The sequence below is a fragment of the Colius striatus genome, chromosome 2 (genome assembly GCF_028858725.1).
Source record: "Colius striatus isolate bColStr4 chromosome 2, bColStr4.1.hap1, whole genome shotgun sequence".
Taxonomy (NCBI): Eukaryota; Metazoa; Chordata; class Aves; order Coliiformes; family Coliidae; genus Colius; species Colius striatus.
The window spans coordinates 42,543,770-42,832,127 of record NC_084760.1 but is presented as its reverse complement, the minus strand read 5'-3'; the positions used below and the strand labels follow the sequence as shown (position 1 = coordinate 42,832,127).

Here is a 288,358-nt window from a genome sequence, read left to right as displayed (position 1 = left end):
TGAATGTGTTTATCGCTGTAAACAGATCAAGCTTCATATCCTGTCACCATAAGCTCCCAATAAAGTCTTCAAGATACATTTGACACCACCATTCCAACAGACCTGTAGATCAAAACTCCATGAAACAGTAACTCTTGATCATCTGGAGCCCTTGACAGAACAGTTTATTTGAGATTCTAAACCACATATTTTCAGGTTTGCTTCCCCACTTATTTACACTCCAAAGATCTGGTCAGATCAAGAAAGGGACAGAAAGAGGATTTTGAGAGTGTTTTAATGTATCTTAAGCTAAGGAAAATGTTGATATCAATGATACAATATAAATTTTAGAAGTAGCATTTTACCACAGATATTAAGCCAAAAAATTAGAGACTACCCTGTGTTCTAAAGTGTGAGAACCATTTTTGCTTCAAAACTTTTCGAAATGTTTTTAGACTATATATTGTGACACTAGATATTTACCTTTATCATATGGTCACAAATCGTGCTATATCCAAGATACATGAGATTAAGAAAAGCTTGGATCCTTTCTGAGTTGAATCCAAGCTTTGAACCTTTTGAGCTTTGTCTGTCATTGATGTTTGTATCTTGCTGAAAATGCAGACAAACTGAACTTACAATCCTTCAGAAACAACACAGAGATGCAAGAAATGTTATTTTCCCTGCTTTGCTCTGCTTTAAACAAACCCAGTAGGGTATATCAGATGTGGATTGCAGATTAAGTTATAATTACAATCAATATCTTTGCCATATCCACTTTGCCAAATAATATATGTTTCAGTCAGTGCACTTGGGGATTTATCTCTGCAAGGTCTGTTTCTGCCCAAATCAGTGTGTCTTTCCCTTTGATATTCCCACAGTGTTCACATATACCCTCAAACATACACAGCCCTGGGTAATATGTCTCCAATGCGATGAAATCAATGGGAACACAGCCTTTTTTGCCTGACAGTATTGTCAGGGTGTATTATCTGGTTTAGGCTGTGGCTTCAGTTCATAGCAGTCGTCAGTTAAATTTCCCTTTCTGAAGCTGAGCAAAGTGTGGTAATGTCACAGCCACAGGCGACTGCTGCTCACAGGACGGTTTACCGGTGGAGCTTAGCCTCCTGGCTTGTCACAGTGTATATATCTCAGGGTCTTCTTTTCCTTCCTACTCAGAGGTTTCCAAGAATGTTGCCTGGAGCAGTCATGGGATGCAAAAAAAGAGAGATTTTTGTTCTGCACTTAGCAACATTACCACACTTCACACTCAGTTTCTGATAAGGGGAAATTTAACTGACTGCTCTGAACTAGATATACCAGATAATACACTCTGACAGTGCTGTGGATAAAGGCTGGCAAACCTACTAATTTATATTTCATTATCTCTGCACTTGGCTTAATCTGTTATCTCTTACTAAACGCTAGAAAGCTCAAAAAGATTGCTGCTCTGAACAGCAGAAAGTGGAACCACAAACACCTCCACAGGGTGACTTCTGTGCCAGAGGGTAGATGGGGCATTTTGGCTACCCAGTCTTCCCAAATGCTAGTGCACAGTACTGATGCACTGCCTGTTGTTTTAAACTGAGGTTTGTGTCCTCATACAACAACCTCTCTGTCAATGCAGAGTGCTTTTTTTTTTCTTCCCTGGGTCTCTTGAAGGGGCGTTCATTCCATCTGTAGGTGTTCAGATAGAGGTTCATCAGGATAGCTGTGATTGTCAACACAGCCCACAACTCCAGCTATTTCAGAAGTGGGTGATGTACACAGATCAAAATGAGTCCTTGTTTTCCAATCTCCAAGGAATAGCAATATGAGTTTTAATCTCCTCAAGGTTGGAATGCAAAGTTCAATATCTTGCACAGTCTAATCTGTTATTTACCTCAACTGTCCATTTTGTACCTTACTTTTATTCATAAAATAAGCAAGAATAACCAAAGTGCCATCTCCAAATTAATACCCACAGAAGAATATTCAGTATTTGTTATAGCTGGTTATTTGTAGACAACAAATTTTTCCACCTGTGGTGAAGGCAGGACAAGAAACCAAACCAAAGAAAATGTCATTACAACATGAAGCTTTACTCTATTACTAGAAAGACAACTGCACCTTCAGAGTGAGGTTCAGTGACTGATATATAGAATCAGAGACTTTGTTGTCCTGATCTGCAGTGAAAGTATGGTCATGATAGTGAGGTAAAAATCAGGAAAGCTAAATTCTCTCTATAACTGACATAAAGCAAGTCTTTCAAATTGACACAAAAAGAGTTTATAAAATCAAGATGCTTTTTCTCCCTTGGGAGAAGTGTGCTTGATTGCTTCACTGTCAAGAATTCCTACTTATCTATTACCCACTGATAAATGCATTCCTGAGATCAAGTCCTAATCTTGATCTAGGTCCATATCTTCAGGCAGAGAAAGGACTTGAACAGATTTCCAATATGCTGATGTTTAACGTCACCTATGAGATAATGGCTGAAAGGAAATGTCATCCTGCTAGCTGAAAACGACTCACAATTTTAGCCCATTTTTCTCAGTTCTATTAATGTTGTCCTAAAAAAGACATTTGCTCGATCTGTTTTCTGTTTAGGAAAAATCACTGTACATTCAGTGGTAGTGGGAATGCGGTCTTAAGAACCTTCTCAACAAGTCATGAGAAAGACAGAGATACTAAGAGTCATTTCAGGATCATGGATATCATTCTTAGCTCAAATGCTTTAGGATAGTTGTAAAGTTTGCAACGACATTACTTTGCTTTTCCTAGATTTTGAAAGACATTTCTGAAATGGAAAAATTGGATAAGTGGAAAAACAGAACCATTAAGCAAGAAAGAGAGAAAGGAGGGTAAATTTTTCATGTCCATGTAGGATGCAAGCTGAAATATTTTTATGTTCAGACACACTCATCAAAGCACTTATTTAAGTAGGCTCAATGTGAATGTGAAGACTCTGGGATTACTTTTTGATATTTATGTTATTCTGTTAATCTATTGATGACCCATACAATATTAATCTGCTTAATATTTCTAAAACATGTCTAATATATGGAGAATGCGGTGTTGGGTGTAAACATGACAGTCAAAAAAATAGGTGATCTGGATTCAGTATCTGGCTTGGATATAGATGTCCCGTGTGTCATAAGTCAAATGGTTTACAATTTCTATACCTTCTGTTAAAATGGGATAGCCAGTCCCCTCTTTGCAGGGGTATATCAAGAGAGATAAATTTTATAATGATGCTGAACACCACTGGACAGGGAGTGAAGATGGCTTTGAGCTCAATGCTGTCAATTAGGATAGCCCCAGGGCTTGTCTAAATAACATATTGCTTCCCATAGTCTTTGTGACGTTAATGAGCTCTGACGGTGCTCCATTTCTGGCCCTGGCCTGACTCTCTCTTCTTTCAACACTCCTGGCCCAGCTCCTCTTCTGTCACCTAAGGATGGACATAGTGATGGAGCTGGGCTTTTTGTTATTTATCATAGTGTCTGGTCTGTGTTTGGCATAATCCCTTACTGAGGTGTTTAGCATGGTGATCTTTAAACTCAGTCAGCTGCAAACTGTGTCCCTTATACCACTGTAAGAACACAGAATCAGAAAAGACCTGCAAATCTATCTCCCAAATTCCACAGAACCTCCTCTGCTCAGAAAAAAACATATCATAAATCACAAAAGATGCTCTGGCACCTTATAGTAAATTTAAGAGGTGTGGTAAAATACTCAGAACATTAACAGGCTGGAAATCCAAGGTTTTGTCCCATCTCTCTCCTGCAATGAAAATTTTTTTTACACAGTAGCCCTCAAAATTAGAACAATTTTCCAGAGCACAGAGGAAGGTTAACAAAATAAAATTCTTCTTTCACTCTTAATGTAGAGGTGAACTTTATTCTGAATGTATTAAAAAATTAGAAAAAGTAGATCTGTCAACCTTATAGCACCTAGAGAATCTAACTATTGGTAAGGGAATGGTGCTATCTGGGATGAGAAATGTACCTGGAAAATTATTGTTTTGTCATAATACTTAAATAATTAAAACTAATTACATAAATACTCAAATATTTTTTAAAAAGTTGAAGAACTTTTTCTATTCCAAATCAGTCAAGAACAGCTACGGCAACAAAGACTGTCAGACTGCAAACAGCAGCAAAGCTTCACAATGTCTTTTATGTATATACTGCAACAGTTAGGATCCAGTTCATTTCTTGACAGTACCTGCATGGATATGAATCTGCACCCATCACAACATTCTATAACATTCTAGGGTAACCACTCCTTACACTCTATTATTGGAGTGGTTGCACTTTGTTTAAAATATTTACTCTCTGTCCTGGTGTTTGGACGATCACTTGGGAGGTTGGACAGCTGTGTTTCAGTCTATGCTCCAGTGCATGTTCATTATTTATGCAAAGAGAAATAGCACCAACAGCAATGACTGAAAGCATTCCACCCCAGGGTATGTTCCACACTGATGATGAAGACACTCTCTTACCAAGTGAAAGATGAGGGTTCAAACTCTTGTGAGTGAAAGAGAGGAATTGAAATGAGGTTTCTCATCTGAGATGAACATCCCACCTTCCTGCTTGTTCAGTAAAAAACAATGGCCTACTTCTATGACAATGATGTGAAACAAATTTGTGTATTACTTTTTTTTTTACAAGTACCCAAAATTGCATTTTGCATCAGATGGAATAATTCATGAAATTGTTTATATTTTTATGTAAAATGAAATGAGATCATTCTTCTCTTTCTTGGTTCTGCTGCTAAACCTCAAATCAATTACAATTACAGCCAAACTGGAAGCTGTAATTAAACTCATTTTTTTCAAATGAAAGTATACAAAAAATGCCCAAATCCACAATGTGTAAAAGAAAAGAGAGTTGTTAAAGAATATGAAAGCTGTCATGACATAATGCAACAGGAAATGCAAATGGGACATGACATGACATAAAACTGAGATGATATAAAGCTGAAAAAATAGTCGTTGCTGGCTGTTTCTGGTTAGATTTTGTCAGTGCAAGATTGCACTTATAAAAAGGAGAGAAAAATCCTGCAAAAATTGAGAAACGCTATGATGGCTTTCCACTGGACACTTTCAGCATGTAGCTGGATGGGGCAGACAATGTATTTCACATTTTCTGTAGAAAGATATCCACCCTATACAGGTCATTGCTGAAGAAGCCACATAAGCCCTGAGCTCACTGACAACAGGAGAGTAACACTCGGCATGCTGTAGAAGGTGAGAGATGGCAGGGAGGTACCACAGCAAAGGTGAAGACCTCTCATTCAGGCAGTCCCAAAGTAATTCCTGCGTAGATAATTCAGGCATTATAAGTCATAGACTCCAAGACAAGACACACATAATATTGAGTTCCTAAGATTTACTTTGTTCAAAGGGTTCTTTCAGATCTTCTGCTCTGAGATAAATTTCTCCCACTCCATAGTCACGCTGACTGGGATTCATTCACTGAACTTGAAAGTCAATAGCAAAATAGGCATTTGGTGGTGGTGGTGGGTTATCATCTGTCTTTTTTTAGATGCATGAGATCAATTGTACTATGGAAATTGTTACTTCTCCCATTGACTACAAAGACATCCTAGGACTACTATCATCTCAGCATTTACACATAAAGAAAAGAATTCCATTCATAAGTGCTTTTCTATGTATACCATCATCCTGTAACATTAAATTCTGTACTACCTGTCGTGGTTTGGCCCAGCTAGCACAGCAGCACCATGATAGTCTCTCGCTCGGTGCCCCTATTCACCTCCACCCTCCTTAGGATGGCTGAGGCCCCAGCGAAATGGGAGTAAAAAGATAAGCAAGGTTGTTGTGGACTGAGACAAGGGCAGGGAGGGCTCGCTGCCAATTACAGTTCTGGGCAAAACAGACTCCAGTACTTGACTTAGAGAGGAAAGTAGGAAAGTTTATTCTATAAGAAACAGAACAGAGTAAAAGCAAAAAGGGAGTAGGATGATGAGAAAATTACAACCAGCACTTTAAGATCTCCCTCCCCCATCCCTCCTTTCTTCCCGGGCCCAGCTCACTGCTCCCAACATCTCTACCTCCTCCCCCCTCAACGGCCCAGGGGGGCAGGGAGTGGGGGATGTGGTCAATCTCTCATAGATGGGCTCTGCCGCTTCTGTCTTCTCAGATGGGGACGACTCCTGGCATTCTTCCCCTGCTCCAACACGGGATTCCTCCCCCAGAACACAGTCCTTAACAAACTTCCCTGGTGTGGGTTGTTCCCAACAGCTGCGGCTTCTGCCGATACAGGGTCCCTCACTCGGGACACAGTCCTTGGTGAATATCTCTGGTGTGGATTCTTCACTGCGGTTGCAGTTACAGGGTCCTTCTCTTGGGACAAGGCCTCTTCTGGGCATAAGCTTAATGAGCTGCTTTGTTGTCGGTTCCTCCTCACAGTTACAACTGTGGATATTGGGTCCCTTCCTCGGTACACGGCCTGCTCTGGGCATAGTTTTAAAGAAGAAAGTCACTGCCCCTGGCTGAGGGTCTGCAGTGAAGTGGTTGGTTCCCCCCAACAGGACAGGGCCTCCTCTGGCCATAGTCACTGTCCCTGGCTCGGGGCCTTTAATGAAGTGAATCACTGCCCCTGGTCTGGGGCCAGCTTTAGCAAAATGAGTCTCTGCCCCTGATGCGGGCTCATTATCAAAATGAGTCTCTACCGCCGATGTGGGGTCTTTAAAGAAATGAAAATAAATCTCAGCTTCACCAGTCCTCTGCATAGAGTGCAGGGGAGTCTGTGCTACAGCACACCTCCTCCTCTCTTTCATCACTGACCTTGGAGTCCACATGGTTGTTTCTCTCACTGTTCCTACTCCTTGCACCACCACCAGCCAGAAGAAGAAGAAGGGGCAGAAGAAGAAAAAGATGGAGGAAGATGCAGGAAGAAACCTCCTCTTCCGACTTCTTCTTAAAAAGTGATAGTGGAGGTGTCTAATTGGCTCAGCCCCAGAAGTGGGTCTGGCTCAGAGCTGGGGAGAGTTGTGAGCAACTTCTTACAGGAGCCATCTTTACAGCCCCTTCCCCCTTACCAGAAAAGGCTGTCATGTCAAACCATGACACTACCAAAACTACTCAGAGTTTGCTGCTGGCTTCAATAACCAGCAAAATATCATAGTAATTTTTAAGTCATAGATAAGATCTCCCCTAGAAAGCAATAAAACTTTAAGCCCAGCTTTTGAATTTCTTTTACCATGTATCTATTCTTCCCTCTGACTTCTGATAGATGGTCACTCAGCTTCAGCTTGCAGTATCTGGGGCTCCTCAAGGCATTATTCAGGGACCATTACCTTTTTAGCTCTAATGATATCCTGCCAACAGCAGTCCTCTATGCATGGCATTTATTCCATTACACTAAACAGGCATAATTTGGTAAATTGAGTGTTTAAGTAGCCTTAAGGTAAATATTTTTTTTTTTTTTTTACAAAATGATGATGTTCCCTTTGGCCAGAGTAGATTCTTCTGGTTTTGGAAGGGCTTATTTTAATTTGTCTTTAATTGTTCATAAAAGTGAAAGGACAAATAATGCCAGATAAAGGTTAAATCAAGTCCTCAAACAAATGTTAAATAAAATAAAAATCAAACTATCATTAAATTATTTTTTTTTCAGATCTAATTTTGAGGAATTTCATATTCTCTCTTCTTTTTATACAGTAATTAATATGACAGTGCTAAAGCACCAGGAACAGTTATTATCTTAATTACTAATTAAGGATAATACAGTATAACTTTTACAGAATAAAAGTTAGATGAGATTATTTTGATTCATGTGAAACAAAAATAAGTTAACTTGATTGTTCCAGTCAGTTATCTTTTTAATTTAGGGCACCACAAAAATAAATAAACTTTCATGCCTCTCAACACACTAATGAACCACAAATGTTTTTAGTGTGTTGGAGAAAATGATGAGCTTGTGTTCTCTTCAGCTCAGAATGCGAAAGAATTAAGATGAAAACTTTAATGTCATAAGCAATATCATGGAGTGTCCAAAAGAGGCTACTAGGACTATCCCATCTTTAGTTTACTTGTGTAATGAAATTTATCCTGGAGTTTGAATTAGATTCTAAAATATTTTGGGGAAATAAAAAAAAAAAATCTGACATTTTAAAAACTAAATCAATTACATCTCCTGTTTTTGTATTCAATTCTTCCCACTCTTAGAAAACTGCATCCAGCTTAGGGGCTGAATTTATTCCAAAATCCAAGCATTCTTAGTGTTCAAGGAGTTTCTGTAAACTCCAGAATTGAGAGGAATCTTAGGGTAGGATGGCTAATTCTTTGGAAATTTATCTGTGCAAACAGAATCTAGTTACCAAGCTTGGGGCAGACACCTAACTTTCAGAAGGCTAAAATTCCCTAAGATAAATGTCATACGAAGCCTCCAATACAGATGCAAATAAGAGAAGAGAGCTGAGGCAGTATCAGGACATCACCCTTCATCCATGCAAAGATAAATAAGACCTTAAAATACCTAGAGGAAAAATTTCCTTTTCCTCGTATTCCTTCCCTGGAGTATTAGTTTTATCCAATGGCTAAATGCCACAGAGATCATGTCTCATTTATCGTCATACAGTCTCTCCTTTCCTACGAATAACTTATTTGTTTAGGAAAGCCTTAGAGTCACAGAGCATAATTATTTGTTGGATCAGGCCCATAGGAAAATTGTGGCCCACAAACAAATCACATCAAAGACACTTTAAATTTGTCCAAGTCTCTAAGGAGCCAGAGGTTTTATTTTTTTTTTTACTGTACTGTGACATGTTTGTTGAACTTAAAAAATATAGTGTTTTTTTTTTTTTAATTTATATTTTGTGTCATGAGAAGAGAATATCAAAAACTGAGATGACTAGAGCTTCAGATTGGCAAGAATTTACTCCAGCATAAGCATCGTTCTGTTAGCTGTTAGGGCTGATTGCCCTTATCAAGGGTCATCGAGTCTTAGGGTAAAGGAAAACACAAAGGTCAGATTCATACTGTTTGATCAAAACTATACAGAAATTAACCGTCAGCCAATTGTCTGGTTGAAGTCTTAGTCAATTGAGAGATAAAAGCCCCTCCAGAAGATCCATCACTCCATCATAAGGCAAAATCTATCACCCTTTGCAGAGCTTTATCTCACACCAATTTCTACCCAAGGAGCTTACACAGTTGTATAGACTAGATGACATCTTTATATGGTCTAAACTCAAGCAAAATTTGATGCAACTCTTATTTAAATGACCCAAAGCAGTCCAGCTTTATATTCCACCATTTAAGAATATGATGGTATTCTGAAACACCTGAAAAACTGTCCCGAAAGTCTATGAGGTGCTACATGTCTCTGTTCAAGGCTGCAGCTAACACACGCCTGACTTGCATGTGCCTCATTTTTCTTGTATGCTAAACGCACTTCTTTTTAAATGCAGACATTCAGATTTAAAGAGCTTGCTATGATTAATATTTTAATTCATGGTAGAAAAGGAAGCTAGGGTTGAGATACTAGAAAAGCATCTATTAAGTGTGTCTTCTCTTGTCCATTTTGGACTTTTTGTCCTTTCAGCAGTTGAAATGTGTGTTGTGAGTACATTTACATACAAAGAGGTTGAGGTAGGGGAAAGAAGTAATCAGTCGTACAACATGTAGTATACCCTCTGTATTAAAAGTGTGTTTTCCTCTTTGCAGAAAAAAGAACAAATCATTCACATGGAAATGGAATAGATCCCTGTGGTGATTAAAAACTCCAGTAGAAAGATACATATTTAATGACTGGATAACACAGATAAAGAGGAAGAATGCATTTACAGTAGAAAGCAGTTATAACAGCTTCAATGTATAGCCTTTATTGCAATGGAGAATCAACTGAAAACAAGGGCTTATTAAGTACAAGGGCAAGGCATTTTGGAAGGAGAACGGAAAAGCTAGGGGCATGTGAGTATAAGAAGCATGTGATGTTATGGGTGCAACTACAGTTTGACTAGAAAATACACTGGATGAATTGCTCTAGGAGAGAAACTCAGGATATAAAAGGAAGGAAGTGAATTATGGCCTCTGATGCTTAAAATTTAGTTTGTCTGTCCTATATTATCAAGTAATTGGATTCTTCGTTCTACAATAACCAAAATGAAAGTAAGGAGTACATTTCTTTCTGGTCTTTTTTGAATAAATTAGGTGTAACCCAGGGGCCAGATAAAGTGATTCCGGTTTTCAAGGCACAATTATACAGATACATACATAAACACAATAAAATAATCCTTCAATTTGTTATGAAAAGTATATGATCTTCTTTTCTGTACCAAGTCTTAACTAGTATTGAGTAGGAATTACAAAGCCTCCTGGCCCAAAACATTACTTAAGTCCTCAAGGAATTTGTAAGAAAATTTACCTTTGGAAAATATTTTTCTATATTTTGTGCTCTGAAACAGTAATGTACAGCCTTCTGGACCACTCTGATCTGCAGCAATATTTGAAGCATCATTTCTGGCAAATCAGAAAGTGTAATGTGCCAATCTGACCACCCTGAAGGAAAGAATAGTTTGTCTCCACTGGAAAACAGTAGTATGTCTAATGGATGCGCTCGATAGATGCTGCACTGATGAAGTGCTACCTCTATCTCCAATTGCCCAATATTGTACAATAAAGTAGTTGAACAAAAGGTCTCACATCCTCTCATGGCATGCTTTAGCAAAGAGAAAAGCTGAGAACAAGCCAGCGCTTATGTTCAACCAGGTAAATGAATCTATAGATGTGAGTTAGCTAGTTTCACAGCATCACTAGAGAAGCCGACTGTAATTGCACCATATATCTGATCCATTTTAGACTTTAGGACTGATAAATCATGCTTTGGAAGTGCTTGTTTCTCTCTCTTGTTTTTAAAGGGATAGCAGGCACCAGATGACTCTTGGCAAAATGAGTCCTACCATGTCTCCTGTCAGCCTAGATGCCTTCAGTTCAGGCAGACTGCATCACGTCCTAAAATGTATGGCTTTGAAGCAGAAACTGAGTCAAAATGTAGAGTGGAAAATTGGTTCATTAGGAGAGGAGGAGCATAGGGTAGCAGAAGGGTAGATGGGCCTTTTCTTGTTTTCTACAGGGAAAAAAATTCTGTAAAGGACAGCTCCCTTTTTCTCCTAAACCAATGCTCTGAAAAAATTCAGACTCAACATGTTGAATTAAGTAATACAGGAGTTTAGGATATTTTATTTGAAAAAATAAAAATCCATGAAACTAAGAAAAATAAGAAATAATTTTGTTCAAAAATTTTAAAATAAGCATTAGTAACCAGTGAGACCTTTCTTCTGGGATATTTTTCCTGCCTTCTTACACCCCTACCCCTTACTTTTGCAGACATTTTTACAGTGAGTAAGAGAATGAAAATTACAATCTGAGAAGAGTTCCTAAATAATAAATGTGCTCACATTTGGGGATTATTTCAGGTGTGCTATAAACCTTTGTGAAACAGTGTGAGTAAATAGAAAGTTGGTATTAGTTGGTTATAATTAATCCCAATAGCTTTAAGGCAGAATCTTCCGGCTCCAGAGGTTCAGAGAAGGAGATATCTGGAAAAGCAGGAAGGGATTCTTTGGGTAGGAAACTGAACACAAAATAAGTTTATTCAAACCTCAGCAACATCTGATGATTTGCAGAACTCTCGTTTCTTTCTGACTGAGACCTCTGAGCTACACTCTGTTAAGGAAATAATTAGCATTTGTCAGGCTTTGCTTTCTCCCTGGAAATAAACAAAATAGAAGTCCTCCTAAGCACCTTAAAAGAAAGGCTGCTCAATAAAAATAGAATTAAAAGACAAATTGCATTATTTTGTATTAGTTTTCCTACATTTATTTAAATTATTTGCCAAAATAGAATAGCCTAGAATAGTCTAAGAAACTATGCTTACACCAAAGGAGACTATTGAAGTCCACTAATCTGATCTAATTTTTGTAGGCCATGGAAATGAAACAGCTGAATCCTGCCTAAAGTCTTAGAATGTCATATTTAGGAACCTTGTAGGTAGATTGAGGACCTGGTCAGTCAATCTGTCCATCTGTTTATCTATTGATCTATCTAGCTAGTTTCCAATGAAACGCAAGTGTCAATTAAGGGAATGTTTGAGTGACAAATTTAAAAGACGCATGGCATCTAAGTTATCTAAGTTAATTCAAGATAACTCAGATTTCCAACCACACTTTCAGAACCTTATTAGTAGTTTGGGAAGTTACTTTAAACAGTTCTGGCAATGCCCAGCTTGCTGTAGATAGGCATTGTGGACTTTCTGAAAAGTAGTCTTACATTTTGCAAGGAGTGTATTTACTACTCCCCTTGCCTAATACTGATATGGCTGCCAAGAATGGCCATGATGCAATGGATGATTACCTGGTCAGAATGAAGTAAATGAGAATAATTCTTTAACTGTTTAGGCATTAAATTAAGTCATCTTTTTTATGTCAGATGAGTGAAAGAGACCCAACTAACTGAGACCTAGTTGAGACCAAATAGCAGGTGACACGTAAATCAAACCAAAAAAACCATGAAAAGCAATACAGTTGAAGTTCATTTCAGAAATGCTCAAAACGTGCAGTTCCCAGAAACATTCATGCTTTTCTTTTCTAGTCATTCTTACTGTCCACAGTCTGCAGAGCAGATCATGGAATCATAGAATCACAGAACAGTAGAATCAGAGAATGGTAGAGATTAGAAGGGATCTTTAAAGATCATCTAATCCAATCTTGTTAAGGATAGATTCACTTAGATCAGGTCATACAGGAACACATCGGGTGGGTTTTGAAAACCTCCTGAAAAAGAGACTCCCCACTCTCCCTGGGCAGCCTGTGTCAGGGCTCCCTCATCCTCACAGTAAAATAGTTTTTCCTCATGTTTAAATGGAACTTTTTGTATTCCATCTTCTTTCAATTACCCCTTGTCCTGTCACTGGATACAACAGAAAAAAGTGATGTCTCAACCTCCTGACACCCACCAATTAGATATTTGTAAATAAGAAGTAAAAGCAGATGAGATTCACCTCACCTAAACAAGCTAAAATGTAGTTTGTAAGAGAATTTTCTAGGTTCCGTCTACAGTCCAGAAACTTCCAGAGGCAATTCGTCCCACCTTAAATTAGATGTGTAAGACGATATTTGTGCTCTGGAAGCATCCCTGTAAGGGATTGCCTGTCCTCCCAGGTGATACAGAAGTTATATATAGGTAAAATGCATGGTTGGTTCTAGACAAGGACAAGAAAAAGGGGGAAAAAATGTCTCATTATGGAATAACCTTCAGCATCATTGGATTTTCCTGAAAGAATTCTGCGAGTCTAGGGAAGAAAATTAAAAACTGAGAAAATTAATGTCGGATGTGACAGAGTCTAAGAACTTGTATTTTCATAGATAGAAAGAGATGGAGGCATTTAAAAAAATATAAAAAAGAAACTGACAACTGTATGAACTTGACAAGTAACAGTAAATAACTAGTAAGACAGTAGATCAATGAAAAAAATAGGAGAGGGATAGAGAGAATGTTGCAGAGTCAAGATCAGCTGCAGTCATATAAATATGACGGAATAGATTTTTTTCTCTGTGAACAGGAGGGAGAAACATCAAGTGAAAATAATAAGAACCAAATTTAGATAATGAAAAGAAAACTTTTAAAGTTTTGAAAAAGCAGACTAATTTTAACTTATTTCTTAAAAAAACCCAAAACAGTCGAACAAAGCAAAATAATTGTAAAGCAATCAAAAGACCAAGCGAAAAAAAACCAGATAGCTATAAAAAAGCATTCTAAAATCACAATTATTTCTTCTAGATCTCTCTTTTCTATATGAAGGGCCTTTAGAGTATATGTTGTGTCAGCTTCTACAAATATGAACTTCTCTGTTTTACTGTGGAGGTAACCTTAATGATGAACTTGGAACGGACATTGAAATGTCAGTATTTCAAAGCAGATTCACACTCTTATGATCTGCCTCCACTACAATTCAGAGGACTCAGTAGAGAGATGTTTCTGCATGAGGTTTCAACCACCAGGTATGAGTACCAGCACAGGTCTGGCACGTTGTCATAGACCTGTGTCCTGTAAGCCATGGCTGGTGCCTACTGCATCTCATCTACACAGTTACAGTGAGGAGTGAGTTTACTTTTCTCCCTATAAATCCGCTTTCAGATTCAGGTGGAGGCATATTGTTGGATCTTCCCATACCCTGTCTCATAGTTTGAAAAATTGGCTATTTAGATGGAAAATCCTACCAGAAAGGAAGCATTTCTTCCAGGACATTTCCTCAAGGCACCGCCATAATACACCATATCACAGAATAGATGAAGGCAGGCATTTTTAATTCTGTCATAACAAATGCTTTAATATTTGTTTAGGAACTAATACAGGTCATTTAACAATAACTTGTCTGTGTAGCTGGTATATTAAAGTATGAGATGGAGAGCTGGGAAATATTTAGGACGGTTTAAAAGTTGGTTCTCCAAATACAACTGCAAGCTAAATGAGACGTGTCAGCTTTGGATATGTACAGGTCTACATGTGTCAATGCCCATCTGCTGCATCTGAAAAAACTGCTACACTACACAGCAAGTCTTGTTAAATATGAGACTTGTTCAGAAGAACTATGGAATTAAATCAAGAATATCATGAAAACTAGTGTTAAATAAACCTGCCTTCCTTTTTTTTCTTGGTCATTTTGCCAGGGGCTTATTGGTAGCTCTCAACCTAGGACCTATCTTTTGGATTTATTAGTGAGGATATTGAATCTGCCAGTGCATATGCAGTTATTTTAGGGTAACTAATTGCAGACAGTTCATCCAGCTGAATAGCCAAGGCAATAATATTAAAGATTAATGCCCCAGTTCAGCAAATAACCTGGGCATGTGCATAATCCCCGTGGTTTCACTGAGACACACTTACAAGTAGGCTTGTAGAACTAAATATATGTTGCTGAAACAGGACCTTAAAAATGATGAATTCACATCTCAGATGCCATGCAAACAGTTCTGAGAAATGTGAAAAGTTTACTGGCTTTGACAACTCAAAGTTTGAACCTCTAAATATTGTTAAAGAATATCATAATGTTAAAATATAAGCAGAAGAATCCACAGTTCCTGTTATGGGAGCTCTTTTTTTCTGAAACAATACCAATCATAAACTGATTTGGCTGATGATAAACTAGGTTAATTTGGATCTGATAAGTATGGAAGTCCTTCAATTTTTCCACTGGGATTCTTCTCATATGATTTCAGCTATATGAAAATGGGGTAACTGATCTCAGCTTGAGATCAAAAATCCCTCCATAGCCAAAGGACATCAGCAGATACCTCAAGGGAGAAACCCATTCCATTTACTTTGGGATGTATTGAATTGCCCTCTGGAGGTACCTGGTTCTTCTCTACATCATCTTCAAGGGGCAAGACTAATTACCCACTTTTGGACTTCAAATGCTGGGTGCACTGAATACTATTTTACAGATTAACTCATTTCTATTGGAATTTTTTTTCTAGCATTTTAATATTTCTCATATATACGTGCAACAGAAAAACACAGAAATAAGTATGCTAAATAAGTCTTTCCATTAACACCACACCACTCCACACACACCAAGATGGGTGGAAATATAAATGACAGCAATGTTTGGCCTGCCACTAACACCTATCCACACATAAACAGTCACAGCTATATGAGAAGCTTCACAGTTTCTCTGAATATTTAATCAGCACAAACTTGGTTTCTTTGAACTCCATTAAAAATAAAATTAAAAAGCCCAGTTTCATTTACCTTGTGTTGACTATAATGAACATTAGAACTTCTCCTGTCACCACAGGTTTAGCTCTGTGGCTAATGTTGAGATGTTGGCAATCAGAAAAGACTTGGGGCAAATCACACTTCTTATCACCACAGGGATAAACCTAAGTGACAGGCATGTATGGGCTAATTACTTTTAATAGTTTCCCATTGTTCTGGCTGATGACACAGTGCTAAAAAAACCACGTCTCCCCTCCAATAAGTCAGAATTTTCCTTGCATGGCACTACATCTTTATTACTGCTTCGTTACTTCAGGGGAGATATGTTCTCTAAAATGCCTTTCCCTGTGGCTTAAAGTAAAGATTTTTTAAATAAATAAATACAGTTTATGTTGGGCATCTACTACTTGAAGGGCTAATGATTATTGACTACCCTCCAGCAGACATCAGGGAGTCTAGCCTCAGGCCCTTCCCGCTCGCCCCCAAACATGCCGAATGTTAACACATGTTTCTAGATCCTGGCTGGGATTGGACACAAACGAGGCAGTCAGAATGGACCATTTAGTGTACAAGTCAAGATGACAGATCTCTGCTTAATACAAGGAAGACAAAAATTCGTATCTTATTGAAAAAGGCAGAAGAGCCCCGGGTGCTTTCGCTTTGTGATTCTGTAGCGAAAAGTGGGTTGTGTCAATATAAGTCTATGTCACCCGCTCACAGCTGCCACACTGGATTGACCCTGCTAGCTGCAGACAGAGAGGCCTTCCATTTCCAAATTCTCTCTAATGCTCATCTGTGAGAGCAAGCACAAGGTGGAAAAAAAAGCCAACAAGTTACTCCTAAGTATGGGAGTGAAAAACAAAACAAAACAAAAAAATGCCTTGATGCCGTGAGACTCTCTTTGCTGACTGTTTCTAATGAAATGCTAAAAAACTCTCATCTGAAAGCATTTCAGAGGATGCTTTGACATCATGAGCTTTATGTTTTGTAAATCATGTTCTTGTAATTCCTTGTAAGTCTCCAGATCCTCTTCAGATAGAGCAGCAGAGCATTAAAAATTCTTGCAACGCTCACCAGAGCTTAATTACTAAAAGTTGAAACATCTTTTAAACTCTGCAATTTTTTTTCCCTCGGGTATTCCCCAAGGAAAGGATATAAAAAAGTTGAAGAGTGTGCACAAAAACTGTTAGTTAGACCACGATTCCAAAGGGGTAAAAAAAAGATAAACAAACTTGAAACTAAAAATGTTTCTTGTCATAGTTTAACATGATAGCGTTCACTGATTAGTCTGTTTCTCATGTGTATACTTTATTAAATGTTCGCATTGGTGAAAAGAATTAACTTGAATTAAAAAAATAACATTAAAGGAGAAAAACACTCAAGTTTCCTAAAATGAAAAAAAAAAAACCCAAAACCAAGAGATAAATCTTCAATTAGTTGAAATACAGAATTCTATTGATTTGTGTAGAAGTATGATAATTTAAGAATGCTGAAGAGATGTCTAAAATTATAGACCTATTTAAAATACATTTTGAAGCATTGTTTTTATGGACCCACTCAAACTCTAGGAAAATGTAAAAAAAAAAAACCAGTCTACCGCAGATCACCCTATTTTCAAGCAAGCAGTTAACAGAGTTAAAGAGAGGCAGTAAGAAGTTAGCATATTTTATTAACAGGAGATAGGGAATTTTTCCATTTTTTTGTGTGCTTCAATGGGGGGCTAGTGAAGCTTTCAGCAGCTCTTCTAAATTTATTATAAATTGTTGGATATCTCAGCCTACTAATCTGACTGTGAAATCTTCAGAGCTGGCTGGGTGCTGTATGGATATCACAGAGGAACAATTCCACTCTCCTAAATGTAACTACATGAAGGAAACAGACTAATCTAAGCAGTTTATGGTTTTTCTATATGGAAGAGAGAGAAGGAGGCCATTTGTCACATTGGTCCTGCAATGGATTTACACAGTCCTGCAAAAACACCTTGTTCCAACGAAAATCAACACATACAGGGTTAGTTCAGAATAAACGTCTGTCTTCAGAACAATTGACACTGGGTAACATAAATGCATGTGCAATGAAGAAGAATCGGGTTTCAATTTCATCTAACAGTTATAGAGATTTAAGAATTGTCTCTAAATTGAGAGCAAAGGTAGGAAAGACAGGCATGTTTATTTTTCTCCATTGTCTATAAAAAGCAGTGCAGATAATTAGCTCAGATAGAGATGTCTGTGATGTAGTTAGCCATATTTGACTACTTTAATCTACCTGTGAACATATTCTTCTTTTACACCAGCAACAAGTCCATTTCCTCGCTCTGCAGTCTGATGGCAAAGTCTGGTCATCTCCATACCATTAAATCCAGCTATACCCCTCCCTACCTCCAACATAAATCTGTATTTCTAAATAAAACTTCTATTTTGGGATTGTTTCTGTTTTGCACTGTGTTTTCAGTGTGTGGTAATTTGGACAATATCAAATGAACAAAAGGTCCCACTACTTCTTTTCAGCCCCATGCAGATACAAATAGCTTCAGACAAGTCTATTTGTATGCTAATTATAATGAGTTTAATTTATTAACAGCAATATAGAAAACTTCCACTCTACTAGAATATGATGGTTTTCATAAAACTAAGAGTTTGAAGAATTACATGGTCACACGAAAAATATTTAATAGCTACAGATCTATAAAAGAGCATAACTGAGTCAAAAGAAACTTCTGGATACAGAGTGGGACTTCACTCTTACAGTGTTCAGCTGTTTCAAAGGTTTTTGCAAAGGAGACTGATTTAGAAGAATATACAGTCTGGGTTGATGCAATTGGATTTAGCTTCTTGCCATACTGAGGGGAGAGTAATGCTGAAAAGATGTGCATTACTTTCTTTTGGTTTTTTAAAGTTGGTATGTTCTTTAAAAGTGTATGATTTAACTGTAAGTTATCAATAGCTACACTAATAACTGTGTATACCATGTGTCATTGCAGTGATTGCCAGAGAGCTAACCCAGATATCACCTGATGTCAGGAGATGTCAGGAGATGTCCTGATGTCAGTGAAATCTGCTCTTTAAGGTTGATTCTTTGCTCATAAAATATATACATGAGCCTTGAAAACACTGAAGGAAACATTGTGATACTGTTTATGAAGCCTTACCTTGTAATTGTGTTCTTTGACATGCCGAAGAACTGGATAATAAATCAGACTTTGTAAACTGAAAGTTGAAAACATATTCTAGAGTCGGATAATACATGAGCAACTGTATTAAGTGTTTTCTGAAATACCTAATAAGCTATGTATCAAACCCTTTCCATTTCTTTCATTTTACAAAGGCAGTTAATTTAGACTGAAGATTTTGCTTGAGCACCAGTTGAAGGTGTTTAATGTAGCCCATTTTCTTTGAGGAATACTGACAGCAACTCTCCACTGAGATCAGATCAAGCCAACAATAGGGAAATGACTGTGTATAAAAGTTAATGTTGATCCATGGTGTCTCAATAGAATGGGCTGACAATGCAGAGAATTAACAGCCTGAAGCCAGCAAATGTTGCTTCACAACACTATGCAATCTTGAAAAGTGTGGTCAGCTGAAAGACTGTCATTCAGGAGATCTTGGCTCTTACCTGACATGTGTTACTAATTTGCCAAGCAATGTGAGGGCAAATAGTTTATTTCTTTGTGCCTCGTCTCCATCCATCTCTGAAGGTGTGATGATGATTATCATGGATTTATTATTTAAGATACATGGATGGAAAATGACTAAGCCATGTCATTATTTCTATCTACAGCTCTTACTCAGTTATTGGGGATTTTACCTGTGTTGCTTGATCTATTGTCAGCTGGGAGATACTGTTTGTTTCACAGCTGAAGGTTTTTACTCTCATAGTAGGCAAGGCAAAATGTGCCCACTCTTTAGGCTCAGCATATCACAGCAGATTGCAGAGATTGGTATTAACTTCAGGCACAGATGAGCAGTGAGTCCATGAAATCCATACCTGAAAAGCTGGGCTTTTGCTGCTGCAGTTTCTGGTGAAGAGCATGACAGTGGACCCACAGTTTGCTGTACTCACCAGATAAGGTAAATTTCAGCCCTGAAACATGTGGCAGTCCACTGCCAGTGACACACGACGGCAGGAGGTGGTTGAGAATCAAATTACCCCAAATTACTCTATCCTGATTTTAGTATACCTTAGAGAATTTGGAGACAAATTTCCACAGAATATAATTGTTTTATCCACTCATGTCCATAGTTGTAGTCATATGGTCCCCCCAGTCTGTCGTGGAAACAATTGAATCTATTGTAACTTCTTTAAGAAAACAATGAATTAGTTCAGAGGTCTTCAGGACATAGATTGATCTTCTCTTATATCTAAGAAGAAACAATCTTATCACAGAATCAGAGAATGGTAGGGGTTGGAAGGGACTTTTAGAGATCATGTAGTCCAACTCCTGTGCTAAAGCAGGTCCACCTAGATCAGGTCCAGACAGATTTTGAAAACCTCCTGAGAAGGAGACTGCATACCCTCCCTGGGCAGCCTGTTTCAGGGCTCCCTCACCTGAACAGTAGAATAGTTTTTTCTTATATTTAAATGGAAATTTTTCCGTTCCATCTTCTTTCCCTTACCTTTTATCCTTTCACTGGATATAACAGAAAAAAAATTGATGCCTCAACCTCGTGACATCCATCATTTAAATATTTTAAAATATTAATGAGATCCCCCTCAGTCTCCTCTTCTCTAGATTAAACAGCCTCAGTTCCTGTAGCCTTTCCACATTAAGGAAGATGTTCCAGTCCCCTGATCATCTTCATGGCCCTGCACTGGACTGTCTCCAGCAGTTCCTTGTCCCTCTTGAGCTGGGGAGTCCAAAACTGGACACAGTACTCCAGATGAGGCCTCACCTTATGTGATCTTATGCTTCCTTAAGTCTCTCTCAAGATTTATGTACATTAATGAAAAAAAAAAAGTCACAGCCAAGCATACAGGAGCAAAGCGTATTATTTTTGTCATTTTTTTCCCATCTTCTTGACAACTTTACACTCCCTTTGTGGGCTCACTCAGAATGCTTTGAAAGCACTGGCCTTTCTTCCACCAGCTTACTCCAGTCTGAGAACACACCTTCGAGGCATGTGACACCATGCAGTGCTGAGAGCTCACTGCAGGCGTGTTGACTATACAGGAAGCATGGCAACACTCCTGCTGAGCTTCTTGCCTCTGAGACAACACTTTTGTGCCAGACTGCAACATACATATGCAACAGTTCATATGGAGCTCAGATATTCACAGAAAGATGCCAGAATGTATGGCTTCAATTCAGCAAGAAGAATTTAGTTTTCTGAATGCAATGATCTGGTGTCATTGGAGAAGGATATCAAAGGATTTGCAGGAGCCCTGAACCTTTCAGGACTGGCAGGGTAGCCCATGGTGCCTCAAATGGCACTAGACATATGTGTTAGAGAAGCTGAATCCTGCACATTGTGTCTTTTGTGAATATTAAAATTTAAGATGGGAATGAGTTCCCCAAAGATAGATGTCTAGTGTCATTTTAGGCACTGAATGGATACCCTAGGATATCCCAGGTGACACTGTACTACTGTATTTAGGAACTGAAACGCTAACAATGCAGAGCCAGCTGATGAAGTAATTGTAGTCTTACATAATAACTTCCCACATATCTCTCTGGCAACTTTATAAGTAAAGTCTGTCTGGTTTAGTTGCAAAGTCATGCATGTCCTTGTATTATGACACTCTCCTAGGTCTCAGCATGATGCAACATGTACTTATGGGAAAAAGAAAGACTGCAAGAGCTTGCAATGGTTAAACACCAATGAGATTTGGTTCAACAAAGCCTCACACTGACTCAGCTACCAAGTAAGATTGTGTTAAGCATGTAGCAAGCACATTTATATTATAAGACTTGAAAGGATAATTTCCACTCTTAAGCTGGCAAGTGACTCTGAGTTAGATATGATACAAGCAGGAGGAAAAAAAAAATCTAGATATTTTCATCCACATTGTGGAATATATTGATAAACGTATGTTAGCATTTAACTATTCATTCTTTTGGAGAAAACTGGTTAACCCCTTAAGTGTTTTGCCCTGAAGGCAGACATTAAAAGTTAATTATAACCACATGGGACAAGCCCCAAGAGGACCGTGACAGCATTAAGCTGCTACCAACCAAGCATGCAGGATGCACAGCACTCTCAGAGAACACCATGTACAAAAATGATGCTGTCTCCTTGAATGAGTTTTCAGAAGTTAAAAACATACTACTTTTTGCATGCACAGTAAAAAGGCAGATTGCAAATGTTGTAACCAGAGAGTTAAAAAAAAAAAATAAGCTTTCAAACTGCAGAAGAATTAGAGCAAATGAAAGCACTGAATAATATGATTAAGCAATGTGGCACAGCAAGAGAGCTGCACAAGTTCTGTTTTACCCTAGTGCTGCAAAGAGAATATGGTAAAACATCTTCTAAAGACCTTGGTTTGCTACCTCATGACAAACCTTTCCAGTACCACATACAGCCTATGAGGCATTTTGATTTTACCACTATAAAAAAAGAGAGGAGGTGACACTTGTCCTTGGAGAGGATCATTTAGACCATGTGGGGAAAAAAAAAAGTGGTTAGTTCTAAGGGGGAGACACTATGTCTGTGCAAATAAATTAAGGGGGCCTGAAAGGCGTTGAGGTTAAATAACATGGCATGACCTACACTTACACAATTAAACTTTAAGGGGAAGAAACTAAACTATCTCTGTCTATATTAACTATTGGGAATGGCCCCTGTGCTGTTTCCCAAACCCTATTGGGGATCGTTTAAGAGAAGCCCTTTTATTATGAACCCAAAAGCATGTGAGGTCTCTGACTGTTGCTTTTTAATACAAAAGTAGCCACCATGACCTGAAGGTAAGTCATGAAAACTAATTCTGATTTTACTCCACATCAAGCAACTGGATTTACATTAAAACTACCAGAATGAGTGTGGCCCAGAATGGGTGTGCTCAGCTCCTGCTAATGTTTAGAAGCAGCATACCTCTCACCTAATTTAGCCTTCAAAAAGATGGGCTACATCTGTATACCTAATTTGAAAGTTATATTGCTTTAAGCAGGGGGTTGGACCAGATGAGTCCCAACATATACTTCCAATCTAAATTACTCTATCATTCTAATAGCTAAATAAACCAGGGATAGAGACAACTCTAGGACCTCTAAGCTAAGTGTTACACATGGACAATGTTCTCTTTACATGGTACCTGGATTTGAACATCTTCCTGGTCTTCTGCAGTGCCCTGTTGTCATAAGACATGTTTAGCAGTGTGTGAGAGGGTGTACGTTTAACATTAAATATCCCTACATTATGACAGAATTCTGTTGCAGCCCCTTAAGAGGTGTATTCACAACATGAAACCTAAGATGTTCTGTGTTTTAGCATAAGGGCACATCAGGGCATGTGAATCTGTAAAACCTTCTGGGATAGAGTTGGAGGTCTGTGTAAATTGAAAAGAGCCAACCTGATCCATTTTTATCCATATTAGGAGTCTGTGAGGCTTGCCACCCTCCTGACCATTTACATTGTTATTAATCAAGAAAGGGCAAATCCTGAAGACAGGGAAATGAGGAGTCTTTAACATAAAATGGAGTGGAAAAGACTCGTTTAGCCACCTGGAACATTTTTTCTGCTAATATTTTATTGAAGGGCCAAGGGAAAACATTACATAGTAGAGGGGAAAAAGAATACCAATGTTTTAAAGTTAGACCTCACAAAGTTTGAGAAAATTGATGAAACTTAACAGTGACAACTGATTGCACACAATGATGTGACAGAATGAAGGTAGGATGATGTCTGGGATAAAGTTAACTCAATGATACATCCCTATGTTCCCATATTCTTGTGTGGCAAAGAGACATTCCAGAATTTCTTATATGGTTGATACGTCATCAGGTCATGCAATAGCAACAAGAAACCATTCAGCATATCTGGTCACACTGTGGAGAAGGTCCAAGTGCTAGAGCTGGGTGTCTATCACCAGATTATATAATGGAGGATAACACCACTCACAGTACTCACCACTAGTTCAAAGTACAGGTACTTGTGTCTGGCAAGGCCAGAATGAAAGTAAGATAACAACAGTCGTGTCCCTGAAGAAAGTCTAAGATAATATGGCACTTACCTGGAGTAATGTCTATATTTTACAATCTTCTCAGGTAAACTGAGGCATACAGTAATTGTGTTAAACATGGCTTCTCTGGGCCTCCTGGCAGCCTCTCTCCCAGCTGCTTATTTACGCTAGATGTTTTTTCCTACACTGTAAAAGAGTCAAGCATGGCTCATTGGTGGACACCCAGCTGTACCTCATTCAGTAGCCTCCAGAGCATAGAAACACCATGGCACTGTGATAGAATATTTCTGAGGCAAGACCTGTAGGATTCAAAACCCAGTTGTGAGAAGCCTTGATTCATCTGCGAAGCCAGGAAGGTGCAAGTTGAGGTCTCTAACTCCTGCCTCACTGAAAAGTGAAGTTCTGAGGAAGGAATAATTTATTCCAGAGAAGAGATTTTTGTGGCTTTTACGATACATTATTTTTAACTATGACTTAAGTGTTGGCCTCATTGGGTTTGGAGTATGTACAAACCAGAGTGCAGAGCTTGAGGACTGGCACAGTTCAAGTAAGCAGATGATTCTCCCCACTTAGATCTACCCACCTAACAGGCTTCTCACTGTTCTAACTGTCTGAGTACCATCTATTCTCCACTAAGAGAATGCTTGATCAATCCCATTAAACTTAGATATGCCTTAATACTGCACCATTGACCGCCTGAATCTTGAAAAAAGTTAAGCAGTGTGACTTCTTAAATTTCTTAGCGCAAAAATTTGTTATCTTAAAGCCTAAAGAGAGGAATGATTAAAAAAAGAAAGAAAAAAGGTCACTTCTCTGAGCTCTTGGAAGTATCTTGGTTCCTTTCTTTAAATCCCTAAGAAAGCATAACATTTTTTACTGTTCCCTCTTCAGATATGTCTCCTCTTCTTTTTTTTCTTGTTTAATTTTTTCCCATTTATTTTAGTTTATTTTTCTTTAACACACATTAATTCTTTACCTTTATTTATTTTAACTTTTTGCTTTACAAGTGGTAGAGTATGAATTCAACTACCATACAGGAGAATAACATATTCTGATACTCCTGAAGGTGTTGCTTGCACTGTGAATCCAGTCAGGTAAGAGAGATAAAGTGATTTGTTTGCCTATGCTGTGCCTCTAGAAAAAGAACAAGAGGCAAGGGAATAAGAAGAATGGGAAGATAGAAATTTGGCTTTCTAGTTCCCTTAATTTCTGGACAGAGGAGTAGAATACTGAATACAGAAAGACAAAGGAAGTATTGTGGAGATGTGGAAGGACTATGAACTAACAGATACAGTTGTAGCTCCAGAAAAATAAGCCAAAAACCCCTTGGCAGCTGTTCTAGACTCCAATCTGCATCTGTGCTGTTTTGAGATCAAGGAGTTCTTGTCACAAAGTAACATGTAGACTTTGAAGGCTTGAACCAGTACAAATTTTAACTTCTCTGCTCTTTGTTATTGTATGGGGAAGGTGCTCTTAGAAGAGCACTGCAAAGCCTAAATACTTCCTTCAGCTATTGCTATGTAGTATATTCACTCACTTACCACAGACTGTGACCACTTTCACCCATTTTACCCAGTAAAACTCCTGTACCACTCCTGTGTGTGTGTGAGGTTGTGCATGGGTCAGATTAACTCTACTGTTCACCAATACTGTTTGGATTCTTACCTGCTATTGGTGTTGCAGTGTCAACCAAACCACATAGTAAAGACTGTGCTGTTACCCGTACTGAGACACGAAGGTCATGGGGACTTTGCAGTCACATAAACATCATCTATTATGAATCTGAAAAACTGCTGAAGCCCAGTGTCAAAAGTCCCAATAACATGCGAATCTGTGAAGTGGCAAACCAATCAGCTATTTGACAGCTTCATGCCCAAGGCTAGCAAGGCTGGACATAGCAGGAAGGGAAGACCTCTGCAACATCTGGGGAATTGGATAAATGGACCTAATAGGTCTTTTCCATCACTGGTGTCTGTGAGGTACATTGTGCCCTTAGGCTGAGGCCTGAATAATGGGTGACATGATTATGCTTCTCTGGGAGCAGCCCAAGGAAAGGACTGTGATGAAGAGAGCTATGATCCTTTACCTGAATTCCTTTAGCTACAGATTGGGAGACAGTAAGTCATAGTGATCTGGGAGCAGCAGATTTTACTGCTCTGGCAAGCTCTCCCTTAGCTTTACCTATTTTTGTACTCTTTCCTTCTTCTTGCCCACTTCCTTACTCCGCTTCCTATCACACTTTGTGAGAAGATGTGACTATTGGATGGTGCTTGACTCAACACTGAATCTAGATCTCCTCTAAAATGTCGTCTTCTGCTTAAAGCCAGGAGAGTACCAGCTGTTATGTTCAGCACTTGAGGTTGTTTAGTAGGGTACAGTGGTTCTGCTGTCACTCAGCAGGTGGGCAGTGTCCTGGAGAGCCAGGGAAGGTCTCTTATCATCACAGCATGAGGGACTGTCCAGAGGTGAGCAAGAAGTTGGTGAAGAGTCTAGACAACAAGTCTTACGGGGGGCCATTGAAGGTCCTGAGGGTGTTTAGATTGTAAAAGAGGAGACTGTCCATGGAGACATGATCACTCTCTCCAACTACCTAGAATCATAGAATGGTAAGGGTTGGAAGGGACCTTTAGAGATCACCTAGTCCAACCCCCCTGCAGAAGCAGGGTCACCTAGATCAGGTCGCACAGGAATGTGTCCAGGTGGGTCTTGAAGACCTCCAATGAAGGAGACTCCACAACACCTCTGGGCAGCCTGTGCCACTGCTCTCTCACCTGAACAGTAAAAAAATTTTTTCTTAAGTGGAACTTTTTGTGTTCCAGCTTCATCCCATTACCCCTTGTCCTGTTTCTGGCCACTATAGAAAAAAGGGATGTCCCAACCTCCTGACACCCACCCTTTAGATATTTATAAATGTTAATAAGATCTCCCCTCAATCTCCTCTTCTCCAGACTAAACAGCCCCAGTTCCCGCAGCCTTTCCTCCTATGGAAGATGCTCCAGTCCCCTGATCATCTTGGTGGCCCTGCACTGGACTCTCTCCAGCAGTTCCCTGTCCCTCTTGAGCTGAGGAGCCCAGAACTGGACACAATACTCCAGATGAGGCCTCACCAGGGCAGAGTAGAGGGGGAGAAGAACCTCTCTCGACCTGCTGGCCACACTCCTTGATGCATCCCAGAATACCATTGGCCTTCTTGGCCAAAGGAAGGACTTTTTCCCTGAGAGAGCTGTTTGACACTGTCCCAGGCTGCCCAAAGCAGACTTCACATATCAGGTGATGTCCCAGACGGACTTGGGACATTAGGTGATGCTCCTTGGTGCTTGGACTTTGGTGATTCTTTCCCTCCTCTGTCTTTATTGTCTGAAGTAGATGGCAAGATGGCAAGATAGCACAAAGCCTTTTAAAATCAAAGCCTCCCTCCAACAGCCCTCTTCAATGACAATAATAATCTGTGGTTTTACACTAAAGCAAAAGCTGCTAATCTCATAGCTGCAATTCTGGGTACATTCTTGTATATTACTTTGAAAATAAGTGTTCTTAACCCAATTGCTTAAAATTTGCTGTGCTTTATAGTATGACACAAAAAGATGATAGTAGACAGTTGTAAAAGAGGGACAGGATTGTCTTAATGTTAATGCCCGATCTTCGGTCTCAATTTTCAAGAAAAAGATGAAAATTTTCCCCTACCAGTATCTTGGGGTAGAAAATTTCTCACCTTGAATTTAACCCTGCTAATGTAAGTCAGAACCACCATGATTAGGTGTTTAATCTTGCTGATGCCCTTTTACACTCAGGGTTTATCCATTTTATCCCCATATAGATTAAACAAAGTATAGCAACCAATTATTTTCTCTCCTGCCTTGCACAAATCTTTTCTGTTGCACTAAACTTTTCCCTTTGTCTTTTGTACTATTTGAAAAATTTCAAATGAACCTATAACAGAACTCAACTACCTAATAAAGATCTATTATGCAATTTGTATGAATGAACTACATAAAATCATTCAGATGGAACGAGAAGAGGAAAAAAAAGGTGAAAGCATTATTTAGAGTAAGAGGAAATGGCCTCAAGTTGAGCCAGGTGAAGTTTAGATTAGATATTATGAAAAATTTCTACACTTAGAGGGTTGTCAAGTACTGGCACAGGCTGTACAGGGAGACAGAGAAGTCACCAACCCTGGAGATATTTGAAAGACGTGTAGATAAAGTGCTTAGGAACATGGTTTAGTGGCAGACATGACAGTGTGAGATTTACAGTTGGATTCAATGATCTTTTCCAATATAAATGGTTCTGTGATTCTATATAAAAAGGCCGGACAAATAAGAGCTCATTAGAAGGAAAATAGAAACAAAGAATTATTCAAAGATAGCTCTTCGTTTTCAATATGTGGGCCATACTAAAGATGGAATTTATATCACTTCAACTGAGCTGCCCAAAAAATTATACTTAAATTAACTTAGCTGTGATCATTCTCCTTCACATGATTTGAAACAATGAGGTACCTCCAGAAGATTTCTCCGTCTCACAGACTTAGTATTGAAGACATTTTCTGCAATATAGTAAAATCTTTTCTCATTCTTCACTTTTTTAAATCAGGATTTGTGTTTATACTAAACCACAGTACTATCAGTAGGGTTTTTATAAGTTGTATTTATTTTAAAATTATATGAAATAGGAAATATGACAGACATTTTCAAGAAAATCAGAACGGATCTATTCAATCTCTAAAAACAAAAAAGCCCCTCAGCATTTCTAAAAGGGTATGTAAAACAAATTCACTAATTTCTAACATGACTGAGTCCTTAGAAAAAATATTTTCTTTGCATATTAAGCTCTTTTAAAAAATTATTTATGTCAGAGCACCTCAGATTCCAGTTTGCATAAGGAAGTCAGCAATATGGAGGTAATTTCACTCAATGTTGCATATCTAAAAATGAATCTGTTCAAGTGTTGTGGTTTAACCCCAATCAGCAACTAATCTCCACAGAGCTGCTCTCTCACTCCCCACTTATAGGATGGGGAACAGAATTGGAAGGGTGAAAGAGAAAATTCACGGGTTGAGATACAGATTGTTTAAATAGGTAAAGCTAAAGCTGTGCGCACAGCTAAGCAAAACAAGGAATTCATCCCCCACTTCCCATGGGCAGGCAGGTTTTCAGCCACCTCCAGGAAAGCCAGGCTCCATCACACCTAAGGGATACTTAACAAGACAAATGCCATCACTCGGAACATCTCTCCCTTCCTCCATCTTCCCTCAGCTTCATATACTGAACAGAATGTTATGTAGTCTGGGATATCCTTTTGGTCAGGTGGGCTCAGTTGTCTCAGCTATATCCCCTCCCAGCTCCTTGTGCATCCGTGCCCTCTTGCTGGTGAGGTGAGGAGCAGGAAAGGACTAGGGTCTGTGTAACCACCGCTCAGCAATGTTTAAAACATCCCTGAATTACCAGCACTATTTTATATATGGAATCACCACTTCCATGAGGTGACTTCATTTTGATGTCTGCAGAATAGATACTTGTTTAATGTAATTGTTGGCTTTAGAGGACTTAACAAAAGTGAAATGAATACCACATCAGATAAGAAATACTATTGTTAGCGACCATAAATCTGGTGTCAGCTGCAGCACTTAGCTCATCTACCAGTGTGAAAGAGCTGATGAATGAGCTAAAAGTTGTGGCATCTTGATATAATCTGAGAGGTAAAATGAATTAATGACAGAAAACACTGAACAGCTAATAGAAACAGACTCATGGACTAACCCAGAGCTTTGTGACCTGCTTCTGTCTTTATTTCCTTCTCATACTCAGCAAAAGTAAGTCTGGCCATAACTTGGTTTAGCTAGGGGTTGTAAAATGAAATAAATGGGCTTCAGACATTCATTCTTCTTTTTGTATCCCAGTCTACTATAGATTCTTAAAGGACTTTGTCCTGAGCATAGGCAGGGAAAATATACCAGATTTTAAGATGACCAAAACAGCATTCAAAGACAGCTATTTCGGATGCGATAAGTCTTTTGTGTAAGGGCTTCTTTCTCTTTGTTTCCTGTTCACCATATTGTGGGATTTACTCAATAGCCTCATCTAAATTGGCATGCTACTGGTGTTAGTTTATCTCAGCTGAAATCAGTCCCTCTGACACTTTTTGGTGACTGCTTTTAAAACCCGCTGAACTGCAACCTTGAGATCTACATTTATCTGCCAGGACTGTGAATGAGAATATTCAATAAAAAATTATCACTTGATTCATGGAGACTAAATCAGGTTTTCAAACTCAGCTTCAGTTAAGCAAGTGTTTCTCAACAAAATTAGATGCACAGTTAAATAAAGACAACCTCTAGCCCCTCAAATTGAGATAAAGACTCTATAGGAAGGTATTCACTGGGCTTTTTAAAGATATGCTTCATTTTAGAAACGCACAAAAATGTTTCAATATTTTCAAAATAAAATTGAGGCAATATTCCTTTGAAAAAATCCACCCACAAAAGAAAAGTAAAAAAAACCCCAAAACCCAAAAAAACCCCAGCCAACCAGAATATATTTGGGTTAAATCATTTAAAATCCAACAAGAAATTTATTTCTCACTTCAGTGTAGCTTAAAATGCTTCCTCAAGCTTGTTATTTCAGCAGCAAACTGAATAACATTCCTTTATCCAACTCATGTTGCTACTAGAAAGATTGAGATATGGCCAAAGAAGCATCAAAAGGGAATGTTTTCAGTGCTGAGCCTTAGAGCTGGAGCTTGGCAGAGATGACAGACACTCTTGCTATTCTAATCGGGAAGATATGTGCTGCATCTGTGTGCCAAGAATACACAAGCAACTTAATATTCCATTGTTTTTATTTACTTTTTTTCCAGGTAGTTCAGATATCTCTAACTACGCTTAACAATGAGGAGGAAAAAGATATTACATTATTTGTATTGCCACCAGCTAGAAAATGATGGATTCCCACAGCATGGCTGGAGGGGGTTTATGGGATTTGCTTTTATTTTTTTAATCTTTCCTTCATTAATATTTAAGCCTAAACTCAGGGAAATGAAAATGAATACATAACAAACAACAACCCAAGTTACTCTTTTCAGGTCCCGTTTGAAATTCAGAACACTAGTAGCTGGTGAAAATATCAAATGGTAGATATCTATTATGTGAGACATGTTTTTACTGCACTTAACCAAGAACCATGTAACATTTCTTAATGAAATGTTGTGCTGTCTCATTCACTAATTACTATAAATTGGCACAGCTTCATGCTGCTAATAGGGTACTGCCAGATTATGCAAATGGATAACCTGGATCACTGTTCAGTAATTTATTTTGCAGAGCCTCACAGCTAAACACTGTTTCCCTCTTGGAGAGAAAAATAAATCTCTGTTTATGTAAACTGAAGTTGGCTTTGCTTGCTTTGTGCCTGATTTCTAGAGAGTTTACAGTAAAATTATTCTATGGGCTTATTGTATAGTAGACTCAGGAAAAAAATAGAAGAGAAAATATTTTTCATGTAATTAAAAAAAAACCCACCCAAAACCACCAACCCTGAAATGCTTAATTAAACAGTTCTAGAGAGAAGTGGCTAGAGGCTGAATTTGGCATGGAAAATACATTGAAAAAAACCTTTCTAAAGGATCAAATAAAAATGTGTTTTGATTTGATTAAGTTATAAATTTTCTGGGAAAAAAAAGTACATCCTTCAAAGCAGTAAACTTGGTAAGTTTCTGCAAGACAATTAATGCCAGAAAAACAAACAAAAAAGAGAAATCTTTCTAATAGGACCATAATTTGGCCTGAAAAAAGAAAGGTCAGTTTTGAATTTTACAAAAAACCTATTTCCTGGGAAAGTCTATTGAGTGATCTTCTTGTATGTCCTAATCAACTTATCTTTTCAGTGTTCAATATTTTGCTTTTAGAGTAGTCTATAGGGCTACTCTAAGAACCAGGTGTTGCTCTAAGAGTGTGAAAAATAAGCAGTCTCCAATCTATATTTTTTCTGCATGCACTTGTCCTTAGGTTTTGACCTGAGTTGGGGTTTCAAGCCAAAGTAATCAATTGCCATGGTATTACCATTAATTTGTAATATTGATGTTTTCCTTAAAGACTCAGCTTTTGAAATCAAGGGATTGTTAAGAATCTTGGTTTACTACAAACAAATTAACAAACAAAAAATGATTCTTCCCAGAAAGAAAGACTTAGAAGCTGCTATTTTAAAAATACTCCATTTTTAAAACACAGGATCTGATTCAACTTGTTAAAGATTCAATGTTAATGGAAGAACTGAATATTCAACATAAAAACATAAATTATAATCTTATGCTCTCTTGTATATAATTAGGGATCTATGAACCTCCATTTCACCTTGATGAAAAGGTAGTGAAATGAGCAGGCTTAAGTAAGAGGGACTTTTTATGCAAATAACCAGAGGAAAGAGAGGTAAGTTCACAATCTGACACTCTCTGCTTATTTTAAAGCTTTTAACTCAGTCAGATCTAAAGCCACCTTTCACTCTAAAATCAAAAGACTTTTCAATGGGGATGATTTCCAGATGGACTTCACCCTTTTAGCCCTTAGCCATCTCCACCGTGGAGCTACTCAATTAAATTTTACAACTTTGACTGTTAATACTGACCTAATAATTTTATTTTTACACACCATATTGTTTAAAACGGTTTGAAAATCTTTGGAACAAACTCTGGAAACGTACATAGTAACTTAAGGTAGGAACCTTTGATCCTTATTAGTAGAAAAGCCTTTTAATGGATAAAAACCTCTCTCTTTAGAAAATACCTACATTATGAAAAAAAAAAAAACCCAAACTTGAATGTGTATAAAGCCACTACTTTAACAAAGCAAAATCGAGTATTTCTCTTGTATCCATTTCATAGCATAGAAGTATCTACTGTATCGCTTCACACAAATACCAACCTACAACTTCTACAGTGTTCCCATGGTTTTTCTTAAGTGATCAGACTAGAGACTCTTCTGATTTAAAAGGTGGCCATGCAACGTATACCAATGATTTTTAACAAGACATTCAGAGTCTTCTGTCTGATATAAAAGGCTTGAATGTCTGCTACAGCTCTGTTGTCTTCACTGCACTATGTAGGATGTCTTTAACCTACTGAAGCTGAGTCAGAGGAACAGAGTGAGAAAAAGGGGCTAGCTGTGGTTTCTGCTCAGGCTAGGTGGGGGAGATGAAAGATATTTTTTTTTTCAGTTTTAAAGTGATGTATCCAAAACTTCTTTACAAATGAAAATATTTGTGATAGCAGTCCTAAGGGAAGCTGCCCACAATGTGTTACAGCTTTGAAAAATATCAGATTGATTCAGCACACAAGCAGTGTAGGAATCCTAGTTTTGAAGGCTAGAACGGTTTAAGGAGCAGATGTCATTTGTACCAACAGCATTTGGGGATTCCTTTTTTGCATTATTGAAGAAAAGCTGCAATCCAAAACCAAGGTTCAGACCTCATATTGGGGTTGATTCCCTCTCATAGCGCATTCAACCATCTCCATCATCTCCAGCTGCTCTTCCTGTCATTACATGTGAAGAGAAAATGGATTGGAGCAGCACAGAGCCATGGAGAGTAGGCAATGTAGGATGTCAAGCAGAGATGAGGGTAATTTCTCATCTGCCCTGAGGGTCCAGTGTCCCAGAAGAGTTATCTGTGTTAGCTTTGCTCTTTTTTGTGTGTGATGCCACTTGAAGAATTAATACAGCTGCCTGATGGAGGCTATTATTATTATGCCAGTGATACCCAGATCTGTATCAGCACCTCTCACAATGGAAATTCATCCCTGAGCAGCGATGCTGTCTGGCTGGAGGAGCAAGCTGGGATTTGGCTCATCACAGGCAATTGCAAACACAGAAAGGACCTACAAGCTGCCTGCACCATTGTACTGCCTTGGAAACTTTTTAGAAGATGTGATAGTTTGAACCATCTTCCCTCTTTCCAGGCTTAGAATGAAGTAGCAGCAAACTCCATCTACCCCGTTTTGATATTAAAACCCTGAAGAAACTGTGAAATCTAAATCTGATGACAGTCTGCAAAATTAATGCTCAGTTTGAGTTCACGGAAGTCAAAGGGGAAGGAAACAGGTGATCATTCCTAGGAATAATCCATGTGAACCAGCTTTCTCAGAAAACAAAGAGAAACCCAGGAATGGGGTCCTGATTCCTATAGGATGAAATCTTGCAGTTCAGTAATTGAAGCAGGGAGGCACCAAAACATTTAGGCAGCAGAAAGCAGACCCCTCTTCCATGTTTTCTAAGGCCTCAAGAGGTGTCTCTAAGTCACACAAGAAATTTGAGATAAAGCAAAGTCTCAAAAATACTATATCTTGTAGCTACTTAGAGATAACCCTATTTCTTCTCCTGGAAGCAAAACAAAACGATGTACTAGAACACAGTAACAATGTATTTTGAGGAAATTTTCCCTTCTCCAACTGACGTTAATTCTATTTTAACAAGGAAAATATGTTGTCTGGGTTTCATTAAAAAAATGGAAAGAAAAAGGTCCTTGGTGCAGAAGTTACTCATGATCCAGCTCTGAACCCAGTGCAGACTTATGGGACTGAGAAGAAAGAGCTGCTTTAAACATACGTTAATTTTTATCCCACTGCATCAAAATTACCTTTAAATGAAAAAGAATTGGGCAGCTGAAGTAGAAAGGACAACTGGGAAGTGGAAGAGTCATGATCCCTGGAGGTGTTTAAAAGCCGTGTAGATGTCGCACTGAGGGACATGGTTTAGTGGTGGACTTGGCAATGTGAGGTTTACAGTTGGACTTGATGATCTTAAAGGTCTTTTCCAACCTAAATCATTCTGTGATTCTATGACACTTCACATTGCATTGCTCACCTTCACCCTTCAGAGCCTCCAGCAGCCCTGGCTGTTGATTTTAGCCCTGTCCATTCACTGGTATCAGCTACTAATTTGAACTGAATTTGAAATATTGTCATCTTTTGTTGGTAAATGTTGGTGCCCCTTTTTTAAATGTTTCTCAAGATTCTGTCTACCTTTTCAAATCTTATAGTAGGCTGTATGGGAGCTGGTAGTGTTACATATGAATAATTGAGTGAGTGTTTCTGAGGTTTTAATTTTCCTCTCTTTTTGTCTCCTCTTTCCCTCCACTAATGCTCCCTGGAGCTGTACCAGCAGAACTGGTGGCAAATCAGCCTTTCAGAACATTCCTGGCACACAAACGAATAGGTTCTCATTGATTTTGAATGGAGTAAGCCAGAGAACTGGGTACACTCTGGGACCGAGGGAGGATGTGTGAGAAAACAGGAGTGAGCTGTCAGAAAACTAAGCACGGGACTCGCAGGACAAGCTACGTGTTGTCAGGACTCTGCAGCATGTGAGAGCACAGAACCTGAGGATACCCTCGTGATTACAAACTGAGATGCCTTTCTCCCAAAACGTGCTCTACTTTGTTCTGCCTGGCTACCTGACAGCTGGTTAAGCTGTTGTAAAACTTGAGAGCTTTGCAATTTCTCCCCATTCCTTTTCTCCTTCCCCCAGTCCCACCCTTCCTGCTCCTGCTCTCTTTATCTCTCTACCCTGAGAACATTAACAATGATAACTAAACTTTTAATTTTTTTCTATACCTGAATAACCTCTTGTGTGCAGGATATTTTCTGCTTTAGGGCACAATCTGTTGCAGCACAGTTATAATGTTTCTAAGGCACCTATTGTCATTATATATGCCTCGACAACAAGGCATTCTGTCGTGTTTCTCATCTGTGAATCCAGTGATTTATTGATAATGCTAATCTTGCTTGAAAGTTATAGAGCTTGTAAGTCAAATGTGTTTAAAGGGAGAGATGGAGATTCCTACTCCCCAACTTTTTATTGTTTGCATGACAGAATTATCAAGTTTTCCATCCACTGTTAGAGGTGCTCATGGTGTTTTATGAGCATGAATGGTACAACGGTACCAGAAGGAAGCTTTTTACATACTCATTAAATGCATCAGAGAAACTGAGTAACAGAAATGACAATATGTAGCTTAACCTGTCTCATGTGAAGTAACCATAGAACTGGGCCTCAAGGGGATGTTGGGCAAGTTTTACATTATCTTTCCTACAATATTCAGTAATTGACTTGTTGCACATATTCTCTGTTGAAAACAAAAATTTCAGGTAAAAACAATTTGAATGTGTACTTTTTATTACCTTTCCTACATGAGACTCTTCTTTGGTAAAAGATTCTCTCTTTCCTGAAGTGCTTTCTGTACGATCAGGTCAGCCGGACAGGTTTTACAATCTCTATTTTACAAAGGGGGAAAACAGAGTACGGAGACACAAAGGAGGCAGCTTTTGCAAGATCTCAGCAGACAGGGGATTCTCAGATATCATAAAGGAAATTGCAAATTCTGAACATTTCTGGAAGTACAGTTATTAGACAGATTATAAAAGCTTTCGATTTCTTTGTCTCTTACTCATTACTACAGAAAGATCTGGATTTTGCCATCATTATGGCATTCAGATCTCCTTTAACATGGGAAGACACTCCCTATGTTTAACTCCATTTTTTAGGCTGTTTGTTGAAAAAGGGATTTGAGCACCCAAATGCCTCTGTAATCTCCTGAATTCTATATTCTGATATTAGTGGCATTTATATGAGCCCTGTTCAATTTTGTTCTAGAGACGCCTTCCACTCTCCTGGTGACATTCCATTTGTAGCAAGGGCCCAGATCCCATCTAACTTCAGTCTTTCACCTGTAGCACTCACTTTAAGGCTCAACTCACTTCATTTTAATTTCCCAGAAGGCAACCATCCCTGCCAAACAGTTAGGATACCTCAGAGTCAGTGAGGAAAAGTAGATCTTACCTATCTGAGATACAAATAATCTCTTCCGAAGGTGCTGGTGTCTCACCACACAAAGAGAGGGAGTTTTTCTTGATAAGCTCCTAAATATGGCAATTCATAGTTTTAGGAAAGACAGCTGTATCAATAGTGAGAATCACATCTTCTTTTATCTCCTACCTCTAGCTAAATGCTTCCCTTGCACTGTGTGGGCCACTCTCTTGATCCCCCTCCTTTCCCTCCACGAGTCACCTCTAGAAGCTAAAGCTTAGGGTATCAAGTCTAATAAAAATAAAAGAATCTCTCCTGAACTTCCAAAACCCACCAGTAGTCATTGCAGTCACACTGAATGAGGGCTTAGATGAATGTCAGAAATGACATAAAGGAATGTCATAATTATGTGGCTGACAAGGAACAGGAACCTGAGGGCAGAACTTCCCTTTTAGTGAGGTTAGTCATTAGATAGGTTCAGCTATAACACAAACACCTTTGGTCAGTCAGGTGCATAAAAAAAGGCGAGGATATATCTGAGACAAATACACAAAAATGTAGACCAAAGCATGTCTGATCCTGAGTTGACCATAATCAGAAATTATTTACCAGAGAAAGGACTAAAACCCAGATTCAGCTATGATGTCCTTACCCCAAAAAACTCTCTGATGACAGTATATGTCTGTGCAGTCTTATTCATGGGCTACCTGCTTGGTATTTCTAGACCATTAAAACAGTAGTTACTAAGGAAAATATTCAAAATGAGATACAAAGACACTGTCAAATCTAGGTACCAATGTAATTTTTTCTTAAGCAGTTGACTCCAAAACCACTATTTCTGCTCAGTTCCCTTACTGTAGGTCCATGTAGATTTGTGATACCCTATGCAGCTTGACTAATGCTACCTCATATAAATAAAAGTAGACAAAGCATTGAAATAAAGAATCATTTTTATGATTTAAAACTATTGAGAGATATACCTGTCAAACCAGCTCCAGCACTTTAAAAGACACTGAAGTTTCTCTCCAATCTTCTGGCTTTTGTCTTCATTGACTGATGGGAGGCAGCTGGCTGGCATGAATCAAACATTCATGACTGCAAAATTCTCTCACATCTGTTGTAAAACCAGTGCAAGCATGAACAACTGAGAGGTGAAACAATTTTTCAGCCTTCTCAGCAATCTCATAAATTATCTGCAGCTAAATAACCTAGAAAGCAGAGCAGAATCTCCCAGCCTTAGGTAACAATTACACTATGTGAACTTTGAGAAACCTCTTGCTAGCACTCAAAATTAGGAGCTTAATACACAAATGAATAGTGAAGGCACGGTGACAGCAGTGTTTAGAAAATGCTTTTACAACCCACCCAGGTATTGTGCTGACTTGTTTCTCTATGGGGAAGTGTTGTAATTGGTTTCACTGGAGAAAAAGCAGCATAGACTGGTATTGACTCTCTCTGAAATTGTGAATAATATGCATTGGTTTGCTTGCCCATAAAATACAAAGGAATGCTCAGGTCACCTGCTTGGCATCAGGGGCTTCATTTAGACACCAGTGCAAGAGTACAGCTGTCTGATTTCTGAGCTTTTCTCAAAGTCAGAGTGAGATTAGTGCCACTGAAAATATAAGGAATCCCTGACAGTATGCCCTCAAAAGTTTTTTTCACTCAATTAAAAATGCATCAATGTGGTAGTTTGACCCTGGCTAGATGCCAGGTGCCCACCACACTGCTCTATCCCCCACCTCCTCAGTAAGCCAGGGAAGGGGAGAAAATAAGATGAGAATCTTGTGGGTTGAGATAAAAGCAGTTTAATAAAGAAACAGCAAAGCTACATGCACGGGAAGCAAGCAAGAGCAGATAAAACTGTTACTCTCTACTTCCCATCAGCAGCGGTGTCCAGCCACCTCCCGAGAAGCAGGGCTTCGGTATGTGTAGTGGTTGCTTTTGGAAGGCCAGAAATGAATCTCGCCTCCCCTTCCTGCTCCTCTCCCCCAGTTTATATTACTGAGCTGATGTCATATGGTATGGAATATCTCTTTGGTCAGCCTGGGTCAGCTGTTCTGGCTGTGGTCCTTCCCAAGATTGTGCTCGCCCACAGCTATTGGTGAAGGTGGGGGAAGGAATGCTGGAGGGACAGCCCTGATGCTGTGCGAGCAGTAGTCATAATATTGATACCAACAGTAAGCACAGCACTGCAAGAACTGCTGTAGAAAATCACTACCATCCCAGACCCACTACAATCAATTATTTAGTAGTCCAAGCATTTTGATCATCCACATTCTTCAAGTTTTCTTTCATTTCCTAGTCATCTTCCTTTTTTCTTTCCCTCCTAAACATTCTTTCTTCTAATTGCACTCAAATACTGTACATAGCTATTTTATTCATGTTTTTACCTAATTCATCAGTATTTTGCACTTAATGAGCTTTCTACCAACACTTTTGCACAGCTCAGGGCTAGATAATCTCAATAAGATGGGAAGAGAGCTCAAAAGAAGGAAGTGATGATGATTTCCCAAGAATCCTATAGCTCCATTGCAGAAGAGAGATATGGTGAGCATCCTGTGACCCAATGAGGTTTTCAATAGTTCTAGTTTGATCAGCATCTTCCATGGGGGAAGAATATGTGAGTTGGCAGCCTTTGTGCCACCATGAGCCCATGAATGTTCAGCTGCCCATCTTATCATGGCTAAGTTCTTGAGGTTGGTCTCCACTGATGCAGTTCACAGCCCCAGCTGATGTATTTAGTTCACATCTCCCAGGATGCTGTAGAAAGACATTTTACATAGTGGGAAAATACAACAGAGAAAAGCTCAAGAAGTCATCAGTAAGACATTGGAATAGAATCACAACCTCTTTGCATAGACATGGTGCCATGCTGATATTTCTTTTCCTTTTCTCCTAGGGCTCATCTTCTCATGAATACAGCTGAGACAATGTGCAGATCACATGCACACAATTGTAGACAGTATGGATAAGCTCAGGAGGCTCTTACTTCCAACAATTTTAAAGCACATCTACTAAGAAATATTTTTTTTCAAAGAAGATCACATCTTTCTCTTTAAAAATACCTCTGTCTTCTGAATTATTCCATAATTACGTGATGTCCAAAAAACTACTTTTCCATCAGTGAGTAATAATCCCTTCTACTCTCATTTTTCTCATAATTTCTTTTTTTTTTCAAGGTGTGCAGGCCTCAAGCAGGTATCTCAGTTGTGTTCTCATGTAATACCTCCCAGAATCATGTATTGGTCTATATTCTTTATTTATTTTCTAGTATAGCTCACAGCAAGCATTTCTGCTTTGTCTCATCCCAAAATTTCTTTTAGCGTTCACTTTTCCAAGCCTCTGCTTGCCAGCAAATAGCTCTATTCCTGATTATTACACTCAGGTGAAGCAAAGGGTAATTTGGCCCTCGTTTCTTAAAAATACATCTCTTCTGGTAACCATAGCAAATTGGTTTGGATTTTTTCTCTATGAATTATTCATGAGATTCAATTTAGCATGATTATTAATTCTAACCTCTACAGTGTGTGAATAAGCAATCTCATTGTTTAATATTAGTGCCTGACCATTCTTCTCTACAACTAATGACCTGTCATAGATATCTAGGTCTACCAGTCATCAGGAAGCTGGAAAGTACTTAATTACTATTAATTCAATAAAACAATGATTGAACTAATAGTGAAATGCTGTCAGTGCTTTGCCCTCAATTAATAGAAAAATAAATTAGTAATACATCTAGAATGACATATAAGCAATCAAAATAATTTTTTATACAGGGGCAATTTTGAGTCTGTATTTCCCTGAGCCTAAGACTTGCACTGTCACATGTCATATTTAGAAGAAGCACAACTCTACCATTCCCACTTTTGTAGAGTTTGCTGGGAGAACTCTCTCACGTGTTTCTTATTACTTTTAATTTTTCTATATGGAATACCTAATAGAAAGGCAGTCTGTCCCATTGTCCAAACCTCCATCTGAAGGACATAGATGTATTGCGGAACACTATTTTTTTCCTTTTGATTCTCAAAAGACTTTTTAAAAGCATGTCCAGCAATTGATTTCTTCACTTTGTCTACCCTAACCTTTAAATTAGTTCAAGCTGATATCCCAGTTTTATCAGATTGATATCGGTAAGTTCACTGAGCAATCTCACAAGCATCTGGACAAGAAAAACTGGACGAGTGATTACTGTACGATGCAGGTGTGCACTGGGAGAATAGGAAATCCACCATCTGTCTTTGCTGCTGAAGCCAATGTATTATCATGCTACTGCCTTTAGGGTCATTGTATACCTGCAAACCTTCAACTAATTCAAGGCTTGGTACCCAGGAATGAAATTAGTTGCAGGAAATGACATAATACAGAAATGAGACAAAGCTGATAATCAGGGAAGACTTTTAATGACAGTGACATACTTAAGTACTTTACAGGTTTTGGAAATTTTCCTTTTACTGTCATAAATCCTTGTAATACTCAAAAATGTTTACAATCTTTCACAATCAAGATAAAGAAAAAAAGGATCATTCATTATCCAGGGGAATTCTTTCAGTAACAGTAACATCAACATTGAATGAACTGTCATCAATATCAGGTGTTATGGATGCAGATAAACAAATAAACTGAAGTGATACTCTTATCCTGAAGAACTGATAATCTGTGAAAGTTTATCTCTCAGTTACAAAGGAAGGAAAAAAGGGGAAACCAAGCGCTAGTGATTCCAGAAGTCCTGTTTTCCCAGCCCTCCACCAGTCTCAAACATCTTGCCAAAGTTTGAATGAAATTCAGATTGGACTTCAATAGCAGATTACAAGGCTGAAAAATGACTCCTCACTAAAACAGTGCAGAAGCGTAAGTGACAACTGAAGAAGATGTATTCTCAGCAACACACTAATATTATAGATCCACAGATCTATAATTACATATGTACATGTGAACACACATACGCACACGTTTTTCATGTAGCGTAACACTGAAGGTAGACTACTGTTTATGTCCTGATATATTTTTCTGATTTTTAAACACGTAACAATAAATGATACACTTCTGTGTATAATAACATATATGTGTATACAATATAAATTTCATAAATACAAATGAATTGCTGCAACTGTCATATCATTATATGGTTTAGGTTTTGAAGTAATCCTTTATTACTTGGTTACTGTGATTTTCTGACTTTGATTGCTGTAATAACATCACAATACAGTGAATCTTTTAAATATATTCACTTCAGCCTTTGTTCTTAAAGAGATCAGTTATTTATTTCTCTCTTCTGAAGAATTTTGTAATCCAAGTAAGGAGTCAAGTGTCAGGAATACTATAAAATGAATGAGGATTCATGTCCATACAGGTTTCTACATAATAAACATGTCTGTGATTTTTTTACACACATGCATACATTTTTCAACATGTCTGTGTCTATGTTGCGGAATAACAAATATTAAGAAAGTGCAGTTTCTGCATATGTATGTAATAAGTATATACAAAAGATATGTCTGCTCAGTGAACACTTAAAATTCTGAAAGTCTTGCCAGCATGAAAAAAATATATGAAAATGACAACTACTATGTGTTGTATTCTTTTCGGATTTTATCGTAAATCTAGAAATTTTTGCTCATGTAAAAGTTTTTATCGGGTGAAATTTGCCCATTCAGTCATGAAAACTCTACTAGAATTTAAGATGTTAGAAGATGAAAGATTTTATAAGATATTAATTTGGATCTAAATAGGATGTGCGAGACTGAAACATCCAGATGTATGTTCTTTGTATTACCATAATGCAACTTAATCAGTATCTCACCTTTTAATTTTTTTTTTTTTTTTAATTAACATGACTCTCATATGTCTTGGGATTTTTGATGTTTTATAAAGAGATGAATTTTACAAGTTCGTACTCTCCATTTGCCAACAGTTTTTGAATTTGTCAGAATTTTTTGAGCAAAATTGTAGAAACACATCCTTCTTGAAAATCTAAAGTCACAACAAAATCATGAAACTGTCTGCCAGCTGAAGGAGAGATGTCTAAATTAATGCCCTAATTTCAAGAGAATGTTACAATTTGAGTTCAGCAGCTATCTATTTTGTCTAGCTTCATTGCTGACCAACTAACGCTCTTTTGGCTGGAACTGAAAAATATCATTGCATGTGCTGCCTCTAGCCCAGTAATCACCAGCCAGAGGAGAGTGGTGAGGATTTTGTGGGGAGAGAGCAGTAGAAGAACACGGGTAGAACAGAAGAAAGGATTGGGGAAAGCAATCTAAGAACAATACGAATTTTTACAGTGTGCACATTTTTACAATGTGCTGGGATATAGATTAAAAGTATGTACAAATACAGTTTTCTTACTCCTATGTTAAGGGAGCACTTTGCTAGAGCTGTCTGCTGGAAGTATGCTATTTTCTTGAAATCTTTTTCACTGAAAAAAATTTTGCCTGTTTTAGTGTGAGTATAACTCAGTAACATCTAAACTTCCTCCCCCTTAAGTACAAATCAACAAGAATATATCTTTTTTATATGAGTTGGGGAGAAATTAGAAATGTGTCTCCAATGGTTCAGGTTTGCAATTCTGCACAGTATTAGGAGATCTCTTTTCTGTTTCACTGGCTGAGGTCGTCTCCTTTTCTGAATTTCCTTGGTGAATGACTTCCCTCTCCCCATTACAAGACTAAGTCAACTTCAGACTATGTGGATTGATAATTGTATGACTATGTTTGAAATCCAGTTGAGGAAGATGACACTAGGAATGGAAAAGGCTCGAAGGAGAAAGCTTTTAAAATAGTATATTTGAGCTAGTGAAAATTCCTTGTTATAACAATTTTATTTAAAAATACTCAAGAAAAATGATGACAGATATAAAATAAACATGTAAAAAATAATGAAATTTTCCATTATTTAACTTGCAGTTGAGAGTGAATTAAAACATCATGTTCCAAATCACAAAAATATGTCAATATCAGTGCCTCAGAGTGTAGTTTTGTGCACAGCTCAACAGAAGGTGTAATTTTTCATTAAACCTCATAGGCAATTAAGTCTTTTTTCTTTTCAGTTGCTATAGCAGTCATGCAATATAGGCTAACTAGATCTCACAGCATCAAGAGAAAAATGTTTGTGTGGCTAAAATACTTGCTTTTTACTCAAAATGTTAAAATCACAGAATCACAGAGTATTAAGGGTTGGAAGGGAACTTGAAAGATCATCAAGTCCAACCCCCCTGCCAGAGCAGGGCCACCTAGAGTAGGTGACATAGGAGCTTGTCCAGGTGGGTTTTGAATGTCTCCAGAAGGAAAGTCCACTAATGTAGCTTTAAACTATAATTGGAAAAAAAAAAAAAAAAGAAGTGTTAGTTCTCTTGAAATAAATAGTGAAACTCTTTAGTTTAGGCACTAGCAACAGGATTCCATATTTATATAATCCATGCTTCTGTTTTCTGCCTATTTAAAAAAGAAGATGCTACTTTGTCCAATAGATTTTTTTCAAGGGAGAAAACGAAATATGTAGGACATGCTCATTTGACACAGTGATCAGAATATATAAACACAAAGAATGATTATCGCATATCTAAGCAACTTTCTTTTCCTATTCCAGAGACCTTAAAGATTGTGTCAAATGATGGTTTAATCTCAGTGTCCCAAATTCATGAGGCAGATTTTAGATATGAAATTGGTTTAACAAGTGTCACAAAAACATGTTTTAAATGGATGTAAATGATAATAATTTTAAAGGACTGAATTTTGACATTTCCATTTTGGCTTTTTTTTTTTCTCCCTTGGAATATAGATATTTTTTTCATTATTATGCAAACATTAGAAATAGTTTTACTAATTATTTGACTAAGCATCCCAAGAAAGTATAAGGATGGAGCTCATATTCCCAGTGATGATAATTGTGCTCATTTTGGGATCCAAGATGAATACTAATTTGACAACTTTTTCTAAATTCCATCCCTGTCTATAATAACCACTGTAGCTTAGGTCAGTGGTCTTAAAGCAATATGTAGAAGTCCTAGCTGATTTCAACATTTTTTATCTTCCTCAGAATTATGCATAAAATCTATATCTCTCCTGTGAGACCATCTCGAATAAATTGCATTAATTCTTGTATTTGCTGAAACTGTCTTTCTCTTGCTAAGCCACGTGCATCCAATTATATGAGATGGGAAATGCTTTAAAATATCACATTCTGGCATGAAGTGTTTGAAAATCTTTGGGGGATGTTAGTTTGTCTTTAATAACAACTCCCAAATTGTGCCTAGTGGGCCTCTTCTCTGAAAACAAAGATTCCAAACTGTTAGTAAAAAAAGCCTCAAAACATAACCCAAAATTATCTCATAGTTACTATTTGTCAAATGAAGAATAATTCTGTACCTGGGAAGAAAAGATTAAAGGTAAGAAAGAAAATTAATTTAAAAGGAAAAGTTATTAGTATTTATTTCAAGAAATAAATGGAAAAAGCCATTTTCATTTCACTTCATTTCTCCTTTCCCCACCTTTGCAATTAATAGTTTCTTAGTAATTGCATGTGATACTTTTTTTTTTTTTTTTAATAAGAGCTATGATAATTTCCAGAAAAAAAAAGAAAGAACAACCTAAGAAATTCTGCTAAGCATATAAAATACTTCTTTGTTCTGCACTGTGCTACCTTTTGCCTCTGTCAGACACACTATGGAGAATGTCAGTGGACGTTGGTGGGTTGTTTAGTGAGTACGTTTTATTTTCAAAAATTATTTTCTTCCTAAAGAACCAGACAGCACTTGAAGCATCTTATTTTGTGTCAAACAGGCATTTGCTTCTGGGTGTATGAAAAGTGCAAATTAGTAACTAAACATCAGCAGAGAGAACAAGGGTGGTCCCCATTGGGTAGAGATTTTTTTTTCCTTTTCTTTTTCTCTCTCTTTTTTTTTTTTTTCCTGGGATCTGAAAATGTAGATATATCCATGGGGGAAACAGGAGAGGAAAAAAATATTGCAGATAACATTTACACAATTGATCCAATCCTGCTCTGAATGGAAGTTAAGCTGACTCTTTTGGAAACCACAAAGATGTTACATTTCTTCCAAAGACAGATAAGTATGAATCCAGGAATACTGGACTGAAAGACATATCCTGGGTTTCTGGGCTTCTTAGTTATTGCAAGAGCATGCTAGGATCCGTATAATATATGTACCAAATTCCACTTAAAAAATAATTAGGCTTTGGTGGTGTTTTTCTGCTCCAGGTATTTTTACTGATTTATTAGCATATTTCAAATTTCCATGATAAATATACTCATGGGGTTTTACACCTGATTTTTTTGTGGCCAAAACTGCCCTTTGATGTGAAAAGTCATCCTCTGGTGTCTGTAAGATGCTTAATGCTTCTCCTGTGTTCCCAATATTTCAAAAGCCTCATATAAATACTACAAGTAGATATATAAATAATATGAGTAGATCTGTCTTTTAACTTTAGGCATCTGTAACACGATGTCCTCCTTCAGACTATCTCAAAGCCACTTTACAGCCACTGGAAAAGGACGTGATTGCCTGACCTGTATAAGATCCCAACTGAAATTAATCACAAGGACCCTTTTTTTAGATCTCTTTTTCTGAAAAGAAATATACATACATATTTGTATCTCAAATATAGGCACTCATGCTATCTGTGACAATGATTAGATAAAGTCATCCACTGTTTCATATAAATATATTTTTCACTATTTAACTATATTTTTTGTTTTGGCCTTCCACAACCTTTTCCTGCTACTCTACTTTTCACATTCTGTCCTCACGACGTCACTTTCCTTTGCATATCTGTTTTTTCTTATCTTCTTTTTATTTCCATTCTTCCTTGCTTCAGTCTCATTACCTTTTCATTTTCTCCATATCCATAAATTCAATCTTTCTCTATTTCCACAACACACAAAAAAGCAAAGAGATACTATTGTCCAAAACGTATCACCTTTATTATTACATACACATATTTGATTACTTTTGTTTAATGGGTTTTGATCTGACATCCATTGATGTCATTGGAGTGCTGACTTCAACTATCTTCAGGTCAAGACCAGCAGCAAGGCCAGTACTCAAACCTCTAATAAAAGAAGCTTTTCAACTCACTTACCCAACTACCATATTTTGGAAAAATGTGAAAAAGTTTAACTGTGAAAGAGGTAGGAATACACTGACAAGAGGGTATATGGGAATAAATTTGTTTTCATTGTGCCTAGAAGATGACAGATATTAGGCCAAGAAGAAGAATGCTTGTGGGAGATGCTAAAAGAAAGCTTTTCATAATTTCACAATGTGCAGAAAAAATATTTGCAGAAGAAAATGGAAGAGTCTTTGGCTGGTGCATGATCTGAAGTACAACGTAGGCTCACTTAAGTCAGAAAAAGTCTTCATCATATAACTTTTGGATATGTCCTGGGTGCAGAAGCTGGAATTTGATCAACAGCTTCCCTGGCATTCTAACCCATTTGATTTATCACTTTAACCTTGGTGTTGACTAACTCCTTCAAAGAGCTCTGTAGTGAACTTCTTTGGAAAAGCTAACTTGAACCATTAAACAACTAAAAAATGCAATTCAAATAATTAATTGTAATCTTCAAACTCAGAGAATATGCAAACTAATATTAATTACCTGGACAAATAGGCTAGGCTTGGCTTTTTATAAGTCATTATTCCTTGATCAAAGATAGTTAACTGACCTGTGTTTGATGAAATAAAACAATTATTTCAAAGATAGTAAGCTATTAATACCCATATCCTTAAAACAATCCAAATTAATATTTAAGACATAACTTGTACAATTTATAATTCTTCCTATTTCTATCATTATTCACCTTTATACTTAAATACTGTAAATATCTAATCATCTTCTGTATGTTTGTACATATATGAAAAATAGAAAACTAAGAAACTGATTACTCTTTGAAGCTGCTGTAGCTGTGTGGGAAGGCCATTGCAGCAATACAGACATTAAGCCTGGATTTGAGCTGTTAAAGACTGTTGAAGAGTTGTAATCAATGGTTCAATTCCCAAGTGTAGAGCAGTGACAAGTGGCATTCTTTGGGGGGTTGATACTGGAACTGGAGCTGTTTAATATCTTTGTTGATGACATGGACAGTGGGGAAGAGTGCATCCTCTGTAAGTTTGCCGATAACATTGAGCTGTGTGGTGTGGTTGCTATGCTGGAGGGAAGAGATAACATCCAGAGGGACCTGGACAGGCTTTAGAGGTGGGCCTCTGCAAATCTCATGAAGTTAAACTAGGCCAAGTGCAAAGTCCTGCACATAGATTAGGGCAATCCCAAGCACAAATACAATCCAGGTGATGAGTGGATTGAGATAAGTACTGCAGAAAAGGACTTGGGGTTCTGGATGGACAAGAAACTGAATATGAGCCAACAATGTCCACTTGCAGCTCAGAAAGCCAACTGTATCCTGAGATGCATTGAAAACATGGCCAGCAGGTTGAGGGAGGTAATCCTATCCTTTTCTCCAATGAGACCACACCTGGAGCACTGCATCAAACTCTGAGGCTCCCAACAAAAGAAGGGTATAGACTTGTTAGCATGAGATCAGATGAGTCTGCAAAGATGATCAGAAGGCTGGAACACCTCTCCTGCGAAGACAGGCTGAGAGAGTTGGAGTTGTTAATCCCGGAGAAGAGAAGGCTTTGGGAAGACCTTATAGCAGCCTTCCGGTACCTAAAGGAGTTTGATAAAAAGATGCAGAGGGCATGTAGTGATAGGAAAAGGCTTCCTAAAAGTGGTAAATAATGGCTTCAAATTATGAAGAGGGAAGATTTATGTTAGATATTAAGATGTTTTCCACCATGAGGTAGAGTGAAGCACTGGCACAGGTTGCCCAAAGAGGTTGTGGACCATAGAATCACACAATGGTAGGGGTTGGAAGCTAAGATCATCCAGTCCAATCTCCCTGCTCAAGCAGGTCCTCCTAGATCAAGTCACTCAGGAATACGTCCAGGTGGGTTTTGAAAACCTCCAGAGAAGGAGATCCCACAATCTCCCTGGGAAACCTGTTCCCTGGAAATATTCAAGGCCAGGTTGGATGGTGCTTGGAGTAACCTGATGTAGTGGCAGGTATCCCTGCCTGTGCCAGAAGAGTTGAAACTAGATGATATTTAAATGTCCCTTCCAACCCAAATCATTCTGTGATTCTATGATTACTTCCATATATTAAGGAAATTGCTTTGCTACACACCTGACTCTCTAACTTTTCCGAAGTATTAATCAGAGTAGATTCTATGCTACTGGGTCTCATAAAACTGAGTGCATGGTCTTGGGCTCTCACTCATAGGAACACTTAAAATCAAGTAGTGTTTCCATATTGCGGCAGATTGCTTAAATATCAGAGAAAAATCATGATGGCATTGCTTCTTAAGGAGAGAGGAGCTAGAAGGCAGGGTGACAGGAAGACAAACAAAGACAGTGTCCTCTCCAACAAAAACAGCATCACACATCACTTGAAGGTGGGCAAAGCATGTATGCTGGTGACAACCAGGTTCGGTCAGGAATCCAAATAACCAGCTGAGGAGATGGTAACAAAGTAGGTCCAAGATCAAGACAGGAAGTCAAATTCATAGATCAGGTCAGTATATGGAGGAAAAGATCACATATTCAGGCATGGCTTGCTACAAGTAGTCACCTGTTTTGCCAATAGAGCTTGCCACAGCCAAATTGGATGTTTTGAGCAGATAGTCTGTACATGTCCATCAAATACTCAATTAAAAACAGGAGTTGGCAATATTTAGAGTATCTAAAACACCTCATCTTGGACATAAGTCTTGAGGAAAATGAAAAAAAACCCAAAAAGTGAAGTGTATGTCAAATACTCTGGCAGATAGTGAAGGCAGATATAGCACTAGCAAATTAATCAAATCTCATTTGGTGCTAATTAATTCAAGCGTGTCATATAACATCACCAAACTTAATCTTATAATGGGTTTAGTATTGCAGCTGCTTCTTCCCTTAGCTGTTTCTGGAAAATTATAGTTTTCCTTTTATGAGGGGCATCATATCTTATTGTCATTCATGAAGAGGTACAGCCACTCTGAGCCTTTCTGTTTCCAGGGGTGATTATACAGAGCTAGAACACTGAAGCAAATAAAGTTTCTGTGTTAAAATAAAGTTTCAGTGTTAAAGTGGATAAGAGTTAGAAAAATCTGTAGTTCTCAGTGCAAGTGGGCTTTTAAGTGATTGGCGACAAGAATGGTTAGTGTACTGGAAGAATTTTCATAGCAGGGAATAATGGATGTATAAGATAGATACAAAGTTATGAAACCTCCTCATATACAAAAGATGAATCTGTTAAAGGGAAACATGCATATTTTTCCTCTGGAATCTGGGATCAGAGATCATCACTCAAAACATTTTTTAATATATTGATAACTTAAATAAATACATATGCCATGACATAAATAAAGAATACATTTATAATTGTGGCAATAAAGATTTGACTTAGAAATAAAAGCCTGAGAAGAACATAAAGGAAAGGACATGCTACAGGGCAAAAGATGACCACAATTAATGCGATTTAGAGACAAAGTATTTTGGGGAAAATTCTTACAATCTTGTTTGTTGTAACAGCCATCTTTTTCATACAGCTTCATTTGACTGCACTCAGAGGCAGGCAGATGAACACTTAGGTTCATTGATGGCACCATTAAGAAAAACCTAAAGGTAGAAATTGTGCATTGTGTTGGTCAAAACTGAAATGTAAGATGCACTGCTTTGGTACTAGTATAATCAAACAACTTCTCATAAACGTCAAAGAGATCAGAAAAAGATAAGGCATTTCTATGCTTTCCAAATCTAATTCTCTCAAGACTAGGGAAAGGGTAGCTGTTAGTCCTTCCTATCTCCACATCTACGTTAGAGAAAAAAAGGTTATCTGATATGAAGCAGAACTGTTTCATCCTCTCCAACTGGAAAATAGACATGAATGAACATTTTCCCTTGTTAAGTAACATCAAAGACATTGACTACCAGGAGAAGATAGGGCTTTGAGGTACTGCTCTTCCATAGAGTGACAAGAACTGCTGACCTCATTAAGCTCTGCCTTCATAAGCAAGGAATTTTTGAGAGGTTAAAGACAACTGTGCATGTTGCATAGGTCAGTGTAACACGAGAAAAAGAAGTAACTGTATATTAGGCAACAAAATCTTTTATAATGAGGGCACAGCTATAGCTTAACACCTGAAGGGAAATAGCTCTATGGAGAACTGCTATTCTCTGCATTCCCTTTTTCATTATCATTTTATCTATTAGTGTAATTTCTCTGTTACAGAAAATGAATGTCAGAAACCAGAATGCTTTGCTTTATTTGTACCCAAGCCAGTGCCAATCAATACCACAAGTATTCCCAGTGCCCTGTCAATGCACTTCAACCCTACCTTGTTGAGAGTCCTTCTTAATTGACTCCAGTGAAGCAAATCCAATTTCCACATTCTCAGTCCTTGTACACATATGCTAAGACAGCTAAATTTAAACTATTTCTGCTCAGTTTTGTGGTGTCTACTCTGCCACACATAGCAGAATGAGATCACCTGTGTTTGCTTTATATCTTATTTTTAAGACCATTTAATTGGAATGATTTTCTGCCATTGTTTCTGGGTGATATTAAAGTGATATCAAAGTGATATCCTAGAGGAAAAAAACAAATACATTATTCTACCCCATCATCGACTCTCTCTGAAACCACCTTCTTTACTTTTACTGCCGGATCTGATTTATATCTGAGACGTAAGTGTCAATAACTTGTTTTTGATGGGCAAAATACTGCCAGAAAAAATGGATATAGTCAAACATTAGGCTATAAAGTGGGGTATGAAGTATAATTCAGATGGGCTTCATGACACTTGTCCCTCATATGACACACATTTTTTTCATTTCCAATTTCATTGGAACAAGGGGAAAAAACTGTTTCCAATCTGTCCCACCTCATAAAAACAGACCTGTGTTTAATTCTTCAGGACCTAAAATTATCTTTTAGATATTGTCAACCAATCATCCAAGGAAAACGTTCATGGACAAAGTAATAGAGAAATCTTCTAGGTACAGACATGGCTAAAATATTGCTGTAGTTTCAGTTTTAATGACAGCACTCAAAGTATTAGGGAAAAGCTAAACGTACTGATAATAGTGGGATTGTCTGACATATGCTTTTATTTTTTTAGTAAATGTTGTATTTTAGTCCATGTATTGCTGCAATTTATATATATAAATGACTTCATAAAAAGAAGTAGCTAATAATATTCCTTTTTTATATCCAGTAGAGGAACTGTGTGTTCTGAAAGAGGGCATTCAAGTGCCACTTGGCTATACTTGATTATAAAACTAAAAGAATAAACTTTGTTATGCATGGATGCCTTGGTTGGTACTTGTGCTTGTCTGGAAATCAGCAAAAACAAAGTCTCAATATATCCTGGCTTGGATTTAATTGTTATTTCCACATAAGAGACAGAATATCAGAATGAAGACAGCAGTAGTCCAAGTACCAGCTTTAGTTCAGGTCCTCTTCTAAGTGAATTCTATGTTTTTTCTTAGACAAGCTGCTAGTTGAATTGAAGTAGAGTTGTTGACTTAATGAGATAAAGTATTTTAGGACCAAAGGCTGTCAGTCCTCATCATGTTGGGGAGTACTTGAGCCAGAATCTCCAGAATATCAGGGTTATATCACGCTGATTATCAGCGGGCAGGTATAGAAACTGTAGAACCAGAGAAAGGATCTCCTTTACGGGTGCCCAGCTATCCACAAAAATAATGGCATTAACTTTAGTAGGAGTTGAGGTAGATGACTGTGGAGCATTTCTGAATGTCTCACAAATTGCATTTGATGCAACACAAGGTACAGCCATATTCAAATCATGTTTTTCCCAGTCACAGAGATGAGGCTGGCAGGTCAGTAGTTCCCAGGGTCCTCCTTTCTACCCTTTTTAAAAATAGATGTAAAGTTTCCCCTTTTCCAGTCACAGAGGAGCTCACCTGACTGCCCTGACTTTTCAAATATCATGAATACCACCTTGGCAACCACATCACCCAATTCCCTCAAGACTCTGGGATGCATTTCGTCAGGTTCAACAGACCTATGTTTGTTCAGATTCCTCAGGTCATCTACTCTGAAGTTTAAGAGAGTGTCTTTTCTTTGAATTTTAAGTTATTGTAGCTTATTCATCAGCAACAGGGATGTAAAAAACATGCTATAAGCACTTTTGTGCTATGCCATTGGTATATTTGCCTGAAGATTTAGGGAAACCTCCATTCTTAGATCTGTCACAAAAACCATGCACTTGACTTTCCGTCTCAAGTCAAGATCACATCAGGGTCCTATTGTTCCCCAACTGGAAAGATGAAATCTCTTCTGATTGATTGACTGATTAGACATATCTGTAGCAGAATTTTGTTGTAAACCCCAGCTTAAGCCTTGCTCCAGAGCAAAGAACCTTAAACCCACTTCCTCTACATTTCCTGCTCTAGTTGAAATGATATTTTCTTGGTAAAGCTTAAGGCTGAAGAGATAAATTCATTTGCCATTCCAAAACCTGTATAGAATTTCGCTTAATGGCCAATCTATTGATGGCAATAGATTGTGTATCTTTCCCAAATAATAGTCTTTGTGTTAAAATCTTTGGAGCAAGTAAGCACAGAAAACCTTGTGGCAGTTTGTTGAGAAATTGTAAAAAAATTTTTTTATTGCTAGTTTGAAAGTTTTTGATTTCAGACATGGTTTCATGTCATGCCTCCTTTTACCAGATAAGATAATCCTTTATTATCTGATGTCTTCTTCTCATGTAATCATACTGTTCTTTCTGAAAAATGTTCTGAACCATCAACAAGCCACACTTTAAAACATTATTCAAGACTTCAATTTTTCAAGTATGTACACCAGAACTGGTAATGATATTCCTCTCTGTACAATAACAATACCATGTGTGCGAGACAAATTCCTTTCCTATTCAAAAGTGGTCTGTTTATTCCTCTAAACACTCTGTTCACCTTTTTAGCCCTGTCACTGTAATATGATTTTGTTTCAGCTTTATGGCAAGTCTGATTTCCAGGACACAATCTGTAACCTGTAGATATACAGCCTTTACTACATCAGAAACTGTATGTTTTATTCAATTATTTTAGCAACAAATTTAGATTATTCTAGGTCACTTTCATGTGAACAGTGAAATTTATAGAGTGAACTTTTGAATTCATTAACAAATATAACCAAGTTAAATCAAGCTGGGGACGTTGTCATTCAGAACAGAGCTTGCCACATTTTCACCCAAAGACTGTAGTTCCAACTGAACATTAAAATTAGTGCTTAGCTAATATAGTTGTAAATTATACAAGGATTCACTCTTAATTATAGTTAAGTAAACCATTTGATGACTGTCTTTTTAAAAATCTGAAACATTTAGCTTCTTTCAGAATAAAAGAAACATAGAAGAAAGTTCAGTTTTACTTTACAGTTAATTCTTACATTGTGAACTCTCGTGAGCTTGAAAGGCTCTCTTGGGCACAGAGACAGCTTGATCCTGCCTCCGTGAGACTTCTATACACACAGATACTTTAGGTATCTGGCTTTAAAATGTACACACCTTATCTTTATGCCACTTGTTGTTATTAGCCAGTGAGAAGAGGTAGGATCCTTCAGAGCACAGCCAAAATATCTACTTCATATTTACTAGAATAATCCTTCAGAGAAATCATTTTTTTTTCCCCATTGATTGTGTTGGCTAAATCTATACAGATAAATCAGTTCTCTCTGGGTTGTGCTAAACCCTATACTGCTTACCATGCAAGTTGGCCCAAAGCAAAATCATATCAGGGATGAGGTTAACAATCATATCTTGGTCATGCCCTGGCCCTCTAACTTTGCTAGTGTAGCTATAGAGATTACAGAAGCACAGGTTCCTAATTTAGTCACTTAAATTAGATGGTTAATATTAAGCATGGGGAATTGTTCACAGAAAATCTTGATTTATTTGCAATGAAGATAATTCAGTGACTTCTATCTGCAAATGCATCAGGGAGAAAAATCTAGTTAAGCATGTTACTGATTATGATGACTATAAACTAAACACAGACTGGGATGTGAAAGAATCTAAGGACCAGAGCAGCAAAAATTAGCAGCAGAGAATTCTCCTATACCTCATATTCAGAAACTTAATTTTATCTTTTTATGTAGTCTTCTTCAAGTGTTTCAAACTGTAATGGAACCTTCCTCCTCCAACTCATCTACAGAATATCATGTGTCAATTTTCATTCAAGCTGTCCCTCCAGCTGATTCGTTGTCTTATGATTTTCTTCTTTTGGGCAAACTGAAGCAAATTGCACCCAGGACAAATTCAAGAGAAGCAAAATCAATGAGATTGTGTTTTCCTTTTTCTCTCAGGCTAAAACATGGTTCTTGATTGCAGATGTTGCTGGGTTGAGGTCACTCCCAGTTCTCTTCAAGCTCTGAGCATGGTGTCATGAAAACACATGCCTTATCCCAGGTGACATCACAAGGGGTCCTGCATCTCTTCCTTACAAATTAAAATATCACAAATATTTCAGACATATCTTCTTTCTATTGCCAAGTTCCTATAGCTCAGAGCTGTGAGCAGAGCTTTCATAACCTTTCCAGCATATGGTTCTCAATACCATTGGCCTAAGGATATCCTTTCCTGTCCTATCTATCAACAGGCTGTATATGTTAACTAAAAAAAATATGTGCATTTGGTTCTACACTTTAGCCTCTTAAGCAATCTTCCTTAGTACACAGCTATGAAGATCATTTTAGCTGAATTCATCTTCCTGTTTTAGATACATTCTTGTTCCCTTATTTAGAAATGGAATTTCCTTCTGCAGGTTACTCTTGGAAAATGTTTTTCAGAAGTTTTTTAAAGTATTTCTGGCTAAACAAGAAATAATCATGTTTGTGCAATTCAGATGTTTCTGCAATAAGTATGACCCAAAACATTACAGCTGATAAAATAAATCCATAATTTCTCTGTTCTGTCTTTGTAAATGTCGGAAGGGAAAGGATGACTGGTATGTGTGCTTTTAGTTTGGCTGTATTGACTATTTTTTTATGTGTTAATGTGGAAGCATACATGAATGAATAATTCCTTCAAGCATACTTTTTAGAAGAGTGTACACAGAGTTGCTCTGAAACTACAGGACTCATTACAGATTAATGTAAATTTTGTAAGCTGAAAGGAACGGGAGTATAATAAAATGTACTGTGTGTTATTAGTAATCATATATGTACATGAAATTGGTTTTGTGGTTCAAAATCTATATGTCATCTGACCTGAGATGGTCAGTGAGTAGACAGATCATTGATAGCACAGAAATTGCTGTTATGAAGATGATATTATTAATATTTATGCAAGTCAGATGTTAACTTAAATGCCTCTAATCATGCATATGTCAGGCTGAAATTTTTAATTGAATTTTAAAGCAATCTTTCACAGTGACTTGGGGAAAAGAATAATGATTAGTCATTAAATCTATTATTATAAAAATTCCACCTCCCACCATTTAATCAGAATCTCAAAAATATCAGAGGTAACTGGAGTCTGACCTGCACACTGTGAGTGACAGATAGAAAAATGATAATTATACACAGCACAGCAACAGTTCCATGAGAGACATATGGCCCTGGTATTTCTTTCTGTTAGCAGGGAGCAGCACCACTTTATGGTTCAGTGACCTGTTGGATAATCAAAAAATAAAATAAAAGATATAATTTATTACAGAGAATAAGCCTCAATAACACTGCTGAACTACAAAATGACTCCTCTGTAATCATTGCTTATAACAAGATGTGAATGATCCCTGTGCCATATACTGACTCTGACATCATGCTATCATTTACACTACTAAATGAATACACATTTGCTTTCATAGGAAGACACATTACTTGTGTCTCAGAAGCAACACTGTCATAAATTTCACTAGTTATTTTATTCATATTTTTATTTGTCCCCTTAGGAAGAGAAGTTATTCAGCAGAAAGACTCAAGATTCTGGCAAAAAAACCCTGAACATTGACAATAGTTCACTGTGATCTTCAGTGGTGTGCAGTGCAAATAAAATTTGCAATGGTCAGAGTTCGGTCTATATAGAAACATAAATTGTTTCAATAGCATCACTGTAACTGAGAATGGATGTGCTCCTAAATAAATCCTTAAATGTTTTCAACTACCTTTGCTTTCACTAAAATTTCTTTGAACATAAACTATGGACATTATCCTTCATGTTAAAAATCTACACTTCAGTGTGCCTCTTTTTGTCTGAATTTGGCCATGGGAAACATACATTCCATTTTTGGGGCAGGATGGCTGGAAAGTTTTCCAGCAGAAAAAGACCTGAGGCTGCTAACTGACAACTGGCTGAACATGAGCCAGCCGTGTGCCCAGGTGGCCAAGAAAGCCAGTGGCATCCTGGCTTGTATCAGAAATGATGTGACCAGCATGGCCAGGGAAGTGATTGCCCCCCTGTACTTGGTACTGGTGAGGTTGCACCTCTAGTGCTGTGTTCAGTTCTGGGCCCCTCATTACAGGAAAAACACTGAGGGTCTGGAGCATGTCCAGAGACAAACAACAAAGCTGGTTGTACCAGGTGAGGTTTAGATTGGACATTAGGAAGTACTTTTTCCCTGAGAGTATTATTAAGCATTTGAATGGGCCACCCAGGGAGGTGGTGGAGTCCCCATCCGTGGAGATATTTAGAAGGCACATATTTTGGTACTGAGGGATATGGTTTAGTTTCATGATGGGCCTGGCAGTGTCAGGTTAGTGGTTGGACTTGATCTTAAAGGTCTTTTCCAATTGTAATGATTCTATGATTCTACACTCATATGGAAAATAACTTTTCCTTTCTGCTTTAAAGACACATCCAGAAAAACTGTTTCAGTGGCAAACTTGCCATCTAGATTATGAAAGAAATGTCTGTGGTCAATGTGTATCATTGAGAAAAGAATGTAAAGCCCTTCTCCTACATTCGGAATGAAATTCCCAATGTGAAGGTAGTCTAAGACTCTGGCTAAAGAGTGTAAGTCTGTTCTCTGTCCCTGAGATCAGCAGTTACCATTTATCCATACTCAAATTCTTAATGAATTTTGCATACCAAAGAAAGGTCACAACATCCAAACTGAGACTAATTCCGGGACAGTATTAATTCCGAAACCATTTCAGGAAAGAAAGTGCTTGCCAAATGTGCTGTGAATCATGCTGGCAGATGAACACTGGTTTCCAGCATCTCTGCCAATGACCCTGTGATTATTTAATGTTCTATGACAGATGTAACATGTATGTCCTGATCATATTTCTGAAGTATTGTACACTGCTTTGCTGTCTCACAACTGTGAGATCTTACTCTTATTAAATAAAAACAGTGAACTGGATACTCAAATGCAGTTGCTCAAACTTTGGTTTCAGTTTTGTGCTGTTTTTCAATAGCAGACTTTTCTTAAGGATCAAGAGTAGAATTTCTGAGATGTCAGAGGTCTTGAGTTTGGAATCTTTGAAGAAGACAAATCTAACAGCTGTGTAAACTAAGGTGACAACTTTTTTTTTAAAAGAAAAAGGTATTAAATGCTTCAAGTTTCTCTAACCTATTTCAGCTGAAAGTTTACAGTGTCAGCATAACTGATTTTCTGTTCTAGAAGGTTAGTTTACACATTTACCATAATTTATTGTAGTATAGATCAACTTATTTGATTTTGAGGCTTTGTTTTTTTCTTTTGTTTTACTATCTTTTCAAAGTATTTGAACCAGAAATTACTGAATTTTGAATCAAGAAACCTCCAGAATTTTAAGTAGACTTTTGGTTTGCAACAAATAAAAGTATTTTTCATCTGATGTTTGAGACTATGAAAGTTACAGGAAAAATAGTAAAGAATTGTGTTTGGTTTTGTTTTGTAGTTATTTATTTCAACAAAACATGATTTGATTTAATAGTGATATTACAAAATAATAAAGATTTTTAATTATATTAAATTTGGCTGAAATTACAGATTTGATAGTATTTGTGATTATGATGTCTTTATTGGCATCATTATTTTTTTATGAGGTTTCCTTCTTAAAAAGGCTTCATCTGAATTTTTATGAAGTGTTGTTTTGTATATTTTGGTTTTTAAAACACCACACACACACACACACACACACACACACACACACACACACACAAATATGAGAATGCTCCTAACCTATCATATATGTATGACTAGGTGTTTAGTGAACTGCAACAACACCTCTGACTGTTGGAGGTCATAACCTGCTCCACCTCTGTGCCACAACAGGCAGAATACTTAGTCAAAAAAGGAGGAAGATATGTCAAAGAGTCTGAAATGTTTTAAGGACTTATAAATATAAAAATACTAGAGAATTTGATGATAATGTTGGGGAAATTACTCACCATTCATTAGCTATCTCAAAACTGTTCTATTTTCTAGAGCCTCATCCAAATGGAGTTGCCAATTACTACTCAGTACAGATTTCAGAGCTTTCATTTTCTACATATCTTAGACTCTATATTCAGCAAGACAATGATGAATCTGAGGTTTTTTTTAACCTAAGCCATTCACAGTTTTTTCCATCTTTTCTGAACCTTTTATAAGGAAAATCTGGATAAGAAACAGCAGAAAGACTTTACCTTCATTGTGGTATTTGGATTCTGTATTATTAACTGCAACCCATTCGATCTTCCCTCTGCAACCAATTTAATCTCTTATGCCCACTACCTGTGTAATCAAGGTTTCAATGATAATAGAGTTACGTGGTTATATTGATGCCGTAAAGAAGCCAGTCAGGACTCAACAGCCAATGAGACTATTAAGCAGGTATTCTTTATTGCAGCGCTGGGGAACACGGGGGATTTCTCCACCAAACATGCCCACCTCAGTCTTTGAATTTTCAGCTTATATTTACAACAAACATGAATATTCATCACATTTCCAGGAAAGAGCCCACCCATAGTCCTATCTTGGTCCACTCAAGTTACGCCTCTGTCTTGTTTCTCTTGGTATGCTCTTTCTTCTTTCAGTGGTCATTAGGGATTGATGTTGGATTAAGATCCAAACTTTCCTTGCAATGTATTTTTATTCCTGGGTCCTTGGACAGGATGAAAACTGGCCTAAAACCTCTGTCATCCCAGATAACAGTTTTGTTTAGGGCTAGACAAGCCTTGTAATCATCAGTGGTGTACAATGTCCAAATGTTCAAGTGTAGAACTAACATAATAGCTTCGCCATAATAATAATATTAATAACCAGTCTTGAAAACATCAGGGCTAAGCAATAGTTATGTTACAAGAAATAGCTATGTCTTTCTAATAGCTCTGTTTGTGGGCTTACAAGACTAGGAGTTTCATAAATCTATATGTGTGATTTTCTAACTAATATTGTAAGTTTTAATAAGCAAGCTTCCATAATCTAAACTTACCTATCTACCTATGAATCAATTTTCTAGACCTTTAACAGACATTTTGACAAAGCTGTGGTGACACTTTAATAGTTGATGTGCCCCAGACTCAACACTGTGTTAAGCTCCCTAAATTCTCTCATGTTTATGCACATTTATTAAATCTTTGGTCCCAACAGTGGTGGGTTTTCTACATCCCTGAGCTACTGCTGGTTGTGATGGGAAAACTCTCTTATTGACAACTTTTGCAAATACAGACTAAAAATTGAGAACTTTCACGTATATATGTGTATTTAGAGACAGGTATATAATTGTTTCACACTTGTATATATGAAATATATGAACATAAGCACATGCATCTCCACATTATCTCAAATGACAACTAGATTTGTCATTTCAGCACTCCAAAGTTTTCATAAAGTGGATCCTAAGTCTACAGAAGCATTGGTATGTTCTTAAGTTGTTTAGAATTTCTTTCCTGCTTCTAAATTTAAAACTAGGCTTTTGGGGCATGGGCTGTACTTTCTCTGGGGGTGTAATTGTCATGTACATATTAATATATGCAAATAAAATTGGAGTTTCAACAGCCACCATTTCTCCAAAGGTTACAGTCGCTAATTAGAGCCAAGCAATTAGTTCTAAAAAGTTTCTTTTTTTTTTTTTTTCTAGAAGCCTTGAGTTTCCTTAACAGTGAAATTATATCCCAGTCCTTCCTTTTTTGTTTCAAGACATGAAATAATTACAACCATACCTTCATTTCATCTTGCCCACTAATTGCCTCCTTTTAACACAGATCATTTCAAATGGGTCCTCTTTGAGATTTTATGGCTTCTAATATGTACATGAGTATAGGTGCAATGATAGAACAAATTGAACTGTTCTCTGTCATTCTGACACTTTAAATCCCATGTTACTGACTAATGTGACTACAGAACCAGCAGTAACTAAGTCTCAAGGCTTAGTCTTTGCCCCTTCTTTTTTAAAAGAAAAAAGAATCTCAGTTTGATGTAGGAATAGTGTGACCCACTGAGTGCACTCAAATACAGATGAGCAGTTGAACTTTTTTCTTCCTTTATAGGGGATCTTAAATTTTAAAATAAACTGTATTTGACCTTAGCATGACTTTTTGATTCTTTCTTGTAAATGGAAGAATCAACAATGATCAAATGGAATAGGTCAGACAGAGAGAACAGCAAAGCGATCCATGTAACTTTGAATGATTCATGGTATGTGATCATTTTTACCATGAAAAAGAGTAAACAAATCAATGTAACATTCCTGTCAGTTTGTTGTCTCAAACAAGCACCCACATCCACAACATGTAACTGGAGGCAAAAAGAGTCTATTCTCCCAGGGAGATACAGGCAACTCCAGAAGGTAAGTCATCACCCCCAAAGTACACATTTCCCACTAGTGTGCTCATCTCTCTTTCTTCACTGATTATTTGGGAAGCTCAGAATCAGCAAGGTTTTAACATAGAGCACCCAGACAAGTGTCTAAAAATACCAAATATCCCAACAAAGGAATAGAAGTGAATTCTGTGTGTCATTTTTACACCCAAAAATTATTTTATGCTCTTAATTTTCAGAAACTAATGAGCAATAGATTGGGGCTTTAATCCACCTTCTCAGCACACAGATATCTCACACATAGACTGGCTAAACTACCCCCAACTCATGCTAGTATGAAAAAAAGGTATAAATACCTATCCAAACAAAGTAGGGGAAAAAAAGGAGGTGTAGAGGCCCAAAGGGAGCTCTAACATGGTTGAGGTAATGAAGATATGACATATAAATGCCACAGACTTGTCAGGTTGCACTTGCCCAGAAAGAGAATGCAGATGTCTACAGCAATCTGAAGTAGCAGTAGAAGGAAGTGACTGGAGGGAGTTAGAGCTGAGGAGACTGAGAGCCCTCGGGGACTAGAAAGGATGAGTGCCTAGGGACAAAGAGAGTCCAGTGTTGCCAAAATCTCTCATTACTTCTGTTCAGAGATACAATGACACTCAGAAAGGGCTGGAGGATAATTCTGCAATTAGGCTTTTTTTTTTTTTTTCTTCCCTGTTTTTCCTTAAGGGGAGGAGAAGAGAAGAAATAGAGGGAAGGAAACAAAATCCAACCTGTTCTTTTTAGTTTATGCACCAGCCTTTGCTTAGGGCTGTGCCTTAAGGCACAAAATAACCCATACTGATTACTATAACAATTTTAAGCTTGTTCCCGTTTCCAGAAAATTGGTACACTTATACATGTGCATACATATTAGACATGATACTGTCTGATTTATTTTTTTAAAAAACAGAGAAATAGATACTGCAAACACCATCAGGCACTCATCACTGCATAAGCCAACATAGGTGGCAGCATCAACCTTAGCCAGGACCATGGATTCACTTACCTGCCCACCTATATGGAGGCACAGGCTCTGCCTTCCATGATGGCTGATGTACTCAATCTTAATCCTCACCTGCTTGAAATGATTATTCAGTAAGCAGGTGGACGAAAGGAAAAGATGAAGACATCTTTAGAAGATCATTAAATATTAGATACAGAATTCTCAGTACTGTAAAGAAAGCATCAAGAAAAAGTCCTTCAGCATATTTTTGCCTGAAATTTCTATATGCACTGAGAGAAAAACAATCTGATTTTAAGCACTGTACCATTGTTTGTCAACAGTTTGTACATTCACTGGTAAAGGAAGAATCTACTTGCAGCAGACTGATTTAATCCTAACTTTGCTCTGTCATCTGAAAAAAAGGGTCCAGAGTATAAACAGGAGAATAAATATCTCTCTCTGGAAAGATTGCCTCCAGCACAGCTTTAAATTCTTTCCCCTAAGCAGAAGACTTTATGAGAGAGGCTTCTGCTCTAGTCATTGCTCTCTAGAAGGCATTCATTTATTTGGAAGATAATCAGTGTCTGACAAAGCATGGAGAAGTAGCCTTACCTGAAGCTATAATGTTGATTTGGAGGCTACAGTGTACTTGGCATTCCCTTATCCCATGAGAACAAATGTCTTTCTGCTTATCAAAGAGGGTATGCAAGTAGAAATTAAAGTCATACACTGGAGTCATGAACTAAGTCAGATGCATGACTTTCATGCATCTGAATGCACTTCTAAGAGCCAGGAGCGGAAGCATCTTCATTAAGCAATGGGTCCTATCTCTTTCCTGGATCAATGGCCATGAGAAGCTCCTCTTTTATAATCATGGTACTATTTCTTGGTCACTCAGCAATTTCTTGCCTTTTGTAAGGTTTAGTGGCTCGCAAACTCTTATATTGTCTACCAAAATGCCTAGTCTCTAATTTGGGAAAGCAAGCTATAAATATCCCACCTTCTTACAAAGATTCTCAATCCTTAATTTTCAGCTCACTGCACGTGAAAATGCCCTCAGCTGACATAGCGCCCAAAACTATGTTGAATCAACCACGAACCTGCTGACACCGTCTTCAGGCAGGAAATGGATTACATGGCCTCTTGAGATCTCTCTCAGACTTGTTTTCTACACCTTTATGAAAGGAGCAGCAGGAGATGGGTTCATTCAGTTCCACCACATGGGATCTTTCCTCATCAGGTTTCCGTGGAGCCAAGGTGCATTGTAAAGCTGTCATCCCTTTGGGTAATACACAGGGGGCAGGGACAAGGCAAACACCATCTGCTCTTTCTCCTTGGCACTGTATCTTCACAGGCTCTGGGAGGTGCATGTGTACCTCCATGTGGAGTTAAATCAAGATCTCACTCATCAAAGATATTGTAATAGTCGGCCAGAAATCTAATATAAATGTCAAGCAGTTGTTCCCTGAAATATCATAGGCGTTGTTTGCCATATTGCTGCGTTTACCTTTCTCATGTGAATTTAGTTAGAACTGGTAAAAAAGTGTTCCTAAAGAACATGGGAGGATGCTGACTGGACAAAATGAAACTTTCTTCAAGAACATGACAATTTTGTCAAAATTTTTCAGGAAGAAGTATTTTTCCTCCTGAAATATTTGGGTTTATGAAAAAAAAAGTCAGGACCCTTAACTTCCACTTCATGTCAACTACAGACTATAACATGCAGGCATGCATAGGATAGAAACACAACATAAATTCCAAAACAACAGGAGCAGTATGGAAAGCTCTGGTTTTCTATATTTTAAAAAAAAATATATCCTACTTTAAAAATGATCAAATTCCAGAATTTCTCACACAACAACAACAAAAAATTTTATCCAGAAGCTGGTGAAAATTTACATGTCAGACTGAAATTCTGCATAAGTAAAATGTGGCTATGAAGGTCAAAGGTGTTTTTCTCAATGTTAAGCTAGGGAAATCCTTCTGAAACTTGCCAAGTTTCTTCACATAGAGGCTATGGATGCATAAAATGAGACTTCAGACCCAAACTCTATATTTGTTTGTGCAGGTGAATAGCTGCCAAGCTGTGGAGAGGATATGCTGTTATAGTAGTTCTCAGATCATTTAAAGATTTCTAATGCTCATTGAATTTCACTTTCATGCATTCTCAGAGATGTTCCTGTCTGATTACTTTGATACTACCCTCACAGCAACAGCTTCTGAGGTGGTTGAACTGGCAGATGTTTTTGGATCACCAGTTTACCAGTTCAGACACACATTTCATTAAGTATACACTTTCTATTGAGAAGAGTGACAATGTCCATCTTTCATATTATAACTCAATAGTTAGAGCAGAGATACACATGGGAAAGAAGGCCATCTTCCTTCTTAAGGACAAAAATTCATTTGCTCTTCAGTGTGAAGAGAAGCCATAGCATCTGGTGAGTTTGAGCTGCTGCTGTTGTCTGAGCTCATTTTTATTTTTGATGGTGACTTTTGCAATGATGTTTGCTGACGAGAGAAACATCAATATCTTGTAGTGAACTGTCATTGGAAATGAGTAACCCACATGACTGACCTCAAGCCAATAAGAGAAGAAAACCCATTTCCTACTTTGGATGGAAAACTAGATCTATCAGATTATGATATAAAAGCTATGTGGAAGCATCCCTACGCATGTTAAAATCAGAGAGACCACTGTCTTTCCAAACACTGAAAAAAGGAAACTTTCTGGAGAAGACAGTGGACTGTAAAGGAACATGCTTGACTCCATCTCTGGTCCAGTTGTCAACCTCTGGAGAACAGAGTTGTACAGTCTTCCCTAGTCATAACATAGGGAGCTTCAACATATAGGAATCATTATGGAGTGTCTTACACAGTCAGTATCAACAAGGCAGGTGTCCATGCTATACCGGACCTAGCTAGTCTCCAGGTACCTTCAGCTGCTGACTCTTTTGCTCATACTGCCTGTAGTGATACAAGAAATCCATTGGATTGTTACATGATTCAAACAAAGTTTAACCTCCATGCTAGTTCAGAGTTCACTGCTTTTCATGGTGGGTACCTTTAGAACAGTGAGGCTATTCCTCTAGTCATGCTGCTCATATTCAGTGGTACTGGAAACTTCAGTAGTGTTCCTCTCCTCATTTACATTGCATTGTAGGAGTTTAAAGCCTCTTTGAAGAAGTAAGGCTAGAGAAAGGATTTGGAAGATGAGAGAATGGACAAGAGAATATATCAACCCTTTTATTCTTTAGATTTGAAGGGCATGTGAGATCAGTATTCAGTAGAGCCAAAACACATTCACAATTTTTGGATGCATCCACTTACGAATTATGAGTGATGCAGGGACTTTTTCTAGTCCCAATGAATAAGGGACAGGACTTCAGGGGTCTGCTATTAAACTGGGGTAAATTGAGTTTCTCTGACACCAATGAAGCCTCAACAGTTTACACAAGCTGCTCACAGATGTCAGTTGCTTGCAAACATTGCCATTGTAAGCCAAATTTTAACGGGTGACCTATTGATTAAAGGCTTATGTGTTTCTACTGTCCTGTTCCTAATCCCTCTATCAAAACTGTTTTGAGGAGAGTACTTCTTGAAGCATGCAATGTTTGTTCCCAGTAAAAAGAAGGCCAGTCTTTAAACAGGAGCTCTTAGTGGTCCAGTAAAGGATTCCATTTCAGCAATTTTGCTTGATTAAACTTCTTTGGGTCTTGTCAAAACATAAACTACAGTAGATCATGACAGTAATCTCGAGGACTAACTTGGAAATTGTGTTAGATGTTTGACCAGAAAGCTCCTGAATTGGTTTAATTCCTATTAAACTAACTGATACAGCTTTGTGTGTGCAGGAGACGTTTTGTTCCTCCTGACTGTTGAATGTTGCAGGACCCCTGCTGAGGCATTCTGTCCTCTTTTATTGTTTACAGTTTAAGTGTTGCTACTGGGCTGTCATTTGGAAGCATGGGGTGGGTTAGACTGCATTGTCATGCAAACGACATCCAGATTTACATATTACCCCAGACTGATATTTATTGTGATGTCTCAATAAGTTTATCTTTGGTACATAATAATTTTTCCAAGACTACCATCTTCTTTGAAAGTGCAAATTAAACAGAAGCCACATTAATAGGATGTCAATAGACTTTAATACTGTCAACTGTTCAAATGTATTGTGTTTCAAGGTCAGATTCTCCCATCCAGACTTTACGTTGGTGATTAATGACTGCCCTGCAAATAACCTATTTAGAGATAAATTAACTGTTACTCATAGCCCAGGTGCTAGAATCTGGTATTACTACAAACAAATGCTGGAGAAGCACAAACAATTTTGGTGATTTTTTTCAAGAAATGACAACCAAGAGATGTAGTACCTTTAATAGTTTATCTTCAGTCCAATGTACTGAAAAGGACAGGATATTTGAACTTTGTAAAGGAAGACTGATGAAATATGATCTAGTCTATCACCTAGTGATTGGTGAAATGCCAAAATGCATCCTCTCAGTGAGCTTTGAAGATGTAGATGCACTCTGTCTTAACTGTCCTTGTAAGACTATAAGACGAGCTCTTTCATATCAACCCTTTATTTGTTTAGTAGCAGGAAATACAGGGAAGGCTTTAGAGAAATGTATTCTCTATCTACCCTTCATCTAGATCCTATACTAGAGGAATGTTCTCAGGTTTTTTTCCTTCTTTTATCCAGACTTTCTGAAGTCACTATGTATTTCCTGATGACCGAACTCTGACTCCTATATAAAGCTTAGCTAGACTTCCATGCTGGAGCAGTTTGTGAAGAACTACAGATCGTGGGAAGGGCTCATGTTTGAGAGGTTTATGCAGGACTGTCTCCTGTGGGAGGCACCCTACACTGGTGCTCAGGAAGAGTGTGAGGAGAGAGGATCATCAGAGACAACATGCGATGATGGCAGCATGTGTTCTCTCTCCCTGTGTGCTCCTGGAGGAGAGGAAGTAGAGAAAATTAGTAATGAAGTTAGGCCCAGAAAGAAAGGAAGGATAGGGGGAAGGTGTTTTAAGATTTGATTTTATTTTTCATTGCCCTACTCTGATTTGATTGGTAATAAATTAAAATAATTTCTCCAAGTTGAGTTTGTTTTGCCTGTGACAGTAATTGTTTAGTGATCTCCTTGTCCTTATCTTGACTCATGAACCTTTCATTATATTTATTCTCGCCTGTCCAGTTGAGCAGAGGAGTGGAAGAGCAGCTTCACAGGCATCTGGCATTCAGTCAGAGTCGACTCATCACAGAGACAGAGCCTTTGAAGAACTCTTCTGCAAATACAGATCTTTTCCAGATGTCATGTAAGAGTTTGTAGCCTACACCTTTCAAAGTCATTCAGGATCTTCATCTCTAGCAGTTTGTAGGACTCTTAAAGGAGTTTTATATAAAAGTAATCCTGTCTAGCTCACTACTAGTCATTTATCAAGATCCAATGACAGAATAACAGAATTTTTTAAGCTGGAAAAGGCCTTTAAGGCCATTGAGTCCAACCACTCACCTCACACTGCCAAGCCCATCACTAAACCATATCCTTCAACATCTCATCTACGTGATTTCTTAATATCTCCAAAGACGGTGACTTAAATGCTTCCTTGGGCAATCTGTTCTAATGCTTGACAGTTTTTCAATACTAAAGTGACAATTTCATAGAACCATAGAATCTTTTTAGTTGGAAAAGACATTTAATATCATTGAGTCTAATCACTAACCTTGTACTACTAAGCCCATCAATAACCCATGTCCCTCAGCACCTCAGCTACATGGCTTTTAATTATCTCCAGAGTTGATGAGTCCACCACCTCACCGGGCAGCCCATGCCAGGGTCAGTGAAGAAATTCTTCTTAACCTCCAATCTAAACCTCCCCTGATGCAACTTGAGGCCATTTCCATTTGTCGTATCGCTTATTTCTTGGGAGGAGACACTGACCCTCAACTCACTACAGCATCCTTTTAAGTAATTGTAGAGAGTGATTGTCCTGGTTTAGGCCCATCAGGGAACAAAAGACCACAGGATTGGTAACCTAAGGATTACCAAAGAGCAGGGAGAGCTTAATTGACGCTTAAGGTTTAGGATAAAACAGACCAGGCTACTCAGCTTGGGGAAGAAAATAGAAAATAATTTAATGCAATACCAACTAAAGCATAACCATAAAACGCCAAAACATAAACAAAATAAACCAACACAGAGTGATACAATGATGAAGAGTCCAACCAGCCCTTTAAGACCACCTTCTCCCCATCCCTCCTTTTTTCCCAGGCTCAGAGCCCTGATCCTGGTGTTTTTACCTCCTCCCCCCTTGAATGGCTCGGGAGGGCAGGGAGTGGGGGTTTCAGTCAGTCTATTCCTGATAGCTTCTGCCATTTGTTCCTCCTCAGGGCAGGTGGGCTCCGCACCAGTCCTCCCTGCAAGTCCCTGGGGTACCTCACATACACAGCAGCCCTGCATGGGCTGTTCCGAAGTGCATTTATCCCAAAAGCTGCAGCTCCTCTCTGCCTCTTGTGTGGATCTGCTCTGCAGTGTACAGGCTCTCCAGCATGGCCTGCACCATGAGCACCCCCTCACAGTCTCTCGCCTGACTGGATGCACTCACACAGAGCAGCTGGTGGCTCTCAGTCCTGCCATGGCCCTGTATGGGTTGCAGGGGTACAGCCTGTGTTCTCATCATGGCTTGCAGAGGGGTCTCTGGTCTGGTGCTCCTCCTTCCTTCCTCCTTCTCGAACTGTGGGGTCCATGTGGTTACCTCCATCTTGTATCACTCTTACACCTCCTGCAAGCACTTCAAATTTCCATCCCTAAAGAGTGATCGCAGAGGCGCCAGATTGGCCCAGCCCGGCCGGAGATGAGTCTGAACCCAGGAGCTGGGGGAAAGTCCAAAAACTCTTTACCGTGTCTTCACTGCAACCCCCTCCCCTTGTTACCAAGCAAAAACAGCTCCTTGCTAAACCATGGTAGTGATCAAGTCTCCTCTCAGTCTCCTTTTCTCCAGACTAAATATCTCCACTTCCCCTAGATGTTCCTCATAACACTTGTTTTCCAGACTCTTCACCAGCTCTACTGCCTAGCTCTGGACACTTCAGCACCTCACTGTCTTTCTTGTAGTGAGGAGCCAAACACTGAACACAGTATTCAAGGTAGGATAGTGTGGATTCATTTAGATTGAGAAGTTAATGGTTTGGCCTAGCACCTAACCTAAACATTTAGTATCACTCCTAGGCCAGTTAAAGGAGTAAGACAGTCAGTTCATTTTACCTACATCAAAGTGAGTGCCAATAATGCTCATCCCTCTTCTCAGACAAGAGGTGTAACTTTTAGATGGCAAATATCTGTGATTATCTAATGTTTCTCAGTGTATGTTACAGTATTCATATGCAGAGTTACTCTCTTATTTAAATGCTTAAACTGGGCAATAGGTAATCCCTATTCCATTGCTCTTTTCTCCCTAGAAAGCATAGAAATTAGCCGTTATCTGAGAGAATCACATAGTTCCTGAGAGGTAAAATGAGATGCATTGCACTGCCTTTAGCTTAGCGCAGAAATATAGATTTTTCTGAAAGGATTAAGGATGAATTATATGTTCCTTGTCCCCACACTACAGCAATGACTGTCTACTGGTTGAAATCCTGCTCTTGTGAAAGAGAAGTTCTGGATTTGCAGAGCATGAGGTTTTCAACTATCAATTGCTTGGTGGTGAACTGAGAAAGCAAGAGCAAAGAACTCTAGGTATACATAACCAGCGAAAAAAACAAGCAAAACATACAGCCTTTGATATAGTTTTATCAATTACAACACTAACTTATTATTTTCCTTGGCTTAGTTAATCTATAACTAATTTGAGTGGCTTCCAAGCTTGCTCTCTCTCATTCCCAATTAACCCAGTGGCAATTATCACTGGCTTTAGTCTTTAATATCTAAGAACTCTCTTTTACCTCTTGAAAGAAGCTTTTGAAATCTGAAAATGCCAAACCAGCTAATGTTTTATTTAAGCATAGAAAATGAACTTTAGGTTATTCCCCTTGCCATAGGTTAACTAATTATTTATGAAAAAGGGAATGAGAGTAAGGAGAGAAAAAAGAAGAAAAGGAAGATTAACTTCTAAAACTATCTATCTCAGTTGTGCACCCGTAACTTGTATGTTAAAAAGTTTATTTCCATTGTCTTCACATTCAATGGATTCTCAATAATTGTCACTGTTAATTTTGTATTTATGTTAATAAATTTACACCTAGTCTAATAAAAGTAACATTCTCTGTCCCTAAGAGTGATCAACATGATCTGGCCATGTCCCTGCTACTGAAATAAAGCAAAGTGCCTGTCTGTAAACTGCTTACTGGAAACAGTCTTCATCCATTATAATCCCCAACACTCTTGGGAATTTTCCAGGTAAATGCCACTGGATCCAGGCCAAAAAGGTCCCAGGGTCTGTGCTAACAGATTATGTACCAATGATCAGTGCTTGTTCCCAAGTGCTAGCAGTGTTTAGTTTCTTATAAAGTCATAACTAATAAATCTAATGCTTACATAAATTTAGAGTTTGTCTTGTTTTCTCTTAGGACATCAGTGAAATTCCCATTGACTCGATGAGTTGAGGTCAGCTTTCATATAGAGATATAATACTCTTTCACAACATAAAAAATTTGACTGAAATAAATTGTATATTTGTGGTCTATATCTGCATCCAAACAGGCCCAGGGGTCCAGGCAGGAGTGGTAAGGGGTGGAGAGTTAGAAGGTCAGTTTTTTATATGTGGTACAACCAAAACGTCACTGACATGCTGAGGGCATGGGCAGATGGAATTTCCTGAAGTTCTCTCAAGGGAACACGTATTTAATTAGGCTTGAACCTAGATGGAAAAAATAAATTACATATATATTTAGATCTAACTTGACTTAAACAAGTAACCTACTTCACTTTTTTATTTTTATTGTATTTTGACATTTCTCATTTTAATAAAACGATGTAAAGACAATCAGATTGTTGATTATTATTTTGGGGATACTGTGAGGAAATAGTCATGAAAAAAAGATAAGATAAAGAGAAGAGTGTTATTGTGACAAAGGAGATACAAAACATCACAGCCAAACAGTAGCCAGGAACCAATTGAATTTGAGCTCAGAAAAAAAAGATGTTAAAATCAAAATTGAGGAACCTTTGAGGGAGAAGGAGAAAATCCCTTTGTGTTCTGGCTCACACCCTGTTTAGAAAAATTGAGAGCAAAAAGTCATTCATCTCATCAAAACTAATCTAATAAGGCAATAAAATTGTGCAGTCTGAATACCTCTTCCTACTACCTCGACAACTCCACTTGCCGTTATTGCAATCCACTCTATACCTGTTGAAGACATTAGTGTCTTCAATTGTTTATTGCCATCAGCTAGAGATTAATGTCCCCACAGCCCTGCTACCAGAAGGCAGTGTGTCAATATATCCTAGTCTGTGTCACAGCCAAGTCAGTTGAATGATTGCCGTGATTTATACAGATAACAACTTACGTTGCACTGAAGCAGGTGAGGAGTTTTCACACAGTCCTTTCCACTATCTGTAAGTAAAAGAATTAATCTCCAGCTATGAGTGCTAACAGATCAGCCTATAGGTGACAGGGCTTAAAACTGCATTTGTTATACACAAAGTGAACACAAGACTAGGGTTTGACTGTGAGAACCTATGTGGTTTATGAGGATTTAGTTTTCCTCCTATAGGATTGCAGTTATTTCCCTATGTAAGTAAGAAAAGAGATTTAAAAATGGGAATAATCTGATGCCAGAAAAAAAAAAAAAGATTAAAAAATACAGAGGAGTATCAATATTTAGTCACCACTTTAAAGGAAAAAATAAGCACATATCTTACTGACTTAGCCTTTTCAACATTTTCACTACAGTGAACAATACACACTGAATTATTGAAATCAACAGAAGAAAATTTAAAGAATCAGAAATGTTTTAAGCATATCAGGTATTGCAATAGAATGGGAGATCCATGCAAACATCCTGATTTACTCAAGTTACACAGTGAGGATGCGTTTAGACTATATGGAAAACACTGAAAATTTCTTTCAGCAACAAGCTGCCATTCACCTCTGCTGAAAGGGATGTAACCAATATATCTAGCTGTCATGGATTGGTTAGTTTCTTTCAATAAGAGGAAGCAGGGAAGGAATCCGTAGTCTATTCTAGGGGCAGAGAAGCAGCATTTGGGCAGAGAAACAGTACATTACCCTTTGTTTTCCCAACAGAGTTGCAAGGTCTTGAGGGCTTGTTTCAATGAGCTAAATTCTAGCTACTTCTGACACATTTAGTGCTATCTGGCTCTGGGTCATCAAGAAGACCCTAAATGCTAGGAAGTATACAAGCTATGATGCATTTTAAGCTCTATAGAAACATCACCTATTTTCTCAGTTCCTTCATCTTCTACTTGATGTTTAGCTAGGAATATCTGGTGTATCAAGATGTACTAGATTGAGTCCAGTTCCCTTGAAATTTCACTATATCTGATCCCTTAAAGGAAACAGTAATTCATAATGTTGGGGAAAAGCCAATACATTATTTTTCAAATACATTTCACTGACAACTTCAAAACTTACGTGAATTTATGTTTAGAAAACAAGCTCTTTCTTATCAGGTAAAATTGTTCAAAGGAAATGATTGTTTTTCTCCTTTTTGTCTTTTTAAGTATGAAATATTGTTTGGGAAACAGTTTTGTTGACTATCATTACCATGAGGACAGAAGAAGGAGCAGGGAGCCAAGCAAAGACTCTTCAGAGAGAGTTTCAAAGTGATGTGTTCCCTCCCAGAGCAGCTCTCTGAACCAGAGTCTGCTTCTTATGCTGCTCCCACTAACTAGGTCTAAACTGTATTTCAGGCTCAGAAAGCTAGTAGAACCATGTGGACACCTGTAGACATGCTACAGGCATCCTGCAGGCAGCAATCCACAACATTAGAGCTGGGTCAGACAGCATGCTCTGTCTGACGTGGCTTCCTACCTTGCACCCTGAGGCAAACCTCTGAAATTTCTCCTCTCTCAGGGTTTGAGTCACCTGAACCAGGTAAGTGCAGGGAGAGGAAAACAAGAGATTGTCTGACTGGGGAGAAGCCAAAGAGCAAAGCTGCAAATAGGGAGGTGTGCATTAAAGAAGATACCTAGAGGACATGGTCTCACCAGATTCCAGCTCCTCTCAGCTTGTGACACATGGTGGTGATCCTGTAAGCCAAACATTGATTGTCAGATCATCAGTTAAGCTAACAGCCACCTAACACACTAGCCATGGAGCAGAAGAAACACAATAGTATTGTAATGCAAATAAGCAGTAAAGACAACACTCATTAGGAAATATTTGCAGGAGACATTGGAAGTTTGAGTAAGGTCAGAATAGATACAAATAGCAAAAGCACTATTTGCATCCGAATCTCTCTTCTCTGAGGAACAAATGATATTGACAAATGAAAACACAGTCATTTTTCAATATCTGCTAGTAGAAAATAGGTTCCACTTTCTCATTTTGACTTTGTGAACATTGTGCATGAAAATGATCTCTTCAGTTAAACTGATTCTGAACTTACACATGTAAGTATATATTTACACTTTCTAACGTCTCCTTTTGCATCCTAAAAGATAAACAGATATATTTTTCTTTCTACATTTTAGCATTGTGTACACATACATGCATGTATTTTGCTTTATTATTGATATTATCAAAGAAAAATTCCAGTTACTCAGAAAATCTTCTCCCACAGAATGTACATTTTAGGCATTATTTTTTGTGATTTTTAATTCAGAAAGTCTTAGTAAGATAATCCTAGCTATTGAGCACCCTAAGTGAAAAGAGAATTAACTCACATATTTCCTTTTTTTAAAAAGTTTTTTTTTTCTTTAAAAAAAAAAACCCACTTGGAAAAAAATGGTCACCATTATCTATACCCATCTATATTCCTATTGCACTATAACCTTTTGTCAGAATAAAACTACAATGCCTTTCCTTTTATCCCTCCCTATAACCACTGATTTCTACCTCTATACTACAGCCTGCCTTCTCTTCAAATATGTTAATGTTCATGGACTCGTACTTCAAAGAGCAAAAGCTATCAATGCTTCTTCTCAGGCTATAAGGTTTTTTTTCTGGCATAAGTAATAAATCCTTTCAGTGGAGACTGAGACAAGCAAGAAGAAGAGAACATACAGGAGCATGAAGCTTGATGACAAGTAGAGAGAGTGTCAGGACTCACATCATCCCCGTCAGAAAACAACAAGTTATCATGTTGTCTTTGCTTTTTCATGTAAATCACAGCATAGATTGGAAGGGACCTCTAGAGAACATCTAGCCCAACCTCCTACTAAAGCAGGTTCTCATCAATTGGGGAACAAAGGAACACATCAAGGTAGATTTGAAAAACCTCCAGAGGAGACTGCACATCTTCCCTGGGCAGCCTATGCCACAGCTCCCTCACCTGAACAGTAAAGTTTGTCTTTAAGTGGAACTTTTTTTTGTTCCAGATTGTGCCATTACCTCTTGTCATGTTGCCAGACAGTACAGAAAAAAAGTGTAACCTCATCCTCTTGACACCCACCCTTTAGTGTTGATGAGGTCCCCCCCTCAGACTTCTTGATGAGGTCCCCCATCAGCCTTCTCTAGGCTAAACAGCTCCAGGTCCAGCAGCCTTTCCTCATAAAAAAAGATGCTCCTGTCTCCTCAGCATCTTAGCAGCTCTGTGCTGGCCTCTCTCCAGTAGTTCTCTGTCCCTCCTGAGCTGGTGAGTTCAGAACTGGAAGCAGGTCTCCAGATTCAGCTTTATCAGGACAGATTAGAGGGGAAGGACAACTTCCCTTGACTGGCTACCCACTCTTTCTTCATGCCCCCCAGGATGCTATTGGCCTACTTGCCAAGAGGGAACATTGTTGCTCATGTTTATTTGCTGCCCACCAGAACTCCCAGGTCACTTTCCACAGAGCTGCTCTCCAGAAGATCACTCCCAGCCTATCCTGGTGAAGGTGGTTGTTCCTCTACAGGTGTCTGCACTTGACCTTGTTGAACCTCATGAGGTTAAACGTCTCCAAAAAAATGCAGCAGGTGAAAGTTGGGTCTAATTTCCTGTCTGGAAAGGTCTTTAAAAGAGAAATTGGGTTAGAATCATAGAATCAAAGCCTTAGACCGAACTTTATTCTCAAAATGGTTCTGTTCATTCAATAGATTTACATTAGTCCTAGGAGTGATTCAGTGTCAGGACCTATTTGCTGTCCCTGAAGTCAAACATCCTAGTCTGACTGTAGTTCAGCAACATTTTCATTTAAATGCTCACAGACTCGCTCCATTTTTATTTTGTTTGTGATTTTTTTTTTTTTTTCCCAGTGTGATTATCAAGTGTTAGTAGAATTATTTTGATGAATAATTTTCAGACATTTGGTTGCTCATAAGCTGTTTGCTGCAACTATTTGATGTTTGTTATTCAAGTTGTATGATTAGCTGTGCAAGTCATGAATAATTCTTTCTGATTCTTCCTTTGGATATATATATATATATACTTTTAAAGTAGATGGTGAATAATGATGTCTCTTACAAATCTTTGGAAGAAAATTCTGTTGTACTAACATTTGTGAGAACATTAAGATTTATGAAAGATTACACAAATACTCACTGTACACCCATCCAAGCATTCACTGACAATAAGACTAAGGAAAAAGGTACAATGAACACTTTTTAAAATTAATCATAAAATTTCTATTTTCTTCTTATGAAAACACCCAGAAACTGGAATTTTTAATATTTCTACCATTCTATTCTTCATAGTGAGTTTGCTTGCTTAGTTTTATGAACAGTTTCTTCTCTTAATTGGAACTGCTTGATCTCATGCCAGCCACAAATCTTTCCTAATTGTTTGTATTTTCCTGCACTATTTACTATCCTTTCATTTTTCTCACACTAAGACTTCTGTAAAGGTGAAAATTAGAAACTATTAGAAGTATGTTTTGACCGCTATTATTTTTGTTCTTTATGTTGTGTTGGTTTGTTGTTATGGGGTTTTTTTCATGGTCTGTAACTCTCAAAGTAAAAAGCACCTTTTGATACTTCCAGAATCAACCCCTAAAATAACATGTAAAGGAGCTGACAGAACCCTGTTTAACTTCATAGACTTTTAATTCTCCCTCCAGATATATCAGTGTTATTTTGGTGGTACATTCAGTGAACAATTGCAAGGAGTTTGCCAAAGTTGAATGTGCAATCCCCAGGAAGCAAAGATGTGTACCTTTATTATTATTTCATGAATGTGGAAAAGGAAGGTGAAAGGAGATCTTGTCAGTCAGTGAGGTTGGTGATTCCTCCCTATGACTAGAGGTACTCTACCTCAAAACATGCCTTTTCTGGAAACCTAGTATAATCATCATCACACTGTAAGGTATGATGGTGTAAGAAGTACAAAACCTCCAAGAAGACCATCAGAAAATGCTGGAGCAATAAAAAATGGCACATTAAAATGTAAGACTCAATTTCACAAACTCTGTCAGATTTAGCAAGACTTAAATTGAAAACAAAGGACTTCACATTAATATTCCTGGAACACAAACCCATTCTGCTGCCTCTGGTAAAAGAACAGCAAGTTGTAGCCCATGACCACAGCTGACAGCTAAGCTGGCAAATTCCTCAGTCACAGCAACTAAATTTGACAGGGATCATCAGTCAGAGTCTAGCAAGTCCACTTACCCCCTTCTCCAGAGATTCCTCATACCTTTCCCCTGCTTCCTGCAGTTTGAACCTCTATTACATCACCTTCACCACCTGAACTGCTGGAGCCTCCTAGGTAATTTTTATCCTTCCCTCACTTCCCACTTCTGTCAAATCACCACTGCTTCTATTTTACATTTGTAAGGACTTTAAAAAGTAGATAGTCCTACAGGGGAGCAAGAAAAGTTCTTACTTTTTTTCTCTTTTCCCCTTGATGGAAACATTGTCACAAAGATTAGCAGAGCCCTGGAGATTTAAAAAAATGATTAAAGCTTCCAACTACTGGCTTAATTTTTAAGTGATATACTCTCCTGAGTCTCACTAAATTCAATCCCATTGATTTGTACAAAAACTTAAAGTAAAACCCATCTAAAGCTGTACTCTCATCTTTGATTTGTGACAGAACAAATCTGTGAATACCCTAGAATATATTTTGTGAAAGCAGCTCCAAAAGTACAAGGACTTTTGAAGTCCAATGGATTATTGTTTGAGTTTGTTTTTAGGTTTTCCCCCTGTCATTTTCCTGTTCTTGTGCAGATATGAGGTAGTGTGTTTCCTCCTCTGTGATGCCTTGTTATCCTTCAAATTTTGAGATCCTTCTTTGCTTTGTCTTGTCTAAGTTTAGCAAAATATTAGGAGGAAATAATCCAAAATCAAGGTCTACTGTTGTCTGAGTGTTTTGTTTTGTTCATTTTTTGTGTGGGTTTTTTTTTGTTTGTTTCAGGAACATCACGCTGCTACTTTCAATGGCCTTTCAAGCACAGACCAGTTTGTGATCTGAAAGAATAATTCAGCTCAAACACCGACTCTGTCCTCCTTCCTAGTTTTTCACATCACTATTTCAATTAGTTATTCTGATAGTTTTTAAAGACTGACTTTTTTGACAATTTGCCAATGCCAAAAACTATGAGCCACCAACTTGCAACCAGCATTGGAAAACCCTGTCAAAATAACAGTGTAAACTGAGGGACATTAGGAAGGTCTCCTTTGGGACCTTGGACTCAAGACCATGACTTTTAGCTGTAACATGCTAATAAACTACGTTTTCATCACTCTCTGTAGCTGGTTCCATATCTATTTCTAATGAGCTGATCTTGAATACTTTGAGCTCTGCAATGTATGTCCCAGACAGCCAGCATGGATTTATGTCGGATCTCTGTCCCAATGTGTGAAACTCTTCTGCATGTACTACAGAAAAGTCACCTGCTGAGTGGAACATAAACTGGAAGTATCACATTCTTTTCTGCAGTTAAAGTATGAATAACATATTAAATGGTGTCAAGTTGCACACTCGGTACATGGCAGTGTACTTTTTTGCAGCACACAGAGGCTGAGGTGAGCACATCTACACATAGCACACAGAAGAGTCGAACAGCCTTAAAAGTCTAAAGCAAAAGCAGTGAGTGTTAGAGAGGGAAAATAAAACTCTGAAAACCAAGATCTGACTGAGCGTAAAATTTAAAATAGATGAAGAACACTTCACCATGAAGTGTGTCTTTGACAACAAGTCTGCTGTTCAGGGAAGGAAAGCAGAAAACTTTCTCTGTGTTGAGTACAGTAGGAGTTAAAAGGATGAATAATTCTAATGAATAAACCTCGGAGGGGGGCTGTACGGTAGTAAACTAGATTTCTGTAATGGATTCTCATTTAAGTTCTGTTGCTAGTTTAAAGAAATTTAGTGAATTACTGAGATTCTTAATGAGACAAGCCTGTTTTTCTTGAGATAATTGATATAGTAGGCTCACAGTAAATAATAGTGACTTTAAATATTGCCAGTGCTAAATACTATAAAGTTTAAAGTGTTTCTATCAGTTAGAAAAGAGAGGAGGTGAGGAGGGCACATCTCTTCTTCTATGCATAAACAAACATAAGAATTGATTGAATTCAGAACATTTGTTTTTTATGAAGAAAAAAAAAAGTACTAGCTAAAAATATTCTCCTCTTAAAGTTCTGTAGATCCTACAGAATAAATGTTGTAAACAAACTTTGTTCCACGACTTTGAAGTCTTCCTAACCAGTTTCCCCCAACTTATAAAAATTAGACTATTTATAAAAGTGCATAAATTGTAATTTAAGTAAAAAGCCTTGAAATTTTTATCAAAAGCATTCAAATCAGTCTCTCCCCAGGTCAGCTAATGAGTTGTCATGAGCTGGCCTCTTACTGTAGTGCACCTCCTGCAGACTAAGACAGTGAACCATGTTTTCATCAAAGGAAATGCTCATTAGTAGAGCTTTCAGAAACTGATTTGATTATAGTTTCACTTGTTAAAGTGAAATATTTTCAGCTCATTAGGATGATTACGATTCAAGGTCATCTTTTGAAGCTAGTCCTGTCAATATAAGATAAATGGGCCCTCATCTTTTTCCCTTCTTTACGTCTGTGCTTTTTAAACTCTTCTGTGCAAAAGTTCCATAGCCATAATTAATTTTTAGTTCTTCTTTTACAAAGCTGCTTTAAAAAAAAAAAAAAAAAAAGAACAAAGATTTTGGCTACCAAAAAGGCATTGAAGAACTATTAAGAGGAGGAGGAGGCTATCTTGTTTTAGAGAAATCAGAGAAAATCCTTGAAAAGTTCAGCTTTTGAAATCCAGTTATTTTCTCCTTGACCTCTTCCAAAGTTTCTAAAAGGTACTTTGTACATATTTTTGCATGTATCTTTTCATCTCAAAAGTGTAAAATGAAACTGAAAAACCACCCAAGAAATACTGGTGGCTTATTAAATATCCTTTCTTTTATGGCACATGATAAATTTAACACCTTTTAAAGTTTTTTTTTTGTTCTCCGCCTTTGTATTCATCACTTAATATCTAAGTGGTTAAAGAACCATTTAAACATAAAGGGAAATACTACTAACTCCTATCCACATACTGAGAAACATTCCATTTGCATAGGGCTTGCAACTTAATCTTCAATGGATCAGCTATTGCCGTGTACATCTAGTTGAGAGTCAAGGATGGGAAGCCAGTTTTTGTGCCAAATATATGGCATCTGGAAGGTGCATATTGAAACGAAAAATCAGGCCCAAAAGAATAAACAAACAAAAAAGACAGATTTGGTCTCTCTAGTATTAGCCAAGTGATTTTAAAAGTGACATAGATATCAATTCCCCATTGTGACTCTGAAAGTGATATACCAGTCTGGATTATTGGTTCGGAGTTAGGTATGTTGGGTTCATTTGTGAGTGCTGGGGATGGAGGCTGGGGAGGAGTAAGAAGTGAATTAATAGGCTTCCAGATTAACCGTCAAATGATAAATGATTAATCATTTTGTCAACAAATTATCCACAACGAAGCCTAGCCTTTGCACCAAAGCAGTACCAATTATACCAACATAATTGCATCAGGACAACCTCCCTAGCCAGAGCACAGTAATAGAACTATTTATCCAATACAGTTTACTCCCAAAGGGGGAATACTCTCGTGCAGTATCTTTCTACTAGTATATTAGCTGCATTCATTTTTACACTATCATCCTGATTAAAAGAAACCAATAAAATCCTCTGTAAAATAATTATACATTCAAACACAGGTTATTCTTTCTACACATTCTCTTAATATGACTTTTAACAAGGGTAATTATAAAAACTGGTTGCAGAATCAAGAAAGCCCTTACATTTCTTGTTTAGATACATGTGTTTCTCACTGCAGGTCAAGCTCTGAGGATCTTCTTCTATATCGTGGTGCAGTTAACAAGTAGTTATACAATTAGTGAATTAAGGAAGCTTAGCATCCTAAACATGTATATCTCTGGGTTGAGTTCTCAACTTGAGTCTCTATTGATATCAGAGACCTAATCTAATTGATCAATAGATTTATTTTTATTTTTTGTTTGTTTATTAAGGAAGCGTGTCACTTATGGGGTGTTTTTTTCAAGTGGAGACATTGACAAGCAGGTAGAGCTGCAATGTAGTAGCAGCTCCCTAAAAAGATGGTTCATTCTACCTGGAAGGTTATCTGAAATGTAGCTCTTGCTATTTTCAAAATCAATTAAGTTGATCTGGGTCCTGTTGTTGTCATTTGATTTGACTTGTCCTATGATTTGACAAATCACTTCATGCGTGTGTGTTTCAAGGTGTTTTTTTTATCACTACTATTATTTCAAGGAAAATAAATCACAGAAAGAATCAACACTTATGGTGAATTTTATATTGCAATTAGCCATGTACACTCAGGTATCCAAGCAAATTACTTTTCTGGATTTCATTTCATAGAGAAAGGTAGTCAGCTTCAAAAATAATTATCATTTCTTGAGAAAAAGAGTTATAGCGGGCAGGATGAAATACCTTTGGGATATGTCTGCCTGAGACTGTCTAAATTAGAAGTTTATTTAGCGATTCTGGTCTTAAATCCTCCAGCTTGTGTGCAATCAAAGCACTTTTCCAGGAAAAGCTAATAGTTTTAACCTGAGGTCTCCAAGAAAGTGAAGAATTTATCATTTCCTTTGGTAATTTGTACCAGTGTTCAGCAAATGACATTATTTCAGATCTATGCCTTTATTTGTTTGTCTAATTTCCAGCTGCTGCTTTACATTTTGCTTTTCCTTTTTGAGTTACATGCACTTGAAATCATTGATAACACAGGACCCCAGGATAACTGTTTTTCAGAATTTTTCTGCCTTTGACACCCAGAAAATTAACTTAGACTGCTTTCAGAGATTTAAAATGGTTTAGATTGTGTATACGTTTTACTGAGGCTTATTTCAAGAAGGCACCAGAGAAGCACCAGTGTCTACCAGTCATGCTGTCTTCCTGCCTATCTTCCTAAAGAGAAGTGAGGAACTTGGACTCATCTGAGGGAAAAGGGATCAAATCTTCCTTTGCAACACCCAAACTCTACCTTGGTAGCAGCAGACAGTGTAACAAAGGGTAACAGTCTCAGATTGCAGCTTGGGAGGTTCAGATTGGACATTGTCTTCGCTGGGACATTTTTGCTTAGTAACAGGGGAAGGGAACCGCAGTGTTCTCCCAACAAGCAGTTTTCAGACTGTCCCCTGGCTCTGCTAGGCCAATCTGATGCCTCTGCCATCATTATTTAAGAAGGGAAGTTTGAAGTGCGTAGAAGGAGAGGTTTGAAGTGCGTAGGTAGGACATGATGTAAGTGACCATGCAGATCCAGCAGTCAGGACAGAAGGAAAGCAGGAGTGGTGATGGACTAAAGACATCCTTGCAACCCTCAGTGACAGGTAGAGACCCCATGTCAGAAGGGATGAGAGTTGAGATCCCAGGTCAGGAGGGAGAGCAGTCTGGAACCCTACCTGAAGGAAGTGGAGTGGAACTGCAGCATTTTGTCAGTGCAGCCCATGCAGGGCTGTCTGGTATGTGAGGGACCCCGCTCTGGAGCAAGGGAAGACTGGCGAGATAAGCATCAAGAGACATGGGAAAGGATTGACTACACTCCCCATTCCCTGCCCTACGGAGGGGAGGAGGTAATGACACTGTCCAAGCCTGGGAAGAGAGGAATGGTGAGGGAAAGGGGATCTTAAAGTGCTGGTTGCACTCTCGTTGTTTACCTTACTTTGTGTTGTTTTCCATTGGTTGTGTCAGTTTATGTTTCGGTTGGAGGCGGATTAAATTAGTTGCTGCTTTCTTCCCAAGTCAAGTACTCTGTTTGATCTGGGACCTTAAGTGGCAAATGTGACATACCTGTCCTTAGGAGATTCCCAAGACCTTTGGTACTTACAGCTGATTGTGGTCTCCTGTTCCTGGAAAGATCTAAAACATGATAGGTATTGTGACACCAAAATGGGTACTCAGCTTTGAAATCTCACTTCTTGGACCTTTTTGAGGCATATCTAGAGAAAACAATATCTGACCTTGTGTGGTGTTGTCAACAGTCCTGCTTCAGGTTGGCAATTGGTCTAGTTCAACTACAATTTCTGTAACCATGAATGTTCCAACTGCAAGTGAGAGGATGTTGAAGAGGATGTTGTTGAAGTGTGTATAATAAACAAAAAAAAAGCCCAAAACCTAGATTCAAGTTGATTATGTGAATGAAAAGGAACAGGGCAGCAGCTGTATGGACTCTGGTGTGGTTTAGCTGCCCATAAAAGTGCCAAGAGCTCTGGGCAGGTGTAGCAATTTTGCATTGAAGACTCTTCAGTTTCAAATTATTTACTATTGGACTATTTTCAATGTCTCAACACAAGTGGTAGCCACAGTTCCGGCTGAGATACAAGTCCTCTCCAGAAGTAACAGAATAGTGACAGAAAAACAGCAGAAATGCTCTGACCTACTGTTATTTTCCTCATCCTTAGTACAATGATCTGTCAGTATGCATAAATTAAGTTGTAAAGCAGTCCTTACGTCTTGCTGAGAGGATTAATTTTTCCTTGTAAATAAAAAATAAAAAAGGACAGATATTCAAGATGGATAAACCTGCTCCAGAATTGTTTTGAAGAGGGAAGAAGATATCCACAGACAGCTGAATTAAATTAAGACACTGTAGCTAGAAAGCACTTTGTGCAAAAATTTTCAAAATATTTCAAAACAATGAAAGAATTCAGACTTTCAGGAGACAGACATATATCTTATTGCAGTAGGTAAAACGAGATGTATAGAGAGAAATGAAGCATTTGCAGTTATTCCATAGGGCCTGTCAGAGCTGCGAACAAAACCAGAACTCATCTGCTTTGCCTAATTCTCCACACAACAGGGTTTAATCTTTAATCAAAGGGGCAATGGGGAAGAATTTCTTATTTTTATTATGACAACAAAAATCTCTCATGTGGAATTGTAAAATCATCAGGAAGGAAGTTGTCCTGAACTCTTTAACCAGACAGGTTTAAATTTGCTAACCTCCATAAAGTTGTTGCCTTATTTTAAGAGTCTGTGTGAAATCCTATTTGTGTGGAACCCTGCAGGCTAACTCCAGGGGAATTTGGTTCATAACTGTCAAAGACTAAACAATGTGGATGCTGAAGTGTATTTTTATTTTTTCCTGTTCTGATATGGTGATGATGGTTTCCAAACATAACATTCAAAGGAAATCAAAGCTGGAATAAATATTCCTAAGATATTTAAAACAGTATTGATGTGATCTCAGTAATTTACCAAGAAACACAAAATTGGCAAAACTATAGTTGTGAATACATAGAAACAATTAATTGATCACTAGTTTCAGCAGCAGCAGGTATTTGAAAGATGAAGAACAAGTTGAGAAAATGGAGGAGAGAATTGTAGCACAGCAGATTTAAGGTGGCAATAAAAAGTCATGATTGAATGGAAAATAAACCAAAAAACTCCTCAAACAGAAAAACCATAGAACCGTGCACTTTATAATCATCAGTGGCCACTAGACTTTACTGTTCTTGTAGTCTTACTACTGGCTAAATCATATAGTTTTGCTTTCATTTATTTACTGTCTAAAATATTCCTTAAACATACTAGTAGTCAAGCCATTTAAGATGCAATTCATATAGTGAAATTTGTCTAAATATGTTTGGTATCAACTTTCTTTAAGTGGGTGTTTCAGAGTTTTTTTAATATGCAGAAGAAAACTAAGTTTTCCAATAAAGCTTTCTTGAGTTTGGTTGGGTTTTTTTTTTTTTTGACATGTGAATGTCAATTTCTGCCAAGTCTTGATCTGCCTGGTTTCAACATCTGTGTCATTAATTTTTTGAGTATAACTCATGTTCCATTTCTTTCTTTTTATAAGTCTTTAGATATATCTGAGAGAGAGACTGCAATACAAGATGTTTGCAAAGTGCATAAGACCTGTCTCCAAAAATATTGGATACCAATAGGTCACTATTGTGTAGGGCTCTTCATGGCCTTCCATAATTACTGTAACCATGTAAGAATTCACCTCTGATCTGAACGTGCTGCCAAGTCTTGCCCTGTGGTCAATGGAGGAAGAGTCAATTCATCTTGTCTTGAACACTTGTTTTGAGGAAGTGCTGTGAACATCCTTCTGGAGATATCTGCTTCATGGATAACCAAGGAAGGCTGACAACCCTTTCAGAGTAAACTTTAACCACCTAAAAAACAGGAGCTAAGTGAGATAAATACCTTGATGAAAAGGTCTGAAGCAAAAGCTGTGTGAACACCCCATCACTGAGAAGAGAAAGACTATTATCTCACCAGCACAGAAAGGAGGTGCTGTGGAGGGATCATTTGTTTTGATTGAAGGCAAAACATTTTCCTACCTTCTCAGTCATGGGGAGGGGAGGAATTCAGAGCCTCCTGAGCCCACCAAAATCTGCCTGAAAACAGTTTAGCCACAGGGAATTTGGCATATACTACATGATTCTTCACCATACAGGGACCTGTCCTACCCTTAGAGTGTACTTCAGAAATCATGAACAGATTTAACAACTTTGGGACTTTTCCCAGAATGCCCTGTTTTCCTTAGACTAGCATTTCAGTCCAGGAATCATAAATGTAGGGCCCTGAGACTTGGAGTTTGCTTCGCTCCCTTGTCCCAAACCAGCTTTTAATCTATCAATTTGCAGGGCACTGCATGAAGCTCATCTATGTTCTCAGATTTTTGCCTGAGGGGCTGGTGATAGGGAACATGTCTAGCTTATCCTAAGAGAGTCTATTTAAGACAGACATTAGTCAGCATGTTTGCATTTTGTATTTAAATTATGTAAATGTGTTCAGAGACTGATGGTTGATGGGGACCTAGATGACAAACCTAAAAATGAGTAGGTAAAAGTTAGTGAAGCATAGTGGCATGAAATGGAAAGCCCAAATGAAAAATCTTTTCAAGAACTTTATGTACACACAAACAAAAAACCCAAAATCCCAAATCCAACAAGCTGGAGGAGGACAAAGGTCACGATGGATCCTAGGCAGGATGAAGAGAGAGATTTCTCTTCTCATCTGTTTCCTGATTTACTCATCCTGGAGCCTAAGGCACCCAGGAGTGCAACAACCACAGGGAACATCCTCCCTCAATGAAGCAGTAAGAGGAGTAAATGCTTTAAATGGCGCCAAGGGCTTTTATATGCTTTGCTTCTCAGCAGAGATTTTTAGACATTGTTTTGTCTCAAGATTAGGAAACCATAATGACATATGTCAAGGATCACAACGTGGGAGATGCAGTCGTAGCAAGGCAGCATGGCTGAGTTGAAGTTTCAGGAAAGTCTGGGATACTTTTCCCAGTGCTGGCTTTTGGTCTTATTTCACCTGCCTGTGGCCAAATACTGACTAATGTGCAAATCCTGATATACATGAGGGAAAATGTGATGGTTGAAATGACCCTGATTTCCAAGAGGAGTCATTTGCCTCAAGCGCCTAACATCATACAATAATTTTTGAATTTGAGATGATCCAAGAATACTTGAAAGTGGTACTTGGGGCTAAAATAAAGGGGTTTGATTATTTCCTCCTCTCTCAAGTGTTAAATAACTTTTTGACAGAACTAAAGCTACATCTGAGGATTCTCATTTGACCAAAATTTCCACAGATGAATTCTAAACCATAAAATATTTTGGTTTTGGCAAAAAAAAGCTGGCAAAAATCTTGTCAAGAAAATGCTAACTGAAATCCATTGTTTAAGATTAAAAAAAAAAATCAATTAGAATAAAAAATCTTATTGAAAAAAAAAAATCCCAGGAAAAATGAATCAGATCCTAAGAAGCTGGTAGATTCATTTTGCAATGACCATTTCTTCAGAATTTTGCCCAAAGATTTCAGATGTCTAGTCATTAGATATATTTTTGAAGCTCTTTGATATCCATATTCTTCAATGATTTCAGTCAGAAATTTTTAAAAAAGCAACACAACAAATAAAACTGTCCTGGTGACTCTCATCTTACAATAGGAACTTTGGAGAATCCAAAGAGTTCATGAGGAAGATAAATTTTGCTTTCTAAATTCGTGATAGTAGTAGCAAATGTATCTGAAAATTTAGTAAACATTTCAGTCTGAAAAACACAATGGCATGTGAAAAGAAATTAATTTACTGACTGAGATAAAAATGGAAAAGAAATTAAATTACTAATTAATATATTATGATTTTTTTCAATCTATAAATCACACAGCAGAGAGCAGATTGAGAGAATCTGGTGTCTATCAATTTTGAGGTTTATGGTTCATAATCATGAAAGGCTAGACTTCTGTGATTTTAATTTTTTCCCCTTTTTAAATATTTCTCTGTCAGGATAATTATTTACATATATATATATATATATATATATACAAGAATATCCCAGGATCTGCTTGCATTAGCAAATAAAATAAAAATAGTCTGGTAATAAAGAATGACTTTACTATTTGACAGTGTTCATAATTATTCTATGATGCTATGATTCTATCATATTTACTACCTGAATATAAGGATAAGACAAGCACAAAAGTGTCTATATTTTATGACCTGGGTATAAAAAATCAGGTGTAACGGGACTGAAGCTGAGAAAGAGGAAGTTTTAATGTAAGACCATGACTTAGAACTAGTAGTATTCTCAGGCCACATCATTGTCATCAATTGATGTATTATTTTTATGAACAGCATTTGTACTGTTTCAGATTATATCATAGACTCATAGAATGGTAGGGTTGGAAGGGACCTTTAGAGATCATCTAGTTCAACCCACCTGTATGTTCAATACAGGTCAAGGAATATTTCTCTTTTTTTTGTTGCATCTGTGACCACTTAAAAATCTCAATATTTCTGTAGTAATGGTGCTCTACTGTTACTCTTGAACAAGGTAACTTGCAAGGTTATTACCTTAAACTTAGCACGATGTTTGCACTGGAGTGTGAGCATGCTCTGATGAGAAAGTTCAAAAGTTGTGGTTAAGTTTTTAAGAAACCTGTGACATCATATTAACTTTGTCAAAAGCCAACAGTTAAGCAGTTTGCATGCTTTAAATCTCAAATATTACAGTATCAGGTTGCCATAAAATAGTTAAGTTACAGAAGAGATTGATGGATGTTGGAGTCGATGAGAAGGGGAAGTTGTTTTATACCGTGTATTGCCCTTCATGGCCTTTTTAAAAAGTGCTTCTTAGGGACTGGAAGAAAATGTTTTTGTGTTTCAAAGGCCTATTTCCTCGTGTTGAAGTGAGTAAAAACCTCAAATATCTTAAGTGCTCATCTACTAAAAATTTTAATTAAAAATAATTTGGGGTAATTTGAAACATTTCAGTAATTTGAAATTAAAATGAAAATAATCATTGAATATTTGTGAATTAGTGCTTTCAAATGAAAAATACTTTTGAGATAAAAGTTCTGATAGTATAAAAATATATTTCCACAATTTCAAATATTCTTTTAAAAAATTCTTTTAAAATGGAAAAGTCATTAAATCTGCTTTCCCCAGTAATACTGGTTTTCATTACAGTAATTAAAGTTCTCCCACAAAACAACATGAAGTTTGTTATCAGTGATATTTCTTGGGTAACGGAAAAATTCTGCATAGTTACTTGCTAAAAAAATGGCAGCTGAGATTTTAAAGTTCCTTTTGATGTCAGACAGTTCTTTAGAAGAAGAGTCTTACCAATGTGGGAGTCTGCTCCATTGAAAAGAGGAAGTTTGCTTCAGATAACTATCTAAAATTCAAGATAATTATTAGAAATTGTCCAGAGTGGAAGCAAAGTATATTTACCTAATGTTTATAATTACTGTATATGAAAGTCTAATAAAATTTTTCCTGGTTTCAACAATTTGTCTAGAAAATCCTTACTTTCATTTAGTCTCACTGAATTTAAGATCATGCATTACGATGCATGAGGCAGGAGTTCTTGAAGCATGATATTCTTAAATTTGAAAAGCTAGGGTAAATATATTGTAATTATAGTGTGATTGAGTTGATGACACTTTTATATCTCTTGCTAGAATCTCAGATATTGCGATGTTTATTTTTTGTATTCTCCATGTAATTTTTTCACCATCTCTGTCTTGAGTGCCAACTGATATGAAAAAGTGAAAGATAAGAAAATAGAGAAGCAAAACAACTTAAGAAATGTTTGTTTCAAATCTAACACATTTGCAGAGGGAGAAAAGTGAAAAAATGCTTTATTTCTTACTTTGATATAATTCTGATTTTTTTTTTTAATCTGAATATGCTTAGACCTTTTTATCATGATAGAATATTTTTATTGACTCTTCTTTTTGTTGTGCTGCTTTCCTGTTTCACCCCATATAAAGAATTTACTTGTACTGTATTTGTAGAGAAGCCAAAAGCAAGAAGAATGTGTGGGAACAGGAATATCAGGCTATTATATAGACTAGTTTTTTTGCTTAGGGAGAAAAAAGAAACCCAACAGAAAAATCTTGAAGACAAACACGACATTTTAAAAAATCTTGAATGGCAAGGAGAAAATGAAGAAATGATTGTTCCTTGTCTCTCCCAACACAAGGGGGCATCAAAAGTAATTGTCAGATAACATGGTTAAAACAAAGAAGAATGGTATTTATACGATGATAGTTAGGCTCTGCAGATCTTTGCCATGGGATGTTGCAGTTGCTAAAAGTGTATATGGGTTCCAAAACAACTATACAAGTTGAGTTGAGGTAAAAAAAAGGAAAAAACCCTCAAGGACAAGAAAATAAAGACCCAAGCAGTTTGTTGTAACTGATTCAGGAAAGTGATATGAATCTTTATTGTTTGTGGATGGTTATCGGCTTTCCCTGATATTAAAGGGAAAAAAGAGATGATCCTTTTCCACTCATGATTTAGAAAACTGACAGTGGCTCTTGAATTTCTTTTTGCTTTTATCTTTGATCTTCAGCAGGAGCTTTGATCCACACTTTTTACCTTTTGATGTTACTGGTGTAAGGAGAGAAAAAAAAAAGGCAATATATTCAATATGTACAAATGGACATATCTCCTAAAAGGAGTTACAGATGCATTTGTACAATGAAGAATGTAGATCAACACACAGAAATTTTGTTTAAAAAGGTAGAATTCAACTCCCCTAATTTTACCCTTTTTTATGAGAAATTACCTGTCTGCAACAAACATTTTTAGTTGAACTAGTAACTGATTTATATTCAATGTCTTCTTTAGAAGATGAATCATAGCCTGATTCTAAAGAGAAGTTCAGAATATATATTTGCCAAAATTATTTCTCTTTAAGAGAACAAAATGTAGGATTTTTAATCTTGAACTTTTATCAAATATCTACCTAATATTTTTTCAAGCTCTCTGTTTCCACTTTCTAGGTGTTTATCCTCCTTTAATAAAGATTGTAAAGAAAGCCTTTGTTTATCAAAATGAGTAGAGATAGTTTGTTACCACAGTGCTACAGAATTCATCGTTCAAAAAGAAATTCTTTCACCCATAACAAAAAAAAGGTGGAAAGTAAGTATTCTAGAGAACGTTAAATTTCCATTCTGAGACTGAAACAGAAGGAAAAAACAAAGTAGATTGTAAATTCTGTTTCAGTCTTATAATTCAGCTGAGTTAACTCAACAGAATTTTCATCATCTGGAGTCCTGTGTCCGGTTCTGATCTCCTTAGTTCACGAGAGACAGGTGACTTCTGGAGAGAGGTGAGCACAGGGCTACAAAGATGCTGAGGAGACTGGAATATCTCTCTGAGGAGGAAAGACTGTGGGACCTTGCGTTGTTCAGCCTGGAGAAGGTTGAGAAGGGACCTTATAAACGCTGATATATATCTAAAGGATGGGTGTGAAGAGGATGAGGCCAGTCTTTTTCTGTAGTACCCAGTGACGGGACAAGGGGTAATGGGCACAGGCTGGAACACAGAAAGTTTCACTGGAACATGAGGAAATACTTATTTGGTGTTGAGGTGAGGGATCCCTGGCACAGGTTGTCCAGGGAGGGTGTGAAATCTCCTTCTCTGGAGGTTTCCAAATCCGGCCTGGACACATTCCTGTGTTTCTGTGTTTTCTGTGATCTAGATTAACTTGCTTCAGCAGGGGGTTGGACTAGATGATGTCTGGAAGTCCCATCCAACCTGTACAATTTTGTGATTCATAGACAGATGAATTATATTTTTTCACTGAAAGCTGTCAACCTGAGAATATTTTTTTTCCCCTAATCTTATCCTAAAAATATATCTTATCCTTATCCTCCTCAGTCTTAGATCCTTGAGTGGTAGCGATTCAACTTGTCCTCTTACGTACTGCATAGAACTCCAGAAATCTTCATAACATTTGTGAAGAGTAACTAAGGGAAATGGGTCAACAGATACAACCTCAACTGTTCAAAAGTTTATTCTCAGAGTAAAAAATGTAGGTTTCTGCAAATAAAAAGACAAATCATCATAACTGTGACATCATTATAATCTCAGGTCCAGCCTGTGTGCTTTGGCTAATTCCTCTGCTGGGGTTTGGAGGAAGCCAACTTTGTGACATGTCTTGATTTTACCTTGCATTTGACTTGAACCAAAGAATTGGTGACTTTTTCCCTGAGGCCAATTACAGTGTTCTGGCTACATCCACAGTATTGAACTTTCTTCCTCTCCAAAACAGAGGGTACATCCTAAATACTTGTTGGGAATTGTCACAGTCCAAGCTAATTCCTGAAAAATGTGTACAAGTTGGCAGGGAGAGAATCAGAGATTTCCTTGTAATGTAAGGGGCGCAGACAACCCAATTTTGGTGCTGATGCTATCTGGTATAACCTGATTTATAAGAAAGATATTCAAATGCTGGAGTTGGTCAATGATCAGATTTTGTTATATGTCTGATTACATTGAGCCTTCAAGAGGACATCAGGCATATGGGCGTGTGTGGTGAACGTAAAGTATCACTAAATTGTATGTACTGGATTTGAAAATTACTGTATTGAGATATCATGACTCTTCCTGCATAATTTATGTGCAGCTGATACAAACAGCCACATTAAATTTCCTACCAAACTTAGTAGGAGGCAAACAAAGAAAGAAAAAACCTACCATCATCAAAAGCCTAACACTGTTATGATTTTATTGTAAAATACTTGTGACTGGACAGAAAGGTTCTTTGCTTTATGAGGCAAATGTTTATAATGCCAACTTGGAGATGTATTACAAATTCATACATTCAGGGGCTCTCCTAATCCTCAATTGCAGTTTGACAGTGCTTCAGGAATATTCCCTTGCTCCAATTGTTCATCCTCAGCAGGAGCTGGATTAGTAACATCAGAGTCTGCAGATGCGTATTGTTTCCCATTAGTCTCAGCTTGAGCCTGGTGTTACGTCCTTTTCATCAGGAACCTCCAACTCTAAGTCAGTGAACCAGGACTAATGATCCCTCCTTCCTGGGAGACATCAGAGTCTGTGTATGTAATGTCCAGAGCTTTGGCTTCTGCTACTGTTATCCATTTAATGTGCTTCTTAAGCCTCCGTCCACTTACTCCTATTGCATAAGCTACAGCCTTCTCATAATGTTTCCAAGAAAAACGAACTTGAATATAATTTTCACTCCGTCCCTTTGAATTTGTTTTATAGCTGTATCTGTCAGATAAACGTGTGGGGGAAAAAATAAGAAAAAACAATCAATTTAGAAACACTTAAATGTTAATGGTCAACATTTACAACATTACTAGCAGACTACCTGCAAATAAGAATTATTTGAAAATCACTATTTGGCAGAAATGGGGGAGAAAAATGCCAAGATTCACGGAGATTAATAATATCTGAGGATTATTCAACCAAGTCTACTTAACAGTATCAGATGGAAAAATACTTTTTAAAGGTTACCTGTGTCCTTTTTCTCTGTTATCTTGCTAACCTTGTTGGCCTTTCATAGATATTAAATTCGTTTTTCCATCTCAACACAACGAATAAAGAGCTCCCTTTAGAAATATACTTTTTTGATAGAGACGTGAATGTCTGTAATGGAACCAGCAAGCTGAACCTTCTGTACTGGACTTTAATATGAACATATAAGACTTCCCATGGCTACCCTCCTTTTATAACCATCTGCCTAAAAGTATTTTTTATTTTTTGTGATACTTGGTGTAGTTTTTATGAAAGTTTAAAGAATTTCCTCCAAAGTTCCTCTGAAACCACAATATCTCAGTGAAGTCTGTTTCTTGATTTGCCAGTCTGTTTACAAGGCTTGTAAGACAGTGTTAGAGCAGGAGAATTTCACTTTAATTGGCATTGCTTCTAGCTATTTAAGCAATGTGCTGAACTGTCTATCATCAAACCTGAGCAGCCAGAACCATTTCTTACCACAGACTTGATATTATCTAGAGTCAAATACTCTACTTACAGCCTAGATAGTGATGTTTGTGCTGGATGGGGGACTTCAGAAATCATTGTCTGTAAGTGCCCCAGGTATATTTCTTATTCTAAATGGTTTGGCTCAATACAAACCATCAGTATGACAAAAACAATTTGGATAGTTAGGATAGTCACTCTGCCATTTACTGCTGTTATTAGCTGTATTGTGTTCAGAACTGCAAGTCCAAATAAGGATCAAGAGATTCTTTTTAATGGAGTGCTATTCAGTTCCCAAAAGGAGACTGACTTCCTGCTCTGAAAAGACTAAGATGAAAAGGAGTCAGGTATGGACAACTGGATGGACAGAAAAATTGCTTGGATGGTTGGACTCAAAGAGCAGTGGTTAATGATCACACTCAACCTGGAGGCCAGTGAATAGTGGGTAACTCAGGATCTCTCCTATGACTTATCCTATTTAATTTTTTTATTGATTACCTGAAGGAGAAGATGGAATTTGTTCTCATGAAGTTGTCAGATGACACCAAACTGATGGTACTCGTTGACACAGTCCAAGGCTGAGCTACCGCAAAATGGATTCAGACAGCAGGGAGGAATGGGCTAACAGGAACCAGATGAAAGGACAAATGTCCTCCAAATAGGAAGGAAGAGCCTCTTGCAGCAATACAGATAGAGGACTGAGTGCTTAGGGAGCAGCTCTGCGGCCATCATCCTTGGTCATCTGTGAGACTGAACTCTGGCAACAAAAAGGACCAACAGCATCCTGAGCTGTATGAATAGAAGCAGAGTCAGCAGATTAAGAGAAAGGATTATCTCCCTTTAATCAGTACTCAGTTTATATCAAGGATAGTACATCTATCTAGGGGCCTCTAATACATAGAAGACTGGTCATCTAGAGTAAGTTCAGTAGAGGGTCACAAAGATGCTCAGGGGCTGGAGTACTTGCTTAGTGCAGGAAGGTGGTGGATTATTCAACCCAGAGAAGTGGCTGTTTGGGGAGACCCAGGATAAATATTTAGGACCAACAAGAATGTTATTAAGAATTTATCAAGCAGATGTAGTCAGGCTCTTCACATTGGTGCATGGTGAGAGGATGAAGGACAATGGGTGTAATCTGAAACAAGTGAGATTCCAAATGGACTTATGAAAGACACTCGAGTACTGAAGTGACCCCTGTCCTGAGAGCTTGTGAAGCCTCCATCCTTGGAGGTTTTTCTAGACACATAGTAACCTGATCCGACCCTCAAACTGACCAGTTTTAAGCAACTGGTTGGACTAGATACTTCCTGATGTCCTTTCTGAGTTGAAGGAAAAACAAGAAGGGATTTTTCAGGTACATAAGCATCAAAAAAGAAGATTAGGGGGAATGTGAGTCTGCTGCTGGACACAGAGGGTGTCTTGGATTCTGTTTTGATCTGCTTTCTGAAGGTGATGGTTCTTCAGATGAAAGGAGTTTATGTTTTCTGTAAGGATGCAAAATTATATAGATGATACGATGAAAAGATGGGAAAATGTTGTTGTATTGATAGGTATCCTGAAAAGTTACTTTAAACATTATAACTTCCTCCGTTTCTGTGTTTAAAGTAAATACATATTCAAAGGGAAGGAACAACCCCATACACCAGTACAGCCTGGGGGTCAAACTGCTGAAGAGCAGCTCTGCAGAGAGAAACCTTGGAGTCCTGATTGATAATAAACTAACCATGAGCCAGCAATGTGCCTTTGTGGCCAAGAAGGCCAATGGCATCCTGGGATGATGCATCAAGAAGAGTGTGGCCAGTAGGTCAAGGGAGGTTCTTCTCCCCCCTACTCTGCCCTGGTGAGACCTCATCTGGAGTCCTGTGTCCACTTCTGGGCTCCCCAGCTCAAGAGGGACAGAGAACTACTGGAGAGAGTCCAGTGCAGGGCCACCAAGGTGATCAAGGGTATAGAACATCTTTCATACAAGGAAAGACTGCGGGACCTTGGTTGTTTAGTCTGGAGGAGACTGAGGGGTGATCTTATTAACATTTATAACTATCTAAAGGGTGGGTGTCAGGGGGTTGGGACATCTCTTTTTTCTATAGTAGATAGTAACAGGACAAGGGGTAATGGGATGAAGCTGGAACACAAAAGTTGCACTTAAACATAAGAAAAAAATATTTCACCGTGAGAGTGATGGAGCCGTGGCACAGGCTGCCCAGGGGGGTTGTGGAGTCTCTGTCCTTGGAGATCTTTAAGACCCGCCTGAACATGTTCCTATGCAACCTGATCTAGGTGAACCTGCTTCTGCAGGGAGGTTGGACTAGATGATCCCTAAAGAGCCCTTCCAACCCCTACCATTCTATGATTCTATGAAATTATTTAAATAATTCTTTTTTTTTCTCTAATTGTATGGACAGATATATACTTCCTATTTTGTACACAAGCTGATAATCTTTGACATTGAAACTTGTATCCAGTATTTCAGAAGATACCACATTCATCAAGCTGTCAGGCAACTGAGGCTCAGGTCTTTGATTGAGTCTCATTATCAAACTATAGAGCTGAAGGAGGGAATTGAAAGAAAGTGTGAGGTTTTTTTCCTGAACAGTTTTGTGACTTTACCTGAAAAATTTATTATTTACTCATTTTCATTAAGTTAGCCTTCCTTCTCAAGAAATTTTGTATCAAACAACACAAACTATTGTATTAGCAAAATTAATTGCTGGAACAGAAAAGCTCATTTTTCATTACTGCATGTGTCAATTTAACCTACTGTTCACAGACATATTTCTTTACAGGGTTATCACACATATAATCAGATTAAGCTACACTTAATATAAAAGTTTAATAATTTAGGGTCTAGATTTTATTCTCAGCAAATCTTACCATCTTTTTTTTTTTCCTATCAGTCACATAATTTCTTCTAATTGTAATGTTTACAGAGGTCGGCCCTTTCTTATTTCTTCAGCCCTCAGAGCTTCCCAAAACCTAAATGCAACAGCATCATAGGCTTCCTGTATCTATCCTTTACGACATGCTTCTAGGTGAGCTCTGCCTTGAACAGGACCTCAACAGCAAGACTTAGAAAGCCTAAGATACTTTTTGGGAATGCACTTAGGCATCTCCCAGGTCCTACACAGTGCCTAGGAATAGTTTAAGAGTGTGGTGGGTATCCTGGATAAAAGCTGTTCCAGTAAGCCTGGTGGCAATAAAACAAGATATATGGTCAAGCTTCAGCTTATGAGTAGATACAGCTTTTGTTATCAGTCTTTAAAGATTTCACTGAAGACATAGCTGCTGACTGTGGGACTTCATTTCTCTCAAGTTTTAAGGACCTGTTGTTTTAATTTTGAATGACTGAATCCACTACTGATGGTTCAGTATAGAAAATTCATATATATATATAAAATCTAGGGATGGAAGTGTGATTTCACACCAGGGTATTTTATTACCATATTTATGGTGATTCTTCAGTACTTCCTGTTTAATTTAGTTTTACGGGTATTTCCCCCCTAAAAAAGCAGTTTGAAATGCTGATAAGTAAAGTCAATGTTGCTGGAATCTACTTATCTAGCTCCAAAAACATTTCTGTCAAGTAGGCCATGTTTTTTGCTGAGCTTTTTACTACAATGGAAAGACTGTGAAGTTCAATGCCTCTGCATGCCACCTCTGTGAGTTCCTCCTCACTGCCTCCTTCCACCTCATGTGTGCATAGCTCTTTTCCTCTTTAGGAAGCATTTTTGATGCAAATGCTACAGGCTTTTCTGGGCTATTTGGCATTATGTGAGAAATTGCCACTCCTGACCTCATACAGCGAAGCATCAGTAGTTTAACAGATTGGCAGGGATAGGACAAAGTGCACTAAAACCCTGGAGGATATAAGTGTCTGATTAGCCAACTTGAAAGCATCTTGACATTCTTTTGACCAATGCCACTATTTATTTTCCTGTAATAGCTCTGTGGCAAGACTAACTATAGTAGACAGATTTGCTATGAATTTCCCTTGGTAGTTTGTCATAGCCAGAGAGAAAGCTAATTTCCATACCCTTTTCTTTGTACATGAGTTTATGTAATATACAGCATCCAGCTGCTTTTCTGAAAGAAGAGTAAAATACCTCTGCAATCTAAAACTTGACTGCATCTGTAGATTTTTCTAACCTCAGCTCTTATTTTGCTAGAACCTCAGTGACACCTCCAACAACTTTAAACCTTTCCGATCTCTCCCTTCAGGTGGCAAATGGCTTGCATCCCCACCTTACAAAACTCGAACACTGATGAAAGGAGCAGATAATGGGAAAACAGTGGGGACTTATTTGCTATAATAATTATTCCCAACAGTTAAAGAGCACTTACAGTTTCAATGAGTGAAACTCTGCTTCCGTACTTGAATGTGTTAGTTCAGTACATTGCCTTACAGAGTAGTGATATTCTTATTTACTGTTGACCCTCAAGAAACTGCAAAATGTTTTACAAAGGAAATGAGTAGCATTCCCTTAATGTTATAGAGAATTTAATTTCCAGAAATAATTTGGTCTGTGTCACCTGGCTAGGCCAGGACCACAATCCAGAAATCGTTGAACTTCATTCATTACTTTCCACTCCTCCAAAATTACTTTAATGCTTACACTAACACTGAGAGTTTCCAAATGAGGGAGGAATACAACCTTAGCTCAAACATAACTCTGTATTTATGCATAAAAGTAAACCTCTTTCAGGATTTAAGCATAGATTTTCTATTAAGAACACAAATAATATATTTGTCGGAGGACAACACTCATGTCACATGAAACCTGTACAAGTGAAAGAGGTAGTACGTAAAAAACTAATGTATGTCCACCAGCGCTCAGTCTTATTTTGTTATAATTGTAAGAGAGTTTTAAGGCACAAATAGTAATTAGGTTTCAAATTCTCATTAAAGCTACAAAAGTGAGCAAACTATATATCTCTTGGGCTTTTAAAAAACTATCCATTACTTTCAGCATTAAAAATGATCTCTTCTGATTTATCGCAGATGGCTAAGATGATCCTATCACAGCACTGATGTCTTTTGCACATTTTTAAAGTATAAACCACAAACCATTCATAATTCAGTGGTTACTTGTTCTGACATAAGAGTAAAACCCCCACAAATAGATCAGGCACTTCAAAAAAAGAAAAGGCTTAGAAATGCCTCATTCTCCCTAAGAATAGTTACTCCACTTTTACTTATAGCTAATTAGTGACAAATAAGTAACCCAAATCTAGATCCTTCGAGGTCATTTCTGATGTTTACCGCTGCAAAGGACTGAGAAAATTTTGATGTTTCTAAAGCTCTCTCAATGCAATTATCAAAACATTGATGAGTTTTGGTTTCCAAAGAAAGACAATAACAAACACTATTAGAGTCTCTCATAATCTAGAATAAGACAGTACTGATTTTGTTCTGTTGTGATTTTTTTTTTCAGAGAAGTTGCATGACTTTTTTTCAAAGAAGTCCAAGAAGAGGAGACTGAAGGATGATCTCATTAATGTTTACAAATATATAAAGGGTGGGTGTCAGGAGGATGGAGCCAGGCTCTTCTCAGTGATGTCCATTGATTGGATAAGGGGCAACAGGTACAAGTTGGAACATAAGAGATTCCAAAGAAATATAAGGAAGAATTTCTTCACTGTGAGGGTGATGGAGCACTGGAACAGGCTGCCCAGATGGATTGTTGAGTCTCCTTTTCTGGGAACATTCAAAACCCACCTGGATGAGTTCCTGTGTGACCTACTCTAGGTGGTCCTGCTCTGGCATAGGGATTGGACTGGATGATCTTTTGACATTCCTTCCAGGCCTTGAGATTCTGTGATTCTGTCTGTCTGCCTCTCTCTGCAAATTCACCATAAGCTGCCTCCCAGGTGACTCTTAAAAAAATTGCTGTCCTCTTCCCCTGTAGCCCTTTTTAGCTAACACATTTAGTATAAGGTATGGCATCAAAGGCTATTGCACTGCTCACCGTCTCCAAGTTACTGCAGTCTTTCCCTTAACTTTCCTCCTCTATTCTCTGCAGCAGGCTGTCATTTGAAGTCCTCTGAAAATTTACTATCGCAACCTTAGAAATGGCCATCCATCTGTGTTTAGCACATTGCAGCCTCAAGGAGAAAGACTGTAGCACCACAGAGCAAGTATTTGATATAACTGTAAAGATATCATGGTGGAGAAGCAAAAGATGATATCTAAAACATAAATCAAAGAATCATAGAATGGTATGGATTGGAAGGAACGTCTAAAGATCATCCAGTCCAACCCCCTGCTAGAGCATGCTCCCATTGATCAGGGAGCGCAGAAATGTGTCCAGGAAGGTTTGGAAACCTCAAGAGAAGGAAACTCCACACCCTCCCTGGGCAACCTGTGCCAGGGCTCCCTCAACCTTACAGTAAAAAAGATTTCCTTATGTTTAACTGGAACTTTTTGTGTTTATGCCCATTACCCCTTATCCTGTCACTGAATACAACAGAAAAAAGTGTTACTCCATCCTCTTAATATACAACTTTTAAACACTTCTAAGCATTAATGAGGTCCCACCTCAGTCTATTCTTTGCTATGCTGAACAGTACCAGGGTCTGCAGCCATTTCTCATAGGAGACATGCCCCCTGATCATCTTGGTGGCTCTGCACTGGACTGGCTCCAGAAGTTCTCTGTCCCTCTTAAGCTGGGGAGCCCAGAACTGAACACAGGACTACAGATGAGGTCCCACCAGGGCAGCGGAGAGAGGGAGGAGAATCTCCCTCGACCTGCTGACCACACTCGTTTTGATGCATCTCAGGATGCCATTGGTCTTCTTGGCCACGAGGGCACATCGCTGGCTCATAATTAGTTTATTATCAACCAGAACTCCCAGATCTCTCTCTTAAGAGCTGCTTTCCAGCAGGTCAATCCCCAGCCTGTACATGCATGCGATTGTTCCTTCCCAGATGCAGGACTCTGTACTTGTTGAACCTCATGAGGTTCCTCTCTGCCTAACTCTCAAGCTGGTCAAGATCCTGCACAGCCTTCTGGGGAATCAGCCAGTCCTCCCAGTTTGGTGTCATCAGCAAACTTGCTGATCCCCTCATTGAGGTTGTTGATGAAGATGTTGAACAAGATTGGCTCCAGAACCAACCTGTGGAACTCCACTGGCCACACAGGCCTCCAACTCGATTCCATGCCACTGATCACCACCCTCTGGGCTCTGTCATTCAGCCACCTCTCTGTCCACTCATCCAACCCACACTGCCTGAGCTTTTCTATGAGGATTGAATGAGAGACAATGTCAAAAGCCTTACTGAAGTCAAGGTAGATGAAATTTGTTGCTCTTCCCTCATCTAGCCAGTCAATTATACCATCATAGAAGGCTATCAGATTGGTCAAACAGGATTTCCCCTTGGTGAATCCTTGTTAACTCCCCCTGACAACCATGTTTTCCTTTGTGTATTTATATATGACATCCAGGAGGAGCTGTTCCATCATCTTTCCAGAGATGGAGGTGAGGCTGTCAGGAATGTACTGCTGGCAACAGTGCTAATTCATAGTCTGTCAACATACTCTACTTCATAGATCTGTGGGAATTTTTTTCTCACACATATGATGTAGGTCAGCACATTTTCTGTATCTGTAGCTGCACAACACCTTGGATTTATTGTATGGTGTAAAAGTGTGAACTGCTCTCAAGTGCCCAAATATTTACGATTTTGACCCACAGTGAATAGACCCAGTGTAATGCCAAGGGGATTTTGTCATCTATCTTCCCTATGGTCATATTTGAACACGCTTGTTAAAATAGCACACTTTCCTAGGAAAGAATAAATGATACACTGAAATTTTAGCAGAATCTGAAATACTTGTCTCATTAAGACCCTTCTGAATATCTCCAGAAACCTTCTGTCTCAGCTAGCTTATAACCTAGAGGCCCTACCACCAAAAGCCTTCTGTGCGCATAAACTGAAATACTTCTGGTCTGTGTTTGAAGTCAAGCATTTGAAAAGTTTTTGTTTCACTTCCTCCAAAATGAAGAGAAAATATACATATGAAAGTTGTTAGTTCCTAGAAGTGGATGTGCTTTAGAGGTAATTGACAACTACTGGACATGCACATTTGATCTGTACTAAGGGCACAGAAGAAGGTACCTTTTTAGCTCCTTACTGGAAGATGAAGAAAGAAATAAAAGACGGTCTTGAATTCTTTTATCAATGTTTATAATGTCACATCATCATACCATAGTTCAAGTATGTATCTGTAACTTTGACATCTCAGCCTTTCTGGAACTGATAAACTCCATCTAACGTCTAGACTTTGTATCTCTCCATTTTCCTTCTATCAGATACAGTATGTATTTGAGACACAAGGAAAAACAAGCCCACTTGGGTTTATACCCTATTTCACATTTTCCTTGTTTTTTGTTTTTTTTTTTGTCACAAAATTGCAGTGCAGCTTGACACTTTCCTCAAAAGAAATGATCTTTCATTTAGACATGCAATGGCACAATCCCAGAGGAAAGTTGAGAATAACAGACTTTTTCGCATACTGATTCATGGTCTTCTGTAAAGTTCAGCCATTCCCCAGGATTTGCAGTTCAAAACAGAGTGAGATATTTGTAAATGTTTGATCTTTTCAATCAAATTATTTAGAGAAGTGTTTTTTCTTCTGATTATACACATATTCTGTGCAGTTGGTACACAAACACTACCTGATTACAAAAATGTGGGATGCTGTAGCCAACTTCTTGGGACAGGACAGGCTTTCTGGGCAAGATCCTTCTCACTCAGTATTAGGCACCTGTAAAAGAAAGCCTTATATTTGAGAAGTAATTCATAACAGGTCACCCAGTCACTCTGGGTTTTCGTGAGTGTTAATTAAAAAAAAAGAAAAAAAGAGCCAGGTCTTGAGTATAACTCATCTGACGTGTCTCAAATACTGGGTGATAAACCTACCATAGGAGTACCTTTTTCTCATTGCTAACTATAGAGAGCTTAGATGTCACTGGGTGGATATCTCTTTACTGAACAGTCAGGTTTTTTAGTAGTAACATTAAAGCAGCTCTTAACAGGTGGGAACTATCTTCCTAACTTTGCTTATTTGAAAACAGAGCACTTAGGATCCAACTCTTTAGTAGGAAGAAAAATAAGCTTTCAGAAGATAACTCAATCATGTAACCACGTAACTCAATATTTTTGTCTTAAGATTCGTTCAATTAAGCTTGGGTTTTTTTTCCCCTATTTTCCCCAATTGATTATAGAGGGAAAGCAAATGCCTGCACTAGATACAAAGTCTAGCAATAAGCTGCTGACAGATGGGTATGAGGATATTTTTCCTCAGACAATCCCATGCTAAACCACCAATCTAAAAACAGGAGGAATGAACCCCACATTGGAAATGTCTGTTCTCCTCCTTCACCATGGAGACAATCTTCAGTAGACTCTTAGGCTATGATTTATTGCATAAACAAGGTGAGGGCACTGGTTTTGTGTCTGATCGTGTGCACCGTGAGGTTATCAGCACAGCTGAGGCACAGGTCAGGGTTAGCGTAGAGTAGGGACTGTTCCCAAAAGGTAAGCTTGAGGCAGCTGACCTATTTCAGAGGGTGGGAGTTTGGTTATATGAAAAGATGTGAGCCAAATCTTCCCAGCAGGACAGAAGAGCAGTCCCTAGCTCACTTTAATTGCTCATATAACTATAACCTTAAAGATCACGAGGTCAGAAGAATAACACCCGAAGACACCCACTCTATTATTCATTGTGCAAACCTAGAGGAAAGGTTGCCCCTAGCACAAAGGAAAAGACACCACAAGACTCTATCATAGTCAAAGTATAAAGGTACTGCCCCTAAATTTATTGTAGTTCCTTCAGTGCTTTAGTGAGTGGGAAAGAGAGAGGAAGATGTATGGGGCAGGCAGTCAGCTCCATATCAGAGCACTACTGACTCTCTTCTTCCTCGTTACCTATCACTGAGTGCAGTAGCACCAGTAGAATGACTGTTTTCCCACCAGGAACATACAACAGCGTCTCCACATGGATGTCTATACTCAGTTGCTAAACAAAGCTGCTAAGTCAAACAAAGTATTGACTTTTGAATCAACACACTACCTGGAAGTTTAAAGAAGCAAGGCTAGGACTTGAAGAAGGAAGGTTATGTTCGGTGTATAAATGTTATGTTTTGAAAACATTTGGTTGGCAAATTTTCAGCTTTCATTTTCTTTCTTTTCCTTTCCTGCCCTTTTTAATTTTTTAAACTCAAAAAGGAAGCCTGAGGAAGGGAAAATAAAGAGGTCTGAGATATGAAACCTAAAAGAGCAACTTAAAAAAAAAAAACAAACAAACATGTTTGCTTTCTGAGAACAACATAAGTGTTTTCTAGGAACAGGGAATTGGCTTATGAAATTGTGATATTCTAAAAAAAAAAAAAAAAAAACAAAAAAGAGGTTTGACTTTGTTTTTGCAAGCCTCATTATTCACTTGTTAAGCATAAGCAACCTGACTGGTGAGATGTAAGATAGAGATCAGAGATGGAGACAATGTTTGCACCCTAAGGTTTATAATCAGAGTAAAAATTATTTTCAGCATGATCCATAAATATTAACTGGTTATTGTCAGCCAAGGGAAGTAAAGAACTGCAGATCAGAGACATTTATTTCAAGGCATGGAGTGAGCCAGCATCAGACTCCTTTTCTGCAAAGAGCTCAGGGACATACTCAAATTTCTGCGATCCATTGAGAGATAAATGTCTTTTTTATTATGTACACATGCACTTGCTCTCCTTGTTTGGGCCAGCTCTTGACCTCAAATCCACCAATTCCCAGATTTTTGCTCCAAATGTACACATATGTTCCTGCCTTCCTCCTATCTTTTCCCAAGCTTTTGTATTAGCAAAGGAATAAGCAAAGCAAAAGCAGGGGTAAGTGGTGACATTTAGGTCACAGATCTTGACACTTGGACATCACATAATTTGTCATCCCCAGGCTCTGTTTCTGCAGAGAGTGTGCATATGATTTTCACAGCAAGGATAGTTTCTTAGTATTTGGACAGTGTCTAGAAGAGTCTATCCCAATCACTACTCCCAGTCACAATTACAGAATCACAGAATCGCAGAATGGTAGGGGTTGGAAAGGACCTCTAAAGATCATCTAGACCTGTTCAAGCAGGTTCATCTAGATCAGGTCACACAGGACATGTCCAGGTGGGTTTTGAGAACCTCCAGAGAAGGAGACTCCACACCCTCTCAAGTCAACCTCTTCTGGTACTCCATCACCCTTACAGTAAAGAAGTTTTTCCTCATGTGTCTTACGCTGTTGTCCTGTCACTGGACACTACAGAAAAAGTGCTCTCCAGTAGTCCAATCCCCAGCCTGTACTGGTGCATGGGGTTGTTCCTTCCCAGGTGTAGGACTCTGCACTTGTCCTTGTTGAACCTCAGGAGGTTCCCCTGTGCCCAACTCTCAAGTTGGTCAAGATTTCACTGAATGGCAGCACAGCCTTCTGGGGAATCAGCCAGTCCTACCAGTTTTGTGCCATCAGGGAACTTGCTGAGGGTCACTCTGTCCCCTCATTGAGGTCATTCATGAAGATGTTGAACAAGACTGGCCCCAGAACTGATCTCTGCGGAACCCCACTGGCCACAGGCTTCCAACAATGTGGAAACAAGTAGCTTATAATAAAAGTACACTTCTTTCTAGCCTGACAATAGAAACAAAAAGAGAGATAATCAGTGAAGAAGAAATCTTATAGCTTCCTAGAAAAAAAATCTAAACTTTGATCCACACACAGATATTGTGTAATTGTTTCCGATTGATCACATATTGCAACAGTTTATAGATTTTTTTTAAATTAGTCACAGTTCCTTAGATCCATATCTGGGAGTAGTATGATAATTAGTCATAGAAACACAGAATTACAGCCTTGTTTAGGTTAGAAAAGATCTTTAAGATCATTGAGTCCAACCATTACTCTAGCACTGTCATGGCCACCCCTAAACCATGTCTCTCAGCCCCACAGCTACACAATTTTGGAACCCCTCCATGAATGGAGACTCTATCACCTCCCTGGACAGCCTGTGCCAGTGCTTGACAACCACATGATCAGGCCCAGACAGCATGGGCTTATGAAAACAGGTCCTACTTGACCAGCTTGATCTCCTTCTATGATAGCGTGACCCACTTAGTGGATGAGGTGAAGGCTGTTGGTGTTATCTACCTAGATCTCAGTAAAGCCCTTCAGGACTGCCTCCCAAGGGGCTTTGGCAACCAAGCCCCTAAACAGACCAAAGTCTGCTTCAATAAGTCCAAGGTAGTCGTTCTGATCATCCCTCTCCTTACTTCTCCAAGAATCAAAAACTCAATCATTTCATGATTGCTATGCACAAGATGGCCTTCAACCAACACACCATCCACAAAGTCCTTCCCTGTTTACAAACATCAGGTCCAGTGAGTGTCTGCCTTCTCTGGCTCCTTCACCAGCTATGTGAGGAATTTCTCTTCCACACACTACAGAACCTCCTGGACTGTTTCTTCTCTGCTGTGTTGTATTTCCAGCAGACATCCAGTAAGTTGATAACCCCAACGAGAACATGGGCTAGTGATTGTGAGACTTCCCCTAGCTGCTTATAGAATATAATCTCTTCCCTTTGAATATAAGATCAATTTACTGGAGATGTTAATAAAAATATCTGTATTTTTAAGGCGGATAAAATACAGACCCAGAACAGCTCCTGTCACATTCCTATAGTCACTTTTAGTGTCTTTTATAACCTTAGTTAAAAGCCCACAGAGTTTTGTTCATAAGAGAACTCACTTCACTAACATCATTCCTTTTTTTGTGATGACACTAAATTTTCAATAACTTTTAACTTTTGCAGTATTTTATGGCACTCCCTTCTCCTTTAAAACCCCAAATCAAGACCCATCCCTTACAAAACAAAACAAAACAAATAATAATAATGAAAATATTAATAATCCATTCCCAAGCTAACAAACAACAGAGAAAACCTTGCCTCCTATAGTTAGCCAGGCCAACACATGCATCTAATTCTCAGAGAGGTTTTCTGGAAACCCAGTGACAAGATAGGTACCGTGGGCTAGCCCCGGGCAGTCAGCAGTGGCAGAACGCTTCACACAGCCTCATGTGTAAAGTTTCTGAACTGACACAAAGCTTAATGGAAGTGAACCCTGACGACTGCGGCCCACTGACTGTAAGTGACATTCTGGGTGCCTTGCCACTATGCATCCATCCTCCTTCCCCTACTCCCCCCCTTCCCCTTCTGGTTCTCCCCCTTGAAGGTATAATGTCTCCTGTGGGAAGCCTTGATGCTCAAATGCCATCGTACTCTTTGTCAGGTGATTTGCCGACTACCAACTCCTGTGTAATCAGCACAGAGTCCTTAGGACAGGAGAACTCTGTGGACTTGTTTTTGGAAGGAAGCAAACAAGCAGAGTGATGTTCTGGCATTGGGCAGGCTGAGATTGTGTCTGAAAGCACTGTCTGCTTACTCTGACATTACTAAAGTCAGAGAAGACTGTCTGGGGAAGAAACAGTCTATCTTAAGTACTGAGAGTGTCTAATAACTCTCCGCCTCCCCCTCAAAAAAAAAAAAAAAACCAACAAAGCAAGTGCTTTTGTGTTTAATGCTTGAATTTAGATTTTCAAATTTAAGAGCTAACTTGAACTATCTCACTGCATGAATAAACAGCTTTGGGTATAGTATTTTTGAGCAAACACATGACTCCCTTTAAGACAGTGAAATCAACCTACTTGTATATAGCTAAGTATATATCTCTCTACAGTGCTAATGCCTTGTGTCATTTCAATCATTTCTCCTCAGTGTTTTAAAGCACTTTGCAAACACTGGGAATAGTAGTAGGTATGTAACAGAAGTCTCCTTTTGTTAGGTCTTGCACAATGCATCATGAAAGCAAAGCCCTCTCCTCAAAAAAGGCATAGTCTACTTGGATAAGACAAGAAAATAAATATGAGTGGGTTAATAAAGGTTGTTTTCACGTAGGTGATGGAATTATAAACAAGCAGAACTTAACTCTCATGAGTGAAGCCTGAAATCCTTGTTAATAAACCAGGATTTGCCCTGGTCTCACGATGCCTAGGAAAAAGCATTCTATTTTCTCCATTTTACAGACAGGAAAAAAGAAGGCAAATGGGTAAAACCACTGTTTTCTGAGAAGGAAGAAAATAAAATCTGAATTCCAAGTGTTCTCCTCTAATTAATATTACTTGTTTCCCCCAGCTGCAGAATCATATCATAATTTTGTGACATATTCCTGTATTTCACAGCATTAGCATGATTTCTCACTATTTGGAAGGAGTTTTATTAGGGTAACTGTTCCTAGAGATATATGAAGAACTTTGTATGAAGAACCATAATTTATTGGGTTTTTTTAATGATTGGCATTCACTAGGCCAGTCAAAAGAATCATGAAAGTTTCAATCCAAAGGACTCTAGAATTTTGTTGAAAATATGTCAAATGCTGTGATTTTGAATTATTTAGAATGCTGAAGTTTAACAATGTCAGTTTCCAGATCTGCGATTTTAAAGGTGAGTGCAGGCCACTGCTCTGTGAAAACCTGCCACTATTAGTGTAAATTTGATTTAGTGTAAATTGTGAAAGGTTTGGGGGCAAATTTGAAACCACAATATGTTCAGTAGCAATTACTTGTATATTTCTGTTCCTATTCAAACATAAACCTCTGCTCTTGGCCTAAAGAGCAGAGAACAACTGACAGAAAGAGTATAAGCTTCCATTGATAAACTACCCTCTTTTAAGGCACTATAATCCTTGTTTTAATCATAAAATCATAGAATGGTAGGGATAGGAAGGGATCTTTAGAGATAATCTGGTCCAACCTCTCTGCAGAAGCAGGTCCATCTAGATCAGGTTGTATAGGAATATGTTCAGGTAGGTCTTGAAGACTTTTGAGGAAGGAGACTCCACACCCTCCTTAGGCTGCCTGTGCCACTGCTCCGTCACCCTCACAGTGAAATAGTTTTTTCTTATGTTTAAATAGAACTTTTTGTGTCCCAGCTTCATTACCCCTTATCCTGTCACTGAATACAACAGAAAATAGGGTCACTCCATCCTCTTAATATACAACTGTTAAACACTTCTAAGCATTAATGAGGTCCCATCTCAATCTATTCTTCTCTACGCTGAACAGTACCAGATTCTGCAGCCTTTTCTCATAGAAGACATGTCCCCTGATCATCTTGGTAGCCCCAGCCTTTCCTCATAAGGACTATGTTCCAGTCCCCTGATCATCTTGGTGGCTCTGCGCTGGACTGGCTCCAGAAGTTCTCTGTCCCTCTTGAGCTGGGGAGCCCAGAAATGAACACAAGACTACAGATGAGGCCTCACCAGGGAAGACCAGAGGAGGAGAACCTCCCTCGACCTGCTGGCCACACTCTTCTTGATGCATCCCAGGATGCCGTTGGTCTTCTTGGCCACAAGGGCACATTGATGGCTCATGGTTAGTTTATTATCAACCAGAACTCCCAGGTCTCTCTCTGCAGAGCTGATCTCCAGCAGTTCAACCCTCAGTCTGTACTGGTGCATAGGGTTGTTCCTTCCCAGATGCAGGACTCTGCACTTGTCCTTGTCAAATCTCATGAGGTTCCCCTGTGCCCAACTTTCCAGCTGGTTGAGATCCCACCGAATGGCAGCACAACCTTCTGGGGAATCAGCCAGTCCTCCCAGTTTGCTGCCATCAGGGAACTTGCTGAGGATACCCTCTATCCCCTCATTGAGGTCGTTGATGTTGAACAAGACTGGCCCCAGAACCGATCCCTGTGGAACTCCACCTGGCCACAGGCCTCCAACTCGACTCCATGCCATTGATCACCACCCTCTGGGCTCTGTCATTCACCCAGCTCTTGATCCACCTCACTGTCCACTCATCCAAGCCACATTGCTTGAGCTTTCTGATGAGGATGTTGTGAGCGACAGTGTCAAAAGCCTTGCTGAAGTCAAGGTAGATGACATTTGCTGCTCTCCCCTCATCTACCTAGCCTTTTGGTGTGTCAGCTACTCCCTTCAGTTTAGTATTATCAGCAAACTTGCTGACAGTGCCCTCTGTTTCCTCATTAAGGTCATTAATGAATATATTGAATAGTACTGGCCCCAGCACCGATCCCTGAGGGATATCCAGTAGATACAGGCCTCCAACTAGACCCTGTCCCATTGTTCACAACTCTGCCTTCTTTCCCTCAACCAGTTAACAATCCACCTCACTATCTGACCATCCAGCCCACACTTTCTCAGTTTTGTTGCGAGGATGCTGGGGGAGATGGTGTCAAAGACTTTACTGAAATCAAGATAAAAATTCAGTTTGAATCTGCTGAGTCCCATACAAGTGCCCAAACAATGAGATCACTTTTTCTAACTCATATTTAGTCTGCTATCTGAGACATAAAAGGTTTTGAGGTGCCAGCAACTGACCCCAAAACCCTAAGTTTTATATGAAAATATAAACTAGTCTAAACAGTTTTGTTAAATGAACCATTAAAAATTAAGCATTGAAATGAACTGACCTGAACAACAAACTAAAACATGCCTGAGGCTTCAAACAGGTTTCTATTTTTTTTTCCTTTTATTTATAATGGGTGATGTGACAAAAGAATTCACTAAATTCTGAATACTAAATAAATTAGTCATAGCTCAAATGTCACTTCAATCATTTTTCCAGGGAGCAACCACCACAAAAGCTCTTCCTCAGTTTTGCCCCTTTGGCTCACCTGGTCTGTAATAAAGGGAGAAAACTGGAAAACAATGAAATATAAAGGGTCCAAATGTCAAATGCACCAACTACTTGGTCATCTAAGATATAACTGGTTTAAAATTTGAACACAGATACCTGGAATGACATCTTGTACCTCCATGCAAATGTTACTAAATTTTAGGTGCACCTTAATCTAGGAGCTGTCTGTGTGTACATGTGGCCATCCTGTTTTGGAGGTTGGAGAGTTGGATAGTCAGATTGTAACAGCTGGTCATGGTGTATACTACAGTATGATATACAGGTCCTCATATTTTTGGTTATTTTGCTTCTGTGATATGAATTACTTTTTTCTGTGACATATTCCTCCTTTTCTTTTCACTTTGAAGTCAAGCAAAACCAAAAGAAGAAGATATTCAGAAGAATTATTCAAGTTTCTGCATATAGCCCAAATCTCTTCTGCTGATGATCATTTCATTAGAGAGATTAGAGTGAATTGGGAGTTGCTGCAGGGAGAGAAAGATGGGTGGAAGACTAGAGAAAGCACAGATAGAAAAGATGAGAAAATCAGAGGAGAAAGAACAATAAGGAAACAGAGAAAAAAAAAGATGGGAGCAGAGCCTCCTTTCATGGTACAGACTTCTTCACTGGTTATAGCAGAATAAGTGATTAAGTATAGATGCTGAAGTATTTCAGTTCTTCACACGCATTCATCCCTTGATGCTCTTCCTAAATACTTTGTGTGTATTTCAAACACTGGATCTGCTATGAATCCAGAGGAAATAGCTGTGGATGAAAGTAGATAAGTTATCCGAAGTCTATATTCTGGCCTGCAAATTCTGGCTAAACAGGTATGCTAACTTGAAGAATTGAAGTTTTGACTGAGAGACTCCTTCTGACATTCCTTTTCATATTTTAGAAAATTTACATATTTTTCTTGTCATCTTCCTGCTTCAGACCTTTCTTATCTGGAATGAAAGAAAAAAAAGTTGCATGCTGCTTTAATACCGAATGGAAAGTGAGTTACAAAGGAAAGATAAATGGTCAGTCTTATGTATAGGTTAGTAATTTTGGATTATTTTTTCAATCCTTCTTTGTTAGACTTTTCCCCTCATAAGATTCTCAGTGCTGTTTCTGTACTTATAACCCTTTTATTGTAACTTTGAGTAGCTGGAGCAAAGTTTTTGTCTTATTTGATTTTCAGCTTTTTGGAGTTGAGCACTGACTTTCACAGCACAGAGAGAGCCCGTTTCGAGCAATGCACATAGAGGTTTCACCTCCAGTAAGTGGTGATATGAAGATGAAAACCACTCTTTATGGCAAGACACAATGTTGTACCCCTAGCCTTACAATTTGAGGCTTCAGAATTAAAGATAATGGTTTTATCTAACTAATACAGGGAAGGAACTTTGAAATGCTGTATCCTCACCTTTTATTTAATTACTTTTAAACTTGCAATAAAAGAAAGTGACTTATCACAAGGACTTGTCTGCTCTAGACAGATGAGTCACTCACAGCCCTGTGATGGATCCAAACTTCTTTCAGTTTTGCTCATCAGTTGGGAATTACTTGAAGGGCTCACAGTATAAAAGGGTCAAGGTCCTATTTACTGTGCATATGGGTGGTTGGAAGAGAAAGAAAGAGGATCATTGCTTCATAAGGATCTCTGTGGTGGGGAAAAAAATCAGATGAAGAGAACAATTCTATCTATCTTTTGAAAAGTTTATATTTTCATGTTTTGATAAAAATACAATTTCTCATTTTGTTTCCCCTCATTACAAAAAAAAATATTTTTGCTCTTCCTTCACCCCTTTTCTTCCACAATCTAGGCAAAATAGATCTATTTTTCACTACCTTCCTTAGTTATAATGTCCATTTTAATAAAGTGCTTTGCATTGTGGAATCTCTATCCTTGGAGATATTCAAAAGTGAATGGGACATGGTCCCCTGCAACTGGGTCAAGATGGCATTGCCTGAGCAGGAGGGTTGGACAGGTTGATCTCCAGAGGTCTCAACTTCATGTTTCAGTATCCATATGAAATCTTCCCTTTTCCAGTGTTCCCTCAGGCTATGTTGCAGAAAGGACTTTCCAGAGAAGGAAAAATATGCTCTGGTATATGATGTTATAAATGATTCCATCCTGCTTAGACTCATCCTGCTGTGAGTTGAATATACCTTGCTTAGGGAACTTTGCTGCCAGCTCCTTCTCCATATTGTACAAAGGCAAAAGCAACAGCAGCCTTGGTGAGGTATGTTTGGTGGGCTACGATTTGTGACAGCTACCCTCACTCCAGGGAGGTAAAATAGCCTCAAAGAGAATAAGCAATATTTGAGATCTCCTTCCCAAAGCTGTAAACGTTAATGCTCACGCCAGCCACCTCCCACCAAACAAGCCAAGTCTCCTGACAGAGAAATTTGAAAACTTGGCAACCTTCCGTGGAGGAAAATAATCTTTAAGGAGTCTCAAAACTGCCCTTGGGCAAATCCTCTTTTCATAGTCAAAATAATAATAATTAATGAAATTCCACAGTATTCATAAAAAAGCCCAAGCTTTTAGAAAATCTCTGGGCTGCCGTTTCCAATTATAAATTGCCACATCCAGCAACATCACCCTGATAAAGTAGAAGGCTGATCTGTACAGGCAAGTGAGGATGCATCTAAAGCTGAGATAATATCAGCACCGCTCCCTTAAGATATAAAATAAACTACATCATTTTGTCAGATTATCATATTAAAATAAAACTAGAATCCCTGCCTCTTCACCCAATCTACCACCAAGGAGCTCAATATTTGATTATTGATTCATCTTGCTGTTTGGGGAGAAATGATTATCTCTTTCCAGTGAGAAGACACCTGATACCTTTGATCGGTCTAATAAATGCTTACTAAAAGAAATATTTTACTGAAAATAGAAAGAACGTAAATAAATAGATAAAGCATGGAAACGCAAAGTGCAAAATGAGATTCTTATTTTAATGATGCTATTTAGAGGTTTTAGAAGTAAAACACTACTCTACTTTCTAATTGCTAATCTACAAAGCTATCATTTCATAGAGTCAGATTGGGTCATCTTTCAGGATTGCTGTGACCAAAAAAACTAGTTTTGTTAATGTGAATTTGTGGAGCGTAGTAGACCTTGGAGATTAAATTTGTGGCACTGTAAATTTGATTTATTTAATGTTTTTGGAGAACTGCTTAAAATGACTTAACCATCAAATTGTGGAATTAATTGATTGATGCTTCTGATGTGATAAATCAAAAAAGAAATAAAATATTAGTGTCTGTCTTCATCTATGTATAAAGTATATGTGAATTATGACAGCTTATTTTTGTGGATAGAATGCAAGTATGTTTAAGCAGAAAGAAGATTCAGTTTGCACACCTGAAACATTTAAGCTGGAATCTAAAATGTTTTCATGAAATATTTAGAATTTGTTAAACATTATTTTTCTTTCTTACTTTTGTTGTAATCTCAAAATTATAACATGCCTGTAAAATGCCTTGCCATTCTACCTTTATTCTTTTGCCAAAAAAAGTTTACAGAATGATATTTTGTCCAGGAAGTGTGTTCGCAGTGACTAAACATGTACTCTTGTCATGATGAAGTTAGGAATCAGTACTTGAATTTCAATACTGAAATTTGAAAATCAAAGGGATTGGGTTTTACAGCTGAAGGTAAGTTGAGGGGAAAAAAAGATAATACTGATCTGTGATGGTTTTCACTGAGGTAGAATTAATTTCCTTCATAGGAGCTAGTATAGGGCAACATTTTGGGTTTGTACTGGAAATAGTGTTGATAACACAGGTATGTTTTAGCTACTGCTGAGCAGTGGTTGCACAGAGCCAACTTCTTTTCTGCCTCTCATCCCACCCAGTGGCAAGTGGGCCAGAGGTGTACAAGGAATTGGGAAGGAACATAGTAAGGACGGCTGACCCCAACTGACCAAAGGGATATCTCAGACCATATGGCGTCATGCTCAGCATATAAAGCTGAGGGGAAGAATAAGAAAGAGGAGGATGTTCGGAGGTGTGATGGAGCCCAGCTGTCCTGGAGATGCTGAACATTTGTCTGACTATAGGAAGTAATGAATGAGTTCCTTGTTTTGTTTTCATAGTGTGCATGGCTTTTGCTTTACTCATTAAATCATTTTTATCTCAGTTCACTATTTTCTCACTTTTACTCATCTGATTCTCTCCCATCCCACCAGGGAAAGAGTGAGTGAGTAGCTGCATGGGACTTGGTTGCCATATAGAGTTAAACCGTGACATGATCTTTTCTGGATTTTCATTTCAGCTTGATAGTAATTTCATTAGCATATCCTGCACATTTTTCTGTACTTCTCAGACTGAGCCAAAAAAACCACAAACAAACAAACAAACAAACAAAAAACAAACAAACAAAAGCCACAACATTTTTTTCTTTAAGTGACAATCAAGCTTCTCTTAAAAAAATGTTGCAGACACCAATGGTCCTTACACTTCCATTCTGTCCTTGTGGCTCTGTTTGCAACATCTGCTGTGGAACTCAAACGAGGTCAGTTTTGGCTGATCCCTTCAGTATCAAACCATGCCACTTTGCCAAGCCAGTGTCCATCATTTATCAGCAGTCCTGGCTGACCAAGGATGTCCCATCTGATTGGAAATCAGCCAATGCAACACCCATATATAAGAAGGGATGAAAGGATGATCTGGGAAATTACAGGCCTGTCAGCTTGACTTCAGTGCTTGGGAAGCTGATGGAGCAGATCTATTATATAGCACATGCAGGACACATGCTTGTTGGATAAAGGAAAGGCTGTGGATGTTATCTACCTTGACTTTAGTAAGACATTTGGCACTGTTTTCCACAGTGTTCTCTATTAGGGAAATTGTCTGTTCTTGGCTTGGATGGGTATACACTTTCCTGGGTGAAAAATTGGTTAGATGGCTGCGTCCAAAGAGTTGTGGTCAATGGAGTTAAATCCAGTTGGCAGCCAGTCACAAGTGGTGTTCCCCAGGACTCAGTACTGAGACCACTCCTGTTTCACATCTTTATTAATAATCCAGATGAGGGAATAGAGTGCTCCCTTAGTAAGTTTGCAGATGACACCAAGCTGTGTGGATGTGTCGATCTGCTTGAGGATAGGAAAGGTTTACAGAGAGATCTAGATAGGCTGGATGGCTGAGTCAATGTCAATTCCAGGAGTTTCAATAAGGCCAAGTGCTGGGTCCTGCACTTGGGCCACATCAACCCCCAGCAGCGCTACAGACTTGGGGAGGAGTGGCTGGAAAGCTGCCAGGCAGAGATGGATCTGGGACTGTTGGTTGACAACGGCTGAACATGAGCCAGCAGTGTGCCCAGGTGGCCAAGTATACCAATGGGGTTGGTCTGTTCTCTCTAGTAACAAACAATAGAAGAAGAAGAAACGGCCTCAAGTTGTTCACACTGGATATGAGGAGGAATTTCTTTACTGAAAGGGTTGTCAGGCATTGGAACAGGCTGCCCAGGGAGGTGGTAGAGTCACCATCCCTGGAGGTGTTTAAGAGATGGGTGGATGTTCCACTTTGGGAAATGGTCTAGTGGTTGACAGGACTAAGACAAAGGATGGACTTGATGATCTTAAAGGTCTCTTCCAGTTGAAATAATTCTATGATCCTATGATTCCATGTCTGCTACTTTTAGCACTGACAAAGTGCTAGACTAGTCAGCACTCACCAAGCTCATCACCATTTCAGAGGATACCCTACTTTGTCCTCTGGATCAAAATTTAAAAAGTGAGCTTATGTTGTGCCAAATTTGGTCAACAATATTTGGTTTTCTGCTTAAAAGAATGACCCCAGAAAGACTACTCTTTGTGGTCATCTGGGGTTTAATCAATGCAGAAATATAGCTATTTGCTGAAGATAAATATTCTTGCCAGTGTCAAGGTGGGTAAGACAATCAATCTCGTAGGGTCAACTCCAGACAAAATCTATCTGAAAGTAAATGAGTGGAAATATGTTGCTTTTAGATACCTAACCTAAGCTGAGATAAATCCTACACCACCTTCATTAAATGATCCCTTTAATGAACTCCTTTTTTGAAACAAATTCTGTTTATGAATATCTTTGTTTTTTTTCCTTAAAAAATACTCAAAATTGGTGGTTTTTTCTGCCTTTAGAACTCCTGTAGACTTGAAAATCAAGTAGAATGAAATATTTATTAGCAGTTCTGCTCTTTTGTCTTTTTCCTACTCAGTGTAAAACCAAGGAAGTAATACTCCATCATACCCTTGAACTCCAGGTACTGTTTTTGTTGAATATACAGAAAACGAGAGATAATCCATTTCACAAATACTTTTAAAACCAGTGGAGGGTCTCCATCAATTGTAATATGGAATTTAAACTTGTCCTTGTGTCCCAAAGTTAAAATATATTACTTGTAGAAATTTGCCTGTAGAGGGATGTTTTATAAATCATTCAGTAACAGATGATGTTACAACTAAAGCAGTGGGAGTTTTGAAATACCTACATCAGATTAGACTTGTGTTTGTTTCAAAAAAAGCTCTGATCTACTTTGGATTTTTGGCAGGCACAACATGAGCCCAACATGAACTACTGTAAATCAAAGGCTTTTTTGAAAGTCAAACTTGGAATACTTCCAATCTCAATTAAAAAACATTTGATGCCTCTTGGACTTCTATTTTTAAATTTTTTTTTTCTTCTCACTTACCTTGCCAAGACCTGTCCATAACAAAGATCTCATCAGGAACTAATGAAATTGCAAATATTTTCCTGTTTCCTTTATTTCTTACTCTTTTCAATATGTTTTTTCTAATGACAAAATCATCCAAGTGAACCACTTAAATTAGTCAAGATTAACATTTCATATGTGTTTAATAGTTTATCCAATATAAATGGCAACAGAAAAGATAGAAATCAGGCAACATTCAAAATAAAGTTATTCAATGCAAGTTTTCATGCTTTTCCTTTCTCATCCCTCCAACATATTGATAAACAAATTACTCATGACTAACTCTACTGCATTTATGTGGTCTAATACAAATTTATTAGCAAAGACATTGCCATTTAAAGTTAAATAAATCCTGGTAAACACAGATTTTTTGTTAGGTAATAAATATAAATGTCAGTAGAAGATGCAAAAATGTGATTAGTTTTGCATGTAACTACATTTACAAACAATAGTAGGGTTATCCTGCTGTGGTTCAGTCAAATTTACTACAGAATAAACCTTTTTTTTTTTTTTTTACAAATCTCAGAGTACAGCCTCCGTTAATACAATCTGCCAATGGGTTCATAACCTTTTACACCAGGACAGGACTTCATACCAGATGTCTCTAACTCTCAATCTGCTAAAGGTCAAAGTATAGGCCCTATAGGTAATAAAGAAGCTAATGGAGAGCCTCTGAGGAATTAATTGTTCTGGGAACTTGAAAGCTCACCATGTTTATTGCCCTGACATAAATAACTCAATGCAAACCATGAGATGTCCTGCAGATGAAAAATACAGCCAGTCTGCAGGGCAGGATTGTGACGAGACTAGTATTAAACCTTCTTATCTAGTGATTCCAAATAACACTTCAAATTGCTTCTGTGTTCACTCCTGATGGAGTGAACTGGACTTCCAGTTTCTGTAAATTTAGTGCTTCTTACTTGAAGTATAATTTTTTTCAGGAAGCATGCATCCACCAGCTGCTAGGAAACCCCAGGCTCTAAAAAATACTGCAAGATGGTTCTCACTCTTCAGATCACTCCAGTGATCAGACTCAGTTGTCCTCTGCTGTTCTTGCTGACTGTCCATAGAACAGTGAGAGTCTTAGGGCTCATTTCCGTGAGCTAAGTGTTCCATCAATTCTTAAAACCCACAGAAACCTTGAAAGCTAGGAATGTGGCCAGCTAATCTGATCCTCTGAAAGAAGAAGTTTATTGTGAGGATAATGCTTGTGAGGAAATTGTAAGTTTCTACATTGGACAATCTGTTCATAACCTGTCTCCTTGATGAGAGGTACGCACACGTTTTCTTTCAAGTACTTCTGCATAAGCACAGAGCAGTGAACACTTCAGACAGACCAAATCTGTCCACAAAAATGACCCTGCAGGGCAACTGAAGCTCGTTTTAAAGAAATGAGTTAAAGAATTTTATAAAACATACTATGTCTCTTTTTGAACTGGAACAATAGAAGTACTTAGATCCTACTGTGTTGAAAATGCAGGTAGAGCAGAACTCACACGAAGAAAGAATCATTTTAATTTCATGGTCTTTGCTCTCACAAGAAAGTGCAGTACCTTCTACCATAACAATATTTCAATTCCTAGTTGTTTCCAATGCCCTGGTTATGACAGTGTATCAGATTCAGGTTACCCTGTCTTACAGGGAAAAGTACAATCTATGAAAAGCAGAATCATCTTTGTGAGTTTAAAGAGAAACATCTCTGTGTTCTTTGCAAGCCACTGGTCTGTACAAAACTTTGTGATTATATCTGTATGGGAACTGGGTGCATCTGTATAAAAATTATCCTTAGTACTATTTTTTGGTTCTTTGGGAGTGTTTTCTGAGTGTGACATATTACTTGACAGTAAGCATGTTGTAAAACACAGTGAGTTGGTACTCAGAAGGGCTCAAGTCCCACTGCTTCTGTTATTAAGGCACATGACAAAGGTCAGTCTCTTGTTCTCCAGACTAGATAGGAGTCTCAGAATAAAAACAGTATGCTTGCATCAAAGTGTTGAAAAATAGAGCTTTAATAATATTCCTCAATTACACTTTAATGCTCAGGAAAAGGAGGATAAGAAAAGAATCTGTGTCTCTGATCCAATAGGCTTACCATCAGGTGTAAGGGCAGTGCTTTTACCATTATCACCAAATACTGCTGATGACTTTTCCCTTATATATAATTTAATTAGATCACATTAATATGTCAATTCTGAACTTATTTTATGAAGCTGACCAATTTGCTGTGAATAACAATGGTTCTGTATCTGAGGGCAGAAAGATGTTACTTGCCATTCCTATACTGTGAGTGAGGATCCTGCTTCATCTAATTTGTTTCTGTTAGATCAAGGACTTAAGAATGGTGTATAACAAGAGAATAGAGGAAGTTGGACAACAGGGGATGTGCCTCTTCAAAAGCATTGATGCAGCATCTGAAATATAAATTGTTTTCAGGGTTCCTCTAGGACACTGCTATGACCCCTCAGCTCATTCTTGTCAGAACCTCAGAGGCTGGGATGATTACTTTTCATATTTATATATATACATTTTTAAAAAGCTAAAATAAGACATGACAGTAAGTTGTTAAAGTACTGGTTGGTTCCAAATTTATGAGAAGTATACTAGGAATAGATTGAAAGTGAATAATTTGAAAACTCTTAGACAACAATTTATTGTGGCCTTAGCCTTGTTTTAGAGAGCAATAAATCACAGTTAGTTTCTCTAAGCTGACTCTGAAACTGGTTGAATAGCTCAGGAATAGACATTTGTATTTTATACATACATGTTTAATAAAAATAGTTTTGTGTTGAGACACAACATATGTGGAGCCATATTATGCAGTAAAATTTCAGTGAAGGATTACATGCTAAAACCGTATAGTTAAATCATGTCACAGCTGTCAATTAGCTCTGTTATGCACCTACATGAGATCTACATGGGATTTTCTTATAACTCAGCACTGAAAATAGCTGGATCTTAAACAGAGAAGTGCTAGCACTACTGCTATAGGTTTGGCCCAGACCTCTTCTCTCATTTACCAGGATACAGAAGATTGCAAACTATTTGGAATGAGCACCGAGCTAATGAACTAATGTGTGATTCCCTGACCAGGAAGTCAGTGGTGGTCTTGTTTCTGTAACACTGAACCTGATGCACACTGATTTGTCCCTAATCTACTGCATTGCCTACACACTTATTCATTCTAACATAGGTCAAATCATCTAGGTACAGGCATCTTACAGCCAGGATGTTGTTTACCCATGATCATCTGGAGGATGCACGCCTGCTCGAACATGTCTCACAATGACCACTGAGAAAACATGCTCCAGACTAGAAAATAGATTTAGGTATGGGCTCAGGCTCTCAAGGTATTGTGATTCATATATATTGCTGCAATGACCACCAGTATTTCCATAATCATTATATCATGGGTGAACAGCCTCAGCCAGTCTTCAGTAAAATTATGTTAGGGCAGTATTACAGTGAACTAGTTAAACTTGCTTACTGCCCTGGAGAGTGAACAGACATGTCTTTCAGTGTTAGAAAGTAAAGAGGGTAGATTTCATCACCATCTCACACCTTTTCAACAACATTAGAAAAACTGAATTTTAGTGCCCTAAAAAAGTGAGTAATTTTTTTTTTTTTTTAGCAAGAATAGATTGCTGAGTCACTATGTCCTACTCAGGAAAACATCAGTAAGCAAAAAGTACTCCAACACTTCATCTGTCACATGCTAGGATCAGCTACTACTTCTGAGGAACTGACCCCTTTCCTTTAGCCAAGAGCTGGCCTTGGCCACTTTACTTTTTAATGTGCATATTTGATATTTTTATTCCAGCTTACCTTATTGATTTTTCTTATGGTTTAAGGTTTTATTAGTTTTCTATTTTCTTCTTGCTCAGAAGTGGGATATGGAGTGAATTGTTAACCATCATTCAACAGAACTAAAATGTATTTACTTCTGTGTTTGATCCATATCTATCTCAGCATTTTGTTATCTGACTTGTCATATTCAGTGACATTCAGTAAACATTTCAGTGAAGTGAATGTTGCATAATTTCAGAATGTGTTCTTGGCTCTGAGAGGCCCAGAATACCTAAGACTTGTCATAGCTCTGTCACATTTCAGAGCATGATACATTTCTGTAACAGACCTTGCATAAAACCCTACAGGGGAAGAAACTTACTAAAACTTTTCCAATATTTCTTTCTGATTATTTCTGAGTTCAAGAAGAAAAAAAGTTTTCCACATGTAGAGAGGAGGAGAGACCTGAGAATGTGAAGTTTCATAACAAGCTATCTTGGCTTTGAAGGCTTTGAAAACCTCAGTCTAAATGCACCTGTATAATTTGTAACTTGTTGCCTAAGACACTATGTATTTTAAATATCAGTGTTTAAACTGTTAGGAGAGAGGTGAGCAGATTTGTAGAAGTGTCACAAGAGTGGGAATCATTGCAGTTCCTATCTCAGTTCTGAGTTTTACGATGCTAGACATGGTCTGTGGCATACAGCTCGTCTTCCTTTAGATCCAGCTAAGCATTAATTACTCACCCTGATAAAGTGTCATTCAGCTCCATATTGAAGCAGCTAAATTTTTACATCTGTAGGACAGCAATATGCGTGTCCATATTTGAATGACGTGTCTATACACTCTTTATAGCCAATGGAGACTGGGTCAACACAATCAATAGGGAGGATTCATTTTCCTTAACAGTGTGTTAAGGTGTTCTGTCTGACCTTTGGTGACTTGTCCAGAAGGATTTGAGTCTCACTTAGATCTGTGAATTGTATCTGCCAGCTGTCTGCAAGTGTTTAAGGATATTAAATTCCTATTATTAGGAAAACACATTGTCTTCCTACAATATGTAAAATTTTTCTGAACATCAGTTATTTGGTGCCATTTTTTCATCTCTGTCAATGATTTTCATTAACAACACCTAAATTAAAATGTCTTGTCTTGAATGCCAGAAGATAAGAGTCAATATCTCCAGATCAACAAATCTTCAGCTATTTACACATGTGGATGGCCCTCTGATACCAACCTAAAGGAAGATAGTCGTTGCAGAATCATGAAAGACAAAATGGCTGAAGTCCTATAGCCATTGGTTATATACTTGAGTTACCCAATAACCCAACTTTAAGACTGTCATTTACAGATTTACACTGTTTTCTCTTGTCTCATTTACTTGATACTTCCTCAGAGCTATGTGAGATATATCAACTACCTCTGTGGAATGTCAGCAAGTCTGAAAAAGTCTATGTCATTGTGTTGCCTTAAAATATGTCCAAAGGAAATCAAGTTAAAGCTTGGACAAATTGGGGTTTATCGCCACACTTCTTGTTTGGTGTTTTCTGGGAGTCAGTATGTTACAAGAATAAAAATCGTTATGGCAGTCATTAGGAGCTCATTACACCTCACTAGGAGGTCAGCTATAGTTATAACCTTTATTTCTGAATTTGCTGCAATCTTTATTAGATTGATCTCCCCTGTTCTAACAGTCTAGACAGGGAGATAGTGGTATATTTTTATGAAGATAAGATGTGAGGGATTAGTCTATATTATCCACAACTTAGAGAAAAACAAGCTTCGACAAGGACAAGTGTAGAGCACTTTTCCTGCACCTCAGGAAAAAAAAAATACTGCACCAGGACAGGCTGGGGCTGATCTGCTGGAGAGCAGCTCTGCAGAGAGAGACCTGGGAGTCCTGGTTGACAATAAACTAGTCACAAGTCAGCAATATGGCCAAGAAGTCCAAGGGTGATGCATCAAGAGTGTGGTCAGCAGGCCGAGGGAGGTTCTGCTCCACCTCTGTTCTGCCTAGGTGAAGCCTCATCTGGAAACCTATGTCCAGTTCTGGTCTCCTCAGCTAAAGAGGGACAGAGAACTTCTAGTGAAAGTCCAGCACAAGGCCACCAAGATGCTGAGTAGATTGGAACATCGTTCTTTTGAGGAAAAGCTGTGGAACCTGGTGCTGCTCTGCCTGGGGAAGAAGAGATTGAGGGAGGACCTCACTAATACTTTATAGACATTAACCCTTACAAGTAATTGAAAAATGTATTTCAAGAGGACATGGTAACCCTCTTTTTCTGTAGTGTCTAGTGATAGGAGTAGGGGTAATGGGCATAAACTGGAACACAAAAGGTTCCACTTAAACTTAAGGAAAAAAATGTTTATTGTGAGAGTGAGAGTCTTGGAACGGGCCACCCAGGTTTTCAAAACCTGCCTGGATGCATTCCTTTACAATTTCATCTAGGTGGACCTGCTTGACCAAGGTGGTTGGACTAGATGATCTTCAGAAGTCCCTTCCAATCCCTACCATTCTATGATTCTATGAAAAAGAGGGCTCAGTTGACTTTTCTAGATTTGCTAAAGTCTACTTGACTAATTGTCTTAACGTTGTTATATGTTGACTGTTTTTTGTGCCATCGGTTCTTCTGAATTTCTTGTGCTTCCCTTTCAATATCTCTTTGCAGCATTTCAGCTGCACATTGAATATTGAAAAATCTGTGAGTGAAACATTAGAACAAGAGAACACCAGATAAAAATTCCCATTTGTGGATACAAACCTTCTTAAATTGCCATTATATATTTTGATGATTTTTTAGCCTGTGGGTACTATCACTGTAATTTTCAGTGTATAAGTTTTAATAAGTCAATTATAAATGTAATGTATGCTGCAAATACCATCACAGTAGCTACTTAATAAACAGGGCATTTTTAAATCTTATCCTGAAAACAGAGTTAATGTACTGTTCTTCTAATTCATAATCAAAATGCAAAACAAAATTCAGCTTAACAGCTATAGTGTAGCTGAGTTACTTCATATAATTAACTTGGAATACCTGAAGGCAAACGTGTTACTTTCTAACTGCTAGACAACTACATTTGTATACACATATAATATACATATTTGTGTGTCTGTATATACAGGTATATGCATTTATTTCTACCTACATTTTTAGCTACAGAGGAGACATATAGAAACATTTTCCTCTGGAATATATGAGGTCTCAGTCCAGCATGAAGTGTATAGCAGAAAGATTTAATGATGTTCACATTGCTCTAGTAAAGAGAAAGTAGTTTGCACAATGTATGCCATAATCTTGTTCTTAATAGGGTGTAGCAAAATCTCAAGGAAATTCACTCAGAGGGTCTCAACTTTATATAAATGTTACTATTATTTTTGTAATCACCACAGCAGTTAAAACTATGTTTCTTAGGTTGAAGCAGTTAGACTTAGTAAATATTACAGTCATAAACCATCTTCCTAAAATGTCTAAATTCTTGACATAGTCAACAATTCTACCAAGTGTGTGCCTGACAGACAGTTAAATGGTGTAACAACCTAATGGCAAGCTTCAGTCCTCACTGACAACTTTTCTTTTCTAAATTTAGTCATGTAAAGATTAGACACCTAGTCTATGTTACTGATCTAAGCTACACCTCGTCAGTGCAGAAAGATTAGTGTTTCCAGAAGAGAATGAATCTCTTCTGAGAAACCTAAAAGATGAAGTTGTCTGGAGTACCTATCTCTCTCCATTAATTACACAGGAGACTTTCCTGATTAATGTAAACTATATACTTAATTTGGGGTTGCTGAACTGAGAAAAAATGTCACTTTGTACTGGATATGACTGGGATAGGGCTGAACATAATCCATGACAACCTTTCATTCCTGCTTCCTGCCCACAGCATTATAGAATCATAGAATCATAGAATGGTAGAGGGATGATCTACCCCTTGGTAAATTTGGGGTATTGCAGGAGTAATCCTTTATATTAAATATACGTGAGCTCATAGGAAATAGCTTTTTTGTTGTTCTTTTAACTTTCAGTATACTTGATAAAAGTTTATTTTCACTGATTTCTTCTGAAAAGGCAATCACATAAAACTATATAAAGGCATCATTCACGTTGGATTATTCAACAAGCTCCAATGACTTCTTAATTGTTTTTGTAACATAGGCACGTGCATCTATACAGTATTTACTAGAAGGCAGCAGAATGAAGACGTGGTAGAAGATAAAACCAAGACTCATGTATTCTTCACAGAACGCTTTGAAGCCTAATCCTGTTCCCATTGCTACCATTAACCAGCATCCACTTTGAGTCCAGTGATATTAGATTTTTTTCTTTAAAGTTTATTAATTACACTTAAAAGTTTATGTATGGAAATTTGAATTTGAGTGAATGTAAGAAAATAATACTCTCCATTCTTTGTCCTGATTGCCAATTTATTTTAAGATGGAGACAAGTGAAAGTGATGGGACTGATTCAAGTGGTGACACTGGTAAGCATTGCAAAGTCATCTGCAAAAGCTTGGTTGCTTTCATTTGCAACTTCACCCCAGAGAAAGAGATATACCAGGAAGGAGAAGACAACAAAATATTTCCAGCTACCATCACTGCTCTATTGTTTCTTCCCCCTCAGCCTGGCATTTCCTAAACCCTAAAGACAGGTATTCAGTGATCTTATATTAGACTTGTATATGGTAATTGTCAATTTCTAAATAAAAGATATTTTTACAAAGGCAAAAAGAAGAATTACTTTTAAGACAGGATTCATGTGACGTATTTGGATTTCTACATTAGGATAAGATGACTAGTAATCTGATAAAGCCAAATTATCTCTTTTTTTGGAGAGTCTAGAAAAATCTCGATGCTTATACCCAATCTCACCTTCAGGATGTAATTTGTCATATTCTCAGAATGTTTTTCTATGTAATTCATCTTCATCACCAAAGTCTTTTGTACATGTCTTTCAGATATACATCAGTGATGTAAAAATAAAAGAGCATCACATCGTAAGTATTCTGCTGGCAATCACTATGAAGCTGGAAGAACAAACCCCTATCTTTACTTTCTAAAGAATTTCTGAAATACAACTGAGGGGGTATATGTCCATTTTCTTTGGAAAATGGTTAGATGACCAAGATTTGGGTTTGTAGGTAATTTTCCTTATGTTCTACATCAAAGAGGAAAGTAGTTGGGTTTGCACAGTCAGAGCAAATAATGTCCTCTTTTCAGAAGACTGTGAACATGACTGGATCTGCCTCCTTTACATCAGCTTTTCTGATAGCATTTGAGAGAGACATAGGACATTGGGAAGCATTATACTTTTTTACTTTCTCAACATAATAGTGATATCTCTATATCACAGTGAACGTTGAAGCCATTTCACATCCAGGGTAACTAAAATGAACACTATTCCATGAAAGGGAGACATATTTTCTGACCTACACTCCTATTTTTTGTTGATGCTACATGAGGAAAATGTACTAGATACATGTTGACAGCCCCTGGCAGTCTTTTCAAGCTTCATAGAGATAAATTGAATTGATAATAACAAGAAATAGCTCTGAATAGAGAGTGAATTTGAGAATTGCAGTGGCAGAATAGAAGAAGCTTTTATTTATTTGATTTTTTTACTTCTTCCGTCACTTCTAATACTTCTTTAATATTTGGTTAATATTCTATTTACCTGCCTTTATTTTACTTTTCCACCTGCATTGCTTGAGTCTGATCTTTTATGTGTCTTATGAACAAAGTACATTTCAAACGTTGTCTGCGTGGGAGATAATGATATCCAAAATATGTTAGTCTATAACTGTCACTGAAGTCCTGTGCTGAGCAGTAAAACACTTTGCAGGAAGACTGAAGAAAAAACCCAAACAATTCAAATCTGAAAGCATTTGCTCTGACAGATCAAAGAAATGAGAAGTATAAAGATGTCACCATCGGCAAAATGCAGAACACATTAAAAAAATGGGATTGGGTTTTCAGCAGGGGTAAAGCACCATCATTCCATTCCCAATTCCCAGTTCAAAAACTTTGGATAGTAACCCAGGCCATTTCAAATATTGTCATCAGGCAAGCCTCATTCAGCACATTCTATTAAGAGGTTTACTCTCAAATGGATGAAATTTCTGTGAAAGTTGAGGAAATTCATCAAGGCAGTTTGCTTATGTTGCCAAGACCAAAGGCAAAAAATGTGACTCAGCCACGAGAGGATTAAACATAGGGGTCTCTTGACAGTTTATATGCTTTGTCACTTCACTTTTGGACTTGAAAGTCAATGAACTTTAATTTCCTAGTCTTTTCCTCTCATCTCTGCTCTTTGCAGAGGTAGCAAGCCCATCTCCTCAGTCCTCAGTCTAGACAAGTGATTTTATTCCAAAACTTAGGAAACCTTTCTGCTTTCCTTGTGCAGCTGAGATAACTTCATCCAATACTAGTGATAATTTTGGCCTACTATAACCAGAAAAATAGCCTACTAAGAGGTAAGTGAGCATGTGTTCAATGAGATTTACCTGTCATTACTTTTTTTTGTCCACTCATCTCCACTCAGCTCACCTTAAGCTTACATGGAAACCTGGAGAACTTAATAAGAAATAGCAGAGAGAATGTTTTCTGACACTTGCAAAGCGTGCCTTGCCTTCCAGACAGAATTTCCTCAGTCTACTCTGTTCTAGATATGAGACCGTCCTTCTGTCTGCCACTAGCACTCATGCACAACAAGAGAGAAAGGGGCATTACACAGTACATTTTCCACTGCTGTGCTGTATCTCATTTACTCTTGCTACTGAAATACACAACCTCTAATTAGCTCGTCCAGCTCTGCTCCTTTTTTTTTTTCATCTAAGATGGAAAAAAATTTCTTCTCCTTCCCAACCTGTCACTGTGTGGTATATTCACATATAAAGCATCAATAATTATACAATGCATTACAAATGAGTTTTTAAAGCCAGGATGCAAATTAGGAATGTAAATGTACCTTCTAAATTGGCCATGTTAATAGGAAATATGATTCTTTCTAATAGAGTGGGAGTAAGCCCCAGTGGTATTGATCTTTTCCCTTTTCTGCTTGAACCGTCCCCCTCATCCCCCCCCGCACCCCAGATAAGCAGCAGTGTCTTTTCACCTCCCCTCGCTGAGACTCATCTGGTCAAGTTGAACTCTTTCCTCTTATTTGCCTGTACTGAGCCATGAGCACTAAATGAAGCGAGTAATTTGGTGCATTGTTGGGGGGGACTGGAGGAGGGGGACAGGGGAAGGGGGGCAGCTGACAGTGAATGGTGTCAGCTGCAGAGGCAGCAGAAAAAGCCGACATTTTAATAAAACAGCCTCGGGCAAAATCCCATTAAAGCCTTCAGAAGCTTGTTTCCCTGCAGTTGAGCAGGTAGGCGTCGTGCACTGCGTGGCAGCCCTGAGTGCTCTCTGGGAGCCCAGTTCAAAAAAAAAAAAAAAATTGAGTGCTTTTTCTTCCCCCCCCTTTCCTCCCCCTGATCTAAATCATCCACCAGCCTCTGCTCCTCAGAGTCATTTGCAAGGCAGAGAGAGAGGGAGGGAGGGCGAGGGAGCAGGGAGAGCGCGTGTGTACCTTGATGTGCAGGGACTAAGTGCCTATGCAGTGGCAGGAGTCACTAGTGAACGCTGCTCGCCCATTAACGCTCTGGCGCAGACCTCAGGCTGACCTTTGGAGAGGAGAGGGAACAGGGGGAACACAGTCAGAATGACAATGAGGAGATGGGGTAGTGATGGGGCTCCCTGTTCAGACATCTCCCCTCACTGCAGCCACCAATCTGGTGCTGAGGACATTGGTGCCTGGTGCTGAAGATGTTGATACCATTTTCTTGGCAATGATGGGTGAGGAATGGAAGAGAGGGAAAACATAACAGGATAGTGGAGAGCTGGTTGGCTGGGCAGGCCACTTTGGGGAAAAGTGAAGGTGGTGAAACTCTCCTACAAAATACCTGCTGCTCTGAAATGAATTCTTGCTAGATGTTTGTAGGCAGAAATCTCCCCATACGTGTTTTGCTTGAATGAAGTGTGGGCTGAAATGAATTCTATTTTAATGGAGGATCTATGTGATGTTGCACTGAAGGCCACATCATGGTGTCAGGGGCTGTACATACACATAGAGTCAGGGACACATAGAGTCAGGGAGATGGTTCATGTCCTTTAGCGGTCATGGCTTCAATAAAGCAAAAAGATCAAGATGGAATAAAAACTATTTTAGCTCATTTTCAGCCTGGAATTGCCTCCTCAGTCCTCTACACATCCCTCTCTGTCTTGATGATAGTCTTTTGTACATAAGTTCTGGGTGCAAGGACTTCTGGAGCATTTCTGGAGACTGTCTTTATGCATAAGCTTATATTGCAGAGATCTAGTGGATACTGAGAGTTCAGTGCATAGGAAGCAGCAATTCTGTCTGTTTCACACCATCATGTAGTTGATCTGACTCTCTAATAAGGCACGACAGCCTTCTAAACAGATAGGTGATGCACTTTGTACGTGTGAAAGACCAGTTAGGTTTCTTAAGAGAATACTGTCTGCTTTGTTTTAAGATGCTGTACCTCTGCATTGTATATTAAAAGTTTGATGGATGTCTGGCTAGAAAAAATGGGGCTTTCCTATGTTAAATCAATTTTACCTGTTCTTTCAAATCCATTTGAGCTTATGAATGACCCTGCACTGAAAGAACATCCTCAATGCATCTGAAACTTGGTACAGCAGCTTTTATTTGGCTATCAGTCATTTCTATTAAGGGCAAGAAATTGCTTGGCTCTCATTTTAGCCAAAAACTACAATTAAACCTGTACACACTCTTCCTACATGTCCCTATCTGTAAAGCTGCAAGAGCCAAGTTTTGCTTTACCCAGAGACTGCTGCATCTGCCATAGACACTAATATTTAGGCAAGTACTAGGAAGAATAATCATGTCTCTGACAATGAGAAGGCTCATTCTGTTATAGCTAAATTGTTTTGATTTTGCCAACATCATGAGACCAAGTATGAGCCATCAGTAACTGGGTGCAACTATGCAGACTTCAGTAAAAGCTTCTGTACATTTGAGCTTTTCCCTGGAGTTCAGCTAGAAAAATCTCAAATTGTACATCTACTCTGAATTTCTGGTGGGTTTTTTTTCCCCCTTTGTTCTTTTCAATCTTTATTCACTCTTTATTAGCTCCCCATTTTCCCTTCATTGCTTTTTATTTTAAACTCTGCTTTCTACAATGGAAAGTCCCAAAGCATTTTCTAGCCTGTGTTTCTAAAGTTTGATTCCCCCACAAGTGTGCATCTACTGGCAGAATTTGAACAAATCGGATTACTCCCTCATCTCTGAAACGCAGCCACTTCTGAGGTAGAGCTCTGCAGCCACTCTGTCTTCAGCATGTGCCTCGAGTCTCTGGAGAGGGAATGAAGGATAACCTTTTCACCTGAAAGTACCTTTTTAGGTAAGCTGAATATAACTTGGAATTAAGCCACAATACCACAGTTAACACTTCTTTACAAGCATAGTTTGGGATTGTGACCAGAAATGTCAGAATATTCCTTTGATGTCTGTCAATTGGACCTATAAATTGAAAGTGCAGAAGTTTCATCTTTTTCTTATGTATAGGTTTGTATATGGGGTATGTGTGTGTGTGTATGTATGTGTGTATGGTGTGTATGTACTCCAAGGCTTTGGAAGCAGAGCTTCATGGATCTAAATGGCCAGTGAGGAGCATTTTTATAATAGTAATTCTTTTAATACATTGATATTCCAGTGGTTTTCATCACCTTTTCAATGCTTTTTAATAGAATCATAGAATCATTACAGTTGGGAAAGACCCTTAAGATCATCAAGCCCAATCACTAACCTCACACTGCCAAGCCCATGACAACTAAACCTTATCCCTTGGCACCTCATCTATGTGAGAGAAGAGATTGAACCCCACAACACTACAGTTTCTCTTCAGGTAGTTGTAGAGAGTAATCATATTTCCTCTTAGCATCCTCTTCTCTAGGCTAAACATCCTCAGCTTCCTCAGCTGCTCCTAATCAGATTTGTTGTCCAAACCCTTCCCCAGCTCCAGTGCCCATCTGTGGACATGATCCAGCACCTTCTTGTAGTGAGGGACCCAGAACTGAATGCAGTACTTAAGATGCAGGTTCACCAGTGCTGAGTACAGGGGGACAATCACTACCCTGGCCCTGCTGGCCACACTATTTCTGATACAAACCAGATGCCATTGGCCTTCTTGGCCACCTGGGCACACGGCTGGCTCATGTTCAGCTGTCTGTCAATTATCACCCTCAGGTCTTTTTCTGCCTGACAGCTTTCCAGATACCCTGCCCCAAGCCTGTACTGGTGCATGGGGTTATTGTAACCCAAGTGCAGGACTCAACACTTGGCCTTGTTGAATCTCATGCAGTGGTCTCAGCCCATCACTCCAGCCTGACCAGGTCCTTCTAAAGAGCCTTCTTGCCTTCAAACAGGTCTATGCTGCCATCCAACTTTGCATGATCAGCAAATTTACTGAGGGTGCACTTGATCCCCTCATTGATGTCATTGATAATGTTGTTAAGCAGATTAGGCACCAGCACCTTGCTTCTGGGAACACCACTGCTGACTGGCCAACAATTGGATTTAACTCCATTCACTAGGACTCTCTGGGCACAGCCATCCAGCCACTTTTCCACCCTTCTCAGGGTAGGTCCATCCAAGCCATGGGCACGCAGTTTCTCCAGGAGGATGCTGTGGGAGACTGTGTCAAAAGCCTTACTGAAGTCCAGGAAGACTACATCCACAGCCTTTCCCTCATGCACTAAACAGGTCATGTTGTCATAGAAGGAGATCAGATTGGTCAAACAAGATCTGCCTTTCATAAAGCCACATTGACAATACCTCTGCATAAAATCAAACAATGATGAAACCTCAGACAGGACTTCCTTTTCTCAGTATGCTGCAGTAAGATGTTATTATTCTAATGATGTGACAGTTATGTACATAATGTCTCTATCTGCCCTTTTGTGATATTTTGCTGATCTAGAATTTTGCATACAATTCAGTCTGGCTAGAATTCATTTCAATATATTCCTCTTCTCCATGACTGTTAAACCGTTATTTATATACATCTAATTGCCTTGTCCTTCTATGAGCTCCTTGGGTCACTAACTTTAGCCACTCCATGTATTCAGAAGTTCGAGTTTTCTGTCTCTCACGTGGAGTTCCACCATGGTCCAGACAATCAAGTGAACTCCTTCAGGTTCACAGAAGAACCTGTGGAAGGGTAAGGAATAGAAATAACCTAGGGAAGATGATACCTTAGGGCTCAAGATTGGAAGGCTCACTTGGAGGAAAGGATGTAAATGTTATGCCTTGTACCGTCTGGCAGAATCACATAAGAATGACCAAGTCACCAGGTGATACATTATCCTGAGTGATGGTGGGGGAAAAAATCAAAAAGGACAATTTTAAGGATTCTACAAGTTTGTCTCCAATGATATGGTTAAGAATTTTTGCCGAACCAAATTAAAACATCTCCAGACCTAGATCTCTCGAATGTACATAAAGTTTATCCCAGACAGTTAGAGATAGAGGGCAAAATTTTCTTTTTGGATCAGCAGCTAATATTAAATGGGAAAACATTATCAGCAAGATGGTGACAATCAAAATAGAATTTTTATCTGTGAGCTAGAACATTCAGGAGTCTAGATATATATCCCAACTGTAACAATCAAAAAACACCCTAGTATTGTTCTCCAGGCTCTTTTTCCAATATGACATAAAAAGTGGAGAACTAAATCTGTCTTGGATATGTCTATAGGGCAACTTTATATTAAACTCAGCCTTGTTTAGTTCATTTGATCTCCTGAGAGTTCAAGAAAATGCAGTTAATTGGTTTATAACTCTTATAAATAAGATACCCCAAGAGTGTATATGATGCAAAAAGCACAAGCAAAATTTGTTGCTTTTCCACTCTTCTCAGAGTAGTATTGTGTTTACTACTGAGAAAAGACCAGAAACAGCAAAAGGAAATCTGTCATCAACAGAGAGCGCAACACTGGATGAATCAATGATCCAAGGCATTATTTTTCCTTAGATCTGTCAAATATACACTTGTGTGTCTGTGTGCACATGCATAAATACATATATATGCAAAAAAATGTAATGACCTGTCTGTTATGTGTTTGTACACTTTTGAATCAGGTGTAAACACCAAAGTAGACAAGGGTGCATTTGCATATACAGGTACACCCCTTTCTTTAAAAACAACCCAAAACCCCTCCTCTGTGTCTATGTTCATACTTTTACATTGACATACATACAAGCACATCGTTTTCCTCCTGTTCTTCCTTGTCAGAACACTTTAAAAGAAAACACGGATTTTGGTTTTCTGTTCTGGCAGAGATCTTAAATGTATGGTGCTGTATTTTTTCTTTTTTAGAAGAATAATCAATGAAGAGAAAATGTTCCAATTTTCTCCAGCTCCTTATGTTAATTCCTGTGATGAGTTATTTGAAGTGTACATTGCTAGAGGCCTTTCAAGCATATACCCAATCACAGAGTTACCACCAGGGCTCTGTATGTGATGAAGCTGTAACAGGGAAACAGTTCAGCTCTGTATTGACCCATAAAAGATATGAGAAGGAGAAGAGCTTCCTTGTGAAATTTGTTTCTAAACTAAACTTGTTGTCTTATGCACTTCACATGATTAGATCCCTTCATGTTGATGATACATGTAATAACCAAATTCTACATATAGGGTCCAACACATCTACTGCTTTAGAGGGACCACTAGGATTGCACTCTTTCAGATCACCCAAGGAACAAACAAACAACAAACTCTTATAAAATTTAACAGACCAGTGACCATCTCTTATTATGCTACAGATAGTAAAAACACAAATAAAATTACAGTTTGCAGAAAGAATAAGGTATCTCAAATTAAACTTTCCAACATCATAAATACTATTAAACTTCCTGTATTAATTTTATATATGTTTTGCCATGGTCTATTTCCACTGAAGTAAAACTTTCACACTTTTCTGTATTCCCCATCATGTGAAAAATCTCACTGAATTCACAGGGCATATATGAGTGAATATTTAAGCTTGCACATCCACTTTTTTGCTGGATCAAAGCCAAAGGTCAGAGCTCATTTCCAAAGAGCTTCTTGCCTTGAAAATCAAAGATGATTTAGTGCAAAAGAAATTCTCATTATTGCCTTCTCTTTCCATTCAGCCATGAAATAACCCATATTTCTTGGAAAAAATAGTTATTACACAGAGAAGGATTCCAGGAGAAAGAAGAGGAACACAGGCCTGAATGAGATCCAGTTTGTCTTAAGAGAAGTCAATGATTCTATGATTTCTCACTAATGATGCAAAAGATTATACTTGTAAAAGACCAGATTTTAAACATATACACCTCCAACCTCTTATTCAAAGCATTTTTCCACTGTGCAGCCTCATTTGCTTTTCTGTCTTTCAAATGTCCCTACAACCTGACGTTCTAGTGAACCTGCTTCTGCAGGGGGGTTGGACTAGATGATCTCTAAAGGTCCCTTCCAGTCCCTACCAATCTATAATTCCATTATTCTCTTATTCTAACCAAAGTGGCTGCAACCCTGCTATTTTTGGCATGGACCAGTTAGCACTCCTCGTCCTTCAAATACCAAGTCCTGTGGTTGATCTCAGCACTACTCCAGAGAGACATAGAAGGATGCCCACTCTACTGTTAATAAACACAGCCAGAGAGCAGACTTTGGCAACTTCAGTTAACTACCAGAAACTCTGCCTTAAATTCTAGGTCCTTCGAATGATCCTCAGAGTGCCTGCTAGAGGGATCTTCCACTCCCCTTCAACTGCTGTTCAAAACTCCATGTGCAAATCAGATCACAACTATTGCTTTACCAAGTAAGCTCTGGGTTTGTTTTTTTTTTTTTTGAAGACATACAGACATGCATTAGTCTGTATACCGATACGAAAAGAGGTTGACATAAACATACTCCTATCCAGAATAGGATCTTTAAGTGCAAACAAATAAGAGAAAAAGAAATAATTTGTGGCATACACACTGGTTTTGGGTATAGGAGACACCAGAATAAAAAAACACCAACCCACAATTGCATTCATAAATTTGAAGCAGTATTTCATTGGAGTGTTTTCCTGGTTATAGGCAACCTAAGTGCAAGAACTCTTATCCTCCACTGAGCAATATCTATACAGTTGCTGTACAGCAGTTTTGTCTTTGGATTAGTTAGGGGTAATTCTATTTTGATTTATAAAGTCAATGGAGCAGAACACTATCATAGAATAGTGGTCTCCCACTGCTACCTCGTTTAAGCAATCAAGCAAAAAATAAAGCATATGTTACACCTTGTAATGTATTTCTCATTCTTGTATTCTTACACTATTTTCATTGTCATAATGATCGAGTATATCTTTATCTGCTTGGACTTTTTATATAAGTTAGCTTCTCTCTAAGGTTTACAAGTTAATAATTTAACCAACAGGCGTGTACTATATATTTTTTCACCCAGAAGCACAGCCTTCCTGAGTTACCATCTGCAAAAGATAGTTCAGCTACAAGAGAAATGGCCTACATATGACAGCAAACTTCGACTATTATTCCATGTTGCATGCCTAATCTATGCTGTGTTACGTGAGCCTTAGTCGCTCTGCTCTTCTCAAATGAGTGACTTCCACAGACTGTTTCTGACATACACAAGAGCAATGAGACACCTGAGGCTTATGTTCATCAGGATTCTGGGGAAATAGCTTCTGACTGTCTTGTAAGAAATGAGAAATAATATGAACTCCTCTCACTATTGACTGAAAAAATGCGAGGATAGGTTTATAGTTGGAAGTATTTGATATAGATCAAAATAACAGTGCTAAATTCTTTTTCTTAGCCATGTTGTTCCTATAAGACTTTGGGCTGGTGACTTTGCTTCACAAGTACTTAGGATAATCCTAAATTGTATCAAAATCAATGGAAATAAGGGGTACAGACCTTATCAGTTCTCTTTTAGGAAAACAGCTTTATTATCATTAAGAAAACAAAAGTAATTTTCCTCTGTCTATTTTTTTTATTTTGGTGGAACACATTGTAATTCATGCAATTATATTGATCTGTCTCATCAGAAGCTCAGAAAGGTACTGCAGAGACAATATAATGGAGAGTGCTGGTTTTGGCTGGGTAAGAGTTGATTTCCTTCATAGTAGCTCGTATAGTGATGTTTTGGATTTGTGCCGGAAACAGTGCTTATTATACAGGGATGCCTTGGTTACTACTGAACAGTGCTTACACAGAGCCAAGTTCTTTCCTGCCTCTTACTCCACTCTGCCAGTAAGCAGGCCAGGAGTACACAAGGAATTGGGAGGGAATACAGCAGGGATGACTGAGCCCAATTGACCAAAGAGATATCCCAGACCATATGGTGTCATGCTCAGCATATAAAGTTGAGGGGAAGAATACGGAAGGGGGACATGTTCAGAGTGATGACGTTTATCTTCACAAGTAACCCTGAGGTGTGATGGAGCCCGACTGCCATGGAGATGGCTGAACATCTGATTGGCCATGGGGAATTCCTTGTTTGCTTTTCTTGTGTATGTACCTTTTGCTTTACCTATTAAACTATCTTATCTCAGCCTATAAAACACTTTTACTTCTCTCATTCGCTCTCCCATCCCACTAGAGAGGGCATGAAGGAGCTTAGTTAAACAACCGCACCAAGATAATAGGAATCTAAGTTCGCTGGCTCAACACAAAGTCAAACCTGTAGGGTCTCAGTTAAGTTCTTCAATCATCATTGCATCTAAAGACACTTTAAATACCTTATAGTATCTTAACTCTCCTCTAGCCATCAGTGCAGAATGGTACAAAACTCATCTGTGACTTGCATCACAGCCTCCACCTTATGTTATCTCAACAGTCCTTGAGATTCTCAAATAGCACTAAATGCCATTTCAGACAGTTTTGTCAAGCCCTTCATGTCCTCTTAATATGCTTTTCAGTAAAGCCACTTATACTGGACATTTTCCTGCAGTTTTAATATAGTTTACCTTTGTTTCTATCTGATACTGGTGTCACTGATGTGTTATTGTTTCACAGATCACTTTAAAGGGTTTCAGTGTTGTCTCTCCTGACTTCATCCTTAAAATCTTAAGAATAATAAAATTACTTAAATGGGTAAAAGAATGTTCTAGTTAAAGATCAAGGGATGCATCTATTCCAGACCCCAAGGTCTGTTTGACTGGAATTGTCTGCCAAGAGAATTAGTGGAAGCCTTGTTACTTGAATTATTTAAAATTTGAGTAGGCAAAGAATTGGAGAATCTTGTAAGGATCAATTTGATATTGACAAGGGGTTTGACTAGCTGAACTGGTAAGACTTTTTCATCTCTGAATTGGGTGATTCTAAAAAATGAAACAATGTCTCTAATGATTACTTGCCCTACTCTGTGAGTATGGCGGCAGTAGCAGTAGATACTACTTCTTTTAGCTTGGGTGGAAGTAGTAGACCTGCAAAGTCTGAAATGTCATTTGAAGTTCTGTGGTATAAATGGAGTGCACATTTTTGTCTGCTTTTTGTACAGGATCTTGACTTGTGGAGCAGAAAGAGAAGGTTAATTTAAAAACCAAAACAAAACAAAACCAAAAACAACTAAACCAAACTTGTTGTAAGTTACATGTTTATTTCAGGATTTTAGGAGAAAGGGAGGAGGCAAGTTCCAGTTCTCTGAGCCCAATCTGCCAGTCATATGCTTATATTGTTGATTTAAGTTGCACCAAGGATATGATGCATGGTCCTTAACAATCAAATATCACTTCAAAATTGCTCTTTCTTTGAAGAGATGTCTGGTTCCAGTGATGTAATGAGATCTCTTGAAACGTAAATTATTGTATGGCTGAATTGTTTGGCTTTATGTGGGAGCTCCGTAGAGTGTTTGCATATATGTGATACTAATGATGTAGAGCCAGTGACTAAAAGCAAAACAAAGATGGAGTCATATTAGCTGCAACATTCGGATGAAAAAAACCCAAAGCCTCTTTGCCAGATTCACTGTTGTCTTTGTACATCTACAATAGAACTGCCGGAATTTGATCCTTTTATCAGCTAAGGGCTCAATGGAGGTCAGTGTGACTCAGAGCTGTATTACAAAGGTTTTAACTCAGTTACCAAAGCTAACTATATATGGAAGTTACAGACTCTTCATTTTTTTACTGAGATACTCAAGATTTTTTTTTTCACTGTCAGAAACTAGGGAACTAACCCTACAAACATTTAGTTAATGACTCAGTGTCAGCCACATTACAACAGAGAGGTTTTATCTTCATTTCTTTTTAAAAAGCCTTTATCTTCCAGTTAGCCAGAGATTTCTGATCAAGACTTTACCACATTATTATGATAAAAAACAATAAGAATTAAATAGGAAAATAATGATGCAAACATTCCGAAATTCAAAAATTCCACTACAATTGAGGGTAGAAGGATCAGCTGCTGTAGCTTTAGATTTGACAGCTGAAATTTACTTTATGACCTCATTGTGTAAACCCAAATTACCCTCCCAGTGTTGCACACCTTTGATTCCACTTTCAAGTGCTGATTCTGCAGCTTCTGTTGTATTTAAGTGAAATAGTCTCTGCATTGCCAATGATTGAGGTATTTTGGAAAAATGATGTTTTGACTTTTATTGTAACTTAGTCTTGATGATATTAGTCGAAATCAGATTTTGCCACTATGGAATGAAAACAAGTTCCTAAAGATATCCATATAACATAAGCATTCAAAATTGGAAAAAAGAAAAAAAATATTGATCGCTTACGTATTAATTTAAAAAAATGTGGTTTTGAACTCAAACTCCCTTTAAGGATGCTGTAATGAATACAAGTCACGATCCAGCATACTTTACTCTTTTTGACTAATGCCCTTTTCATAGGAACTGTGAAAGGGAAAAAAAATCTTTTTTTATGGTTATTCTTTCTTATTTATATACACACTCTGGGGCAAATGACTTTCCTGTCACTGGAGGGACATCAAAAAGGAAAGCAGTTGCAAATTTTTCACAGAGCTGAACTTCCTGGAATACTTTACTTGGCTTCCAGAAAATATTATTAAAAAACTTGTTTTTTACTTTCACTTGCTCCTTGAGGCAGGTGGAAGTGAGAAATAGCTAACGGGTGGTTCCATAACTAAAAAATTCTCTAGAGTATTTTATCTTGATTTTTTCTAAGTATTCAGATTTAAGTTTCCAGATTAGTTTAGTACTAACTGGACTTTTACTGACATTATTCATATATATCAATATATATATATCTACACACATATTGGTTAATTCCCTAGTTGAAACAACACAAATCAGGCCAATTTCAAAAAGCTATGAAAAACCTCATTTTTTTATGTTGAGCATTTTGAAATTGCCATTTTGAGATCATCAGTAAGTTTGAAAAATCTTAGATTCTCAAGAGGTCTGAGGAGTTTAGATGTGAGTGTTTGGCTTACTGTTCATTTCTATTCATAATCAGTGAAAGGGATTTTTATTTGTTTCTATTTCATCCCCTGAATATTAATTAATATCAGACCTGGTTCTACATCCATTGTATGGTAACTCAAATAGTGAAAATCCACTCAGTGTTGATGTGAGCTTTCCATTATAATAGATCACCAGTAAATAGGGTGATTTTTTTTCCCCAAAAATGTGTTCTAAAGTTAACACTTGGAAGAAAATTAAAATATTAAACAGTCTCAGGAAAAAATTGCTACAACATACATAAGCATTTAAACTCAGATATATCCACTATTTCAGGGAAAACCTTCTCCCCTGTCAATAAGCTTTACTGTTTTGTGGGTTTTTTTAAAGTTTTGATTAGAGGTAGTCAGTTACAATCTCCAGTTCTGTCTAAAGATCTGATGAGTTCATCAGAAAGTAACAATAAAGGACCTTTGCATAATTTTATCCAGAAATATGTTTCTTTCTGTTCTGGAATATTATTGCATTGCTCTGTGGGAGCTACTGGGTGGGCACTTTAGGAATCCCATTTACCCTTTGGAACAGATCACATTATCCATACAGTATTAAAATCTTACCACTTGTAAGTGGGGATGGGATTTCTGTAGTTTATCAGAATATGAAATCCAGCTCTTACATCATATAGCTGAAGAGGATAACACAACAAAATCTTGAAACAATAAGACTTCTTAATTTACACAAAGGATCATGCATTAGGAACCCCGTGCAGTCCTCTGCAAATTCTAGTGTTATCTAGTCTCTTACTTCAATAGGTTTTGAATGTAATATATTACCCTGGTTTATTATTTCAGTCTTGCCCTAAACAAGTATGAACACCTCCATATAAATTTTACTTCAGTATCCAAGTGAGGGCACTGAATGACAGCCATATTACCAGTCTACTAGAATTCCAGCTCCATGTATTTGAGGAAGGTCACAGAATAACAGAATCATTTAAGTTAGAAAAGACCTTTAAGATCATCATGTCCAATTGTTACCTCAGCACTGCCACATCAACAACTAAATCATGTCCTTCAGCACCAAAGCTACATAGCTTTGGAATCCCTTCAGGGACAGGGACTCCAATATCTCCCTGGGCAACCTGTGCCAGGGCTTAAGAATACTTCCAGTGAATTTTTTTTTTTCTAATCCCCAATCTAAATCTCCTCTTGTGCAATATTTTACACTTCCTTGCCTGACAAATAGTCTTACTGAAGACATTCCTATTCTTGTGAAGTTCAAGTCCATTTGGAGATTGTTTCTGTGTAGCACACAATATTTTCCCCAACAGATCCTAAATGAAATGTGAAAGACCAAAGCGTTAACTAAAATCTATTATATGAATTCAGTACAATATTTTTTCCTTGGTGAAAGTTCCTCCCAGAAGCTTTTAAGGGCATCTGTCCAGAAGAAGAAAACTAGAGTTAGCACAGGGATTTCAGAATTAAGACCTGGTGATTTTAACAGCAATTATTCTCAGCCATTGAGCGTTGCCACATTACATCTAGCTAGTTAAAACCCTCAATTGTTTAACTATGCATTTTTTTCTCTAGTGGCAATTGTTACCATAACACTAACTGTATACTAAAAGTACATTGCTTCAGTGTACATACATTTGTATTCTGGAGAAACTAGTATTAATTCTAACCTAATTAATCATTTTTTTTATAGCTGTCACAGACTACAGCAGTATTCTTCCCTTGCCTTCATCTTTCATGAAAAAAAAATAAACCTCCAAAGATCTAATTTAATAAAAATAACCATTTACCTTAGATTGTTTGACAAATTTTAGTAGAAGCTGTTGCTAAGGAGGAGAGGGAAGTTTCTGAGAGTGCTAAGCAGCCAGACAGTTCTGAAGTTCTGTTTTGGTCCCCAAGATGCTGGAGCAACTGAGTCAGACTGGGAGTTCTCTAAGGCATATTGCAACTCTGTCTGGTCTCAGAGTGATGTAAATATGCAAAGCCACAAAGGTGACCTAGAGTTGCCTTCCTCCTTCTATCTCTGGGGTGGCAAGTTTTCTGCTGTCATTCCTAGATGTGGTTTCCAACAGCTCTCCCTCCATTTTTATCTTTGCCTATAGAAGTCTCCATAGAGGCTGGTAGAAAGGGATCACTAGGCACTGAGAACTTGTCATATTTACTTACTTTATCCTCTACCAGTCTGCAGGGGGAAAAAAGTTGCTATGAAAGGAGACTAGATGGAGCAGAAAAGTGTCTGACTTTGGAAAGGAACTTTTAGTACAGAGACTTTTTACTTTATAAAATTTCAGTTACAACTCTCTTCCCCTCCCCATACACAGAAAAAATCCAGCCAGTGTCTCAACCAACCTTTCAAAACCTTTTTCTGGCTTGAGGCTAATTGTAGCTTTGAATTCTGGGAAATATGGAGGGTGTCCAAGTCATTGAAACCAAGTCTTAATTTGGACCTGCATTTCTTCCTTATTAAACTATTGGTAATTTGGTATATGAGAGCACTGCTCTGGCGAACAAGAGACACGGCCCTCTCTCCATCCTGTTACACTACAAAGCATGCATTTTTCACAGTGGATTAGCAAGTCTAGACATTCTATAAAATGTCAATGAATATATGGATCTTCAGCATATATTTCTCAGGAGAGCTATGCTTGTTTGCAATGCTGCTCTCTCAGCCCGATCAATACAGCCACAACAGCCTTTTGCATTTTCTGTCAGAAAACAGAACCCTTTCTCATTTTTTTTTCTTTCTTTCCAAGGCAGTTAATCAAATAGTGGAGGTAGAAGAAGGTGGGGGTGGGTAGGGAGTGGAGAGATAGATCCTATGCCAAACACCCAAGGAAGTTGTGAATAAAATGCTTTATTTTAATTATTATTACTAACCATGGAGGCACGATAAGAATTATCATGAGAAAAATCATACCTTAGGGGCAAGATGAGGACTGGGAAAGAGAAGGGAAAGGAGGCACAGCTGAGTGCGAGAAACCCCGTGGGATGTGATTATCTCCTGATAACAACATCCCCAGACTTATTGCTATTATGAAATTTTGCTTTTCCATTTTTTTTTATATACACAGATACATATATAAATTATTTAGGTGAAGTATTTCAATTCCCTGCAAACTGAGAGTTTGCATTAAAATGTTTCAACTGTGAGATTCCCAGGTATATTAATATCCACCTTTTGAGGATGTTGAGCAGTTCATCAGAATACACTCTTCATCCTCAGCTGTTTTATGATATTATTACAACGTATTTTAGTTGAGGAATGGTGAGTAGAACAAGTTTTCAGAGAAATAGATTCGTCTGGGTTCCGTTTGGTTGCTGGAGGGGAAAACTCCACATAAAACAACTCTGGCTGTTCAGTAAGGCATCCTGGTTTCTCGTTATTATTATTTTTTGCCCAGTACGGTGATATCTCTTCTCTCCATTTTAAAAGTCCCAAGTCCCCTTCCCATGTACTTTAATAACAGTAAGAGGGGATTGCATGCACAAGATGTAGTTATCTCAGGACTGCATTCAGGATCTGTGTTTTGTATGTTGATTTTCCTGGCAATTATATACAAAAACGAGGATGGATTGATGCTGTTATTAGAAACAATTTCATCAGTGTACAATTGTGATTTAAAAATTTTTAGGGCCGAAAGATACCCAACTCACTTTCTGTCAGACTTGCCCATCTTCTTTTTACATCTTTTTAATTTCTTTTCAGCATCCTTAATTTCCATAATTTTTAATTCCAATTTGAGAGTACTCATTGTAGTTCATTGATGACATTTTGGAATAAGGTTGTCAATGAAGCAGAAGTGACAATGATGTCACGTGATACTCCTGAATTTCTCAGGAGTCACTGCAAATAATAGTGATTGATTTGTTCATAGATTCAACCTTAAAGACTTTTGGACGTAGTGAGAAACTTTGCAGTGACTTTAATGTATAAGCTTGGTGTCAGCTACATAAGGAGGCGGAGAATGTTTAGAAGATTTCAAATCTAAATCCCATGAGACCTGGCATAATGTACTGAATTATAAATAATATTCTTTCCACAGCAAAGACATGCAAGGATTTTGGCTTATTTTTTCACTTATTATTTCCCATCCATTAAGTTCCTGAATTCCTTTAAGAAAAAATTCCCTGACTTTGACTTTTTTATTTGGTTATTTTGTAAAGAGAGACCCATTATTCAAATCAGAGGAAATAGTGGAGAGTTTAATGTGACTGAAACCCCTGGCTCATGGAATGCCCATGATCCTGCACAAAGATCTCTGAGAAATTAATTAGGTGAACTAGATCCTTTTCCATACAGTTTGGTGTTCATTTTCTCTTTTTTTACTTTTCCATATGGTCTTCGATCCATTCCCTTTTCCACCCTATGGAATTCTTTGGAAAAAACTAGAGAACAATTTTGGGAAACAATTATTCTAAGCCTACATAAAACTTAGGGGAAATTTAAGCCAGGATAAAACCACACTTTATACACTTACATATTTGAGTAAGTGAGAGTCTGACAGTTTTATACTCTGTTTCAGTTTGTTGTCAGTATAAGAATGTTCCTGATGATATCCCTCCAACAATTATATTTTGCTATAAAATGTTTTTTAAAGCTAAAATTCAGGCTGGAAAAGAAAGATTCTATACACTAATAAAGACAATTCTGATTCTCATTTCAGTTCCTGCATTTGCAGTAGTTTGTATGCTGTTTTGATGATATTTTTATCGCTATTGACATTGCTAGAGCAATTCCTGATACATATTTGTTCAGGAAAAATCACAATCAGCCTTTCAAAATTCATCTAATTGCTCTCTTTCACTCATGTAGCAAACAAGCATAAAAAATTATCTGAAGACAATGTTTCCTTGGCTTTTTTTATCTACTTGAAGCATTTTGGGAGAGAGGAGCCCCAGTCCTACTCCACTTTACCACTGGAATGAATACTTACTGTCAGTTGTAGAGATAACAAGATAATTGCCCCCTACAGACTGGTCTGTTACCCTGACATCAGTAAGGAAGTCTGTAGTTTTGCACCACTAAAAACAACAAAAATAAAACTACAGATCCTCATCTTGTGTAACCTCCTTTAGCTCAGCTAGAATCAACAGAATCAGATTTATTTAGTCAAGATTGGTATCACAAGCCTGATGGAGTATGTATAGAAAAAAAAGAAACAAAAGGTAACACCCTCCTCCTCCTCCATGTGTATATGTATACACAGGAATAAAGTTGCAGAAGATTAAAGATCTCAGCAAACTCCACCATTTTGCATGGTAAGAGGAAGTTCAGATTTCTGAAATCCAAGAACTCTGCCTGTTAATGGATGCTTACAGAGTGGTCATTCCTCTGTTCTTGAGGCTTGGAAAATTTTGCAACATAAGGCTGATAAAATGAATGCTCTGCAGTTTCTAAATTCTAGATTACAAGCTGTGATTTATCCCACCTACTGCTGAGTCACTGGGGGTCTTGTTTAAAAGGCAGCAATAAGAATTAGAAACAAAAGCTGAAAACCTTAAGACTTTTGTGGAAATGCAGTCATAATTGGTTTTACACATGATGTCATTTGACATTCTAAACAAATGAAGTTTGTAACAGCTCTTACCTCTATATCTAACAAATCAGCTTCACTGAATAGTAAAATTAATAACTATCATTTCTGGGCTTCAACATGAGGCACTGTAATTCTCTGCAGTTTCTTTTGCACTTCCCACATGTTTTGCAGAATGGCATTCAACCATGTTGCTATAACTCAAGATGATTTTTCATCCACTAAGAAAAAGTCACCAGAAAAAGCTTCACTGTCCTAAGAGGTTGTTGTACTTTAGATAGAATTTACAATCCTTAGCATAGACACCAAAAAGGTAAATAGTCAAGTGTGTTATGAACATATAACTATTTTGAAGTATTATATAACATAAAATCTCGGTGCAAACATCGCAGAGAGATCTAATACAATTTTGTATCTATAAAAGAGGTTCAAACAATTTAAAGGCAGATGGTAGAAAACTGTGACCATAAACTGTATTTCTTAAGAAGGCATAGCTATTTTTCAGGAGCAAGTGGGTCTGTTACACAGAATTCAAAGGAGTGCCTCAAAACTGATCCAAGTGTTATATAGCAAGGTCTGAAACTTCAGGCTTAAGGAGCTTGACTTAGTTTGTCAAAGGGAAAATGGAGATGTGAGTTGATCACTGTATAAGGTACTTTGAAATGTTTGATAGCAGTTTGCTTGTCATCTCTGCTAACAAGGACAAAACCTACTGGTTGGAAACTCAAGTTTACATAAACTTAACTTTAAAAAAAAATGGAATTTCCTAGCACTGAGAGGATATGGCTTAGTGCCATCTAACCAGTGCAGATGTACTTGGCTTTTGGATTTTTTAAAGTGCAATTTTACTCCTCTTTATCTAGATGTTTTCATTCAGCTGTTGGAATGGCTTGGCCTATATCTTAAGCAATGGGAGGGGGAATTCAAATGTCTCAGCTCAAGTTCCTGGAAGGAATCAACAGTGGTACGACCTTAGAATGCTCAGGATGCACACAGTCTTGTATTAACGCAACGTTTATAATCACATTTCATGTTTCTGAACTCAGCCTGCTGTGTGTTACAAGAGAATTTTCTTCGAGGGTATTACTTAGGTCTTGATGATTTGCCACCTTCTGAAATTTAAGAGGTTGTTTGCTATTGGAAGTGGGATATAAAAGAAAGATTAATTTAGATCCTTATTCTCTACATATTTTCCATCTACACAGAATTAGAGATTTTGAATGAGAGGGTAAAATTTGTTCAGCTCTTGAAGAATCTGACGTCTCTAAAATCTGCAGGATTTTTAGCACTTAAACTCCTCCCAACACATTTTGTCTTCTGCTTGTCTGTGTTGAATTTCATCTGCCATTGTGTTGCCCAATTACCTACAGCAGTTTAGTTAAGTCCATCTGGAGTTCCTACCAATCCCCTTGGGCCTGGAATAACCTAAATAATTTTGTCTCTGTGTCATAATAACCATAAAATAATTCTATGTCAAAACAATTTTGTAAATTGGTGTTTCAACATTTGTCCTGAGTGCAGCTGAACAAAACCCTTTGTGTATAGCTCCAGTCTTTGCGCCTCAAGGACTCCCCTATTATACACCTGTTCTTGACAGATTGAGGCCTAAAACAGGATAGCTTAGTCTCATATTAACCAGCAGGAAGAAAGTCTCTCCTTTTCATTAATGCCTGCCTACTAGATCAGTGTTTGGAATTCAGTCCTACCTATAAATCAACATCAGAGAGTACAACCCAGTGTGTTCAAGAGCTTTGTTTAAACATCAAAAGAAGAACACAGACAAGCACTATGATAGAAATATAACTAATCACTTGCAAATACATCTTTCCTGTCAGTTGGAGCTTAACCTTTTTGTTTAATGTTACTGGAGGAAAATGCACTTATTTCGACTCTGTTTTCTTTAAAGCAATATACAGATACTCTATGAAAAATGATCATATTTATTCCTAGTATAACACAAATCTAACCAAATGGATTTTAGTATTCAGGTGAAGGAAGATTTATAGAATCTTGCAAATTTCAATGCTACACAATGATTAATAGGAACAGGAACTACTGAGATTGTTAAACATGTTTGGCTAACTCATTAGTTGATAAAATGACAATTTACTAAGGAGGAGATATATATCTAGGGCTTTAGCTTTTTTGTTGACTAGCAATGAACACAACATGATTACATGTGGCACATTGATTACATCAATTTAACTTCACACTCTGCTCCTGGCTTTCTTAGCTCATAGGGGACTCTGCTAGGATTTACTCATAGTGTGCAGAAAATCCTAGAATCTATAGACCATTCCCTTTAATTTGAATGCTGCAGATTATGGATGAAAGATTGGTCACCTACCGGATTTAATGCTTCAAAGGAAAGGAAAATAAAGAGAGCCACAGAGGGAGAAAATACAAACAAAGAGCCCTTGTGAGAAAGAAGTGGAAATGCAGACTCCTACAAGATGTGGGATTGAGTTTAACAGAGGTCCTGAATCTGATTTTCCAGTTACTCACACAAACTCCACTGAATTCAGTGATGTTATACCCCATTTACACATTGGGAAGGGAAAGTGGAATCAAGCTTTTTTTTTTTTTTCCTCTATTGTTCATTGCTTTCATCTTTTGGGCTTGATGGTGTTTTAGTCAATACAAGTTTTTCATTGATCAATGGCACACATTTTGTCAGCAGGATCAGGATCTGTGTATTCCTTGTAATCTGTTTTGTAGATAATAAAAAGTGCTGCTCCCAAAGGTGTAGTTTATAATGCAAAAAATAGTAAAAAAAAAAAAAAAAAAGTACATTAGATATAGGACTTTCCTTCAGATGATATCCTCTGTCTTAGCTCTGGGCAGATGCAAATCCTCAGACGGAATTGTCCAGCCGAGGAGTATTCAGCCACAATTGAAAATCTCTGATCGAATTGCATGTGTCCAGTACTGAATATCTGAGCTAGTAAGAAGCTAATTCCCACACAGACGTTCACTCACTCCCTCTCAGTGGGTTGAGGGAGAGAATTGCAAGGGTAAAAGTGAGAAAAGAACTTGCAGGTTAATATAAAGATGGTAAAGCAAAAGCTGAGCAGGCAAGCAAAGCAAAACAAAGCATTCAGTCACTACTTCCAACCCACAGTCACCTCCAGGAAAGCAAGGCTTCCTTTCTTGTGTAATGTCTACTCGAGATAATAAACACTGTAAGTCTGAATGGCATCCATTCTTCCTCCTTCGTCCTCTCAGCTTTAATTATTGAACATGACATTTTATGGTCTGAGATGTCCCTTTGGTCAGCTGGGCTCATCTGGTTCAGCTGTGTCTTCTCCCAAGTCCTTGTGTACCCCTGACCCACTTGCTGGCAGGGAGGGATGAAAGGCAGAAAAGGCCTTGGTTCGGTGTAACCACTGCTCAGTAGTAACTAAAAAATCCCTGTGTTATCAACACCGTTTTTGTCACAAATCCAAAACATATTCTCATGTTAGCTACTATGAAGAAAACTAATTCCACCCCAGACAAAACCAGTACAGCATATCTCTTATACTCAGGTGCAGATCCACAGTAAAGAGCCTTGTGATTATGTACCATGGGTGTCAAGAGTACATGATGGAGCTACCTCCATCATCCTAGTGGCACATGCATTTAGCATTTTTTTCTTTCTTCCATCTCACATGGCCTCCATAGATATTTTTTCCTGTCACTCAGGGACCTTGTATTACTCGTCTTACTTTACTCCACTACAAGCCAAGATCGGTGGCTCATTTTTAGAGGCTTTTACACCACCTGCAGAGGCTTTGCATCCCAACTATCTACAACAGAAACCCCATCCTCCACTTGAAGTCAAAAGATTAGGGTTCCTCAGAGAGTGATACACAACTGAGTTAAGGAGCAGCCATGTTCCTAAGTTGGATCTGCTGAATTAGTTTGTTGTCAATCCTTCAAGACTTTCTTTTTCAGATTTTTTTCTTTCTACCTTTTCCTATGTTTTTCTCTCTGTTCTTAATATCATTAAGTAGCAGAGAGGTCTTTTCTTCTTTCAGTCACTAGTCACTGTCTCTTCAGATCCTTCTACATCCACTTTGCATCTCAATGATTAATTGAAAAACCAACTTATATCCTTTTCTGGGCCCATATTTCCTAGTTCAATTTTTCTAGTATTTTGTTCTAGTAACTATAGACCACTTCAGGCTCCAATTCACACGAAAGCTTCCCTGCCAAATAAGACTGTCTTGAATTGCCTGTGTCATAATGCAAGCTACAGTTCTTTCATTTCCTGGAGTGTTAATGGTAAAAGCACAGCACTAGTGAGCATTACATTATAAATAAAGATACGTGCACTATAGTATTCAAGATAAAAGGTATTATGGTTACTGTAGGGGTACTGTAAAATTTAGTGCTCTGTAGAATATGCTAGTAGTTTCTAAAACAGCAGTCAGATATTCACTAGGTACAAAAACAAAGCAAACTCAGAAAAGAAATTCTCAATAGCACAAGCCCTAAAAACCTTCAAATGGTTTAGGTTTGATCTATTTTCCCTTATTCAGTAATGCTTTTTTTTTTTTTCATGAACAGTTCCATTGAAATTACATTGTGGAAAAAAGTATAGTGTGATGAGGAAGTCAGTACCTGCAAAATTCAGAAAAAACTCTGGCCAAAACCATGCAGCTTGATACCTGGCAAGGTTAAACAATGCTCACATAAACATGCACCCTTCTTGGATTGTGAAGTCTCCTGCAGTTTTGGTTCTAAATTGATACAATGCTTAACACTCCAGGATCTCCGGAAGCACAGATTTCCAAGCCACTACAGAAAATTAATGTTGAGATAGGGAAATATTATTGATTTAAACAATAACACAGCCTACAATACCATGTTCCTTTTTGTGGCCCCACATCACGCTATCCAGTCTGAGAAACTTAATATGTGCCTAAAGAAGCCAAGATGCTTATACAGTATCTAAGATAGTAGCTATATTGCTTAGTCTTTAAAGTCAGAGATTTTGACCTCACATAGTCAAATAGTGGTGATGGTTTTACATCCAAAAGGGTAACATGAGATGTTCAAACTTATTCTGGATCTACTTGCCATGTAGATGTCTCAGTTCACATTCAGGACTAAAGGTAATGAAAGAATAGGTATAGCTAAAGCCCCACTGTTCGTGATGGTGGAATGAAAAGACTGGGAACCAGCTTGTCTCTGCGTTTCAATGTCTCAACAACATTTCTTGAGTTCCACTTCTGTCCCAGCTATTACTAAATGAGTTTACATAGTAGCAGCATTTTGGCTTTGCTGAGCTCTCTACAGAATGCTTTTCCAAGAAGCTGGTATGTATATGGAAAGAGATTAGATGGTAGATTATTTCATACAGTTTAATTGATAGGCTTATCCTAATTCTCTCATCTTCCCCTATTGTAAATCTTCTCATTCCTTCTTTTTTTGAAACCTGCACTCACATGGTGTTTTTGTGGTAACCTCTGTGATTGCTTATCTGAAATAATATCACTCAGGAAAACTTCTGATTATTTGATTTATTTTTAATCTTCTACTGAGACTCAATGCAAGGATTGTTTCAAAAACCACAAAGAAAATAGGCATTGTAAAGTTTCTTACCTATTCCAATACAGTGGATTGTATTGAAAAGTCAGAGGCTTGGCAGCAATGCTTCATGAGAATTTGTGATTGCACAAGATACCTTTATGCAGGTTCTATTTTCACATAAAAACTCATCCTGAAGATGACTCAGTATTTTCTTTTGGTAATGTTTATTAGGAGTTTAATGTGTGTTACGACTACACCAATTGGAAGAAATCACCCTTTCTGGGGAAACAAAGGGAAAATAAAAGTTATGGTTACATTGCGAAATTAAGGATAGACTTTTGACATGGTAATTGCATTGTCAGGCACATAGCTCAGCTGTTACTTGGGTTGAGAGATGAAATTTATCCCCCAAAATGAAGAATTTCCATCTAATGGGATGACACAATAATTTCAGTCAACACAGAGAAATAAGTATTCTCAGAAAAACAAACAATCCCATTTCTTTGTTAAGTTCTAAAGAAATCTTACTGTGGAAGTTAAAAAAAAACCAGTTGAAACAACCCCATTCAGAGGTTATACTAGTAAATTAAGTATACTTGCATGGTATTGTCTGGCAGAGGCCAACTGAAACAGAACAGTACATTCTCTTAAACTTCAGAACTGTGTGGTCTCATCCAAAATATCTGTTGAAGTTGGTGATCAATGGCACAGAATCGAGTTGGAGGCCTGTGGCCAGTGGAGTTCCACAGGGATCAATTCTGGGGCCAGTCTTGTTCAACATCTTCATCAATGACCTGGATGAGGGGACAGAGGGTACCCTCAGCAAGTTCCCTGATGACACCAAACTGGGAGGACTGGTTCATTCCCCAGAAGGCTGTGCTGCCATTCAGTGGGATCTTGACCGGCTTGAGAGTTGGGCAGAGAGGAACATCATGAGGTTCAACAAGGACAAGTGCAGAGTCCTGCATCTGGGGAGGAACAACCCCATGCACCAGTACAGGCTGGGGGTCAAACTGTTGAAGAGCAGCTCTGCAGAGAGAGACCTGGGAGTCCTGATTGATAATAAACTAACCATGAGCCATCAATGTGCCCTTGTGGCCAAGAAGGCCAATGGCATTCTGGGGTGTATCAAGAAGAGTGTGGCCAGCAGGCTGAGGGAGGTTCTTCTCCCTCTCTGCTCTGCCCTGGTGAGGCCTCGTCTGGAGTCCTGTGTCCAGTTCTGGGCTCCTCAGCTCAAGAGGGACAGGGAACTGCTGGAGAGAGTCCAGCGCAGGGCCACCAAGATGATCAAGGGTATAGAACATCTTTCATATGAGGAAAGACTGTGGGATCTGGTACTCTTTAGTCTGGAGAAGAGGAGAATGAGGGCTGATCTTATTAACATTTATAAATATCTAAAGGGTGGGTGTCAGGAGGTTGGCACATCCCTCTTTTCTATAGTAGATAGTAACAGGATAAGGGGTAATGGAATGAAGCTGGAACACAGAAAGTTCCACTTAAACACAAGAAAAAACTATTTCACCGTGAGAGTGACGGAGTAGTGGAACAGGCCGCCCAGAGGGGTTGTGGAGTCTCCTTCCTTGGAGGTCTTCAAGACCTGCCTGGACATGTTTCTATGTGGCCTGATCTAGGTGAACCTGCTTCTGCAGGGGGATTGGACTAGATGATCTCTAAAGGTCCCTTCCAACCCCTACAATTCTATGAGTCCATGATAAGTTCTGGCTCTCAGACTGTCTGGAAAAGAGTTTTGGAGAGGATGTTAGTTTCTCTGACAGGCTGAGAATGAACAGTAGCTATCCACTGTAAGAGAAATCTCCTAGGTATTGTTAAATTTAGGAGAGAAGACAAAGTGTTTTTGTTGTGCACAATCCAAGACAATCTGACAGAGTAGGGTAAATTGCTTCATCTCGCTCACACTTGGTCAGTACAGATGTTACAGTCCATATTATGATATGTATTATGTCCAAGATCTTCATCCCCAAAGGTTGCTGTCATCTAGGCTAAGCCACCATAGAATTTATAAAAGAGTGGCTGTATCTGCCTACACAGATAGCATAACATAGAATTACAGAATCATAGAATCATTTCTGTTAGAAAAGACCTCTAAGATCATCAAGTCCAACTACTAACCTCACATTGCCAAGCGCACCACTAAAATATATCCTTCTCATAGAATCATAGAATCATTGAATCATTGAATGGTAGGGATTGGAAGGGACCTTTAGAGTTTATCTAGTCCACGTATCATTTCAATATCTCCAGGGATGGGGTCTCCACCATCTCCCTGGGCAGCCTTTCCCTGTGTCTAGCAACCCTCTCAGGGAAAAAGTTCTTCCAATCTAAACCTCCCCTGGCATGACTCTTATCCTAACATGACTCCAATCTCCAAAACTCCCCTAATTTACCTCCTGTAGCCTAAGACAATGGTAGTTAATTTTCCACAGTCCAAACTCTTTAATTTGTGTTCTGCAGAAGCATTGCAGCCTCTGCTTTTCATAAGGCCTTAAAGTTTGAAAACATTCTGGATATATTCAATCTTGTCTATTTTTAAAATTACTTGTCAACAGTTTCCTATGGAAATAGAAAGGGGCTGAGGGGAAGCAGATTTTTAATGTTAGAATACCACTTGCCTTCTCTGCTGGTTTACCATACAAGACAATTCAAAAATTATGTCTACCAAGATGATGAGATGAGTTGAATATCTCTCAGATGAAGAAAGACTGTGAGCACTGGGGCTATTTAGCCTGGAGAAGACTGAGGGAGGACATTATCAATGCTGATAAATACCTAAAGAGTGGATGTCTAGAGGATGGGGCCAGTGTTTGTTGTATGGTGGCCAGTGCCAGGACAAGGGGTAATGGGCACAAGCTGGAACACAGCAAGTGCCACTGGCGCAGGAGGAGAAACTTGTCTGGTGTTGAGGTTAGGGAGCCCTGGCCCAGGCTTCCCAGGGAGGGTGTGAAGTCTCATCTGAAGATTTCCAAAACTACCTGGACATGTTCCTGTGCCCCCTGATCAAGGGGAACCTGCTTTAGCTGGAGGTTGAACTAGATGATCTCTAGAGGTCCAATCCAATCCTTGCCAAAGGTTTAGGGAAATTACTTAATCTATATTGGCTCCTGATTTTCTCAGCTGTCATGATAAACCTTTCAGCTGTGCTAAATTCTCTTTTAAAAGTGAATCCTGATTGGAAAAAAGACTGGGAGGATTTTTTGAACAAGAATTCAACAGTCACGGTCATACACTACTCTCCTCTTTTAATACATTCTGTGAAATTATGAATTGTTGAAGCACTCTGTGCGAAGGACCTCATCTCATTCTGCCTCTCCATAGAGGTGCTTCTGTGTGCTGGTGATTGCAAATATCATGATGGAATTGGGAAAGTCTTACTGACGGACAAAATCTCCTGCACCCTGCAGAAAAACAAAATCATCTTCCAGCAGCCTGCTCCTTCCTGCTTATAGTTACACTTCCACAAGTGCTTTTGAAACATATTAAAAGTGCCTTATTAAAACAGGTTTTAAACCAGGTTTCAGTATCTGGGAGGAAAGGAAAAAAAAAAATCTTTCAGTACTCAAACATCAAAATAACAATGCAGAATGCTGTAGGGAAAAATGTCAAAATTCAAAATCTCATTACATGTGCCACTTTTTACAGCAGACAGCAGTTTTGGAGGTCTTTCTTTCTAAACAACATGCTTTGTTATTGATGCTGAGGTCCACAGCATTAGCTGCATGAACAAAGCATTAACGTTCTGAATTGTCATCCGTGTGGCCTCATAGAAGTTGAATCTGCCTAAATAGCAAGATTTGTTTATTGCTATCTGGACCCTCATTTGTCAGTGTTAAACTCTAAATTTCCTTTGAGTTACTGGAAATTTGTTGTTTGTTCTGCAGTACTCTGTCATGTTTCCTACATAGCATTAAATCTTTAGGACTATAGATGTATTATTCATACTCTCATTGCTTCCAAATACATAAAATCAGATATTTCTCAGCTGGGTCCCAGTCCTGCAAAAATATGTACATGTGTTATTCTCAGCACCTGAGCAGTGTGAGAAAGGTGAAGAGAGCCCTTAATCTTAAATTATACACATTTTCTTGTAGAATCATAGCTATTATCAGTAAGAGTTGAAATAGCAAAGTGTCTTTGGCTAGTTTATTGCTTCTTTATTATTCTCTTTAAAAATGCTATGCTTATTTTAAAATATAACATCTCTTTGAAATGGAAAGTTCAAACGTTTAACTTGAAAAAGAAAAGTCTATGCTGAGTTATTTAATGTTTCCTCTTCTCTAATATTTTATTTCAATGAAACGATTAAAAAAATGTGGTTGAATTTGTATGTAGTTATCTTCCCTCCAGAAATATAGAGAGCTGATATTTCCTGTTTCTAAACTGTTCAGCTATAAACCGGCATGAAGCTCAGCACTTTATAATACAAAAATAAACACAGGAGAAGGGCACAAATGGACTAAGTGAGCAGATGTCCAGAATGGTGTCCATAGTTGTATGAGATCCCTCAAGGTGTCCACGTAGAAGTATGTCCAGATATGACACACAGTTACAGAACACCTGTTCTCTTCTGGAGTAGCAGGTCAGCAGTAGGCATTTCAAGTGACATTGAATACTCCACGAACTGTGTTCAGCATACTACCTACATGATTATATCTATATCAGCTTGCAATCCTCAGTTTGCAGAGTAAGATCTGGTATGAGATCACAGAATTATAAAATAGAATCCTTCAGGTTAAAGACCTTTGATATCATAGAGTCCTCATAGCTAGCTAGGGACATTAGATCACCTCCTAGGAAGGGACCACAGTAGGTCACTTGGTGAAGGTTTCCATGAAGTTATATGCTCTGGCTGCTTGACACTATTGTCTCACGACACCTCATACACCAGAATCTACTAGTTGTTTGCTAAAGAAGTCATGTGATGATCCTCAAAGCTGCGGAGAAAGATTGAGACTCCAGATCTCTGATAACCTTCCAGAACAGTAAGTAAAAAAAGAAATATATGCATACACATACACTACACCTCAATTTCACTACACCTCAACTTATAAAAAGAGAAAATTCTAGTATTTTATTTATGCATTTGGAGTTTTCTGATAAACAGTTCATGAGCTGTTAGCTAAACGTGTTTTCCAAAGACCTGCGTGCAGTAAGCAAAACTCCAGCTGAAAGCCCTATGCTTAGATGTTGATCAGATTCATAACCTGCAACATGCAAGCTGGACTCCTTTGAATACAGTGTGTCTAGAGGCATATACCACTTGAACAATATGTGCCAGTGCATAAATAGACCGTTCATTTCTTTCTTGCCATGGGGCAATTAACCATCTATTGAGAACAGGGCAGTCTCTGCCACTCCGATTACCTCTTCCCTCTGCAGTCACTGTAGTTGTGATGGGCGTCTGAGATGAGACAATGTTTTTATATGAATCTGGGTTGATGGCCTTCGGGAAATAATCAATTATCATTACCATATATGAATAGCATGTGGTGCTGATGGAGATCTTTGCTGACAAAAGTCTTGTTTTCATAAGGTACTTGGCACTGGTCCCTGACTTTGCCTTTCCCACCTTTCAAGTCATGGCATCTCGATGCAAAGGCTAAGCAAAGTCTTTAGCTCATCTGGCCTTCAATTCAAACACCCTGATTTATGGTAGCAGTAGCAAGACTTGGCATCAGGACCTTAGCAGAGTTATTTCACATTTGAGCTGGGCCCGACATGCTTTGATAGACTTTATTGTAAGGAAAACTGTGTAATTGCCTATAAGTGATTTACTAAGTATCCTTTTATGCAGATTTAGCCATTATTATTTTTTTTATTTAATTGCCAGTGATTCATATTTGTGTTTCTTTAACTGAACTCACTGATTGGAATATTAGGGTATTCTTGTTAAGCTTTTGAAACAAAATCCACACTGCAGCAACAACAGTTCATCCCTTTTCCCATTAGTAGTAATAAACCGTAGCTAATCCTTAGCAACACTAAAGGACGCTGTATTTTGCAGACTACAAATGCTACTGTCATAGCATTTCAATGCGTTCTCCAAGTAAAAGACGGGAGAATATTACTACAGTGCATCTCCTCCTAGTGGCAACACAAGGGAAATCACAAATGCACTGGATTATACCACTGTGACAGAATGTCATTTCAATTGCCTTATTAACCATATGAAAAAATATATCACAACAGTGAGAAAACTTCTCAGTTATCTATATCTTACCCCTAAGGCTATTGTCATAAGCCAGTGGCACACGAAGGAAAGAGCACTAATTCAGTTGTCAGCTGCCTTGCCTATTAAACAGGAGGAAAAACACCAGCGACAAAATTGAAACAAGTAATAAGGGTAAGAGAAAAGTCTGGATACCCTTGTCCACTTGATTTCTTAAATTAAAGAAATACAATTGCTTGTCCTGTTTTCCCTGTCACATAACATTGTACTTGGCATATCATGCTGTCTTCTAATTGAGTATTTACTATGCTTAAAATGCTACATGGGTTGCACTTTAAAAACGTAAGTGCTGGAATATTATACTCCAAGTTCATGACCTGCATTGTAAACCATAAGAGGATGAGCAATGATCTGCTAAACCAAACCAAATTCAGAGGCTGGAAAGAGCAGGCTTACTGCTAAGGATTAAGGAAATCTATTGTTTTTTCTGTAGACAATCCGGGTGGTTTGATTAACCATAAACAAGCTCTTTGTAACAAGAGGCAAAGAGTCACCAAGTGTTTGTTCCACAGAGATCAGACAGTTTTCTAAGACAAACGCATATCATGATTCTCCATGTCTCTGCTCTTTGTATAGTCATTGAAAGCAGTGGGCACAGAAGACAATGTTCAGTTTCCTTAATTCAGTGTCATTCAAGGAGGACACTGTAGGTTGGTTGATAAGCACGCAGATCTCTCATAAGCCCTATGTCAGGCCAGCCCACCCTGTGCATATATCTGGGAAGCTCAAGTGTCACTACATGCCTGTATGTAGCCAACTGAATCCTACCATAAAACCCAAACATATAAACAATTTTGTTAACAGAAGAACTGGCCATATCATATGGCTCCTGGTCCATATGCTCAGGCAGCTGGGTCCTCGTCTTCTTTTGAGTCTACTTTGCCATCACCTTTACTGTATTTTGTCATTTTTTCTTATGCAAAGAATATGTGAAATACTACACCTTAGTTTTGTTGGGATCTTACAGGAGTAAGTGATTATACAAATTAAGAGGAAATAGTCCTGTCAGAAGACAGAAAATAGGACTCCACATGAGCTATAGCCTCACCATGCCACAGTCCTACATGGACCTGGGTGGGTAGTGTGGGTCCTAGACCTCGACCCATGAGCTGACATCCCAACCTGGCCTCAGTCTGTTCCTGTTGCCCAGGGCTCAGATGGTTGGACGTGCTAAGGAAGCAATTCAAGATTATTTTTTTTCTTCTGGGAAAGCACATTGCCACTGCCACTGATTGTAGTAGCCACAGTGCTTGAAGTAGGAGGAAGGTGGTCTTCTTCACAGTGGCAAGCTGGGGGTCAGACAGCACTCGCTGAATTCCTTCCTCTGCCTAAAGTTTCCATACTTTGGACTAATTGTTGAAGCCTAAATCCAGAAAATTTCTTTCCTGAAGTTGAACTGTGGAGGGGATTAGGACCTCAAATGACAAATTCCTCTCCTTCAATCCCTTCCTCCAGACATCAGCATCATCAGCTGTAAGCAGTTCCCCATGACAAATAGTCCTTTTGCCTTCTTTGGCCGAGAGAAGTTTTGGGTCCATCAAGCATCATAAAGCAGAGATCCCCATCTCTCATGACCCAGACGACTTTCTTAGGGTTAGGATCTTGACAGGGATTCCAAAGAGAAATCAGAAATATCTCTGGCTACAGCTGGCCCCAGGCACAGAGAAAAGGCTCTCACACTGTGTAGTCTACCAGTACGAATGTTGCCTTTAGCCTTTGCTGTGTTGTCATCCTTAATATAATCATAACAACAACAAAAAAAAATATGGCATGCATCCCATCCACTGGATTGAAGTTATTGGGAGGTAAGATAATTGGTATTTCCAGAAAGCAGAAAGTTAGACTCAGTGGTTCTGTTGACATTATACCATAGCAATGTTGCTATCACTCATACTACTGATATCCAGTAATATCAGCCTGCATAAACTCACAGCTGTGAAAACAGGTTTGAAACCTCTCCATGGAAATACTTCACTGAATAGTTGTTCCCAGTATTCATGAGAAGAAATATTTATTTGAGTGACAATATAGATCCAATTCCTTCCAGTAAATTAGTAACAGACAATGCAGAGTCAAAGGGGTTCCTCTTTTTTTTACTCTCTTTTTTTCCCCCCACTTTATTTGTAGTAAGCCTTCAGCAATTTGTAATTAGATATTTCAGGTTAGGAGGAAAAAAAAAAAGAGAAAGTGAGGGAGAGAGACAGATCTGTATTTCTGCAAAATCATTACTACTTGTGGCAGTAGAAGGCTGTATCCTCAGCTGGAGCAAATTGGAGGTAGCTGTGCTGAAGGCAATAGGTGATGCTGATTGACACAATGGATGTCATTGTCACTGCCCACAGGAGCCAAGTCTGAAACAGCAGCAAAGCGTAATGAGCCTATAATTGGATCACATATTAGCATTTTTGAGGAGGAGATATGGACAACAGAAGGCATGTAAAAGGGAGAGCAAATCACACATGTGAGGTTCTAGAGAAATCAAGCATGTGGAATAGCAGGAGAAAATGGAGGACATGGAGTGAAAGACTGAAAAATCTAATAGACGCAAAGGCTGGCAGGGAAATAAATGAAGGGGCAGGAGAGTCATCAAGGTATTGAAAGGGAGCATCTCAGCCAACTGCTCAGACTTTAATAACAGGGGTTTGACAAAGTATTGGGGAAAGATAAATTAAGCCCTTCAATTTTGACAGATAATAATCTGTTACTAGATAGATCAGTCAATGGAATAAGCTACTAAAAGATTTGGCTAAATGACTCTTTTATATCTTACACCAATATAGCCTCTTCTGGCCATTCTAATTTATACCCACAAAAGTGAAAGAGACAAATAGGTCTAAGAGTTCCTATGAACCTCCCAGGTGCAGCAGAGAAGGAATACAAATATTCTTTGACTGCATTGTTCCTGGAGAATGCCTGGTATATACATACTTATCTACAGAATAGTACGTGGAGCAGAGCCATTGGACTGGCCTGTGCACTGGAACTCAGTGGAATTGAATGAATGAATGATGTCCTGTGTCTGTTCTCCGCATATTATTGCAGTAAGATTTATCATAAGACAGGCTCATCCACAGTCAAGAGTCAATGGAGTGGTCTAGTTTCTGTACAGCTGAATCATACATATTAATTTTTGTTTCTTCAGGTCAAATGATCCACTTGATACCACTCCCAAGAGAGTTAGTCTAATTTAAAATTGTCTCACATCTCTGACCTGTGCTTTCCTTCACACTGCCGTGAGACTTCAGCAGCACCAGAGGTCTTCTTTCAAGACAAGTCTCTACCCCCTTGCTGTGCATCACAGGGTTCCATGAGTGCTAAAGGTGTTCTCCACTAGTTGATTTGGTAGTGTTTGACTTGGATATATTAAAAGATAATCCTTCATCCCAGTTAGTGATTTGGATTTGCTTCCACAGTCTGTAGAGACGGATATCTCCAGGGGGTGCTTCAGCCTCTTATTGATGTTCCTGTTATTCAGTATGTCTCTATTTCATTGATATTTTCCTTCCAGCTAAAATCCTTACTTTTCAGGTGGAAAAAGATATTTTAAAAAAAAATATTTGTTTTTGGGAAAAAAGCCTTTACATGTCACACATACATTTGTTTTCCAGCCTACACAAGCCCGTCTTGGAATACTAGGTTTCCAGTTTGAACTTTTCCCATTTACAAGCTATAATCTGTGCTCTCTGAATATCCTCTTGAACTCTCTCCAAACAATTTCTGCATATCAAACTATCAGTCCATCTTTCCATCTGTCTCACTAATTATCTTCCCAGCTTGGTGTTTTTTTGGTTCCTTTTGCGTCATATCTGTGTGTCTTCCTCCAGGAAAAATTTCTGCCTGCAGGTTAAATTGCCTGGAATAGTTGGGTGAGCAACAAGAGGTCTGAGGACAAATGGAAGAGAGTTTGCTTAAAAATATCAAGTGGCTGTCTGTGGGAAAATGCTGCTGTTGTGACCATCTGTATACTGACATATGTTTGCTGTAGAGGGATGAATCCAACATTCAGTGCTTCAATGGGAATCTTTAGTGCCCAAAGAATGAAGAGCACAGTCCTCTATGCCTTGTTCAGGTCTGGATAAGCCTCATTACTGAATTATACATGATGACCTAAACTAGTGCACAGGTGGGGCAGAAACTCCAAAGGACATCAAGAGAATCCTGTTTGGAGCAATCAGTGATTGCTTTTAAAAAATAAGAGGAAAAATAAATATGAACCAGGCCAACAAGAGCAATCAATGAACGAAACAAAAGGATTATTATCCTATAACACCAGTAATAAAAATCTTGACAATCCAAGTAGGAAGGGTGAAAAGTCTCGTTTTGTCCGTGAAAGCAGATTACAACTTACTTCAGAACATTACAGAGCATTGAAATTTAGAGTCAACAGTTTCATTTGATTGAGCAACCACTTTAAATCAACTTGGCATGTAATCCTAGCAGAATTTATGGTTTTGAAAGGGGCAGGAAAGCTAACATTTTTGCTTTAATTAGTCAGGAAAAAGTCATGGACTGTGTAGCTATTTCTTTGAAAGACTACACATCACCATTTAAACAAAAAGTGTTATTTTTTTCTTCATCTAATCCCCGTTTTATGCTGCTCTGTGGCACAAAATTTTCCAAATTCTTGTGCCAGAATTAACATTTTTCTGTCAGTCAAATTTGTCTTAACAGTTATAATAAAAAGAAGCAGCTTCATGGAGATCAAGGTCATCCTAAGAAGACTGCCTTTGATGAAAGAAGCGGCAAAGATGGTGTCTTTCTTGATAGTGCATGCCTTTACCTGCCTGAGAGTGGAGATAAAATAAGTGGAACTACATAATGCAACTGCATTAATGAACCAGGTAGTCAGTAACATATATCAAGCAATTTCACCTGTTTGCTTGAAAGATGTTTGCACTGGATGACAGAGCACTGACAACCCCTTTGCCCTACACTCATTATGCAGCTTGTGTAGAGATATAAAATACTTCCAGTCTGGGGGGTGTGTTGACACTGAACCAGCACTTACACAACTGGCTACTTAATGTGCAAGGCAATGTTGGAACAGCTTTCAGAGCAGACATGAGAAAAAAAATACTTATGAATGGAAAATCATTAAAGCACTTGTCTTCACTACTCTGCTGGAGCTGAAGATGTGTAATATACCTCAACAACTTTTAGCATGCAATTTCTGTGGGATAATTGCAAGTACCTTCATCTGCATTGCTGGTTTTGCTCTTCTTCATCTCTTCTGTGATTGTAAGGACTGGGGAGATAGGTTATATTTCATTGTAAAGAGCCATATTAACACCACCCTTCATTTTCTCTTTCCTACACACATTTAATTTAGGCATCATACCATACGATGACAATGCTTAGTTCCTTATATGTTCTCATGTACTTCCTGACAGATAGTTCTAGTTACAGCTTAAAAGTCTCTATGTCTCTGTTCCAGTTTGGACAAAACTGCATTTAAAAGCTTTCATGAATTAGCAATTTAAATAAATAAATAAAATGTTAAAGAATCATCAAGAGAGAACAAAGAGGCTTTGGGGTTTATTTCAACTCTGGTAAGTATTTTTAAGCATCCCTGTTGAAATGGTGATAGATATGTTCCTGTTGGTAGTTTTTAATTTAAGTAAATGAAAATATTTTTTGGTCCTGGCTTTTAATAAACACCGTTGTCCACCAAACATTTCATTAAATATTTTAGGGAGAAAATTATTAATGAGAAGACATGAGAGTAGTAGGGAGCAAAGGACATCCTGTTTTAAAAATAAAACTATCTCTTTCTCAATACAGACTTTTCAGAGATGATGACATTTTCCAGGATTGTTCCACCTGTTGTTATGATCCACTTGATTTCACAGAATGGTAGGGGTTGGAAGTGACCTCTGGAGATCCTTTAGTCCAGCCCCCATCCAGAAGCAAGTCTATCTAGATCAGGTCACAAAGGAAAGTGTCCAGGCAGGTTTTGAAAACCTCCAGAGACGGAGACTCCACAACCTCTGTGGGAAGCCTGTGCAAGGACTCCCTCACCCTTACAGTAAAAAAACTTTTCCTTAAGTTTAAATTTTTCCCTAAATTTAAACAAAGAGAAGTTTACTTAAGTTTAAGCTTCCATTCATTACACTTAGTCCTGTTACTGGACACTACAGAAAAAAGTGTTGCCCCATTCCCTTGACACCCACCATTCAAATACTTGTAAATCTTAATGAGGTCCATTTAACCTCATCATCAGATTTAGCCACCTCAGCATTTCTGACTCAGCTCATGTGGTGTTTTCAACCTTAAACTTCTCTATTGAAGTGTTTTCTAGGGAATTCAGTTAAGAATGTAGGAGGGAATTCACAAACAGACTATATAAAAGAAGTCCTGTGAGTTTTAAAAAACCTCTCTTGAGTCATGGTGTCTTCCACAAGTAAGGAGAGGTGGCATTGCCTCGCTCCACTTTCTTCATTTGGGAGCTTGGAAGTCACGCATTTTGGAAACAACAAAGAATGTTGTTGGTTTATTTATTTGTCTGTCACTTCACTGTCATCCTTGGGGCTAGATCAGAGACATTTTGGTGCCTGGAAGTGTAGGAAGGTTTCAGAAAGACTTGAACTTTCTGCCATATATTTCAGCATCCAATGAGATTTGGAAATTCACACTAGGGCACGCTCCAAGAAAAAGGAGTCATTCAAACCCTATCGATTTCAGGATGTGTCGAATTAATTCCTCTTGTAGACTTTCTCACATCCCTGTCCTGGGTGAGGGGATTTCTTTATATCTAATTTATTGGTTGAGCCCAGACACCTTGAGAACCTAATGGCAAGAATATGCTTTTGAAAACTTATCAATAAGTTGTCTTAAAGGGAATTATGTGGAGGTAGACCTGTTTGGAAAGGGCAATGGTGGTCATGTTCTTTAAATTCTCATATCTGATGCTTCTGAAAATGTTAAGTCCGGTCTACTCTTTTGGCACCATTTTTCACTGGTATTACATTTCTTCCCCAAAATTTGCATTAAAAAAAGAGAAAGAACAAATGTTTTTGCTGGTCTAGGCAATTTACTGTGCCAGAAGCTAATGAGACATGAATAAGGCCAGAAATGCACATTTTTTCCGTTCTTTAAACTGTCCATCTTTTAGCTGCTTCTGATTTTTCCTTAGATATCAGCACAACTTCGCTGTGCTGTCAAAGTCTATGTATGAATACATGGCTAAAAACCAGCAAAAATCCTTCATTTCATCCCTCTCTTTTTATTCCAATCTAAATGGATTGCTCTGGGTGAGAAACAGAATGTGCTCTTTTCATGGTATTAATAAAACCTTTTCTTGTCTTTCTCCATACCCTCTAATGATATACTAAGGAAAACAAAAGAAAACCTAAATCCAAATCCACAATACTTCTCAGAGCTGGTAACTACTCTTTGGATTTTTAAATTTTATTTTATGTTTTGTCAGGGGCAGTGAAATATTAAGAATTTGATCCAGCAAAGAGAATTTTCCAGCATAAGGAAAGCAACCTAACTCCCTGCTCAAACCAAATGACATGCAGGCTGTTCAGCTTTGCCCACCTCCAGTAACGTTATATTTTCTGGTCACAAAACTCTAGATTTATCCCAATAAGTAATAAAATTGTATTCAAACAGGTAATGTCGCTGCTCTAGCTCACTGCAAAAAAATGCAAGCATTAGTGAGGAGAAGGAAAAAATGGTCAGAAAAACAACAAGGGAAAAGCATGAAGCCTTTTGGGGCAGCTCACATATTGACAAGTTTATATCATTTGTGAAATCAGGGCTTATGAGCTGTTTCACAAAGAAAACCAATTTCACTCAAAGATCTTGCCAAAAAAAATCTAGTACTATTTTTATTTTAAAAATATCTGTATAGAGGAGAGATTTCCAAAGGAAAATGTACTTGCCTTTTGGAGCAGCAGCCTGGTTTTTTTTTGTTTTTTTTTTTTTAATTTCTCCACTGGAAAATGTGAAGAAAGTTTGCATTTAGCATTTCAAGTTTAAGTGCATGATCAGTCTCATAAATTTAAGTACACATCCTCACATGAATCTCTCCTAAGTCTGCATCAATGTTTTTAATTTTTTTTTCTTTGACTTATATATAAACTACATAAAGACATTTTAGGGCCAAAATAACAAAAATGAATCTCTTCCTCATGGCCCTAAACAAATCCAGAGAGTAATTCTAATGTCTCCTTAGTACACACTGTGAGTAAGACCTGTAATTTTCTCCTGTTCTTCCAGTCAGATAACATTGCATCTCACTCCTTTGCAATATCGTTGTTGTTTTGTGGTATAATTAATACTCTGAGGAAACGCATAGTGTGAGAATCTCTTCTTGAAACTGACCTGGCAAATGACCTCCATGTAAGATATGGAGTAAAACAGTATCCACTTAGCTACTAACTAAAGCTGATAGAATAACTAACTCTGACATAGTATTGCTCACAATGAGCAGCAAAGTCTCCAGATTGGGCAGCTAGGTAGCTGGGTTGCTTAGACCCTTGGCCCTACCACTGATGCATCTTCAGATCCTCCTGAGCACTGTGGCAAACCATCACTGTGCATCACCGAGAAGCTGCATAAGGATCTATGCCGACCCCTTTGCAACTCCAGTGCAGTCCAAGATGCTCACACTATGGCTCAGTTCAATACCCACTGTGCAATCCAACTCTTTATAGACTAGTAGAAAGAAAGAGTTGGAATGAGCCCTGAGAGACGGTGCAGTCCACTCCCTTTCCCTGAGATGTAGAGACCTTTTCTGCACTGTGAACATTTTTGGTTTTGGCCACAAAAGCTGCTATCAGTAGGATGCTGTGTTTTCTTAAAAAAATAATTAAATCCCGAGTCTTCATTATGGGTCTTGTAGCAATGGGGTACCAGAGGTTTTTGTGTTGGTACCCATAGACTAATGCAGTTTACGATAATGGTAAACGACATGCATTAAAGTGGATTACAATAAATACTCAGAGTGTGGAGAGGCCCCTCAGAATCATGATCTGATAATACTGATTAATAGTCTGGAGCTGGTTAAACACAGATAGAACTGCTAACTGTAGTACACTTGCATTGTCTCTTTTCTCTTTAAAAGCACTAATCTTGAAAAAAGCTGCCTACATCCCAGATTTTACACCCAGGAATTTTGTCTTTGATTTCAGTGGAATTTGTGCATGAGGAAAAGGGACGGTACAAATAATCTCATCCATATTAGTAGGATCAAGCTTGAATTTTCAGCTTCCCATGTCAGATAGCTGAACCTCACTCTGATGGGACTGACAGCTCATTCCTGCATGTCCCATTCAATATGCCCCAGGTCCACTGGAAATTTTATAGGGAAGACCAAATTTCTGATAATGTCAGGTCAAAATCTTATTGACAAACAAAACAACTAACAACTTTCACTCAGTGTAAGCCTGGGCAACCAAAATGATGTCACATAACCCCTGAAAAAAACAGCTCTCCAAGCTTCTTCATTGCCTGTAAAGCATCGCTGGGATCTGTGCTGACAAGGTAGCCGTGGCTCCCTTAGCTGGTAGTTTTCGTTGTAACAACATTGCCACCTAGTGTTCCGTTGGCACAGTTCAGACAAGGCCTGAGAAATTAGGTGTTCTAGCAACCTAAACAATTACAAAACAAGTATCTTTGACAGATTATTAGTATTTTAGAGCAGCATATAAGCTTCAAGAAATACAGTGGTTCTTTTAGGTGAGACACCCCTGTAAAAATGTGTATAAAGGGCTCTCAAGAGGTGAGGAATTGATATTGTAGTCACTGTACAGTGCTAAAAAAAGAAAAGTGGGATTCGTCACTTTGAATTGTATCTGCTTTAAAGCTAGGAATAAAACCTAAATTGGTCATCTAGACTGCTTCTGCTGTAAACAGAGACAATGGTCATCCCCAGGTTGGAATACATCCAGCCTGCATGAGAATGTGTTTATTTTAAAATATAATTTCTTAAGAAACATATGCATATAAACAAGCATGTGTTTATTAATATACACAATAATAAACATATTAATAAACATCCTTGATACATTTTTATTGTCTCTGCTCATCATCTAGATAACCATATGGACTCAGACTACATGCCTAAATTACAGATGAGTAATTTATAATTATGTGCTATAATTTAAGTTATATTTATATATCAAAATTAGGACAAGAGAAAATGTCCTCAAGTTGCACCATGGGAGGTTTAGATTACAGATGAGGAAAAAAGTCTTTGCTGAAATGGTCTTCAAGCATTGGAACAGGCTCAGGTAAGGTGAGTCTGGGTGTAACTCTTTGGCAAAGTTAGGAAACTAACCAGGATCTTTATATCCCTGTGTTTTAGCCACAATACCACTTCTATCATACAACTAACTTTTAGTGAGAGTGAAGGAATACGCTTCAAAGCTTGCTTGCTGGCTTTTGCACTGACTTGTGAGGTGTCGTTTCACACTACCTTTTGAGGAATTTGGGGTTTTGAACATTTTAAATTTCATGGCAGTGACTATGCTACTACAAAGAGAGAAAGGATACCTGCAGGGTACAGGTAGGATTTTATTCCCAAAAGAAAACAGCATAAGCATATCTATTCTAGACAGTCTTGGGGAGAAGGGTCAAAGGTTTGCTCACTGTAGCTGTGTTGATTAGAGTTTTTGTCAAGTGGAATAGCTGTCTTTTCTGCATATTTCCAGGTACACTGCAGAAGGGCCATTTGTGACAGGAAAGGTGTAGAGATGGGTGCAGATTCCATTCTTGCATTCTATCCATCATGATTTTGAAGTCACTTAGGTTACTTGTACATTTTCATATGAGATCTAATTTCAGGCATCATCATAGTAGTTTTCATCTACTTGTATGTGCTTAAACCAAAGACATAGCACTTTAAGTAAGTCATATAAGTCTACTCCAGCCTCTGAGAGTACATAGTATCTGATGCTAAAGTCTACACCACCACGTCTTCCTGCTCTCTCATTAGTACTAAGCTGAGGACTACATTTTCAGTACCACCTCTGCTACCAAATTTGACCAAAAGATAATCACCTTTCCGTCATGTACACTTTCTCACTAAACAGATACATTAATTTCAACAGCAGCATAGATATCTCTTTAGGACCAGTTAGCTTTACTGCTACCATTTACCCTAAAAAAAAATCACACAAATGTACCTGTTACTTGCTTCTCTGAGGAAAAATGTGTCAGTACACTGATGGCAAACAGTGGTTAACGTTTTGGGTTGAAATCTCCTGTAAAAGATGTTCCATTGAAACCTCTAGGCAACTTGCATTTGGATGAAGCCAAATGCAGCTCCATCTGTCAATATAAGATTTCAGGATTACTCTATTGGCAGTGTCCAAGTTACACGGGAACTGTTCAGATGCAAACTGCCTGACTCAATAACCCACAGAGGCAAAAGTTCTGATATTTGTGATAGTTTACAGTAATATGCTCAGTATCCCACAGCTGTATCTGGAAATGTAAAGAGTTTAGCAAATCAGCAAATTTTCCTTGTGGGCCTTCTTGTTCTTGAACTGGAGAAGTATTCCTCTGTGTCCTAGCTGTCATTATGTGCTTGACAGATTTAGGAATGGGATATAACAAGATGTCCAAAACCATTGGAGACAAATTTTCCTCCTATACTAAAATATACAGCAGTAACTTGGTCTCTTTAGTGAGCATCATGTCTTGTAAAACTGATAAGTGGGTGACTGGGAGCTCGTGGCTGTGCATACTGCTTGCCAGATACCTGCAGAAGGGGAAACAGCAGTCTCTGCTCCTTTTAGTTGTTTTACAAAGTGTTTTCCTTTCTTGTAAAACTAAGAGATGTAATTGCACAGAGACTAATCCTCCCCTAAAATGACTTATTTGCAAACACATCTGGTGCTCTAAATCTTATTGTTAAAGGTATGATACTCATCTGATATTGGTTCTCCCTATCATTATCTTTGTCATCTTTCTCATTATATGAAAGCTTTGCTTTTCAAGTGACCACTTGAAAATATATGTTCAAAATAAAACTAGACTATTGAGATACATCATATTAATTGAGATACAGTTGTCATCCAACAGTACAGAGTGGGTCACGATCTCAACCTTTCTTTGATTGTCATATCTGAGTGTAAGTAAATGTAGAGAACAGGTGAAGATATTTAGGACGGGATTCTTCACTGCTAACTGAAGGGATCTATTTCTGAAACAGTCATATCCTCTTTGAATGAGGATAGGTACGCTCTTGTGGAGCACATATCTTCTGATCTCCTTTAGAAAAGAGCTCCTTGACCATGCTGATCTTTCTGGGATAGATTTGTGCGTATCTGTACCCGCTTAGGTACCTGTGAAAACCTGGTTGATGATTCCAGAGATTCTCTGTGGAGGGAGATAACACGTGGATTAAACTATTAGTTAGGGACAAAAGTGGAAAGACAAGAATACCATATATGCCAAACTAAGAAAAAAATATATTATACTTTTATAGTAAGTTCACAGGAAGTGTTTTCATCTAAACATGAGGTTTTTCAGGAATATCCTGGCTTTTAGAAAGCTCGACTTACATTAAAACAAAGGCAGAAGCAAATTCCAAGTGGTCAAGCCCTTCACTTAAAATCATTTCTCAATCACTCTCCCACTGAAGAAAACATTTCAGGACAGTCAGCCATGACATCTCAGGTATAGAAGTGTGGTCTCTATGATAAAAAGATAATTTATCTTTGAGGACTTTTAACCAATGTTTAATTCTGTCTAGTTGATGAAGTCAAATAGGAAAATCTCCTTTTACCTGAAAGTCTGTGTCCTTGCTGCATCTATGAAAACTAAGCTGTTATCACTTAGGATGCACAGTATAAGTAGTGTAGCACATAATATGAGGTGCACCTGTCCACAGGGAAGAAAAGAAACAGGAGTCACTGAAATGAATTTAAAACTGATTTTTTTACTGAAGCTGGTAAACAGTAGGGTTCCACAAAGCTCCCTAATTCCCAAATTAAGCAGCACAACAGACTCATTATGCAAACCTGCTTAAATTCAAGTCCAAATGATTTACTGACTAAACAAAGCAAAGCAAATCTTAGCTTTGTTTGCAAATAACAGGTTTTTCATTCTAGCATTGAAAAAATAAAATCAAAAGATAATTGAACTTGAATCAATCAGAAAGAAAGAAGTTGTATTTTTTTTCATTCTTGTTTTTTAAACTTTTTGTAAAAATATTTTATTCAGGAGATTAGGACTGGGAAGACAAAATATTGTACCAAGTGTACAATGCCAAGTGAAACATTAAGATATTTAAGAAAAGAAAAGAACAGTACTGGATCAAACCAGCATCCTGTCTCCAGTGGAAGCAAAAAATTAATGTCTGTTGATAAATTCATCAGGATTCTTTCCCAACACACAATACCTTACAGCTTAGTAATTTCCTGATCCTGAAATCATGCTTTGCATCTAACTCAATGAACTTCTTCTCTGCCAAGTTGTATGGGCAACCTTTGAACTCATAGAAAGTTTTAGCACTTGCAAGATCTGATATTACTATCTGGAAATCGGGAATTCCATGAGTTGTATTAATGTTCTATAATGAGAGACTTTCTCTCATTTGTTTTAAATCTCTGACTTGGTGTTTCATTTGATCTGCTTCACTATTTCAAGAAGATATTGAACATTCATTCCCCAATATATCTATTTTTACTTAACTGAAAAAGAAATCCCAAACATTTATATTTTGCTGAATGAATGTGACTCTTCTTGTTTCTTGCCACGAAATGAAAAGGAGAAAATGCTTGTGTCAAAGCTACTTTTCCCTCCAGCTGCTGTCTGTAACCCCACTTTAAAATAAGATACTGAGCAAGGCTCTGAAAATGCCTCTAAGAGCTGCCTGGAAGATGGCTAAAATTTGACAACACCTGTAGCTCCCATTGCTCTTGTGTGTATCATGGAACTTTTTTTGGACAGAAAGCTCTGCTGTGAGGTAAAAATTGGTTTGTCATCACAGTAGATAGCACAATTCTAGTCATGGCTACTCTTGGTTGATGTGCAAAAGAAGCTTTTTTTTTTTAATTTTTAAAGAAAAAATGTTCTCTGACATAATTTTATGGGCAACGATGGCAAAGCTGGGAAATCCTGTCTGTAAGACAGTAGTCTTCCAGTATATTTTTTCTGTCTTTGCCAGACATCTGTGATTAATTCAACAGGTCTCACTGTTTTTATTGTGGTTGCAATTTGTACCTTATTTCCAATCTGAACCTAACCAGGGACAATAATATTATTACCACAACAAATGCATTCATAGCCTTGTATCACAGCTCAGATTTGGTAGACAATGACATGCAAATGTAGTTGAAATTACTTACTAATAATTTTTAAGCTCTGGACAACTAAAAAAAACACTGCATCAGGTCACAGGCATGTGCACATCTCCTGAGAGTGTCTTGAATAAGACCTCTAAATCAGCAGTAAATATTGGTGCTTTTTTCATCTTAATACAAGAATCTTGAGGTGTTCTTTCAATGTTTTCAAATCTTCTATATTACAAAGTCTAAAATTTTCACAGTTTTTGTCAAACAGATTTTATGTAAATAAAAATCTAGTAGAAGTACAAAAGACTTTGGATAACCTAGGCATCAAAATTCAACCAAAGTACTGAAGTCTTTGCAGATTTTACTGTTAATGAACAAATGTCTCCAAACACACATACAAATGAAGGTACATATGGCAACTGTATCCTAGGCAGCATCCAAAACAATGTGAACTACAGGTTGAGAGGGGATTCTGTTCCTCTGCTCCACTCTAGTGAGACCCCCCTGCAGTGCTGCCTCCAGCTCTGGTAGCACCAGCCTCAGAAAGACTTGGAGTTGTTGGAGCGAGTCCAGAGGTGGCCATGGAGATGATCAGAGGATGGAGTCCCTCTGCTATTCAAACAGGATGAGTATTGGTGGAGTTCAGTCTGGAGACGAGAAGGCTCCTGGGAGACCTTATAACAGCCTGCAGCCCATAAATGGGCCAAAAATAAAACCAGAGAGATATTTTCTACAAGGGTATGGAGTGATGGCACAAGGGATGATGGCTCCAAATTGAATCAAAGAAGGCTGAGATTAGATGTAAGGAAGAAGTTCTTCCCTGTGAGAATAGTGAGGTCCTGGCATATCTTGCCCAGAGAGGCTGTGGCTGCCCCATCCCTGAAAGTGTTCAAAGGCAGGTTGGATGGGGCTTGGAGCAACCTCGTCTAGTGGAAGGTGTCCCTGACCATGGCAGGAGTGTTGGAACCAGATGATATTTAAGGTCCCTTCCAATTCAAACCATTCTATAATCTGTGATGGTTGTATGTGTGCTTTTTCCACTATCTATGAGAGAAAGGTTTGTCATCTCTTCTGGAGTTTCTCTCACTGATCTGCTGTTAGATGTCAATGAATAGGTTAAGACAACATGACGAGAAATTAGAGCTGAGCAAGTGTGGTAGAGAAGCTGCTGGGTATGTCAGTGTTGACCCTTGTCTGCGTTGAAGAACAAGGAAGTCTTCAGGAAGACAATAGCTTCTTGATTCACAGAAGGCCTCTGCAGGACAAATATCAATTTCATATAGAAGATTCTAATTAAGGTCTGATGGATAAATTGAAACACAGGACGTGCACATTTCAGGAACGCTGAATAAATGGGTTTTTGTCTGAGTTCTAGTAGGTAACCTTTCTCTCTCCTTAGGATTTAGGAGACTCCTGGCCTTTGTGTGGTCATAGACTTTAGTGGTGCTACCTTAGAACTAACAGCATGGCATTGAAGCAGGTACATTAGATCACACTACAGCTGTGTAGTGGATCACCTCTCTGTTAAGCACTGGTTTCAGAGTAACCTAATGACTTAGCCCCAGCATTGACAAGAACCATCAGCAAGAAACTCTGTCATGTGAATTCACACAAAGCATATTTCTTGGGTCAGGCATGAAATCAAAATTCCTTTAAGGAAGATGAGACTTTAAACACTTGCTGTTGGGGACAAAAAAAAAGAAGTCTCCAAAGGCCTTATCTCGCACATGATACAGTCACAAACATCTGCTTCCTTTTCAATTTTTCCGTCTGTTAAAAACTAAAGAGAGTGTTTCCAGATCCCTGGAGCAGCTGTCCCTTTTAAGCCAAATACAGAGCAATATGACACACATTGTTGGACTGTGTATGGGAAAATGCTGTATTTATCAAAACAGATATTTTTTTTTTCTCTTATTTTTGGACAATTGCTAGGCAAAGCAGTGGAGGTCTATTACCAGAGTTTTCATACATAATTTTGAATTCTGTAACAGAAACTGGCAAGTATATGTGGCGTATTTCAGGAGGATCTCATCAATAGCAAATGTGAGATGCAAATTCAACTAAAGCCTGCAGTTTAATCCTCATTAAGAGACTCATTGGTGTCCACTTTATCAGGATAATGAGATAGAAAATAAGAGTCCTAAGGGAGACCTTAATTAGGAGTTTTGGCAGGTCTGTTAAAATGAGTATATGATGGCTGATTCAGGAGATTTGCTACTGCTGTATTTAGTGGCTAATACGCATTTACAAATACATCTTGTTCTAAGTTTTAAAATACATTTAAGGTCTAGTTCAAGTAGATCTCCACTTGCTATGAGTTTTTATATCCTTCCTCCAAATTCCGACAGACCTTTAGTTTCTTTGCCCAGTCAAACATTAGAAGACAGGCTTTACTTGCAGGGCTACTTACAAATGATCATGTGCCAGTGGTCAATATGTCAAGCAGTCTGAATGTTACAAATCTGATTAGGGATAATCTTAGGGCAAAAGCAGAGGAGAGAAATTCCCAGTCAGGGCACACACACCTTATTCAAGCTGAGGCAGATAATGTAAACTCTCAGTGCCTCTGATCCCGGCCTGTAAAATAGAAAATAATATTATTAGCTTGCTTGTGTTATTTCTTCTTATTACCTATTTTAACTTTCCTCAGATAAAACCTGCTTTTAATTGTGTGCCTATAGTTCACACAATCTGTGATGCTGGTTGTGAATGTTAGCTGCTTTTGCAAGATAAACGTAACCTCATCACATCACATTCCTGTTGGACTGCAACATATCTCCCTTCCCTGCTTTCTCCACAGTTTAAGTACTGCTTGCCTATCACATAGTACTTGGCTGCTGAGTCTCTCAGTTAAGTGTTTTTTCATGGACAGGGGAGTTTCCAGAAGCTGAATGACACCGCAGTGCTCTGACCCTAGAAGCAAGAAAGGATTTACACTACATCAGCACAGCCAGTGGCTCAAGAATGCCTCAGGCCATTATCTAGTGGGGTCTGGAACATATGCTGGAGAAATATCTGCCTGTACCAGCACTGCTTTTGTCGTCTTTCTCATGACTCCTTTGCTGGTCACTACCTAGAGACCGGCTTCTAAACTATGGGGACATTTGGTCTGACTATAATAGTAATAAAATAAGTTTCACCTTGTATTGTTATGCTAGTATTTTATTAACAATAGTTTATTACCAGACTATTATTTTATTACTATAAAACAAGTCAGTAACTTTTTCTTCATCTAAGACAAGAGAGTTCACATCTATACAGATTAGCTTTTTCATCCTCTACAATCAATGATTGCACATGAACTTCCTACTGGACATGATCCCAACATACAAATTACCAGAGGCCATGTGGTTGTTGTTGGATAGCCTTGACCAAAACCAAGCTGTGAATCCAGAAACTGTTCTAATAATTAACAGTACATTTTGCTGCATAGCAGTGCACTAACTAGAGCCTGGTACAGCTGCAGTCAAAAGGACCCAAACATAGACATTTCCTTAATGGCAGAATGCATGTCTGTAGTACCAACAAAGAGAAATGTGAAAAACTCCAAAACATTTTTGCCTGCAGAGATTTCAGCTTCTAGTGCCACATTTGGGTTGTTTGGGACTCAGAGGGCTGGCACAACTAGAAGGGAGGTAAGTGATCCCAAAGGAGTGTCTCACTTGGCAGTGTTGACTTGTCTGAGAAAGCACAGTTGTCCTCTTCTGTTCCATTTAAAGTCAAAGAGTAATGTTGGTAGAGGCTCATTTTTAAATGTCATCTAGACATTGGAGATCTCCTGCACGACAGAAAAAAATGAATTCTGTGCTTTCATCAAACATGGAGAACAGGTTAAACCAACAGCTCTTCTAGCCACAGGCTAGGATGGGACCATTAAGCTCCACCTCTTGTCAAGTCTAGACGAGAAGAAGAGTTGTTACCCAGTGACTCAGTTGTCCATATTGGAAACCTTGGAAAAAAAAAAAAACATCAGTGAACTCCAGGTTCACAGTGACATTTTTCCGAGAGCTCAAAAAAGTGATTGTGTAGGACACATTGTTTTTGTTGTCTCTTCAGATTAGTTGGCCAAAATAATTGAGCTCATAAAGTCCTTCTGTAAGGTACGTAACTTGTCTTGCTCTCTGGACAGGAGACATAGTATCTCAGTTCTGGATGTGCAGTTGTTACTGTACTGCTGGGAATAGCTGAGTTTAAATTCTATTCTGGCTGTGAGATCTAGTCGTTAACTGGCAAAGCAGTCCCTTGAATGGGGATGGTGCATAAGGTCTCTGGAGAGACATCCTAAATTTTTCTTGAAACAGAAATATTTGAGATACTGAAGAAAGACAACGAGGTTATCCCATTTTTCTGGCTAGACTCCAATTTGTTAATTACTATTTCACCTATCCATATTCCCTGGGCAATTTTAATTGCAAAAGCTTACATGTGTGTCCCCCTTGAATTCATGGGACATTGATCAATCACATCATATTTTCATATTTGCCACACTGCCTCAGAAAATAAGGTGAATTTTGTCAAACCTGGAGGAGAAGAGGAATGTGTATTGAGATTATCTCTGTAATTCCATATACAAGAGAAATACTAAGTCCACATCTGTCACTTTCAGAAAAGACCTTTGGCATTGAGATGGTCTGAGATCACAGGAAGGCCTTATTTCTTCCAGATATCTATGTCAACTTAATCATATCAAGCAGAGATGGAATTCTTATAGCAGGACCCTATTGTTAGGATGACTAATATAGGTTTGGTAAAATTCCATAAAGGATCAATTATAAATCTATAGGTTATTCTTATTCATCACTCTGAATGAAAAAAAAAATGCTTTTTTCCAGTGTTGATTTACCTGACTTTTTCTGTCATGAGCTTTTCTCTACAGAAGAGTCCTATAATTCCTGATAGTCTGTGCATGTGAAGTATAAACTCAGAGATGTCACTATTCACTCTTGGAGATGTAATAAAAGAGGTGGAACTCCTTGAGGTTTCCAGTGTAAGATTTTCAGTGCTGACAGTAGCTTTCTCCATGTTTTTAAGTTTTCCAACATCCTTTTTAATGTCTAGAGATATGAACTCAATAAAGTATTGATCTCTTCAGTGATGTGCTTGGAGAAAAAATCACTGCTATTCATTACTAACCCTATGTTATACACATAAGAACATCATTAATTCTTATCCCTTCTAATATTCTTTTTCCTTGCAGGTGGTGAATCCAGTCGTCAAACAGAGTCTTTGCATTTAGATGCATGACTTTACTATTGCTTATTTTAAACATGTTGTCATCGAACAGATATATTTGACAGAATATTCCAAGCTAGTATACATGACAACAGCCAATTTTTTTTCTTTTTTACCTCTGAACAATTTACAATGTTCTTTATTGTTCCTCTTTACTTCCCACTCAGGAATTTGATGCAATAGTGGCTCTATCTGTTTACAGTATTGAGAATTTATTGTCCTATTTGGTACCTATGGACATGTAGCAGGTAGTTAACCGTAGTGGCTCTCAAATCCCAGCTATGCCTACTAAGCACATAGAAACTGAAGAACATCAGATCTGCTGCAGACATTAATCCCAAAAATCCCTTATCAGAAGTCCCTGTGCTACACTGCTCCTCCGAAAACTCTGTTGTAGCAGAAGAGTTTTATACAGAGCCAAGTTGTTTTCCTCTGGACTGCAAGCTGCCTCTTGACATAAGCAGTTTCTCTCTGTCTTTAAACATCCCATTTGAGGAACAGTATTGATAAGGTTATGAAAAATCAAGCGTGGAATCACCCAGACATTTCAGATTTCCTGAAGGGTTTCCGGCAACTCTCTGCTTGCCCGTATCACATTTGACTCCATGGTATCTGAACACCAAGCTGAGTCAGAGGGACTGGAGTCGCTGATGTTTTTTATCTCTGAGAAAATACACTGTAGATGATTTCAGAATTGCCTCAGGGTCTTATTCTTGAGGTTTTAGTGTGCATCGGTTACAAGGGGAAAACAGTATTAACTAGAAACCAAACAGAAAATAACTAAACTGGGTCAGCCCACAGCCGGTTATTATAAAGGCTTTCTAACCTCTCAAAGGCTTTCCTATTTCTGTCCAGACACTGCTTTTACAAAGTGCCCCTTTAGAGAGATAACTTGCAACTTCATTTTCTAGTCCTGCCTTTCACACTTGTGTGAAAACCTTCGCAGCCATTAATCACCAGCTTCGAGCAAAATAAGCAGAACCTCTGAACCTGTCTCACACCAGAGTACCATTAAGAAAAACAATTTACCAGTTAACTCAACGTTGCTCACATGTGAAGTTTATCTCCCCTAATGAGATGTTGTTCTCCATGGGTATTTTTTTTGCCTATTTCATTATTACGGCTCCCTTTAGGCAGGTTTCCCTCGAGTTTTAATTATGAATACAACACCTGTTTTCAATACCACTGTTGGAGTTTTCATCTGCTCCAGAGAAAGCATTTGTTTCTCTGTTATCTTGAATGTCTTCCACTCTTTGCATTGATTTCCCAGAAAATGCTGTATTGATTTTACCTTGACATTTCAGTGAATGCCTCATCTTCCTCATTCTTCCTTCTTCTGAACCTTAGAAAAGTACACTCACCCTTGTTCTCTCTGGCCTTCCAATTGGGGAATACTTGTGATTCTCTTTTTCTGTTTTAAACCTCTGTAGGATCAGGCTTTTTGCTACTGTGCCCTGTGCTTTTTGAACCTGCTCTGTAAGCCACTAGGAAAATGTAGGCATCTTTTTCTTGGTCATCAAACCTTAAGACCTGCTGCAATATTTCTACACAAGAATTGTTTTGCTTTTAATCTCTACTTTAAAAGTTGTTTTCATCTGTCATGTTTGTGTTTGTTTGGATTAAAAGCCCTGGTGTTTTGTCATGTTTAGTACATATATCATATAATCTAATTTTAAATTATGCTTGTGTTGGCCTCAAGACCATGGGCAAAATGTTTCTGCTAAAGTATTCTGGCTATATTTGGAGTTTGTGTTATTGTTATATTCGTGGTTTATTGCATTAGAAATAATAAAGTGGTTCTTATTTTCAGTATCTTCTGCCTTTATCTCATATAGAATTTTTAAGCATTGCTGTAGGGAAAATAGGGCATCAAACAACTGAAAAGAATAATTTTCACTATATAAAAATCAAACGACACTTCCCATCTAACAACCTATATTGAAAGAACAAAGAGAGGTAGGCTTGAAACACTACCAGGCTTATAATATTTCTCATACAAAGATGAACAGAATTGACTATTGACTAAAAGATGTATAAGGAAATTTCTGGATTCTCCTTAAATCACACAAGCCACTGTGTCAGAGACTAGCAATATCCTGGCCTTCAGTCTTGGATAAAGCCAAAGAGTTGAGTATGGTCTAAATCCTAAAGCACAGCGATGTATGGAGGGAGTTTGGGATCCATTTTGTCCAACATGAATCACCTAAAAAGTGAGTGGTTAATTCAAAGTAGAGATTCAATTCCTCCTATAGCTTATAAAGATAAATAATTTAAATGTCAAGACACTTAATCTTAGGAAATGATGTATCATCACCATATGATTCTCAATCTGATATCAGAAGAATCAAGCTTAGATTATGTGCCTAATTTTTATGTAGGCAAAGGTAGATTAGATATATTCCATCCTAAATGTCCCTGAATCTTTGTAAAGGGAATGGCTTTGGGTTTTATAGCCACATTCCAAATCAGCCTGACACATTAAAATCATCACTGAAGTTTTAATGAAACATACTTAACATACTTTTTTTAAATGGAACTCACTTAATGGAACTTCTTCCATCCTTCATGTAATGATTGTGTGAACAGTTAATTCGCTGTCCTCTCATCCTCAGAAACCCAACTGTAACAAAACAATGAGCTCAAGCAAATAATGTGCTTGACCAGTCATTTAGGGTGTTTTCCAGATTAAAAAGTTAAACCTTATGACATGACTGTTTATTTCTTTCTTTTCTAGTAGTGGTGAGACAAATCAACTTCATTTTCACTGTGAATTTTCTATATCAGTGTTACCTATCTCTTAGGTATCTTGAAATAAAAACCATAAGCATTCCTCTCACAGATTGCAAATAAAAAAGTGATTGAAATGAATTAACATTTTAGATTTAAAAAAAGTGATTGAAATGAATTAACATTTTAGATTTAAAATAAATAAATTAATAAAAATGGAAGAACTTTATAGTAAAAATTTACATTAACCTTACTTCTTTCCTTTTTCCCAGCTTCTCATCTTCCTTCCACACTTTGCCTCTCTTGAAATCCATATAACTTTCTGTGAGGATAGATATTTAATTTGGGAGTTTATTTGCAGAAATTTCTCTTTGAATGTGTGTGCATATTTATTTATATTTTTATATATATATATTTGTGGGACAAGCTAAAAACTAATTTTGATTTAGTTAGATCTCCATGCCCTGAAAATATTCTGTCCCTAAAAATGATGTTTTCATTATTTTAAATTTTGTTATAAGTATTTTGGAGACCTAGAGGAACACAGGTGAGTTTCATTAACAGAAATTTTCAGGAACAGCTATTAGAACAAATTTACAGATACTATTTTGAAAAAAATAAATGCGGACATAAACCTAATGGGGGAAAAAAGTATATCTATGTTATCTTGAAGGTAGAAGATTACCAGACTTTTCACTTTATTTGGGAATGCTTTGTCCTAACCTGTCCTTGCCATACCAATGGCAGGTGGTAATTTCAGTTTAGAGATGGTCACAAATGTTATCAGTGCATATTTACTACTGTTTGGAAGAAACATGGCAAGTTCACGTCAAAGCTGTGAATATCAATTTAAACCTACAACCTGATTTGTCTCCCAAGGTTTTAAAGTCAGGTCAGTAAAAGTTTTATGAGGTTTTTGTCAGACATACAGGACTTCCTGAGCATCACAATGCCTATACTAACGTATTTTCAGAATTACACTAGTTTTCAAGTCCCCTCACATATGGCCATGATTCCCCTTCAAGGAATTTAGCTAGAAAAATGTATTTGGTACCACAGTTTTTATGCATTGTGTTGTATTCAGCCTTCAGAGCTTGCCAGTAGTGGTACTTTTGGGCTAAATCTATGGTATAGATCCTAGATCTTAGGATAATACTAGGATTATCACTAATATGGTAATATGGAGGTAATAGTATTACTACTGAAAAAAAGTCTGAGAGTAAAGGTTTTCAAGATAAAAAGTCTCAATTACAGTACAACTGTTTATATACAGTGGAAAGGTGTTGAAGTGCTATCTATTATGGTAGATGTAATAGTAAATCATGTGAGAGAGGAGTTTGTGTTGCTTGATGGTAGAAAAGAGATGAAGGAACTTGCAGTGAAGACTTGACTTCTGTGAAGATCTATCAGCTGTGATGTTAGAAGTCTAATGTTTTCCCCAGAAGGTTCACAACACATCCTGTAGCCTGTGGTTCAGGTTTTCCCTATACTATGAAGAATGGAGATGACTGGAAGAAGATTTCTTAGCCTCTAAAAGTTTTACAAGCTCTGACACTTATGAATAAATTTTTTTTAGTCCAACAAAAAAAAATCCTTGCCAGGTTTGAATAAGGAGATTCCAATGGGTTTGTTTTGGTTATGTTGCAGCAGGGGGGAAAAAAAAAAAAAAAAAAAAAAAGGTGTGGGGGGGCAACATTTTCAGCCATCCAGGCTCCCAACAATTCAGATGACTCACATCTACAAAGTCATATTCTTTGAAGCACTGGTTTATGGGAAACTACTAAAACAACCAACCATTCATCAAGACATAAGTGCCAGCATTGGATAAACTTGCAGAACCCAAAGAAATCTAAGGGACTTTTTATGTTGGTGAAGACTATTACTCATCGGGTGGCAGTTGCAGCTTTGGAACTGCAATTGCTGCTGCGCTTTGTTAAATTTGGTATTCATTAAAAAAAAAAAGTATAAATCCACAAACAACACAAAAGTGAAACAAAAGCCCTGCTAATGTTTAAATTTTATAGTGAAATACAGCCACAAGGCACTAGCACAGAAGAATATTTCTGATTGGCTACCAGCTGTTGGAGCTGAACATATGAGCTGGAAAGTAGCAATTTACAAGCTATTTCATATTTAAAACTGTTAGGACCTGTGCAAAACAATCTTTCTCTCTGGGAAAAACAACAGGAAAAAAAAAGAAAGAAAAACCCCGAAGAAACGAAACTGCTACAGAGGACAAATTCTCCTAGCACAAATTTCTTATTTCTCTTTATTCTTTGCAGTACTTTAGATCATTCAAACAAATACTTTGTTCTTTGAAATGAATCAGTGTCATTTCATTATGTTAAAACTCGGATTTGTTCCTTAGAAACATTAATTACCGATTTCACCTCAGCTGTGTTGTAAAGTGTCACAGTTTAACCTACAGCTCACTTTTTAATAACTGCTGTATTGACAGAACTATTTTAATACAAAGTCTTCCAGAATTTCTGAATTCAGTTATATAAATTGTGTTTATTAAGAAAAATAATTGAGTTTAAATGAGAATAGATATAATAAATGTTTATTTCAGGAAAATGTAAAAGATTTTGTAAAACCATTGAATTCTATATATAGTCCTTCTTTTAACAGTTCTACAAACCTGCAAAAGTTGGTCTTGTTGAAAACTGCCAGGCTACATACAATGAAATCTGGAGTAGTAATACCAGAGAGCTGTCAGTCAGCCATCCATCCATCTAATTGGCTTCTTACCATCTTTCCATCATGTTTTTTTTATAACTGGTCGCCTCTGGCTAAAATGCAAATCATGAGGAAGAGCCGTCTAGAAAAAGCTGCTGCTTTCTTAATTATCTGTCAGATTATGGACCAGTGGACCCTGGGCCGCAGAGTAGAGTTATGCTAAGCAGCAAGGCATCATGGGAATTGGAGTGACAGCTCATTTTCCTCCTGTGTTTTTTCCGTGTTCAAATGACAATGCAGAAATACGGGTTTTTCCCACACTTTCTCTGAACACCTGGGCCAATGCTCAGGGGAACACAAAGCCAAAACTGTCACATTTCCAGACATGGTCTTATTGCTGTCACTGTGACAGGATTGTTGACAAATGCCAGCAGTCATCTCAGCATCTTGGGAAATGTCTGCCGTGGTTGTGTCAACAGCCTGACAGAAATTGTTAATGTTTAAACTTCTTCCACTGACAGAATCCTGTCTTGCTGACAGTATTTGTCATATGAAACTCAATCTTTGTCAAACTTGCTTAAAAATTAACACTTCCTCCATTTCTTTTGCAGCTAACTGCCTGTGTGGGGTTTTTGGTTGGGTTTTTTTTTTTTTTCCCTAAGTAATAAGATTTCAGCAAGGTAATATTCCACAGTCCACAATGAGTCCAAGAGCATAAGCACATTATGAACTTATGGCCAGCTTGTCCTTTTGACCTCTGCTACAATGATAATTATGCTTTTATTCCTTGACCATTTTTTTTGCCTTAGGAATCAAAGTTCTGAATTATTCAAGAGCCATAAAAATCCTATTTCTCAGTGTACAATGTGGAAAATCAATTAAACAGAGTTAGCTTAGCACTTATATAAAAATCAAGTTACAAGTTTGTAGACATACATTAACTGAGTCCTTCTTTAACTTTGGTTTTGAAGGTCAATCCACTTAGAGAAACAGGTCTTATCTGGAAATCTTATTCCAGCTCTAAATATGAAAAGTCCTAGGCTGAGTATTGGTTTTTACAAGTCAAAAGACAGGTCACATAATCAGTGTTTTATATCTTTAAAAAAAACCCCAAACAAAAAGATGTGGGAATATGATGATCTTTTAAATTTATTTTAGTGAACAAGGTTGCACCCAAGATGATCTGAAGTAATCATTAGTATTTCATTGTCTTTCAAGAATGAAGTACTAGAATAGAAGACTTCTGCATTTTTCTGCTTAAGCAGGAAAACTTGAAGGACATATGTGCAACCAGAGACGTGGAGACCTTCAGAATGGTGCAAGTCATGGTCCTTGAACTCCACTAGGATAATTTTTGTCTGTGGTTCTCTACTGCTGCCAAACTTGTGCCCCCTGGTAGTATTCAACAGTCACCAGGACGTCTCTCAGTGAAAAAAACAAATCTTGGATGTTCATAATGATCAAAGTTTTATTAACACTGATCTCCTGGATACATTTTAAAGCTAAGTATCTATATTTTCTCTCACATACTGCCTTCATAGACAATATTTAGTGGGTACTTTTCTAATCCTTGGGAAAGGGAATCCATTCCATTGGTAATCCTTGTATAGGCTTGATATTGTCTCCCAAATGCTTCATTCAAATATTGTTAAAGTTATTGATCTGATTTCTGAGTATTGCTAACTGTAATTTTTCTGTCCACTAAAAAGAATAGAAGCACATCTAAGCAGGCAGAGTTACTCATATGTAGCACTGATATAAAGAAGCCATATAATCCAAGACTCTTTGTCTTCAGTACTGACTCTGTTTTTCAGTGTGTTTTTTTTCCAGTAGCATGGGGCAAAATATTAAAACTTGAGTCCCTAAAATTAAGAAATTGTGTGACCTGTTTCTAGAAAAGAGGACCATTTGATTCTTCCATTGTATACAGTAACGTCTGAAGGTGCTCAGCATCTGTGTTAAAGAGAGTATTTTTTAAGCACTAGGTTCTTAAACAACTTGTGAGATTTGGTCTATAGGTTGAGTGTGAGCTTAGTATTACTGTATCTTACTCCTGCTGACAGGTGAATACCCTCAGTTTTGTTTTCTAATACAAGGTAGAAAAGGAGAAATTCCTGGTGAACCATAGCACTAGGGAAAAGTGGATTCCTCTTCTGTTAAGAAGCAGCTGAGAAAACATTTGTAGATTTAGCAATTTCTGTTTGTGCTTTGAAAATTATTTAGGGACAGGGCCTTATCATGCCAGTATCTTCACTTGCTCACTTATCAACCTCAGATAATTATATTCAGCTACTCTGAAATATCTAAGAAAATGAGAATTACAAGAGAATAGAATTTTTATTTCTTGTTTTGAAGGGATTTTTAATGTTACCACCAAAACATCATAATCCTGGACAATGAAACCTGTCTGAAAGTGTTGGAAAGTTTGAAGTTTTATACTGAAGTACATATGAAGTTTTTTCAGCTTTTGGAAAACTGGCTCCTGGCTGGCCCCAGAGAGTGGTGGGAATGGAGTTTAATCCAGTTGGTGGCCTGTCAACAATGGTGTTGCCCACGACTCAGTGCTGGGGCCTCTTTTGTTTAACAGTTTTATCAATGATCTGGATGAGATCGGGGGCAGCCTCAGTCAGCTGGAAGATTATACAAACCTGGGCGGGTGCGTAGATCTGCTCGAGAGCAGGAAGGCTCTTCAAAGGGCCCTGGGCAGGCTGGAGCAATGGACTGGGGCCAATTGTATGAAGTGAAACAAGGCCAAGTGCTGGAATCTGCACAATCCCATGCAATGCCATAGTCTTAGGAATTTGTGACTGGAAAGCTGTCTGGCAAAAAGGCCCTGGGGTTGTTAATCAATCAGAGCACGTCCAGATATGGGCACTGGAGCTGCAGAAAGATCTAGGAAACAAGTCTTATGACGAGTGGCTGAGGGAGCTGGGGTTATTTAATCTGGAGAAGAGGAGGCTAAGGGGACATAAGATCACTTTATACAAGTACCTGAAAGGAGGTTGTAGTGAGGTGGGATTTCATCTCTTCTCTTTGGTAATGAATGATAGGGCAAGAGGAAATGGGCTGAAGTTACTTCAAGGGAGGTTTAGATTAGACATTACAAAGAACTTCCCTGAGAGGGTTGTTAGACACTGGTACAGATTGCCCAGGGAGAGGGTAGAGTCCTCATCCCTGGAAATATTTAAAAGTTACATAGATTAGGTGTTGAGGGATGTGGTTTAGTGGTAGGCTTGGCAGTGTGAGGTTAGTGGTTGGACTTGATGATCTTAATGGTCTTTTCCAACCAAAATGATTCAATGATAAAATTCCTAGTAGAAATTGGAAATGTTTCATATATACCCATGAGCCACTCCCAAGAATAAAACTTAAACCCCATTAAATTAGGACAAATAAAATATTGCCAGGGGAATCCAATCTTTCCTGAATTTTGTATCTTTTAATCTCAGAAAGGTTTGCTTATGCTACTATATTTGAAGCTGATTATCAAGCAGAATCAGTTATCTTTTTCCAGTGTACAGGAACGATGTCAGATGAATGTAGCAGATGGTAAAATTTGATATTGTCAACGTGATCTGTAATTCTAAGAAAGTTTCGGTTCAGAGACTTGAAAATTCTTTATAAAGCAACGTCATATTTGTTCTACAGGTAAAGAAACTCAACAGACCATCCAGAGTTACAGTGACAAGTATGTAGTCCAGTTGTACTGATGCATAGGTATACTTATGCGGCTTGGTCAGAGCCATAAGGAGAATTGATTACAGACCCAAGTTCAAAATCTCATGTACCCAGAATCTTACCCTTTGCATAATGGAAACGATCCCATATGTGTCTGTCAAAAAGCATACTAGAAAGTTTGAAACAAATCCATCCTGCCATTCGTGAGTTAGCTCTGGTTGAAAGTTATATGTATCTGTATAAAACAAATTCTGGTCATAATTTGTTTTTTGCTTTGGTTTGGTTTTTAAGTTATCTCTGTCAAAGAGAAAAGTTTGAAGGTTTAAACTTGATTTCAAATTATTCAATTATGAAATATTACATTTTGCTGGAATGGGAAAGGGTCTGGACTGAAAAGAAGTAGGCAATGCTCAGCAATTCCATATCAGACATGAGAAATGGAAAATACTTGAGCTGTACAGATGGAGTTCTATCAGATGTCAGATGCAAAATTCAACCCTGCAATGAAAGATTTTGAATCCATATAGGGTTTATTTGGAGGGTTCTTGGAAGTCAGTGGACTGAAAGATAGATATTGAAAACTTTAACTGGCTCTATGTGTTCCCTGGTCAGCCTTGCAGCAACCTATTCTTCTCCAAACCATGACATGTCTCTGCACATCTTCTCTGAGTGATCACCTGAACTGAGTGAAACTGAAAATCCTTCATTCTCCTTGACACAACTGAGATGATGTAAAGAAGAGAACAGAGTTTTAAAGCCTATGAGAGCAGAGCAGAGTATAGACTATGCAGCCTGAGTCTTGGGCTAAATAATTATCTCGGGGTATTGTATTATTTGCATAATTAAAAAGTTTGGCTGAATTTCTGACATGCTGTCTCCTACATCAGGGAGGTAGTGGGGGCGAGTTAATCAGCAGGAGGAAAGTGAAGGTTAATGAATTGTTATTCAGATGGTGCAGACCCTGTGAGATTTGTGGATAATTGATACCATTTGGGAGCTAAGGCAGAGTGGAAGACGAGAGAGGAGCTGTTGCGGCAGCTAAACTGGAAAAGAGCAAGCAAATGATAACTTAGCAATTATCATTTTGATGGGTTTGTTTGTCTTTTTTTTTTTTAACTTCTTTCTCTATTTTGTTCTCTATTTTTTTTCCCCTTTTATATTCCTCCATGAGTTGATTGAAATTAAGATGAATCCAAAAGAATCATTCAAAAGAAAAAAAATCTAACAAAAGCAATGACCTTTGAAATCTCATCTGGAAATTTGTCATATGTGGGGTGCAAAAGACAATTTAGTGTCAGCTGTAAGTGTGACAATAGCTTCAGGTTGCAGAGGTTCCTTTGATTTCAGCATGGAGGTTTTCCAGTAGGTGAAATTCCTCTTTTCAGAAATCGACGATAGGCCTTGTACACTATTAGCCCTCTATCACTTATTATTCATGCTATGAAAACATCTAGAGGACATGAACTCAAGACCTACTGTATTCATCGTTGTCCAAAAAGCTTGTATCCTGAGGACCCTACTGTTTTGTTCTGGTTTAGCAAGGAGCAGCTTTTGGCTTAGTAACAGGGGGAGCGGGTTGCAGTGAAGACCCGGTAAAGAGTTTTTAGACTGTCCCCCAGCTCCTGGGTTCAGACCCACCTCCAGCCTGGCTGGGCCAATCTGGCGCCTCTGCCATCACTATTTAGGGGACAGGAATTCGGAATGCGAGGCAGGAGGTGTGAGAGTGATACAAGATGGAGGCGACCACGCGGACCCTTCAGCCAGAGAAGGAGGAAGGAAGGAGAAGTAGTAGACCAGAGACCCTTCTGCAAGCTGTGACGAGAATGCAAGCTGTGCCCCTGCAACCTATGGAGATCCATGGCAGGACTGAGAGTTACCAGCAGCTCCATGTGAGTGAGCCCGGACGGGCGAGGGACTGTGTGGGGAGACGGCCATGGCCCAGGCCGTGTTGGAGAGCCTGCACGCCGCAGAGCAGCCCCACACGAGAGGCAGAGAGGAGCTGCAGCCTTTGGAATAAGTGTGTGTCGGAGCAGCCCGTGCAGGGCTGCCATGCATGTGAGTTACCCCACGGACTTGCAGGGAGGACTGGTGTGGAGTTCACCCGTCCTGAGGAGGGACAAACGGCAGAAGCTATCAGGAACAGACTGACTGAAACCCCCACTGCCTGCCCCCCGAACTGTTCAGGGGGGGACAAGGTAAAAACACCGGGATCAGGGCTCTGAGCCCAGGAAGAGGGGAGGTGTGACAAGAAGGTGTTCTTAAAAAGGCTGGTTGGACTCTTCATTGATGTATTACTCTGTGTTGTTTCATTTTGGTTATGTTTTGAGTTTTTGGGGGTATGTTTTAGTTGATGTTGCATTAAATTATTTTCTGTTTTCTTCCCCATACCGAGTGGTCTGTTTTGTCCTGAACCTTAAGCGGCAATTAAGCTCTCCCTGCCCTTGAGCAATTCTCAGCCACTTCGGTAGTCGAGGCTAATCGTGGTCTTTGTTCCCTGATGGGCCTAAATCACGACATCTTTTAATCAATAAATCATCATGAGAAGAAACCTATGAGATGATGTGTAGTAGCTAAAGCTGTAAACAGGTGAGTAAAAGAAGCTACATCTCCTGAACTAGGCCATTGTAAATTACAAACTTTAAACCACCCTTGTGAACCACATTGTAGGGGGTTCACCAGACTGCTTGCATTTGACATCCTAAAAAAGATTAGAAACACCACTAAAAGATTTCTGTACAGGCACAGCTTTCAGGTCATTGTGATTAAAGACTGACAAGATGGAATTCTTGTCCATGTTGGACAATTGTCCTATAAAAAAGACATTATTATTTAGAAATTATTTGGAAACCCAAAAAAAACCCTCAGGAAGTTCCTTGACACTGTTTGGCTGCCGACAACAGTTTCAGACATTTAACAAACACATGTCAAATGCTTACTTTTGGCCCATAATCAAAAACATATCAACAAATATGTTGATTTTTTTATCAGTCTAGAGAATTTAAAGTAGAATTTAAAGTATTTAAACATCAGTGCTGTTCTTGGATAAAACTAGTGATTTTACTGTATAGGGCATTCTGATATTTCAAAAAAACATTGCTGTTGGATCACAGATTAGCTGAATGACAACCTGTCTATTCTCTGCTACTCCCTTACCAAAATCAAAAGATTTGGGGAGGATATTTGGTCTTCAATGAATGAGCATTTTGTCATGAACACTGAAGAAAGGCTGCTCAAAACAGAGAAGGGACTAAATTGTGTTTGTTTGTTGCCTCGTATTTAGACGGAGCCTGAAAGTTTTTTGGTGAAAATAATCTAAACTTTAATTTTATCTACCTCTAAGGAGTCTAAATGTTTGCTATGATAGAAACACAAGAGCTCTGGATACAAACAGAAATATGTTTGAAATAGAGTCTAAAAAGTTTTAATATGATGTCCGGTGAAGTATAGAGGTTGTGCAATGACTTTGATGTAGAAGGACCAGGCAAAAGATGAGCAAAGCACTTAGTAATATTGATATTTACTCAGATTTTATGAAAAGCTAATGTTGATCTGTATATTATACCTAACATATTAGTTAGTTTAATCTACACATCACCAAAGAGGAAGAGGAGTTCAGTACAACTGCATCTTACAAGGAGGAAAGTGATACTTTCGTTATGGTATCAATTAATTACTACCTTCATGGAAAATCTAGTGAAAGTTTGCTGCACCCCCTGAGTATTTTGGTGCTTTTTCTTGGCTCTACAGCAAACTCAAAGAACTGTGGCCCAAATGCAGAAGATTGATATGATATTTCCTTGGACTTATATTTCCTATCTCTTCCACTAGAACTTGTCTAGAATTTCCTATTATATCCTACTGAACTGATCCTTCCTACTTTGCCTGACTGTCTTTGAACTCTCTTTTTTTATTTTCTTTCCTTTTTTTTTTTTTCAAATTACAAGTTCCTGCACCTTTGAGACCTTAGCAACTTCAGGAAAGTTTTATTTATTTATTGAATAAAAAATTCAGTGGGAAAAGAACATACACTCCCATGTACCTGTATAGTGGGAAGGGGAGGAGGTGTAGAATCTAGGGCATAGCTTGCTGTGATGAAAAAGATGACAGGTGCCCCCCACTGCAAGCGTGGGACTGAGAGACTGTGGATTGAATTTAAGGAGGATGTTAGTGACTTCAGGGAGAACTCTCCTACCTGCAATATTTCCTTGTAGTTAAAATCTCCAGCACACTGCTGAAGCTAGTTATAGAGACATGCAAGTGTGAAAATTAATTTAAGAGGCAGTTACACAGATTTTGGGTGAAGGTCTGAATAATGAAAATAGCACTGCTAGGGACATATTTTTGGCTGATTCCAGTGCTGAAATACACTGCAATGTTGGCTGATCTCTATTTAATACAATCCTGCAAGCAGGTGTCCTTGATGGTGCTTCAAGACTTCTTGCAAATAACTCCTTATGTTGCCACTTATAAAATATGTGGGCAGTATTGTTGGACATAACTCACAAACATGAAATAAATGAAAGGAAAAAAGAAAAAGAAGGCATGATATTTTGCATTAAGGAGAGAAGTATATAAAGTAACTGGGTTATGCTCTAACAATAGATATGGTGGAAAATATAGCTCTGTAAATTTGTCAGAGGTCTGAGATAAAAGTTAAATTAAAACGTTGTAGATGGATAAATATGTTCTGGGCCACACAGATAACAGCAGTGGTCAGAGATGAAAAACTGAGCATAGAGAGAGGGAACTGATGACTCCTTAATATCTCCCTGCAGTCCATTGTATATAAAATATTGCTACCTTCCTCTCTGTGTCTTGTGTTACTGTTTTTTGTGTCAACCTTTTGATGTTACTGCATTTGACACAGGGACTACCTCTACTCTGATAGTAATTTCGGACACAGCTTAATTTAATAGACAAAGACACATCAAATCCCTGTGCTTGGAAGCTGAAGCCTGAAAGAAACCTATAAATTTAAACACAAGGAAACTTTCTGGAGACCAGAAATATTTAAGCACTAATACCAAAAAGCCTGAAGAATTATTGTCACTTTATCTCAGTAAATCCAGCCAAGCTCAAATTTTCACCCCCAAGTTTAGCCTTCTAAAACCTGTGTACTCAATTTAAGCTAATCATTGATATTTCCTCACCTTTAATAAAATGGGACAGCTCCAGGGCAATCTTCTACATCAGACATTAGATATCATGATGTGATAAATTACTCTCAAGATGACACATTTTTTCCCATTCACTAAAGGAATGACCTCTACATTGAGCTTAATTTTTAGACGTCCAATAGTAATTCCTTTAAATTAAGTAATGTTTTGCTGTATGACTGATTTTTAGTCAATTAAAAATATGTAGAATAATCCTACCATTCTACCACCTTCAGTAACAAATTCGTCATTTCTGTTCATTTCTTTATCACTCTTTATTATTACGTATAATAGAAAATACCTGGTTTTGAAAAGAAGCAGAATTTAATGTGATTCTAAGCCTTGATCTCTCACAGAATGGGTACAATGAGTTTTGCTGCAGCAGATGCCATCACGATCATTGAGCTAGAAACTTTCTACTTTATGATTCTAATGCAAAATTTAATCCAATCTGTTTGTTCAGCAAAATCCAAGCACTTGCAAAACATATTCATCTGTTCTTAGAGTTATTAAAATATATAAGACTTTAGTGTCTAGGGCAGTTGAGCTATCAAGAAGACACCAGGGATATTTATCCTCTGACTACAGGAGGGTAGATAATCTTATACCATGACAATATCTTCTGTCCCCATTGATGGAAAAGAAGAATTGGAAGAGAGGGAAGTCTTCAAAGACATTTTTGTCAAGCCTAGTGCTTTACCCCAAAGAGTATTTCTTCTACATCGACAGCTGCACAGTAAATTCAGCTCCGTCTGTTAAAATATGCAAATGACCAGCACGCATCTTTCCTCCCTCTCCTACTGGGCAGGGAATTCTGAATCTAAATTTATGGTGGAGAAAAAACAGAGAATCAGAGTGAAGTGAATCTCAAATTGAGGAACTGCAGTGCATTTGTTTGGATATTGACTTCAGTAAAGGAAAAAAAGAAACAGGGATATTCGTACTGCTTCTAGTAAAGAAATGTTTTAACTTTGATTGGCAGAATTAGTGGACAAGACAGGTCACTGAATTAGGGGAAAATTAACTAAATTGTAACACTGAGAGATCTTTGAAACAAATTTTAATTTATAATTCTGCTTAAAAGTACAGTGAAACAGAGCAAAAGCAAATTGCACTGAGCTTAACAAGAAAATTCAACTTGCCTTAGAAGAAAAGCATAATTTGTTTATTTATTAACTGAAAGAAGAAAGCAACATTAACTTCACTTTCTGTGTGTAATGTGTTCATTACTTTTGCTTTTTGATCTATTTGGTTACACGTAATGTAGACAACAATTTAGGCAAGGTAAGGATACTTGAACATAAAAATTCAAGAACCTCCAGTCTGGTGTATCTATACAACCACTAATGATGATATTAGATCTCAGAATTTACTCAAAACAAGACTCTATTCAAAGCCTTAGCTATAAACTTTAGTATTTTCTGAAAGAAATGGAGATGAAAGATCTGTTTTTGAGATGGATCCAAAACAGAAAAAGGCAGGATTTCTTAAGTAAAAGGGCTTGGAAGTGTATCATGGCATGTGACTACAAGATGACTGAGGACTTGCACTCTCTTTTTAGAGGCTGGAATAGCTGAGATGTTAATTTCTTATACTATATTTTCTAGGTTGCACTCCCTCTTAATTCAGGTTTATGTTTTTATACAAGACTGGTTCCACTGCTCTCTGAAATTAGTAGGTGAACAAAGAAGAAATATAGAAGGTTGATATGTGTTTTTTCTTGGAAAAACCCTAAATATACTCTACCAAATTACAACTATAGAGAAGATTTGATCTGGGGTTTTGGTTTTGCTGGAATACTTTTCATTCTAAATTCAGATCTTTGTTCAAAGAATAATAAATGAACAAGCAAGAACATGTTATTAACATATCTGACCACTCAGTGTAAAGTTATATCACACTTGATTTCATAAATAAAGAAGTTTATTTTCTGCTGTTACATATTGGACCTTTCAGAACTGCCTCTTAAACCACCCACTAAATAAATTTGGTTCTTGATATTATCTTCTTTAGTGATAGCTCAGAACCAGTTCTCCAGAGTCATCTTCTTCCAGTTTCTGGACAGTTGATGAAGAAAATCCATGCTGGTGTTCTTGAAACCATGTTACTCCCTCTTTATTTTCTGTAATTGTCTTTTCCCAGTTTCCTCCAATCCCTCTAAACTTTCCTTCAGCACAATTTTTAGTGGTTATATGTCTTTAGACCTTATGTCTCTGTGAAGGGTGAAATGCCAGAATATTCTGTGTTTGTGTCCGTGGTCATTTAGACACCACCTCTGGTTGTCAGGAATAGAGAGAAACATCATATTTCTATGTAAATATTTGATGCTTTCCTAAAATAGTTATCTAAGGTATATACTGCTCCCTGGATATGTTTCTCCCTGAGAGAGCTCTGTCTTAGCTCCTTAGATGACTGAACACAGTCTAGTTGATTATCTGTCTTTGAGGCATTTTCTATCTATGTCTCAGTAGAGTTCTGGATCAGAACAGGGGTTTCTGATCCCTATAGTAATAAATAAACTCATGTTAGCAGTTTATGCTTTAGAGGATTTCTATAAATGAAAAGCAAAAGGAATGAAGACAAGCTGATAATATTAAAGTTCCAAGATATAGATCAGTACATTTATTTTTTTCCTTCATAATGAATTCCTTTTCTATGTCAGTCCAGTCATGAAGTATTGGATTTGTGGGCCTGTTTTACAGATGGAACAGAAATGGCACCTAATCTATACAGCTGTGCGTGTAGTATCTGGCAGAGATCCGATTAGTTTTCTACTTGCCAGCAAGCCACATTTTTGGCTGGAAGAAACGGAGTTTTTCCAACTTTATTGGCCCTAATCACACCAATACTTCCACATTGTAGTGACTGCTGCCAAAGTCATTCATGTTCATTGCACTCCTTAGCAATGACTATGTGATCTAATTTCATTGTCCTTTGAAATTATGGTATGCATAAGACTGATGAGAAAACTTTGCTGACATACAGCATTTTTTATCAGCAGATCTTGAGGATCTTTGCAAAGGAGGTCAATAATTTTATCGATGTTAAACAAACATAAGCAGCTTAGTTGTGTTTACTCATGTTTTACCTCTTCTAAAATATATATTAAAAAAAAAAAGATAAAAGAACAGAATCCACTTTCCCAGGCTGCATCTATACAAATAAACAAACCAGCTCCAAGGCATAGACTTGAGCTTGGGTTCTACACTCTTCCCACCATTTGTTAGCAGGTTCCTTAACATAAATCCATGCCTTTCCTTATGAGGATGTCTTATTTCTCTACATAATGCAATTTTTGCTTGTCATGAAACAAGCACTAGAAATTTACTCTAATTGATAAATAAGTTTGACTTTGGTAAACACGGTTATCTTTGCCAATGCTCTCATATCTTCTTTTTAATGAAGATTTTAATCCAAAGTAATGACTTTGAGTATCGGAACACTAAAGGGAAAGAGAATAACATATAAATCTTTGTTCTTGTCAAATGTGGAAAGTAAGAATAAAAGGCACTGAATGTATAATATGAGATCCCATAAGAATTCAGCTTCCTGTTTTACTGAGGAAACAAGACACGGGTGTGAGTACATACTCCATGTGGGAGATAGACAGCAGGCAGTTTTAGAAATGAAGGTGGAATACCTGAGAAGAAGAGCTAATTTAACTCCTGAAAAAGCAAAATGTCCTCTCACTGACAGTGCCAAAACCAAAACGAAGAGCAAAATGAAAGATATTCCCTGGGACAAATATTTTTTTCCTCATCTTTCCTAATAGCAATACATTTTTAATGATACTGTTTAGGAATTTTAAAATTGAAGCTTTTTATTTTTTCCCCTCAGCACACTATTAGAATATGCCAATTTTTCAGAAACAAGTCTTTCAGTGTGTGAGAAAGTATCCTTTTCAAGGATTTTCTCATTTCAAGAGCATTCCAAACTACAAGTTAATTTGCCACTTAAGGATGTGTAAAAAAAGAAAAAAAAGGATCTGAAACAAAATGCTTTAAAATTATGGAAACAAACATTGTTTTTGACCTGATCCAAGTTAGTATCTATTTTGTTTTATTTTGTCTAGTGAAAATGTTCGCTAGTTCGCTCTCTCATCTTGTACCAGAATTGGGAAGAGTGTGAAAATTTAAAATTATCATGATGTAGAGGCTCTTTTCTGCCAGTTCTGATTTTGAGTCATTCACCTCAGCCTCACTGCCTTCAGAAAGAGTGTAAAGAAACCCCATGAAGTCTTAAATATTCAATACATTTTATATGGACTTAAGATAGTGCAGGCCAATTCCACCTGCTGGGGAAAACTTTTCCTGATATTCCACAGAGGTGTCACATATTAGAGTGGGGCCACAGTCCACTGCTGAAGCTCCATTCATGTAATCTTCAAAATATACTCAGAAGAAGAGGGACAAGTAATCTTGAATTACTTTTTCAAGATGTTGGGGTATCCAAAAAGACCAACCAATTGCTTTGAATTTGAATTGAAAAGACTTTTTTTTGTCCTTCAGAACTGTGTGGCATGTCAAATTCATTCCCCACATCTGAAGAATGCCCTCCAACTTCTCCTATGTCTTCATTTTTTATATATAGAATAAGAATAGTAAGGCTGATAGTTCCTTGGTCTTATCCAGTGTCATTTTTTTATTTTAAGAAAAGGATTAACATAACAAGAACTGGCTTTTAATAGTTGCCCAATCTCAAGGACATCAACAAAAATACAATCACAGGAGTGATAATTATGATAAAGTTAATAATACAGCCTCTTAATGATAACTATATTTCAACAGCTTAGAGTATAGGCCAAGATTACCAAGATTAGTTGACTGAAGTCAAGTGTTTAAGTTACAAAAAAATTCTTTTGATTAATCCTATTGAAAAGGCACACACCTTTAAGTGGTACAAGACGTGTTAGTAAGTCGGGGAATTATCTACCACCTCTTTCAAAATGTCACGTGATTTACCAGCATTTTTCAGGACTGCATGTAAGGTAAATAATTTTCATTGCAAAATCCCATCTTGTTTAAATGTCAGCTTCGTTTTGAGATATGCTGGCTGTATACAACAAACTGTAAGCACTGTAAATTGTTTGTCTAGTATCACTTTATGTGTTTAAAGTTTAAAGATCCAAATGCCTGAAATATATCCTGACATTCCTAGCTCTTAGGCAGGGCTTTGTACCTTACATCTTATGTCTGGAAGCCATTTCTATTCCTCATCCGGAATGTCACTGTATGAGGTTTTTTTATATGTGCAAAATGTGTATCTAATGTAGAATCACAACATTTCCATGTCAAAAACTGTTTCAAGGTTCAGATTTTCAGGAACACAATACACTGAGGGTTTATTATTATTGAGTTTGGTTTAATCTCAATTCTATGCAATCAATAAGCCTTTTGTCATTGACTTCCTTGAGCATAAGATCAACCCCTCGAGCAACAGTAGTATTTGGAGTCCTTTCTGAGGTTAACCCAAAACTTCTATTTCACTGGGCTATTAACCACAGGAGAAATAAACAAAAGTCCAAGTACATCTCACAGTTCAAAGAACTGCTTAAATAGGGGTGATTTTACAGAATCTCAGTTTCAGCTAAATGCACCATTAGATTAAAAGAAGGCTTTGCCAAAGCAATTGCTTTGCAGGTACTTCATCAGACTGTGACTTTGCAAACTTTGCTGTAGGTTTACACACTCCATGGCTTTAAGTATTTCTGAAGTACTGCACAGTAATAATTAACAGCCAGGGGCAAAATAATCATTGCTAGTTTCATTTAATGCTAAAGCCAAAACTAGTATATTTTCTGTTGGTTGAAATGTCAGACTTTATCTGCATTATTCTGTGACCAGGTGGAAAAAATGTGCTTTTAAATATGGTTCTGAATAAGTCTTCACCATTTGTAAATAGATTAATCTGAATGTAAGATGTGCCTTCTAGTGGATAGAGAGGTACATTTGAAATAAGCAGGCTGAGCTAATATATCAGCATAACTGATTTCTGAGGAAATGCTAATCAATAAATCAGAATTAAAATTAACAAACTGAATCAACATTGAATTGTTTTAGGTACATGTCAATATTACATTAACCAATTACACTGGTGTGAATTCTTTAGAGGAAAAAGATTGATAATGTTTCCAAGCAAAATTTTTAGAAAAGCTAAACCAAACCAGAGGATATTCTCCTAAGGCTAGTGCCTTCATGGGAACCACTTAACTTTACAAAAATTTAAGACCTCTTTTTGTATCTAGAGATTGTTTAAAAGTTGTTCTGAACTGTTTTATGAACACTTAAAATCTCATCCATACTCATTGGAAAAGCTAGACATAAGTTCAAATCTTCACTTCAGTGTTTTCAGCTATATGTATGACTTCTATTCTTCCTCATCACAAAATAGGAGCACTTTGACATCTCCTGCTCACCAATGGACAGTGAAGGATGTCAAACAGACAGCTTCTGCTTTTGTTTTTGTTATTTGCAGAGCTGCAACATTAGAAATGGCTGAATGGATCAGATTTTTTTATCTTTAATTTTTGGAAAAAATAAAATAAAAGTTGTTCATCTCAGACCTTATATGCCAAGTTTCAACTAGGAGTGAATTTTTATGGTCAAATTACAAAACCCTGAAAACAGGAGTTTATAATGGAAACACTGACACAACCGTAACTATGGCATTGCAATTGCATCACTATAAGAAAATTGGTTTAGATAATATACACTTCTGGAATGACTGCAGTTCTAAATGATCCTGCATCTCCATAAATCTAAGTTAACTCAGTAATTCAAAATTACTAAGATTTAGGTTTAGTACCAAGAAGCAATAAACGTATGGCTATTGCTATAATAACCACTGGTCTGTGATGTTTTATTTCACAGCAGGTGGTCTTTGGGCTGGTTTGCAGCCTGAATTAAAATACTTCCAACTAATTCAAAACTAATTCCTGAAGTTGAGTGGAGGCATATTTCCAAACTTTTTCACAATTCCCTTTGACTACAAAGTGTTTGGTTGTTTGGGTTTTGGTGTTTTTTTTTCCCTTTCCCCTTTTCTCTTTAATCAGTGCCTAAGCATATTGTCCCTTTTTACACTGTTTTATACTAATATATTATATGATGACAGCTGACTCACTGTATTTCTGCAAACTGTCAAGGCAAATTCACTGAGGAACACGTAAGTCCCTCTAAACACAGTGTCTCTTTACATCATCTTGCTTCCCCTTCACATCCCCTACATGCATACCTAATATTCCAAATGCTAAAATCTCAAGCCTGAATCTCCTGTCAGATTTACCAGTCTTATGTGGGCATGACTTTAGTGACTGATTGAGGCCAACAGCAAGTGAGAATCAGGTGAATAAAGTCTAATCCCACAATTTATCAGAATCTGAAATCTCCTTTTCTTTAGTCTGTGACAGACACAGCACCCAACCTGCCTTTCATGTGAGGGTGAGGCATATCCTTTTCTGCCATGGTCTCGATCTTTTTGATGAGAAGTCTGGTGGTACTTTGGCATTGTGTGAGGCAGGGAGGCCTGAGTTTTACATGACCTGGAGATACTTCGCTCTATGTCAAAACGTCAGTGGCTGCTTCCTAGCCTGGATTTACATGCTGTGAGCCATCCATATTCTGACTATATATACCTTGGCACTTCTGGTCTAGATTGTTCCTCTTGGCCCTATTACATACATCTGATTTATAGTGTTCATTCTCCTGTCTTTATCTCACAGGATGGCCTTTCTGCCATCAGTGTCTCTGACAAAAATACTGCTTCTCAATCTTGCTTGGAAAGGATTCTTAACTACCTAGACGGATGTTAATATTTTGTTCAACACTGTCAAACATACCTACCAGGTACAAAACACAGTACTACTAAAAATGCCCAGTTTTAAGTTTAAAGTACTCATAATGTTTACTTTTAAAAAACAGGTGACAGGTTGGCAAAGTTATCTCAAATTTATAGAAACACATTAATCCTCATCTGCTTTTGCTGAGGTTACATTTTTTATAAATAGAAGAAAAAAAATTTGAAAGCACATTTGGGGGATTTGTGCTGCAAGAACTTATGAAAAATCTGCAGGTTAACCCTTTTCAAGTTAAATCCAGTTATCTTGGGCACACTTTGACTTGTTCTGTGGTGTCTGAAGACAAAGAGCTTTTGCAGTTTGACTCCAGTGTACAATATATTAGATGTATATAGTCTCTGAGCTACAAACTGCCTAGAAACCAGGAATGTACTGTGGAAACAGTTCTGCAGTTCCGTGCTCTCATCTTCTTCCCCAAAGTATGTGCTGTCAGCCACTGCTGGAGACGATGAACTAGGCAGATCTGTGAGGCACACCCATGCATGCAACAAATGAAATTCAGTATTTTTAGAAATTCACTCTGATAGTTTTCAGCTGGATCAGTTCCCTGATCCAACTCACAGTGTGGCCACATAAGCACCCATGCTGGCATGAGGGAGTGTGTGAGAGTAAAGAGATGGGGGATAAGATGTTCTGACAACAGTGTTAAGCTGTTTTAACTAAAGTAATCGTGGAGTTACTCATCTTCTCGAGTGAGCTTACTATAAAAAGCTAGCATGAGCTAGACAAGGTCTGTAGCTTTGTCAACAAATGCAAGAGGCCATGTAACCTGGAAAGGTAGAAAAGCTAAGGGTCAACACAATTTCCATTTTACTAACACATGGTCAGCTGTAGATCATGTTACTGTTAATAATGAATCACAATAAAATATCCCATTTTTGTTTGACTGAATTGCAAATTATTTTTTTTTCAATCTGGTGAGATATTAAAAGTCAAACTGTGTTCAGCTTCAGTCTTGAGTTTCAGTACTTCTGCAAATGTTTAATTTGGGAGACATTTCATTCTGTCACTTGTTTTACAGCAGAATTTGAAACAAAAAAAAGTTGTTGAACTTATGCCAATATAATGAAGGGCTGGGAATGCTCCAGGTAGCAATTTTTAGAAAAGAACTTTTAAACATTTAAGATTTGGTAGTTTATTTATTATTATTTGCTTATTATGGAATGAACTGTTGGGTTAATTCCATTTATACAAGTCAAAGTATCAGACCATTTTCAGGCATTGCCACGGACTTTCAAAGTGAGGGCGTAGTTCCTGCACTTCTTATCCAAGGCTGCATATGAGTAGACCTTGTTCATGGAAAGAGTTGAAGAGATAACAGCTGGGCATTAAATGGGCAACTCTATTAAAAGAGGACTCATGCTCTGCATTTGTGTGGCTTTCCAGCGTTTCTGAAATATAGTAAGAATTTATGTTTCTCTCAATGCTTTTTTTTTTCACCCTAGCTGGACAAAAAATTGGGAGGAGGAGTTTAAATAGAAAAAATACTACATAATTTAGACTATCCATAGAGAAACACAAGTAGGAAATTTATGTAGAAACACAGGTAGGACTATATAATAGCCAAGGTGAATGGCAGAGAAATTCCTGGGCTGTGATATGCTTCTGTTTATCGTCTTCTCATTCTCAATAATGCAGACATTTACAAAGACCAACTGTCAGTACTTAGCCTGTGAGCAAAAGAGTCTTGAATTAATCAGACAAATTCTCTACTGATGGAAAACCACAACTCTGTTGACTTCAAGTCAAACTGCGCCAACTTGTGAATTTATCCCAAACTGCTAGCTCTGTTCTCATCAGCAATGACCTTGAATAGACTTAGATTGGTGTGAAATAGATGAAAAATGGTCTGCAGCCTGTTATCAGTGCATTTCCCTACTCCCAGCCTTTAATCCCATGAGAGTAGCAGAAGTGAAAAGGTTTCAAACTTCTTATGAAAATATTTTTCCACCATGCCTGTTCCCTAGCCCTGTCTGTTCTGCTTTCTCTCTGCATAAGCAGTTTTAGACTTTATTTAAGTGTCGCATTTCCAAGTGTTCACGACTCTGTACAAAGCTCGTCACACATCACTCATGCCTTATTTCACGGGTAGAGCTGGTAATTAGCATATTTCACAATTAGCCAGTGTATTTGCTTTGCTAATTTCATTCCATGATGAAGGTGCTAACTTGGCGTGAAGCTGTAATGTACTGGTTGATTTATTAAGCTTCCTCTGATGGATGAAAATCACATGCTGTGCCTTTACTGTCGGGAAAAGTTAACAACATCCATTTGTAAGAGATGGTATTTGAAAAGTGATGTTGGTGTGATTGAATGTGTGAATCTGTAATGAAGCCAAGTCAGATAGCTTCTTCCCGATAAAATAGTATTCAACTTCTTTGGTGGCTCCTTCTTGAAACTGGGCTTTTCTGCCCAAATTCCTCCCCAAAAGTATGCAAGTACCAAATACTCATCAGGTATTTTGCATTCAGGTTTCTGCAGATGGAACCCAACAGCTGTAGAATCACGTGTCTGTACCCTCAGAGTCTACATCTTCCATTGTGTGCTGATAGGACAAAGCATTTGCTGTTCTTTTCTTAATAAAGCTGCACACAACATACATAGTTGACTAATTAGTCAATTTATCTGTCAGATCACAGGCTTTCTCATCAGTCTTTTGAGAAAGAACTCCCTGAACCATGATCTGTGGTTGTCAAATCTAACAGTTATGTCTTCATTTTTCCAAAGGTAACTTTGTGGTTGTAACTATAATACTAAACTAAGCAATGTCAGGGCCCATCTTTCTCCACAGAGCCCATGGTTAGTCTGCCATGTCTATACGATGACAATTTCCTATTCTCAGAAAAAAATGAGACTGCAGGTAAGCTCTCTGTCCCTGGTTATTGCTAAACTGCAACTGTACAAGACCATGGTCCTGTTTAATTTACCAATATTAATTTACTGTACAAAACAGTATAGGTACTTATCCTGGACTTGCTAAATACATGAGATCTCTCTGTAGTAGGTGGAAGGATATTACATGTCCAGAGATCAAATCAACATGACATAAGATAGCAAAACTTATAGGAATCTGTGGTTGTGGTTTACAATTTTAATGTAAAAAGCAAGTAATTTGTAAGTTACCTATGATCTTCACCAGGGCAGACACATATTCAGATAAAATGGGAGAAATGTAGCATACGGAAGGTTTCTCTGGTTTCAGTGACAAGCATACAATGTGATGTGATGCAGGAATATACATGCTGCTGGAGAGAGGGAGGGAGGAGTAGTTAAAGGTTCTTTTCCCTGTGTTATTTGTGCTTTTTGTTCTTACAAGGTGCAAAGGATCTTCTCTGCTCCAACATGTATGGTTAGAATGTGTCTCTATTAGAACTTTTCTGTCCATAGTTTAAATATCCCTGGTACCGGCACATCCCAGAGAGGATCCACACATTCCTATTCCCTTCACACTATTCTGTGGCCTGTGATTGGGGTTTTTAAGTCTCTTCTCCTTTTTACCTTCCAATATTTCCTTTGATTTTAACTACATTGAAGATTTTGTGTTGTCTGGAGAAATTATTTTAAGAAAGCACTTTGAAACTTCTGTTTCTACATCCAGAAAGAACAGACGAAGATCAATCTCTCTTGAAAGTCATCACATTATCTTATTTCTGCTTTTTCTCAAGTGCATCAAACATAAACTATTGACAAATCAACATTAACCTCTCTTGTCAGCACAGTTTAAGATTTCAAAAGCATAAGAAATCAGGTTTCTCTATATCAGAACTTGCATGTATTTCACTAAAATGTGACAGCAGAAGGAAAAAGCAAAGAAAAAATTGATAAGCCAAAGATCTCAAGAATTAAACCCTAGGGTAAGGATTAATCCCATTTAATTTAAGTAAATAATACAATTACACAGATGAAGTTAGCATGAGCTGATGATCTTTATCTTTTATTTGATTTTTCTGCCTGTATTTTCTCTATGCTGGGTTCATGTTTGCTTTGTAAAGCTATACACATATGTGATGCCATAACAGTATTAATAAAAACAAAAACTTGGATTCAGGAAAGAAATTACAGCAAAATCTTAAATCTATGTATACTTTTCCAATTAAGCATGTGCTTATCTGCTGCCAACTTCGGCAGCTTAAAGATAAACACAGATTCAAAACAAGTTGTTTTCCTGCGTAAAGTGCTTGCTTCTGATATCCATTCTTGGATGATAATTAGCAAGTTTGAGATCAAGAACACTGCTTTCCTGCACAATTGAAAATTATTTAGCCCAGATGTAATCAATCTTTTCCAGATGAAAAGCCAGGAAAATATATTATACCAGAGGCAATACTGACTTTGGACTGCCCTTCCACTCCTGCCACCAACATGCTTTCTTGTGTCCCTTCCCTTCATCGTCTCTAATCACTCCACCCTTATGCCTTCAACCTCCTTTTATTCCTTGGCTCAATCCGATTTTTAACTTGGCAGAAGGCAGGAGCTGCTGCTTCACACACATCTTGCCTCAGTGTGAGCCCCCAGTTCACACTTCCAGCTCAGCTTAGAGACCAAGATCATTAAGTATTGTTACTCATGTTATTGTTTATGCTTCAAAGCCGCTTTTCCACCCCGAAAGAGTTTGAAGAAACTTAAGAGATGACATTTGGCCAGTCTTATATGACCAAAGAGTGTGTGTGTCTCAGTACATTAAAGGCCAACTCATCTGGTTTTTTTATTTCATGATTTTTAAACTGCTGCTTAGATTTAACTAGTTAAAACTTACTTTTAACTGAAAAAAACCCTATCTACTAGATATGGAGTACTACAGAAAAAGTTTGGAAGGCTTTTCTCTAGTTTAGGGCAAATGTAACCTTTCAGAAATACATAACCAGTAGTTGTTCAATTAAATTATCTGTCAAACTGTGATGCATGGGCTGTTGTAATTACGTGACAGTTATATGGATAGAATATTTTTTTAAATGTTTTTAGATTTAAGACAAGTCTTTACTTTTTTTTTTCTTTTTTTTATATTTAGCAGGTGAACAAGATATATACTTCCTGGATTTTATATGAAAAATAAGAACTGTTCATGTCCTTCACGTGAGTCATTTATTGCAATTGATTTCATTACCACAGTTTCAAATGTCAGCTCTGTGGAGGCACTGGCCTATTACTGAGATAGTCAACAGGCAAGAATCCAGCTTCATGGGTTAGCCAGGCCCAAGGGAGTATCACTACCTTTGTCCAGTAGCTGGACATGGATTACAATATTCCCAGGAGAATCACAGAATGGTCAAGGTTGGAAGGGACTTCTAGATATCATTGCATTCAACTCCCTGCTAAAGCAGGTTCCCCTCAATCAGGGAGCACAGAAATGCATCCAGTTGGGTCTTGAAAACCTCCAGATAAGACGTTCCCTGAAATAGTGGAACTGCTGGTTCCCATGAGATTTTGCCATCACCTTGTTGAAGAAATTAAGCTCACGCCATTAAAATGAGACTAACTCAAAACTGTTCTGTGTTACCAGGTGGGAAATATGTGGGAGCCCTTACTGACACTGAAAATGATTAGGACAATACTGGAATTACCTTGTAGATAGTAGCTTTGTTAGGAGATTATCTTTGACTACTCTCAGCATTAGTCACCATCACTGAACAGAAGCCCTTTTGTGTTTCTCCTACACAACATATAGTACTTGAAGCTATAGCAAACAATGGGGATTGAAAGAACAATTCATGAGAATTTGAAAGTTTCATAATGATTCCAGTTCATTAATGATCCCAAAATTTGAAGCTGACCCTTGGTGTTTCCAATCAGCAGGTAGGTTGATAGTAGGACACAATAAGGAAAATGCAGAATAAAATACATAGGGAAATGGATAATGACAGGGAAACAGATTAGATGAGAGTCTCTGCTTGATAGGCAAGAGAGATTTTAATACACATCCCTTCAAGCATGGCACCACAGCATGCATAAACTCAGGCACCTAAGGCCTGGGCTCTAGCTCCTGTCATTCCTTCCTTCAGCAAATGTTCACAAAGCTCTCAGTTCATCTGCATGTCAATATGACCTTTTCAAAAGGTTGATTGTCTCTGCCAGCTCCAGTCGCTGAGAGATAGCATGGTCTCATTGGTCTTTATAGACAACTGAAGTGCCATATTTGTACTTCTTTATTTCCTGCAACACATCAACTATCTTGTGAAGACTCTTCTTTAATCCTTAGATGTTAGGCATCTAACTCATTAGTCTACTGCTCAAGTGTTTCGTTTCTACATTTCATCCATCATTATAGTAGTTAATCTCTCAGTGCTGCTTAGTCATGGATCATTTTAGCATTGTTAAAGCTTAAAGAGGTGGAATACCCTACACAGTAGCACAGTGAGACATCTTGACAGAACAGAAACTTGTCACAGGAAATTGAGTCTCCAGCAAGAGAAGCATTGAATTCTCTGCAGTATCTAAGTCCTGCTCTGAAGGATTTGGCAGCAGTTTCTGGGAGAACAGAGTAAAACTGCCACCATCTTCTTTGGGAGCAGTCAATACAGTGCTGTGAGGGACAGTGTAATGCTGAAGCTGTCATGAAGCAGAGTTTGCTCTGTTCATCTTGAAAGCTTGTTTTTCATGCATCAAGCATCTTTCAATAAGGTGTCATGGAGAGAAACGCCAGAGAAAGGCCCTGATACCCCTACTGTCTGTCACTCAGTTTATCGAATGCAAATAACCTAGAATTTCTCTGTTCCCTGTAAACTTCCCCTAGTACCACTAGATGGTGCTTTTAATCTCTGGTAAAATCTGCAGTGCCCGAAGGCAGTGGTTTTTTTCATTACACAATAACTAGGCTTTGCAGAAGAGAAAACTTATCCTTCATGAGAGACAGCCAGAAACACAGACATATCACTAAAAAAACCCACTTCTGCACTGCCTTCTTTCAGCAATATTGATATACTTGTGATCCCGAAGCAAAATACACTCCCTAGGTACCCTGACAGCTGCTGACAGCAAGGGACAATCTGGTCTGTAGCAGCAGTGCTTTTAACGGTGGCATTGGCCCGGCTCCATCAGGGCTGCACGGGTTGGAGGACTCACAACTCCGGATCAGCCCTGGAAAGACTGCATGTATGCAGATTTCCCTGGAAGCATCAGTCCTCGTGTTTCCAGACTCCCAGACCATCTGGCTCCTGGCTTGGACACCAGCCGGTGGGATGCAGGTGTCTGGACAGCCTGGTGAGAAAGTTGGCCTGTGAGTCAGGCAGCTCTGGGGATCCAGCACTTCACTAAAGCCACCACCCCACATGTCTTGAGCAGCACAGCTATCCCTTCAGCTGCACACACATGAAAAAAAGATTGGTTCTACTGTCATTTGGTGTGATGCAAGTAATACATAAAAGCATCACTGATTTCTCCTCAAGTCTAAGGTTTCACCTCTTGTCTTAGGTTTTGTGCTGGACAACCAATAATTCTTCTGTCCAGAATTCTTCTGTCTCTGTGCTGAATAGAAGATAAAGTTACAAAGTTTAAATCAGAAGGCTGATGATTCCTACAGTGTGAGACCATCATTTTTTGTGTATGGGGGCAGTACCACATTTGAAAAAAATATGACACCTCTCTTGAAAATCATTGTTCTGCAGTCTTTGATAGAAGTCTGGCCTGTGCCACCATTTGGGAAAGTTTGATGAATCTGGTTATGTTGCTGCTATTTGTTGCAGTACACCTGAAATAGATACTAAAGCTGGAATGAATGGAAGTGTCATCTTAATTTGATTAGTGTCTCCTGGAGAAAACAAGCTTCTGATATAACAATATGGGGCTGCATTGACTACAGGGACATAAGAACATCTGATAAAAGCTTCATCATACTCAGGTGACAAAATGTAGTCTCAGATGACCTCTGTAAAACCCATGTAGTTTCCATTAGATAACACATATTGGCTAATTTAGTCATTATCTTTCGAAGATAATTTTCACTTGCAGTCTTAGGAGTAAATATGCAAACAAATGTTTATGTTCAAAAGAGTACCTCAGTGTCTATTTCACACGGGGAAACATCTCCTTTTAGTGAAGAACTTCAGTGTTGCAGTGATGCTTTGCTCTCTATTTCATGAAATTTTTCTTCTTTCACTTAATCTTCCCAAACAACTTATGAAGAGGAATACAGTTTAAACAAAAATTGCAAAAGTTACTGCTATTTTAAAGTTGTCCTGAGTACAATCCCAATAAATTGAGACTTTTGCTATTTAGCTATTGGATTTCACAGATTTATAAAGCCAACTGAGATGATTAAAACTCCTAACATCTTTTGTACAGTACAGCAATACTATCCTGTCTAGATAAAAGTGTATTTACTAAAACCACCTTAATGTACATGAGAATAGGGGATCAAAAAAGACATTCAGCTTTTATTTAAAGGCACCAAGATGAACTACCAAGGATGTTCACCTTTCTCTGTTAAATACATGTACATGGCTCTGCTATGATTTGGCTGGCTTAATCTTACAACCATTACTCATTGTTATTCTTTCCTTAGCTGAAAAGGAAGTAAATTCCATAAGGAAGTAGATTCCACAAAGGAACACAGGATATTTCTTTACCAGAAATAGGTTATAGATCTCACAACATATTTAAGTCAGCTTGTTAGGACAGCCACAAAGGAAGCCTTAACAAGATATATCTTTTCTCATGTTAAACTTTTTCATGATAAGAAGAACATTTCCATGGTAAAGACAAAGCCACCATTGTACATTTCAAATTTGAATAACAGTAATAATATTTTCTGGCTCCAGATTTATATTTCCATCTGGCTGAAGTGACTTGGCAACCAAAAGCATAAGCTTTGTTTCAATTTTTGGTATCAACAAGTACCCTAAAGGCATATTAGGGAGGTATGACAAAAATCTAGTGAATGCCAAAAGCAGCAAAGCTTAGCTGTTGGCTTGCCAGCGTGAGAGAAGTATAATCTGCATCTTTGTAAGTATGAATATAGAACAAGCCCTGGCATTGCAAGCCACTGTCAGTCAGGAGGAACTTCCTACTTTTTTCCAGAATATATTTCATTTTGCCAATTTATTTTTACAGTGTGATTTAGTGAACAAAGGAATAAGCACAATGGTGTGGCATAAAACAACTATGTGTATGCTTTGTATACACATTTTTGTATTCCACATCATTGCACTTAGCCCAGCACTCAATGAGTAATGGATAAGTAAGAACAAGTTAATCTCAGAGCTTTCTTGAATGTTATTTCTAGTGTTGTAAAAGTGACTTTAAAGGCTTAAAAAAAGCCTCATAGTCTCTCAAGCCCTCCATCCAGGGTGTTTGTGTACCAGAGGCCTTAGCCTCTGCACTTCTTATAATGACAGAAATGAGTCTTCTTTGATGACTTTGGCAGAATTTGAATCAATATTTGATTCAAATAAGAAATGGAGACCTTTAGTATAAAGTAGACAATAATGAATAAGGCATTCCATACTGGATCTTCTGCTTTTGTTTATGTTATTTAAGCTGTTCATTTCCATTTTGCTTTCACAGTTTTAGTTTTCAATAATGTCAGATAGCTGTGTTTTGGTTTTCAGTGGCCAAAGAAGCATGGTCAGGCAAGAGTCATAGAATCATGAAATTGTTTCACTTGGGAAAGACCTTTGAGATCGAGTCCAATCTATAATCCAGCATTGTCATAGCCATCACTAAACTATGTCCCTCAGTGTCACATCTACAAGGCTTTTAAATCCTTCCAGGGATGGGGACTTCACCACCTCTCTGGGCAGCCTGTGCCAGGGTTTGACACTTTCAGGGAAGAAGCTGTTCCTCATCTCCAATCTAAATCTCCCCTGGTTCAACTTGAGTCTGTTTCCTCTTGTCACTTGTAACTTGAGAGAAGACATTAACTCCCATCTTGTCACAACTTCCTTTCAGGTAGTTGCCAAGATTGATGATGTCTCCCCTCAGCCTGCTCTTCTCCAGGCTGAACACTCCCAGAGCCCTCAGCCCCAGCAGACCTGTGCTCCAGCCCCTTCCCCAGCTCCGCTGCCCGGCTCTGGACACGCTGCGGCCCCTCAGTGTCCCTCTGGCAGTGAGGGGCCCAACACTGAACACAGCACTCGAGCTGCAGCCTCACTGGAGCCCAGCACAGGGGGACAATCACTTCCTTGGTCTTACTGGTCACACTATTTCTGATACAAGCCAGGATTCCATCAGTCTTCTTAGCCACTTGGTTACACTGCTTGGTTACACTGATTCTATAGAATCATAGAGTCATGTTCAGCTGCTGTTGCCCAAGATCCTCAGGTCCTTTCCCTTTGGGCAGCTTTCTAATTACTTTTCTCTAAGCCTGGAGCATTCCATGGGGTTGCTGTGGCCCAAGGACAGGACTCAGCCCTTGGTCTTGTTGAACTTCATCCCATTGCCTTTGGTTCAATGCTCCAGCCTGGCCAGGGACCTCTAAAGAGCTTTTCTGCCCTCAGGGAGGTCAACACTCTCACTCAACTTGTTGTTTATGAACTTACTGAGGATGGACTGAGAAGGTGGACTGGGGCTTGAAGACATTAGTGGATAGATGGAGTTCGAAACATGGATGTTAGACGAGATCCTTTGACACTTTTTTAAGAGAAACCTATCAGAAGAAACCTATTAGCTGTCTGATTTGTCATACCATGGCTTATGCAGTTTGCAAAGCGTTCCCAAGCAGCACTGAACAACGAAGGCATCATATTATCAGCCATGAGGTTTTACTATCTGAGCAATGCTGGCTAATCTGGCATTTGGGGAAGCAAATGAACTAGTGGAAGCTGTTGAAGATACACTACTAACCTGTCTAGGTATTGGGCTATACATCCATATCTTCATCCCTTGATGTAAATCTAGACATGTGAATGTTTTGGTATGTGACTTACTGAGCTGTGGAGCTCTGCTTCCTCTGTCTAAAAGACTCAGACACAAAATAGTTCCACATATTGACTTTTTTGTTGTTTTTAACTTTGGCTGAGCCACAGTGCAATATACATAGGAGTGACCTTCTGGCTTTATTTTTCTCCTGTTGTTCTACATTCTAAGATTTCCATGTCTTACACTTTGAGGTGTAATCTGGAATTCATCTCAGAGGACAGTTACACAGCTGAGCTCACCTTTCACTAGATCAGACAAGGAGCTTGGCATAACATTTACTTTCAGTTCCAGTATGTAAGCCTAAGCAGAGTGAAACTTCATGGAGTGATTTATTGTGCAATTGATAAAATCCCAGTGAATAACAACCAAACTGTAGTGGATTTTCATGTTCAGGAGGTCCAAGCAAGTTCTCAGCATCATGAACTGTATGGAGACAGAAATTATGGAGGAAAAAAAAAGTAGAATTTGAACTCTAGGCTGGATGCCTCCTCTTTCTACTGCATTACAGTAGAGCAAGTGGCTGTAGACATGTTTCTATGGTTTGTATTTTATCTTAACAGGATTCTTGAGAAATGGCTTTTATAGATAGCAGAGCAAGGATTTACCTAATATCCTGTGATTCTATGATCCCCTCCCACTCTTCACTGGAGTGACAGGAGCACAAGATGTCAGGAGGTTGGGGCATCCATTTTTCTGTTGTAGCCAGTGACAGGACAAGGAGTAATGGAAAGAAGCTGTAACACAAAAATTTCCATTTAAACATAAGAAAAAAGCTATTTCACTGTTCAAGTGGGAGAGCACTGGAACAAGCTGCCCAGGGAGGTTATGGAGTCTACTTCTCTGTAGGTCTTCAAAGCCTGCCTACACACATTCCTGTGCGATCTGATCAAGGTTGACCTGCTTTGGCAGGAGGGTTGGACTAAATGATATCTAAAGGTCCCTTCCAACCCCTAATATTCTGTGATTCTATAATCCCCTCCCACTCTTCACTGGAGTTACAGGAGCACAAGAGTCCTAGGAAGTCAATCATGGCCAATCATCTCCGGGGCTACATAACAAAATGAATGGCCATTAGGTTGAGGGAGGTGATGTTCCTCCTCTTCTCTCTTGTGAGATCCCACTCATAAAACTGCATCCAGTTCTGTGTCTCCAAGTACACTAAAGGCATGGAACTGCTAGAGTGGGTCCAGAGGTCTCGTTATAAGACAGGTGGAGAAAGATGTTTTATCAGTGCTTCTAGTGGCAGGACAAGGGACAGTGATTTTACACTGAAAGAGGGTAGACATAGACATTTTCTTACCATGAGGATGGTGAGCGGCTGAAACAGATTGCCCGGAGCAGTTGTGGATAATCCATTTTTGAAAGTGTTCAGGGTCAGTTTGGATGGGGCTTTGAGCAATCTGGTCTAGTGGCAGATGTTCCTGCCCATGGAAAGGAGGTTGGAATGAGGTGATCTTTAAAGGTTCCTTCCAGCCGAACAATTATGATGCTACAATTCTATCTGTGGGATAAACAGTGCTTTCTGGGGAGAAGGAGTCTGGCAGTGGAAGAGCATGCTACAATCCAACTGTAAACTTACGATGTGGTCACCTGTCAAAGGGATGTTAATTAAAGGTAAAAAAGGGAAGAAAAGTAGTTTTCTCTGAGGAATTATTCATTGCTCTTCAAATCTTCATTGACTTTACTTGGTCTCATCCCTAAGCCCCCCTTTACATCCCTGGAGCTTCCTTCAAGCCCATATCTTCATCCTCCAGAAACCCACTAATCCTTGTGACTCATTACATCTGTCTCCATAAAAACCTTCACACTTTTGTCACAGTCGCAAAATGCAATTTTGCCATATATGTCTCAAATCAGCTCTACTACTGACATAGGAAAAGATTTAAGATGCCACAGAGCCTTAGAGAAATCACTAACAGTTGCAAACACGCTATTTCAAGCAATGCAAGTGTTCACGAACATCTGTATTTATATGTGTACATGCACAGTGGGGTGCATGATATAGCCTACATGATAGAGACTGATACTGCTTGAAGACTTGTCTTTCCTTTCTAATTAAGTATTAGGTAGCAAAAGAATTAACTTTACAAGGCTCCTACAGCTGTTTGACATTTCTCTTTCTGACAAAACCCGAAAGATTATGTATAGACTTGTATGTTCAGTTCATTGGAAAAGTGACTTACCTCAGTTTGGAATAAAATGTAGTTGATTTAAGATTATGTATCAATGAGTCTTCACTGCTGCCTGATGGGGGTTCAGGAGATCTGAATTCTTCACTTTAGACTCAGGAAAATCATAGTTTTGTGGTTCCCTTTAGCAGGAGCCCTTTATTTTCAATCTATAGATATTTTCTACAGCTGGACAGTGGAATACAAATTAAAAATTCAGTCATGTCTCAGGAAATATTTACCTCATAGTAAATGAAGCCAGTCTACAGTTGTTCTTTTCTGAACACTGATTGATCTAAAACAGAAAGCACATTTAAATTGCTTTAAGTAGCAACTCTAATTCACGTTAGTGACATATACAGGAAACCAGGAATCTTATCTTCACACATCTACTGTATTTAAAAATATGTCTTACTTTGAACAGGTTCAATAAAACATAGACAAGGAACTTGACAAGTTTAAAACCTAAATATTAAACCTTCCACATTTATTGAACTTCTCAGCTTTTCACAGAATCATCGAACTGTAAGGATTGGAAGAGACCTCTAGAGATTAGCCCTGCTAAAACAAGTCCACCTAGATCAGGGGGCACAGGAACATGTTCAGTTGGGTTTGAAGACCTCCCAAGGAGACTCTACACCTTACCCGGGCAGCCTGTGCCAGGGGTCCCTCACCATTACAGTAAACAGTTTTAACTTACGTTTAAGTGGAATTTTATGTGATCCAGCTTTTGTCCATTACCCACTGTCCTTTCACTTGATGACAACAGAAAAAAGTACCACCCCATCCTCTTGACATACACCTTTTAAATACTTGTGAGTATTAATGACATTCTTCCTCAGTCTCCAGGCTGAAGAGTCCCAGGTCTCACAGCCTTCCCTCAGAAGAAGGAGACCTCCTTGTACCAAAGAGATGGCTAAATTATGCTTTAAAAACTTGACTCAAAATTGAGATGTAGTGTAGCTATAGTAACATTGGAGAAAAGTGGAAGATGGGAGAAATATCACCAAAGAGACAAAATATGAGGATTTTCACTGAGCATTTCATCTTCAATTTAATCATAATTAAATTAATAATGTTCACCTTTTATTAGGATAAAGGTTATAGAGGCTTACTTATATTCTTCATTTTTCCTTTAACTATGGTTAAATCAGTTTTAAGTAATTGTCTCATTTTCCCTGACTGAAATTAGTTGATATTCTCAAGAAATATTATTAAAAATTATGACCAACAGGAGATAGTTCTTTTTAGTATTGAAAATTTCTTATTATGATCTTTTGGATTCAAAGGACAAAGAAACTGAAGGGGAAATTTTCTCCATCACTAAGTCTGGACTACCTCTGAAAATCATAAAAAACACTTGAGGAGCTGTATTCATTTATACAACTTATCCTACACTGTTTTATAAACTGAGTCATTGATCGATGGATGAGTGAAACTGATTCTTTGTCTGAATGTGTGTATATATTTTTAAATTCAGAATCACAGAATAGTTTGGGTCAGAAGGGACTTTTAAAGATGATCTTGTTCCAACATCCGTGTCTCAGTGTGGGTAGGGATGCCTTTCACTTGATTAGGTTGCTCAAAGCACTATCAACCCTCAGTGTCTTTTCAACTTTTTAGAAGCCCATTTTATACACTTAAAAGACTCTAATAAGATCTTCTCAGGGCCTTCTCTTCTCCAGGCTGAATAATCTCAACTCTCTCAGTCTTTCCTCTTAGGAGAGGTGCTCCAGCCTTCTCTTACCATTTTCATGGCCCTCCCCTGATCCCACTCTAACAGGTCCATGTCTTTCTTGTATCCTTGGCCCCACAGTTGGATACAGTACTGCAGGTGGGGTCTCATGAGAGCAGAGGGTCAGAATCCTCCAGTCCGTATTCATATTGGGGATTGCCCTGACCCATCTACCATTGACCTTGTTGAACTTCATGAGATTTGCATAGGCCCACTCCTCAAGTGGTCAAAGTCCCTCTGGATGGCATTCCTCTGCAAATTTTCTGAGGAAGATAGTAAATAGTATTGATCACAGCACAAACCTTTGAAGAACACACCCCTTACTTTCAGAAAAAAACTACTGATTTCCACTTGGGCGTGGATTTTAAAGTCAGTGACTTTAACTTTTTTAATGTGGTCATCTAGACAGTTCCTTATCAGTTTATCAACAGTTCCAACATCAGTTCCTTATCAGTTCCTTATCAGTTCCAACAGTTTATCTGTCAAACCCATATCTCTCCAGTCTAGCAGCCGGAATGTCATATGGGGTTGTGTCATAGTCATTGTAGATGTTGAGTTAGATAACATCAGTGATCCATTCTTTGTTCGAGAAACAAAAATAAAATAATTTTTTAGTGGAGACAATTTACAAAGCAAAATGTATTCCCCAGACTTAAAATAACCAAATCATACTTTAGAATTGTTTAGACAATAACCAAATGAGAAAAGAAAAAGATGTGTCAAATTTGTGTTGCCTTAGCCTGGGATTCCTTCAAAAATACTTTGTTGCTTTATTGCTAATCAAAATATGAGTTAACAGTTAAATTAATATTTTCATCTACCTTTAGACTTGGAAATTTTTTTAAATTGAACCAAATGTATAATAAAAAAACAGTAATGTATCTTCAATATAAATCCCACCAAATGTCACTAACTTAACTGACAAAATACATCTAATTCAAAATCTTCTTCTGAATATCCCTAGTGCTGGGAAAATTTCAGCTTTAGCCTATATTTTTTACTCTCAACTGCACTTCTTTTGAAAAAAAAAAAAACAAAAAAAAAACCCAGGAGTGTAGATGTGCTAGTACGGGCATACTGAGGCATTTTAGCTCTGACTACATCCATGTTTCTTCTTATTGCTCTTTGGTAAAACTACTAAGAAACATGTTTGAAAGTTGTTTCATATGAGAATGGAGAGGGAGCAGCTGACTGAACAGGAAAGCAAAGATTTTTAAGGTTATAAAGAGGTCTTGTGAAATGTTTCTTTTCTATGCCAGACTTCCTTATCAATAGGCTTAACATAGTGTCAAAGAATGTACCACTAGTGAAAACAAGTTTTCAGGAGATAGCTTTAATTTTGTGATGATCCTCTATCAAATAAGTACACACCCATGAATAGTAATACTACATTTGCATAATGTGGCAGAGCAGTACTTCTAGGCATTACTAGAGATAGTTGTGGGTTTCTTTGTGTCCATTATGATTCACAACAGGGTTTTTCATAGGAGGATTTAATTATTTTTATTTATACAAATTATTTTATAGAATTTCTGAATTGGTTAAGAAAAAGTTTAGGGATAGGCCATAAGAAGGCAACAGGAGAAAGGAAGAACAAACTGCAACTCAGAATCAAGTCCTTTTACACAGTAACAGTAACAAAGAGGTTATTCTGCATGAATTGTGTACTTCTACAAGAGCACCATCACTAAAGTAGCAGTTTCTGTGTAAGTCCTCAGAACAATGGTCCAAGGTTTTGGAGGTCATCTCCTAAGAGCTTTACCAAACATTTTGGTTCAGAGCTCCACCAATGTGATGTACTGTGACGTACTGTTTGACCTCGGTGGGTCATTACATGCTATACTCAAACTACATTTTATGTGCAGAAAGTTAGTGAAATACTGTGACTATATTCTCAAAATGCAATTGTCTGCTAGTATTGCTGAATCCAACAGTGCTTGGGAACATGACTTTGCACTAGAATTTGAGTTTTGTCTATATTGCTGAAACATTAGAATGGTCCTTGAGGCTGTTAGGGCTTGGATCCATGATGATTGTCCCATACATTTCCTAGGCAGGGCTCACAAACTGCACCAGATCTCATGTGAACACCAAGTGAGATGCAGACTCCATCTTTGAGAGCATGAATGTGGCAAATTGTTGCCACAAACTTGTAGCTGATATCACAACAGCACAACAGGAACTGACAAAAGTACTTATCAAAGTAGTTTTCCAATAATAAGGGGTCTGCTGGTATGCCCTTGCCATCTGTGCATATGACAGAATGCACTAAATAATCACTGTGACAAATGCACAAATTCTAGGACGTGAGTGTGGTTGAAATGTCTCAGGTATGAGAAGAGAGCATGGTAACCCAGTTCTATGTAAATATGTAACGATGTTTATGCATCAAATTTTACTGATATGATTTCAGGGTAATATAATTGAGTCACACTTAGCTCAGCTAGTGCATTGTTAGCCTGGTTTAAATGCTGTCATGGTATATAGTCACTTTTTATCTCTATATCTATTGTTGTCAGTCCACATTTGAATCCACACCTTAACCTACTATATTTAACAAAAATTATTTCATTTGCTGTAGCTAATTCTAACACTGATTCCATAGACACAAGTGCAGAGACATGCCATGTCATATTTTTCTGATTTTTTTTTTACTTCAAAAACCAGAAGGACACATCCAAACTGACTCTTAGTAATGATCTCTGGCCAATGTTAACTCTCAGATTGTGCCCAGGAATTGTTTAGGAGAGTACAACTTATCCCGGGCCAAAAGCAGTCCAGGAGACATGTTAAACATACAACCAAGTGCCAGTGCACGGGATTATTTCCTAGCATTGCTTCACTTACTGGCATTGAACTCATTGTAGATATGTAGTCTAAATGAAAATTACTGACTAGATAGAGAACAGAAATAGAAACTTGTGCCCATAACAGGAGAAAGATTATAATCTTGGAGCTATTCAGACACTTAGTCAGCCTGACAGCTGTAGATTTCCTTGTATTGACTGAGCTCGGTTGACTGTGACTTGTACACTTACTGCACACCTACATGTAGCCACTTAAATATAGATGTCTCAATCTACTAGCTAAATCTATCTGCAGGTTCAGAAGCTCTACTGCTCACAAAATTATTGTTTAGTAGTAAGACTGCTGCAATATAAATTTGTCAACTAACACAATATCATATCAGATTTCAGAGATATAACCCAGGTGACAAAAATTCCCTTTATTTGTCAGTAATTATAGTGTTTCCCTAACCAACCCACAAATCTCCATGATGAACACAAACTAGAAAAAAAACCTCCGTTACTGCTTCATTCAGTAAGTTTGCAAATTAGAAGTTAGGTGGCAGTATTGATCTGCTGGAGGGAAGGAAAATTACAGCATGATTTGGACAGGCTAGATTGATGGGCCAAGGTCAATTGTATGATGTTCAATGTACAAGGTTCAGTGTCAGGTCCTGCACTTTGGTCACAACAACCCCATGCAATCCTCCAGGCTTGGGCCAGAGTGGCTAGAAAGCTGTACAGCAGAAAAGGACCTGGGAATGCTGATTAACAGCTGGTGAACATGAATCAGCAGACTACCCAGGTGGCCAAGAAGACCAGTGGCATCCTGGGTTTTAGCAGTAGTGGTGTGGCCAGCAAGACTAGGGAATTGATTGTCCCCCTGTGCTGAGCCCTGGTGAGGCCACAGCTCAAGTTCTGTGTTCAGTATTGGGTCCCTCACTGCCAGAGGGACACTGAGGGACTGGATCATGTCCAGAGATGGGTAGCGGAGCTGGGGAAGGAGCTGAGGGCCCTGGGGGTGTTCAGCCTGGAGAAGAGGAGCCTGAGGGCAGACAAGATTACTCTCTGCAACTCCCTGACAGGAGGCTGTAGTGAGGTGGGGGTCAATCTCTTCTCCCTAGTAATGAATGACAGGACAAGAGGAAATGGGCTCAAGTTTCACCAAAGGTTTAGATTGGACATTCTTTGCCTAAAGAGTTGTCAAGCCATGGTATAGGCTGCCCAGAGAAGAGGTGGTGTCACCATCTGTAGAAATATTGAAAAGCTGTGTTATTGAAGTGCTGAGGGACATGGTTTAGTGGTGGGCTTGGCAGTGTGAAGTTAATGGTTGGACTCAATGACCTTAGAAGTTAGAAGTCTCTTACAACTTAAACATTTCTGTGATTCTGTGCTAAAATTCTGCTCCAAAATGGACAGATATAGCTTTTCCATACACTTTATCCCATAATCAAGCTACATGTTTTCCAGTTGGTTAACCACTTCATTCTTTAGAGGTGGTATGAGATATGAGTATTTATCCACCATATTATCTATGACAGTATTTCAGAACACTAGTGACTACTCACAGTATTAAAATATTACTCCAATGATATCCACTAGAACTAACAAAATCTTGAAATTCTTTTAGCTGGCACTGAATACACTAAAGGATGCTTATACAATATGTGACCTTTTCAATGCTTACAAGTATTATACATGCTTTTACATAAGTTAGTTTCAACATTGTGTCAAAATATTTACTTACTTATTGTGTATTTGAGTTTATAATGAGACAAAGATCCTACCTTGTTCATGTAGAGTAATTGAAGGCATAATTGACTGAAAGCAATTTCTATCAGCAACCTGCATGAAGGAGCATTTGTTGAAATTGCCTTTTCCCTGTAAGCAATTATCAGATTTGTTAGACAGTATCATATTGAGCTTCATTAACCAACAGCTCCTGAATTCTGCAAAACTGAACATGCTTAATTATAATACCAGCCTACTTTTCTTATTCTTGCAAATGCAGCCTAACCATAAAAACAAAACTTAACAGTTGTGACTGTAATGCTGAATCATAGAATCATATAAACATTTAGGTTGAAAAAGACAATTAAGATCATTGAGTCCAACCATTAACCCAGTCCCAGTGCTTTACAACTCTTTCAGTAATTCAGTAATTTTTTTTCCCCAATTTTCTATCTAAATCTCCCCTGGTGCAACTTGAGTATGCTACCTCTTGTCCTGTCACTTGTCACTTGGAAAAAGACACCAACTACTACCTCATTACAATTTGTCAAATAGTTGTAGAGAGTGATAAAGTCTCCCTCAGCCTCCTTTACTCCAGGTTAAACACCCCTACTTTCCTTATCTGTTCCTCGTAGAACTTCTGGTCAAGACCCTTCATAAGCTTGTCCTTTTTTTACATGCTCCAGACCCTCAAAGCCCCTTTTGTAGTGAGGAACACTTTACATCAGAGCTGTACTTGTAGTGAGGAATCACTTTACATCAGTGAACAGACAAATAAGAAAAGATCAAAAATATTTGATCTACAGCAACAAAAACTTTAGGCAAATAAAAGAAAAAAGGAAGAAGAGGATATTCTATCTACCCTAAAGATTCATTTGATATGGCTCAGATTCAGACTTCATCATCCTTGCTTCATCTCCCTATTCACCCAGAAGAAAATGCAAATATGAAATTATTACCACACAGTTTTAGGAGAACTGGTTGTAAGCTATCACTGAGATGTTGTGGAAGAGACCTTTTATAGGGGAACAAACTGCCAAAAAGTAAACATGGAAGCAGAGTATGTGGAATAATTACTATAAAAGTTAGGATTTTCCTATTGAATATTTTAGTTTGTTTGATTTCCATAAAAGATTTGTCCTCAAAGCAGAAAATATGGTGTGAAATCCCACAGCATATGTTCATTAAGGAAATAGACTAGAAAGCAACTTGCCTAAATGCCTCAAACTCTGTGAAAGGAGTTTTCTATTAAGGAAGAATTGATTTTAAACTGTGGGTACAATGACTATGTCTCAAGAAAAAAAGGATCACTTGAATAACAGAGGATCTGATTATTATCACAGCACTTAAAGTCTATGCACTGTAGTTATATTCCATTTTTAAATGATAACATTTCAATGGTAAACCTCTGAGAGTATTTTTAGAACTGCAAGTGAGCAACTAAATTAGATTTTTTTTCCTTATTTTTAGGAATTTAATTGAAGTAAATGAAATTGAAGCTAATGAAGCAAAAGAGAGTATCTCTTCTTTTAAAATACAGACTAACCACTTGCTTTGGAGTGATGTGTCAGGCTTTATTTGACTTTCATTAGGGATAGAGCAGACAGGCAGATAGAATACCTTCACTATTAGAGTTATGAATGCAGGATGCTGTTAAATTTATCCAGGATTCCTATCTTTATGTTTACTCAGAATACCAAATATCAGTACCTCTTCACAAATAGAAATATTTGCATTTTTCTTTTCTCCTGTTAAATTACAAGAGTTAAGCTGCAAATCATACAATTAAAAGCAAAAGGTAAATACTAAGTGCTTACAGTTGAACAAATGCAACAAACTAACTTGTTTAGACTATGTGCACAAGATTTCAGGCTCATTATCCCGTCATTTCTATACCATTTGATGTGAATTTACTAATTCCAAGCTGGTACTTTGTGCATATTCAACAGAAAGGCTATACAACACATGCTATTTCTTTGGACTTAACAGGTAGAGAGTATGTAATCCATCCACAAACCTCCTTGACTAAGCTTTGAAATCAGTGATTCTTGGCTAAGATACTTCTGTCTTTTTCTAACATGGCTTTCAACTAGTGATCCATGGCAATAAAAAGTCTCTGAATTACTTCTGGTTCAAAAATGTGATTGAACATTAAAAAGAGGAATCAAGGCTATGGTTTTATCTTATTTTTTTAGTACCTACAATGTTGTTGTTCTTGCTTCCCCTTTTCAAAGACAACAGTTAGGAGAGGTCTTCAGACTCTCAGTGCTCAAATGAAGTAAACTGTGGTGAGCAACCATGTCCTGTACTCAGAGAAAAAAGGATAATACTGACTTTATATGGTGAGCGATGATTCATGTTTAGCAATAAGTCAGCTCCTCTTACTGAGAAGTGGTAAACTCTATACTTCTGTTTAACATAGTTCCTTACTAATCCAACAGCAACTTTAAATAGTTTAAAGTGTTTGGTCAAAGTCTGGAAACAACTTAGTATGATAAGAAATATAAGCTGTTTTTAAGAGAACTTTATATGAATTGAAAAAAAAAAAATAGTTACCTGAAAAAACAGTGGGACTAGACTTAACAGCTCAGAAATTCTCTTCTAGTCTTGGATTCCAGACTTCTGCTGATATGGAGCCATAAGAAGTGTAACAAACATCTGTCTTACATTATGTTTTGAAAACATGATTTGATGTTCAGGCTAAAATCTTTAAATTGTCTACTTGCTTTTTCTCACTATTTTTCCAATCTGCTTTTCAGATGGTGACAGATTGAGTACTTATATTTCTGTCAGCTGGAATTTGTGAAACAAATACATTAAATATTAGTGAGGCCCAGTATAGAAAAAATACCTGAAATCCTTGTTCAGGTTTAAACTCTGGAGAATGCAAGTGAGTTTCTCAAAGCTAGATGGGAATGGCTGTAATATGAGGTAGTCCTCAACTGGTAATGAGCCAACATGGCCAAAACCTTTCTATTTCATAATGTGTACATGGCATCAGAGAGCTACTGTGCTCCCCAGCTAGCTAGATTTTCTATACTTTCATGCATACCAAAGCTATGCAAATCTGCCACAATACTGAGTCAAGCACTAGCAGAGAAAGGCCCTAGCATCAAGAACTACATTGTTTCTCTTTGTTCCACAAACGTCATAACAGTACATTAAGATAGAACTTGTTTCTCATAGACAATGTAAGGCTTCATTTTTTCTTAATCTTATAAAAGATAACAGTAAAGCTACCTTTAATCCATTTTTATTTGTCTATTAAAATATATATTAAATATCAGGATTATTTTAAAATGATACTTCCTTGGGAGCTGCTGGGAGTCATTCTGTGTTAAGCAATGTTGAACCGATTGTGAAACAATTGTAAAAATGTATTTGACTTTTAATGACAGATAGTGCCTAGTTAAATGGCAGGGATTAACTGAAACTTGCAACAGGTGTGAGACAATTAAATAGCTAAAGCATACCTCTTACAAATAATACCTTCAGAATACATGTGAGGCTCTAAAGATCATGAAACTGGTGGTACCATGACTGCTATATTAATTAACTATAATATCAGCAGGTAAACTAACCCAGAGACAATTTCACAGTCTGACTATTACTCACATTGTATATTATTGGCATCTACAGTAACAACAAGGTAAACACCTAAATATTGCTTATACCACTCATAAACATGCATGAAAAAGACAGAAAATCTTTCTCAGCTGATGTGATCAGATATTGCTTAAGATGCAGTAACAAAATAGGTAAAAGAAAGACACCTCAAATTACTGCAAATCTTGATACTAGTAATTTCTACAGTGTTCATCAAGAGTCTGAAGAGGAAATCTCACTCCTTTCATTAAAAGCCCATCGATTTTAATAATTAAAAATGCATGCTGTAGAGAAAGGGTTTCTTCCTTGTCAAAATGATGGTAAGAAGTGTTTCTGTATGTTTCAATTTACACGTTATGAGCTTCTCTCTTACTGCTGAAGTGTATTAGGTAATAACAATATGGTTTTATTATCTTGACTATTTTGAACAATCTGCAACTGTGAAAACACCAAAAGCATGATATATGTCAAGTTATTTTTTCGTTACACACACATTTATTTTTACACAGAGGACTGAACTCTTATGAGTGCTGGACAGTTTGCCTCCTCCGCTGCCCTATGATGAAAAAAAAATACACAGCAGAAAAGTAAACCATCCACTAACATTTATTTTACCATTCCACCTCTACTTTATGGGAATTTGTGCAATATGACTACTTCTGACTGAGACAGTTTCTATGATTTTCTCATTATTATTTCATATTTTTGAAAGAGATCTCTGGTTTTTACTATCTGAGCAATGTGCCTTTTGATTTAGGGCCCAGAATGATTTGGATCCTTATTTGAAAAGTCATTCATATTCAAAATAGCATTTAAATAATTACCTAAGATTATGAATGTACTAAAAGCTTGTTAAGATCAGAAGACTGTGAGTAAAAATGCTTAAAGCATGTATTTAGCCACCTGGTCCTGAATAAGAATGAATACATTTCAGGGTTGGGGTTTTTTTGCTGAATTGTAGACATGGCTTTTTCTTTTTGTTCCAAAAAATTAAATGAATGCACACATTATGTAAGAAGTGTTCCCAAATTGTAGTGACAGTTCTGAGAAGCATTTTTCAAAATGTATCTATCCCCTGGTATGTACTTAAGTCGGATTTGTGTTCAGATTCAGACGGTGGTGGAAAGTGGATCCTCTCATCAGGGCATAAGGAAATTTTCCACAGGTGTTTGCAAGACAGTTATTGCAGTGTTTTACAAGAAGTAACTTCGTCTCATTCTAGGGCAATAACCTACCTTCAGGCTGGCAAAGAGGGAGAGCTAGTCACAGAAGCCAAGACTGGAAGGCATAAAAGCCATTCAGACTCTTGGCTTATGACAGACAGCTCATGCTAGAAAAACAGCTGAAGGAGCTTGTACTGACTTTTTGTTGTCTTGTAGCTCCTAATAAATCATAAATCAATGGTGAATTTTATTTTTATATTAAGCCTTTCCACCACAGTGATTTCAGGTGCTGACACGGTCTTTATGGGAGACTGAAATTGTCAATTCTTGCGGATGGTTTTCAATATTAGTAGTCAACCTGTGTCTTATAAACCCATCAAGAATTGTTAATTTAGCCTAGAAGCTGCTATTAACCTTCAATATATCTTCCCTCAACATTTAACTCCACTGTCTATGTGATGTACAGAGCCCACATTTACTTCATTGTAAGGTGAAGCATCTTTGTTTATCCATATAGGTGACAGAGTATAGTCCTTCCATTCTACAAGTGGGACTACATCAATACAAGTGATATAAACACTTCCAAGCCTCTCTTCTGACTCTGAGGTCAAGCCGTTGTTCCCAGCTACAGCTGATACACTCCAGACAGATGGCTGGATCCTAAACTACTAGTAAAGAATGGCTCTGAACTTTACCCTTGGATTGTCTAGAGAGTAGTGATCAGCCTGAGTTCCAGTTTAAGCAACAGGCTTTGTATTGCACTGAAATTCGAAGGATCATGCCCTATATAGTTTACAAGTATAAATATACAGGCTGACCCACTAGCTGAAAGGCTCTAAAGCTTGGAGTTGATGGAAAGTGTAATGAAACATCTTATTACTATGGGATTCATTTGCAGATGGGCTGAAAGCCCATGAAGCAGACTTGTCTAGTCAGTGTTCCACAGGTATTTTAACTTTTCTTACAGCGGTGAAATCTGTCAAAATTCACATTTTACATTCAACAAGATATCTTTGACTGCAGCACTTCGGAATGAAAAGGATATCATTCAATGACAAGATTAGGACAATCTGTGTTATATTTGTATATATTTTGTTATTAATCATTCAACAATATCACCATCTTTGACTCATTAATTTTATGCCCTTTTGAGATGAGTATGCCACCTGTGCTAGCCAATTCCTGGATCTCATCTACCTCAGACAGGTATGAACCAGGGGGACCAATAAGATAATGGACAGAGCTGTACTTCCATCATGGAATCTAGAGCTCATCATATGTCTCTGGTGACAATCCAAGGTCTCATAGAAAGTTCACAAAGAGAAAAGAGGGAAGGAGAAGAGAGAGGAAAACAGAAATGAAAGGGAAGGAATGGAAGGAATATGTAGAATGGGAAGCTCTCAAAGACAGAGACTCCATTTTGGCTAAAAATTAAATCCTTTTTATATCTCAGAGACATAAGGGCATAGGACATCATCACTTCAAGGAGCCAATAGATGCTGTTAGTTTTGATTTTTCATTTGCATCAGCCAACGGATGATGAAGTTTTTGGTTCTTTCAGACCAGTTTTACTTCCCAGACTGTTTCCACTTCTTCAGTTTAAAAATTGCTGTTAAAGTTTCTTGTGATTATCAACCATATCTCAGGATATCTCTGGCTATAGCTCAGCTATACTTCAAAGAAGCCAGCTGCAGTTTTCAGAGCAGTTTAAGGCTCAATTCCCAGGCTTGCAGTTCCCAGTCTGGCAGACACTTTGTCAGTATTATCCAGCAGACATTTGCTTCAGTACAGTAATTTTCCCTTTCTAATCATGTCACCTTTAAGGCTACTCACATTGCAGCATCTGCAGAAAAACATTCAGCTTGCTTATCAACTACATGCTTCCCTCTCCCAACTGGAACTTCTATGCCTCCTAAAATGGATGTTGTTATCTTAATGGAAATATCTATCTCTCACAGTAGGAGAGTCTTTATTTATGCCTAAGAAAAGGGAGACTTTATGCAAAATATCTAAGATCTAGTACTAACTTAGGCAGGATTTAGGCTGGATAGTGCTATATGTTTACACAGTATGTTGTGAAGATGAAAGTGATCAACAAGACAAATATTATAATCATTCATCCTTTTAATCAGAAGAATAAATAGTACTGATGATAACAAGAAATGCAGAAAATCTAGAGAAAAAAAAAAAGGAGAGTAACTGTAGAGAAAGAGTGTTAAAGCTATTGTTAGCTACTGCACAGAATACAAAGACTGACAAAAAATGCCTTGCTTTGGACTTAAAAAAAACAGGCTGCTTTCTGAGTGGTCTGAGAAATTCTCTCATTCTTCCCAGTTTCAAGACTATAAATATACTTCTTCAATATGTATTGCACATGTATATCAACAAAAGGCCAAATTTGTCCTTAGGTACACATGTAATGAAAGGAAGATGTTTGCAAAAAGTAAGACTTGGGAAAATCTGTGCATAAAAGAGTTTGCGAGGTAAATTGTATTTTCTCCTGCTAAATGTTGGGCCTCTGCCATGAGCTACTTTGAAGCATTGTCTTCATGATGTTGTGCAAGGGAAATGTAATCTGATATTTATTATCAACTTTGAACTATCCACAGTGAATCTAACTGCCCCTATTCCCAAGGACTATAAATCATGTATCTGATGCTTCATCTTATCTCAGTAAAGTCTAAGGTGAATCACAGTTTCCCTGATATCAAATGAAATTGAGCTCTTTTAGTGATCACTTGTGAATTATCTGCATTTTTCTGAGACTTTCTGTACTTCTGGGTGGCAAAAAGAAAAGAAATGATTTGCATGAACGGCAAGAAGTCAAAAACAGGGACGTGTGGGATTACAGCAGATCGATTTATAGTGCTTACAGATTGTGTGCCCAGATAATTTCAAAGCACATGGTATGAAGGGGTCAGATCAGCCTCATGCCAACATTTTTTGCAGCATCAGGCAAGACTGTCACTTAAGACCTAGCCAAAAGATTTACAATGTAAATGGCTAGTGCATATGGGCGTGAGATTGCCTAAAGTCCCCAGCTGCCAGTGTAGACAAAGCCTTAATTAGCCAATAATGCTGGAAACTTGTGCTTGCATGGAAGTTTTCTTTATTCAGTAACCAGTGCCTCAAATAGTTCTGAATCAAAATCAACAACTGATTTGACAAGTAACTGAGGAATGTGGCTTTAGCTCAGTATATATTAAGTAAAAAAATCAGTCAGTTAGCTAAAGGTAAAAGTTTATCACTCTATCTCATGAAACATTTTGTATATTAAACAAATGAGAAAAAAATTCCTTTAAAAGACTAGATATGCATATTTAGAGATCCAATTCCTTAGGGATGAACCTGATTACATAGCTGTTTTTTACAGATTCAGAGAAACACTGTGTCCATGAAAGGTATGAAAGTCATTTTAAGCACTTTTTATGCAAATAGTTGTGCACAATGGGCTAAGAAATTCCACAGATTCTAGCAGTTTAGACACATATTTCTCAGTAATAGGTATTGAAAATATCAGCTTGTATATACAACTTTAGGTAAAGACACCAGAGCAGACAAACGCCTCTCAGTAGTTTATTTTATCCTTTGAGTTGTATTCCTTGTCCCTTCTTTTCTTAATGTGTGAAAAGATGAAGCTGTAAAGAACACTAAACCTTAGACAGACAAGTGTACTTTATCGTATAGTTCTAATTATGGAAGACAATGCAAAAGTAAGTTTGTGTTTCTTTATATTCTTAAGTACTCTCTAATTGATCTAAGCTTCTTGGCATTCATTTGTATACAGAAAATTATACACATATATAAATGTATTTGAAAAGAGAAGCAGATGTATAACAACATTATCCAAAAGCATAAGATTTCTGAATTACATGATGTGAAGCAGAGAATGAAAAGCGGGAGACAGCTAACCAAGCTGGTAAAATCTACATTAGGAAAATGTAAATCTGAATCTGAAGGCACTGACCATTTATTGACTGATATTCTTTATCAGCTGCCAGCAACATCTTTTACTCTCCTCAGCTAAAATAGAATTGGGACACTAAGGGAAAGCAAGACTCAGAAAGGAATGAAGATAAAGGCTTCCTTCAAAAATGAGGTATATCTAATAAGAGTCTGGGCATTGATAAGGGGGCTCAAGGAAGTGTAAAAGCTTGAATTGTTTCATGCTAAAATATGTATAGGTGAATGAGCTTGGAGTCAGATTCTTATACACACAAAGTCTTTGTGTATATTAACATGATTTTGGCAATGTAAAGAGATGAGTTAGGATAGCAGCAACACATTAGCTAATATTTGAAGTTTTCTTTAGACTGCTACAGCCGCGATCAAAGAATTTTGGTATAAATCAAAATTAGGTCAAAGTTTGTAAGGTACATATAGACATGGAAGAATGATCAGCTTAGTGTTGATATATAAGAGGTGTCCAAAATAGTATTTTGAAGCACTTGCTCTGTCTCATTTTTATGCCATTCTCTTGAATTCTGGAGATATTTGAATGGTTTTATAACTTTTCCTTGTCAAAGCAAGCAAACTCTCATAGTGTGTACTGTTTCCACTTTTTATATGGGTAAAAAATCCTTATTTATGCAAGTGCACACAAGTCATGATCATCCTCAATCCAGGACTAGTTTGATGAAATCCAGACCTTCAGATTTAATGGACCAACAACAACCAAGACAGTGTTGGGAAATCAGTCTTAGACATTGCTTGAACCGTAAAAATTATGCTTCTTTGAGAGCACCAACCTTTTGCTGTTCAGCACTGCTAACAGAGGTTACTATAGCAGCAATGTTTCCAAAAATTGTTCCAGACTTTTACTACTTTGCAACAGCTAAGTACTACTAAGTGTTGTTCTGGGTACCTGCACTCAATTTCAGAACCCATTGAATTATGCTGCTGCTAAGTTCTCCCTATAACAGATAAGGCTATGGAAATGAGTGAGATAAGCATTTTCCTGCCAGTCCTAGAACTTTATGTAAGTTGGAATTCAGTTGTCCATAAATTAGATAGACATTAAATTTCTCCCTTTGGGTAGCAGCTGCAGCACCAAGAAGTAAGATTTCTTGTCTTCTTTGGAATAGATATGAAAAAAATATTTTGTTTCATTCTATACTATTTCAAAATTTCTGAGGAAATCTGATGAGTTTTCCTTACTCACCTTTTCTCAAAATAATTCCCTGCAGAATCTATCCTCACATTTGCAACAGAGGACTTGGCAGTAAGTGAATAGATGACAGCAGCTCTTGTGATGATTTCATGTGGTTTTGGTAGCATTGAGGTGGTTAATCTGTTCCAAGTTTAGTCAAGGGGATTTGGCTTACTTGATTACTTTAAACAATACATGTCTCTATTACCAAATTTGTTCATATCCAGTACAGAATGGACTACCTGCTGTGTCAGCCAAGATGGGATTAATTGTTATGGCCTTTTAAATTCAGCACAAATATGAGTAAATCAGTCTGAATGTTATCCATTACTGTTTTATTGTGGATCAAATAAGTCAACAGAGATATCTGCGTTATACACATAGAACAATAAAAATTCCCACTTCAATTTTTTACTAAATAAGAACATCTATCCTTTCAGCATTTGCCAACAGGTACTTTCAGTACATATTGACATGGTCTTGATCTCTTGAATTTAGATACACTTCTAAGGGTGAGACTGAGGTCATCTAACTTTAAGGGTAATATTCATCACTGTCCATTGTAGATTTCAGTATCTTCAATGTAGTGTGTACATCTGAGTAAGATGTCCAAGTTGCTGTTGCTACCAGTGCAAAAATAGGATGGGATTAAACATATACATGTAATGACATTTTAAACACTCAGAGGTGTCCTATCCAGTGTCTATATGCTGCTCTAGAAAGCTGTGGGTCTTTTGTATATCTTCTTTCCATGTCAGACCCATGCCATGGATGTCTTGGACGTATGAGGCATCTCAAATTGCTCTAGAAGCCTGTGTATGGGCAAGTCCCTATGTGCACAGTGTTGGCACATTTAGCTGAGGTAGTCTTAACTGTATCTAAAGCCAATGAAGAAGAATGTGAACATCTCACCTATCTGTCTGCATCTTAAAATGAGGGTGATTGTTTCAAGCCCCTATTTTTCACTGCTATCTGTAAAGGGCTATTCTACGAAATAAATGAGCCATTGGTAAACCTTGAAGAAGGAAGAGAGGGAGCAAACCAGGGCCTTGGCAACCAGTTGTTGCACTGTCTGATTCCATCCATTCACAATACCCTCAATAAATGAGAGTATTAGCAGGATGCATTGAGGCCAGGATGTCATTCCTCCAGAACATGGCCATTAGACATACCTGCACCCCTAAATTAAGCATAACCCCTAACATGGGAATGCTAAATTAATCCTCTGCACATGAAAAAGGTTAAAGCTGACTGTGAAACACTCATCCTACTGGCCTGGATTGTCTTAGTTGGGAGAACAATCTCTCTAGTCTCACGAACTCAAACTAAATAGAGGAAAAGCATCTCAGATGTTCCACAACACTGTTTCAGGAAAGACACAGCCTTAGAGACTTAAAGAGTATAGCTAATACTAACTGCAGAGTAACTAGGGCTAATTGAACATCCCATTTTCTTCCAGCTGGTGTGAAGATATTTGCAGGTGTGAAGATATTTGTTCACAAAGGAAACAAATATTCTTGCAACCACCTAAATGTCAAAGAACACTGTCCTGGTTCCAATAAAGACAGGTAGAAAAATGCTTGTTTTAAGAGAGCTACACAATTGACATAGAAAAGATTACTCCTTATGGTGCAATACAAAACATTTGTAAGAATATAGTTTTGGATTTTTTTTAAACTAACTATGCTTACTACATAACTATAGTATGGATATGTTATAATTTAGATATAAGCATTAAACCTTTAATTTCTATTAAGTGTTACTACCTATTATCTAGAAATATTTCCCCCTTGAGTCTCCTTGTATGTCAATCAAATTCCCTACTAAGATAGCTTGGCCCTTATAATCTTATTTTTTCTCCATGATGTTTGCCTTGGTATCACTTGAGAAAATTCAAGAAACACTGCTTCTACAAAGTTGTTTCCAACTTCTCATCACAGTGTAATTACCAGAGAATTCACAATGTCTTTTTTTCCAGGTTTCTAAACTCCCCAAGAGAAATCAAGGCATCTTGCCTAAATGCAGATTTCTAAACATTAAGGATCTGATCCAATCTACTCTGTCCACTATCATTGGTCAAAGTAAAGCTCTTGCAGAGAAAGTTTCATACTACTTTTCAGAGACACCTGGCAGCTATCTTTCTCCATCTACTGCACAGGAAGACTACACAACCTGTTATATTAGATCCTGAAGGTGAAAAGATTAAGTTATTAAAAGATTAAGTCAGATGAATTCTACCCTGTGTCAAACTACTTTATAATTGCATTTCCAATGGCATAATTACCAACAAGATGAAAACCAGAATAAAGGAATGAGATGGTAGTTCTCAAAAAAATCTAATTTTTAACATAAAAATCCCTTTTTTAATTCTGAAAGAGACAAATTAAGGACTTTTCTTATCATATAGGCAAACATTATGCAGGAGCATGCTCCTAATTTTTGCTCAGACAGAAATTTAAGGATTTGAAGCACAGAAAAAGAAGGAAGTCTGGCATTTAAGCAAACTGACATCTGTTTCATTAACAGACAACCTGGATAACTTGGTTTCGCATGTAAGAGGTTTTTATTTGTCATAACTCTGCAAACTGAAGGAACTGTTTAATCAGCTTCAGCAGAGCATAATCCCTTAACTTTGATATTTTTCCCTCACAGCACTTAGCAATGCAAACAATATTATGAATACCTGGAAGCATTGCAGCAGATTCGCAATAGCAACCTGTCATAGTCTGCCCATGTGAAATTGTTTCTGAGACAAAAAAAAGAAAAGGAAATTAACAAGAGAAAATGTCTGTCATTTGGGAAATTCATATTAATTGCCTACAGTCACAGTCAATGTCAACTGACTCAGCAAGGAATATTTAATGTTAGGGTTTGAGTAGTTTCCAGAAAATCAACTCCTCTAGTTTTAAGTCAGTTGCACACTTTAACAACTGGCAGAATAGGATTTTTAGTAAGTCAGTTGCTCCATTGATCTGCAAATGACAAGATTTAGGACATAAATTTACATACCGAACAGAGGTGAGGACAGCTTGGGAAAGTTAGAAGTGTATGGAAATTTTCAAGAATGTAAGACCTGTTTCCATCACGGACCATATGTGTGCCACTAATGGGCACCGCTAAATAGGTTATCTCATATAACTAAAGCTATTTCATACTGGCAGCTAGCAAGTCAGAAAAATGGAGAGCAGAGAGTTTTTGCAGAGAAATACAACAGTTATTCAAACAGACATGGTTCTAAAAGACAAGGGGAAAAAAAAAAGATAAGCTGGATAACAATAGCTGTCCCTCTCCATGAATATCTCTAGAATCCACCACTTCTAAAGATGCTCTGGGGAAAGAAGAGGAAAGGAAAAAAAATGTAGAAACACCCAAATCATCCACATTAATCCCCGGGATTTCTATGATTGTCATGGTGATTGGGTTTCCTTAGGACACATGACTGAAACATTTTTGTCATTACTGAACCTTTCTCTTTATCAGTGTGGGAAACTGCTGTTTTCCCCAGTATTATTGCTGATGAAGCTCTTATTTTCCTTTGTCATAAGCTTGTCATGATAGAAGAAACATGAACTGGGACTTTCTTTGGCCTCATCTCTTCATGCCACCTTTATTTACAACCCATAACCGTTCCCTTGTATATTCTTTCTGTATGTCTCTGAGAAGCATCTGTATCTGTCTTCTCTATAGCTTCTACTGAAGTACTGAAATTCAGGTTAGATATTCCTTTATGTCCTTCTCCAAGCTGAAAAATTGTAGCTCCCTCAGCATCTCCACTCCAGTCATCTTCATGACCTTCTGCTGGACTTGCAATTTGCAAAGAGCTTGCTTATAATGAGTGTACAAAGCCAACACTCATATTGAGAATATACAATGAATAGGCAGAAATTATTAAGTAGTGTAAATACTGTTTAGATTATAAATCATGAAGTTTATGGTGTCCAGGTTAGATACCTATAGTATGGAGTCAACATATCGCCCCAAATTCATCATGGTTTGTCATAAAGAGAAGGCGATTATTCTGTGTGTACTAAAATGAACAAGAATCTTCACTGATGCAGGATGAGTTCCAGCAGGAGTGAAAGAGCAGTGATTTTAAATTTATTGCATTAGTTTTAAGCTTTGAAAGGACCTGTTTATTTTGTTTTGGCAGTTTCTCTTTTGTCCTGTAATATTGTTCTGTTATCAGAGAACATTCAAATGCACATTAAAGCCTCCATTTAAAAAAAAAAAAAAAAGGTATGCAAAAAAAGAGTAGTTTAGAAAATTCTTTACTTGTCTGTGTGAGCAAACCAATTTAGCCATGAGTTCTCACTTTCAAAGTTGCCTTCAGAGCATGAAGGTAGAATTCAGCTTACCTGCCCTTGAGCATGTGTATGGAGCTGTGTTCAACTTGGGTACCTGGGCTCCCACTACAGTCATAGAATCATAGAATCATAGAATGGTAGAGGTTGGAAGGGACCTTTAGAGATCATCCAGTCCAACCCCTCATGCAGAAGCAGGGTCACCTAGATCAGGTCACACAGGAACATGTCCAGGTGGATCTTGAAGACCTCCAAGGAAGCAGACTCCACAACCCCTCTGGACAGCCTATTCCAAGTCAACATTGCCAAAATTAATAGCTCTGCAGAGTTTCACTCTGTGTTCTAAGAATATCTGTCTAGCTAACTCTTTGCTAAGTAATGTCCAAGCATTGCTCAGGAATCAACATGGGACAGAAACCATTCACACCAGTCATACAGTTTAATGCCATCACATGGTTTGGAGGCTGAGTATTGCCAACTTGTCTCAAGGTTGGAGAACAGTACTCTGGCATGAATTTATTTGCCACACTTATCTATGTATATGGATGTGCGTGCACATATAGACATTTATTTATGTATGTACAGAGAGGGAAACAAGGACAGAGAGTCAATGGAAGTGTGTAAATATGTAAATATATACACGTACAATAGACAAAGCCTCAGAGCATACAGAGATGAGGCCTTAATTCCAGCACTACCATTTAAAAATTTCTGTTTACTTTGATTTAAAAACTAATAGTGTGACAGCATAATCTATCTGACAATTTTAAGGGTCATATTTATGTTTACAGGTTTTATATACTGTGCCTTTCCTCTAGGCTTGCTGTGCAAGTTCAGAATCTGAAAATTGCTGTTCATTTTATACATTGGGAAAACACTATGCTTCTAAACCCAAAATATCTGTTTGATAAGAGAAAAATACTGCAAATAGAGCTAATATACAACCAACAAGTCTAGCAACTACATTATTACTGCTTTCTCCAGGCTCGTTTTTCCCGGCTCTATTTAGGGTGCTAGCAGGATCCTGTATGAGAAATCTGCATACCCACAAGAATCTCAGGTGCAGTGGGAATGAATACAGAATTAATTGCAATTCCCGAGATTTGGCTGGATATTTAGGAAATTACTCATCTTGAAGAGGTGTAATAACAAATTATTTCCCCTTGACATATCAAGGCTCATGGAGATTTATCTTACTGAAACAATAGACTATTTCTAAGCAGAGCCATTGCTTCCTAAGATAAGCCACTAACTGTTTTATTGCAGCTCAATGACACAAGGATGTACAACAACAAAAGCACAGAAGAAGCTGTCAAGAATCTCAGAAGAAAACAACATGTATCAGTCCTGGCAATTCATGGATATGGGTGAAACCAGTGATTATTAAAATTGTGAATATGTAAAATACCACCTTGTAAATAACTATTAAAATAGTTGGTGTTAATATTTAATAAGGTTTTGAGGGCAATTTTTCTTTGTTTATTTGTTTACAGATTCTTACACAACTTTGTTTAAAGTTGTATTTAGTTATTAAGAAATTTTTTTATAAAGTGAAGTTACATCTGACAAAAGAAAAAGAAATAAAAAGAAAAAAAGAAGAAAAAGGGAATAGAAAGAACAACAGCTTCATTAAAAAGTTTAAATCTTTTATTGTTCAGAAGAAATTACGATCCTTTAGTGATCTGTAAGACAGACATCTGTGTCAAAGATCTCTGCAGTTAATGGAGCAGTGCAAGCATTTCCATGTGCAATGCATCTTGTCTTTAGTTGTTAAGGGGGTTAAATCATGCTCCATTGATGTCTTTTTCAGTGTAATCACTGCAGGACATCTATATGACTAGCTTAGACCAGACATCAAACTTGAACATATGAAAACTTTGTTAAAAAATAATCTCACCATTCATATCTAAATATGGTTATGTTATTCTCTGATATAAAAAAGAAAAATACCATCTGTTTTGTATAACTGATCAATAATAGACCCTTGTTCTTTTAGAAGTGGAGTGAAAACTAATATGAAGAAACCTTTGCAATGCAACTGTAACTTATTTCAAGTGAGGCAATTTTGGGCTCCCTGTGTAAATCTAGAAAATACAAAGAAGCTATTGAACAGTGAGACAATGGCAATTTCTCGAGATTACAAAAACATAATAGAGAGACCACCTTTGTCTAGAATTTAATTCCCAGATGTACTGTCATGTAACAACATTAGGGCATAATGAATCTGTTCTGTTATTTGCTTTGCTGTGGGCTTTGAGCCAGGGAGTCATTCTGCCTGAGAGACAAAAGACACTTTGTCTGCGCAGAGATCCCTGCATCTTCCCAACATGTTTCCTCATACATTTTGTGAACTGTCTTTCCCCTCCCCTCTCCCTCTGTTGTGTTAGCTGTGAACTGCAGTGAAAATCTGTCTGTGACAGACACTTTCGGTACTTGGTCAGCTGTCAGACAAGCACGAGGTGAAAGACTTCAAATATGGCACTGGGTTCACAAACACACATACACACACATGCATAGAGAGAAACAGTCATTACTGGCTACTGCTCAGGTCCAAGCATGAAAACTATAACAAAACACACACATAAAAAATAAAAACCAAGGAAGAAAGTGCTTCTATATAAGCCTGAGTTCTTGCAAACAAAGAAGGCGTATTTAGTGGTTTTGTTAAAATGAAACACATAGGATATAAACTCTAACTGCAGGTTTAGTAATATCTTCATTCTGTACCCAGAACTCATCTGTGGCAGTATTTACTGAAGGAGAACTTGACTTTGAAAGTTATTTCTATTAATGCCAATGTCAAGACAAACACAAGGGAAAAGACTTAATGAGAAACCTGTGAATGGATTAGTGGTTTATCATTAGGTATGAACTATAAAACATCCCATCACAATCCACCTTCATTTGAATACTTATATGGCACCTTCAAGCATAGTTAGGACCATGTTGTTAGGATGCTGTAAGCTTATTACATTAGTCTAAGGTACATTTCAGTGAAGTCACAGCTTACTGGGATTCCAAGTGAATTATCTTCTTTAGGTCTTGCACTGTAATAAAAAGCTGTTATCTTCTCCTACAGCATCAGCTGAATATCGCCTGTAAACACAACATAGTATTCAGGGAAATCAAAAGAAACAGCTGGATCCAGTCTGAGATCAGCTCCTGAAAAGTAGTGTTAATTCACAATCTGAGCAAATAAAGCATCTGGGGTGAAGTACAGAAATGACACAATAACTTCTGTGATTTTCTTGTGACTTTGAATGACATATTTTAGATCCTCTGGGTTGCATGACTCTTTTAGTCATGAGTTAAAACAAACAACATGGCCCACAGAAGTACCTCTAATATTTGACAGTATTCCTAATGTCTCTGGATTCCTATAGACTGCTGAATAGTGATTACAAGAGTCGGGACATGCAGGTCACATGTAGACACATATGTTTACTCTTAGTTATATAAGTAGCTGTGAAGGGTGGTTCAGCTCTTCCTAACACTGAGAAAAGATATGTTAAATATAAATTGAATAAAAGTGTATTGATTTTATTTTCATTGAGTATGGATTGGGTCTTAAGGTGGACTAAATACCTAAGATTTAGACAACTGAGTCTCTATATCTTTCCCTGAGTTCAGCTATTCTTGGCTGTGTAAGATGTCCTGGAATATGAGATACAGTCACTCTGGGCTGTCAGATAAGAGAAAACATCAACAAGAAGCTTGAACTTTCTGATCCAGTAGCTAATGTTAAGGCAGGATATCTTTCAGCATCTCAAGACAATGCCAAGCACTGGAGTTAAGGTAACTAAATTCAACATCTGCAGGAAAGTGACCAAATCAGACAGTGAGCTATATTCAGCTGCCCAAACTTTGGTATTTAGTGTCATTTTAGAAGCCATGCAGATATGACAGACAGCTTCTGGGAAATCCCCAGAGTTTCAAAGCATAGCTGACACTAGGCATGGGAGCTCATAATGTCTGAAACAATAGGAATGTGATTCATTTGTCTACATATAAACATTTAGGGCTATTTTAAGTACTACAGGATGTCCTACCTAGCCTCCATCTGACACTCCAGAAGGGTAAGTGCTGTATAATACCTGTCAGTACCGTGCATATGTCTCGAGTATGTTACAACAAAACTGGCAGCAGATATCTGTGTTTCAGCAACAAAATTTTATATGTCTGCCCTTCAAACTTCCCTGAGCATGTGGAGATTCAGCCTTGCAAATTGTCATCCACATAGCACAGAACTGCAAGTACCAGCCAGTTAAGGCACAAAGCAGCAACAGTGCAGTATGCTGTGTAATCCAAGGCAGACAACCTTAATCTCCAGGCAGTACTTATGTCTCCATGAATGTAGACATTTGTTCCTTTTTGAAAATAATCCAAGCTTGCTCATTTTTCTATACACTTACTGGGATATATCCAAAGAGGATGCTCAGACTGTTCTGATAGATGTAAAGCATACAAGATAAGATCTGCATCAGGCAGATCTCTCTTAATGACATATTTTGTAAGAGGAGAAAAGAAGGACTGACTTTGTGTACAAGAAATTAAGTTCCATTTCTGACTGAGCCACAAACTTCCTGCATTTGACAAGCAGTAGTTTTACTCGTTTCCTCCTATCACATCCCACAGTTAATATTACTTCCTCTTTTCTGAGATATCTTAGGTAGAAACATTGGTTGATATTTATCAGATCTTTCCAGAAATATTCCTACCACTGAGTTATTTATCAGATCTTTCCAGAAATATTCCTACCACTGAGTTTCTTAGACTCCTCAAGGTAGTTTGCCTAAGAGATAATCATAGTTGCCTCTTGACAATAATAAACTTTTCCACTTCCCTTCCACTCTGGTTCTTCTTTTTTTCCTTCTGATGAACATAAAAAATCCTCTCTTAAATTTCAAAAATTCAACCTTCATCTAATGTCAGAGTTCACTTTCTCTTCCACTCTTTAACATTTAACATTCGCTTCCCCTTGCCTTTATATGCACATGATTTAATATGATAGAGGAGACAATACAACATCAGAAGCCATTTGGAATCATGTCCAGGTACTTCACAGCAGAATCTAGTTTTAACCTGTAGAATGAAAAGAAATTATTCCTATAGATTTTGGGTTTTCTGAATAAAACTGGAAGTCTATTATGCATAGAGAAAATTATTAGTGTCTCCAACTGTGATAAATTTGTTCCTGAACACTTCCTGTTCATGGTGTTAAGATAAATCCTTTTTGTGAGAGGCAGTTCAAAAAAATATTGTGGACCTTTCCTTTTCTGGGAAAGACAAAATTTTCTTACACTCCTTGATAGAATTCACTTTTAATTCCAAGTCTGCTTTCTTAATAAAGTATGTTACTAATCTGAAGCACGATACTTGGCTATTTCTGTAATGGACCCTTGCTTTAGATCACCTCAAGGTTTGATCAGGTTAAAGATCAGTCTGAAAAAAAAGTCCCTTGGGAAGAAGAGAAATGAGAGCTTTACTAGTCCAATGCAGTATTCACTGTTGTTAATGCATTTGATATGGCAAACATCTGAAATTACTAAGTAAAGGAGTAGTTCAACCTTCTTCTAAGCCACACCTGCTTAAATTTACTGACTTCAGTTCTCTGGAAGAACTACAGTAAACCTAGGGTTTCTGCTCTGCATGCAGCAGTTAGGGATGATGGAAAGAAAGAGACATTGACTCCTGAAAGAACTAGTATCATCCTTAGGGTGGAAGCACTGTACCTCAGTGATTGACTTTGTAACCAGTCTGTTCCTAGAGATACACAGTGGAGCCTTCAGGCTGCTGTTTTCCAAAGATTGTGCTTAGGGACACAATATTTCCATCAGTGTATTGGTAAAACAGGCCTTGGGAAAGACAACAGTGAGACAGAAATAAAAGTAGGAATCAGGTTTCTTTCAGGATTATTAATATAGTTTGTAATCTCAATAATGGACTCACAATATCTATCAAGTGTGTGATCTGAGGTTACACTATTCACAAAAGAACCACCTTCCTGAGAAATGCAGATGATACATATAAAAGAACACACTTTTTTCAGGGTAATAAAAAAATTATATGCTGGAATAATTGAGAATATTTTCATCATATGGAGCATGAGAAAAAGACTGTGGACAGTTATGTCTAAAATACCAGTGGGACAGCTGACAGAAGGCCTTTTGGCCTTTAAGAGCAATGCATTTATTGTCTCCTCCTTTTGCCTTAACAGTCATTAAACTCCAGATGAGCCTTTGGGTGTTCATTTTGAGAAGGGCAGAAAAGGGAACAACTCCACTCATTTGTAATGCAGGACTGTTGTACAGAAGTGATTGTATGGCTGGGAATGTGAAATTTCTCTCTGAAATGTTTTGACATCTCTAATTCAGGTGTCTGTTTTAATCAGTGAACAGAGATGTCACCCAAGGTTGGTCTCTAAGAAAAACAAACCTGGAAGCTACCTGCCACTTTAAAGACTCAAAATTAATTTTTAGATTGATAAATTTAGCTGAGATTAATCCCAATCTATGATAACATTTATTTTTTTTATTGACTGAAAAAAAAAGTCTAATTCTTTTTACATCAAATTCTCATCTAATTCTTTCCACAATCATGAAGTGGAATAAAAGCAGGAACAACTAGATATTTAGAGACCACCTCCCACATACAAGAATGTTTCATTACAGTAGTGTTTTGGAGCCTTTGTGGCATCTGGACTAGGTCAGGCTCCTTTTGTGGCCAACAAAAACAGAACAATACTTTCAGAAGCTAATTTACTTAAGATAGGAAAAAAGAAAAGTAACTCTTACTCTCTGATGAGTATTGAGAGCCACTAGTATGATTATTTATATAGTTTACTGGTGTTTTTCTTATTATTCCGGTAGCCTTTGGGACTCTATTCTGTGCTTATAAATTATTTTAGAAGATATTGAACAAATAAGAACAAATGGATGCTTTTCCTCCTAGAAGGTGTACAGTCAGCTGCCAGACAGGAAAAAAAGGGGTACAGACAAATTGGGGTAATAAATGGAGATAATAAGGATAAAATAAAATGTATTTGACCTATTTGTAAGGCAATATCCATAGATTAGAGCCATCTCACTGCACTGAAATATTTTGTAAGTATCCAAGCAAAGAAGCTGCAGAGATAGCTCTGCAAACGTTTGATGATCACTTTTTATAATAAAACTAAAAAATGCTGAAAATTTACCAACTACAAGGTAAAACTCATCACCAGGGGCTGAGGTCTTGGTCAAAATCTGAAGAGTGAGTGAAAAACAAATGTCAAAAGATAACAAATTCTCTACACACATGGAAATTGGAAACAAGTAGCTTACGACAGATGAGATGGAGCTGGCATGAAAATTTTAAGAAATATATGGAATTGTATTTATATTAGCAGTGCCAGGCATACAGACACATCATAAATGCCAGAGACTTACAGTGATGTAATTAAGAAGTGTGATTTAGACAGTCATGTTCTCTGTGTGCATGACTACTTTGGTTCCTCAGTGGATGTAATTTATTTCATTAACCTTTATACATCTTCAATATAGAAGCATACAGTTGAGTTAGTTCCTTAGAGTTTATTTAGACAAAAATGAAGTAAATCAGACATTTGTAGGCTTTTGTGGATATAATCTATTTTAGATAAGTAATACAGGATGAAACGATTCACTTCCTTGAAGTGTCCATTTTTCTCCATATGCTACATGCTACCAAGGGAGATTTGCCTGCCTAGCTTCAATGACATCAAATAAGTTAATTTCCTAAATTTAATGAAAATGACCAGCCAGGCATAAAATCAAGACATTTTCAGGGTGAGTGAGTGATGGTGGAGGCTAGTAGATCAACTTTTATTGAATGTTCAAGAATTTACATGTGTGTCTTAGATCTCAGTTTAAAACTAAGCCTACTATGGAGTTTTCTGATTAGGGACAAGAAGACATTTCAGTATAGTGTAATACCAAGACGAATTATGAAAACAAAACCATACAAAGTAAAAAAAATTCCTCTCAAGGATTGATACTGGGGCCAATAATATTAGATATCGTCATTAATCACCTGAGTGATTAATAATGGACAGGGTACACCTTATCAAGTTTGCACATGATACTAAACTGAAGGTAGTAGCTCATATACCAGGGTAATTGGGCTGCTATTCAGAGGGACCTCAACAGGATCAAGAAATGAACTAATATGGGAACCTCATAAAGTTAAGCAAAGGGAAATTCCCACTTGTGCTCATGAGGAAGAATAAACCCATATTTTAGTACATGCTGGGGACTAACTGGCTGGAAAGCACCTTTGAGGAAAAAGACCTCAGGGTCTTGCTAGACAACAAGGTGACTATGAGACAATAATGTATCTTTGTGGCAAAGGTGGACAACTACATCCTGAGCCGAAGAAGACAATGTTCTCAGTAGGTCAAGGGAAATGATTCTTTTGCTCTACTCAGCACTAACTGGAGTGCTATGTTCAGTTCTGGTGTCCCCACTACAAGAGAAAAATGTACATACTGGAGCAAGTCCAAAGAGACTCAGATGACTAAAGGATTAGAGTTTCTCCCATAGGAGGAAAGACTAAGATTATTCTGTTTGGCCTGGAGAAGAGAAGGCTCAGGGTGGATTTTATCAGTATATACAAATATGTGATGGGAATGTGCAAAGACAATGGAATCAGACTCTTCTCATTTATATCCAGGGAAAGGAGCAGAGGCATTGAACACAAATTGAAATACAAGACATTCTGTTTAAACTTAAGAAGAAAATTTTTTACAGTGAGGGTGAATAAACACTGAAACAATTAACCCAGAGAGGTTGGGGAGTCTCTACCTTTGGAGACATTCAAAGCCCAAGTGGATTTAGCTCTGAGCAAACTGCTCAAAGTGACCCTGCTTTGAGCTGGAAGATTGAGTTAGATAAACCCCATTCCAACTTCAACTATTCTATGATCCTGAGATCAACATAACTAATGCCTCCAGCAAGAACAGTATTTTGTGAAAGATGAATTTTTAGTTGAAGACAAATGAAATCCAAAGCCTAAGAATGGAAGGCATGAAAATTAAAACTAGAAGTGCTTTATGAAAATAAATGGATAACATCATTGTCCTAATTGAGAGACTGAACTCTAGAGCCAGAGAGGCAATTTCTAAGTCTGTGTTTCTGCATTGCATGTTTTGACAATTAAGATAAAACCACTTGATCTAGCCATGTTTTATCACCTCCAATACATATGTTACTGGTTTTGCTTCAGAATCTTGGAGGCTGGGCAGAGGGAAGGAGTTTTCCAGTCTGATGTACAAAGTAATCCTTTCACTAGAAAAGCTTTAGAAGTCTTTTGAATACAGGTTAAAGCTAACAACAGGAGGAACTGGAGCTCCATGCCTGATCAGTCTGAGAATTATGATATCATACCATAACCAAAGAGCCCAGTATAGGTTCAGATCTATGTGGCTGTGGAGCAGCCTTGTTGAAAGGGACACAAAGGCTTTTGTTGATAACAAAGTGAACATGAGTCAGCAGTGCATCACTGCAGAAATGAAGGCAAACTGGATCTTGGGCTGCAATCTCAGAAGATAGCAGTAATAAAGACTTCATCTTTCCACTGTACTCGCTGCTTGTCAGGTCATACCAAGCATATGGTACCCAGGTCAAGAAAGACACAGACAAGCTGAAGAGGGTCCAAAGGAAGGCCACTAAGATGATTAATGGGCTAAAGAATCAGCCTTCTGAAGAAATTAAGTCTTTTTTCCCCAGAGAAGAGAAGGCTCAAAAGGATCCTCGTCACTGAATTCCAGGGTGGCTACAAAGAAGACAGACACGATCTCTTCATAAGGAGCCACATAGAGAAGGCGGGGGGTAAAGAGTATAACTTGCACAGAGTTGTTGTTTTGTTTGTTGTTGTTTTACCTCAACATAAGAAATTATTTTTTCACTGTGAGAAAAATCACTTACTGAAAAAGAACTCCCCAGGGACACAGTAGAGTCCCCATCACTGGAGGATTTCAAGGTGCTATCGGACAGGATGCTTGTTAAACTTATCTAGGTTCCCTTTCCCCATGGAAACTTGAGCTAGATGGTCTTTTGAAGGTCCAGCCTTCACTGCTCTATTATTCTATGGTAATAGACTATAGGAACAATTTCTGACTTGACATGACAGACATGACATGACATGACAAAATCTCTGTTCATAGAAATGCTATTATAGGATAAGATGTTCTGAATCAGTCACTTGGGCTTATAGACCGTTCTTAACTTGAATAGGGAGTTGATTCAAGAGGTGTCAGTGTATGTTAGGCAGAGAGATGAATCACAGAATCACAGAGCGGTAAGAGTTGGAAGTGACCTCTAGAGCTCATTCGTGGAATCATAGAATCATAGAACCCTTTCAGCTGGAAGAGACCTTTAAGATTATCGAGTCCAGCCTTTATCCCAGCTCTATCAACCAGTAGACCATTTCCCTAAGTGCAACATCCACCTGTCTCTTAAACACCTCCAGGGACGGTGACTCCACCACCTCCCTGGGCAGCCCGTTCCAATGCCTGACAACCCTTTCAGTAAAGAAATTCCTCCCCGCTGCAATTTGAGGCCATTTCCTCTTGTTCTATTGCTTGTTACTTGGGAGAATAGACCAGCCCCCACCTCACTACAACTTCCTTTCAGTTGTAGACAGGGAGATAAGTTCTCCCCTGAGCCTTCTTTTCTCCAGGTTAAACAGCCCCAGATCCGTCAGCCGCTCCTCATATGAGACATGCTTCAAATCCTTTACTAGATTAGTAGCCCACCTCCAGATCCTCTCCAGCACCAAAATGTCCTTCTTGTAGAGCAGGGCCCAAAACTGGATGCAGTATTCAAGGTTCAGCCTCAGCAAAGCCGAGTGCAGGGGAATGATCACCTCCCTCCTCCTGCTGACAACACTGTTCCTGATACAGGCCAGGATGCCTTTGGCCTTCTTGGCTGCCTAGGCACACTGTTGGCTCTTGTTCAGCCGCTGTCAACCAACACTCCCAGATCCATCTCTGCCTGGCAGCTTTCCACCCACTCTTCCCCAAGCCTGTAGGGCTGCTGGGGATTGTTGTGGCCCAGGTGCAGGACCTGGCACTTGGCCTTATTGAAACTCATGGAATTGACCTTGGCCCAGGCATCCAGCCTTCCTAGATCTCTCTGTAAACCTCTCCTACCTTCAAGAAGATCAACACACCCATCCAGCTTGGTGACGTCTGCAAACTTACTAAGAGAGTAGTCTATTCCCTCATCCAGATCATTAATAAAGATGTTAAACTGGAGTGGCCCCAGTACTGACCCCTGGGGAACATCACTCATGACTGGCCACAAACTAGATTTAACTCCATTGACCACTACTCTTTGGACCTCACTATCTAACCAGTTTTTCACCCAGGAAAGTGTGTGCCCATCCAAGCCAAGAACAGCCAATTTCCCTAAGAGAATGCAGTGGGAAACAGTGTCAAATGCCTTACTAACAGTGTCAAATCCAGTTCAACTCCCTGCTAAAGCAGGTTCCCCTTGACTGGAGGCACAAGAGGTTTAGAAACCTCCAGAGAAGGAGAATCCACATTCTCTCTGGGCAGCCCATGCCAGGGCTCCCTCACCCTCACAGCAAATAGTTTCTCCCTGTGTTCAAATGGAATTTTCTGTTCCTTATCTTGTGTCCGTTACTTCCTGTCCTGTCACGGGGCACAACAGGAAAAAAGGCTAGCATGATAGGATATAGTATTTACCTTAGGATTAATGTTTCACTGATCATCTAAAGCCAATCTTTTTAATTAGTAACAGAACAATTATGGTGGTCACATTTGCTTTCTTATGTAACAATTAGGGGTTCCCACTGTAGTTAATTAAACTGTTATATTTGTCAACAAGTGAAATAAGACAAGTGTCACCTAGTGCATTTCCAGTGAAAACAATGCAAAAATAACACACCACTGGAGACATTTTGATTGTACACGATCTCTGAAGCTCCTCTGGGCAACTTGAAAGTTAGATTACGCTGCTCAGCACTTTATCCAGTTTTGATTATCTCCAAGTGTGCAAAACAACCATCTGATTAGTTGATCTGATTCAGTGCCTAACAAGTCTCAGTATATGCATTATTTTTCTTTATAATTACTCAGTGTTGCAATCTGTGGCACTTACCTCACGTTTCTGTTTTCCCTTTCTGACAGTGCAGCTGTTTGCTAGGCTTACTCTGGTTTAATATCTTTCTTGTACTGGGTTCTCCGAAACTGGACACAGTTTCAAAAGAGGTGAAAGTGAGTATAATAATGGTTCTCAATACTCAACTACATAGTGGCTAATGCAGTGAAGTACATAGTTATCTCTTATTGTTGCAAGGGAACACTGTTGTATATGGAACTTGTCTACTACAACCCTTAAGTGGTTTTTTTGTTAGAGCTGCTCCCTAGACAATTGGTCTCTCCCATTTGTTTACTTTCAAGTCATTTCTGTCAAATCTCTTCAGCTTTTTGAGAATCATCTGAATGGAAGCCTTGTTATCCAATATATTGACTTTTCCCTGCAATTTGGTGCCAATCCCAAACTTGCTGACAGTATGTTCATTTCTATATAGAATCACAGAATCATAGAATCATAGAATGGTAAGGACTGGAAGGGATCTTTAGAGATCATCCAGTCCTCTAGACTTTTAGAGATCATATAATTACAAACCAACAAATCACACTACCATTTTGTCTGGTAGAGGCAATATTCTAGTTTCCCAGGTCATGAAAAGAAAAAGATTGTCCTAAGGCAAACTTCACAAGGGACTAGAGTAGGAATGGAGTGACTATGAGGAAGGAAGATCTGAATATAAATGGAAAAATAACTATATTTTATATAAAAGCAGACAATGACATCTCTTCTGGTCAGCAATTATGTGAGACTGAATGTGGACAGAAATAGTCAATGTACATGCAAACACCTTTCTGATCTAGCAGTATTCCACCCATTCTCATCTTACTCCACGTAACCAGAAATGCAAAAACAAATATGTGCTTTAGTATTAGTGCACACAATATTCTTTTAATCTTACTCATATTGGTAAGTATCCATTATGGAAATATCATTGGCTCCTTCTTTGACTTTTACACTATAGGATTAGTCTAAAGAAGCTATAGCATCAACAGGGAACTTAGACCCAAACTTTTTTTACCCCTATAGAAATGTCAGTAGGCAAGATTCAATCTTGCATTTGCATTGACTGCAAATTTCACATGTAAAGCACAACATATACTAAACTCATTTCAAGATATTTCATCTCTTCTAGTACAAAAAGTAAATAAAATAAATAAATGGAACACAAGTAACCAACCTGCTTCGTGGAAGCATAAGCACTTGACAAATCTCAGAATCACAGAATCTCAAGAGCTGGAAAGGACCTCAAAAGACCATCTAGCACAACTCCCCTGCCAGAGCAGGAGAACCTAGAGTAGGTCACACAGGAATTCGTTCAGGTAGGTTTTGAATGTCTCCAGAGAAGGAGCACATCTGGGCAATCTGTTCCAGACCTCGAACACCCTCACAGTGAAAAAAATTTTTCCTTATGTTTCCTTGGAACCTCTTATGTTCCAGCTTACATCCATTGCCCCTTTTCCTATCATTGGACATCACTGAGAAGAGCCTGGCTTCATTCTTCTGACACCCACCCTTTACATATTTGTGAACAGTAATAAGATCTATCTTGACACTATCTGAATTTTATAATACCTGTGACATTGAGTCACTTTGTCCTATCAGAAAACTGAAGAGCCACGAATTATCCTCCAGTGAAGAACCCTGGTCACTTCCACAACCACCTAAAGGCTGGAAGAAAGCTCTTATGCTCCTCAAAACAAAAGGTATAATTTGTATAGATATCTTTTTGTTAAATAATGTAATTTTTGTCATATATTAAATGGCAAGCTATTGTCAGAAGACTTCTTGAACAATTTAGAATCGTCACAGAAAGAGGATTTTATTCAGTGAAAAATAAATATTACATAGGCAATAGCATAACACAAGCTGAAAAAAAAAAAACAAAAACAGATGAAAAGCTACCTCTATGTAAGAAAGTAGCACCTTGGTAGATTATCTGTGCAGAGAAAGAGACAGAGAAAGACCAGGCATATCGAATTGGATATATATCCAGTTCAGTATATTCTATTGTTATATATAGCTATCACGACTTTTTTTCAGCGTGGGGAATTTACCACATTGTGCAACTTACCACTCGTGCAAGATATCTGCTAAGTAAGACTTTTCAATGATGCATAAGTGAATACAGAGTTCATATTATTCCATCTCAGGTCTCTTTCTAGGACAATAAAAAAAATCATGGGGATGTTCTTTTGTAAAAGGTATTCAATGGTATGAATAATTTAGGATACACCTTTTTTTTTTTTTTTGGAGGAGAGATGGGAAAAACATATTCACAGAAGTTTGCTAAACTCATACAAAATAGGAATGCTAAAGCACCATCTTTCAGTGGCAGATCCCTGTACACAGATGGAGTTGCAGGGAAGTCAGTAAGCCTTGGCACATGTCCTGATTTATGTTTGATTGAGGGGGAACAGGGGAGGGGGACAGAGAGACTGATTTTAGGACCAGTGCCTAGAAATTAATGCAGAGCAATTAAATTTACATCTCATAAACTATAAGCATTTGGTTGAAATCAGTGGGATTGCCAAAAGTATGTTAATATCTTGGTGCAGGAAATCCAGTGGGTCTTAAAAAGCATTGCAATAGCATTTTGAAACTTGTATACTAAATTAACAATTGTATTTAATTGTAAGTTAATTGATAGAAAATATTACAGTGAATGAATACTTTTCCCATATCTTTAAGTTAGATTCTTCAGTTTGCTTCGCAAAATAGAAAGCTTCACAACATCAATGAAGATGTTTTTCTCTTCTGAAACAGACAATTTGTTTTTACATGTTTTAAGTACAAAAAGGGTTGTTTTTTATTTGCATATGACCACATTTTGTACTCAAAAGGAATATTTTTGCTTGTAACTTTAGTACAGCTAAAAGTAACCCCCACTTCTATTTACTTTCTAGTTATAAATTAAGTGAAAAGAATATTTTTTATAGTATTGGAAGTATAATCTTTTGTTGCTGAATATCTAGGTCACACACACTTCAAATTTTTGTAACAACTCTGAGAAAAAAGTTAATAAGAAAACCTTCATTCATCCTAAAGCACTTCATGGAGGCATAGGTGATGTCTAAATTAAACATATGTGACATAAGATGATACCAAGAACAGGAAATCGATTATTTATGCTATTAGTTACCCATATGCTTTTCCTCCAGACCATTTAGGACTGTCCCGAACTACAAGTACCTGGAATAAGCCACCTTGTTTTGAAATCTGAGAGAGTTTAACTGTACAGGTGTGTCCAGTCTGTCCAGCTACAGTTACCAGAATCACAGTCCATTTCAATAGGATTTGCTTTTTACCAGAGCTGAAGCATCATCTCTGTCTAAAGCTTGGGGACTTTAGGTCACTTCCAGTGTAAAGTCGCAAAGGATAGTTTTTCTCACCCACGTGTTCTCTTTGAGCCAGAGCACCTTGTGTTTTATATGAACTGGTTGCCTTGAGGTAAAGAGGCTTTGCTCAATATTAAAAAATCAGTAAACCCTGTTGGCTTTTACCCAAGAATAAATTAAAACTAAACCAAACAGCTCCTCAATACCATATATGAAGTTAAGCTAATAATATATCTCTGTGCTAATACATCCATAAATTCCGTGGAGTGAGAGGTTGGGAAAAATGCCAAAATTAGTGAATTCCACTCTATTGACCTGCTTGCCTCCCCAAGGTCCTCCATGAATTCTCAAGTCCTGCCAGCAAACAGTCTGCTGTGAACTCCTCTCGCCACAGGTCTACAGGGCCTGCCCGGAGGTGCTCCAATGCAGGGTCTCCGCAGGGTCATAGATTCCTTCAGGTACCCACCCTCTCTGGTGTGGAGCATTCCCCACACTCAGGTAGATCTCTGCTCTCCTCCATGTGGCCTCCATGACTGCAGAGGCAGGGCCTCAACATGGACTGCACCATGGGCTGGAGGGGAATCGCTGCTCTGGCAGCTGGAGCAGCACCTCCGCTCCTTAACTGACCTTGGTGTCTGCAGAGAAGTTTCTCTCATATATTCTCACTCCTCTGTTTTGGTGGCTGTTGCACAACAGTTTTGACCCTTTCTTAAATACCTTAGCACAGAGGTTCTACCACTACCATCATTGACTGGCTCTGCTTTGGGCAGCAGTGGGTCTGACCAGGAGCTGGCTGGTGTTGGCAGTGTCGTGGTTTAAGCCCAGCTGGCAATAAGGTACCATGCGGCTGCTTGCTCATCCCACACATACACTCCAACCTTCTGTAGGATGGAGGGTGCCCCAGCAAAATACCAGGAGAAAAGATCACCAGGGGCCTTGTGGATTGAGACCAGAACAGGGAGGGCTCTCTCATCAATGATGTTTCTGGGCAAAACGGACTCAACTACACTATTTAAGGAAGAAAATAAGAATAGTTTCCTCTACTATCAACTAGAAACAGAACAGATAGAAAGTAAAAACACAGCAGGATGGTGAGGAAAACACAACCAGCACTTTAAGATTTCCTCCCCACCCCTCCTTTCTTCCCAGGCTCAGCTCCTGCTCCTTATATCTCTACTCCCTCCCTGGCTGGCAGCACAGGGAACATGGAATAAGGGTTGTAGTCAGTCCCTTAACAGACAGTCTTTGCCACTTCTTTCTTTTCAGAGGACTCCTCACATACTTCCTCTGCTCCAATGCAGGGTCCCTCAGATGGGATAGTGTCTTTAAAGAACCTTTCCAGCCTGAGTTCTTCCCAAGGGCTACATTTCCCCATAAACTTCGCTCTGTTGGTCCTCTGCATGGCAGCAAAACTCCAGGTACACTCTGCTGCAACATTCACAAAAAGTCACGGCCTTCTCCAGCCACAGTCATACCTGGTGTAAGGTCCTTCACAAGTTGCCAGCAGACCTCAGCTTCATCATTACCCTCCACAGGTTGCAGGGGGACACCCCGATCTCACCATGGGATAAAGGGAGGTCTCTGCTCCAGCACACCTCCTCCTTTTCCCTCACTGACTTTGGAGTCCCCATCGTCACCTCTCTCATCCAACTGCTTCCACCATCTCCCACTAAAAACAACCCTCCTCTTCCGGCTTCTTCTTAAAAAGTGATTACAGAGAGCCCAATTGGCTCTGTCCCAGAGACAGGTCTGACTTAGACCTGTAGGAAGTTTTGAGCAACTTCTTACAGCAGCTGACATTCCCTTTTACCAGAAACAGCTCCACACAAAACAATGACACTGTTTGAAAGAGCAGCAGCTTCCAGTGTCTTCTCATAGAAGTCACCCTTACACATTCCCTCATCCACCCCACTATCAAAATCTTTTTAGATAAATCCAACACATGTATAAAAATTGTTTGACAAATACCCAAAGACTGAGTGTAAATTAATATATGTATGCATTCGTATAATTAAGTTTTCTTCTCAGACGTTTTATAGTGATTTTATAGCTTATGCTGGTAGGAATCTACCTAGTTCAATTCAGACACTTGACAAAAATAACTTTGTGATGCCCTAAATAATCACTGAACACTTATGCATTAAGTTTTAAGCATTTTAATTGGGACTTGGACAAAGTTGATACTTTAAAGAAATGCCGATTAGTTTATGCAAATGGAAAGTTTTTTCAATTATTTGCTTGAATACAGGGCCAAAAGCACTATTACAGAACCACACTTGACCATATTAGGTGCTTTCATTTAGGCAGGATGTCTTGTGGAATTAAACTGAAGAAGGAGTCTCTGATGAGGGTGTGCAAATGTTAGACAATGGTTGGTATACATTGGGCCACAGATACTCTCCACTTGATGGATTAAGATATTTATATGGCCTAGATACTTTTATTAAAGATGACAATGTCTGGATCTCCATATGGAAACTCTCATGAATACCTCCTAACATAAGAAACTGCAAGTGAGGTCAACAATATATTTAAACCAATGGTAGCACAGAAATCTGAGCTTCAAATTTCCACCTGCAGTTTACACAGTTTTCCATATCCAGGAGTCAATTCTCATACTTGAATCTAAGAAATTTCAGGGAAGGAGGGGACTTTTTCATCTTTTTACTTCTTTCTTTGAAATATGATGGCTGATTATGTAGCAATAACAATATACTTGATAAGAGCAAGTAGCAAATCAGTTTGAAGAATTCTAGCAGAAAATAAAAACATATGGGCTGTCTCATTATTCTATATCACTCTGTTCTCATTGTTTCTGTGCTAATCAACAAATTACTCATTCTTCATTGACCAGTTGCAATTTTCATTCTTTCTTGTTACCAGTTCACTAAACTTCCACCACCTTGGTAACTTTACAGGCATTAGGTCTTGAAAAGAGACTGATTCTTTGGCAGCATAAGTAGTAACAGTTCACACGAGAAACTGAAGGTAAACAACTTTTTATCAGACTCTCTTTCAGATAGAAATGACCATGGACATAAAGAACAATCAATACCCACTTCTATGACCTTTGGGAAGCAGATGTTATTCTGTGTAGTCAATGCTGGGACTAATGGCTTCACATTTCAATCTTATTTTAGTAAAGAAACTGATGCCATAATTGAGATATCAAGTCCCAGAGTCTTTGGCCCAGAATAATTTCAACTCACATTTCTGACTCATTCATTTCAGTGGCAATTTCAACACAGATTTCTGACTCATCCTTTTTTGTGACATTTCATGAAAAATGAGCATTAAGATAAAAACCTGGTTTCACAACTCAAAGTACACATTCTCTGGGGTTTTTTTCTTGTTCATCTGCACAACTTCTCACCTCTATAGCATACTGCCTTCTCATTTGGATATGTCTCTATTAGTAATTTAAGCAATACCAGGATGTAGATGTGAGTGCTGAAACATGACTTGCTGCACTTTTAAGTAATTATCACGGGTCCAAGTCAGAGTGATGATAATGCAATAGCTAACTCAATGTTAACATTAAGGAAATGGGTAGACCTGTTACCTCCATTCCTAAAACCCAGCCATTTACTGTGAATAATGGGTCTAGAAATCCTATACCATAAGAACCGATTTCTCAGTCAATCATAAAAGGAAATAATTAGTGTAATGAGGATATTCACAGTTTAGCTAAGGCAATATCCAATCTCTTACCATTACAAAAATAATGTCTTTTAATGGCAGGTAGAAAATCCTGTGACAGGCAGAGCTGAGTTTGCTTTTTCCTCAGATTTGGTATCCAATAGTCATGACATCCTTTTAGTGCTTAAACAGAAACTTTAATGCCATTATCATCATTAGTTAGGAAACTTCTGGAAAATCCTAGAGTGTATGCAGCCTTCTGAAAGCTGTGAGACGGATATATTTTACAACTCTCAAATACTGTAATCCTTGATTCACTTATCTCTCAGAATTTGAGGAAGTGCTCCTGAAACCTGCAAAGCAAAAGCATACAGTGCACTTTTAAGTGTGTTTCTAGAGCCTGGATTGATTTGATGCTTTAAAGTGTTACAACAATGTTTCAATGGTGAGGATGGAAAAATGGTGAAGTCTTGTTATGTGCTAGGCTTTAAAAATCGCTCTTGAAACTGTGGGTTGCCTTTCACTTAGGCTGTCCCCTGGCTGCATGATGCAATTGCTCTTTCTCAGATTCCAAGAAAAATATACTACATGTGCTTTAAAGTAACATTTATTCTCTGTGAATGGAAATGGAAAGAAACAAAATATGTGTCCATTTGAGTTACTCCAAGAAGGATCTCTACTTTCTAAAGAACATCCTCATCGCAGAGCTAACTTTCCTTAAACCAATGAAGAGTTTACCATCATTCGCATATGGAAGGACAATATTGTTTAACAATGCATTTGTACGTCCAACAGGCTATGTCAGAGAACTAAAAAAGTAAATGGCAATGCATTCCAAAGATCGATGAGACTCGGTATAACTTCCAAATTGTTCACAGTGTTGTCTCTTTTAAAGATTGTTTTCACATGAATAGGGGCATTTTTCTTCTTTTTTATTTACAAATAACATCCAAGGTGCAAGCTCTACAACATTTTAAGACAGAGCTAGCAACCAGACAATCACACCAGATTAATACAAGGAGATTTTTGAGAGCAAGCACAGCACATCAAAAAAAATCTCATAAATTCATCTAAAATGTTGAAAACTGACTTTGAATGACATGTCTTGAGTGAGTTCCTCTCCATTCTTTCTTGAGATTTGAAGAGAGATCTCTGTGGTTTTTAATTTGAAGAGGAAGCCCTGCCTGGCATGTACCACAAAGGAGGAAATGTATTTACTGGAAGAGACATCGTCATTAGATAACGCAGCTCACAAATATTAACGACTTAAAATATCTCAACTAATGAAATTTATCATCCTGTACATTCTTTTTAATGTATTTATCAACTTCTTTTTCACTTTTTCACACTAAATGTATAGTATTAACATCTGAGGAAGACAATAAATGTAGACTCTTCAGTCCCTACCAACATCTTGCTATGAAAGCATACATGAATGCATTGATCTTTTTTTTTTTTTAAAGGGACTGTTGTATTTTAAAAAGTATTCTTGTAAGCAGAAAGGTACCTTTCTACTTGTATAGAAATAATTCTCATTAATTTTCTCTGTAACAGTTAGCTACAGGTAAACTTTTTGGATAACTGTCATATGACAAAATAATGAACATTGTTCTGACTCTTTCTATGCCATTTTCAGACAGATTTCATTGAATCAGAGCATCACAGAATAATTTTTATTAGAAAAGACCTTTAAGATCATAAAGTCCAACCACTAACCTAACACTGCCAAGCCCAGCACTCCTGAGTTTGTGTAGCCACCTGCTCTGCTTCATCAGACAAATCACCTAGACAAGTAAGAAAGACAAGATAAACTTTAAAGAACAGAAATAATCTACAAATATATTTACATATTTGTAGATTATAATTTTATTATTTTGCACCTGCAAAAGAAAACAACAGGTGTATACTCAGGAGACACACATTCAAATCTTGTGAGGGCCAGAGGTGTTACTTCCTGTTTTTCACTGTGCATGTGGAGAAAGACCAGGCCCTTGAGGAGTCACAGTGAATTGTCAAGTCTAGTTTATTCATTGTTAAGTCTAGTTTATCCTGGGATAACTGGATTCAGACGCTTGCACACTTAAGATTGCGATCTTTGCTTGTGTTTTTTTGGCAGGACTTTGATCTTCTGTCTGTTCTGTAGCTAGGGCTTGTGGTGAAAATCTTTTAATGTCAACCATGGTTCATTCTGTCTGTCCATCATTATTTCCATTGATGAGGATTTCTGTGACCTATTCACAAGGTCAAAACTCACAAGTCATAGTTCATAAACCTACAGGTGTACTTTAAAATCATGATTTTGAAAAGTAATAAGCTCGAGGGAGTTTTTATTTTCTCTGTCTAGTCTGGTCTTTCTCAAGCTCTTTCAGGATTTCACAGGCACAGTCTGGGAGCAAAACTAAAGTTATGGTTCCCTCTTAACTAAGGGATTGCGTGGGCTGTAGATCAGGAAAAGACACTAAGTGCCTGTTAGTCATGTTAAAGAGCATAAAGGTGTAAGAGGAAGAGCTACAAAAGAATAATGCCTCATTCTCTGCTATTGACATCAGGCAGACATACCCTTTGAAAGGTTTCATTTCCCAGAGACATTTTTAATAGAGGAGAGGCTTTTGTCCAAAAAATGTATGAAATGCAAGATTTTTTTGTTTGCTTTTTCCCAGTAGGCTGACTTTGGGAAACATTTCTTGTGCAATTGATTGGCAGAGATTTGAACTCCTTGGCTAGCTTAAACTGTGAGGTATTTGGTGTCACCAAAGGTCCTACCCCTCTGACTTGTAAAATTACTGAAAAGGGATAGCACATTAAGAAAACTACTTCATTAAATCAGTCTTCCTTCAATTTGAAATCAGGTAGGATGAGGACTTGCAGCAGAATGGACTTGCTGTGACTGGTAACCTGTAACATTAAACATTACTTGAAAGTCATAGTCATCTATCACATTTTCTTTCAAACTTTCCTTTCTTTATATTTCATCAAACCATTGCAAATATCCAGACAAGTGTTAAAAATGTTCTAAGGAGGCAAGTATACTACCGTAATTTAGGTCAGCATCATTATCAGGCTTCCTATGCACCACTGAAATAAGCAGACCCATAATCTCACCATGGTATGTCAACAAGAATAGTCTGAGTCCTAGTACCATGATCTTTAACTGGTCACTCAGCCACTTGTTTCAGAGTGGAAGATAAAGCACCAGGCATAGTGTGGGGAACCGCATGCTCTTGTCTGCAGTGACACTGCCTCAATTACTGCTGCTCCCTCTGCTTTTACCTTACAGCATCCCCTTTCCACAACACGTTCTCTAGGCAGATGTTACCTTTGTAGTTACCAATTTAAAAACTAAACTCCATGTGGAACTAAGTGGGGTTTTGGAAATGATTTTATCCTGGCCATAGCTCAAATAACAGCAGTCTTCAGGGCTTCACAGAGTGCAGCTTCCCCTGTTGTTTATCCTCTGACCTGCATTGATTTTTTGGCCCTCGCAAGAGCTCTGGGTTGCCCCCAAGATCAGACACAGCCTCAGGGTGAAAGAGAAACTGACTGTGTGGTCACACAGCAAAAGCACACCGTTACCATCAGATGAGTGTGATGTATTGACTCTACCTGGTTACCAAGTACCCACCAAAGCTGCTCTATCACTCCTCTACTCAGCTAGACAAGCAAAAAGAAAATGTAACAAAAGACTGTAGGTCAAGATGAGGATAGAGAGATTATTTAGCAATTACCACCATGGGCAAAACAGATTCAACTTGGGAAAATGGATTTGTTTCCAATCAGATTAGAAAATGTTAATGGACGAAAAACCAAAATCTTAAAATACCGTCTCCCAATCCCTCCCATCTTCCCAGGTCTCTACCTCCTCCTCCTCAGGGATGCAGGAGGACTGGGAATGGTCAGTTCATCACAGAAAGTCTCTGCTGCTGCTTCCTCTCAGAGGAGGACACCTCACACTTCCCCTGCTCCGGTGTAGGGTCCCTCCCACCAGAAACAGTCCACAAACTTTTCTAATGTGTGTCCTTCCCATGGGCTACAGTTCTTTGCAAACTGTTCCAGCTTGAGTCCGTTCCACAGGCTGTAGTTCTTCAGGAACATGCCACACCAACATGGGCCTCTTACAGTGTCACAAGCTTTGCCATCAAACCTGGTCCAGTGTGGGCTCCTCTATGGCCATGGGTTCACAGCTCCTGCCAGAAGCCAGTTCCTGCACAGCTTTCTCACAGTGTCAAAGCCTCTTTCAGGCACCCACCCATTCCGGTGTGGGCTCCTCTATGGCCTCGCCATGGACTGCATCATGGGCTGCAGGGGAATCTCTGCTCTGGTGCCTAGAGCACCTCGTCCTCTCCTTCTTCACCAAACTTGGAGTTTCCAGAGCTGTTTCTCTCACATACTCTCACTTCTCTCTTCTGCCACAGTTTGCTCCTGGTCTGTAACTTCTTCCCCTTCTCAAATATGTTTATCACACAAGTATTTACACCATCATTAATTGGCTTGCCCTTGATCAGCAGTGAATCCATCTTGGAACTGTCTGTCATTGCTTTCATCAGACATCAGGGAATCTTCTGGCAGCTTCTCACAAAAGCTATCCCCGAAGCTCTCCTGTTACCAAAACCTTACTATGTAAGTCTAGTACAATGGGCCAGTACTAACAAGGAGCTGCATTTCTTTAATCCACTCCTTCTTCTTCCTCCACACTAAATCCACATCTGGTTGTTATAAGAAGTAATCAAGATAGTTTTAGCTGTCTTCAACAGAAGTGTCCTGGTGCCTCATTAAACCTTCCTGACATATATAAATCAACCCACTAACCTAGCAGAAAATTATTCCTCCAGTTAGCTTTCTCTCAGAGGGCATCACTCCTCTAATCATAGCACTAAAGTTAACACAAAACAAGATCTTAAGCAATTTAATGTATTTGACTTGCCTGTATCCTGTACCTGTCCTGAGCTGCTAGCATTAAACCTGCACATTCACACAAAGTCAGAAAACTTCCCAAGGCATGGGAAACTGCTAAACAAGAATTTGTTTCTAGTTTAAATGTGCCTTAAGATATGCAGCTGCAACACTCTCACAAAACAGAAAACAGGTCAAAAGTAGCTCTCACTAGATGAAACCCCTCTATAGTGTTATTGCTAAGACTGTAATGCTGGGGGAATACATTGCAGAGTCTGTCATGTATTTATCTCTCAGCTTATCAGAGAATTGTGTCAAAGAGTATGATAAGTAAAAGATAAGTTAGTTCAAGACAGACAAGACCATGTTGTCTAGGTTTCTTGAACAGTAACATGTTAACCAGCACCATTAGCAAAATTGTGAATACGAATTGCATGCCTGACGGCACTTGTGAGGAGCAGTCACCATCTAATGAGTGCCATGGGTCTTTGGTTAGTGCCATGTACTGCCAGCTACATCTGTGAAACAAGGTGAAGATAAAAGATAAGGAATAATAAAGTAGGATGTCATTAATCAGCTTCTACAAAAGTAGCATATCAGTAGATAGCATTTAATAATACATTGCCTCAAGCAGCTCAATGTCTAAGCCTGATCTCATATTCTGCATAAAGCATCTCCCTTGAGCCCAGGCTGAGTTTGCTCACTTTATGAACTGCAGTATTGGACCTGCTTTACCATTAATGGGTAGTAACAGGAGGCTCATCCTGCCAGAAGGTGATACACATACATAAATCACTGTTTTGCTGCATTTGAGGACCGATCACCTGATGAGTCATAATTGCCAGTCAGTCTACATGTTGCTACCAGTAAGAAACAAGATTTCCCAGATTAGGCATTGAAGACAACTGTTAGCCAAGAAGCGTAACACAGCTCCTGGGTCAACCAAAGCAAATGAGCTGACCCTTTAAAACACCAGGGATGTAAGTATGGAAGTGAGATCCCATCTTGAATTACTGTAACCATCTACAGCCAGTTTAGTAATACTGACAGTCTTTAATGGGGACAACAAAGAGAAATTGGTCACTTTGTGAAATAATCCTTAGGAATCTCATGTTTATTTTTTTTTCAAGCAGAAGCATTGTGATACACTGTGTTGGCAAAGATCTGCACATAGGGCTGTTCAGTAATGTACAAGGTCAACAGAAAAATGAGAGGGTAGTTTTAGTCTGCTAAAAGTGCTGTCTCTATGCCATGACCTGAATCTATTCTTTAGACCTTTTCCTTCAAAGCCTTTCCACCTTTTCCATGTCTATCTGTAGTGACAAGTCACAGTGATACAGAACACAGGTTTGAGCACTAGTGTGATTTTCTATACCTTTATAATCTTAGTCCTTGACACTATTTTACCTTAGATCAACTAGCATTACCTTCCAGAAAAACCTTGACATGGTTATGAGGTTAGCAATTCTAAGGGCCCTTCATTACCAGCAGCTTTGAAGATATTAATAGTGGTTCAAGAGGTTCAGCTATACTGATCAGAGCCAAAACAGCTGTCTTTAAGGCCAAAAAATTTATCCCAGACACATAGTACTATAGAGATAGCATTTGTATCCTTACAGCTTCCCCTTACATCTCTTACTGGAACTATTGTTTTCCTCAATCTTGTCCTCAAAGAGAACATAGAATAGTGAACAACTTGACCCATATGATACTTTAAAAAAAGTCTTGGTGTTGTCAAGGCAGTCATTTAACTTAGCTGCTTATCCAGCCTATCTCAGACATCTGCTGTAAGAAGCAATGAAGTGCAGACCTGAAGTGCCTCCACTACCTCTAAAGACAGCATGAGAAGAATGGCTCTGAAACAGAACCATAGCTTCTAGAGCTGGATTAGAAGAATCCCGCTCCAGTGGTTTAGATCATACTCTTACAGGGACAGTTCTTCATCATCATTCACAAACCTAGGAGTCTTGGGTGAAGGCTAACTATAGTGTGGTTAACTTTAATGACAGCAGGCTTGGCTGGGGTGAAACTGAAAGGTGGGGAATCTGCAGAACACAAAGTTTTCTGGCTGAAAAGGAAGAGATTAATAGTGGAGATATTGATAGGCAGTTAAACACTGAGAGATTTCCTGCAATATGTCAAAAAAAGAAGTTTAAAAAGCACATTGAGATAAGTTTTCACTAAACATTCCAGAGAAGTAAGGTGACTGATCCCATTACATGGACTAGCTAGAGAGTCTCCATATTAGAATCCTGAAAGCACAGAGGTCATCTGTCTGCTCCTGAAGTGCAACATCACAGGTTCACAGTAGATATCATATTCTTGATCTCCCTTTGATTACATTACAGATCATGAATTTGGCCCGGAATACAGTGGCTGATACATCAGCTGGAGCACAGGAGGTAGCAAGGTGGAGAAGAGTCATCACAGAACAATGCAGTCAAGGAATTAATCTTACTGCAAAGTAGATTTGTAAGTAAAAGCTGCCCAGCTTTTCTCTATGATTTCCTTTGCTTTTTGCTAGACTGGGAAGGTCATAGCCACATGACACGTGTAGGACCAGTGAAGACTAGTGATTGTGTATGCATCTCTAGCAGAGCTATAACCAACTGAGCAAGAACTGTGACAGAAAAAATGGCAAAAGTGTCCATAGGAAAAATACAACTTTGAGGAGAAGATTAAAAAACAAACAAACAAAAAAAAAGACATGCTTACACCTGTATAGCTCTGCCTGGCTCTCCTTTGTTGTCTCAGCTCTGTTTGGGTCATTGTAGATGCTTCTGTGTAAAGCTGAGAGTAATAGGATGCTTTCAGTCTGCTTCTTTTCCCTGGCTTTAAAGGAAAGGAAAAGTATTTACCTGTTCAGTTTAAGAGAATATGTCAAGTTTGACATGGTGCCAGAACATGTAAGCCATTTGGTGTGTGATACTTCCAGTCTCTCTCTCTACTGACTCTGTTCATATATATTTTGCTCAAATTACCAGAAGAGTTTATTTCCTCCTTAAATTGCCTTTGCAAACTATTTTGTTAACTAAAGAATGAAACTAACTTTAATAAATCCTTAGAAGGCAATTCAGCCTCTACAGAGCCTGTTAAGAAATGTGGTTTAGTCTTGCATGCCTGGATAACTTTCTGCAACATTTTTCTTCAAAAATCTTTGGCTTCCTCATGCTGATGCCCTAAAAATTATGTTTTTTCTTCTGTCACCAAAAAAAAATTCCTACTTGGATTTTCTTCATCCAAGTACATTACCTTAGCTACTATACTGTTGTTCTAAAAACAAATTAAAAAAGTTAAGAAAGCCTTGGAATCCCTATAATATATGACTCTTGATAGGGACCAGCTAAACAAATGATAGAGTCCAGCTAAATGAACAGGTTCTTCAGTGTCTACAGATTTGACTGCAGATATCTGGCTTTTATTGAATGTTGATATAAATTCTCCAGCATTGAAGTTACAAAAACAACTCAAGCTGCATCAGCTTTGAAAGTGATATAACTTTTATAATATGTATTTCCATGGGTTAAGATAAAATCTCTGGACAGCACAGGGAATGGAATATTCCATAGAAAATACTGAAGCCTGGTACCAACCTTAGTGACACAGGTGGCCTCAGGAAAAAGAACACTGATTCCTTCAATCCAGGTTAAACAAGGTCATATCCCGGCCACATCAGGCACTGTTTATGAACTGGTATTACATGCATAAGCCTGACACATCTGGCATGCTAGCAGTGGAGGATGCCAGATGATGTAGAGTGCTGACACATGTGCAATGAGGTGAATCGGATTCTGAATTTTTCTGCTTGCCTTGTCACATTTCAAACTATAGTGCATACACCAAGCCATGCAAACCTGTCCAGCGTTGTTCAGAAACTTGACTTCATTAAAAATATAAGAGTGCCCTCTGGTGGAAAATTCAATTGCTGAAAATGAACTTTTGGTAGCACTAAAAATTTTTTCCCTCAACTGCAAATACATACAATTTGTTGCTGATAAACCAAAAGAAGCTTCAGGGCCCAGATCCTTCCGTATTTATATCACCAGACATTTTCACCGGGGCCACTGGTCAGGCAACCTGGAATTACTTTTTCCAATTCTTAAACATAAAATGGTTTAGATTTCATCTTCTACTTTAATAAAAGCATTGGGATAGAAATTGTCTTGGTGTACTAAGGATTGATGTTTCATCTTCTGAAACATAAAAACTGCTTAGCAGTTACCAAGTGTAACTCCCTCTCTAATCTGCTCTGGTGAGGTCACATCTGAAGTTCTGTGCCCAGTTTTGGGCTTCCCAATTCAACAGCAATAGAAAACTTCTGAAGAGAGTCCAATAGAGGGCTTCAAAGATGCTGAGAGGTCTGGAGCACCTCTCCAATGAGGAAAGGCTGCAAGACTTGGGGCTGTTTAGCTTGGAAAAGAGAGACTGAGAGGGGACCTTATCAACACTTACAAATATGTAAAAGGCGGATGTCAAGAGGTTGAGGCCAGTCATTTTTCTGTAGTGCCCAGAGACAAAGGTAATGGGCACAAGTTGGAACACAGGAAGTTCCGCTTGAACATGACAAGAAACTTCTTTGCTGTTCAGGTGAGGGAGCCCTGGCTCAGGGAGGGTGTGGAGTCTCCTCTGGAGGTTCCCAAACCCACCTGGATGTGCCTTCTGATCAAAGAGAACTTGCTTTAGCAGGGAGTAGGGCTGCATGAGCTCTAGAGTTCCCTTCCTACCTTCTAGGATTCTGTGATCGTAACACATTTTATGTTGAACATATAATTTTGGCAGGTATGGAAGAGTTAAGCACTGCCAAAAGGGCATCCTGTATTGTCATTATGCCATAAAAAACACTCTTTCAGGTAGAGAGTGCTCTTCTGGTCTTCCCCGTGCTTTTTGGACTTTTTTTATCCAAATATGTCTATCATCATAAAGGAGGTCTAGACCTAAATACACAACTTTCAGACCTTCATGTCAGGATATAGGAATGTTCCCCATTAGGAATCAGGGAAAACCTGTGTCTATTTAATGGCTGTGAATTCCTCACACTCAAGGGAGAGCACAGGAAGTACAGAAAAATAACTTTTGTTTATTCCAACACTAGACTACTGGCAGCTGAGCCTTGTGATAGAGAAACAATTTACAGCCAGTAGTATCCCTCTCTGTTAAAATTATTTATTTAAAACTATCAATCATGTGAGTAGAGTTTGATTCTTTAAGATGTTTGGGTTTTTTTGTTTGAATATAAAAACTTCATGCTTACACTTCCATGATTGTTTAAGTATTTGTTTGAATTGGAGATTAATCCTATCAACTATTTCTGCTGTCAAAGTTGTACTCAGAAACTAGTTCAACTACACTGAAGAGTTTTTGCCCAGTTACAGTCTTTCTCTTAGTCATCATTACCACAGTAGAGCAAAGTACTCAAACACATGGGATCAGACAGTACAACAGAGTTAATATACTGCTAATGTGTCCAGAATGGGGTCATTTTGGAAAAGAAATAACACTCCTGTTTGAATATCTTGTAAGTATATGCAACAGGGCTTTATGTAGTCTAAACTACACTTTATATTAAAAAAAAAAAGGATGTTTTGATGTTTGGAAAAATGTAGCAAAAAGTAGAGTGAATCAGGAACTCAGTTACAATTTATCAAGTTTATGAAAACAGAGTTATTTTTGTGCTGATTTCTATTGAAGAGGAAGGTGGAGAGGTTCCATGCAATAGCACAATGACTGGTTTCAAGAATCCAAGAGAGGCAGGGAAATAATCTGGAAAACATCATGTTTTTATCCTGCCCTCCAAATCTTCTTAGGAAGAGGTTTGTTTTGAAAAAGAAAGACAATGGGGCTAGGCTGACTTTTGGTATGACCCACTGATGGCATTTTCAAATTCTTATTCATTTATCTGTTTAAGCTTGGACTTACTAAAGCTGTGCTACAATACTGCAAGACCAGCCTAAAGAGCTACAATAATGTCAGCTCTGCCTACTAGAGCAAAAGTATTGCTTTAGCCACAGAGCCCTGAAGACTTCCTGGCAGATTGACAAAGTCCAAGACCAGTTTAGGGTTACAAAAGAGGTGTCCCTGTGGTCAGGATGCTGAAGAAGACAACTGGAAATTTCAGACCCTTCACTTTCAGAGAGTGGGGTAGGAAGGCAGATGCCATTTAATGTAACTCGCAGAACTATGTGTTTTATCACATAATAAAGAACTTTGATAATAAAAATAGCAGACAAATAAGTAATAACAACAACTGCAAGCAGCACATATTCAATGCAGCTTTTATAATGTTCATAGAGTATAATATAACAAGAAATAAAACAAAAGAAAATTCAGCAGGAAGAAACCAGAAATAGATCTCGGCTACAAACCAATCACAGCTTATATAGAGTAAGACAACTGTATAGTTGAGAAACAACATGTAGCACTAATGATATCCAGTCAACTTCCACAGAGGAAGAAAAGTTTCAGTTAGTGATAAAATAATAAAACATATTTTTTTATAGGATTTATTTCACTGGCAATGAGCCTGTTTTCAGGAAGAGACTTCCATTCTCCCTTATCCCACAAATTTTTGAAATTTTGTCTCTGGAGTAATATAATCATAGAATCATAGAATGGTAGGGGTTGGAAAGGAACTTTAGAGATCATCTAGTCTTAAATTTCTTTTCTTTCCTCATATCTATTTAAAGTTACATGACTGAGAAAATAAATATCATACACCTCATCATACTGCATGAGTAATTGGAATTGTATTGTTTTTTATTTAATACATAATATATGTTTAAAGTTTGGTTTTATGATATTTTGTTATTCACTCTGAGAGATCAATCCCTTGAGAAGGGGTGGTGGATGCAATTGGCTCCCAGAGCCAATTCAGCAGAAACTAAGTTCAGCAGAGGAGAAGTCTATTTAGGCAAACAACTGCCTGGAATGTTTTAGGTCTGTGTGTTCTGAAACTGGGCTTTTAAAAGTTTCTTTCAATTCTATTTTTCAGTTAAGCAACTACATTCAAAATGAAATGTAAGTTACTTTCCATTATAAATCTTAAAAGAAAAAATAAAAACATCTTTCATAAGGAAAAAATACTAATCAGGGTACTTCAAATTAAAATAACAAATCTCCAGGAGCTCCTAGAAATATTGTAATCACCCCATGAAAAATTAAAGCAGCACGAGCCAAGATTGTGATTTCAATTGCAAGAAGGACGACCGAGGAAACTACAGACCAGTCAGCCTCACCTCCGTCCCTGGAAAGATGATGGAATATCCTGGATGTTGTCACTACTAAACATATGAGGGAAAAGTTGGTTACCAGGGGGAGTCAACATGGATTCACTAAGGGGAAATACTGTTTGATTAACCTGATAGCCGTCTCTGAGTGCATAACTGGATGACTAGATGAGGGGAAAGCAGCGGATGTCATCTACCAGGAAGGTGATGGAGTCACCATCCCCAGAGATATTCAGAAGATGCATAGATGAGGTGCTGAGGGATATGTTTTAGCTTCATGATGAGCCTGACAATGTTATGTTAGTGGTTAGATTTTATGATCTTAAAGATCTTTCCTAAGAATAATGATTCTGTGATTCTGTATGTACAACAATGTCTAGTGCCATATTCATTAGGCCTTGGTGAGGTAACACAATATAAATTTTATTTATTAAATGAAGGTTCAGGAACCACTTGGAAGAAAGTATCACTGTGTTGCCCAGTGTGTAGGTTAGTCTGTGCATGGCTATGAAGTAAGTTACTGACTTACATCTTTGTCTCAAAATATTCATTCCACTTTTTTTTACCAGAGCCAGAAAAGACAATTGCAAAGCAATCACCCCTAAACTTGAGCTTTCATTTTGTGAACACATCAGCACTGAAGCTTGCTGATTACTGTACAAATATTGTGGCTAAGTTAAAGTTCTAGAAAAGGACTTTTATCTTCTCTTTCCTTGCCCTGGAAAAAAGCAAAAAAAAAAATAAAAAAAAAAAAATAGTAAAAGTCAGAACAATGCAGTTGGATTGGTTTATTTTTAGTCACCTGATCTTTAAGAAATGATTTTTCTCCTGAAATGTGTAGTCCCAAAGCTGATGTCATTTATTGGCAAATATTGACAAGGAAAGAGAAAGGAACAAATATATATGTGTGTGTATATCTATAAAACCTTAGCATAAGGAGAGCTTCTCACTCCTGCCACTTTTTCTAAGATACAGAAGGATTCTGGCTGGATGAAGGTAATGCACATAGAATTTAATTTCAGTCACTTGCTCAGTACTGATTTGACATTATGCTAGAAAGGCTAATGTAGTTAATATCTAAGTTGCACTAAATATGATAATTAAAAGAAAATGTCTGCTTAGAACAGTCCCAGAGGAAGAATTTTAAAATAAGTTACATCTTCTGCTTAAAAAGCACACACCTTCCATCTGTGTGAAAAATTCCATATTTCTTTGGATCAAAAGGTAATGCTTTGACTCACTTCATTCTTCAAATGTGAACATTAATTCACTTTGCAAAGGGTGGTCAATCATGGGAACTGCTTTTCTAAGTCAATTTGACTTATTTTTATGTTGAATATATTTCACTTGAATATTAGGATATACCAGTACATCTGAATTTGGAAGTTTAACATTTAGAAATGTTAATTGTCTGTCCAAGGTTTCAGATATATATGTTATTAAAATGTCTATTGTGTCTTATGGTACATAGTAATCTGACTGGATTTTCTTAATACAGAGTGAAAATATTTTACTAAATAAAAGTTAAAGATATAAATTCAGAGAAAGTAGAAAAAAATTGGATCAGCATAACTGAAAAGACAAATATTCACACTCTTACAAACTTTCAAAACTCCTATGCCCTACAAGATTTATCAACTGACAGGGAAAAGGCTCTGATGAGGAGTGAATCACCAGGACAAGACATAAAAAGTCTGGACCATATTTTCAAATATAACTTTGTTTCTAGCTTTTTAGATATGGATTAACTTTTTTTTTTTTTTTACATTCAATCAAATATTTGTCAAATGCCCAGTTCTCAAGCAAAGCTTAAAAGTGCATGGCTAGTATTTTTCTTTTCAGAACCAATTTAGTAGATTGAATACTATTGACATGGATAGATAAATTTATCTGGGAACTAAATGCATCTGGTTGCTGTTGTCTTTTTTGACTTTGAGAATAATGCAAATACATTTATTCCAAGGGACTTATTTGATTGTATGGTCTAACAATTGAATATATGCAGTAGTATTTTAATAAAATTTAATTCTAGAATGCTAGAAATGTTTTATGTTTCTAGCTGTAACATTTATCTGAGGAGTCCCAGAAAGATCTTGTTTCTGCATGGAAGGACAAGACAATTCCTCAGCAGACAAAGATACTCTTTCAATTTAAGAATTTCTCTTTCATCAATATGAGTGAAATACCTGCCTTTACCTCATGTAAATGATTTCCTTATGTAATCATGGGCAAATAAGCTAAAGACTGAATACTTGAATGACGTGAAGCCTTTTATGTAATAGGATGTGTCCTGTTGACTTATATCACACAAAGGACTACAGTACTGAAATAAATGATCAGTCTAGCTGCAACCTATCTAATACCAGGAATGTTACAGACATCAAATCATATCCTTTGCTCTTCTGCTAGGCTGAGTAGACTTTATGAGAGTTAAGATTTGTTAGCCCAGGCACAATATCATCTTAATGTGACTATGCAGCCTACTGGATTCAAGCTCACTTCTCTGCATGGCAGTGCTGTTCTACCATTTTTCTTAATATCAGTTCAAGAATGAATTTGCCAAGGTTATTACTTTGTGAGCTCACGAAAGAATAGAGCTCTTTGCATAGAATAACTCAACAGTATGTGGAGCTTTTCATCTAAAGCCAGACAACTTAGCCTTGTATTGTTATCATGTAAGTGAAAAGAGAATAGAAAAATTTTTCTTCTTTGGTTTAATTTCCTTAGAGGTAGGTTGAAATATGGATAGCTGGGCATCTAAAAAAATAAAGAGTTTAACTTATTCTAACAGTGGCTTCATTTCCACTTTCTGATTTATAGACTCATGCCTTATATTTGTTTGTGAACACTTTGCTGTGAGTATTAACCCTAAAGTCCTTTGACTGGGTGTAGAAGTCACATGGTACATTTCTGTTTTCTGATTGACTGATCTCCAGTCTTAGCAGAATGTCTTTCCTGTGTTGTAAAAATGATGAATGCTTCTAGCTAGGTCTATAGTTATCAGTATCTAAATTCAGAGGAAGTCACTCTCAACCTCAGAGCTAAATGCTGGCAAGACCATGGCTGCATAAAGCCCTTCACCATGACATTACACACAGTGACATGTGGAATATGAAAGGGATGTCACACATAAAGAAAAATGTTTAGAAAAATGTTTAGAAAACTACTTATTTTCCAAGTGTTGAATTTTAGTTGGAAATTTAGCCCAAATGAGGCTAAATCCAAATAAATGGACCTGTTCTTGTCCAGTTAGAGATCACAGTGTATAGAACTTGCTTCCCAGTGAAGATGAAAGATCTGCTGCACTACTTGGAAATGAGAGTAACACTAAAGAGAAGAAAAATAACACTCTGAGAAGAAAAATAAAACTCTTTTGGAGTTATTTATTTTATTATTATAATTTTCCTTATAATAGGCAACAACTTCTGATACCACAGATGTAGGCTTACTCACTCATATAGGGCTAGATAGTAAATCCACTGACTTCAATAACATAAATCCAACATAAATTAAATGCAGATAAGATAAAAAATCTAGAGACAATTTCAGGCGTTAAACAATCAGTAGGACATGAATAATACTATAAATGCCATGTCTTCCAAGACATCATTTTTGGAACAAAAAATATTCATTCTTCTTAGTAGTATTATGAATCATAGAATCATAGAATAATAGGGTTGGAAGGGACCTTTAAATATTATCTAGTCCAAGGCCCCTGCAGAAGCAGGTCCACCTGGATTAGGTCGCATAGGAACATGTCCAGGTAGGTCTTGAAAGACCTCCAAGAAAGGAGACTCCACACCCTCCCTGGGCAGCCTGTAAATTAAATGTAAGTTGCTTTAATAGGAGCCTGATAAATTGATAGTTCTTTGACACGAGAATCATCATTCAGTTCCTGATGAAAGAAAAAGCTCTCTGAAGCCAGTCTTAACTCATTGTTGTCACCTAATATCAACATGTTGTTTAATCACATAGCAGAGAATGATGAATTGTTTATATTTTCATTGCATATTTATGGTTTTAATAGGTGTTATCCTAGTTGTTTCTTTATCAAGCAGAATTTTCTAGAGCTCTGCCACTGACCTGCAGTGCTTGTATTGTGGAATTTTCTCAGAGGCCAGATCTAAGGTTTATCATGTTTGGCAGTTTTGATTAGGTCTGCTTTCCTTGTGTGCTTCAGTCTGGTCTAAGGTAACCTGTTGAGCTCAAAATGGTTCTTCTCAGGATTTTGCCACATCTTTACTCTCTACCAACTAAAAAGACATCATTTCCTGTATGTCCTCAATAATACAATGGTACATAACCTTTGGTTCTTCTGACATGTAGAAAAAACATCCCATGAATACAAGTGGGTTTCAGACTGTTTTTGTACAGCTTCTATGAGGTATCTTAGTAGCCAGAGGGCAACAGCCAATACTATTTCCTGAAGGTTTTGTCTATGTCTAGATATCAGATGTAACTTGAGGGTGATCATCACCATTTAGTCAAGCCTTTAAGATGATGATTTAATAAGGAAATGTGGAGGAGGAAAGAAATTGAGACAAATGTTGATGTATTCAGTGCTCCATTCCAAAATACCAGTTTCTGATAAAACTTATGCCTGCTTGAGCAAGACCATGCTGAACAAATTAATGGACTTTCATTTTATACAAGGAGGCAAAGATGAAGGAAATGCTATAAATTAATTGATTAACAAAGACAAGAGAGGGTTGATCCATTATAACAAATGCTCAGCTTTATGCTTCTCATGGTTGCTGCTTCAAAGCAAAGTGGAATCTTCTGTCTGTACAAGACAGTGGTGCCAATGTGCCATGGTACACTCATTTACACAGTTTCAGCACATTCAACTATATTAGGTATTAATTCAAATAATCTTTTGTGTGGCAGACTTGACTTTTCAACCATTTTGTACCTTTCTTTATTTACAACTTTATGACACAAACTTTATACCACATAGATTAATGGATTTTGGGTTTTGTTTATTCTCTGTAGAGATAGATCTACTAATTGCAATAATTTTCCTGACTGCGTTGCTACACCAGTCTAATGGACAGGTAGGAGCATTTGTCTATGCAACAGAGCCATATCTGAATACGTTGTACCAGTACCTAACGTGACATAGTCTGATCTAGTGATCTCTAGCACTTTACAAATCAGGATTGAAATTGTTGCTAACGTGTTAATATAACACAATAAATATAAACTCTCATTTTTTTCTCATTTTTGTCTTAAAATATTTCTTTTGCCTATCAAACTATTCTTCTCTTCACAAGATTAACTGTAAAATAATTTTTTACTCAAAAATATGAACTCAAGCGATTCTAAAATCAGAACTATCAGAAGACTATTCATCACTTCTACTTAGAGAGGACTAATCCTCCAAAATATAATTGCCTACTATGTAGATGTCTGAATGTGAGCTACAAATTTCATTTAGGGTTACATCTCCTAATGAAGTGTGCAGTTCAAATCAAGGAAAGAAGAAACAAAAAATCAACAATTATGAAAATAGAACCAATAAAGGAAAGTTTCAAATTTCCAAGAAGCTTTACTTTCATAAGAAGTTCATAATTTATCTTATTTCTTCTCATAACTGAAACCTTCATTGTTACTGTTTTCCAGGGTTTTCAGTATAACCAAATGAACTTTGCCTCCTTTCCTAGTTACAAGATTCATAACAAAATACGGATCCTTGAGGAGCACAGTGAAATATGAAGATCTGTAATTCCCATGGCCAGAAACATGCTGAAGATGGTAAGCTATGCCTTGCAACTAGCCTGCTTTCCATATCATTAGATTGTAGCCTTCTAAACAACCCATACTCAGTGAAGGAGGGCAGGAAAAGTGTTCTATGATGGAGATAAAGAAATTAGAATTTTATTGCTCTGTTTCTGCAGGCTTCATGCATAGTTTTGCATGCAAGCAAAACACTGCAAGCACTTTTAAAACCATAACAAAAGCCTCAGGATGCACCACAAGTGCTATTCAAAACATCTCTCTTAACAAAAAAACATCTTAGTTTCTCCACTTAGAAAACCCGTTAGACAACATAGGAGTTGTTCCATGCCTAGTCTTGGGTTATTTTTCTGCAGGAGCCATGAATACAGCTTTCCTCCAACCACATCTATTTATTGCCATGAAGCTTATGTTAACACTGCCTGCACACTGAATCACAAGTTCTTGTTTTAGGTTTTCTCATTGCAGTAGATAGCAGCTTCAAGGCTTTTCAGGTAAAATGTTTAAACTGAAGATTAGGTACAAAATGGCTCAGATTATGGGTAACACTCTTTAGTCTGTGAGATAAATAGAAAAAGAAAAACTCATGCCCTGGATGAAGGAAAGAGTATGTAAACACATCACATATTGTCAGAGGACAGAAAAGGTCTAGATCTGCACAGCCCTTTGTTCTCAGCTGAGCTTATTTTGGCCACCACTGCTGCCACCCCTGTCGTCCCTGATGTTCCTAGTTACTATCATCCCATAAGCAGGTCAATAGTTTGTGGTTAAGTCTGCATGGAGAGGCTTGCAAACATTTCCCAGGTTCAAAGTCCAGTTGGTGTCTATCACTCCATCCCAGCTGTATGTGGGCTGAAAATCAGTTTTATAATATTTAATGCACTGTATCCTGTAAAGTTAACTCAAACACAAAACTAAAACAAAACAACAATATGTTATAAAATTCATATTTGTCAGGACTATCTGGAAATCAGGACTGTGTGATGCCTGTGCCCCAGCAGTGTAAACTGGCATGACTCTTATCCTTTATGTTGAGGACCAAGGGAGCATTTGGCTCACAGTGCCCAAGTCACTCCCTTTTTTTTTTTATCTTATCATGGACTGCACTAACTTATCTGTGACACATACTTCTTCCTTTGTCTCTTTCAGATGTGGAAAGATAAAGCTGCCAGAAATGCTCAGCAATGGGCAAATAAGTGTGAGGTGAAAAGCAGTCCAAGGGATATGAGAGTCATTAATGGTATGTGACCTGTTTGAAGACTAAGCTGATGGGTTAATGTCAATTTAGAGATAATTCATGTTTGAATGAGGATAAATTTTACTGTCTTGCAGAATATATTTTTAAGATTATAAAACAGGAGAAATCATGTTTGTTAAACACCAAAAAAGACAAATTGTTGGAACTTGAGAGAGGGGTGCCCTGTATTTCTGTATTTCTTGAAGTGTCTGCTTTTGGCTCCTGCTAGAGACAAGACAGCACAGTAGCTGACTGAGTATGACTAAGTACAGACTTTTTTGTGTAACACTTCATAGTCAAATAACTATCTGACTGAAAGCTCACTCAAAATCAGGATAATATTTCCTGCATCTTTCATAGGATCAGGTGTACTATCCTCCTCTTATAACCACAATGGGCAAATAGGTTGGTATCATAGACTTTTTTAGGATGTAGCTACAACCCATCTGTCCTGCCTCCCACCCTACAGCTTGCTTCTCTCCTGATAATAAAATAGACTTACTTTTACTACAGATGCCACCTACAGTGAGAAAGTGTTACTCTTATCTAACCCCAAAATGTGGGCTGAAGTAATCCAAGTCTGGAAAAGTCTGACTGTCAATTTCAGGTATAGAGTTGGAGCAACCACAAAAAAGGCCAAAATTGAGAGCTATACTCTGGTATGGAGAATTGGAACAAACTACAATGATACACTAGAATTATATAAGTTCATTTAAGGGAGCTGGGAAACAGTTATCATGGAAAAAAAAATAATCACTGTCATCAAATCATTACCTATCATGCATATTCTAATCCAAAGAGAAATCATAAATTATAACTATTTTTCATATAATTCAGGTGCAATGGAACCAATATTTTGAAAGAACTGTCCAGAAGAGAAAAATTATTCTGTAGGAAAAAAAAAAAATCCAATCTCTTTAATTTAGAGATAAATATTTCCTATATAGGGATTAAAATTCCTGATCAAGAAATGTCAAAGCAAAATATTTGTGATGAAAATATTTTAGTTTAAACTTTACGTCTTGACAGAAACTGTGTTCAAAATCATTTAGAAACTGGAGGATATGGTTAACTCATTTTCTATTTATTCTTTCTGACTGTTCACCTGTAAGCTTAAAAAATAGACAAAAGGCAACAAAAATATTTTCTGATCCTGTTATTTTGTGAGGTCTTTGAGGAGAATTCTATAGAGTGTGACTCTGAAATACTGTGTTAATTTTTTATTTTACAGCTAATCTGGTACAACAGTTACAGGATCAGATGTGGAGTTGTCTACTGTCCTAAGAACCAGTTTAACTGCTTTTATGTTTGCCAGTACTGTCCCTCATATGTATTGCCTTTTTCCTCATTTAAGATCAGATAATTATGGATATATTACAAAAAAATTCCTGTGGTGCATTGATCATGTTTATGATAAAATCATTACAGTTTATTTTAACCAGTTCTAATGTTGAAAATACTGAGTTAACATCAGGTTACAGAGTTGCATATACTTAATTTCACATTGAAACAGGTGAAATTTTATACTATGAACAATGAGAGCTCTATCTCTGTCAAAACCGGGCATCATGCACAAATTATCTTATAACTTTGACCACAAACAAGAAAGGCAGATGAAAGTCAAAACCTACAGTAAATGACTATTGAGAGAGGTAAAGAACAAGTCTGAAGTAGTTGCATGTCAGGTGTCTTCTGAGGTTATTTCCTTTTAAGTCACAATCACTTGAACGACATTTGAAAAGCAGAACTGAGAAGCACAAGAGATTTTTTTTTTAACCTTATTGTACACCTTATTTATAAACAAACTTCTTGTATTCTATGAATACCTGAAACTAATACATGACTGTATATGAAAATAATTTTATCTAAAAACTTCTGAATGCCTTTCTTGGTGACAAGTCACATAAATCCCTGTTAATTGCTCAGAGCTTCACATTGATTTTGTTTTGTATTGTATTTTTTTCAAATTTCAGAGGAGATCATGAAATGCAGTTAGCTACACTTTACAAAACTGGACCACAATATGCAGACTGTCCTGGCCACTGCAAGAGGGCTTTGCAGTAAGTAAATGTGCTTTCCTCTTTACAACAACATTGCATTACCTCAGATAATAATGCTGTTCCTTTGTAGCATTTTTCTTTTGCATTCTTACTTCTTGCTAATCTGGATGAAAGATCCCAGAACTGCCCCTTCCATTTCTAGCCCAGAAAGAACAGTGGGGTCCTTTCCAACATTAACTATCCTGTGGTAATGGGTAAATTGTGTAGCTGTTGAGCAACCGGTGCATTCTCACCATCAATCTTCTGCTGCCCTCTTATGGAAAGATCAAGACAAAAATGTCTTGATGTACATCTATGTCTAAGGTCACGAATGAATTTTCAGACTTCAAAATCCCTGTACATATGAAGATCTTCACAGGCCCCTGGGTTCTGCAGACTTCAATGTGGAGCAAGTCAAAGTGTATAAAGAGATAGGAATTGTAAGATAACCACCTTGCTGCTTGCATTGCTTTTTCTATAATACTGAAGTGATTTTTTACAGCAGAAGTGAAAGATTATACAGACATGAAAATCTGGACATTTTTGAAAATGCAGAATGTCAGTCGTTGTCCATATGAAGACACTTTTGTAAACTGCAAAAATCTGAAGTCCTTGTTTGGCTGTAACCATCCAGTGGTGAGGGAGAAGTGTCCTGCTACATGTAAATGCACCACTCAAATCATGTAATGTCCTTGTGGATGTCATTATAGCTGCTGTGAGACTTACTTCTTAGGAAAGTGTAAAAGCCATTGTGAAGCATACTTATTGTCAGTGCTTCAGCTCCGCTTAACCTGTAGGAAACTTTTTTTTTTCTAAAATCTCACCATTACATCAGTCCTAAGTAAGTCTATTAGCTCAAAATAACCTCTGATTTTATTTTAAACTTTGTACAAAAAAAAAAAAAAGAAAAGAAAAAAACAAAACAAAAACCCCCAAACCCCTAAAAAATAGTAGATTCAAGTCTCCAAAATTCCCCATCAAAATACTTGATTTGCTTCATAATATCCCAGGAATCTTTTTAGTTTCACCTTTAGGATGACTCCAAGAAGATTAAGCTCAGTTGAAGGATATGCCTTCTCCCTCCTCTATTTGTAGGCAGGCTACCAGCTTCTGCCTAGGGGAAAGTTTAGCTGGACCTCCTGCACATGGTCACAGCACCATGTTAGCTTGTATATTGCTTCTACTGATGCATTTCCTTGAGTAAAATTTTTCAGTTCATATATTTCCAGGCCCTTTAAAATGCAGGGCATGACTTCAAAGGTCTATATATCTATATTGACCTAGAACTGAAGACTTAGATTTGTTACCTGTCATGGTATTGGCTACTTAGAGAAGCTTTGTGACCCTTTTAATGATGGGCAATATTACAATCATGTTTCTTTAGATATTGACAGTATAGTTACATTGATGAAACAATATTTCAGAATAATCTTATGTATTTTAAATGTTATGATTTTTATCTGATCTTTATAATTCTAACTTTAATAAAAAGGTAGATACAGAGAAATAAAAGATCTCTGCTTACAGTTTATAAACTTTGATAAATGTTAAAAAATTAAGAAACATCTGGAACAAACAGTATTAGAATTAAACTTGGCCAAGAAGGTAAAGGAAAATAAGAAGGGTTTTTTCAAGCATATCAGCAACAAAAGGAAGATTAGGGGGAATGTGGGCCTGCTGCTGAACACAAAGGATGCCCTGGTGACAGAGGATGCAGAGAAGACCAAACTACTGAATGCCTTCTTTGCTTCAGTCTTTAAGGCCAAGGCCAGGCCTTGGGAAGCCCAGCCCAGCAAGGGTAGTAGGATGGCCTGGGCAGCAGAGGACTTGCCCTGAGTGGGTGAGGTTAAAGACTTACTGAGCAATCGTAACACTCATAAGTCAATGGGACCTGACGGGATTCATCCAAGAGTGTTGAGCAAACTCACTGATGTGGATGCTCTCCATAACTTTTAAATGATCATGGAGGACAGATGATGACCCAGGAAACTACAGACTGGTCAATCTCACCTCCATCCCTGGAAAAGGTGATGGAAGAACTCATCCTGAATCATAGAATCGTAGAATGATAAGGGTTGGAAGGGACCTCTAGAGATCATCTAGTCCAACCCCTCTGCAGAAGCAGGTTCACCTAGATCAGGTTGCATAGGAACATGTCCAGGAGGGTCTTGAAGACCTCCAAGGAAGGAGACTCCACAACCTCTCTGGGCAGCCTGTGCCAGGGCTCCATCACCCTCACAGTGAAATAGTTTTTTCTTATATTTAAGTGGAACTTTTTGTGTTCCAGCTTCATCCCATTACGCCTTGTCCTGTTGCTAGCTACTATAGAAAAAAGGGATGTCCCAACCTCCTGACACCCACCCTTTAGATATTTGTAAGTGTTAATAAGATCTCCCCTCAATCTCCTCTCCTCCAGACTAAACAGCCCCAGTTCCCGCAGCCTTTCCTCATATGAAAGATGTTCCACTCCCCTGATCATCTTGGTGGCCCTGCGCTGGACTCTCTCCAGCACTTCCCTGTCCCTCTTGAGCTGCGGAGCCCAGAACTGGACACAGTACTTCAGATGAGGCCTCACCAGGGCAGAGTGAGGGAGAAGAGGGAGAAGAACCTCCCTTGACCTGCTGGCCACACTCTTCTTGATGCATCCAAATGTTGGTAATAAACATATGAAAGATAAGATGGCTATCAGGGGGAGTTAACATGGATTCACCAAGGGAAAATCCTGCTTGATCAGCTTGATAAGCCTTCTAAGAGGGCATAAATGTCTGACTAGATGAGAGGAGAGCAGCAGATATTATCTACCTTGACTTCAGCAAGGCTTTTGACACTGTCTCCCAAAACATCCTCATCAGAAAGCTCAGGCAGTGTGGCTTGGATGAGTGGACAGTGAGGTGGATTGAAAGCTGGCTGAATGACAGAGCCCAGAGGGTGGTGATCAATGGCACAGAGTCGAGTTGGAGGCCTGTGGCCAGGTGGAGTTCCACAGGGATCGGTTCTGGGGCCAGTCTTGTTCAACATCTTCATCAACGACCTGGATGAGGGGACAGAGTGTACCCTCAGCAAGTTCCCTGATGACACCAGACTGGGAGGACTGGCTGATTCCCCAGAAGGCTGTGCTGCCATTCAGTGGGATCTCAATCAGCTTGAGAGTTGGGCAGAGAGGAACCTCATGAGGTTCAACAAGGGCAAGTGAAGAGTCCTGCATCTGGGAAGGAACAACCCCCTGCGCCAGAAAAGGCTGGAGGTCAACCTGCTGAAGAGCAGCTCTGCAGAGAGACACCTGGGAGTCCTGATTGATAATAAGCTAAGCATGAGCCAGCAATGTGCCCTTGTGGCCAAGAAGGCCAATGGCATCCTGGGATGCATCAAGAATAGTGTGGCCAGCAGATTGAGGGAGGTTCTCCTTCAGTTCTCCTCTGCTCTGGTGAGGCCTCATCTGGAGTCCCGTGTCCAGTTCTGGGCTCTTCAATTCAAGACGGGTAGAGAACTTCCAGAGAGAGTCCAGCGCAGGGACACCAAGATGATCAGGGGAGTGGAACATCTTTCATACGAGGAAAGGCTGCGGGAACTGGGGCTGTTTAGTCTAGAGGAGACTGATGGGAGATCTTAATAACATTTACAAATATCTAAATAGTGGGTGTCAGGAGGTTGAGGAATCCCTTTTTTGTATTATATCTAGTGACAAAACAAAGGGTAATGGGATGAAGCTGGAACTCAAAAAGTTCCACTTAAACATTAGGAAAAACTCACAGGAATCTGTGAGGGTGAGTGTGGGATCCCTGGCACAGACTGCCCAGGGAGGCTGGGTTTTTTTATTTCTCTGGAGGTCTTCAAAACCCACCTAGATGCATCTGTGTGTGACCTTATCTAGATGGACCTGCTTTAGCAGGGATTAGACTAGATGATCTCTAAAGAACCCTTTCAACCCCTACCATTCTATGATTCTTTGCTAATAGAGAAGCTGCTTCCCACAAGCCTTCCTCCCAACACTTCCCCAAGCAATACTGGGCAGGATGAAATACTGTGTCCCACCAGACCCCCAGCTGCTCCTCAGATGAGTGTTGGTCCCCCATAGGTCTTCAATCATATATACCATCCCTGAGCAGGACTAGTCTTATTTGCCACTTTCCCTTTCTATTTTAGACCATTAAAAATCGTTTTCTCCATGGGACTGCAATTCTGCTTAAGAACACAAGAGGGTGATCGATACCCAGATATTCAACTGCATCATTTTTTCATTTTGCTACCTGCAGCGAGCACCCCTTTTTAGTGGAAATTAGAATCTGGGCCTACCCTAGACAGATATTTACTCTTGCTTGCACAGAATTTCTTAGATAATACTGGATTAATAAATAATTGCTACATACAGAAAACAGCAGTTTCTTTCCCTCTGTTGTTTCATCCCCTATCTGCTGGCCAAATCACTATCACATTACAGTAATGCTTACCATCAAACAAGACCATTTATAGTTTCTGGTAGCCTCAATGTTCTGACTGCTTAAAGCTCAGTTTCAACATCATGACTGTGGGCCACTGTTCAAGGCTCCTAGAACCATAACAATATTTGTAGAAAGTGCAATTCAAACAACAGTTGGGTGAATATTTCCTGGAAAATGTTTTCCTCAGAAAATACTGTTCTATAAATCCCCAGTTCTCTTACAAGAGCATATGTTATTTTGGTAAAACTCTCGGGTGTTTCCTGGAATGTTTTCCAATATTTCATTTCTGCATACAACCAAGGAGATTGGTGTTAAAACTCCTTCCACTCACACACTTCCCCTTTCATTCTTCTCTCTCTGGGGAAATTAATATCTAAAGAGGAATTATTTTATTATCAGAAATTTCTGAGAGAAGCCCCTCTCCAAAGAGCCAGTTTTTATGGTCTGGATATCCTGCTATGATGTTTGAGCATGGAAGAGATCTTCTGCATGATGAAGTACCACCCTGGAGCTCAAGTATCCTGCTGAGTATCCAGGCATTAAACTTCTTACTTTCATAGGAGACTTCAAAAGATACTTCTTCAAAAATAGAAGAACTAGTAGATGAGATTAAATGATATCTGGATGATCTTGTTGCTCAATATAGACTTCAAGGACAGCTTGTGTTGCTCCACTTAGCTATCCGTGTCTCAGGAAGGCTGAGATGCTTCTAAATATGAAATTCCCATATACAGGTGAGGTAAAAGCAATAAGATATTCATTGAGATCCAGTATGTCAAACAACATTTTTCTCCATTATCTGACTGTATTTTCACAGACTTACTTTTTATACTGATGCCCTTAGGGTTGTTTTCTCTGTGGTAGTAGTGTATACTTTTTGGTATGTGCTGAAGTTACATCTACAGAACTCTGCTACTTTTTAGGTGTAGTTCTGGCGAGTAACTAGTAACATTGACAATTTCTTACAATTTCTATTCTGGTTCCATATAGACTCACAAATACAGCACATATGCTGAGAGATGATAAGAGTAACTACTGTGCTACAAGTTTAAGTCTTATCTGTGGAAAATGAAGTAAGAGCTTCTCAGCAGTTAAGTTACATGACGAGGACTTTGAAAATGGAGTTTTTAACAAATGTTATGAAGTAACTTTAACAGCCTTATGGCTTGTGAAGAAAGAATAATTTTGTTGTTTAAACTGTCTCAACTGCAGTAGTCACATTATCTAATTTAATGTGCCCAGCAGGACCAGGGAAGTGATTGGCCCTCTGTACTTGGCACCAGTGTTGGGCTCCTCACTACAAGAGGGACACTGAGGTGCTGGAGTGTGTCCAGTGACAGGCAACGAAAGTGGGGAAGGTTCTGGAAAACGAGTGTGATAGAGAGCAGCTGAGATACCTGGGAGTGTTCAGCCTGGAGATGAAGAGGCTGAACGGAGACGTGATCACTCTCTACAACTACCTGAAAGGAAATTGCAGTGAGGTGGGGGGTCAATCTCTTCTCCCAAGTAATGAGTGACAGGACAAAAGGAAATGGCCTCAAGTTGCACCAGGGAAGGTTTAGATTAGAGTTGAGGAAGAACTTTTTCCCTGAGAGGGTTGTCAGTCCCTGTCTCAGGCTGCCCAGGGAGCTGGTGGAGTCCCCATCCCTGGAGCTATTGCCCAGCCATGTAGCTGAGGTGCTGAGGGACATGGGTTAGTGGTGGGCTTGACAATGTGAGATTAGTGATTGGATTCAATGACTTTAAAGGTCTTTTCCAACCAAAGTGACTCTATGATTCTATCGTTCTATTAAAGCAATAGTTGGAAACCTTGATACACTAACAGAAATTTGCATTGCAGAATATACAATTAAAAGACAAGAAACAAAACTAGGAAGATGCTTGAGCAAGATCAACCAGCAAAGGGCCATCAAGGCAGGGACAGAAAGAGAATGTTCCCTCCTCTGGGCTGCTCCGAGCTCTTCTAGGCCAGGCTGTCAAAAATTCAGTTCCTCTAAGAGTAAGGGTCACAGTTAAAATGTGAAAACCAGGAGATAGACTTTCTTATTAGGAAGTTACTTGACAGCCACTGTCTACTGCCCAGGCTGCAAGTAAGACACTTAACCTTCATGCTTCAGTCCCACCAACTGCAACATAGAGATAAACTGACATAGTCAGAGTCAGGGAGATTAATCAATGAACACTGAGAAACAGTCTATGAAGAGCTGAGACCTGTTAATTATAATACCACGTTTGGCAGCCACACCTCTGGTATAATTATATCTCAGCATTACCACAACTCAGGAGGGCATGGGCAAGGAGGAGATACAAGAGGAAATGACACTCCCTCTCATGCTGACCTATTGGTGATGTCTGAAGGTTAACGCAACAGTCACTGGAATCAGTCGTCTGGTCTGAGGTCTGTGCAATGGAGCTGTTCCCTAGGACTGACAAAGATATTCTGACACTTGCATCAATAACAAGTCTTGAAGAAAGGCAAAGTTCAGGAAAAGTTGAAGTAATAGATTGACATGAAAATATTCTCCTAGACATTAAGGAAGTGGCCCAGGTTAACTTCATTCTGTTACTGATGAGCAACCCAATGCTCAACATGTGTAACTGAAAATGACTCTGTCATCAGATTTTTGGTTCTTCCACAGTAACAGAAATGATCTTTTGAAATCAAATCATATTTTCTCTTTATGTTTGGCATCATTAACACTCCTCGACTTTTTCCACTTCTACATAAAGTTATAGAATAAAAGAGGAAAACCCAAGCTGCCAAACTGGGTAGGACCCTGGAATAAGTCCAGACCTAATCATCAGACTGAAAAGGACTCTTTTCTTCAGTTTCTCATCCCGGAAACAGAATAGGTGTTTTCTCAAATTAATAATTTCCTATGCAGCTAAACTGGCTAAAGCCTGTGAGAATATCAGATAATAGTCATCTCACTTATTTTTAAAGGCCTATGGAGTTAGTCCTTTTTATTTTTGAGAGAGATACAGAGAAAGAATGAAAGATTGAGATAGAATTAAGTCATTTTTACATATTTGGGATATCTGTGTTAGAGTATATTTAATTACACTCCTTAAGTACTTATTTCCCTTATTTCTAATAAAGTGAGCAACATCTTACTGAGATAAATGGAAACATCTATAATCTAGCATTAATTTCTGCAGATGCCACATGGAATTTAAATCCAGGAAGTCTCCTTTCTCCTTTTTAGTAACAGAAGAAATATGTTACCGCAGAAACCTTAAAGACATTTTATATATCAAAGGTGGATGATGTACCTTCTTTTGGTGATGGTAAATTATTTGTCCAGTTCTAAGCAGCTCAATCTTGAGCTTTTTTACGTCAATGAGGACAAGGAGAAAATAGTACAAAACTAGTAAGATGAAGCATAGTCCTGGAAAAGCTTCAGAGTCATGATGATTAGCTTAGACAAGATATATAACATTTACTCAGTTTTCTGTGAGTATCTGGGAGGCGGTCAACATGAACCAACTCTACAAGGGAAAACCCGCACATATTAATTACAGTATGATTGTTAACTATAAAAGTGAAGTTGTAATCAAATGTCACCTTGGGATGCAGCACACATTTCCAGAAAGCAGCAGAGCTGATGCTATCTTACATGAGATTGATGAGAATTTATGTGAAATTCTGTTTACAACTCTAGTTATTTGTCATTAGGTGGGCTGAAATTAAATCCCAAAAGAAGAGATACTAAGACATTTAAGAAAACTCAAAGTCTGCAGTATCAGACAAAATCAAAGAGTCCATTTGATTAGAAAAATCAAAAGGTGAAAGGGAATATGATTGATCTCTGCAAACATTACAAGAGTTTAAAAAAATTGTACGAACTGCTTGAGCTACAAGATATTTTCATCACAACAGTAATATACATGTACTGTATTAATCAATTTAGTGAAGAAAACGGTTTCTAAGCGTTATAATTCTAAAGGTCAGAAGCAGCCTTCCAACTGAATGAAGGCAGACATTAAAACTTTACAAATGGAGGGCAAAACATTTATAGAAGGGAATATGTGATAACCTACTTACAATTCCAGGGAAAAAAAAAATCTCAGTGACATGAAAATTCCCTACTTTCCTAAACAGACAAATTCTGAGTTACCTAAGAGGTAAAAAATTGTCAACCACAACAAAAAATAACGTGTTAGAAAGAACCAACACGCTGCTTCTATGGATTATGGTCGCTGAGTTTTCATGAGGAAAACAGCTTATAAATAGGACAGTAGAGAAAAGACGATTTTTTAGAAGTGTATAAAGGACCAGGAGAGAAAAATGAAATGAAAGCAAGAAGTAGAATGCAAAGGCAGGGAGACAAACCATGAGATAAGTGAGATGCTATCCAAAACATGCATGAAGTTAGCCAGACAGGCAAAAATCATGAGAAATATGAATGACCGTCCAAGCTGATTAGCCTCTCTGGAAGTCTCTCTGGAAGCCTCTCTCACCACTTGCCCATGACCTCAAGAGCTCCATTTTGTCTCAGCCTATCTCACCTCAATGTACCTTTCTCTAGTCTTGTTTTTTACCCTGTCTTCTGAATAGGCCTTGGACCATCCTTTATGTAATCAATAAACACGAGGATGGATGCTCTTGAAATGCACAATAATCCATGCTATTTTGATGAAGCTTTTATCATAATATGTCATTAACCAAGCTTAAATCTTTGGACCTTAGATTATTCCAGCAACCTCACACTAACAGTCATTGCAGATCTAGCTAGACAGATCAGTTGGAACAAACCAGTAGAAAAGATAAGTCCCTATATTAGTTATTTAATTTTTGTAAGCTTATATTTTAGATGTACTTGGAACATGTATAAGAAGAATATGGCACCTAATAAGTTAGGGCATGAAAACTTGCATCTTTCACAGGTTCATATGAACACTTCAGAGACCAAACTTTTCCATTGAAAGTATTTTTCCATATATGCCCACATTTAATTGCTCTCCATTCATTGTAGTATTTCCAATGTTGGCTTGTCTGGAAGGGCTGTTGTGTTTTAGATAATAAGTTGGCTCGCAGCTATTAATTGAATTTGTGCTTGACCTATTGCAAGGAATTAATAAATTCATTTTGTCAGTTCAATAGCACAGGACTACTTCTGGATATTCAATGATTTAGTACATAATTCAAAGTAACCAAAAAACAGTCATGTAAATTAATTATGAAGATCACAAATCACATCTTCCATCGGGTCAACATTCAAGCTGCAAACAAAGAAGTTCCTACTTGCCTAATAATCATGTAGGTGAAGGAGAAGGAAGTTTCTTGTAGGAATTTTTTATGTACTTATTGTTCTATCTACGTATGCAACTTGTGCCAAGATTGTACTGACTAGTACTTGTGAATCAGTGTTAACATGTACAAAAACACAGAGTTTTGTTGGGTTTAACTTGTGATGTGGATCAGAGTTTATAGTACTCATAGAGTCATCAAAACTGAGTATTTACTATCTCTCTGTCTTGACAAATCCTCATGTAAGTCAGACCAATTATTTCATTCATTGCCACTAAACGGCCTGTGCTGCTGCACCACTGAGAACATTGCAGCTTGGCCTCTGAGAGGATGATGTTTGTATAAATGATGAAAGTGCTACACATCACAGGAGGTCTTCTGGGATCAGCTCCCTGGAGCCTGTTTCTTACAGTCTCACTCTACAGACATCCTCTCTGATCTGGCTGCTGTGGATGGATTGTTGCACAGAAGTACCACTGGGAGCTATATTAGCTTGGGAAATTGAAGCTAACACATCTTTTCATTGAGAAATATTCCCTAACCACCCTCTTTGACTCTTCATGCATGCATTGCAATTATTGCCACAGACTTAGCGTTGTGTAGCTCACTTAAGATTTCTCTACCATTTGTGTACTCTGCCAGATTTAGTGGAGAGAGAAGTACTTAACCTTCTCAATAGAAGGAAACTATGAAGTGGAAGAGATATTAACAGGCTCTCTTGCTGAAACAGAAAGCACGGCAATTTTCCTGTGGTCATCTCTCCAGTGATGTGGCCTTTCCTTACACAAGAGCAACACAAGATGCTTGCAGGAATGACACAGTATTTTACTGAGCAAAATTGTAACGGTATAATAACATCAGGGGGGCAAAAAATAAGAGTTTATAAAGCTGAAAGGGAGTTATCCAGTTTTCAGCAAAAAGGGAAATGGAAATCACACACAAAATTTACAGATAATGGCATAGGCACCTTAAAACTCAGAGAAACAGGAAACTGGTAAAAAACTTGGTATATGGAACAGAAGTTCTTGGGCCACAAAACAGAAGTTGTAAATCAACTTGTCACAAACAAGGCAACGAGATGAATACATCTCTTTACTATTGCAGTTACATCATCTGATATCATAGCTCTCTAGAGTCACTATTTCTCAAAAGCACTTGTTTTATATATTATTCCTCACAGGGAGGTAGATCACTGTTCATCCTGTGAGCAAACAGAGTCACTTAAGTTGATAATTCAAATTACTAAAGTGATACCTGTGGTCTGTGCATAAGCCCAGAAAAATATCTTGTATATACTAGAAAATATTTTCTACAATGCGACCTTTGGAAGTAAGGGAAGCAAGACGCAGGGGTGAGATTGAGGGGAGATGATGAAGGGGAGTATAAGCCACTATGCAAGTGAAACCGTTAGGGAGCAAAATAAATGGTGTAGAAAATTCATATTACTTGCTGGGAAGAATGATACTAATAAAGGAGACCATTGTATTACAGAATCTGTGCAGATGCACTGATGATCAAGACTTTTAGCCAGAGCTGAAAGTCCACTTAAATTTTATTTCAACTGACAGATAAACATAGAAGCAGAAGCAGTCACTAGAAACTGTTTTGAAGATTCTTTCATGCACAATGTGATCTGCAGGTAAAAGGTCATTCAGGGCAATTCATAACTTCCTTAACACTGGAAAAAAATCCTCTGAACTCCATTCTGTCAATATTTCTGTAGTCAACACAGACAAGAAATCCTGTAAACAACATTGAAAAAATTATTTTTAGGTGCATCTTTCTACTTTTCATTTTTAACAGCATACCCAGCACTGAGCTTCTACCAAAGCCTTTGCTTTGGTAGAATAAAATTTTCTGAGTCCCTTTTATTCCTGTCCTATGTTTTGGGAAATTTTTGTTTTGATTAACATGAATGTAACAAGAACAAATCACACACAGAATCACACAGAATGTTGAAGGTACTTGAAGATAACAAATCTAAATCAAGCGATGTCATAGAATGCCTGCAACCCAAGAGAAACCTGGTGATCACTCAGATTGATATGCACTTGCATTTCCTGATGTCAGTAAGGAAAGATGTATCATAAAAGGTCAGAAAGAAACATAAGACTTATCAGTTTCCCTGACAAGTGCTTTTTCCTAGTGCTATTCCGGCAAGACGCAGAGTAGAGTGAACACAAATATAGGTGTTTTCACAGCCCCAGACATTGCCACATTTGTAGTCATCAACTTGTGTTTTTTCAGAAGCTTAATACTTGCTTGCCTTTAGACCAAGACTTGAGTAAGGGATTTCACACTGACAGGAACAGCATCTAAGAGCCACCTCAAGTGCCCAGATATGACTAAGCACAGAGGACTGATGAGGAGCAAGAGAAGCACATGAACACAACAAAAGACAGTAGATGTACATGATTTATCACTAAGATCTTTTGCAAGTAACATCTGAGACTTAAAGCATTCATCTCATTTATACTATTTCTCATTGCTTTCTCAGTACAGGTAAAGCTTTAAGGTGTACATAAAGCATTCATCTCCCCTGCCATAGTCCATTTTTATCAAAAGAGCAGTGCGAACTGGCTCTTGTTTAAGGGAGAATGAACCCTGTTATCTCTCGTAAACAGCTTTCCTGCAACATTGGGATACATTTCACCCAAAAGCTTCTTCTTCTACACTTTTTGGCAACACTAATGCAATAAAAGAACATGAAAGAGTGATGTTTTTAAGCCCACCATGCTCCTCTTCAACAAGGTACACTTTGCAATACACAGCTTATCTGAATGTGATTCTCTAGCCTGTGTTATTTAGAGGGGGAAAAAAAAGTCTGAGTAATTCCTTATAGCCTTACGCTCTATTATTTCTATTATTATATTGGAGAGAGGAAAAGCTTTGTATAAGCAAGGTATTTGATAGAGAAGGGTTGTGTGATTTCAAAGAGAAAAATAAAACACAGTTCTTTCAGTGAGTAACAGTGTAATGAGAAGGTAAACTAAACTGTTATCTGTCTATTAAGCTAAAATTACTATTTGCCCACTGTGTTTCCTCCCTCTTCTGATTTGTATCTTAGTGTTTCATGTAATAAATCTTTAGCGATGACTTTATTTTCCCTGTGTTTATTAGAAATCAAGTGAGAGGCTGGTGAGAAGTAATATTAATGGAGTCAAGACAATCTTACTACTGCTATCCAAAGAGTCTCTGTTACTATCCTCTTCAAGGTGAAGGAGGCTATTTAAAGACTTGCATGGACAAACTTCATTTACGTGGCTCAGTTTTCAACTTAAGGTGTCTGCTGAGTCAGAGCCTTAATGTTTAATGAAAAAACTCCTCTACTGTGACACCACAGAAGTGGGATAAATGTCAATGTTCTCAAAAAAGAATCTTATTCAGCTCAAAGTTCAAGTGAGAAATATTTATATCACAACGTGCAGGCAAGCTGCACCTTACCCTACCTTTCTGGTCTCTGTAGTTATGTCTACAAGAAGAGCATACACCAAGAAGTAGTTTAAAGATTGGTGTGCACTCAAGTCATGCTTCACAAATCTATTCTTGGCTGAGGGATGCTCAGAGCTCAGACTTCAATGAACTGATCTCAGGCTTTTAAATAACATCAGACTCTTCAGCACACCACATCAGTTCTCTTCTAGGAAGCATCTTGAAGCTGATTTGATTCTGTGTCAGACAATAAACATGACCAAAAGGGCATTGAATGTCAGGTTCTTGCATTCACCTGGCCTATTTAGCCTGTTTTAGGTATCTTCCCTTAAGATGAAAAAAAAAAAAAAATGCTCTTGGAAGTTCTATTTGTCTCTTCTGAGTTAAAAGAGACTTAAAAGAGAAGCAATACTGGTTAGATACAGAAATGTGTAACATATATCTGGTCAGGTAAATGCCACTTCTAATGATGCTTGAGGGTATTCTGTAAAATTATTAATGGCAGCTTCTTTCTTATTCTTTAGGTAAGGATACTGCTCAAACTACCCTTTTATCTCTTTTTTTTATTTGACTGGAAGCTTAACAGTCGGCCATAACCTTTCACATATGTTTACATAAGGGCTGTGGTAACCCAACAATTTCATATCTTTTCCACAAGATAGAAAGGTAAGATGAAGAACCCAACCTAAAAATAACCCTCACTTCTTCCATTATACTTGTAGCCATTATTATTGTGCTGAAGCTAATAAGTAGACACAAGGGAATATCCTAGACACTGAAGACCAGCAGCTCATGATGTGTGCATTTTTTAAGGTCCTATGCAGCAGTTGAATGGACATGTAAAGACTCGGCCTTTGAAAGTAGATGTTTCAGATAACTGTCACCATCAATTGTCAAGCCTGCATCAGAAACAGTCAGGAAAAAGATCAGAATGACAAACAGCCATTGACATATGTTGCTTCATCTAGGAAATACATCAGGCCAAAATGATGGGGGTTGGACTAGATGATCTCTCCAGGTCCTTTCCAACCCTTAAGATTCTTAAGATTCTATGAAAATGCAGGACCTACTCACTTTCTTCTATGCACAAAGTTTCCACTGTGAGGTAGGGCTACAGAGTCAAGACCTCATTTTCATGATTTAACAGGATAAACATTTTGTACTCTCCACAGATAGTATGATTGAGGACCCACAGCCACCTATAGAAGTTTATCTATTTGAAAGGAAATTTCAGTCATACAGAAATTATCTAAAAGAATGGGAATAGTGTGTTTTCCTCTAGAGAAATGAAGCTGTTTCTTTTTTGAACTATGTATACAGAGAACAGTGTTAATAGATCACTGACAATGCCTAATGCTTCTTGTAATTTCATTTTACTCTTTCCTTCGAGAAACTCACCCGGTGTACAACAGAACTGGAAGACAGGGGAGTCTGAATGCTGCAAACATGCCTTTTCCCTGTCCTGTAAAATTCTCATCAGCTTTGGATGAGCTACAAGGAGTTTAAAGCTGTCAGTCTCAGTGCTCAGAGCAGCATCTTGTCACTCGCAAACAGCAATTCAAGCTTCTGCAGAGGAAAGTTGAAACTGTTCTCCTTGGCACTGCTATTTCAAATTCAGGGTATGACAATTTACTCTTCTTTCTTTGGAGAGGCTTGAGGAAAATGTCTAAAAGACCTGCCATTTGCTGAAGCTGTCCTCAGACCCAAACATAATACAAGACAAAGCCCTTCTCAGTAGGCAAAAAGTGAGGCAGTGAATCAGGTCAAGCTAGGTTTTCCCAAAAAATCCAGCAAGCAAAGTAGCCCAACTTCAATTTTATAGACAAGGCATCTTCTTCGTCTTGGTAGCTAGTCAGTCCATTTTGCTTAAAGTTGACAATATCTGAAGTTAAATATTAGTAGATTAAGCCTCAATAATGATGAGAGAGAGAATTGTGTCATTTATTTAGTAGATCAAATATTGGAGCACATAAATATTAAAATCTAATTTCTTCAGAGTCTCTGTTCACATGTAAATCACTTGTACATGTGTAGGGATTAGACTGTGGCTGCTAGACTTTAGGTCACTTCATTGGGAAAACAGCTACGTTGCTGTTTCTGGCCCAAAAAAAATTAAAAAAGAAAAGAAATAAGGAATTCAGGAGGACAGAAGGGTAGACATTGGGCAACTTGCTAAGAAGGCAATGTGAGGTTTGCTAAGTGTAATTCTTAATGGCTGTGTATTCCAGTTACACTAGTACATCAGCTTTCTGTCACATACATGCTAGAGCACAGATTTGGTTTGTACTCTTAGATCTCCATCTCATGCACAGCACAAGCTACATGAATTACAGAAGAGCACATGAGCACATTTGTCAAGTCCTTGAAAATTTGGGGTGAAAAGTCTGGTCCTGAGTCAAGTTTCTAGAGTTTGAGTGCTTAAATCTGAACTATTTACTCAAGGCCTGCATTATTATCACTGAATGGAAACTGGAATCTCTAGAATATTATGTGTCTTTTCCTAAGACAACTGTAAAAGAGAGTTAGGACTAATCATTTTCTTTAGATGAAATACAAGGGAAATATAATGTGACTGACGAAGAGATGCATGAACGCTCTTTCAACATAGATTGTGTGTTTGTGAGTGTGTTTTTATGTACCTGCATCAAATTTAAGATATAAAGTAATAACCTCAGAGAAAGTCCTGATTGAATGAACTTCACTTGATGTATCTTAAAATGTAAACATTTCTGAAAAGACACTTTTCCTTAAAAAAATTCAACAAGGAGCTTTTTCTACACCCTGAAAGGATTTAATATTAGGATTGTACATGTCATGTAAGATATTCACTAGGGAAAATATGATGTAATGAATAACACATGATATTCATGGCTGAACTATGGGTAAAAAAACAATGAATTTTACTCGTGATTTTATTATTTTTTAGTCACTTCCTGTGCAAACAAAGGAGCTCAACAAGTCAAATTGCTGCCTGTCTTATCCTGTGCTACAGCAAAGATGAGCAATAGCTTTTTAACAAAGCTCTGCTTCCTCTGTTTCAGCTGTTCAAATGAAATACAGTCTCTAAAAGAAAAAAAAAAAGTATGCTTATTTTAGCATTGCCACTGGCAAGTTTCATTCTGTGAATAATGCTAAATAATTTGTTTTCCATGCCAAATCCACAGACTCATTTTCAAGGAGAAAAAACTGAGATAATTCTAACCTCAGCTTGGACATTGGTTGAATTCTACCTTTATACTAGAAAACTGAACAGCACCAGGGCTTTTATCCTTCCTGAGATTATAACAGCAATGTCAAGCAGACTTAACCCAGGAGATATCATGAGCAAGACACCAATCCTAAAAAGTGCTTCAAGACAGTCACCCTGCTTGGCAAGCTAAAGATTGACAAATATGTATATGGGCCTCAGGACCACAGAAAATGACATGTCACTTCCTGGTACACCAGTATAGATGTAATCTAAAAAATCCTTGGGATCTCTAATGTCATAGCATGTAAGCAGTTTTCTGATAGTAGTTTTACCAGGAGAGCAGCCCAACATAACATCATCTCCCAGCATCTATAGCTTATGCTGATTATTACACCCAAGGACTGATATGGCATTTTATTGCTGTATCTTAGCACTACTACTTCATGATCAGTTAGTCTGCTGCTGCAATATCATGCCTTTTTTTTAGTAGATTTTTCATTAAATAAAGTCTCCTGTCTGAAAGAAGGTTGTATTGAGGTGGGGGCTGGTCTCTGATCTCAAGTAACAGAGGATAGGACAAGATGAAATGGACTCAAGATGTACCAAGGGAGGTTTAGATTGGTGATTAGGAAGAACTTTTTGACTAAGAGAGTTGTTAGTCACTAGCACATGT

General features: G+C 38.0%; 1 protein-coding gene across 1 annotated transcript; it reads left to right on the top strand.

Moving 5' to 3' along the window:
* Nucleotides 1-82,177: 82,177 nt before the first annotated feature.
* Nucleotides 82,178-272,060, top strand: CRISP2 (cysteine rich secretory protein 2). Its single transcript, XM_061989594.1, is given in 9 exon segments — nt 82,178-82,388; nt 267,354-267,415; nt 267,984-268,115; nt 269,247-269,337; nt 269,848-269,993; nt 270,566-270,669; nt 271,308-271,379; nt 271,381-271,398; nt 271,937-272,060. Coding segments are annotated over 9 exon segments (960 nt in total).
* Nucleotides 272,061-288,358: the final 16,298 nt, after the last annotated feature.